We start from the raw sequence: 288358 nt of genomic DNA, 5'->3' as shown, positions 1-288358 counted from the left end.
AGTGATCCGCCTGGAGAAAATCCCATAGTGATACATCTCACTCGTATATCAGAGAACTGTGAGCTTCCTTCTTGTGGAACTAATTAACGAGTTCCAGGACAGACAATTAGCTGTAGCTTCATTTGCATACAGTACCATACGAGGAAGTTACAGTATAGCTGAAGGGTCACAGGGCAAAACATAATATAAATAGAACATTAAGATCATAGTAATGTTGGGATATGACTGAAGGGGGAAATGTTTTCCATTCATTCAGCTTGTTGTTTACTGTACAACAGTAACAATTTAATAAACCAGTTCAAAAGGGTTGCTGCAGGTGCACCTTTTGAGATTTTTTGTTGTTCTTGTCACCATACAAAGGGTATTATAATATGGTAAAAATGATTTGTTGCCGTTCAAAAAGGACGATAGAATGGCATTAGCCCATGACAACCCCGTAGCTTTCTCTTTGTCATTATGGAACACTATGGTCTTACCCTGTGGAGGCTTGTCCAGAGTGTAGGACAGGTTGAGTTGGTCAGAGTGACTCTTCAGCACCTCCTCTAGTTCATCCCGCAGTAGGATATCCTTGTCAGTCTGGGGGAGAATCATCATTAGATTAAGGTTTACAGGTGTGACATATGTATGTCACTGGCGTATGTCATTGAGTTTTGTTAGACCATTCTAAAAGGTGACACTGGTCTTGGTTGTCTATCATCAGATGATTGTCATCGATTTTGTATTCATTACAAGCTTTGTGCCCACTTCATTGATAATCCACCATGATGGTTCATAGTGTGTGGGATATGACTCAGGTTCTTCCTCAGATTTGGACAAGAATCCACACTTCCCTGTGCACTGGTGCGACTGACCTGGTTAGCAAATATGAGCGAGCACTTGGTGTTGTCTGCAGGGTCTCCTGTAATACTGCGAATCAGCTGCAGCATGGGGGTAATCCCTGAAAAAGCACCAGGACATTTATGCCAATTTATAATTTTCATGTCTGCTTCCCAGAACACATGAATCTTGCTGAAACAGTTACACAAATCTTGATTTCATCAAGAAGAAATAGACATCTCATTCCGAAAGATTTATGCTACCCACATATTTCTGTATAAATACATGACACGTACATTTGAAAGATATGAGGTCCATACCTGTTCCACCAGCGATCATTCCCACATGTTTAAACTTGCGGACCTTGGCCTCAGACTTCTTATCAGGTCGAATGGCAAATTTGCCTTAAAATTAGGAGAAATCTGTTTCAAATTAAGTAAATTGAGAAAGGGCTGGTGCATTGTAATACACTGCCCTCTGTTGGTCACAAAATGATAATGTCATGATGAAACAGCATAGTATACATGACTAGAATGTCTCGATCACACGCACACACAGACACACACACACCATTTCCTGTGTATACAAGGAGTCCATTGGGTCCTCTGAAATCTATTTTGTCCCCAATGCTCATGGCGTCCAGGTACTGGGACATCTTTCCTCCGTCAGGATAGTTAGGATGAGTGTTTTTGTAGTACACCTTGGAAAACATGGGCACAAGTTAAGATCAATGTCAAATGATGAATAGTCTTACAAGTCATTCAACTGATTGAAATGCAATTCTAACCATTCATACACATCCATCTTTATGGTGTCAGATCCTTGCTGTTATATTGTAACAAGTCTGAAGAAACTCAAATTATCTGTTGAATGGGCTGTTGAACAAGAGTACCTTGACCACCAGGTCCACAAAGCCCTGGTCCTCATCACTGGAGACAGGAGTGTAGGCCCGGATGACCAGGCTCCCATTCACCTTAGCTGACAGGTACACATGCTGTCCTGGATGGGCGGAAAGGGTACATGGGGTGAAAGTACTATCCCGCTCCTGCCCCCATCTTCTCAGTCAGCTCTTGTGGTATTTATAAGTCCTGATATGCCCAGATAAGTAGGTCTCTGGCCTGATAGGATATCGGTGCTGTTGCACTGCCTGATGAATGAGGTGGGTGTGTAGTGTAGCCTCAGTACCTACTGGCAGTCCAAGGACATGTGTGGGAGAGGGAAGGCCAAAGCGAAAGCGCCTTGTATCATGGCTTATATCCTGCGCAGAAACAGCAAAATGGGAGTACTGTAACTTTTCAGCCATTCAAAAAGCTTTGTGGGTGGGAATATCCTGCATTTGAATATCATTGGCAGACAGCAGTTAATAGCAGCTTAAAGGTAAACTTGAACTATTATTTCAATCAATCAATTATTTGTGACAATCCTGTGTCAGAATCAGAATTATCAGAATGATTTCCTTGCAGGTATAGGATCATACTAACTCTAAAACAAGTAGAGAAAGGCATGTAACCCTAGGCGAACCTCTTTCTCTATGAGTGGCAGTGGATATTTAACTGTAGAATCTTGTAGTGTCTGTGGAAGCGGCTTCTTCTTCTTATCACCTCGGAGGAGGAAGTAGAGCCCAGAGAGGACCACCACAGAAGTTCCAACCACAACAGGTACTGTCTGCCAATCAAAATCATGGACAACCATGAATACAGAATACGGTGGAAAACGCAGTGGACTGACAAATTCACTCCCCTATGTATTTATTTGGACAGTGAAGCGAAAACATTGAATTTGCCTCTATACTCCATTATTTTGGATTTGAGATCAAATATTTTAAATGAGTTGACAGTGCAAAATGTCACATTTTTATTTGAGTGTATGTGGCAAATAGGAAGAAAGGAAAGAAGTGGCAAATAAAGTAGAGTAAAGAGTAAAGACTCATTCTCACCAGACTCTCCATGACGGGTAAGTGCGTGTCAGGTGTGTTGCTCTCTGTCTGCCTCTGCAGTGTGGTCAGTGTGATCAGGATCCAGGCAGTGAGTTTGGGCTGAGCTAGGCTCTGGCCCTGGAGTCAGACCTTTGCACCAAGGACACCTAGGGGAGGGGGGAGCCAGCTGGAGGAAAGGTAATAGAGGGCTGACGGACCAATAGGAGAGAAGAAATCACTATGACAAAGCCATGACGACGCACAGCTGAGTAATCCATACATGTAGAGGTGAATGGTCCAAAATCACGCCACTCTCAGATCACTCAGGGGTTGGGACACTGGTTTAGAAAGTGTGTGTGTGTGAGAGAGAGACTGTGTGTGTGCATGTGTATGGTCTGATCAATGAAAATAGCTCCAAGCAAGTTTATGACACTATTAGCACACTTAGGCTTATAACTTCTGGACTGTTGAACTAGATTCATGCAATTTGGTATACAGTGCATTCGGAAAGTATTCTGACTCCTTGACTTTTTTACACATTTTGTTATGTTACAGCGTTATTCTAAAATGGATAAAATTATTTGTTCCCCCTCATCAATCGACACACAATACCCCATAATGACAAAGTGAAAACAGGTTTTTAGAAATTGTAATAATTTATTACAAATAAAAAACTGAAATACCTTATTTACACAAGTATTCAGACTCTTGGCTATGAGACTAGAAATGGAGCTCATGTGCATCCAGTTTCCATTGATCATCCTTGAGATGTTTCTACAACCTGATAGGAGTTCACATGTGGTAAACTCAACTGATTGGACATGATTTGGAAAGGCACAAACTTGTCTGTATAAAGTCCCACAGAGTAGCAAAAAGCAAGCCATGGGGTCGAAGGAATTGTCCACAGAGGTCAGGGACAGGATTGTGTCGAGGCACAGTTTGGTGACCAGGAACCCGATGGTCACTCTGACAGAGCTCTAGAATTCCTCTGTGGAGATGGGAGAAACTTCCAGAAGGACAACCATCTCCCCAGCACTCCCCCAATCAGGCCTTTATGGTAGAGTGACCAGACGGAAGCCACTCATCAGTAAAAGGCACATGACAGCCCGCCTGGAGCTTGCCAAAAGGCACCTAAAGACTCACAGACCATGAGAAACAAGATTCTCTGGTCTGATGAAACCAAGATTGAACTCCTTGGCCTGAATGTCAAGAGTCACGATGGAGGAAACCTGGCACCATCCCTACGATGAAGCATGGTGGTGGCAGCATCATGCTGTGGGTATGTTTTTCAGCGGCAGGGACTGTGAGACTAGTCTGGATCAAGGCAAAGATCAACGGAGCAAAGTATAGAGAAATCCTTGATGAACACCTGCTCCAGAGCACTAAGGACCTCAGACTGGGATGAAGGTTCACCATCCAACAGTACAAAGACCTGAAGCACACAGCTGGATTGGCTTCGGGACAAGTCTCTGAATGTTCTTCAGCCAGAGCCCGATCGAACATCTTTGAAAGAGACCTGAAAATAGCTGTGCACTATTAAAATCAGATTGAAAAAAGACTGGATAAAACTACCCCTTATGGAACAGCGTACTGTGAAGAGACACACACACACACACCCACACATACTGTGGTATTGTTGTATGGTGATATTGAAGGCTCAAACCACCCGGTTTATACTGTACATTTTATGTAGTGGATATGTAATGGTGTAGTAATGTTATAGGATGTACTGTTTTCTTTTTTTGTATGACGTGCCTTAATGTGGTTGGACCCCAGCAAGAGTAGCTGCTACCTTGGCATACCTAATAATATACAAAAATACAAAATTGACTACTGTTCTTATTTACATCATATACAGTGCATTCGGAAAGTATTCAGAACCGTTGACTGTTCCCACATTTTGTTACGTTACACCCTTATTCTATAATTGATTAAATCGTTTTTTCCCCTCAATCAATCTACACACAATACCCCATAATGACAAAGCAAAAAAGGTTTAGAAATATTTTCATATTTATAAAAATAAAAATAATAATAATAATACCACATTTACATAAGTATTCAGACCCTTTACTCAGTACTTTGTTGAAGCACCTTTGGCAGCGTTTACAGCATCGAGTCTTCTTGGGTACGACGCTACAAGCTTGGCACACCTGTATTTGGGGAGTTTCTCCCATTCTTCTCTGCAGATCCTCTCAAGCTCTATCAGGTTGGATGGGGAATGTTGCCACCCACACACACATTTCCAGCAAATATTTCCCTGATGTGCAGACATTTTAATGAGGTAATGTCATGTTTATACATACACATAACCCGTTTCCACTTCAACTTTTAAGAACAACACTCATCGTGCTAAAGTTACCTTTTTGCTTTGTCATGGTGTCTTGTTATGGGTTAAACACAGTATGGCACGAAACTGTACGTACCTCTCTGACCCTCCCACGGTGAGACTATGCAGACCTGGAAGGGTGGGACTTCCTGTCCCGAGCAGGACAGATAGGACTGAGCTTGCTCAGTGAGGAGCAACGGGGGTACAGCTGTAGCTGCATGTCAGGTCAGCCACCAGGGGGAGACTCGTTGAGGCCTGGTGACAGATGGAGTATACATCACGAGGCGATGGCTCCCTCTGCTGGACGTGCCAGGTCTCGACGGGCTCTCTGGCCAGGACTATTTGGGGCTGCTTGTGGTTGGTGAGTAATCAAGGGCTGACTGCTCACCAGCTGGACGGGTCCCATAAAGCTGCCAGAAGGGCAGCTCACAGGAGAAGAGACTGGGGAAGAAAGGTTACTCCTGTATAGTTGGACGGTTCCAGAGGTAAAAGGAGGGAGTTCAGTTTTTGTTCCCCACAGGATACAGCAAGACCCAGAGCCCAGAAGACGGTATCCCGGAGATGGTCTCATGGGGGAGACCTTTTCTTTTGTTATTCAAATAAAACACCCTTGAAACCGAGCTAATCCTACTGTCTGATTTGTGTAAACGTTTTGACCAAACACCCTGGTCTGCCACAGTATGTATGTGTGTTTGTCAGGTGGGGGGAGATTGACACACTGAGTGAGGGATAGGAAGACTGAGGATGCTTCCTACCTGGTTCTTTGGGTCTCTACCTGGTGTTATGATCTGTTTTTATGAATATTCATATTCATCTACGAAAAAGTAGAGGGCAGGAGTTTTCAAACTCTTCAAATAGCCCATTTCTTTTGCACTAAATGAATATAATACTATAGGATGTGTGTTATCTGTTTTTATTAACATTTTCACCTATGAAAAAGTATAGGATATGTGTTGGTGTGACACTCACAGGCCTAGGAGGACCCAGGCAGGCTGGATAATGGCCCCAGTGCACATATGTTCAATGTCCAGGCTGAGGCGCACCTCTCAGGGCCTGGAGTGCTATGACGCCCTCTCCCTCCAGAGACTCACTGGGGGTTGAGGCGCACAGACATGAGATATTACACACGAGTCTGAGAGGTCACAAACACACGTGCAGGCACGCATGCACGCAGGCGCACACACATACACACACAGTTACACTCCCCTCCATGTGAATTTGGACAGTGTAGCAAAAGCTTGGCTCTATACTCCAGCATTTTGGATTTGAGATCAAATGTTTCATATGAGGCGACAGAATGCCCCCTTTTATTTAAGGATATTTTCATACATATCTGTTTAGCTGTTTAGAAATGTCACTTATTGTACATAAGAATATAATATGTTTCTGGACACTTCTATGTTGATGTGGATTCTACCATGATTATGGGAAATCATGAATGAATCGTGAATAGTGATGAGTGAGAAAGTTAGAGGAACACAGATCATAACTCCCAAAACATGCTAACCTCTCACCATTACCAATAACAGGGGAGGTTAGGGGGTATGATTTTTGGGGGGGTATGAAATTTATGCCTCTAACTTTCTATGCTTTAACTTTTTATGCTTTTTATGCCTCTAACTTTATGCCTCTAACTTGGAAAAAGTCAAGGGGTCTGAATACTTTCCTAATGCACTGTATGTTGTGTTATTAAGCTATTTAAAACTAGAGTTGTTGAAGCGTACGGCTGCATTTCAGATACATGTTGGTACATTTGATTGTTGCAGTAATAGGACCTATATGTCTACAGTACCAGTAGGACATTTATTAATATTCTGTCTGGTGCTTTAAGTGTTAAACCGAGCGAGAGCTGGTACTGGTCCTAATGATTCGACTGCCCCACACAGTGTTGCCAACTCATTTTCAGGGTAAATTGCTAGAGGCAGGTTGATTTGTTGCTAAAAGTTGCTAAATGACTTTGTGATGTCATTGCGTGATAACGTAAAACTGCGTCATTTACGTAGAATTCACAATAACGTTACTCAAATTGATGGCCATCTCAGCGAAAAATATGATTTGACATTTGTTCAGGTACAGACTTGCAGTCTTTTCTGTACTTCTGGCTGTACAGTTTCGATTGAGACATGTTGATTGATGTTGTTAGTTCTGTTCAAGATCAAACATTCGTGACTAACTATATTCATTGGGTTTGGCTCGTCGGGTTTGGCTCGTCGAACCCTGCTGCAGTCAGCCAACAATGATTTGCAATTTTCTGAAATTGCTGCTGGCCTGCTGCTGACGTTCCTCACAATGCACTTTTGCAGCCAGGCACTTGTGTTGTGACTGAATGTGTGAAAGGGAAAATCGTTTGTGTGTCATTTAGAGGGAAAATGCGTGCATTTTAGCATTTGAGTCACGTTTCAAAAGTTGCTAAACGTTCTAAATAAATTGTTTAAAGTAGCTAAATTTGTTGTTAGGTGCTGTTTGAAAAAAAGGTTGCCAGGGTAGTCTGAAAAGTTGCTCAATTTAGCAACAAATTTGCTAAATTGGCATTATTTCCCCCACATTGAGAGAAAGAGAACTAAGGATTTTGAGGCTCATTTGAATTTGTTGGTTGCGACAAAAGAATGATACATTTATGATCCGGCGTCTGTAAACATCAATTGGGTCTATTCTCACTGCTGAGTTGAGAAGCACCAATAGTGAATGGACAGATGAGACACGCCCACAGCTTGGACCAACCAGAAACTGGGAAAAGGCTGACCTACATTCATTTAGAAGGGTGTTACTCCAAATGGACTTTAAAGTTAATAAACAAACAAATGTTTAGTGTAAAGCAGTGTTGCAGTACTCGAGACCACAGAGTGTCTCCGTGTCGGATACATTTGTACTAGGTCTTGGACAGTGAAGACTCCTAATTTCTTTCAGAGACCAGCGGAGTAAATAAAACTCTGAATTATCAGCTTCCATTCCCATAAAACAGTTTAGCCAGGCCAAATATATACACTCCTTTCTTCAAACATTAATACAGTATCTTAACAGCCTTGACATATATTTTATAAACATGTTTGCGACGTGGCGAACCTATAGGCCTTCCGTGTGTGACAGTTTCGTGATTCTGAAAGGACAGCAACAGTAATACTCGCGCACTCATGTAGGAGAGCGCACTTTTTGTAAAACAGTATGTATTGCTTATACTCACTTCTTAATCTCTACTGATGTGTATCAAAGTAGTGTACGATGATGTAGTACAATAGAGAAATCATGCACAGAGTAGCCTACACAATCACAAAGCACGTGAAATAATCACATGCGCGCCGCAGCCTAGTTTTATCAGAATATCATCTGCAGGCAGCAAGAGTGTGCAGCTCTCAACTGGTTTTGGCATGGAGCAGCTCACAGAAAAATGACCAGTTACAATGACAACCTACCAGGGAACTGTGAGTTAACTGCCTACATCAGATTTTAACTTGTCAGCACCGGGATTCGATCCAGCAATCTTTCGGTTACTGGCCCAACGCTCTGACCACGAGGCTACCTGCCACTCCAGGTAGCCGGTAGGTTAGAAAACACGTTTAAATGTATGATATATACCAGTTATCGCTAACTAACTCAACAAATCGGTATTACAAAATTACAATCATGGTCTTGAATTGGACTTGCATTTTTCTTGTCTCGGCCTTGGACCCCTTTGTCCCCCTCCCGGTCTTGACTCTGTCTCCCCCCCTCTCGATTTGCTCCAGTCTTGGTCTCGAACACACTGGTGTAAAGATTGGAAGATCCCATAGAATCAATTGTATTCTTCTGTCTAACTGTTCAATTTACCAGTATAGTATCCTACTTTAGACTATATTTTATTCTATTGATAGGAAGGAGCTTTTCCAGTACCATTGTGCATCCTTTTCAGCAAGACCAACCTACACATGAAGTGCTTAAACCAGGAAAAATGTGCAGTTTTACAGCTAATGTCCTGCAATTCTACACATTTTCCATTTGTTGGAGAGAAATGTTTACAGTTTTAATATGATATCTGAGTGAGAGTGACTAACGAAATCAATGGGGGCCCCACAGTTGGAAATTTGAACATGATTACTTCAAGTTTAGTTTAATAAAGTCCAAGTGCTCTAATTTTCCTTCCTCATGATGCCATCTATTTTGTGACGTGCACCAGTCCCTCCTGCAGCAAAGCACCCCCACAACATGATGCTGCCACCCTGTGCTTCACAGCTGGGATGGTGTTCTTCAGCTTGCAAGTCTCCCCCTTTTTCCTCCAAACATAACGATGGTCATTATGGCCAAACAGTTCTATTTTTGTTTCATCAGACCAGATGACATATCTCTAAAAACTAGGATCCTTGTCCCCATGTGCAGTTGCAAACCGTAGTCTTTTGATGGCTGTTTTGGAGCATTGGCTTCTTCCTTGCTGAGCGGCCTTTCAGGTTATGTCAATATAGGACTTGTTTTACTGTGGATATACATAATTTTGTACCCGTTTCCTCCAGCATCTTCACAATTTTTTCAATATTCCATTTTTTTTTCTGAGGTCTTGGCTGATTTCTTTTGATTTTCCCATGATGTCAAGCAAAGACGCACAGAGTTTGAAGGTAGGCCTTGATATACATTCACAGGTACACCTCCAATTGACTCAAATTATGTCAATTAGCCTATCAGAAGCTTCTAAAGCCATGACATTTTCTGGAATGTTCCAAGCTGTTTAAAGGCACACTCAACTTAGTGTATGTTAACTTCTGAACCATTGGAATTGTGATACAGTGAACTATAAGTGAAATAATCTGCCTGGAAACAATTGTTGGAAAAATTACTTGTGTCATGCACAAAGTAGATGTCCTAACCGTCTTGCCAAAAATATTGTTTTTTTACAAGAAATGTGTGGAGTGTTTGAAAAATGTGTTTTACTGACGCCAACCTAAATGTATGTAAACTTCCGACTTCAACTGTATGTGTGCGTTTGTGTGTGTGTACTGTAGGTGAGAGATCTTTCAGCTAGAGTTAATGTTTTGTTCATTTATATTTCAGCGTCTATTACAATTATTCATGTGGCTTAAAAGTCTTATCAATTTGGATAGGCGTCTTGACTTATTGCTCTTAGGATCAGGTTCTGTAACCATCTCCTCTCTTGCTCCTTCTGTCGTATAGGCAGAAACTCAAACAGGATGTTCCAGTGACGAGAACCATTCAGCGCTGGTCCGACCAATCGGAAGCCACGCTTCAAGGTTGTTTTGATCACGTGTCCTGGAATATGTTCCGGTTAGCCTCAGAGAACAACATTGACCTATACGCTGAGTCGGTGAGTGCGTTTATAAAGTGCATTGGAGATGCTGTACCCACTGTAACTATTAAAACCTACCCTAACCAGAAACTGTGGATAGATGGCGGCATTCAGGCAAAACTGAAAGCGCGATCCAACGCATTTAACCATGGAAAGAGGTCTGGGAATATGTCTGAATATAAACAGTGTAGCTATTCCCTCCGCAAGGCAATCAAACAAGTGAAAAGCCAGTCCAGGGACAAGGTGGAGTCGCAATTCAATGGCTCAGACTTGAAACGCATGTGGCGGGATCTACAGGAAATCACGGACAACAAAAAGAAATTCAGCCACGTCACGGACACCGACGTCACGCTTCCAGACAAACTAAACACCTTCTCTGCCTGCTTTATGGATAATACATTCCCACCGTCGCGGCCCGTTAACAAGGACAGCATCCCCCCCCCTCTCTCTCCTTCGCCGTGGCTGACATGAGTCAAAATATTTAAATGTGTTAACCCTCGCAAGGCTGCTGGCCCAGACGGCATCCCTAGCCGCGTCCTCAAAGCATGTGCAGACCAGCTGGCTGGTGTGTTTACGGACATATTCAATCACTCCCTATCCCAGTCTGTTGTCCCCACATGCTTCAAGATGGCTACCATTGTTCCTGTACCCAAGAAGGCAAAGAACTGCCTCGTAGTACTCACTTCTGTCATCATGAAGTGCTTTGAGAGACTAGTCAAGGATCACCTCCACTTTACCGGCCACCCTAGACCCACTTCAGTTTGCATACCGCCCCACTGCCCTATCCCATCTGGACAAAAGGAATACCTATGTAAGAATGCTGTTCATTGACTATAGCTCAGCATTCAACACCATAGTACCCTCCAAGCTCATCATCAAGCTGGAGGCCCTGGGTCTGAACCCCGCCCTGCAGAATTGGGTCCTGGACTTTGACGAGCCACCCCCAGGTGGTGAAGGTAGGAAACAAAATCTCCACGTTGCTGACCCTCAACACTGTGGCCTCACAAGGGTGCGTGCTCAGCCCCCTCCTGTACTCCCTGTTCACCCACGACTGTGTGGCCATGCACACCTCAAACTCAATTATCAAGTTTGCAGATGACACAACAGTAGAGGGCTTGATGACCAACAACGACAAGAGCCTACAGGGAGGAGGTGAGGGCACTCGAAGTGTGGTGTCAGGAAAATAACCTTTCACTCAACGTCAACAAAAGGAGATGATCGTGGACTTCAGGAATCAGCAGAGGGAGTACCCCCCTTATCCACATCGAAGGGACAGTAGTGGAGAAGGTGGAAAGTTGTAAGTTCCTCGGCATACATACAGCTTCTCTCTCAAGGCCATCAGACTGCCTAACAGCAAATCACTAACGCCAAGGCTGCTGCCTACATTGAGACCCAATCACTGGCCACTTTAATAAATGGATCACTAGTCACTTTATACAATACACTCTAAATAATGACACTTTAATCATGTTTACATAACTCATATCACATGTATTTACTGTATTTTATACCATCTACTGCACCTTGCCTATGCCACTCGCCCATCGCTCATCCATATACTTACATATTCTTATTCCATCCCTTAAGATTTGTGTGTATTAGGTAGTTCTTAGGGAATTGTTAAATTACTTGTTAGATATTATTGTACTGTCGGAAATAGAAGCACAAGCATTTCACCACACTCGCATTGACATTTTCTAACCTTGTGTATGTGACAAAAAAATGTTTTATTTGCGTCCACATCTCCGAAGTACAAATCAGCGAATCAGACTGCAGTCATCTGACTGCTCCAAGTCAAAGTCATCGAAGTCACGCCGCAAGATAAGAGAATAAAATAACAAAGGAATACAACATCATCCTTGCACTGAGCTGTAAACTCTTAAATCATTGTAATTTCAGCCAAAAAAATGTGACATGTGCAGCAACACTATTGCAGTCTGTTGCTGTTATTATTGTTGTTATGGTTGCATCAAACTGAGTAACACATTCTTTCCAGTACAGGTAAACTGATCCCATCCACACCAGAGACCGTATTCATGATTCCACTGGGAGCAATCAGAGATCTGGGGTATCCCTTCGGTCACAATGGCCTTGCACAGGACAATACACAAAATATTAAAGCCCCCTCTGCATAAGAGGTATAGGTCAACATGTGTCACCTTGACAACATGATCCTGGGGGGCATAGATGACCCAGTGGTAGTCAGAGTTGTTGCTGTAGGATTGTGGGTAGTTGAAACTCTGAACGGCCCTCTGATCCTGGACTAGTGCCACGGTGCCACATCCCGACGCTGCACAAACACAAAGGACATATTATTAGCCACAAGCCCTGCCTGTGGCTCTACACGCACCCTGTCACACACTTAACCCTTGACAATACATGTGCCTCCATACAACACAAACACTGTCAGCCAGCCATCTTGGCTCCTGTTTCTGACCCACGTGGTGGTGTAGTTACAGTAGAGGAGTTTGTGTTTATCACAGACCCTCTGCACCCCATTGCCTGGTCATGAGACTGCTGTGTGCCCCCTGAATGCTCTGTAACTATGGGTGAGTCAGCTATAGAATTTGGAATTAGAATTCAGTTAGCCCCATGGGGATGTGTGTATATGCGTGTGTGCATACTTGCACATGTCTGACTAGCAGCACTTGGAGGGTGTGTGGCTAACAAGGTGGAGGGCTCTGCTAGGATTGAAAGAGAGTAGGGAGCCTATCCATTGTCAGGAACTCTGAGGGACTAGACACATCCAGTCATCAGGCATGGTGATGAAACATGAGACCCAGCACATAGCTCTGCCAAACACCGTACTCTATCATCATGTCACGAACACAATACACAGGTATTTGCAGTATAAACAGAGAACTAAATAATTATTTAGCAGAAAACAAATGCTATGAGGATCCAGCCATCAGTTTCAGTCTGTCATTTTTATAATCCAAAAACACAGTATTGAAATAGAGCACTTCTGCAATGGTAACTGGTTTAATATTCTGTTGTTAACTCTGAGATTTTTTCTATCCCTGGGGTGAGTGGGGTTAGGCTTGGCGAGCCAAGTATGCATGGCCTGACATAGAGGTTACACCTCGGAATCTAACAACAAATCCGCTTCCTGTTCCACTGACGTCAGACACAAAGTGGCACCTTCCTAAGAGAACCCAGTGGTGTAAAAATACTTAAGTAGTACTTTAAAGTATTTTTACTTAAGTTGTTTTTTTGGGGTATCTGTACATTACTATTCATATTTTTGACAACTTTTGCTTTACTACATTCCTAAAGAAAACAATGTACTTTTTACTCCATACATTATCTCTGACACCCAAAAGTACTCAAAAAGTTACATTTCACATGCTTATCAGGACAGGAAAATGGTCCAATTCACACACTTCTCAAGAGAACATCCCTGGTTATCCCTACTGCCTCTGATCTGACAGACTCACTAAAACACAAATGCTTCATTTGTCAGTTATGTCTGAGTGTGCCCCTGGATATCCTTAAAAAAAAGAAGCAAATAAAATGGCGTCATCTGGTTCTTAATATAAGGAATGTGAAAGGATTTAACTTTTGATTCTTGGGTATATTTTAGCAATTACATTTACTTTTGATACTAAAGTATGTATATAGACTTATTTTTCTACTGTATTATTGACTGTATGTTTGTTTTACTCCATGTGTAACTCTGTGTTGTTGTATGTGTCGAACTGCTTTGCTTTATCTTGGCCAGGTCGCAATTGTAAATGAGAACTTGTTCTCAACTTGCCTACCTGGTTAAATAAAGGTGAAAAAAAATGTTTAAAACCAAATACTTTTAGACTTTTACTCAAGTAGTCATTTTCTATTTAGTCATTTTCTATTAAGGTATCTTTACTTTTACTAAGGTATGACAATTGGGTACTTTTTCTACCACTGAGAGAAAAGCCAATGTGAGATCAAAGTCAAAACCCTCCAAATCAACCGGTGGGAAGGGTAAAACTAGGGTCAACGCAACCTCATCTCTCACCAATAGGCTACTCGGAGTCTGAACCCACCAATGCTGTGAGCTGGTCACTGTGACAGAGGGTGTTGACGAGTCTACGATACGTAAGACATTAAACAAGAATGGTGTTCATGGGAGGACACCACGAAAGCCACTGCTGTCCAAAAAGAAACATTGCTGCACGTCTGAAGTTTGCCAAAGTGCACCAGTATGTTGCACAGCGCTACTGGTATAATATTCTGTGGACAGATGAAAGTCCAGTTTGGAAGGAACACACAAGATATGTGTGGAAAAGAAGAAGAAGAAAAGGCACAGCACACCAACATCAAAACCTCACCCCAACTGTCAAGTGTGGTGGAGGGAGCATCATTTGCTGCCTCAGTGCCTGGAGAGCTTGCCATCGTTGTCAGAAAACTTGGGAATTCATTTTATCAAGACATTTTGCAGGAGACTGTAAAGGCTACCTGTCCGCCAATTGAAGCTCCTTAGAAGTTGGGTGATGCAACAGTACAACGACCCAAAACAGAGAAGTAAAACCGAATGGCTTCAACAGAAGAAAATACGCCTTCTGGAGTGGCCCAGTCAGAGTACTGACCTCAACCCGATTGAGATGCTGTGGCATGACCTCAAGAGAGCGGTTCACACCAGACATCCCAAGAATATTGCTGAACTGAAAGAGGACTAGTTCAAAATTCATTCTGACCATTCTGCAGGTCTGATCCACAACTACAGAAAACATTTGGTTGAGGTTATTACTGCCAAAGGAGGGTCAACCAGTTATTAAATCCAAGGGTTCACATACTTTTTCTTGCCACTATACACAGAGAGAGACAGAGACAAAGAATCAGTATGGAAAACTGATTGGATGCATTTGATGTTCCAAGAACAGTTTCATCTAAGGTATATCTATTCCTACAGGGTCAATCTATTACTTTGTGAAAAAAACTGTCACAAGTATTCCACCTTTTGACTAAACTGATTAAGATCACTTTATTGGTCAATTGCACACAAGGTCCAACCAAAATTTGACTTACAGTACATGCATACAGGTTTTTGGAGAGGTGTGGGGGGGCTTCCACACTGGGCGCCCAGGGGCTGTTGTTGTGAGGCATTAAGTGCCTTGCTCAAGGGCACAACAGAGGAAATGGAATCTAGGATTTGATAACAGCAACCCTCTGGCTGCCTGCTCGCCTGTCTAACAGCTTGGCTACCTGCTGCCCATGACAGCTGTCAAGTGGTGAGTAAATTGGCCTAAAAGCGTATTTAATTAAAGTGCATTCAATTCAGCACAGCTCTCCCTCCCCCTATGCAACGGGCCTGTACACTGACACCCACTCGTTGTTGTCGAGACAGACTGTAAGGTTTGGGTTTGAGACCCTCACAGGCCCATCCCTCACTGCAAAGTCCTGCAGCACAGTACACACACAATCAGCATCAAATGCACTGTTCAAAGACGACAGTCACATCATACAGTAAAGGTTAATTGTAGACCTGCATGGCTCACACTGACTAAAACGTGTTAGATGACTTTCCGAGTTTCCTCTCGATCCAGGGCAGGAGCATCTTGACATCAGTAAAGACCCCCGGGGATCCTATCTTGGCTGGGGACTCGGCCTTGTTGTTGATCTGGCTCCGGCCACAGCCTTTACCCAGGAGGTGACCCCCACCATGGCCCAGTGGCCATCCTCTCTGGGGTAGATCAGAGGACCCCCAGAGTCCCGCTGGAGATGGGAGAATACAACACTATCTGATAAAGGACCTCTCAAAGGAATGATGGGAAGTCTGAACAGAGGAACTGTTATGACTGAAAATACCCAGAGATCCTCCACCAGACACTGGACAGAGACCACTGAAGCATAATAACACTGTTATAGATTTTGACATGCAGAGTCAGACAGCATGCTGTGTTGTAGCCTACCTGGCAGGTGTCCTTACCCTCTCTCTCTCTAGTCCAGCACACAGCGGGCCTGCTGTGGGGGTCTCAGGGTCTGGAGAACATACTTGCACTTAGCTGGCTCCACCAACTCCAGCTGCACCTCTCGGAATGGCAGGTAGACGACCAGCTGAATGTGGGTACAGTGGGTTTCCATTAGCCTGATCCCATATCCGTTGGTGCCATCTTAGCAAATCCGTGTGGTCATTGTCACACCGACTGCATAAAAGATCTGGGATCGAGCTAGGTCTCCATCTTCAAAACATCCAGAAAATCCAAGTGAAGAGTCAGGTGTCCATATTGAAGTGCTAGTTTGTAATAAATGTCCAACTGAAGGTAAAGTGAATGTGGGCTTTACATTCTATTGTCCATTCCAATCCACTCACAAGCCAGCTGGTCCTGGGCAGGAAGCGCTCACTGGGCAGAGGTAGAAATATGGTCTGAACACAGAAGCAGGCAGAGGATGTACTTTAGAAAGGATTTCCTACATTGCCAAGAATAATGTCTGGCCAAAGTCCCCTGCTGAAAAAAAACAGCATATGCTGGTGACCAGGGCTGTTTTTGCTGGTGACCAGCCTTCATTGTGTTATGCTGGTGACCAGCATACTAACAAACTGATCACCAGCGTACCAGCATATGCTGATCACCAGCAAAACTAGCATCAAAGTGCTTAATTGTTTAAGACAAAACATTACTTACAGTGCATTAGGAAAGTATATTCAGACCCCTTGATTTTGACATTTTGTTACATTACAGCCTTATTCTACAATGCATTAAATAATATTTTCAGCAATCTACAAACAATCCCATAAATGACAAAGTGAAAACAGGTTTAGAAATGTTTTCTAATTTATACAAAATATAAAACAGAAATACCTTATTTAGTCCACCTGTGGTAAATACAATTGATTGGACATGATTTTGAAAGGCACATATCCGTCTATATAAAAGGTCCCACAGTTGACAGTGCATGTCAGCGCAAAACCAAGCCACGAGGTCGAAGGAATTGTCCTAGAGCGCCGAGACAGGATTGTGTTGAGGCACACATCTGCGGAAGGGTACCAAAAATAATTATGCAGCATTGAAGGTCCCCAAGAAGTCAGTGGCCATCATTCCTAAATGGAAGAAACCACCAGGACTCCCTAGAGCTGGCCGCCCGGCCAAACTGAGCAATTGGGGGAGAAGGGCCTTGGTCAGGGAGGTGACCAAGAACCCGATGGTCTCTCTGACAGAGCTCCAGAGATCCTTCCAAAAGGACAACCATCTTCGTAGCACTCCACCAATCGGGCCTTTATGGTAGAATGGCCAGACAGATGCCACACCTCAATAAAAGGCACAGGACAGCCCGCTTGGAGTTTGCCAAAAGGCAACTAAAGTACTCTCAGACAATGAGAAACAAGATTCTCTGGACTGATGAAACCAAGATTAAACTCTTTGGCCTGAATGCCAAGCATCACGTCTGGAGGAAACCTGGCACCATCGCTACGGTGAAGCATGGTGGTGGCAGCATCATGCTGTGGGGATGTTTTTCAGCAGCAGGGGCTGGGAGACTTGTCAGGATTGAGGGAAAGATGAACAGAGCAAAGTACAGAGAGATCCTTGATGAAAACCTACTTCAGAGCGCCCAGGACCTCAAACTGTGGTGAAGGTTCACATTCCAACAGGACAATGACCCTAAGCACACAGCCAAGCAACGCAGGAGTGGCTTCGGGTCAAGTCTCTGAATGTCGTTGAGTGGCCCAGCCAGAGCCCGGACTTGAACCAAATCGAACATCTCTGGAGAGACCTGAAAATAGCTGTGCGGCGACCGTCCCCATCCAACCTGACAGAGCTTGAGGGAATCTGCAGAAAAGAATGGGAGAAACTCCCCAAATACAGGTGTGCCAAGCTTGTAGAGTCATACCCAAGAAGACTCACAGCTGTAATTGTGGCCAAAGGTGCTTCAACAAAGTACTGAGTAAAGGGTCTGAATACTTATGTAAATGTGATATTTCAGTTTTTTGTTATTATGGGGTAATGTGTGTAGATGAGGGGAACTATTTTTAAAAATCCATTTTAGGATAAGGCTGTAACGTAACAAAATGTGAAAAAAGTCAAGGGGTCTGAATATTTTCCAAATGCACTGTATCCTTATAGCCATATTTCTCAAAAGGAGGGTGTCACATGTACAGTAAAAGGAAGTCACTTACCAACCAGGGGTGGTTATCTATATCTTGCCTCCAACAATTCTCAAATAACAGTCAAGGCGGTTCCGGACCTGTGGAAGTCACACTTTAGACCTGTAGGTGGAAAAAAGACAGGGCTTGTTCAACAAAAAAATATACTGAAAATAATTGGACATTCAAGTTAAACGTCCACATTCCAATCAATGTTTCTTTGAATCTGTATACCCTGCTACCTATTACTGGTATACATTTCATAACTTACCAGAGAGATCTGAAATGCCCGTTTGGAGAAAGTAACAGACAGAGTAGAATCGCAGCAGTCTTCACTCGCATACTGCCTCAGACAACAGTGCTCAGGGTGACTTCCCCTCAGAGCTTGACAACAACTATCACCAGTGAACTGCCATTCATATGATACAGTGGGAGACAAAGAGCCAAGAAAAATTGACCATGCTTTTTCCTTCTTTGTAAACTGAACCTGAATTGAAACTGGTCAGTGTCTTATATCTGTCAGTGTCTTATATCAAGGGCAGGCTTTACCAGTATAACACAGGCATGAGTACCCCATAAAAATCAACCAAGACAACCATAAATCATCCTGGACAATGCTGAGAAACCTTAGATCCAATCTGTAGAAGGAGCTGCAGACACATAAGGAGTAGAGACATCAAGAAAAAATTAAGCAGATTGGAAAACTGAGATATTGAGAGTTTAAAGGCTGATTTTAATCATATTAATATATAGGCTATTGAAACAGTAAGAGCATTCATGAAATTCAGGCAAATTTTGCCCTGATACAGAGCCGACATGATTCCTCCTTATTCTACATGTCAAAGGCATGTTTGTTCTACAAGATACACCTTCATGATGGTCACGATGACATTTGAAGCTAACTTTGCGAGTCATGGAACAGGAAATAGGCAGTTAATTTGACTTCCTGAACTCCTTTGCCATTTCTGCACACTGAATTCATATTCTGATGTTGAGGGGATAGAGGATTTATGGTGGCTCTTATCCGCTAAACAGATTTTGACGGGGATTATTTTATTATGTTACTTAGATTGACGCATGGGTGCGTCAATAGACTCAAGGATTATGACTAGGGCTCTGTGTTTTGGGATATCATGTCACATGACCTACATTTGTACCTTTATTTTAAGCTTTTCCAGAAATGAGAATTACACCAAAAATGAAAGCAATTGTCTGGTGATGGTGCTGGACCATCTGACAGGCCAATTTTTCTCAGAGGGAATGGTTGGGGGGCAGGAAAACAATAATAATAATGTGTACACTGCAAATTAACCCAAACAGAGATTGTACTTGAAAATAACAATAATATCATACCTTGATTAAATTGAAATAGGATCAAGTCTCTTGGGAACAGATTACCTACATTGAACATTTTGAATTGTTTTTGAATTCCTGCTGATTTTAGGCCCACGGGGCGCCTGTTGCCGACCCTGCTCTAGAAGCTCTTAAATTTGTTCAACACCCTTTCAGTCATAACATTTCAAGCATACCAAAACACAAGAACACATGGGACTTGCTTGACCATCAGGGAACTGGTACAGTTGAGGATGCATGGCATTCAAACAATACAGTTCAAATTAGCGTGATCTTCCGTAGAAATCAGTGATATACCTTTTACACAAACAAAGACTGTCACATGATGCTACATTCAGTTAAATCTAATGTGACAGACTCTCTATGGGGGTTTACTTAGCAGGGGCAGTGGAGTAGTATGCTTGATAGTCAGGACAAATTAGACTTCAATGATAACATCAGTCAGTAGGACAATCAACCTCTGGGAAAGTGTCAGAACGTCCTATGCTTTATACAGACTACATTCAGATGAACCCAGTTTGAACACAAATGTATCTGCTCTGAACAAGTATTGTGACCTACTGTCAGCTAAGCTACTCCTGTATGTTTCCTAGTGTGCTCAACAGGGATATCTGTGCTGAAAGTGTATGTGTGTCTTGCATCGAAGTATGAGGGCGTCCCACTGTCTTAAGCCCCTGAGACGGTGGATCCTGTTTACCCTTCCGAGGGGTCTGACTCCCAATGAGCACGCTCAGTAGTGACTCAGCCCGGACCATGGTTGCCAGGTTACCATCTACCTTATGCATCTTGATTTGGATAAATAGCATGAATTCATGCACAACAGTCATTACACTTCTTATCTCACAATTGTCACAAATCTCACAAGTGACTTGGTGGCAACTAGCCCGGTGTTTCTAATTCTATTATTCTGATTCTAGAAACTGCCTCTGGCAGAAGATTGCTGAGAAGCTCTGGAGCATTTTGACCATCATGGGTTTTGAGAATGGGTGAAGAGTGAATATCTGAAAGCATCCTACAATAGGGATCCATTCTTTCTTTCCTGTTGTCGTTCTATGGCTCAAAGTCAACACCACTGCATTCATGTCAGCCTTTTCTTGGGTAAAAGAAGAGATTTAGAGGGCATTAGGATGAATTAATTATTTAGGAGGTTGGCAACATTGTCTCAATTTAAAAACGTTCCCTACCCCAGGTCATTTCAACAGGTGACTATCGCAGGAAATAAAGAGAAAGGAACACCAATATTTATTGGCGGGACATGAACAGGCTTACGTTTCTAATTGGAAGCCTGTTCATGTCCTGTCAATAAACATCCAATGATTTATGCAGAAACAGAGTGCACTTTTTGAAGTGTCCTGAGGTAAGGAATGTTTTGGGGATTTGGGTCCCTCTGAGCACCTGATTTTGTTTCAAGCTGGGCTGAAGCGCATTTGGGTACGCTTTCTTTCCATTGTTTCAATTTACTTTACTACACACAATTCATTGTCAAGGCCAATTTATAGAAGTGGAAAAGATGCCACATGTAGTTCAAAACATTAGGGGTCTTCTCCACAAACAGAAGACAACAGTTTAGTTTAAGCAGACTATGTTAGGAAAGGCTAAATGGCCAATCATAAAACACGACATATTCTGATGCCATGATCACAAAGAAATACACCATTTGCCTCAATACAAAGAATTGAAGTTCAAATGCAATATTGATTTTGAACTTCTACCCCTAGTGGAAAATTCTATGAATAACTTAAATACATTGGCAGCCTTATTGGTGGCAAAAGCATGGTGTTAGCAATGCCAGGGTCATGTGTTCAAGTCCAACCATAAGAAAACTAAGTATGTAAGTCACTAAATTACATATTCCTCTAGGGCAGGTATTTAATTGTCAGCTACTGTAGCTAAGTACAGTAAATAATTGACTCGGTTCTAGTCCTGTGCAGTATCAACTCTTTTGCACATAAAACAAAACCTCCCCTGTGCAATGATATCATAGCGGAATCTCTTGGGTCAAATTTCTAGGCGACAACGGTAAACCAAGGAATTGGCACAGCCAGAAGGAAGTCCTGGTGAACCTGATATTAGGGGACCAAACCCTGGCTGGCAGTGTTAAAACTTAAATCCATCATCTGAACAGTCAGAGAAACATGACAAAATGTCTGGTATGCTAAGTGGTGAGGGAGATCTGTTAAGCATGAAAAGATTCTGATCAGACGTCTATATACAGCTAAGCTTTAGCTCTCTAGCTCAGGGATGGGCAACTCCTGACCCCCCCCGGCAAAATGTGTAGAATTGCAAGAAATTAGTAGAATTAACATTTCTCTCCGCTGTTGAGGGGCAGAAAACCAGATTTCACTTAGGGCCGGCTGACTACACGTGTGGGTAAGAAGACTGTCACTGTGGCTCCTCATGATAAATTCAGATTTTGATGTGGCCGCCAACCCCATCAAAGTTGCCCATCCCTGCTGATTGTACCTGGTACTTAAACCGAAGGCATTACTGGAATGCTCAAGCAGTATTACCAGCTCTTCTCTACCAAGGAGTGAGAAAAATCTTGTATGATCAAAGCCATGTTAATGGGGAGTTATTTTTTTTCAACCCAACATAAAATACTGAGCTTCAAGAACAAAACTTCCCGCACAGAGGATTTAACAGTTTATTCCTTCTTTTTGGTTTACAAACAAAAAGGCACCCATTGATTATTATTTTTACATTTACAGTGGCAATTACTTTAAAACCCTCAAACTGTAGAGCGCATCCTCGGGAGACTTCAGTGAGGGTCATGGCAAACAAATTGGTTTATAGGACAGTTCTTTCTGCAAGACTACATTGTAAAATAAGAGGGAAAAGGACAACAAAATACAAAGATTTGGCAGGCAGACAAAAGGCAAGAGGAATATGTTAAATCATATGTCAGTCCAGATGGGCATTGTGATATGCTGTAAAACCAGAACGAATGTAAATGTTAGAGATGTGCAATATAAAGACCATTAGAATGACCCAGTAACATGGATCCCTAACAATATGAAGTAGTAGAGGGTCTGCTCCACTCTCTTACTTCACCACTGGCACGGCAAGTTCATAAACCCCGAATTTGCTGTTCCATTGCTTCACAAGTGTAACAATACTACAGTACGAATAGCAAAGCCACATAGCAGAAATAAACAACTGTTACACACTAAATTCTTCAAATCCAACACCACAAGGAAAAAGGGACGACAAAAGCAAGGATACCATTCAACATGTGCTGCTCAAAACAGTTATTACAATGGACATGACAACCTGTTCATCGATATTCAAATACAAGCCACTACAGTAAACTTAATTTGGATTCAGGAATCATAGGTAGCTTTTTAGTGAGCTGTGCAATGAGTCCAGCTGTGTTAACTACTACATTCAGAAACATTGTACACTTAAAAAGAACTGACAACAGTTTCCAACATGATGCAATAAATCACAGATGTAAAATGGTATACAGCAGCTGAAGTAGGTTCAGTTGGATTAGTTTCCTCAAGCTTTTTTCTTTAGTAAATAAAAAGTCATGAAACATTTTAATAGCATAAAAATACTTTGTAAGTCAGATTTGAAGTCGACCTAAATAGAGTTTTGTAGGTATAAGTAACTATATGGCAAATGGACACATACAATGTACAACCACAAAGTGCGCTGTCAGTCTGACATCTTAGACAATATGTACAAGAAAACATTTTTAAAAAAGGGAGAGGTACAAACATTTAAAAATGTCCCATGTGCACAACCTACCCAGGCCAACATTGGATAAAGACCACCTTTGAGAGTTATAGCAAGACAAAGATAAAAGGAGTTTAGGGTTGGAAGAGGAGAGTTCTCTCCCATGCATGGAGTATCCCAAACTAGAAACCAGGCAAAACGTGACGCAAAGCCGTAATCAAAGCTTGAATTCCAGGCAGTAAAATGCCCATGACATTGTGAAACATGGGGAAAGACTTAAATAGATCAGCACAGCTTTGCCTAAAAGCTGTTCTCAGTAAAAACCAATGTAAAGAACAGCAGACGACCCCAACATCAAGTCCTCTGAGCAGTTGCCTGTTCTGAGCTACATGAGATGAGAGGTATTTGGGTCAGAAATCATAAGCAGACACTCCAGTCAGAAATGGCTTAAATGCAACATAGGGAGAGAAAAAAATTAAAAAGCGAGCTCTGCAAGGACAGCTGATGCAAGATAATCAAAACCTTTTAGGCACAGTAAAAAAATGCCATCTCATTACCATCTAACTTGTGCTTGATCATGTCATTGGGAATTAGTCATTGCCACCAGCAAGCATAGAGCACATGGGTGCCTTCATCCCTATTCAAGCAAGAAAATCTAAACCGTTAGTCAAAGCCACCGCCTGACCACGCTGGGGCAGTCAGCAAAGCAGAGCTCAATGACCATGACAACCAACTGAGCAAAATCGATGACAATTCTGTCTGACCATCACTGTGCAAGGGGAGCATCACAGGACCTGGGGTCTGGTTGGATTCATGCTTACTACATCACAGTTGAATGCAGTACTACCTCCCACACCAGGGAACACACTGCAGAGGGAAGGGGACACATCACATACAGTAGGATGAATGGTATGTCAGACCTTTAAAGGGATACTTTGGGATTTTTGGCAATGAAGCCCTTTATCTACTTCCCCAGAGTCAGATGAACTCATGGATACAAATGTATAAGTCTCTGCATCCAGGATGAAGGAAGTAAGCGGTAGTTTCACCAGCCAACCCTAACTAGCGTCAGCGCAATGACAAAGTGTATGGCATCTACTCGCGTTGCTAGCAGTTACCAGCCTTCCAGTCAACACTAGTTATCAACTTCCTTCAAACTGCACGTAGAGACATTAAAAAAATGATATCAAGCTCATCTGACTCTAGGGAAGTAGATAAAGGGCGTCATTGCCAAAATCCTGAAGGCTCCCTTTGATGTGACTGAAAATAGTCCCAGGGTTTGAAGAGCATTGTCCAATGCATAGCTGTCCGCAGGCGGGCCAGGCAGGAGGGAGAGAGGGTGGATAGGTTCAGGGTGAACACGCCACGTGGCCTCAGTATTTCATGGTGCTGGACGCTCGGAAGTAGGACAGGAACTTGAAGCAGAGGCTGACGACAAAGTACCAGATGTTTCTGCCCATCTGGGACCGCGCGATGAACACTCGCCAGATGAACACGACCAGGACCATGTTGAATGTATAGCGGATGTTCCTCAACCTGAAAAAAAACACTAAATGTTTTATTTTTATTATGAAGGAGGTAACTGAAGAAATACAATGACATGTCCTGGGTAGCTTGCATGTGAACAGGCATTCACGGAAGGAATAGGACATTTAAGTAGAACTTTACCTGTTGAATATTGTGAGCAACAAGCACTTTTAGAAGAACAGAGGATACCAGGGAAATATTTTGCTGGTGATCCAGAAAAGCAGAAAGATGTGTGCTAGTAATGCATGGTTTTAGGGTCATGAAATATTCCGTGGCTGAAGGGCGGGTGTTTGGCGGTCGGGTTGAATAAAGAGAAACACACACCCCAAAAAAATAATCCATAAATGTACAATTATAGCACCATTTTTAAATCTATAGGCTACATAGGTTTTGCTTTTATTCTTTGGCGATTAAGTCGACAAACGCTTTTGGGAATGGGCAGAAAACGTTAACGTCAATCCACTGAGGCAAAAAGTACAATGTTTAACACAGTAAGAGAAACGCTGCAAAATGGAAAGTTGAAAATAAGGAGAAGGGGCGCTAGAAAAGTAATGTTTGGGAAAGATTTGGTGAAGTGGTAAAAGAGGATGAATGCAGTGCGTGTGATGAGAGGCGATATACAAATTCCACAGTAACTAGACTGGGACTTAAAATAGGCCTATGGCATGTCAAGGGAACTGTATTCAGATGGGTAAAATGGATACTGACAGTAGGTCTATAACCTCTCAACTCCTGCAGAATAAAATACACATCCAAGTCTAACTAAAATCTTATCAGAAACACGTTGGGTCCGTTTCACAGCTTTCTATTTCCTTACAACCGGTCAAACTGATATCATTTGAACATTTTGCACAGAAAATATTTATAGTAATTGCCTTTTCTCCCCGGTGCAAGTCTTTGTTCCGTGAAAGAAGCAGAGATGACAGAAAACTTGACCAATGTCAACTAGATTGAAGCATTCATTCTAGAATTTATGACATCCTGGTGAGCAAGGGTTCATTTAGTCTTCACGGGCAACAGATGACATAAGAATACCTGCATGTATCTATACTGAACAAAAACAAATGCAACATGTAAAGTGTTGGTCTTTAACACAGTCAGGCAGTTGAGGATAGGTTATTACCCTTTGCGGGCTGGTGAACAAACCACTAACCCTCGGCAACAAAAGCATGTGCATCAAAGAATGAAAAATAACATGAAGTCAATGCCATTACAATTAAATATTCAAGATCACTTGGGAATTGTCAATAAAAGGATAGTTTTGTTACGTAACATGTGCAGGTAGAGACATTACTCTTACTTGTTGAGGTGTTTGCGTGCGGCTGGCAGACCTGACTCAGCCTCGTTCAGGACATACTTCTTTGTACCCATGCAGTAGTTCTCCATGTACTCTGCCCAGTTGAGTTGCCGCACGTCAAAGTTGAACATCTGGACAAACAAATAAAGGGGATTCATACTGTAAGGATGGACATTGAGCAAGTTTTGTTGAACCAAGGAAGATTTGACACAAAAAGTACAACTTCAAGTGTTACACTTGGTGTGTTGGACCAACATACTCAGTGGACAGTTTATTAGGTACACCCATCCAGTACAGGGTCAGACACAGGCACCATTCTCAGTAAACTCTAGAAACTTGTTTCTGTGATACTGAACCATACCACACTCAGTCACCTAGGTCCCTCATTTTGTCCCATTCTAACAGTAACAAAATGCCTCGATACCGGTCTTCCTGCTTTATATAGTAGTAAGTGACTCAAACATTGTCGTGAACGGATTGGTGTACCTAACAAACTGTCCACTGAGTGTACATCCACTGTACATTTCAGCCAGGCCCTGACTATCCAACACAATGACTCCATTTAAAACCAAGCTGAATTATTCAATTGTGCTCGTACAACAAATGCAAACATACTCCATTCGTTCAATAGCATTTCTGTGTCTGCCACACTACAAGTGTGTGTGTGTCCTACCCATGTATGTATGTGTGGGTCCTACAAGTATGTGTGTGCATCCTACAAGTGTGCGTGCGCCAGTGACTGGCGGGTGGGCGTAAAGCGTACCCTCTTGTCATCAGTGCCCATCTGATTCATCAGCATGGTGACGTTGTCCGTGTTCCACACCCACGAGTGACTGGTGAAGTACTCCAGCACCATCATGGCCTTGTGCAGCCGTGTGATGGTCTTCATCATCCTGCCGTGGAGTGGTGGTCGCCATGGCAACAGAGAAGAGACAGGTATTAAGGAGGTAGAAGGGGAGATGGCACAGAGCTGACAGCACAGTGCCGTCTTTTACCCTTAAGGGCACTGAGCTTTAATCCGAGGGGTCTGACTCCCAATGAGCACGCTCAGTAGTGACTCAGCCCGGACCATGGTTGCCAGGTTACCATCTACCTTATGCATCTTGATTTGGATAAATAGCATGAATTCATGCACAACAGTCATTACACTTCTTATCTCACAATTGTCACAAATCTCACAAGTGACTTGGTGGCAACTAGCCCGGTGTTTCTAATTCTATTATTCTGATTCTAGAAACTGCCTCTGGCAGAAGATTGCTGAGAAGCTCTGGAGCATTTTGACCATCATGGGTTTTGAGAATGGGTGAAGAGTGAATATCTGAAAGCATCCTACAATAGGGATCCATTCTTTCTTTCCTGTTGTCGTTCTATGGCTCAAAGTCAACACCACTGCATTCATGTCAGCCTTTTCTTGGGTAAAAGAAGAGATTTAGAGGGCATTAGGATGAATTAATTATTTAGGAGGTTGGCAACATTGTCTCAATTTAAAAAACGTTCCCTACCCCAGGTCATTTCAACAGGTGACTATCGCAGGAAATAAAGAGAAAGGAACACCAATATTTATTGGCGGGACATGAACAGGCTTACGTTTCTAATTGGAAGCCTGTTCATGTCCTGTCAATAAACATCCAATGATTTATGCAGAAACAGAGTGCACTTTTTGAAGTGTCCTGAGGTAAGGAATGTTTTGGGGATTTGGGTCCCTCTGAGCACCTGATTTTGTTTCAAGCTGGGCTGAAGCGCATTTGGGTACGCTTTCTTTCCATTGTTTCAATTTACTTTACTACACACAATTCATTGTCAAGGCCAATTTATAGAAGTGGAAAAGATGCCACATGTAGTTCAAAACATTAGGGGTCTTCTCCACAAACAGAAGACAACAGTTTAGTTTAAGCAGACTATGTTAGGAAAGGCTAAATGGCCAATCATAAAACACGACATATTCTGATGCCATGATCACAAAGAAATACACCATTTGCCTCAATACAAAGAATTGAAGTTCAAATGCAATATTGATTTTGAACTTCTACCCCCTAGTGGAAAATTCTATGAATAACTTAAATACATTGGCAGCCTTATTGGTGGCAAAAGCATGGTGTTAGCAATGCCAGGGTCATGTGTTCAAGTCCAACCATAAGAAAACTAAGTATGTAAGTCACTAAATTACATATTCCTCTAGGGCAGGTATTTAATTGTCAGCTACTGTAGCTAAGTACAGTAAATAATTGACTCGGTTCTAGTCCTGTGCAGTATCAACTCTTTTGCACATAAAACAAAACCTCCCCTGTGCAATGATATCATAGCGGAATCTCTTGGGTCAAATTTCTAGGCGACAACGGTAAACCAAGGAATTGGCACAGCCAGAAGGAAGTCCTGGTGAACCTGATATTAGGGGACCAAACCCTGGCTGGCAGTGTTAAAACTTAAATCCATCATCTGAACAGTCAGAGAAACATGACAAAATGTCTGGTATGCTAAGTGGTGAGGGAGATCTGTTAAGCATGAAAAGATTCTGATCAGACGTCTATATACAGCTAAGCTTTAGCTCTCTAGCTCAGGGATGGGCAACTCCTGACCCCCCCGGCAAAATGTGTAGAATTGCAAGAAATTAGTAGAATTAACATTTCTCTCCGCTGTTGAGGGGGCAGAAAACCAGATTTCACTTAGGGCCGGCTGACTACACGTGTGGGTAAGAAGACTGTCACTGTGGCTCCTCATGATAAATTCAGATTTTGATGTGGCCGCCAACCCCATCAAAGTTGCCCATCCCTGCTGATTGTACCTGGTACTTAAACCGAAGGCATTACTGGAATGCTCAAGCAGTATTACCAGCTCTTCTCTACCAAGGAGTGAGAAAAATCTTGTATGATCAAAGCCATGTTAATGGGGAGTTATTTTTTTTCAACCCAACATAAAATACTGAGCTTCAAGAACAAAACTTCCCGCACAGAGGATTTAACAGTTTATTCCTTCTTTTTTGGTTTACAAACAAAAGGCACCCATTGATTATTATTTTTACATTTACAGTGGCAATTACTTTAAAACCCTCAAACTGTAGAGCGCATCCTCGGGAGACTTCAGTGAGGGTCATGGCAAACAAATTGGTTTATAGGACAGTTCTTTCTGCAAGACTACATTGTAAAATAAGAGGGAAAAGGACAACAAAATACAAAGATTTGGCAGGCAGACAAAAGGCAAGAGGAATATGTTAAATCATATGTCAGTCCAGATGGGCATTGTGATATGCTGTAAAACCAGAACGAATGTAAATGTTAGAGATGTGCAATATAAAGACCATTAGAATGACCCAGTAACATGGATCCCTAACAATATGAAGTAGTAGAGGGTCTGCTCCACTCTCTTACTTCACCACTGGCACGGCAAGTTCATAAACCCCGAATTTGCTGTTCCATTGCTTCACAAGTGTAACAATACTACAGTACGAATAGCAAAGCCACATAGCAGAAATAAACAACTGTTACACACTAAATTCTTCAAATCCAACACCACAAGGAAAAAGGGACGACAAAAGCAAGGATACCATTCAACATGTGCTGCTCAAAACAGTTATTACAATGGACATGACAACCTGTTCATCGATATTCAAATACAAGCCACTACAGTAAACTTAATTTGGATTCAGGAATCATAGGTAGCTTTTTAGTGAGCTGTGCAATGAGTCCAGCTGTGTTAACTACTACATTCAGAAACATTGTACACTTAAAAAGAACTGACAACAGTTTCCAACATGATGCAATAAATCACAGATGTAAAATGGTATACAGCAGCTGAAGTAGGTTCAGTTGGATTAGTTTCCTCAAGCTTTTTTCTTTAGTAAATAAAAAGTCATGAAACATTTTAATAGCATAAAAATACTTTGTAAGTCAGATTTGAAGTCGACCTAAATAGAGTTTTGTAGGTATAAGTAACTATATGGCAAATGGACACATACAATGTACAACCACAAAGTGCGCTGTCAGTCTGACATCTTAGACAATATGTACAAGAAAACATTTTTAAAAAAGGGAGAGGTACAAACATTTAAAAATGTCCCATGTGCACAACCTACCCAGGCCAACATTGGATAAAGACCACCTTTGAGAGTTATAGCAAGACAAAGATAAAAGGAGTTTAGGGTTGGAAGAGGAGAGTTCTCTCCCATGCATGGAGTATCCCAAACTAGAAACCAGGCAAAACGTGACGCAAAGCCGTAATCAAAGCTTGAATTCCAGGCAGTAAAATGCCCATGACATTGTGAAACATGGGGAAAGACTTAAATAGATCAGCACAGCTTTGCCTAAAAGCTGTTCTCAGTAAAAACCAATGTAAAGAACAGCAGACGACCCCAACATCAAGTCCTCTGAGCAGTTGCCTGTTCTGAGCTACATGAGATGAGAGGTATTTGGGTCAGAAATCATAAGCAGACACTCCAGTCAGAAATGGCTTAAATGCAACATAGGGAGAGAAAAAAATTAAAAAGCGAGCTCTGCAAGGACAGCTGATGCAAGATAATCAAAACCTTTTAGGCACAGTAAAAAAATGCCATCTCATTACCATCTAACTTGTGCTTGATCATGTCATTGGGAATTAGTCATTGCCACCAGCAAGCATAGAGCACATGGGTGCCTTCATCCCTATTCAAGCAAGAAAATCTAAACCGTTAGTCAAAGCCACCGCCTGACCACGCTGGGGCAGTCAGCAAAGCAGAGCTCAATGACCATGACAACCAACTGAGCAAAATCGATGACAATTCTGTCTGACCATCACTGTGCAAGGGGAGCATCACAGGACCTGGGGTCTGGTTGGATTCATGCTTACTACATCACAGTTGAATGCAGTACTACCTCCCACACCAGGGAACACACTGCAGAGGGAAGGGGACACATCACATACAGTAGGATGAATGGTATGTCAGACCTTTAAAGGGATACTTTGGGATTTTTTGGCAATGAAGCCCTTTATCTACTTCCCCAGAGTCAGATGAACTCATGGATACAAATGTATAAGTCTCTGCATCCAGGATGAAGGAAGTAAGCGGTAGTTTCACCAGCCAACCCTAACTAGCGTTAGCGCAATGACAAAGTGTATGGCATCTACTCGCGTTGCTAGCAGTTACCAGCCTTCCAGTCAACACTAGTTATCAACTTCCTTCAAACTGCACGTAGAGACATTAAAAAAATGATATCAAGCTCATCTGACTCTAGGGAAGTAGATAAAGGGCGTCATTGCCAAAATCCTGAAGGCTCCCTTTGATGTGACTGAAAATAGTCCCAGGGTTTGAAGAGCATTGTCCAATGCATAGCTGTCCGCAGGCGGGCCGGGCAGGAGGGAGAGAGGGTGGATAGGTTCAGGGTGAACACGCCACGTGGCCTCAGTATTTCATGGTGCTGGACGCTCGGAAGTAGGACAGGAACTTGAAGCAGAGGCTGACGACAAAGTACCAGATGTTTCTGCCCATCTGGGACCGCGCGATGAACACTCGCCAGATGAACACGACCAGGACCATGTTGAATGTATAGCGGATGTTCCTCAACCTGAAAAAAAACACTAAATGTTTTATTTTTATTATGAAGGAGGTAACTGAAGAAATACAATGACATGTCCTGGGTAGCTTGCATGTGAACAGGCATTCACGGAAGGAATAGGACATTTAAGTAGAACTTTACCTGTTGAATATTGTGAGCAACAAGCACTTTTAGAAGAACAGAGGATACCAGGGAAATATTTTGCTGGTGATCCAGAAAAGCAGAAAGATGTGTGCTAGTAATGCATGGTTTTAGGGTCATGAAATATTCCGTGGCTGAAGGGCGGGTGTTTGGCGGTCGGGTTGAATAAAGAGAAACACACACCCCAAAAAAATAATCCATAAATGTACAATTATAGCACCATTTTTAAATCTATAGGCTACATAGGTTTTGCTTTTATTCTTTGGCGATTAAGTCGACAAACGCTTTTGGGAATGGGCAGAAAACGTTAACGTCAATCCACTGAGGCAAAAAGTACAATGTTTAACACAGTAAGAGAAACGCTGCAAAATGGAAAGTTGAAAATAAGGAGAAGGGGCGCTAGAAAAGTAATGTTTGGGAAAGATTTGGTGAAGTGGTAAAAGAGGATGAATGCAGTGCGTGTGATGAGAGGCGATATACAAATTCCACAGTAACTAGACTGGGACTTAAAATAGGCCTATGGCATGTCAAGGGAACTGTATTCAGATGGGTAAAATGGATACTGACAGTAGGTCTATAACCTCTCAACTCCTGCAGAATAAAATACACATCCAAGTCTAACTAAAATCTTATCAGAAACACGTTGGGTCCGTTTCACAGCTTTCTATTTCCTTACAACCGGTCAAACTGATATCATTTGAACATTTTGCACAGAAAATATTTATAGTAATTGCCTTTTCTCCCGGTGCAAGTCTTTGTTCCGTGAAAGAAGCAGAGATGACAGAAAACTTGACCAATGTCAACTAGATTGAAGCATTCATTCTAGAATTTATGACATCCTGGTGAGCAAGGGTTCATTTAGTCTTCACGGGCAACAGATGACATAAGAATACCTGCATGTATCTATACTGAACAAAAACAAATGCAACATGTAAAGTGTTGGTCTTTAACACAGTCAGGCAGTTGAGGATAGGTTATTACCCTTTGCGGGCTGGTGAACAAACCACTAACCCTCGGCAACAAAAGCATGTGCATCAAAGAATGAAAAATAACATGAAGTCAATGCCATTACAATTAAATATTCAAGATCACTTGGGAATTGTCAATAAGAGGATAGTTTTGTTACGTAACATGTGCAGGTAGAGACATTACTCTTACTTGTTGAGGTGTTTGCGTGCGGCTGGCAGACCTGACTCAGCCTCGTTCAGGACATACTTCTTTGTACCCATGCAGTAGTTCTCCATGTACTCTGCCCAGTTGAGTTGCCGCACGTCAAAGTTGAACATCTGGACAAACAAATAAAGGGGATTCATACTGTAAGGATGGACATTGAGCAAGTTTTGTTGAACCAAGGAAGATTTGACACAAAAAGTACAACTTCAAGTGTTACACTTGGTGTGTTGGACCAACATACTCAGTGGACAGTTTATTAGGTACACCCATCCAGTACAGGGTCAGACACAGGCACCATTCTCAGTAAACTCTAGAAACTTGTTTCTGTGATACTGAACCATACCACACTCAGTCACCTAGGTCCCTCATTTTGTCCCATTCTAACAGTAACAAAATGCCTCGATACCGGTCTTCCTGCTTTATATAGTAGTAAGTGACTCAAACATTGTCGTGAACGGATTGGTGTACCTAACAAACTGTCCACTGAGTGTACATCCACTGTACATTTCAGCCAGGCCCTGACTATCCAACACAATGACTCCATTTAAAACCAAGCTGAATTATTCAATTGTGCTCGTACAACAAATGCAAACATACTCCATTCGTTCAATAGCATTTCTGTGTCTGCCACACTACAAGTGTGTGTGTGTCCTACCCATGTATGTATGTGTGGGTCCTACAAGTATGTGTGTGCATCCTACAAGTGTGTGTGCGCCAGTGACTGGCGGGTGGGCGTAAAGCGTACCCTCTTGTCATCAGTGCCCATCTGATTCATCAGCATGGTGACGTTGTCCGTGTTCCACACCCACGAGTGACTGGTGAAGTACTCCAGCACCATCATGGCCTTGTGCAGCCGCGTGATGGTCTTCATCATCCTGCCGTGGAGTGGTGGTCGCCATGGCAACAGAGAAGAGACAGGTATTAAGGAGGTAGAAGGGGAGATGGCACAGAGCTGACAGCACAGTGCCGTCTTTTACCCTTAAGGGCACTGAGCTTTAATATCCAACTGCTGGAAAGTAACCCCAGCCAACTGGATTCGGATTATGACGTGGAGAGGGACAGACCAGGGGGATTGAGGTCTGTTAAGCAGACAAGATGGAACAATGGATGAGAATTACCTATTCAAAGTATTTTTGTACAGGGTAAAAGTGCCCTCTAAGCAAATTCATTACCAAAGTAAAGATTAGGGTATGTCAATGCTATAGATGAAACGTAGATTTGCAATCATCTGACCCTTGCACACTTCACAGCTTTAAAATAAGTGTATAAATCCAGCACAATCTAGAATAGAAAAATAGAACACCGGTAAGAGTAAGCATATGAGCATTATAAGCTCATTTACACTAACTCATACCAGTCTCCATTGGGTTGAGTATTGTTAGGTTGACACATACAGCGCATTCAGAAACTATTCAGATCGTGGACATTTTCCTCATTTTGTTACAAGCCTCATTATAAAATGTAATAAAATACATTTTTGATCCTCAATCTATACAACACCACCCCATAAGGACAAAGTGAAAATAATATTTTATACATTTGTCAAATGTATACAAAATATAACACAGAAATACCTTATCGCATAAATATTCAGATCCTTTGCTATGAGACTCGAAATTGAGCTCAGGTACATCCTGTTTCCATTGATCATCCTTGAGATGTTTCTACAACTTGATTGGAGTCCACCCATGGTAAATTCAATTGAGTGGACATGATTTGAAAAAGGCACACCTGTCTATACAAGGTCCCACAGTTGACAGTGCATGTCAGAGCAAAAACCAAGCCATTAGGTTGAAGGAATTGTTTGTAGAGCTCCGAGACAGGATTGTGTCGAAGCACAGATCTGGGAAAGGGTACCAATAACTCTGCAGCATTGAAGGTCCCCAAGAACCCAGTGGCCTCCGTTCATTCTTTTAAAAAAATTGAAGTTTGGCACCACCAAGATACTTCCTAGAGCTGTCCGCCCGGACAAACTGAGCAATTGTGGGAGAAGGGCCTTGGTCAGGGAGGTGACCAAGAACCCAATGGTCACTGACAGAGTTCCAGAGTTCCTCTGTAGAGATGGGTTGTCCTTCTGGAAGGTTCACCCATCTCTGCAAGTGGACTCCAATCAAGTTGTAGAAACATCTTAAGGATGATCAATGGAAACAGGATGCACCTGAGCTCAATTTCGAGTCTCATCGCAAACTCCACCAATCAGGTCTTTATGACAGTGGCCAGACGGAAGTCAATCCAAAAGACACCTAAAGGACTCAAACAAGATTCTCTGGTCTGATGAAACCAAGATTGAACTCTTTGGCCTGAATGCCAAGCGTCAGGTCTGGAGGAAACCTGGCACCATTCCGAAGGTGAAGCATGGTGGCGGCACCATCATGCTGTGGGGATGTTTTTCAGTGGCAAGGACTGGGAGACTTGGAGTCTGGATCGAGGGAAAGATGAACAGAGCAAAGTACAGAGAAATCCTTGATGAAAGCGCTCCGGAGCACTAAGGACCTCAGACTGGGGCAAAGGTTCACCTTCCAACAGACAATGACCCTAAGCAACACAGGAATGGCTTCAGGACAAGTCTCTGAATGGTTGGGCCTCTCAAGGACAGAGCCTGGACTTGAACCCGATCAAACATCTCTGGAGAGACCTGAAAATAGCTGTGCAGCAACACTCCCCATCCACCCTGACAGAGCTTGACAGGATCTGCAGAGAAGAATGGGAGAAACTCTCCAAATACAGGCGTGCCAAGCTTGTAGCGTCCTACCGTGCTTCTACACCTGCATTACTTGCCGTTTGAGGTTTTAGGGCGAGTTTCTGTACAGCACTTTGTGACATCAGCTGATGTATGGGCTTTATAAATAAATTTGATTGATTCCCAAGAAAGCGCGAAGTTGTAACAGCCGTCAAAGGGGCTTCAACAAAGTACTGAATACTTTTCTAAAAAAATCATAGCTGATCAGATTTACATATTAGCAACATTTTCTAAACTTGATTTTGCTTTGTCATTAGGGGGTAGTGTGGAGACCGAAGATGCATTAAAAAAAATCCATTATAGAATAAGGCTGTAACGTAACAATCTCAAGGGGTCTGAATACTTACCGAATGTACTGCATGTTGAACACAATGTAAATGGAGGGCTTGTCCAATCTTTGAGGGCACCTGAGCATGTCTGACTGCCAGTAGCTTAAGGTTTTAAAACGTGCACCAATTACATTGTCTTCATTAGGAAAACATGTACTAATTGTAGTTGAAAGTTTCATGAACAAACTGGTTTGAGGATTAATGGCCATGCCAAATTGCATCAAAAGCAACCATGCTTGTAACAGAGCTCAGATTCCCCCTCCATGATACATTGTTTTCCAAGAGGAAGGTGACAAAACATGCATGGTGGACCATTTAGAAAGTCAGGTATTAGTTTTTCAGTGGGTGAGACACCCATCTATTCACTTCACCCATAGAAAGTGTTGAATTCTAATCCAAATGCATTTCAGACAACCAAAAATGTTACATTTTCACTAATTGAGATGTGTTACCAGAAGTTTATTATTGCTGAAATGTTTCTGCTTTACAGTAAACTTGTGAGGATCAATACTGTCTATCAGGTAACAAAAACTTGATTTAGACTGAACCGTGGTCTGGATGCATAATGAAACGCATAAAAAAGGTGGGGTTTATGAGTAGGCCCACTCAACTCACTGATACATTTTAATTCAATATGCCATTGGCTTCTGAGCGTATCAATTTCTGCCAGTGCATTCCATTCTGCCCACAATGTGCTTCATGAAGCCCAGGAATAGGACCACCAGGAATAGAAGTGTTGATGGGCCAATTAATAAAGGACAACTAGTTCACTGGTTCCTCTCATTTGGAGAGATGATTGAAGAATAGAGAACAAGAATGAGGACCGATCAATCCCAGGTCACTTCAGAAGACCTAATGCTAGGGTTCCCAAACTTTATGGCCTGTGACCCAATTTTGATTGTATATATTTTTTCTATCTGCGACCCCACGATGTAAAAAAAAAAGTGTGATGTAATCAAAGGCTAATGTTAACTTTTTTAAATGTATTTTATTTATTGGGGCTATGACAGTTATTTCAAAACCGGTCTGACAAGTACTTTTGAAAGTATGGTTTGAAGGGACTGAAATGCATCAGGAAGTTCAGAAGATAAATTAGGCAATAATTTTGTATGATAATCTGTGTTGAAAAGAACATTAATAATGCCCTCCCCCCAGTCTGACTTCGTGCCTTGTCCACTCTTCTAATGAGTAATGCACGACTTGTGGGCATTGGAGAGGGTAACAGAAGACACATACGTGTTCCCGGGAGTCTTATCTTTCAGTGATGGGGTCATTATTTTGTAGCTTAAATCTTTCAAGAGAGATGCAGATTTGTAAGAAGAAAATAGAACTGCTCTGTTTATTACAACCGCATCTAGCGGTCAGTAAGCTCAGGTTCCACAAACCAAGCACGATTGTTTTTTATTTCAGAGTCTCTCACACAACCCCTAATTTGGGAAAACACAGGACTTAACGGCACGGCTCAGAAAAACTAAAAATGGCGACAAAAATAAAAAGGAGGTAATTCCACAATCATTTTAAAAAATGACTTCCAAAGCCAAATAGTTCCAACTGCATCAAAAAAGTACAAATGCAGTAACAGGCAGAAAGGTCAAACAAAAAGGGCGAGAAAATAAAATAACTCAAACATTATTGCAGCATGCTTTGGACAGGAACCCATGCTTGTCATGACGACATAGAAGCCTGTCAGCAGCCAGCCGAGTCCACGAAGTCGAGCAAACAGCCAGGCGTTGCTTCCTCCCCACCCACCATGCCACACAACCAACACCCAGTGGTGGAGGGGAGAGGGGGTTGAGAGGGCACGGGCACTGTAGAAGACCTTACCGGGGCTTCTGACCCGTGGCCCTGAGATACACGTCATACAGCAGGGCGGGTAGAGTGTGACTCACTGTGGTCCAGTACTGATTGGTAAAGGGGTTGGACCGCAGGTTAACATTGGGGCGCCTGAAAGCCTGCTCTAAGGGGTTGGTCTTGAAGGTCATGTTTATACAGTACTCTGCAGAGAGAATATGACATCACAGGAGGGAGGAGCCCTTTAACAAGGACATTCAATGCCAGGACATGGTCGAGGTAACACCGAGAGGGGTAAGAGTGCAGAACCCAGCCCTAATGGTATATGGGTGGCTTATGCACCCTTACCCACATGACACCGGACAGAAGCATCACGTCACAGGTACAGTACACATTGGGCTACACTGAGCGAGAACGCGAGGGGGGGGGAGTGGAGGGGGATGGGTGTGACCGAGCGGGGCGTCATTTACCTGGGCTCTCTTCCTGTCATCCTGAGGCAGAGATCATAAAGGAAGGCTGGTGCCTTGTGGCTTACAGCGATCCAGTACTGATTGATAAGGTGATTGGTTGTGAGATTTACATTGGGCCGTCTGAAGGCCTGCTCGAGGGGGTTCCTCTTGAAAGTGGATATTACATGGTACTCTAGGAGAAAAGGTTCAACAGGGTGAATTGTTGGCACAACTCATTTCTCCAAAGTAGAAAGAAAAAGCTAAGCGGCAAGCATACAACAAAGCAGCAACAAAGCCAGATCTTTGGTTTAGACAATATATCTTTGAAGTGCTTTTGAACCATTATTATTATTTAACCGTACAAGTTATTGCAGGAGTCTGGGGAGATTACGTAACACCACAAATCTAGACTTCAAAGTAAGCCTAATGAATGGAGAAAAGCAATGTTACAAAAAAAGTGATTTCACCTGAAATATTTAAGCAGCACCACAATCTACGGTAAATGAGTAGCAAATATCGACCAAATATATTTGACATTTACTACAACAAACACACCGGGTTAGCATCTTAAAAGGGAACTATACAAAATGGCACTATGAAAACACCATCCATCTTTAGTCCACTAAACAAATACTGGATTTATGACTGATACACTTTCATTCAAGTCATGTTATAGTTTCACCCATTTCCTTTAAACCTGGCACAATGTTTATCTTTCTCAGATCGCTAGCATTCAGATGTTAAATTTTAAAAATGAATACTAGGCAAGTCAGTTAAGAAAACTCTTATTTACAATGAGGGCTTACCTAGAATATGTACAGTAACCACTAATCCAGGGAGTTTAATACCCCAAAGAGTGTGTGAGTAAACCAAAACCTGCACACACTCACTACAGTTATAAGAGTGGGTGTGCCCTCAGAAGCAAAACTGATAATCATAATTTATCATTCTGCTTTGTTAGACCATCTGAGAACAAATATTCAAATATACTCCGGGTGTAAGATAAGGAAAGCGGTTCATACCAACTTCACCCCAGTGGAACGGGTTGATGCCACCTGTCGTGCAATTGTACACCAATATGCTCTTAGGCCTGTGGACACAAAAAGGGACAAAATAGAAACCGGAAGGAATATTTGCATTTCATAATCATATCATTCATCCAGCTCCAGTGTGTGTGTGTGTGTGCGCACGACTGACCTGGTGTGTCTCTGGGAGCCAGAGTACCAGGCGGCAGCCAGTGTGGTATTGATGACCACATCCACAGGCACCAGGTCAGCCACTGCGTTGTTGGATGCTCTCATGGTGCGCAGGATCCCCTTTCCTGCCTATATCGGGCAGAGAAGTGTCCGGTTCATTACTAGGTCATCGGAAAGTGCTTTCTCAGGTTATAATGAGTAGCCACAATGTTGACGTGGTCATTATCGCGGTCCGATCTCTGAACATTTTATATAAGAGAAGAGAACTCGGCACACTTTCTTTTCTCCATTACTTACTGCAATGAATATTCCACTAGGTCCATTGAAATTATCAATCCAGCCCTAAGAAGAGTGAAAACATGTTATGACCAGTATACAGAGTTAAATTACTACGGTCAGTTACAGTAGCTCCCGTTTAAAAGACAGCCTGCTCAGTACATGAGAACACTCACTGGGAAGGGCTCTTTCCAACTGGCCCCTACTATAGAGGGCCTGATGATGGCCACGTTGAGGTTTCCACACTCCTGCTGGACCAGGTACTCAGCCATGGCCTTGGTGTAGGTGTACGTGTTGGGCCTTTTTCCAATCAGCCCTGGGGTCATCGCTGAGACCAGTTTCTCATCCATCCACCTAACCAACATGAAAACACAATGAAGTCAGGGTTTTTTCTGGATAAAAATTGAGCTTAGATGGTGGGTGTGGCCAATGGTGCAGTCACTGAAGAACAATTTCAGAGGCCCTGCTGTTGGCCAGTGTCAAAAATTATCCGTTTTAAAGCAATTTCCTGCAGTTCCACACATTTTGCCATGGCTTATGCTATCTGAGTGACTCAAACATCACTAAATCAATGGAGGTCCTATTTCATGACACAAATTCTCCCGAATGCATGTTTTGAATTTTAGTTTCTCCCTGACTGACTAACTTTTATTTTGGTGATTTTTAGTTATCAAAGATGATTATTTAAAAAAAAAATGTCCATTATCTTTTCTACATACTTTATGTGGATTTAGTCATTTAAAGTTCATTTTACACTGAATTGTAAAAAAAAAAAAAAATCCTAATAATGACAGCAAAAACTTAAATAAAAAATGTCTACTTTGCTTTGTAGAAGAAAAAAACCTGGAAGATCCACACAAAAGGTCAGTTATATTGCAATTTTCTGCCAATGACCAAACACATATTTCAGAGATTAACTTTCCTTAAAACTGTCCCACCCACATAAATCTCTGAAGAGATTCTGACATGCCTTTCACAATACTTAAGGGTGGAAACATTACAACAGAACAATAACTTTTACACAACTGGTGACCGTTTTGTCCATGGGTTACATATTGGGTCACCTTCAAGAGAAGTCAGAAGTCCCACCTAACATTTTGAGTAAAGCAAATGTCCTTATTAAATAGTTTACAAATGAGTGCCATTCAATCAGTAACCAAACTGCATTAAGTTTCAAATCAGAGACACTCCCTGTGTTGGTACGAAGTTTCAGTCCATGAAGCGGCATTGAGGAACCCTTGAGAAATTCCAAGCTTATGCATTAGTCAAACATGCCCATCAGTAAATTACTATAATCTCTTGGTATATAGTATTACTGACATTCATCTTAATAATACTGTCATTAAAAATGAGAATTTGTTCTTAAATGACTCGCCTAGTGAAATAAAGGTAAAATAAAAATAATAAATGGCTTCCGTTTCTACCAATCTGCAAATAACGTCAAGGTAACAAGTCGCAATGGGAAGGGTTATGAAAAACAAGTCACATTTCTTGGACTCACTCCAGGCTGTCGATGAGTTTCTTGTAGTCAACAGGAGGTGGATAAACCACTTCCTCAATGAGCGTCCGGTCACAGTTGGCATAGGCTGTGGACACGTGAAGAAACACCTCCAAGTGCTTCATTCTGTGGGCCAGAGCCACCATCTTCTGGGTGGCTAGAACATTCAGCTGCATAGCATCTCTGAGAAGGAAGAAAAATGTCACATAAGACATGAAAAATATTAAAAACCAATGGGCAGGTACACAAGGGTTAGAAATACTTCTAGAATGATAACCTACACTTTAAGTACTAACAGGAAGCGAGTCATTTCTCTGCAGGTGAAGCAAGTGACAAGATCTCCCTGTAGAGCTTGCAGAATTGTCCAGCAAAGCTCTGGGGAGTAGCATTAGGAGAGAAACAATGGCTCACTTGAGAGGCTCGTTGAATCGGATGGTTGCAGCACAGTGGAAGACTACGTTGATGCAGTCAGCAAGCGTTTCCTGGTCCTCTGTGCTCAGGTCCAGCTCTGGCAGGGTGAGGTCACTGTTAACAGCCACTATCTTTTCAGCAAAGTCTGGCTGCTCATCTCGTACCCTGTCAAAAAGCTGAAATGCAAACAGCTGCAACAGTTGGCAAAAAAATGTAATACTCAAATCATGCTACTTTCACTGCCAATAAGAGGATCAAAATTAACATACTCAATGTGTTTTTTAATGACAGCAATGTGTTGGAGTGATGCATTTTGGTTTGAAAGCACTCCAAGAAAGCAATCCCTTTAGTTAAGACTACATCACTGGGGTCAAGCTCCCTGCCATCCGGGCGGGGTACGGTGAAGGCCCGGGAAAATAGTTTAAGACGTCAACCACCCACAACTTAGACTGTTCCCTCCGCTTCCGCATGGCGTGCGGTACCAGTGCATCAAGTCTTCTATTCCCCTTCCATAAGACTGATAAATAGCTAACAAAATGTCTGCATGGATTGAGTTGACCTTTATGTTTTATTCTTTGCACTCACACTACACACACACACTGATACTTCAATACACACACGCCGTTATTTTCTCATGAACATAATATGCACATACATTTACACTGACTACACAAACATACCCACTCACATACCCGATGTCACCTTACCCCTATACATATCCAACTACCACTCCAGTATCCCAGCACATTGTAAATATGGTCCTGGAACTGACCATGTATATATTATGCTTATTTACTTTATCGTGTTCATCCCCTTTTGGCTTGCCCCATTAGACCTTTATCCTTCTCCAGCTCTGCTCACCTTGCAGTTGATCATGTCAGCGATACGGGCCTGGGGAGCGTGCCCTGCTTTGTGCCGGACCAGAACATACGCGGCTTTGATTCCAGGGCAAGACCGCAGCAGCTTCTCTAGCAGGACCTTTCCCATGAAGCCTGTCGCCCCCGTGATAAGCACATTCTTCCCCTCATAGTATTCCGGAATGGTCACCATTTTGTCAGGTGTGCTCCAACCCTCCTCAACCTATGGAAGATTTACATCATAGTTAGCATAGTTATTGTAGTACCTACCGACTAGTGGGACAGAATTTCACCAGTAACACCGACCCCAGTTAAGAGACAAAAACTCCTCTTTCTATCTACAAAATGCACCCATATCACATACAGTATGTTGGTTCCTGTATCTTACTCAGCCTCGCCACCGTTGTAACTCTTATCCAGTCTAATCCACACAGGCATTAAGATGAGCGACGGGCTCAAGAGCTTTACTTAAAGGTTAACTCTCAACTCCAATATCAGCCTTTGCCTAACCCCTTCAAAAAACATTGGGTGGGGGGGGATTGCTCACAAGAATTCATTTTGTTAGTGGGTAAACGTTGTTATACCTGATCAACACTTTCTCACTAAAGCATACGCTCTAATAAAATTGTGCATGGTGAGCAAATATGTCTGCACCATTAGCTCAAAGTAGTAAGACGCCCGAGTTCCTGACATTATTGCCAATTGCGATGTAAATTTGAATCCCCCATGAAGCACAATAAAATAAAAATTAAAAATCACATTTATTGCTGTGTTGGAGGAGGAAAAAGTGCAATAATGATGATTAGGGGCTCAATTTAACCCAACCCTTACTGCAGCATTTACACAGTAGCTCTTTTTCAATGCTCAAATGAACTCAGACTGGTCTTGGGTACTGTATAAAAACCTACAACTACTACCAGGGCGACCACTCTCACTTTTCAGAATTAGAAGTGTGTGTGTGTGCGCACGGGATGAATATTGTAAGGCAAATAAAGATTTCTAATCCCACATGCAGATCTCACAACCATTGAGCCAACTGTTTCAGCAGACTACGCCACCAATCAGTCATAGCAGATTGGGAAACAATACAATGAGTTTTATTTCACCTTTATTTAATCAGGTAGGCAAGTTGAGAACAAGTTCTCATTTACAATTGCGACCTGGCCAAGATAAAGCAAAGCAGTTCAACACATACTTCTACACCTGCATTGCTTGCTGTTTGGGGTTTTAGGCTGGGTTTCTGTACAGCACTTTGAGATATCAGCTGATGTACGAAGGGCTATATAAATAAATTTGATTTGATTTGATACAATGACACAGAGTTACACATGGAGTAAAACAAACATACAGTCAATAATACGGTACAAACAAGTCTATATACGATGTGAGAAAATGAGGTGAGATAAGGGAGGTAAAGGCAAAAAAAAGGCCATGGTGGCAAAGTGAATACAATATAGCAAGTAAAACACTGGAATGGTAGATTTGCAGTGGAAGAATGTGCAAAGTAAAAATAATGGGGTGCAAAGGAGAAAAATAAATAAAATAAATACAGTAGGGAAAGAGGTAGTTGTTTGGGCTAAACTATAGGTGGGCTATGTACAGGTGCAGTAATCTGTGAGCTGCTCTGACAGATGGTGCTTAAAGCTAGTGAGGGAGATAAGTGTTTCCAGTTTCAGAGATTTTTGTAGTTCGTTCCAGTCATTGGCAGCAGAGAACTGGAAGGAGAGGCAGCCAAAGAAAGAATTGGTCTTGGGGGTGACCAGAGAGATATACCTGCTGGAGCGCGTGCTACAGGTGGGTGATGCTATGGTGACCAGCGAGCTGAGATAAGGGGGACTTTACCTAGCAGGGTCTTGTAGATGACATGGAGCCAGTGGGTTTGGCGACGAGTACGAAGCGAGGGCCAGCCAACGAGAGAGTACAGGTCGCAATGGTGGGTAGTATATGGGGCTTTGGTGACAAAATAGATTACACTGTGATAGACTGCATCCAAATTGCTGAGTAGGGTATTGAGGCTATTTTGTAAATGACATCGCCGAAGTTGAGGATTGGTATGATGGTCAGTTTTACAAGGGTATGTTTGGCAGCATGAGTGAAAGATGCTTTGTTGCAAAATAGGAAGCCAATTCTAGATTTAACTTTGGATTGCAGATGTTTGATGTGAGTCTGGAAGGAGAGTTTACAGTCTAACCAGACACCTAGGTATTTGTAGTTGTCCACGTATTCTAAGTCAGAGCCGCCCAGAGTAGTGATGTTGGACAGGCGAGCAGGTGCAGGCAGCGATCGGTTGAAGAGCATGCATTTAGTTTTACTTGTATTTAAGAGCAATTGGAGGCCACGGAAGGAGAGTTGTATGGCATTTTGACATGAACACCATGGTCATTTATTTATTGTTATGAATGTAGCTACAAATATAAAAACGTACAATCCTCATTGCCTAAATGTATTTTTTCCTTCTTAAAAAAAGCACAGGTGTATGAAACTAAGCAAAAACATTTAATTTGGTCATATGCTCAAAGGTGCCTTAATGCCTTTTGAATTTTGTGTACCGTCAGTAGTCTAGTCAAGGAAGCATCATGCTAAATATATTTGCACACTACTCAGCAAGACCATTACCAAATAAGGTGCGCTGTCACCTGCGTTTATAGTAAGCCTAGAGTTGGTGGCACCCAGCATATCTAGAAGGGAGTGTATTTCATACTGAACCCCTCCCTTGAGATGACGTAGAGGCAACTTCTCAAAGTGCCTCTAGTCTACATCGGGATTTCAATGGTAAAGTTGAACAACAAACCGCTAGATTTACTACTAAAAAGACCCAAATATATCACTTTAGCAAAAAAAAGTCAAAATGAAGACCAGAATTTACATGTTTTACTATAACACCTGGTTTACGGTTAAAACTTTATTTTCTCATGAAAGTTGCTTCTCATTCACACAATCTACTGAAAGGTTTAGAGAGCAGAGTTGAGCACTCCTGGCAAAGATCCAGTAAAGTCAATTGAAATTCTCTCTACACAACATCAAATTGCATCACTAATATCCGGTTAACCAGATATGAGCCTGACTTAAAGATGCACTATGCGGAAGTCGCACTGCCGTTTCCTGGTTGCTAAAATTCTAGTAGTTTGCCTACATTCAGTTTATGTGACAAAACAAGCAGTCATTGTGTAGAGAATGATTGTATTGTCGAAACTGCTGAGAGATATATTTTCCATAACCAAAAATATTGTATATTCAGTTGTTTGAAGCATTTGTACAAAACCAAAAGGAAGACATGCAAAAACCAAACTTCAGAACAGGAAGCATAGAAATCGCGCACATACGTCAATGTGGTCAGGTCGCCCAAAAAGTTACATAGTGCATCTTTAAAACGCAACTTTTTTTTTTTTTTACTAGTCTTATCTCTGAGTGATAGTGGCCGGGTGGATGGCATGCTACTGTTGATACATCACGCTATTCAGACAGATAACTGGTTAATGATTGACACAGAAGATAATGTTATATCTTATTCAAAACAGATATCACCCACCAAGATCATTAAACACATAACACTCAAACCTCGCACTAAAACACTTCTGTCCAACAGTGAGTTAGTATGGTTACATGCACACAATTTGATTATTGTGGATAGTTAGATGAATATAATAGTTTGATGAAAATGTTTACATGCTTTGTAAGAATAACGATTACCCTAATAATCCCGTTTACATCTAAATAAATGTTTCACCACAGCGACCATGTTATTTTTGGGAAGCATATTTGATTCCGAGTTCAGACAGAAACAGTGTTCCACCGTTAGTGCCAGAGGCATCCCTCGAGTTCGTCTGCACACTTAAACCAATTTGTTTGCATACAGGTACTGTACAGCACTGATCAGAGTGCCATTTTTACGTGCAGGATAGGTTCTCTTAGGTCAATGCGGCAGAGCAGATTGGTTATATGCAGTAAATAACAGCCTGTGTCAAGTCTGTGACAGCTGTGAGCTTATCAAACAGAGACAGTGTCTCTGCCCAAGCGGCAAGGCAGTTGTGGCATGCAGTGCCATCTTCCCTCACATTATATTATATATAGGCCTACTGTATGCGTGTGCTTATTATAAACCAAATAAACTACTTGATAACAGGTGTCACAAAGAGGAACTTCAACTGTAGAGTAAGGACATAAAAAGCCATCAAGAAATCCCTGGTGACTGGTGTGCAACAACTGTATTCACTAAAGCACCACCATGGAAAAACATGATACCCATTTTTGGAGGAATGGAGGTAAAAGGTAATCTTGCTTATCAGGTGGGTATGAGAGCGGTGCCAAGGAGACTCTGGCGCGTCACTAAAAACACAGACAGAGTGCTGCTGCTACAGAATCATTAAAACGTTTTGGACCCCTGGAGAGAATGTTCTATTTCACTTGGGACAACTGACCAAGACAGCCTTTACACCTGTAGATCCAGCTTCTACTCTGCAGTCCTCATTGGGGGACCGAGATTGGCAATCCTCTTTGGCCAACATAGGAAAATGATCACCAGCCAAGAATAACACACAACCTAACATAACTTGGGTCTCACCGTACAGCACTGTAAACTACACAGTGCATTCACATTGATCAAGTCTCTACTGCTGTAAAAGCAAGTGATCCCAGATACCACATCTCCTGTTGGAATAACTGATTAAAACACATGCATGTCCCTGGAGTTGGCACTTGAATGCTGTAGTAAATATTTTGAGAGATGTGTAAACAACAAATCGCAAAAACGTATGAAGTAAGACCCCCCTCTGCAAAGATCAGAGAACGCGGTTGACAAGGCCACCTCAGCAGTGATTCAAAATCAGAGCAGGTGATGTTGGCCTAGTATAGACCAGCAGCTATACCTGCCCAAATATTAGAGAAGGGGTGGGGTGGCTATCATTTTGGCTAACACTCACGTCAATGAGTTAAAGGAATATATGTCAAATGGCATAAATGGAAAAAGGCTGGAGATCTTGTGACCCCGATTAAAGTCAGACAACTTACTTGTGGCTTAAATTATATGGCTAAAATAAATCCTGTGTCACGCCATATGAATTTAGAAAGCAAGCCATTGTCGTACAAGGTGATAATGATTTTAAGCTTGAACACCACAGCCCACAAGTCAATTAGCGAAACTTGCTCAAGAAGACACTGGCAGCGACTTGTGGCCGTGTCACCCCACACAGCAAGAACATTAACTAGCCAACCAGCCAGCTAACTAACTAACCGTTAGCTAGTATGTCAACTTCTTTGGTGTGGTGGTGAGCAATTCCCATTAGTTAGCTAATGACTGACAGCAAAAACAGCACTACCAAAACAAGAAAAAGCAAACACTTTCTGAAAAGGATTGACCTCAATGAGTCTTAACACAAACCTACAACACTTTCTGGAAATAATTTAGCTAGCTAATGTTAGCCAGCTACCCCTCCCTTTTGCGCATCTCTTCCGTGGCATGCTGTCGCACGTCGTTAACGAACGATAGCCATTCCCAGTCATCTTTGAACATTTAGCGCTAAATATAATGCAACCAGAGAAAATAGCATGTGAAAGACGGATATACCTGAAATATGGACGAGGCTGAATTGTCTTGCGTTAAAACAGAGGTATCTCCCGGATACAAGAGTGGCTACAGCTCCACAAATACTCTATTTCTGCGGACTGTGAGCACAGGAAACGTGACGGCTGACGGTCGGGCTGGCTTCCCAGGTTCTAGCTCAACTATACGAATGAATGCCAAGTTAAAACCCGCCCAAAAGGCCTGAAACCTGAGAACACTGCAATTCGGGGCGTTCCTTACACAGTGTGCAGGACCGGACTAAGAAATAATAGGCCCTGGAGCTTCGTTTTTTATTTTTTTCCTACCCCTCCGCCCAGCATACATTATAATAATTTTAAAAATTACGTAATTATTAATTTACTATTTTTGTTACTTAGGCACCATATGGGCTTGGGTCAAGCTCCTGACTCACACAACTGACCAGTGTCATGTATTTACTATAAAGTTTTTTATATATATTTTAAATTAATAAGTTACCCAATCAAGGCAGCCCCCCAGTGACCCATATCAGCCCCCTACCTCCTCTCCTCCCCTCATCTGATGATTAGCAGAATGGCAGCAGCTGGCTGTATACCTCATTGAGAGAGGGCTCCTGGGTCTTCCCGTGGTTGGCGGTTACAGTGAAAAACATATATACTACATATATACTGTATATATAATATATAAATATGCATAAAGTACATAAACTCAGCAAAAAAAGCAACGACCTCTCACCGTCAACTGCGTTTAGTTTCAGCAAACTTAACATGTGTAAATATTTGTATGAACATAAGATTCAACAACTGAGACATAAACTGAACAAGTTTCACAGACATATGACGAACAGAAATTGAATAATGTGTCCCTGAACAAAGGGGGGGTCAAAATCAAATGTAACAGTCAGTATCTGGTGTGGCCACCAGCTGCATTAAGTACTGCAGTGCATCTCCTCCTCATGGACTGCACCAGATTGCCAGTTCTTGCTGTGAGATGTTACCCCACTCTTCCACCAAGGCACCTGCAAGTTCCCGGACGTGCTCAATGGGAAATGGCCCTAGCCCTCACCCTCCGATCCAACAGGTCCCGGACATGCTCAATGGGATTGAGATCCGGGCTCTTTGCTGGCCATGGCAAAACACTGACATTCCTGTCTTGCAGAAAACCAGGCACAGAACAAGCAGTATGTCTGGTTGCATTGTCATGCTGGAAGGTCATGTCAGGATGAGCCTGCAGGAAGTATACCACATGAGGGTGGAGGATGTCTTCCCTGTAACGCAAAGCATTGAGATTGCCTGCAACGGCAACAAGCTCAGTCCGATGATGTTGTGACACACCACCCCAAACAATGTCGAACCCTCCACCTCCAAATTGATCCCGCTCCAGAGAACAGGCCTCAGTGTAACGCTCATTACTTCGACGATAAGCGCGAATCCGACCATCACCCCTGGTGAGACAAAACCGCGACTCGTCAGTGAAGAGCACTTTTTGCCAGTCCTGTCTTGTCCAGCGACGATGGGTTTGTGGCCATAGGCGACATTGTTGCCGGTGATGTCTGGTGAGGACCTGCCTTACAACAGGCCTACAAGCCCTCAGTCCAGCCTCTCTCAGCCTATTGCGGACAGTCTGAGCACTGATGGAGGATGGAGGGATTGTGCGTTCCTGGTGTAACTCGGGCAGTTGTTGTTGCCATCCTGTACCCGTCCCGCAGGTGTGATATTTGGATGTACCGATCCTGTGCAGGTGTTATTACACGTGGTCTGCCACTTTGAGGACGATCAGCTGTCCGTCCTTTCTCCCTGTCTTAGGCGTCTCACAGTATGGACATTGCAATGTATTGCACTGGCCACATCTGCAGTCCTCGTGCCTCTTTGCTGCATGCCTAAGGCACGTTCACACAGATGAGCGACCCTGGGCATCTTTCTTTTGGTGTTTTTCAGAGTCAGTAGAAAGGCTTCTTTAGTGTACTAGATTTTCATAACTGTGACCTTAATTGCCTAATGTCTGTAAGCTGTTAGTGTCTTATCAAATCAAATCAAATGTATTTATATAGCCCTTCGTACAACAGCTGATATCTCAAAGTGCTGTACAGAAACCCAGCCTAAAACCCCAAACAGCAAGCAATGCAGGTGTAGAAGCACGGTGGCTAGGAAAAACTCCCTAGAAAGGCCAAAACCTAGGAAGAAACCTAGAGAGGAACCAGGCTATGTGGGGTGGGCCAGTCCTCTTCTGTACCCGGCTGTGCCGGGTGGAGATTATAGCAGAACATGGCCAAGATGTTCAAATGTTCATAAATGACCAGCATGGTCAAATAATAATAATCACAGGCAGAACAGTTGAAACTGGAGCAGCAGCAGGGCCAGGTGGACTGGGGACAGCATGGAGTCATCAAGCCAGGTAGTCCTGAGGCATGGTCCTAGGGCTCAGGTCCTCCGAGAGAGGGAAAGAAAGAAAGAGAGAAAGAGAGAATTAGAGAGAGAATACTTACATTCACACAGGACACCGGATAGGACAGGAGAAGTACTCCAGATATAACAAACTGACCCTAGCCCCCCGACACGTAAACTACTGCAGCATAAATACTGGAGGCTGCGACAGGAGGGGTCAGGAGACACTGTGGCCCCATCCGATGATTTATTTATTTATCATTTATTTTACCAGGTAAGTTAAATGAGAACACGGTCTCATTTGCAGCAACGACCTGGGGAATAGTTACAGGGGAGAGGAGGGGGATTAATGAGCCAATTGTAAACTGGGGATTATTAGGTGACCGTGATGGTTTGAGGGCCAGATTGGGAATTTAGCCAGGACACCGGGGTTAACACCCCTACTCTTACTATAAGTGCTATGGGATCTTTAATGACCGCAGAGAGTCAGGACACCCTTTTAACGTCCCATCCGAAAGTCGGCACCCTACACAGGGCAGTGTCCCCAATCACTGCCCTGGGGCATTGGGATATGTTTTAGACCAGAGGAAAGAGTGCCTCCTACTCACCCTCCAACACCACTTCCAGCAGCATCTGGTCTCCCATCCAGGAACTACCCTGCTTAGCTTCAGAAGCAAGCCAGCAGTGGTATGCAGGGTGGTATGCTGGTATGCTGATGATACCTCCAGACAGGGCCAAACAGGAAGGATATAACCCCACCCACTTTGCCCAAGCATAGCCCCCACACCACTAGAGGGATATCTTCAACCACCAACTTACCATCCTGAGACAAGGCCGAGTATAGCCCACAAAGATGGCACAACCCAGGGGGCGCCGCCAACCCAGACAGGAAGATCACATAAGTGACTCAACCCACTCAAGTGATGCACCCCTCCTAGGGACGGCATGAAAAAGCACCAGTAAGCCAGTGACTCAGCCCCTGTAATAGGGTTAGAGGCAGAGAATCCCAGTGGAAAGAGGGGAACCGGCCAGGCAGAGACAGCAAGGGCGGGTCGTTGCTCCAGAGCCTTGTAGGGAGGCTAGAAGCCAGTGTAGGGAGGCTAGCACTGGAGTAATATGATCAATTTTTTGGGTTCTAGTCAGGATTCTAGCAGTCGTATCTAGCACTAACTGAAGTTTATTTAGTGCTTTATCCGGGTAGCCGGAAAGTAGAGCATTGCAGTATTCTAACCTAGAAGTAACAAAAGCATGGATGAATTTTTCTGCATCATTTTTGGACAGAAAGTTTCTGATTTTTGCAATGTTACGTAGATGGAAAAAAGATGTCCTTGAAACAGTCTTGATATGTTCGTCAAAAGAGAGATCAGGGTCCAGAGTAACGCCGAGGTCCTTTACAGTTTTATTTGAGACGACTGTACAACTATTAAGATTAACTGTCAGATTCAACAGATGATCTCTTTGTTTCTTGGGACCTAGAACAAGCATCTCTGTTTTGTCCGAGTTTAAAAGTGGAAAGTTTGCAGCCATCCACTTCCTTATGTTTGAAACACAGGCTTCTAGCGAGGGCAATTTTGGGGCTTCACCATGTTTCATTGAAATGTACAGCTGTGTGTCATCCGCATAGCAGTGCAAGTTAACATTATGTTTTCGAATGACATCCCCAAGAGGTAAAATATATAGTGAAAACAATAGTGGTCCTAAAACGGAACCTTGAGGAACACTGAAATGTACAGTTTATTTATCAGAGGACAAACCATTCACAGAGACAAACTGATATCTTTCCGATAGATAAGATCTCAACCAGGCCAGAACTTGTCCGTGCAGACCAATTTGGGTTTCCAATCTCTCCAAAAGAATGTGGTGAGCGATGGTATCAAAAGCAGCACTTAAGGTCTAGGAGCACAAGGACAGATGCAGAGCCTCGGTCTGATGCCATTAAAAGGTCATTTACCACCTTCACAAGTGAAGTCTCAGTGCTCTGATGGGGTCTAAAACCAGACTGAAGCATTTTGTATACATTGTTTGTCTTCAGGAAGGCAGTGAGTTGCTGCGCAACAGCCTTTTCTAACATTTTTGAGAGAAATGGAAGATTCAATATAGACTTTATTACTGCCACTTTTAGTGAGTTTGGTACACATCCGGTGGATAAAGAGCCGCTTATTATGTTCAACATAGGAGGGCCAAGCACAGGAAGCAGCTCTTTCAGTAGTTTAGTTGGAATAGGGTCCAGTATGCAGCTTGAAGTTTTAGAGGCCATGATTATTTTCATCATTGTGTCAAGAGATATAGTACTAAAACACTTGAGCGTCTCTCTTGATCCTAGGTCCTGGCAGAGTTGTGCAGACTCAGGACAACTGAGCTTTGAAGGAATAAGCAGATTTAAAGAGGAGTCTGTAATTTGCTTTCTAATAATCATGATCTTTTCCTCAAAGAAGTTCATGAATTTATTACTGCTGAAGTGAAAGCCATCCTCTCTTGGGGAATGCTGCTTTTTAGTTAGTTTTGAGACAGTATCAAAAAGGAATTTCGGATTGTTCTTATTTTCCTCAATGAAGTTGGAAAAATAGGATGATCGAACAGCAGTAAGGGCTCTTCGATACTGCACGGTACTGTCTTTCCAAGCTAGTCGGAAGAATTTTCTGGAAGCATGACTATTATTAGCTCAAAAGACGAAAACGTTTTTTTTTTTTTGTAAATTGCAATTTGCTATCGTAAATGTTAGCAACACCTCCGCCTTTACGGGATGCACGGGGGATATGGTCACTAGTGTAGCCAGAAGGTGAGGCCTCATTTAATACAGTAAATTCATCAGGCTTAAGCCATGTTTCAGTCAGGCCAATCACATCAAGATTATGATCAGTGATTAGTTCATTGACTATAATTGCCTTTGAAGTAAGGGATCTAACATTAAGTAGCCCTATTTTGAGATGTGAGGTATCATGATCTCTTTCAATAATTACAGGAATGGAGGAGGTCTTTATCCTAGTGAGATTGCTAAGGCGAACACCGCCATGTTTAGTTTTGCCCAACCTAGGTCGAGGCACAGACACGGTCTCAATGCGGATAGCTGAGCTGACTACACTGACTGTGGTAGTGGCAGACTCCACTATGCTGGCAGGCTGGCTAACAGCCTGCTGCCTGGCCTGCACCCTATTTCATTGTGGAGCTAGAGGAGTTAGAGCCCTGTCTATGTTGTTAGATAAGATGAGAGCACCCCTCCAGCTTGGATGGAGTCCGTCACTCCTCAGCAAGTCAGGCTTGGTCCTGTTTGTGGGTGAGTCCCAGAAAGAGGGCCAATTATCTACAAATTCTATCTTTTGGGAGGGGCAGAAAACAGTTTTCAACCAGCGATTGAGTTGTGAGACTGCTGTAGAGCTCATCACTCCCCCTAACTTAACGACCGTTCCACAGGTGCAGGTTCATTAATTGTATATGGTTCATTGAACAAGCATGGGAAACAGTGTTTAAACCCTTTACAAATAAGATCTATGAAGTTATTTGGATTTTTACTAATTATTTTTGAAAGACAGGGTCCTGAAAAAATTGCAGTTTTTTTCTGAGTTTGTGTTCTTGCTTATAGTTTAATGGATTATAAAAATACCTGTATGCCTATGGATGTGTAGCTAGCTCCAGTTGAAGACGGAAGTTTACATACACTTAGGTTGGAGTCATTAAAACTTGTTTTGCAACCACTACACAAATTTCTTGTTAACAAACTATAGTTTTGGCTAGGACATCTACTTTGTGCATGACACAAGTAATTCTTCCAACAATTGTTTCCAGACAGATTATTTCACTTATAATTCACTGTATCACAGTTCCAGTGGGTCAGAAGTTTACATACACTAAGTTGACTGTGCCTTTAAACAGCTTGGAAAATTCCAGAAAATTCTGTAATGGCTTTAGAGGCTTCTGATAGGCTAATTGACATCATTTGAGTCAATTGTGTACCTGTTGATATATTTCAAGGCCTACCTTCAAACTCATTGCCTCTTTGCTTGACATCATGGGAAAATCAAAAGAAATCAGCCAAGACCTCAGAAAGAAAATTGTCGACCTCCACAAGTCTGGTTCATCCTTGGGAGCAATTTCCAAATGCCTGAAGGTACCACGTTTATCTGTACAAACAATAGTACGCAAGTATAAACACCATGGGACCACGCAGCCGTCATACCGCTCAGGAAGGAGACGCGTTCTGTCTCCTAGAGATTAACGTACTTTGGTGCGAAAATTGCAAATCAATCCCAGAACAACAGTAAAGAACCTTGTGAAGATGCTGGAGGAAATGGGTACAAAGTTCTCCATATCCACAGTAAAACGAGTCCTATATCGACATAAACTGAAAGGCCGGCAGGCAAGGAAGAAGCCGCTGCGCCAAAACCGCCATAAAAAAAGCAAGACTACGGTTTGCAACTGCACATGGGAACAAAGATCGTACTTTTTGGAGAAATGTCCTCTGGTCTGATGAAACAAAAATAGAACCGTTTGGCCATAATGACCATTGTAATGTTTGGAGGAAAAAGGGGGAAGCTTGCAAGCCGAAGAACACCATCCCAACCGTGAAGCAAGGGGGTGGCAGCATCATGTTGTGGGGGTGCTTTCCTGCAGGAGGGACTGGTGCACTTCACAAAATAGATGGCATCACGAGGGAAAATGTGGATATATTGAAGCAACATCTTTAGACATCAGTCAGTTCAGTTAAAGCTTGGTCGCAAATGGGTCTTCCAAATGGATAGTTACCCCAAGCATACTTCCAAATCTGTGGCAAAATGGCTTAAGGACAGCAAAGTCAAGATATTGGAGTGGCCATCACAAAGCCCTGACCTCAATTCTATAGAAAGGTTGTGGGCAGAACTGAAATTGTGTGTGAGCAAGGAGTCCTACAAACCTGACTCCGTTACACCAGCTCTGTCAGGAGAAATGGGCCAAAATTCACCCACTTTGTGGGAAGCTTGTGGAAGGCTACCTGAAACGTTTGACCCAAGTTAAACAATTTAAAGGCAATGCTACCAAATACTAATTGAGTGTATGTAAACTTTGACCCACTGTGAATGTGATGAAAGAAATCAAAACTGAAATAAATCACTCTACTATTATTCTGACATTTCACATTCTTAAAATAAAGTGGTGATCGTAACTGAGCTAAAACAGGGAATGTTTACTAGAATTAAATGTCAGGAATTGTGAAAAACTGAGTTTAAATGTATTTGGCTAAGGTGTATGTAAACTTCCGACTTCAACTGTATCTAGCCTATCGGTGATTTGACCCAAACATTTGGTATACATATTAGTTCAGAACCTAGCTATGAACCTCAGCTATCATTAACCAGTTGTATCAACTTCAAAACAGTCTAAATGACATTAATGAAGCCTATGGATTGAGTAGAATATATCTTTGTGCCAAGGATGCTAGTCGTATATACATGTAGTTAATACGAAGCATGAGATTGGTAGCCTGTACATTTCATATATTCATTGATCATGTACTCTACCTTGGCAATTAAAGGTGCAGTTCAGGTATGAATGTATTTTAGATAATTCTTCAGTCGTATCAAATTCCAGTCTTTGAATGACACCGTCTGAATGTATGTATTACAATTATACACTTCAGTGTTTACCAATCAATGGTTACACATTGTAACTAATAGACTAGAAACAGGATTTAACTAGTTAAAAGACTGATTTGTAATTCATATATACAGAATATTTTTTTAAACAGTACACTACACTTCCTATGCATCATGTTAATACTCTAAAACCAGTTCATCTTAATATCTAATTCCCTTCATCTGCATTGATCTGATAAACACAGGATAGGTGTAGTATTTCATCAAATGAGACTTAATTTCAACTAGTAGAGAATATGAAACGCTTTATTGAAAGAAGTTCATAATCAAGTGTTATAAATACATGCATAAATATAATTGTAATACTATAAATACAAGTTCAATCTGTACTTCAAAGCACATCTGTTGTGCACTATAAAAACAGAGGAAGAAAGAGGTGGCGAGAGGTGTAATTATAAGCATCAGGAGGTGAAATGCAAAACTGACCTTCGATCATTAACTCTGAAATACAGATAGATGCAGTAATCCCAATGTGAAGCATCTCTTTAATAATACTTCCTGTTGACCTGACCAAGTGCCCTCTATGTAGCCAGCTCAGATGCGGGAGGGGTTCCCCGACACAGCTGATATAAACTAAAGGATTTAGGGAGAAGAGGGATGAAGTGAAGGAGAGAGACCGTTATTGAGAAAATGTTCAACAGGAATCAGTGTGGTGTGAACAAACCACACTAAGTGGCTGCAGAGTACTCTATGCTGAAAAACATGAACGGACACACGAGGACAAACATTATAGCGTAGTTATAGAAATAATAAAGTGTTATTATTCTCCATGGTTGCCCTCTTGCCTATTCTTTGAAGGTGTACAGAGCCACAGTTATACAGTCAAGTCTGCTTACTGCACAACACAGTCAGTTCATCAATCAGATTGATACATGAGTGTGTAGGTGTGGGTTATAGGGTGTCTAATTGTTCTCCATTTTTTCAATATGGATTATTTAAAATAGTCCGTTTTGTTTTTGTACAGACGTCACACCCTTACCTAAACAGTACCCTCACCTGAGAAGTAGGATTCAAAGAGAGAGAAACTGTGAATTGAATAACTGCAGTTAACATAGCTAAGTAAATAGAAGAATACTCTTAATGCAATGTCAATGACTCTTAAAAGAGCCTTTGGTTGTGCATAGTGTAGTCTATGGTGTTGCCAGGGAACAGCACCCTCTTCGAAGAAGTAGGAGGTGAAGATCTCCCGCACACAGATTTCCTCTTGTTGAGTTGTTGGAAACTCCATTCTTGAAACATCCTGCAGAGCAGCAGACTCGAGCTGCAGAGCCCCTCCTGCAGATCCCCTCCTGTCCATCCTCATGAAGTTATGCAGGACACAGGTAGCCTTCACACACCTTTATTCCTCCAGCAGGAAGTCCCAGATGGCCCTGGACACCCAACCTTGCAGTGCCCTGCATGTTAACTGTAGGCAATCATTTTGAAGGAATCTCCAGTTACAAGGTATCTGTAGGAATATGGAAGACAATGTAATTATTAGACTTTTACATCACCAGGTCATTGTGGATTACCAAAGTATAATATCCCTGATATCAATCCATTGTTATCATGATTTGTTAGATGCATGGGCACACATGTGCATGTGTAGCATTTGACAATAACAGGATCATATCATGGATAGCATCACAAATGAATACATAAATACCACTTGAAGCTTGATGATGAGTTGATCATTTGAGTCAGCTGTGCAGTGCTGAGGCAAAAATAAAAATGTGCACCGCTTTGAGTCCCCAGGACTGAGAACCACTGCTCTTCATTGGGACCTCTTCATATGTAGACAGGTTTCATAGCTCTCTTTATCTGAGGACATAATTTTTATTTATTTATTTATTTCACCTTTATTTAACCAGGTAGGCTAGTTGAGAACAAGTTCTCATTTGCAACTGCGACCTGGCCAAGATAAAGCGTAACAATTCGACACATACAACAACACAGAGTTACACATGGAATAAACAAAACATACAGTCAATAATACAGTAGAACAAAAGAAAACAAAAAGTCTATATACAGTGAGTGCAAATGAGGTAAGTTAAGGAAATAAATAGGCCATGGTGGCGAAGTAATTACAATATAGCAATTAAACACTGGAATGGTAGATTGGCAGAAGATGAATGTGCAGGTAGAGATTACCCATCAAAACACAAATGAGAATGCCCAGGCACTTCTGTGGAACAACAAAGATATTGTTGTAAAAACCAAGTCTTTGTTCTTTCAAGTGATTTGAAAGAAATATATTTGTGCTTGTTTTATTTGACAAATAAGGAAATATACTCTCTTCAAATCAAATCGAATTGTATTTGTCACATGCGCCAAATACAACAGGTGTAGTAGACCTTACAGTGAAAAGCTTACTTACAAGCTTTTAACCAACAATGTAGTTTTGAGAAAAATAAGTGTTTAGTAAAAAATAGAAAAGTAAAAAAAAAAAATAATTAAAGAGCAGCAGTAAAATATTAGTAGGGAGGCTATATACAGGGGGTACCGGTACAGAGTCAATGTGCAGGGGCACAGGTTAGTCGAGGTAATTGAGGTAATATGTACATGTAGGTAGAGTTAAAGTGACTATGCCTAGATAATAACCAGAGACTAGCAGCAGCGTAAAAGAGGGGATGGGGGGGCATCACTGCCATACCAGGCCCCGTCGATGAGAATGGGGGCGTACTCTGTCCTCCTTTTCCTGTAGTCCACAATCATCTCATTTGTCTTGATCATGTTGAGGGAAAGGTTGTTATCCTGGTACCACATGGCCAGGTCTCTGACCTCCTCCCTATAGGTTGTCTCCTTGTTGTCTGGGATCAGGCCTACCACTGTTGTGTCGTCAGCAAACTTAATGATGGTGTTGAAGTCGTGCCTGGGCATAGAGTCAAATCAAATTTTATTGGTCACATACATGTGTTTAGCAGATGTTATTGCGAGTGTAGCAAAACGCTTACGCTTCTAATTCTGACAGTGCAGCAATATCTAACAAGCAATATCTAACAATTTCACAACAAATACCTAATACACACAATCTAAGTAAAGGTATGGAATGAGAATATATAAATATGTGGATGAGTAATATCAGAGCAGCATAGGCTAAGATGCAATAGATAGTATAGAATACAGTCATGGGTGAACAGGGAGTACAGGAGGGGACTGAGCACGCACCCCTCAGGTGCCCATGTGTTGAAGATCTGTGTGGCAGATGTGTTGTTACCTACCCTTACCACCTGGGGGCAGACCATCAGGAAGTCCAGGATCCAGTTGCAGAGGGAGGTGTTCAGTCCCAGGGTCCTTAGCTCAGTGATGAGCTTTGAGGGTTCTATGGTGTTGAACGCTGAACTGTAGTCAATGTAGCATTCTCACGTAGGTGTTCCTTTTTTCCAAGTTGGAAAGGGCAGTGTTGAGTGCAATAGAGATAGCATCATCTGTGGATCTGTTCGGGCGATATAGAAAGTTCTCAAAAACATATAACTTTCCAGTACATTATAAAGAATTTAATTCTATATACAAAGCAATACTTTCAGGACTTACTCAATTCATGAAATCTCATTTGTGTTTTGAAGAACATGTCAAGATAGATGCACAATTTATGTTAGCAGGTTGCCCCCTGCTGGATAAGAAATATAATACATAATAATACATTCATAATGTTATTTTGTTTCTTCAGAGAAAAATACGTAAGGTGATGTCCTATGTTTTTTTGTTATTCATTTGTAATTTGACATTTTATAATAATAAAAATAAAATATATTTTTTTATAATAATAATATTTGTAGCATATAACGCATAGAGCAGTGGAGGCAGGTGGGAGGAGCTATAGGAGAATGGGCTCATTGTAATGGTTGAAACAGAGTAAATGGAACGGTGTCAAACACATCAAAGATATAGACACCACATGCTTGACTCCGTTACATTAACTCTGTTCCAGCCATTACAATGAGCCCATCCTCCTATAGTTCCTCCCACCAGCCGCCACTGGCAGAGAGAGAAGTTGACCATGTTGGCTGTGCTGTGCAAGTTGTTATGGATTTGCAATAGCACCTTTTGTCCTGTAGATGGACAGCTAATCCTATGTTTCCACACATCGAGTCAAAGGCATATGATCAGTCTCGGATTCCGTTTGAAAATTCAACAAAAAAGTTGTTTTTTTTGCACAATCAAATTATCATAGAAAATATTATTTCCATAGGGCCTGTTTTCCAAATGTATGGGATAACTCACTCTTAAACACTCACAGAGGCCCCTTAGGCCCTGTCTTGGGATGTTAAATAAAATAAAAAATAAAACAAGGCAAGTCAGTTAAAAACAAATCCTTATTTACAAATACGGCCTACACCGGCAAAACCCGGACGACGCTGTGCGCCGCCCTATGGGACTCCTAATCACTGCCGGTTGTGATACATCCTGGAGATGTACTTATCAAAGGCTATTGTGGCAGGTTATAAATGTTAGCTCCTTGATCCTCTAGGTTCACTTTACTATGAGGCTGGTTTGTCATTCCGAAGCCCTAATTTGTTATGTCAGTGTGTGGAGGGTTTGCTCGCTCTCTGTAACTGAAGTCGTCCAAAAGCATAGCTGTCTCAGGGCAATAAAATACCCTGCAATGTGGAGAAGGGCGCGCGTGTGTGTGAGTGCGTTCTTATTATGTCTATCCTGTCTATTGACATTGACTCCTTGGAGTTAACTATTTGGGGCTGCCTTGGGCATCTATTGTCACATGTTACCCACTGTCAAGACGGTCACAACAAATTGTGCAACTTCTTTATGCTAGACAACATAAAGGCATTAACTATTCCTCCATTTATTCTCAAATGCATTAGGTTCCAAAATGTTTTTAGAGGTCTACTTACAGGGAGAAAGTTTCTCACAGTTGATCTGAAGATTCGTTTGGCAGCAAATTTACGCTCCAAGGTTATCGCTCAGCTTCTCATTGGACGTCATAACTCCGTAGCACCTCCTCTAAAGACTTTGTCAGGCTTTATCCGGCTCCGGTTTTGTCGGCTACAACTTCATGACATTTTCAGTAGTCAACTGACTGAGATAGAAGTTGGATACCTTGAAGTTTATTGCTCGGTGGAAACGTTGTTTATTCTGGATAAAACAAGGCGTTTTGATTAGGACAGCTGTCATTTTGAAGTTCGTTTCAATTGACACACAGATGTCAATGAATGACAGTCTATTTCTCATTTGAGCGTGAGTGTACGACTGACCGACTTTTCAGGTGAGTTTTTAACACTTTAAACATGCATCGCCTGTGTGTTCTATTCAACTTTTTAGCTCGTATTATTTCTGTTCAAAGCGTGCAACTGAAATATTTATACATTTATTGGGAGATGCTATCGGATTCTGAATACTGTATAAATAGTGTTTGGTTACACAGTCCCAGTGGTGTAAATTACTTCATTAAGTAGTAATGCAAAACCTTTTTACTTAAATAGTTTTTTTGCGGCATCTGTACTTTTATATTTGTGACAACTGTTACTTTTACTCCACCGGATTCCTAATGAAAATGTGTACTTTTTACTCCCATACATTTTTCCTGGCACCCAAAAGTACTCGTTACATTTTCAAATGCTCAGGCAGGACAGCAATATGGTCCAATTCACGCACTTATCAAGATAACGCATTGTCATCCCTACTGCTTCTGCTCTGGCGGACTCCATTAACACAAATACCGAGTTTGTAAATTATGTGTGTGCCCCTGTCTGTCCGTAAAAACAAAAAAAATCGTGTCGTATGGTTTGCTGAATATAAGAAATTTGATGTAAAGCATTTACTTTGAACTTTTACTCAAGTATGATAATTTAGTACTTATTCCACCACTACCTTACTACATTTAAAACCAGATGCTTTTAGACTTTTACTCAAGTAGTATTTTACTGGGTGACTCACTTTTACTTAAGTCATTTTCTGTTAAGGCATCTTTACTTTTACTCAAGTATGACAATTGAGTACTTTTCCACCACTGCACAGTCCTAGTTTAAAAAGATCATGATCCATATTTTACAACGGGTGACGTGTGCATACGGGGCCCTGCACTGTTACTGCAAAATCGAGTGTTTTCTATGGTGCATGTATGATTATTTGAGACACTAAACTATTGAAATAGCCTACAGTCATCAATTTGATCTGAGTAACATCTCTGATCTGAGTAAATTCTCTGACAACCTGGTCTCAGAGAATTTAGTATTTTTCTGTATATACATTTGAGACACTCCATTTATCAAAATATTTTATGTTTCATATGGCATGTATTAATTTGTGGATGTCATCACATTACGAATTACAATTCCTATTCTATGTTACGAATTTGCAAAACATGAGATGTTATGAATTCTAGCTAGGTGGCTAAACCGTTAGCTAGGGCTAAACCGTTAGCTAGGGCTAAACCGTTAGCTAGGGCTAAACCGTTAGCTAGGGCTAAACCGTTAGCTAGGTGGCTAAACCGTTAGCTAGGTGGCTAAACCGTTAGCTAGGTGGCTAAACCGTTAGCTAGGTGGCTAAACCGTTAGCTAGGTGGCTAAACCGTTAGCTAGGTGGCTAAACCGTTAGCTAGGTGGCTAAACCGTTAGGGTTAAGTTTAAGAGTTAAGCCACAACTGGCCGTGGCCGGGAGTCCCATAGGACAGCGCACAATTGGCTCATCGGGCCCTAGTGACTCCTTATGGCGGGCCGGGTGCCTGCAGGCTGACCCGTTGCCAGTTGAACCCAGTTGAACGGTGTTTCCTCCGACATATGCTGAGCGCTTGTTGGCTGCTTTTCCTTCACTTTTCGGTCCAACTCATCCCAAACCTGCTCAATTGGGTTGAGGCCAGGTCATCTGATGCAGCACTCCATCAGTCTCTTTGGTCAAATAGCCCTTACACAGCCTGGAGGTGTGTTGGGTCATTGTCCTTTTGAAATATAAATGATAGTCCCACTAAGCGCAAACCAGATGGGATGGCGTATCGCTGCAGAATGCTGTGGTAGCCATGCTGGTTAAGTGTGCATTGATTTCTAAATAAATCACCAACAGTGTCCCCTGCAAAGCACCCCCACACCATCCTCCATGCTTCATGGTGGGAACTACATGTAACCGATGTGAAATGGCTAGCTAGTTAGCGGTGGTGCGCGCTAATAGCATTTCAATCTGTGACGTCACTCGCTCTGAGGCCTTGAAGTAGTTGTTACCCTTGTTCTGCAAGGGCTGCGGCTTTTGTGGTTCGATGCTTCGTGGGAGGCAGTTGTTGATGTGTGCAGAGTGGCGAGGGGACGGACGGAAGTTATACTGTCTCATACACATGTAGAGATTATCCGTTCACATACTCTGCGTCTCACAAAGACACAGCGGTTGGAACCAAACCATCTCAAATTATATGATTGTATTCCCGGTCAAGATTTCCTGGGAGCAGAACCTGGCTCTTACTGGATGTACAGTAGATCCTGCCAATTTGACTTTAATCCTGAGCCCTCTCAATGGCCAAAGGATTTATTTCTATAAGGGCCTTATTCCCATTGTTACAGCAGATATGTTAATCTTCTACCTTTTTCATGTGAGTTTTTCAGAATAATCTCTCCCTTGCCCATTCGAGGGAGACAAAAAAACAGTTACACAAGGTCTCACTACTTCCTGTCACTTATAAGTGTCTTATAAGGGCTGTGCCTGCATATCAGCCCTGAGGCAAGACAAAAATACACCAGAAGCTAGTGGTGTCAGTGTCACTGTTGAACCGGATGGGTTTCTGTCAGAGGCCAATATATATTCTGGGAATGTTGACAGAGACCAAAATATTCATACAGATAGAAGCATGTGAGCGGGAGATGGATGTTTTCCTTTTACAGTATTATTACTGTGATTGCTTGTGTGTTTTACTAGGTAACTTTTGGACATTGTATGTCGCGAAGCACCACATAATGCACATACAGTGTATTCTGAAAGTAGTCTACATTTTGTTACATTACAGCTTTATTCTAAAATGGATTCAATTGCTTTTCAGTCAATGCTCCTGAGTGGCGCAGCGGTCTAAGGCACTGCATCTCAGTGCAATAGGCATCACTTCAGGCCCTGGTTTGATCCCGGGCTGTATCACAACCTGCCGTAATCGGGAGTCCCATAGCGCGGCACACAATTGGACCAGTGTCGTCCAGGTTAAGGGAGGGTTTGGACGGTGTAGAATAAAATTTGTTCTTAACTGACTTGCCTAGTTAAATAAAATAATCTACACACAATACCCCATAATGACAAATCAAACTTGTTTTTAGAAATGTTTACAAATGTGATATTTCAGTTTTTCATAAGTATTCAGACTCTTTACTCAGTACTTTGAAGCAACTTTGGCAGTGATTACAGCCTTGAGTCTTCTTGGGTATGATGCTACAAGCTTGGCACACCTGTATTTGGGAAGTTTCTCCCATTCTTCTATGGAAATGCTCTCAAGCTCTGTCAGGTTGGATGGGGAGCCTTGCAGCTATTTTCAGGTCTTTCCAGAGATGTTCAAGTCTGGGCTCTGGTTAGGCCACTCAAGGACATTCAGAAACTTGTCCAGAAGCCACTCCTGTGTTGTCTTGGCTGTGTGTAGTCGTTGTCCTGTTTTGAAGGTGAACCTTTTCCTGGGCATTCTGGAGCAGATTTTCATCAAGGATCTCTCTGTACTTTGCTCCGTTCATCTTTCCCTCGATCCTGACTAGTCTCCAAGTACCTGCCGCTGAAAAACATCCCCACAGCATGATTCTGCCACCACCATGCTTCAACGTAGGGATGGTGTCAGCTTTCCTCCAGACGTGACGCTTGACGTTCAGGCCAAAGAATCTTGGTTTCATCAGACCAGAGAGTAGGGGCCTTTCGAAAAACTCCATGTGGGCTGTCATGTGCCTTTTACTGAGGAGTGGCTTCCGTCTGGCCACTACCATAAATGCCTGATTGTTGGAGTGCTGCAGAGATGTTTGTCGTTTTCGAAGGTTCTCAGATAGGAGTCAGAGGTGCGTGGGCCTTTCTTAATCGACATCAACGTCATCAGCACCCAGGGAGCAGTTATTGGGGGTTGACTGCCTTGCTCAAGGGTAGAACAGCAGGCTTTTTTTTCTCTCCTATTACTGGCCCAACCCTCTTAATCGCTAGGCTACCTGCCATCCCTATAGCCAGTCCCCCATGAAAGAAATTCAGTACATCCTTCTCTTGGCTAAATATGTGTCCAGGAAATAGCCCTTTGTGGTTTATTCCCTTAAAAAAATATCTAGATTAGTTAGACCATTCCTGGTGAACAAGCAAACCATTAGGCTACAGCAGTTCTAATGGCTTCAATGTCATGGTCTTCAATGGTAAGTCCCAAACACACACAGTATAATGTTTTGCAATGGTGTTGGGTTTAATGGTAAATGTCACTAATCACACTAAATAGATGTTTTCTTTGTGCATTGGTTTACAATTATATTATTTGATTAGGTTTGTCACAACATTTTAGTCACTAGCCCATATCTCAAGTTTTGTGCTTGTAGGAAAAGTCTTCATATGAGAATTGAACCTCAGAAAGCTGACATTTGTTGGACTCAAGGAGAGTTTGGTTGAAGCATTCGGTTGCTAAAAGAAGGACACGCTGAATTGCTTTCATGGAGAACTGACTTGACTTGTGAGGATGACCACACCATTTATTTTCATCATGAGCAAAAGCTATTGGTTTTCTACCTAAAGCTGCAAATAAAATGTTGTGATCCATTTTAAAGCTGCAGTATGTAACTTTTTGGACAACCTGACCAAATTCACATTACAATGTGAGTTATAGATCTATCATTCTCATTGAAAGCAAGAAAGTCAATGCAAATATCCTGGGTAGCCATTTTACTAGCTGTTCAGGAGCCTTGTGGTTTGGGGGTAGAAGCTGTTAAGAAGCCTTTTGAACCTCAACATGGCGCTCCAGTACTGTTTCCGTGTGGCAGCAGAGAAAGTCTATGACTAGGGTGGCTGGAGTCTTTGGCAATTTTTAGAGCCTTCCTCTGTCACCTCTTGCCACAGAGGTCCTGGATGGCAGGAGCTTGGCCCCAGTGATGTACTGGGCCGTACGTAGTGCCTTGCAATCGGAGGCCGAGCAGTTGCCATACCAGGCAGTGATGCAACCACTTTTTGAGGACCAATGCCAAATCTTTTCAGTCTCCTGAGGGGGGGAAAGGCGTTGTCGTGCCCTCTTCACGACTGTCTTGGTGTTTGGACCGTGACAGTTTGTTGGTCATGTGGACACCAAGGAACTTGAAGCTCTCAACCTGCTTCACTACAGCCCCATCGATGAGAATGGGGGTGTGCTCAGCCCTCCTTTTCCTGTAGTTCACAATCATCTCCATTGTCTTGATCATATTGAGGGAGAGATTGTTATCCTGGCACCACACTGCCAGGTTTCTGACCTCCCTATAGGCTGTCTCATCATTGTCGGTCATCAGGCCTACCACTGTGTCATCGGCAAACTTAATGATGGTGTTGGAGTCATGCTTGGTCATGCAGTCATGGGTGGGTAAACAGGTAGTACAGGGGGGACTGAGTACACAATCCTGAGGGGTCCCTGTGTTGAGGATCAGTGTGGCAGATGTGTTGTTACCTACCCTTACCACCTGGGGGCGGACCGACAGGAAGTCCAAGATTCAGTTGCAGAGGTAGGTGGTTAGTCCCAGGGTCCTTAGCTTAGTGATGAGTGTTGAGGGCACTGTAGTGTTGAACGCTGAGCTGTAGTCAATGAACAGCATTCTTACATAGCTGTTCCTTTTGTCCAGGTGGGAAAGGGCAGTGTGGATTGCAATAGAGATTGCATCATCTGTGGATCTGTTGGGGTGGTATGCAAATTTAGTGGGTCTAGGGTTTCTGGGATAATGGTATTGATGTGAGCCATGACCAGCCATTCAAAGCACTTCATGACTACAAACGTGAGTGCTACGGGTCTATAGTCATTTAGACAGGTTACCTTGGTGTTCTTGGGCACAAGGACTATGGTGGTCTGCTTGAAACATGTTCGTATCACAGACTCGTTCAGGGACCGGTAGAAAATGTCAGTGAAGACACTTGCCAGTTGGTCTGTGCATGCTCAAAGAAAACGTCCTGGTTATCCTTTCGGCCCTGTGGCCAAAATGATGACCTGTTTTAAAGGTCATACTCACACAGTCGTCCGGAACAGCTGGTGCTCTCATGCATGCTTCAGTGTTGCTTGCCTCGTCACAGACATAGAAGTAATTTAGCTCGTCGTGTCGCTCACAGCTGTGCTTCCCTTTGTAGTCCGTAATAGTTTAGAAGCCCTGCCACATCCGATGAGCATCTGAACCGGTGTAGTAGGATTCAATCTTAGTCCTGTGTTGAAGCTTTGCCTGTTTGATGGTTTGTCGGAGGGCATAACGGGATTTCTTAATTGTCCGGGTAAGAGTCCCGCTCTTTGAAAGCTGAAAGCGGCAGCTCTACCTTTTAGCTCAATGCTGATATTGCCTGTAATCCATGGCTTCTGGTTGGGGTATGTACGTACGGTCACTGTGGGGACATCGTCATCGATGCACTTATTGATAAAGCTAGTGACTAAGGTAGTGTACTCCTCAATGCCATCGGAAGAATCCCGGAACATATTCCAGTCTGTGCTAGCAAAACAGTCCTACAGCTTAGTATCTGCATCATCTGACCACTTCCGTATTGAGCGAGTAAGCAGGAATCCGGAGGATAGTTATGGTCAGATTTGCCAAATGGAGGGTGAGGGAGAGCTTTGTACGGAGTGTGCTAAGCTGCCAACAAGGCAGAGGGTGGCTACTTTGAAGTATCTAAAATATCTTAATTTAACACTTTTGGGGGGTTTACTACATGATTCCATATGTTACTTCATAGTTTTTATGTTTTCACTATTCTACAATGTAGAAAATAGTCAAAATAAAGAAAAACCCTTGAATGAGTAGGTGTGTCCAAACATGACTGTACATTCCAGGTCATTTAAGGCTAACGTATGAAACTGTCCATTGGGTAGACAGACGGGAGGCCATGTCAAGCAGGAACTTCTCTGATAAAGTTAAATGCTAATCAATTAAGAGGACTGTGACTGAGTCAGACTACGATCTTCAATGGATTGTTCTGTATTATTTTCATGATGAATCTAAGTTAGAATATTATTAATTAGATTTAATTTCTGACTGCAATGCAATTTTTTTTGTCAAGTTATGTTCTATTCTGATTGGACGAAAGGATAACGGCTGGCCTGAATAATAGGATTATATTTCATAATGGCCTTAGGCCTTCTCTGTTTGTTCCTTCTCTTTTTCCTCGAACAAACTGTCTATATTTCTCTGACATTCCTCCAGTGGATGTTTCCTGCCTCAGAGGAAACAAAGCGTGCTGGAGTTAATCAGCATCATATTTAAACCTGCATGTCACCAGCCAACCGCTTTGAATTCCCTTTCACCACACCACCACTGACACGCCTAAACCCTTAACCCTTAGTGTGACACCATTGGATCGTCCCTCAGAAAAGCAATGTGCTATGCTCCAGATTGTGTCTGACGATATTCTCATTGCCTGTACTGTACTCTACAAAGATCTGTTTACACAGGCTGTAGTGGTATGAAGAAGTCTTTGTGAATCTCTTTAATTGGTGCTTTGAGCCAGTGAGCCACGTTTTTCAAAGGTGTTGCTGGCACACAGTCTGTCTGGCCAGGCACTTATCGGGCTCTCCTTTGATTCCTGTCTCACACTGAGAAGGCACAACTTTCTCTGCCTCGCACTGTGCCTGCTGGGCAGACAGCACTATTCTGTTCTTGACATTAACACTCTGTGGTACTACAGCAAACTCATTTTGCTTTGTCGTCCAATTAAACTCTTTAAAGAAGAAAAAAAAGGAGTTTGAGGGAATGTCTTACAGTAAAGATTTTTAGGTAATTATATTTGACTTTCGGTAGTTCTGGCTGTTACAGAAATGAAACCCTTCCTGTTGTAACTGATACCCATGTCTTGCCTGTGCGTTGTACTCCTTCGTTACCTGGATGTATATATTCTATCCCCTAGCTAAGGCAAATTCAAGGTAACCTACACTGTGTAAAAAACATTAAGAACACCTGCTCTTTCCATGACATGGAGTGACCAGGTGAAGCTACTATCCTTTATTGATGTCACTTGTTAAATCCACATCAATCAGTGTAGATGAAGGGGAGGAGACTGGTTTAAGACGTTTTAAGCCTTGAGACATTGATTGTGTATGTGTGCCATTCAGTGTGAATGGGCAAGACAAATGTAAGTGCCTTTTTGAACGGTGTATGGTGGTAAGTGCCAGGCGCACAGGTTTGTGTCAAGAACTGCAATGCTGCTGTGGTTTTCACGCTCAACAGTTTGCCGTATGTATCAAGAATGGTCCACCATTCTTACTCCGTAGACCTGTCTTCAAAGAGCTCCAGTCAAGGCTTGGTGAAATGCTAAGAAATTGTGACCTGTGTCTTTGCAAGGAAAGTTGTCCTATACTTGGCAGCATATATAACCCTGCTGGGTCCTGGAGTCTTGGCTCCATCACACCACTGCCCATGAGAGTCTCTGTGGAGGCTAGTGGTTGTGCTGCTCCCTGTTGATAGAGACTAGACCGGGCTTATTTCTGGAATCTGATTATTTTGATCAACGTTGCTTTCTACTCTTTGTCCATTTAAGGTCTCTCAAGATGAAGCTCTCTCTGGATAAGCTATGTTCTCTCGAGTCAATGGACCTCTGTTACGTTGTTGCGGTTGTTTTTTTGCATTGAACATGAGCTGGACATTGGTACATGTTGACATGTTCACACACCACACAGGACATAGAACAGTGTCTTTGTTCCAGTAACGTGAAATCCTTTGGACAGTGTTTAGACTATATGAATGACAGAGGGAGGCAGCTACATTTCCCCTGAGTGCATGTCTAATTACAAACGCAGGGACTTCAGTGGAAATATAAAAATGTCTTGTTTTTCCTGTACTCAATTTAAAACTGTTTCTGCAAATAGGGGCAGATTGTGAGCGCGATATCATGCTAGGCACTTCCTGTGCAAATTCCCACAATGCACAGTGCTACAATCGGTTATATATAGATTAGGCCGTGAACACTTCCATACCACACCGAGTCCCTGGAAGTGTGTGTGAGTTACCGTTTTTTTCAATGCTAGAGCAGCTGTCTTTCAATGCTAGAGACTCCGTCTGTGTTAGATTAGATGTTGTTGCTATCTGCCGAATGTGATTACATATGAGAGATGACACCCCCTCTGGTCCACTAAAAGCAGTGGGGAGAGGGGAGCTACTGTGGACTGGCAGGCCTCAGCCACTGCAGCCAGACTTCTCACTTGTTCAGGTTGCATTTGGCACATAGCCTTTCCACTATTGAAGGAGCTCCTGTTTCGAGCCTCATGGAAAATGCTTTCTCTCTCCTCTCTGGAGAAGAGTTGCCACTACTGTAGTGCTTTGATGGTATTGGGATTTTGTCAAGTTCCTTTGACACATCCAGGTTTACATTCCAATTGACATGAAGGGTTGAGAGAATGTATTATACAAGGTCATTGAATAATCTATATTTGATTTTCATTATACACTCTGACCACATGCTTCTACAATATGCTGCTTGAAATTAGTAGTCCTTTAACTATGGAGACAAGCACAGAGGATAAACTACTGAATGGTGACTAGTTGAATGGCTGTCTAGTGAAACTATTATATACACAGGTAATGGGAGCGGCTGCAGGTAGGAAGTTGTGTAGGGTACACTGGTGTTGTAATGAGGAAAGATCCCTTATCTCATCCCTGGGCTTTTTTTAATGGTTTCAGAGCTGTCATTATGAGCTGATTAATATCTTCAGCTATGCAAATTAGAATAGGGGTATTTTAGAGGATTTATGCAAAGTCACCCTCATGCTTGAAACAGGCCGTACTATTTCAAGTTTTCCTGTTTCCCTGCTCAATGGAAATTTTGGTTTACAACCTTACAGTGCATTCGGAAAGTATTCAGACCCCTTACCACATCTTGTTACGTTACAACCGTATTCTAAGATGGATGAAATACTTCCGGGGGGGAGGAAACTATCATATTTTACCTAAGGTGCTTCAACAAAGTACTCAGTACATTGTTTGAAGCACTTTTGGCAGCGATTACAGCCTCGAGTCTTCTTGGGTATGATGCTACAAGCTTAGCACACCTGTATTTCAGGAGTTTCTCCCATTCTTCTCTGCAGATCCTCTCAAGCTTTGTCAGGTTGGATGGGGAATGTTGCTGCACAGCTATTTTCAGGTCTCTCCAGAGATTCCCATCGGGTTCAAGTCTGGTCTCTGGCTGGGCCACTCAAGGACGTTCAGAGACTTGTCCCGAAGCCACTCTTGCGTTGTCTTGGCTGTGTGCTTAGGGTTGTTGTAAGGTGAAGCCCAGTCTGAGGTCCTGAGCATTCTGGAGCAGGTCTTCATCAAGGATCTCTCTGTATTTTGCTCTGTTCATCTTTCCCTCGATCCTGACTAGTCCCTGCCACTGAAAAACATCCCGACAGCATGATGCTGCCACCACCATGCTTTACCGTAGGGATGTTCCAGGTTTCTTCCAGGCGTGACGCTTGGCATCCAGGCCAGAGATCAATCTTGGTTTCATTAGACCAGAAAATCTTGTTTCTCCTGGTCTGAAATTCTTTTTGGTGCCTTTTGGCAAACTCCAAGCGGGCTGTCATGTGACTTACTGAGGAATGGCTTCCGTCGGGACACTCTACCATAAAGGCCTGATTGGAGTGCTGCAGAGATAGTTGCCCTTCTGGAAGGTTCTCCCATCTCCACAGATTAACTCTGGAGCTCTGTCCGTGACCATCGGGTTGTTGGTCATCTCCCTGACCAAGGTCCTTCTCCCCCGATTGCTTAGTTTGTCCGGGCGGACAGCTCTAGGAAGAATCTTGGTGGTTCCAAACTTCTTCCATTTAAGAATGATGGAGGCCACTGTGATCTTGGACCTTCAATGCTGCAGAAGTTGTTTTTTTGGTACCCTTCCCCAGATGTGTGCCTCGACACAATCCTGTCTCGGAGCTCTGCTGACAATTCCTTCGACCTCATGGCTTGGTTTTTGCTCTGACATGCACTGTCAACTGTGGGACCTTATATAGACAGGTGTTTGTCTTTCCAAATCATGTCAAATCAATTGAATTTACCACAAGTGGACTCCCAATGAAGTTGTAGAAACATCTCAAGGATGATCAATGGAAACCGAATGCACCCGAGCTCAATTTCGAGTCTCGTAGCAAAGGGTCTGAATACTTATGTAAATCGGGTATTTCTGTTTAAAATTTGTTGATTTTGATGAGGAAAAATAAATTATTGAATCCATTTTATACTAAGGATGTAATGTAAAAAAGGAAGGGGTTTGAATACCAAGGAGTGCATGTAGAGTCTATTTTAAGCCTCAGACATTCTGTACAGTTAGAATGTGACCTTGTTTTCATGTTAAGCAAAGTAATTTTTAATTTCAGTAATAGTTTTAATGTTTATTAAGTGCTATTAATTAATGGGAGACCATTTCACAGAGAAAATGTCTTGGTTTTTGCCTGTAGTACCACAGTCTGAGTGCAGAGTGATACTGTAGTAAAATCCAATGCCATTTTCTTTTCCAGAACCCGCTGAGATGGCAGTCTGATCATAGTCTAACTAAGCCCGAGAGCGGCTGTAGACAGAGCGAGGGAGTGACGGACAGATCAAGTCTCCAAAACAGAAGATGGGTGAAAAGGAGGATGAGAGGAGTGCCCAGGCAGGGCAACTCTTTGAGAACTTTGTCCAGGCGTCCACATGTAAGGGCACTCTGCAGGCCTTTAGTATCCTATGCAGGCAGATGGATCTGGACCCGCTAGACTACAGGAACTTCTACAGCAACCTCAAAGCCACGGTCACCAATTGGAAGGCCAAGGCCCTCTGGACCAAACTGGACAAGAGAGCCGGCCACAAGGAGTACAAGAAAGCCAAAGCCTGTGAGGGCACCAGGGTAAGAAGTCAGTCAAGCCATCACAGTATTGCAAATGCATAAGTCACACTCGGATTTGATACAAGAAATAAAGCGTCTAGATATAAGGAACAAGCTTTAAATGAACAAACCCTGTATTTGCCATTGTGCAGACCTCCCACATTGGGATTGAGTAGATCATGTCCATGTTAATATCCCATATCTGCATAAAGATGGATTCATAGGTGGTTGGGTTTTGATTTTTAACTTAGTCCCTTATAGATGATCTACAGATGGTCATATTATCAACAGTGTTTGTTGATAAGAAAATGCTTGCTTAGGTTTAGAATAAGGGTTAGGATAAGGGTTAGTAGATAGTTCAGTAGATGTTCAGTAACATTTAAACTAACTAAGGGTAGTTTACCAAATGGGGCCCCCCAGATAGCATATGAATACTGTGGTTGGGCGCCCTGGAGGTAGGAGCCCCAGGGCCCTAAATGCGGTAGTTCAGCCCTGTACTAAACATCTACAAACCATCTACTTGGGACTATCCAAATAAAGTGTTAACCTTTCCTGTGTCAGATGTAGGAGGTCACCGTCGGATGGAAAAGGCTACTTTGTATTAAAGGCCCGTGCAGTCAACTTGATTTCCCTGTTTTTTATTATTATTTCATAGCTGGAATAATACTATGAAATTGTGAAAAATACGATGATACCCTTAACATGCTGTGTGAAAAGACCATCTTGGATGGAGTTTTGGCCTGCCTGGTGAGATATTTATCAACAGGTGGTAAATTGGTTAATATACCAATAAGAAAGGCCTAACTATTCAAATAGCCCACAGGGAAATCTTCCATCCCCCTGTGTAGATTTGTAACAGTCTGTAAAATGGAAGTGTAGATGCATGTTATGTCCCTCCATACTACACTGTATAGTGTAAAACAGAAGCACATATAACTGTTCTATTTAGTTATATGGTTTACAGTATGTTAGAGTACTAGCTGTACAGTAACTTCATAACGTGACTTCTCTTTCATGGTAATGTTGTGATGCAGGTGAAACAGAGCTTGTCTCTCATCATGTATCACTGTCTTGATGTGATATCCCTGCACACCCAGCTGGTAGATGCTTGTGAGCAATGTGGAGAAATGAAATGCTACGCTGCACACGTCTATGGGATCATTTTAAACAAAGAAAAAAAAAATTGATAGATTTGCTGATTTTGCAAAGAATTGGAACAAAGAATGCAGACTGTTAAAAATAATGATTCTGCCCATTTTATATCCATGTTTTCTAGCATGTTTAGCATAGGGGCAATTCCATGACCTCTCTGGGATATGTGGGATGCTAGCGTCTCACCTGGCCAAAAGCCAGTGAAAATGCAGTGTGCCAAATTCAAATAAATTACTATAAAAATCTAAATCACACATGCAAGATAGCAGATTAAAGCTACACTTGTTGTGAATCCAGCCAACATGTCAAATTTCAAAAATGCTTTTTTGGCGAAAGCAAACAATGCTATTATCTGAGGATAGCACCATAGTAAACAAAGAGGAGCATATTTCAACCTTGCAGGCGCGACACAAAACACAGCAATAAAAATATAATTTATTTTCTTCTTTTGTTGGCACTCCAATATTTCCCATAGACATCACAAATGGTCCTTTTGTTCGATTAATCCCGTTGATATATATATCCAAAATGTCCATTTATTTGGCGCATTTGATCCATAAAAAACACTGGTTCCAAATTGCGCAACGTGACTACAAAATATCTCAAGTTACCTGGAAACTTTGCCAAAACATTTCAAACTACTTTTGTAATACAACTTTAGGTTTAAAAAAAAAAGTAAATCATTGAACAAATTTAAGACTGGATGATCTGTGTTCAATACAGGAGGAATACAAACTGTAGCTAGCTTTCTGGTCACACGCCTCTATCTAACAGGACACTTCAAGTTACCCTCAAGATGGCCATACTTCATTACACAAAGGAAAAACCTCAACCAATTTCTAAAGACTGACATCCAGTGGAAGCGATAGGAACTTCAAGAAGGTCCCTTAGAAATCTGGATTCCCAATGACAAGCCATTGAAAAGAGTGACCTCAATGTTTTTTTTATCTGAATAATTTGTCCTCGGGGTTTCGTTCTGTTATACTCAGACATGATTCAAACAGTTTTAGAAACTTCAAGTGTTTTTTAAAAATACAAATCTACTAATAATATGCATATCTTATCTTCTGTGGATGAGTAGCAGGCAGTTTATTTTGGGCATGCATTTCATCCGGATGTGAAAATACTGCCCCCTGTCACCAAGACGTTTTAACAGAATGGTGCTGAGACTCAGATGTTTTACTTTAAAATGAACGCCAAACCATTGATTGTAAAGTTAAACAAACTATGCCACAGTATACCAGAGGTTGCACTACAATATAACTTGTATAGAAGAAGATAACGCCTTCGATGTAGCTGATCACATTTTCTTTAATCACACTTCATTTCACCTTTGCAACAGTTTACCTTGGTTGTGTTTTAATTACAGTTTTTTACTGTATACTGATGTCGCTCTTGTTCTCCTCCCGCCCCCGCCCAGTCTTTGATCATTGGAGGAGGGCCCTGTGGCCTGCGCACAGCCATCGAGCTGGCTCTGCTGGGGGCCAAGGTGGTGGTGATTGAGAAGAGGGACACCTTCTCCAGAAACAACGTGCTCCACCTGTGGCCCTACACCATCCATGACCTCAGGGGCCTCGGGGCCAAAAAGTTCTATGGCAAATTTTGTGCCGGAGCCATAGACCACATCAGTAAGTTTCATACTTTTCGTAATGCCATTCTTATCTCATTGGGAAGTATGTTAAGTAATATTATTCTTCATTGTTTTTGTGTACTGCTGGGGAAAACAGACTAAGGTATTTTTCAGATGGTAACATTGTTGCATGATCTGTCACTCCCATGTTCTTCAGTTAGATTTTCAATATACAGTACCAGTCCAAAAAATTTAGGACACCTACTCATTCAAGGGTTTTTCTTTTCTTTTTACTATTTTCTACTTTGTGGAATAATTGGGAAGACATCAAAACTATGAAATGACACATGGAATCATGTAGTAACCAGTAAAGTGATAAAGAAATGAAAATGTATTTGATATTTTTCAAAGTTGCCACCCTTTGCCTTGACAGCTTTGCACACTTGGCATTCTCTCAATCAGCTTCACCTGGAATGCTTTTTCAACAGTATTGAAGGAGTTCATGAACATGCTGAGCACTTGTTGGCTGCTTTTCCTTCACTCTGCAGTCCATCTCGCCCCAAACCATCCCTAGTGTCGCAGTGGTCTAAGGCACTGCATCTCAATGCTAGAGGCTTCACTACAGACACCCTGGTTCGATTCCAGGCTGTATCACAACCGGCTGTGATTGGGAGTCCTATAGGGCGGCGCACAATTGGCCCAGCATAGTCTGGGTTTGGCCAGTGTAGGCTGTCATTGTTAAGAAGAATATGTTCTTAACTGACTTGTCTAGTTAAATAAAGGTGTGTTTAAAAAATAAAAATGGAGGTCGGATGATTGTGGAGGCCAGGTCATCTGATGCAGCACTCCATCACTCCTTCTTGGTCAAATAGCCCTTACACAGCCTGGAGGTGTGTTGGGTCATTGTCCTGTTGATAAACAAATGATAGTCCTATAAAGCGTAAACTAGATGGGATATCGCAGTAGAATGCTGTTGTAACCATGCTGGTTAAGTGTGCCTTGAATTCTAAATAACTGACAGTGTCACCAGCAAAGCACCATCACACCACCACCTCCATGCATCACCGTGGGAACCACACATGCGGAGATCATCCTTTCACCTACTCTGCGTCTCACAAAGACGTGCGGTTGGAATCAAAAATCTCATTTAGACACATCAAACCAAAGGACAGATTTCCACCGGTCTAATGTCCGTTGCTCGTGTTTCTTGGCTGAAGCAAGTCTTCTTATTATTGCTGTCCTTTTAGTAGTGGTTTCTTTGCAGCAATTTGACCATGAAGGCCTGGTTCACACAGTCTCTGAACAGTTGATGTCTGTTACTTGAACTCTGTGAAGCATTTATTTGGCCTGAAATTTGAGGCTGGTAACACAAATTAACTTAACTGCAGCAGAGGTAACTTGGGGTCTTCCTTTCCTGTGGTGGTGTCATGAGAGCCAGTTTCATTATAGCTCTTGATGTTTTTTGTGACAGTTCTTGAAATTTTCCGCATTGATTGACCTACATGTCTTAACGTACTGATGGACTGTCATTTCTCTTTGCTTATTTGAGCTGTTCTTGCCATAACATGGACTTGGTCTTTTAACAAATAGGGCAATCTTCTGTATACCACCCCTACCTTGTCACAAGACAACTGATTGGCTCAAACACATTAAGAAGGAAAGAAATTCCTCAAATTAACAAGGTACACCTGTTTAATTTAAATGCATTCCAGGTGACTACCTCATGAAGCTGGTTGCGAGAATGCAAAGGGTGGCTACTTTGAAGAATCTCAAACCTTAAATATATTTTGATTTGTTGAACACATTTAATTTGTTGGTTACTACATGATTCCATATGTGTTCATAGTTTTTTGATGTCTTCACTATTATTCTATAATATAGTAAATATAGAGAAACCGTTGGCGTAGGTGTGTCCAAACCTTTGACTGGTACTGTATTTCCAGGTCGCTCTGCCGAGAGATCTGATGATTGTGTGAGTTATACATCTCCCTGCTACTTCCTTGCCTTAGATAACATGCAAAGTGGAGGAGCCCATAAATGCAAATGTTGTGTGTTTTTCAAACCAAAGCTGCCAGATAGTGACCTTCTGGTGTCCTTTATCAGGGTCATAAATACTGCTTCTCACGTTAACTTGTGAAGTTGAAAACAGACTTACCAGCTGCTAGCTAGCTACACCTATACCTCAGAATGGAATCAGTCATGTGGCATTTCACTAACCTTGTCTCTAAGCCTAGCAAGGCCACAGGTTATTGGATATTGTGTGTTGATGGATATGTGTTAAAGCCCCCATGCAGTTTTTTTTTAATGATCACTATGTCTAACAAATCACTGTTTATTTCATGAAAATAACACAAAATATTTTTTAGCATTTATTTCCCTGAGCCTCATTTTGCCATTGAAATGCTCAGTCTGATTGTGTAGGCGTGTTGATGTAAATGTATTTACATAAAAGTCTGATTGGCGGTGATGGGTACTGACTTCTAAACTTGAAATATCCTTAATCATGCTACTGAGGGAGAGGGGGTAATGCAGAAAGTTTACATTCTGTCAGAACATAGTTAGATATTAGGTATCCTATGGAGAGAAGGGCCACAGTCTGGTTTCCGTCAACAGATAAGGTAGGACAGCTGTGAGATAGGAAGGAATTTGGGCCGAGGTCAGGTCAGATGAAGTGAGAAAGAACAGGCATCCCTTAAATCCTGTCTAGCAACGGATGTATTGGTTGTCCAGATGTGTAAGGCTTTGTCTTAGGTAGCTGTGATACCCAGTTGGTGAATTAACTTGGTTTGAGCTTTTACTAGCCGTTCGTGGGCTTATTTCCAATCTAACAGCGGATAGGATCATTTAGACTCTAGAGCCTACCCTTCTTAGACCTTCAAAGTAGGAGGATGCATATGCAAATAAAAGATGATGGTGGTGATAGTCAAAATGATCAGATCAGATTGCGATGTGATATGATCTGGGCCAAAAACTCCATCCCACCTGTACAGGCTGAAAATCCAGGAATTATTTTTCAAACTGCTCTTACTCAAAAAGGCCTTTAAACATATTTTTCATAATGGGGAAAATACTGTATCAGTAAAATCACTTTTTTATAAATATATATATATATATATTTTTTTAAACTGCACTGCCACTTTAAATATACCTGATCTGTTTGTCTATGAAGGTATTCGCCAGCTCCAGCTCATGCTGCTGAAGGTCTCCCTCATCGTGGGAGTGGAGGTCCATGTTAATGTGGAGTTTGTTAAACTGCTGGAACCACTGGACAACCAGGAGAATGAAGGTAACTATTTATTTTTTTGTCCGAAAATACAGCTTTCTGTCCCTACACTTTTGAATCTGACCCAGTGGTATCAGGTCCGGCACCAGTCTGTGAAAGGAAGTATCTGAACTTCAAACCTCCATTAGGGCTTGCACAAGTACCGTATAATTGTGTAACCTACGATTATGGATGAAGAACATCATGAACCCCACCACCATTTGGGCTGTTGAGTTGGTTTCAGGGGTAAAATGGTGTAGCAAACAAGTCTTTGGTTGCTTAGGCAATGCCCCCCTCCCTGCAGCAGCACATTTATATCTTTCTTGCTTAATTATTTTGCTATTCAAATGAATATAATGGAGACAGAGGGTCATTTGGCTGAACAACCATCATTCAAAATTCCATGACTGTCACAAGCCTGGCCTTCATGCCATGGCAATCACTAAACAGCTGTGTTTACAACAAACAATTTATTTCTGTTTATTTTACTGTTATTTCATGCTTGCATATTTGTCATGAATCTGCTTTTTGCATTGTTATTCTGCAAATTCAGCTTGCAATGTTGCTTGCCTAATTTGAGTTGATGCCAAAAATAAGCCCATTGTATATTTATGAAGCTGTATTTCAGAGTCCCAAAGCTTCACCAACTGTCCCATTCTTTTGATTTTGAACATTGGATTTAAACAAGTGTCCTGTTTTTCTCCCAGTTATTTCTTCAGTAGCATGTGTTGGCAGGCTTGTCACTAGATGGATAAATATAGAAGAAGACAGAAGGAAGACTAGCCTAAATTTAGGGTTGCAATGTGTCCTTCTCTGCAGCAGTGACCGTGTCCTTCAGGGGGTACCTCAGGAGAATGGGTCTGGCGCGTTTCTGTAAGACTGTGTGGCACGAGTGTTGAGCTGATATGGAGAGGGTCACTGTTTTCGCTCTGCATCATTGCCACTTACCGCGCTGCATTGTGAAAGATTGCAAACCCCCAGCAAGACTCCAGCTATATGGGCTCCCGAGTGGCACAGCGGTCTAAGGCACTGCATCCCAGTGCAGGAGGCGTCACTACCTGGTTCGAATCCAGGATGTATGATATTGGGAGTCCCACAGGGCGGCGCACAATTGATCCAGCGTCGTCCGTGTTTGGCCGGGGTAGGCAGTCATTGTTCTTAACCGACTTGCCTAGTTAAATACAAATAAAATAAATAGTTGCAAAGAACTTGGCTATGTATTTAACCGTGCCCTCACATTAATCTAAAAGCACCATGTAGTGACTCGTCATCCAATAACAAACTCTGATGAAACCTTAAGTCATGGAAAACAGGAAATGTTTACAATATATTGCTGTATTCATGACTTGCTGCTGTCTCGAACGCTTGTCTAATACTGTATCTTCTCTTTTTCCCAGGGCTTGGATGGAGAGCTGAGATTAGACCATCAAACCACCCCCTCACTGACTATGAATTTGACGTGGTGATCGGTGCAGATGGACGCAGAAACACGCTAGATGGTGAGAACACACGATGGAAATGTTTGACTGTTTCAACATTGACAGGAGCCTGGAAGACCCTTGGGGCACAGCTAAAAGTTGCACACCTGAACATTTTCAACTACAGAGTTTCACTCATCCATAAAATACTAGACAGGGAAAGTCCAATAGAAATGCACACAAACAAGGAAAAAAGCCTGAGGGAATACCTGCACGTTTACACAGTGGATTGCTTCTGGCATACATTGAGGGAGCCCTTTAAAACTTCTTAGGGAGGATGTTCCCTCGGGGGATCAAATCAGCGGGTAGTCAGCGGATATTTTAGAGCGTCACTGATCGTTTTTATAAAATTCAAACTTTCATTAAAACACACATGCAAGGTATTGAATTAAAGCTACACTCGTTGTGAATCTAGCCACCGAGTCAGATTTGTAAAATGCTTTTCGGCGAAAGCATGAGAAGCTATTATCTGATAGCATGTAACACCCCAAAAGACCCGTAGAGGATGTAAACAAAAATAATTAGCGTAGTCGGCGCTACACAAACCGCACAATAAAATATAAAACATTCATTACCTTTGACCATCTTCTTTCTTGGCACTCCTTGATGTCCCATAATCAATACTGGGTCTTTTTTGGATTAAATCGGTCCATATATAGCCTAGATATCGATCTATGAAGACTGTGATAAACGGAAAAAAATAGCGTTTCATAACGTAACGTCATTTTTTAAAAGTTAAAAAGTCGACGATAAACTTTCACAAAACACTTCGAAATACCTTTCTAATGCAACTTTAGGTATTACTACACGTTAATAAGCTATAAAAATCATCAGGAGGCGATGTAAATTCGATAGTTCTCGTGTGGAAAAAATGTCCGGAAAAACACTGAGACAATGCCTCAGGTCGGTGGTCGGAGGGAATCGGTTCCCTTTGGTCGGATCTACCAAGAATCAAATCAGAATCAAATGAGGAGACTCTATACATCCTGTGGAAGCTGTAGGTACTGCAAGCTCGGCCTCATATATTACGGTTCACCTTTAACAATTCATGGAAGTGGCGCATGGATATTTTTTTCCATCTCCAGTGATCAGATTTTCCTGCGCTTTTCGATGAAACAGACGTTCTGTTATAGTCACAGCCGTGATTTAAACAGTTTTAGAAACGTCTGAGTGTTTTCTATCCACACATACTAATCATATGCATATACTATATTCCTGGAATGAGTAGCAGGGCGCTGAAATGTTGCGCGATTTTTAACAAAAAGCTGCGAAAATTCGCAGCCTCCTTAAAGCTATGGTTCAAAGCACGAGTCATTCATTTTATAGAAACCAAGGTTGCTGAGTTGGGGCGAGATGGTGCGACGCTCCTTTTTTAGCTCCAAATCCTTCCTGTTGACAGTTTGAGCTGCACTCCAAGGGCACATTTGGCTGACTGGTTGTGGTTGTAGTGACTAGGGGCGCAACTTTCACTGGGGACGGGGGGGACGACATGTCCTCCCCACATTCTGAAATTAATATATATTTTTTAATTATGTCCCCCCCACTTCTAAAACCGAAGTTGCACCCCTGGTAGTGTCTACTACTCTTCATCTGCAGTTAACTCTAGTTAGCACTGGCAACATTTGAACTGCATCTGAGCACTTTGCCCAGAGGTCTACCTGGGAGCCTGAAGGTAAATGGCTTGTATACAGACTGACCCTGGTCATGTGAAAGTCAATTGCAGTATTGGCATTAGTCTTGACTGTAGTCTGACTGGACCTAAAAAGGAAAGCAAATGGGTAAATCATCACCCAGACAATTATTACTCAAAGTTCAAAGGTAGTATTTTGCAATTCTACCATCGTTTAAATGTTTTGCTTAATCTGAACCTTCATCAGTCTGTTTATTACATGGTGCTATACATGGTGCTATAAGAATAATACAATAAAATTATTACTCTATGTAATAAATCAATCTGACCCAGTTTAATATAAAATGATTGACTTCCAAAATGTTAAGCAGAACAATAACAATACTTTCCCCTCAGGTTTCAAGAGAAAGGAGTTCCGGGGTAAGCTGGCCATCGCCATCACAGCCAACTTTGTCAACAGGAACACCACGGCCGAGGCCAAGGTAGAGGAGATCAGCGGAGTGGCCTTCATCTTCAACCAGAAGTTCTTCCTGGAGCTCAAAGAGGAGACAGGTGGGTCCTCTACCAAACCTGACCCCCAACACGCCTGCATTTACCCTTCTCCAGGGCAATGACCTATAGCCTGGTTTGTGATCTCTTTGTACAGTCTTGCCAATGACCATAGTTGTCAAGACAGCACAAACAGATCTGCGACCAGGCTAATTGACCTCATCACATCAGTCCAAACTAGTGTGGCTCCTACAAAAAAGGGAGTGCTGCGTTTACGATGACGTACCAGCCTGTCGGGTAGATAAGATGTGCTTTGCCATGCTAGAACACCATGGAGGATCCTGTGCTGCTGATTTTCTCTGTTTGCTTGGCTTTGTGAGGACAGTTGGCTCAGCAGTGTAGACAGGCTGGAATCCCTTCCCGTCCAATCCCCTCTTAAAAATTCTTACGGATCATTGGGACGCTAGCGTCCCACCTCGATAACATCCGGTGAAATTGCAGAGCGTCAAATTCAATTTACAGAAATCGTAATATTAAACAATCATGAAAATACAAGGGTCATACATCATTTAACTTCTTACAGCTGAGATCTCGTTAACGGGATCGATATGACAACAGCCAGTGAAAGTGCAGGGCACCAAATTCAAACAAATCTCATAAATATTTTACACCATTTTAAAGAAACTTGTTAATCCCACCACAGTGTCCAATTTCAAAAAGGCTTTATGGTGAAAGCACACCATCTGATTATGTTAGGTCAGTACCTAGTCACAGAATAACACAGCCATTTTTCCAGCCAAAGAGAGGATTCACAAAAAGCAGAAATATAGATAAAATTAATCACCAACCTTTGATCTTCATCAGATGACACTCATTGGACTTCATGTTACACAATACATGTATGTTTTGTTCGATAAAGTTCATATTTATATCCAAAAATGTACATTGGCGCATTACGTTCAGTAATGTTTTGCTTCCAAAACATCAGGTGATTTTTGCAGAGAGCCACATCAATTTACAGAAATACTCATAATAAACATTGATAAAGATACAAGAGTTATGCATGGAACTTTAGATACACTTCTCCTTAATGCAACCGCTGTGTTAGATTTTAAAACAGCTTTACGGAAAAAGCACACCATGCTATAATTGGAATACGGCGCTCGGAGAACAAAACAAGCCATACAGATATCCGCCATGTTGTGGAGTCAACAGAAGTCAGAAACAGCATTATAAATATTCACTTACCTTTTTCATCAGAATGCACTCCCATGAATCCCAGTTCCACAATAAATGTTTGTTTTGTTCGATAAAGTCCATCATTCATGTCCAAATACCTCCTTTTTTTTCGCGCCTTGAGTTCACAAATCCAAATTCACGACGTGCAGGCCAGACAAAGTAAAATAAATCCATTACAGTTCGTAGAAACATGTCAAACGATGTATAGAATCAGTCTTTAGCATGTTTTTAACACATCTTCAATAATATTTCAACCGGAGAATTCCTTTGTCTTTAGAAATGCAATGGAACACAGCGACCTCTCACAGGAGCATGCCTGAATGAGCTCATGGCCTTCTGGCAGACCTCTTACTCAATCAACTCTCATTCTCTCCTCCTTCACAGTAGACACCTCAAACAGGTTCTAAAGACTGTTGACATCTAGCGGAAGCCTTAGGAAGTGCAATCGGACCATTTTAGGACAATTTTAAGACCAAAATTTACACTATCTTGGATCGGCAAAGAATTGAAAAACTACAAACCTCAAATTTCCCACTTCCTGGTTGGATTTTCTTCTCAGATTTTTGCCTGCCATATGAGTTTTGTTATACTCAGACATCATTCAAACAGTTTTAGAAACTTCAGAGTTTTCTATGCATATTATCAGTAGATAATTTGGATATCTTAGCTTCTGGGCCTGAGTAGCAGGCAATTTACTCTGGGCACCTTATTCATCCAAGCTACTCAATACTGCCCCCAAGCTGTAAGAAGTTAAAAGCTTATCTTCTTGTTAATCCACCTGCTTTGTCAGATTTCAAAAAGGCTTTACGGGGAAAGCACACCATGCTTTACGGGGAAAGCACACCATGCTTTACGGGGAAAGCACACCATGCTTTACGGGGAAAGCACACCATGCTTTACGGGGAAAGCACACCATGTTTTCCCCATCTGAGGACAGCGCCCCGCAAGAAAAAGCATTACATACATTTTCCAACCAAGCAGATGCGACACGAAAGTCAGAAATAGTGATAAAATAAATCACTTACCTTTTGAAGATCTTCATCTGTTTGCAATCAAAAGGGTCCCAGCTACATAACAAATGGTCCTTTTGTTCGATAAAGTCCATTATATCCCAAAAAAGTAAGCTTCAATGGCGCGCTTGACTCCGTAATCCACCGGTTTCCCTCTTTCAAAATGAATCCCGTAAATTACCAATAAAGTTCTTCTAAACAAGTCAAACAACATTCCTAATCAATCCTCAGGTACCCTGTTATGTAAATAAATGATATAATTTAAGACGGAGAATACCGGAGACCGGAATGCGCTACAAACACTACAGCCAAAATGGGAGCCACTTAGAAAAACAACATTCTAGCTCATTTTTCAAAAAACAAGCCTGAAACCATTTCTAAAGACTTGACATCTAGTGGAAGCCCTAGGAACTGCAATCTGGCAGGACTTGGTTTTATATTCCCAGCCATTGTAATCAGAGGTGAGCTGAATTACATTTTTTTTGGATGGATTGTCCTCTGGTTTATGCCTGCCATATCAGTTCTGTTATACTCAGACATTATTACGTTTTGGAAACTTCAGTGTTTTCTGTCCAATACTACCAATTACAGTGGGGAGAAAAAGGATTTGATACACTGCCGATTTTGCAGGTTTTCCAACTTACAAAGCATGTCTGTAATTTTTATCATAGGTACACTTCAACTGTGAGAGACGGAATCTAAAAAAAATCCAGAAAACCACTTTGTATGATTTTTAAGTAATTAATTTGCATTTTATAGCATGACATAAGTATTTGATCACCTACCAACCAGTAACAATTCAGGCTCTCTCAGACCTGTTCTCCACTCATTACCTGTATTAACTACACCTGTTTTGAACTTTTTCCCTGTATAAAAGACACCTGTCCACACTCAATCAGACTCCAACCTCTCCACAATGGCCAAGACCTGAGCGCTGTGGAAGGACATCAGGGCTAAAATTGTCGACTTGCACAAGGCTGGGATGGGCTACAGGACAATGGGCAAGCAGCTTGGTGAGAAGGCAACAACTGTTGGCGCAATTATTAGAAAATGGAAGTTCAAGATGACAATCAATCACCCTGATTGGGTCTCCAAGAGCTCACCTCGTGGGGCATCAATGATCATGAGGAAGGTGAGGGATCAGCCCAGAACTACACGGCAGGACCTGGTCAATGACCTGAAGAGAGCTGGGACCACAGTCTCAAAGAAAACCATTAACACACTAGGCCGTCATGGATTAAAATCCTGCAGCACACGCAAGGTCCACCTGCTCAAGCCAGCGCATGTCCATGCCCATCTGAAGTTTGCCAATGACCATCTGGATGATCCAGAGGAGGAATGGGAGAAGGTCATGTGGTCTGATGAGACAAAAATATAGCTTTTTGGTCTAAACTCCACTCGCTGTGTTTGGAGGAAGAAGAAGGATGAGTACAACCCCCAAGAACACCATGAAGCATGGAGGTGGAAACCTCATGATTCTTTGGGGTTGCTTTTCTGCAAAGGGGACAGGACGACTGCACCGTATTGAGGGGAGGATGGATGGGGCCATGTATCGCAAGATCTTGGCCAACAACCTCCTTCCCTCAGTAAGAGCATTGAAGATGGGTCGTGGCTGGGTCTTCCAGCATGACAATGACACAAAACACACAGCCAGGGCAACTAAGGAGTGGCTCCGTAAGAAGCATCTCAAGGTCCTGGAGTGGCCTAGCCAGTCTCCAGATCTCAACCCCATAGAAAATCTTTGGGGGGAGCTGAAGGTCCGTCTTGCCCAGCGACAGTCCCGAAACCTGAAGGATCTGGAGAAGGTCTGTATGGATGAGTGGGCCAAAATCCCTGCTGCAGTGTGTGCAAACCTGGTCAAGAACTATAGGACACGTATGATCTCTGTAATTGCAAACAAAGGTTCCTGTACCAAATATTAACTTCTTGCGTCGAGCAATCCGGGATCGTGAATACAGCCTCAAACTCATTACCATAACGCAACGTTAACTATTCATGAAAATTGCAAATGAAATGAAATTAATATTTTAGCTCTCAAGCTTAGCCTTTTGTTAACAACACTGTCATCTTAGATTTTCAAAATATGCTTCTCAACCATAGCAAAACAAGCATTTGTGTAACAGCTAGCGTAGCTAGCATAGCATTTAGCATAGCATTTAGCATTAGCATCAGCAGGCAACATTTTCACAAAAACCAGAAAATCATTCAAATAAAATCATTACCTTTGAAGAACTTCAGATGTTTTCAATGAGAACACTCTCAGTTAGATAGCAAATGCTCAGTTTTTCCTGAAAGATTATTTGTTTAGGAGAAATTGCTCCGTTTGGTGCGTCACGTTTGGCTACCAAAAACAAACCTTCAAAACGCCAAACTTTTTTCCAAATTAACTCCATAATATCGACTGAAACATGGTAAACGTTGTTTAGAATCAATCCTCAAGGTGTTTTTCACATCTCTTCATGATATATCGTTCGTTGAAAGCCTCCTCTCAATCACTGGATGATTGCGTGCAGCTTGTAGCTTACGCACCAATTTAGACAAAGGACACCGGGCGGACCCCTGGTAAATGTAGTCTCTTATGGCCAATTTTCCAATGATATGCCTACAAATACGTCACAATGCTGCAGACACCTTGGAGAAACGATAGAAAGGGCAGGCTCATTCCCGGCTCATTCACAGCCATATAAGGCGACAATGGGAAACCGAGCTTCAAAAATTCTGCCCATTTCCTGGTTGAAGTTTCATCTTGGTTTCGCCTGTAGTTCTGTGGCACTCACAGATATCTTTGCAGTTTTGGAAACCTTAGTGTTAGTGTTTTCAAAGCTGCCAATTACAGTGCCTTGCGAAAGTATTCGGCCCCCTTGAACTTTGCGACCTTTTGCCACATTTCAGGCTTCAAACATACATTTTTGTGAAGAATCAACAACAAGTGGGACACAATCATGAAGTGGAACGACATTTATTGGATATTTCAAACTTTTTTAACAATCAAAAACTGAAAAATTGGGCGTGCAAAATTATTCAGCCCCCTTAAGTTAATACTTTGTAGCGCCACCTTTTGCTGCGATTACAGCTGTAAGTCGCTTGGGGTATGTCTATCAGTTTTGCACATCGAGAGACTGAAATTTTTTCCCATTCCTCCTTGCAAAACAGCTCGAGCTCAGTGAGGTTGGATGGAGAGCATTTGAACAGCAGTTTTCAGTTCTTTCCACAGATTCTCGATTGGATTCAGGTCTGGACTTTGACTTGGCCATTTTAACACCTGGAGATGTTTATTTTTGAACCATTCCATTGTAGATTTTGCTTTGTTTTGGATCATTGTCTTGTTGGAAGACAAATCTCCGTCCCAGTCTCAGGTCTTTTGCAGACTCCATCAGGTTTTCTTCCAGAATGGCCCTGTATTTGGCTCCATCCATCTTCCCATCAATTTTAACCATCTTCCCTGTCCCTGCTGAAGAAAAGCAGGCCCAAACCATGATGCTGCCACCACCATATTTGACAGTGGGGATGGTGTGTTCAGGGTGATGAGCTGTGTTGCTTTTACGCAAAACATAACGTTTTGCATTGTTGCCAAAAAGTTCAATTTTGGTTTCATCTGACCAGAGCACCTTCTTCCACATGTTTGGTGTGTCTCCCAGGTGACTTGTGGCAAACTTTAAACGACACTTTTTATGGATATCTTTAAGAAATGGCTTTCTTCTTGCCACTCTTCCATAAAGGCCAGATTTGTGCAATATACGACTGATTGTTGTCCTATGGACAGAGTCTCCCACCTCAGCTGTAGATCTCTGCAGTTCATCCAGAGTGATCATGGGCCTCTTGGCTGCATCTCTGATCAGTCTTCTCCTTGTATGAGCTGAAAGTTTAGAGGGACGGCCAGGTCTTGGTAGATTTGCAGTGGTCTGATACTCCTTCCATTTCAATATTATTGCTTGCACAGTGCTCCTTGGGATGTTTAAAGCTTGGGAAATCTTTTTGTATCCAAATCCGGCTTTAAACTTCTTCACAACAGTATCTCGGACCTGCCTGGTGTGTTCCTTGTTCTTCATGATGCTCTCTGCGCTTTTAACGGACCTCTGAGACTATCACAGTGCAGGTGCATTTATACAGAGACTTGATTACACACAGGTGGATTGTATTTATCATCATTAGTCATTTAGGTCAACATTGGATCATTCAGAGATCCTCACTGAACTTCTGGAGAGAGTTTGCTGCTCTGAAAGTAAAGGGGCTGAATAATTTTGCACATTCAAATTTTCAGTTTTTGATTTGTTAAAAAAGTTTGAAATATCCAATAAATGTCATTCCACTTCATGATTGTGTCCCACTTGTTGTTGATTCTTCACAAAAAAATACAGTTTTATATCTTTGTTTGAAGCCTGAAATGTGGCAAAAGGTCGCAAAGTTCAAGGGGGCCGAATACTTTCGCAAGGCACTGTATATGCATAGTCGAGCATCTTTTCGTGACAAAATATTGCGCTTAAAACGGGCACGTTTTTTTATCCATAAATTAAGAGCGCCCCCTATATCCAAGAAGTTAATTCTGCTTTTCTGATGTATCAAATAGTTAGTGGGGCAAGAAAGTATTTAGTCAGCCACCATTGTACAATTTCTCCCATTTAAAAAGATGAGGCCTGTAATTTTCATCATAGGTACACTTCAACTATGACAGACAAAATGAGAGAAAAAAATCCTGAATCACATTGTAGGATTTTTTAAATGAATTTATTTGCAAATTGTGGTAGAAAATAAGTATTTGGTCAATAACAAAAGTGTATCTCAATACTTTGTTATATACCCTTTGATGGCAATGACAGAGGTCAAACGTTTTCTGTAACTCTTCACAAGGTTTTCACACACTGTTGCTGGTATTTTGGCCCATTCCTCCATGCAGATCTCCTCTAGAGCCGTGATGTTTTGGGGCTGTTGCTGGGCAACATGGACTTTCAACTCCCACCAAAGATTTTCTATGGGGTTGAGATCTGGAGACTGGCTAGGCTACTCCAGGACCTTGAAATGCTTCTTACGAAGCCACTCCTTCGTTGCCCGGGCGGTGTGTTTGGGATCATTGTCATGCTGAAAGACCCAGCCACATTTCATCTTTAATGCCCTTGCTGATGAGTGAAAACCTCCTTGCAATCTCACGATACATGGCCCCATTCATTCTTTCCTTTACACGGATCAGTCGTCCTGGTCCCTTTGCAGAAAAACAGCCCCAAAGCATGTTTCCACCCCCATGCTTCACAGTAGGTATGGTGTTCTTTGGATGCAACTCAGCATTCTTTGTCCTCCAAACACGACGAGTTGAGTTTTTACCAAAAAGTTATATTTTGGTTTCATCTGACCATATAACACTCTCCCAATCTTCTTCTGGATCATCCAAATGCTCTCTAGCAAACTTCAAACGGGCCTGGACATGTACTGGCTTAAGCAGGGGGACACGTCTGCCACTGCAGGATTTGAGTCCCTGGCGGCGTAGTGTGTTACTGATGGTAGGCTTTGTTACTTTGGTCCCAGCTCTCTGCAGGTCATTCACTAGGTCCCCCTGTGTGGTTCTGGGATTTTTGCTCACCTTTCTTGTGATCATTTTGACCCCATTGGGTGAGATCTTGCGTGGAGCCCCAGATCGAGGGAGATTAGTGGTCTTGTATGTCTTCCATTTCCTAATAATTGCTCCCACAGTTGATTTCTTCAAACCAAGCTGCTTACCTATTGCAGATTCAGTCTTTCCAGCCTGGTGCAGGTCTACAATTTTGTTTCTGGTGTCCTTTGACAGCTCTTTGGTCTTGGCCATAGTGGAGTTTGGAGTGTGACTGTTTGAGGTTGTGGACAGGTCTTTTATACTGATAAGTTCAAACAGGTGCCATTAATACAGGTAACGAGTGGAGGACAGAGGAGCCTCTTATTAAAGAAGTTGTTACAGGTCTGTGAGTGCCAGAAATCTTGCTTGTTTGTAGGTGACCAAATACTTATTTTCCACCATAATTTGCAAATAAAATCATAAAATCCTACAATGTGACTTTCTGGATTTTTTTTCCCCCCCTCATTTTGTCTGTCATAGTTGAAGTGTACCTGTGAATTACAGGCCTCATCTTTTTAAGTGGGAGAACTTGCACAATTAGTGGCTGACTAAATACTTTTTTGCCCCACTATGTCATGCAATAAAATGCAAAGTAATTACTTTAAAATCATACGTGATTTTCTGGATTTTTGTTTGAGATTCCGTCTCTCACAGTTGAAGTGTACCTATGATAAAAATGACACACCTCTACATGCTTTGTAAGTAGGAAAGCCTGCAAAATTGGCAGTGTATCAAATACTTTTCCCCCACTGTATATGCATATCCTAGCTTCTGGGCCTGAGTAACGGGCAGTTTACTTTGGGCACCTCATTCATCCAAACTTCCGAAAACTGCTCCTTAGCCCGAAGAAGTTAATGAAAGGTTCGGCCCCATCACTCACATGGATCATAAGATGCACACTGTATGTGAAACATGATCCACTGGGCTAATCCCTACTGTACAGTTGGTCAACTAATACAACCACCCCACTGGTTGTACGGTCAACCTGGTCAACATGATGAAGGACATAAAGGTGTTAATTCATCTTTGTTTTCTTGTTGTTGCAGGGATTGATCTGGAGAACATTGTGTACTACAGAGACAACACACACTACTTTGTGATGACTGCAAAGAAGCAGAGTCTGCTGGACAAGGGGGTCATCATTCATGTGAGTGGTGTTAGTTTTGCTCCTTTGTTTTCACTTTCCCCATATGTCATTCCCCTACTCTTCTAATCCCCAACAGTTCAGATATTCACAGCTGTGCCATTGTGCCCTATCTGCCAGAGGGTGCTAAATCTCAGCCCTTTGTTTGAACTGGGAATAAAAGCACAGAACAAGATACATTGGAGTGGAGTGAGAGGAAAAGGTTTTGCTGGGTGAGAAGGAATCTGGCACCTGTGTGTGTGTCTGGTCTCTGAAGGCTCGTTTTCATTTAATTTCTCCTTCAGTGAAGATGGACTCCTCATCCTTCCTGCTCTGAATGTGACCTCTGTGTGTAGTCTTTAAGCTCTCGTCATAGCACTGCTGCCTTGACTGGTTCGAATTGTCAGCGAGCTCTTGACTTATATTTTAAACTGTACAATGGAAATGTTTGATAAAAGAATATGATGGGGATTTGCATGTGAGGGCGCTGATCCGTAACAATAATGTAGTAGACTTGTAATCCCTGTAATTTCTTGCTACCTGAGGTGAAACCTGTCCCTTTGTTATTTAAAAAAAAAACAGACTTGTACTACGTAGTTTTTCAAAGTCTGCTTACGTGTTCAGAAATGTTGAACAAAACTGTCTAGGGCAACTGTAAAGTCTTTAGGGCCGGTTGCCATCACCTCAGTCTAATCTACACATGATGAAGAGGTAGGTAGGTAGGGCCCTGATGTTTTCCTGATCTGACCAGGACAATCTTAAGCCCCAGTTATAGGCTCCAACTAGGACTTGGTAGAGGTGGAGCTCTGATTCTTTCGTAGCAATACCATTCATTTTCCATCAACCCGCCCTGTTTCTTGGTCCTGCAGGATTACATTGAAACAGAGAAGCTGCTGGGCCAAGACAACGTGAACCAGGAGGCTCTTCTCTCCTACGCCCGTGAGGCGGCCGACTTTGGCACCAACTACCAGCTGCCCTCTCTGGACTACGCCATCAACCACTGCAACCAGCCCGATGTGGCCATGTTCGACTTCACCTGCATGTGCGCCTCAGAGAATGCGGCGCTGTTCAGGGAGAAGTGCGGACATCAGCTACTGGTGGCTCTGGTGGGGGACAGTCTATTGGAGGTGAGGGGGCTTTACGTCATACTGATGTTGTGGGTGAAATTAATACACATTATGTCACACCATACAAAAATGGAGTAAAACATTTTGCAGCAGAAACTACAGAAATGCCTTTCTTATTGGACAACTTCAGGTTTTCCCCCTCCCTGTTCAGTCTGTTTTCATCCGTATGGTGTGCCGAGATATAGATTACTGTTCATTTAATTTCTCATGCTAGTCAATTCTCAAAGCTTTGTCTAAATGCCTCTCAAGTCACAGGAGCCAACAGTAAATGTATTTTATTGGGATCCCCAATGCTGCCAAGGCAGCAGCTCTTCTTCCTGGGGTCCAAACATGAAAAAAACAAAAGAAATAAAATGAATAATATACTGTGGCAGACCAGGGGGTTGGGTCAAAACGTTTACACAGATCAGACACGGACAGAGTAGAATTAGCTCTGTATTAAAGGTATTTATTAAAATAAAAGTCGAAAAGAACCGGTCTCCCCCAAGAGACCCTCTCCGGGCTACAGTCTTCTGGGCTCCGGGTCTTTCTATATCCTGTGGGGATTAAAAACGGAACTCCCTCCTGTTACCTCTGATACCGTCCCTGACTATACAGGAGTCCTTTCCTCCCCCAGTCTCTCCCCTAACTCTGTCGGGGAGGGGACTGTCAACAGTGCGACGTATGTCGCCCTTCTCGATAGGGCATCCGTGTTTCCATGCTTCGCCCCTAACCTGTGTACAACAGAAAAAGAGAGGCGTTGAAGGGACAAGAACCACCTGGTGACTGGATCGTGTCCCTTCCCCAGGGGAGCATGGTCCGTAACCAGTGTGAAGTGGGTACCTAACAGGTAATACTTGAGTGTCTAGCGCCCACTTCACCGCTAGACACTCTTTCTCCACAATAGTTTTTTTTTTCTCTCAGGGTATCAGCTTTTGGCTGATGTACACGGTCGGGAGGAGCACCACATGTATCTGGGACAGAACGGCCTCTAGTCCCATGTCATATGCATCCGTCTGGACCAACATCGGCAGCTGGAGAATCGGATGGGAGCAAAGCGTTTCCTTAAGGCGGCTGCATGCCGCTTCTGTCTCGTCCATCCATTTCACTGTTTTCGGGAGGCGGGCCCTGGTTAGATCATTGAGGGGGAAGCTATAGCCGCAAAGTTGGGGATAAACCGGCTTTAGTATCCTGCCAGTCCCAGGAAGGACTTGACCTGTGTCTGGTCAGGTGCTCTTTCCAACCTTGCCTGTGGATGAGGATATCATCCAAATGGGCGAAGAGCTTTGTTCATCAGTCTCTGGAATGTGGGTGGGGCTACGTGGAGACCGAACGGGAGCACCTGGTACAATCTGTTTGGTGTTGAAAACGCCGTCTTCTCCTGGGAGGAGGCTGCCAACGGTACCTGCCAAGATCCTTTGGTCTTAAACGACCCATCCCATCCCCTTCCACTTCCTGTTTCACGGCCTTTCTTTGTGCCTCCGGAATCCGATATGGCCTCTTTTGTACCGTTTCCCCGGGCCGGGTATGGATGTGGTGTTCAATGAGGGTCTCGCGGCCCGGATTCTCTGAGAATGTTCCGATCGACAAGCTCCCTGAGCTGCCGTACGCGGTAATTGATAGGTCCCAGCTTCTCGATCACCTCGTATGGCCCGTGCCATGTTGCCAGGAACTTACTTTTGGCCGTGGGGATCAAGACCAACACCCTGTCTCCCACTTGGAGTTCTCGGGGCTGGGCTCCATGATTGTAGGCTTGGGCGCGTTGGGCATTAGACTTTCAGCTCCCTCCAAAGATTTTCTATTGGGTTCAGGTCTGGAGACTGGCTAGGCCACTCCTGGACCTTGAGATGCTTCTTATGGAGCCACTCCTTAGTTGCCCTGGCTGTGTGTTTCGGGTCGTTGTCATGCTGGAAGACCCAGCCACGACCCATCTTCAATGCTCTTACTGAGGGAAGGAGGTTGTTGACCAAGATCTTGCGATACATGGCCACATCCATCCTCCCCTCAATACGGTGCAGTCGTCCTGTCCCCTTTGCAGAAAAGCAACCCCAAAGAATCATGAGGTTTCCACCTACATGCTTCATGGTTGAATGGTGTTCTTGGGGGTTGTACTCATCCTTCTTCTTCCTCCAAACACGGCGAGTGGAGTTTAGACCAAAAAGCTATATTTTTGTCTCATCAGACCACATGACCTTCTCCCATTCCTCCTCTGGATCATCCAGATGGTCATTGGCAAACTTCAGACGGGCCTGGACATGCGCTGGCTTGAGCAGGGGGCCCTTGCGTGCGCTGCAGGATTTTAATCCATGACGGCTTTGTGTTATTAATGGTTTTCTTTGAGACTGGTCCCAGCTCTCTTCAGGTCATTGACCAGGTCCTGCCGTGTAGTTTTGGGCTGATCCCTCACCTTCCTCATGATCATTGATGCCCCACGAGGTGAGCTCTTGGAGACCCAATCAGAGTGATTGACAGTCATCTTGAACTTCCATTTTCTAATAATTGCAACAGTTGTTGCCTTCTCACCAAGCTGCTTGCCTATTGTCCTGTAGCCCATCCCAGCCTTGTGCAGGTCTACAATTTTATCCCTGATGTCCTTCCACAGCTCTCTGGTCTTGGCCATTGTGGAGAGGTTGGAGTCTGTTTGATTGTGTGGAGAGGTGTCCCCCCCCTGGTGAACCAGGCGAGGCAGTCATTTGAGAAACTAAAGCTGTTTAGTCTGCTGTTAAGAATATGGTGATTGACAGAGTCAAGCTTTGGCCAGGTCGATGAATACAGCTGCACAGTACTGTCTTTTATTGATGGCGGTTATGATATTGTTTAGTACCTTGAGCGCGGCTGAGGTGCACCCGTGACCAACTCGGAAACTGGATTGCAGAGCGGAGAAGGTACGGTGGAATTCGAAATGGTCCTGTTTCTTAACTTGGCTTTCGAAGACTTTAGAGAGGCAGGGCAGGATAGATATAACTGTAGCAGTTTGGGTCTAGTGTCACCCCCTTTGAAGAGGGGGATGACCGCGACAGCTTTCCAATCGTTAGGGATCTCGGACGATATGAAGGAGAGGTTGAACAGACTGGTGATGGGGGTTGCAACAATGGGGGTGGATAATTTCAGAAAGAGGGTCCAGATTGTCTAGCACAGCTGATTTGTACGGGTCCAGGTTTTGCAACTCTTGCAGAACATCCGCTATTTGTATTTGGGTGAAGGAGAAGCTGGGGAGGCTTGGGAAAGTAGCGGATTGTGGATTTATTGGTGGTGAGTGTTACCTAGCCTCCGTGCAGTAGGCAGCTGGGAGGAGGTGCTCTTTTTCTCCATGGACTTTAGTGTCCCAGAAGTTTTTTGGAGTTTGTGCTACAGGATGCACATTTATGTTTGGAAAATGCTAGCCTTTGCTTTCCTGATGGACTGCGTGTATTGGTCCCTGACTTCCCTGAAAAGTTGAATATCGCAGGGACTATTCAATGCTAGTGCAGTCCGCCATAGGATGAGTTTGTGCTGGTCGAGGGCAGTCCGGTCTGGAGTGAACTAAGGGCTATATCTGTTCTTCGTTTTATATATTTTTTGAATTGGGCATGCTTATTTAAGATGTTGAGGAAATCACTTTTAAAGAACGACTAGGCATCCTCGACTAACAGGATGAGGTCCGTATCCTTCCAGGATACCCGGGCCAGGTTGATTAGAAAGTCTTGCTTGCAGAAGTGTTTTTTTATGGAGCGTTTGACAAGGATGAAAGGTGGTCATTTGACCGCGGATGCAGGCAATGAGGCAGTGATCGCTGACATCCTGATTTGAAAAGAGCAGAGGTGTATTTGGAGGGCAAGTTGGTCAGAATAATATCTGAGGGTGCCCATAGTTACAGATTTAGGTTTGTGCCTGGTGGGTTCCTTGATAACTTGTGTGAGATTGAGGGCATCTAGTTTAGACTGTAGGACTGCCGGGGTGTTAAGCACATCCCAGTTTAAGTCACCTAACAGAACGAACTCTGAAGATAGATGTGGGGGCAATCAATTCACATATGGTGTCCAGGGCACAGCTGGGAGCTGAGGGGGGTCTATAACAGGTGGCAACAGTGAGACTTATTTTTGTAGAGATTCATTTTTAAAATTAGAAGCTCGAACTGTTTGGGCATAGCCTGCAGAGTTCTGTCATACTTTCCAGGTCTATCTCTGCAGTAGATTGCAACTCCTCCCTCTGGCAGTTCTATCTTGATGGAAAATGTTGTAGTTGCGGATGGAAATCTCAGAATTTTTGGTGGCCTTCCTGAGCCAGGATTCAGACACGGCAAGGACATCAGGGTTGACGGAGTGTGCTAAAGCAGTGAGTAAAACGAACTTGGCGACGAGGCTTCTGATTTTAACATGTATGAAACAAAGGCTTTTTTGGTTACAGAAGTCAGCAAATGAGAGTGCCTGGGGACACACCGGGCCTGGGTTAACCTCCACATCACCCGAGGAGGAGTAGGATAAGGGTATGGCTAACGGCTATCAAAACTGGTTGTCTAGTGCGTTGGGGACAGAATAAAAGGAGCAGATTTCTGGGCGTGGTAGAATAGATTCAGGGTGTAATGTACAGACTGGTATGGTGGGGTACGGGTATGGTTTAAATCCACTCAGGCACAGAGTGATAAGAGGTTCCATCTCTGGAAGGGCTAGTTATGCTGGGTGAGGTCACCACATGTGTGGGAGGTGGAACAAAGGAGGCATGTTGAGTGGGACTAGGGGCTCTGCAGTAAACTACGACAATAACTATCCTAAACAACAGTGTACAAGGCATATTGACATTTTGAGAGAGACAAAGCGAGGCATAAAGCAATCACAGGTGTTGATTGGGAGAGCTAGCTAAGTCAACAACTGGTAAGACAACAACTAGTACAATGGTGATGAATGGGCAGAGACTTCAGAGTCCCTGTTGTGCCGCAAGATGTTATCTTTTTAAAAATTATATATTTTTATATATAATATATGTATGGTTTTATTTCTAGCTTGAGTTACCTGGGGTGGCAGAGTTCCATGTAGTCATGGCTCTATTTAATATGGTGTGTTTCCCAGCCTTAGTTCTCGACCTGGGGACTGTGAAGAGACCTCTGGTTGCATGTCTTGTTGTACCGATGAGTGTCTGAACTGTGTTCCAACTGCTTTAACAGACAGGTCGGTGCCTTCAACACATCATTACATTGCACAAAGACCAATAGTGGATGCAGTCAATCAAGCGATTGACATACATGTAACTGACATCCCCCCTCCTGTGTACATCTAAATGCAGTATGTGCCACTTTCTTCTGGACCAACTGCAATTTACCTATGGCCCTCTTTGCCACACATTACCACACAACTGGGCAGTAGTCCAGATGCAACAAAACTAGCACCTGTCTGGTCGACTGAGATGTCAAGAAAGCAGAGCAACTCCTTAACATTGTCACGAACCGGCTCATAGTACGCAACAAAAAGGTGATATGTGATAATAAATATATTTTTGTTATTCCTTAACTGAGGAAATGTAAATACAATTAACGGTGTGTGTGTGTGTGTGTGTGTAGTCAGTCATCCATAGTGTAAGTGTGTGGTTGCGTGCATAAATGTGATAATGAGGGGTGTTGAAAGGAGCCAAAGCAAACAACCAAAAACTAACAGTGTGTCTGCATGGAGAAAGTCTCCTCAATGAATGGGGAAGAGGTGTATTTATCTTGGGACATACCCGGGCCCAGGTGTGTCCCATATCGCTGACGACCCTCCCAGCTCCGCTTGCCGACATCCTAATAAGGAAAACAAGAATCAAGACAAAGAATACGGCAGACAGAGTGGGAGGGTCGTCACAACAGACCTCTAACCCATTTCAGCAACCGAGTCTATGTTTTGACCATGACAGCTTACGATCTTTTTTTATTTAATTTTTAATTTACCTTTTTATTTAAGTCAGTTAAGTCAGTTAAGAACAAATTCTTATTTTCAATGACGGCCTAGGCAGAACGACAGATGTGTACCTTGTCAGCTCGGGGATTTGAACTTGCAACCTTCCGGTTACTGGTCCAATGCTCTAACCACTAGGCTACCCTGCCGCCCCATCTTGGGTTACACCCAGCTGTTGCTCAATAACCACGTTATTCAATATTACATCCTAAATTAAGCTTAGCATTGAGTGAGTGATTTGTCTCAAACGATGCTTTTAGTTTTTTTATATATATTTAGCACCAGCCTATTGCTAGTTACCCATTCTGAAACTGACTGAAGATCTGTTAAGTGTTAGTTATATTATTGTCGTAGCTGACGTTTACTTTTGCGTCGTTAGCGTTCATTGAAACACAAGCTTTATTCAAGGACATTGGAAAGTCATTAGTAATAACAGAAAACAATTGCCCAAGCCGGCTGCCCTGTGGTACACCACAGAAAACCCTCTGTTCTATTAGATCGGTAACTCTCAATCCATAAGGCAGATGATGCAAATCCATAACACAAGTAATTTTTTTCAGCAAAGTTTATGATCAATGATATCAAAAGCTGCACTGATGTCTAACAAAACAGCTCCCAAAATATTCTTACTATCAATTTCTTTCAGTCATTTGTCAGTGCTGAGCGTGTTGAGTGCCCTTCTCTATAAGCATGCTGAAAGTCCGTTGTAAAATAACTTTTTGATCAAACACAATTATTTTCAAAATGTTTGCTAAGCCCTGGTAACAGGCTGATTTGGTCAGCTATTTGAACCATTAAAGGGTGCTCTGCTATTCTTGGGCAGCGGAATTATCTTTGCCTCCCTCCAGGTCTGAGGGCACACATCGTCTTCTAGGCTTAAATTGAACATGTGGCAAACCGAAGTCACAATGTATTCTGCTACCAACCTCACTAATTTAGCATCCAGGTTGTTCGTACCAGGTGGCTTGTCACCTCTTCTTACAGTAGATCAGATGAGCATTTTTCTTCCCACACATTTTCCCTTTAGGCAGTTTGAGAACATTCCTAGCTTGCTTGATGTCGCTGAACAATCAGTGTGTCCTGCTTTGTATGTGTGTAGTGTGTTGACCCATGTTCTCTCTGTCTATAGCCCTTCTGGCCCACGGGGACAGGCTGTGCTAGAGGGTTCCTAGCTGCCTTTGACACGGTGTGGATGGTGAGGGGCTGGGCGCAGGGCAAGACTCATCTGGAGATCCTGGCAGAAAGGTACAGTAGGCTGGAGATGTTTACATATGAGATTCTAATGACTGCTTTCTGTGTGGCGCAGTGGTCACTACAGACCCGGGTTCGATCCCAGGCTATGTCACAGCTGGCCGTGACCGGGAGACCCATGAGGCGGCGCACAATTGGCACAGCGTCGTCCGGGTTAGGGGAGGGATTAGCCGGCCGTGATTTCCTTGTCCCATCATGCTCTAGCGACTTCTTGTGGCTGACTTCGGCTGCCTGCAGGGCTGACTTCGGCCGCCTGCTGGATGGTCTTTCCTCCATGTTGGTGCGGCTGGCTTCCGGGTTAAGTGAGCAGTTTGTCAAGAAGTAGGATCGACCTTCGCCTCTTCCGAGTCGTAAGGGATTTGCAGCGATGGGACGACTGTAACTTCCAATAGGATATCACGAAATTGGGGGAAAAAAGGGGTAAAAGTAAAAAAAATAGATTTATATTGACATTTTCTTAATCCAGGTTAGGAGAGACCGGTTCCAGTCACTTTGGAAAAAATTGCTATCAGGTGTCTACATTCAAATTATGATTAGATCCATATTGCTACATGTTAGAAATGTTTATCCTATGTGTTTATCCTAAATGTTTATCCATGTTAGAAAGGTTATCCTAATAGTGGAAGTGATGGTGATTTTGTGTTTGTCCCACAGTATGACAGGTAATCTGTTGCTCTGGTTTTAACAGAAAATGAATGATTTCATCTCATGACATGTTTGTAGGGAGGGCCTCTACAGGCTATTACCCCAAACAACGACAGAGAACATCTCAAAGAACTTTGATCAGTACACCATAGACCCGGTAACACGGTACCCTAACCTCAACTCCAGCTGTGTCAAGCCACATCAGGTTCGTCTGAGATGGAGAATACCTCACATTTACATTTTACACAGATACATTGTGTTGTCCTATTTAGTGTATTCAGCCCCCCTGACTTTTTCCACATTCTGTTATGTTACAGCCTTATTCTAAAATGGATTCAATTCATTCCCCCCCCATTAATCTACACAGAATACCCCATAAAGAAAAAGGTTTTTAGAAATGTTTGCAATTTTTTTATTTTTTAAACAGAAACCTTATTTACATAAGTATTAAAACCCTTTGCGATGAGACTTTAAATGTATCTTCGGTGCATCCTGTTTCCATTGATCATCCTTGATGTTTTTACAACTTGATTGGTGTCCACCTGTGGGGAAATTCAATTGTTTGGACATGATTTGGTAAGGAAAGGCACACGGTTTATGCTCTGACATGCACTGTCAACTAAGTCATGAGGTCGAAGGAATTGTCTGTAGAGCTCAGAGACAGGATTATGTCGCAGCACAGATCTGGGGAAGGATACAAAAAAAATATGCAGCATTGAAGGTCCCCAAGAACACAGTGGCTTCATTAATCTTAAATGGAAGAAGTTTGGAACCATCAAGACTCTACCAAGAGCTGTCCGCCCTGCCAAACTGAGCAATCGGGGGAGTAGGGCCTTGGTCAGGGAGGCGACCAGGAACCTGCGGGTCACTGACAAAGCTCCAGAGTTCCTTAGTGGAGATGAGAGAACCTTCCAAAAGGACAACCATCTCTGCAGCACGCCACCAATCAGGCCTTTGTGGTAGTGGCCAGATGAAAGCCGCTCCTCGGTAGTTTCCCATAAGACACCTAAAGAAACTAGATTCTCTGGTCTGATGAAACAAGATTGAACTATTTGGCCTGAATGCCAAACATCACGTCTGGCACCATCCCTAAGGTGAAGCATGGTGGTGTTAGCATCATGCGGTTGGGATGTTTTTCAGTGGTACGGACTGGGAGACTAGTCAGGATCGAGGGAAAGATGACCAGAGCAAGTTACAGACCGGTCCTTGATGAAATCCTGCTCCAGAGGGTTCAGGACCTCAGACTGGGGTGAAGGTTTACCTTTGTCCAGGACAATGACCCCGAGCACACAGCCAAGCAACGCAGGAGTGGCTTTGGGACAAGTCTCTGAATGTCGTTGAGTGGCCCAGCCAGAGCCTGAACTTAACTTTATCAAACATCTCTGGAAAGACTTGAAAATAGCTGTGCAGCAACGCTCCCCATCCAACCTGATAGAGCTTGAGGGAATCTGCAGAGATGAATGGGAGAAACTCTCCAAATACAGGTCTGCCAAGCTTGAACCGTCATACCCGAAGAAGACTCGAAGCTGTAATCACTGCCAAAGGTGCTTCAGCAAAGTACTGAATAAAGGGTCTGAATATTTATGGAAATGTGGTATTTCTGTTTTTTATTTTGAATAAGTTTGCAATCATTTCTAAACTGGTTTTGTCATTATGGGGTATATAGATTGCTAACCATTTTTTTTTTTCAAGTTAATCAATTTTAGTATAAGGCTGTAAAGTAACAAAATGTGGAAAAAGTCAAGGGGTCTGAATACTTTCCGAATGCACTCTAGAACAGTTGACAATTAACCCATTCATATCCATTGCAGAAATGTTATTTATTTTAGTCTAGTTTATTTGATATTGTACTATATTTAGTCTTTGGACACATGGGATTACTGTTTTTTTACACATTTCATAAATCATGTGGCAGGTTCATTAAATACAGTTGAAATCGGAAGTTTACATACACCTTAGCCAAATACATTTAAATTCAGTTTTTCACAATTGCTGACATTTAATCCTAGTCAACATTCCCTGTCTTAGGTCAGTTAGGATCACCACTTTATTTTAAGAATGTGAAATGTCAGAATAATAGTGGTGATTATTTCAGCTTTTTCTCTTTCATCACATTCCCAGTGGGTCAGACGTTTACATACACTCAATTAGTATTTGGTAGCATTGCCTTAAACAATTTAAACTTGGGTCAAATGTCTCGGGTAGCCTTCCACAAGCTTCCCACAATAAGTTGGGTGCATTTTGGCCCATTCCTCCTGACAAAGATGGTGTAACTAGGTCAGGTTTGTGGGCCTTCTTGCTCGCACATGCCTTTTCAGTTCCGCCCACAGATTTTCTATAGGATTGAGGTCAGGGCTTTGTGATGGCCACTCCAATACCTTGACTTTGTTGTCCTTAAGCCATTTTGCCACAACTTTGGAAGTATGCTTGGGTTCATTGTCCATTTGGAGACCCATTTGCGACCAAGCTTTAACTTCCTGACTGTCTTGATGTTGCTTCAATATATCCACATAATTTTTCATCCTCATGATGCCATCTATTTTGTGAAGTGCACCAGTCCCTCCTGCAGCAAAGCTCCCCCACAACATGACGCTGCCACTCCCATGCTTCATGGTTGGGATGGTGTTCTTCAGCTTGCAAGCGTCCCCCTTTTTCCTCCAAACATAACGATGGTTATTATGGCCAAACAATTATATTTTTGTTTCATCAGACCAGAGGACATTTCTCCAAAAAGTACGACCTTTGTCCCCATGTGCAATTGCAAACCGTAGTCTTGGATTTTTATGGCGGTTTTGGAGCAGTGGCTTCTTCCTTGCTGAGCGGTCTTTCAGGTTATGTCTATTGGACTCGTTTTACTGTGGATGTAGTGACTTTAGTACCCATTTTCTCCAGCATCTTCACAAGGTCCTTTGCTGCTGTTCTGGAATTGATTTGCACATTTCGCACCAAAGTACATTCATCTCTAGGAGGCAGAACACGTCTCCTTCCTGAGCGGTAGAACGGCTGCGTGGTCCCATGGTGTTTATACTTGCGTACTATTGTTTGTACAGATGAATGTGGTACCTTCAGGCGTTTGGAAATTGCTCCCAAGGATGAACCAGACTTGTGGAGGTCTACAAATGTTTTCTGCGGTCTTGGAATGTTCCAAGCTGATTAAAGGCACAGTGAACTTAGTGTATGCAAACTTCTGACCCACTGGAATTGTGATTAGTGAAATAATCTGTCTGAAAACAATTGTTGGAAAAATTACTTGTGGCATGCACAAAGTAGATGTCCTAACAGACTTTCCAGAACTATAGTTTGATAACAAGACATTTGTGGAGTGGTTGAAAAACAAGTTTTAATGACTCCAGCCTAAGCGTATGTAAACTTCCGACTTCAACTGTAGTACCTGTCAGGTACAGTCTCAACGTCAACTGTGAAAAGGCGATTCTGGCCTTCTAGGCAGAGTTCCTCTGTCTATTGTCTGTTATTTTGCCCACCTTAATCCTTTATTTTTATTAGCCAGTCTGAGATATGGCTTTTTCTTTGCAACTCTGCCTAGAAGGCCAGCATCCCGGCGTCACCTCTTCACTGTTGCCGTTGAGACTGGTGTTTTGCAGGTGCTATTTAATGAAGCTGCCAGTTGAGGACTTGTGAGGTGTCTGTTTCTCAAGCTCGACACTAATGTACTTGTCCTCTTGCTCAGTTGTGCACTGGGGCCTCCCACTCTTTTCTATTCTGCTTAGAGCCAGTTTGCTCTGTTCTGTGAAGGGAGTTGTACACAGCGTTATACGAGATCTTCAGTTTCTTGGCAATTCCTCGCATGGAATAGCCTTAATTTTTCAGAACAAGAATAGACTGACGATTTTCACAAGTAAGTTCTTTGTTTCTGGCCATTTTGAGCCTGTAATCAAACCCACAAATGCTGAGGCTCCAGATACTCAACTAGTCTAAAGGTCATTTAAAAAAAATGTATTGCTGTTTTAATCAGCACCACAGTTTTCAGCTGTGCTAACATAATAGCAAAAGGGTTTTCTAATGATCAATTAGCCTTTTAAACTTGGATTAGCTAACATAACGTGCCGTTGGAACACAGGAGTGATGGTTGCTGATAATGGGCCTCTGTACGTCTATTTAGATATTCCATAAAAAATCTGCTGTTTCCAGCTACAATAGTCATTTACAACATTAACAATGTCCACACTGTTTCTGATCAATTTGATGTTATTTTAATGGACAAAAAATGTGCTTTTCTTTCCAAATCCAAGGACATTTCTAAGTGACCCCAAGCTTGTGTGTGGTGTGTGTGTGTGTGTACACACACTACAGAAGATATCCCTATTTGGTAAAAGACAAAGTCCATATTATGGCAAGAACGGCTCAAATAAGCAAAGAAACTACATTCCTTCATTACTTGAAGATGGGAAGGTCAGTCAATGTGGAAAATTTAAAGGACTTTAAGTGCGGCCTCAAACCATCAAGCGCTATGATGAAAGTGGCTCTCAAAAGGACCGCCACAGGAATGGAAGACCTGGAGTTACCTCTGCTGCAGAGGATAAGTTCATTTAGTTAGAAATTAGTCAGAAATTACAGCCCAAATAAATGCTTCAGAGTTCAAATAACAGACACATCAATGGTTCAGAGGAGACTGAGAATCAGGCTTAATGTCGAATTTCTGCAAAGAAACCACTACTAAGGGACACCAACAAGAAGAAGAGATTTGCTTGGGCCAAGAAACAAGCAATGGACATTTGACTGGTGGAAATTTGTCCTTTGGTCTTGACTCCAAATTATAGATTTTGATTCCAACCGCTGTGCCTTGGAGACGTGGTGTGGGTGAACGGATGATCTCTGCATGTGTGTTTCTTACCGTAAAGCATGGAGGTGGTGTGGGGGTGCTTTGCTGGTGACCCTGTCAGTGATTTGTTTTGTTATTATTTTTTAATTTTTTTTAATTCAAGGCACACTTAACCAGCATGGCTACCACAGCATTCTGCAGCCATCCCATCTGGTTTGAGCTTATTGGGGCTATCATTTGTTTTTCAGCAGGACAATGACCCAACACACCTCCAGGATGTGTAAGGGCTATTTTACCTTGAGTAGAGGGATGGAGTGCTGCATCAGATGACCTGGCCTTCACAGTCCCTCGACCTCAACCAAATTGACATGGTTTGGGATGAGTTGGAGCGCAGAATGAAGGAACAGCAGCCAACAAGTGCTCAGCATATGTGGGAACTCCTTCAAGACTGTTGGAAAATATCTCCTCATGAAGCTGTTTGAGGCAATGCCAAGAGTGTGCAAAGCTGTCATCAAGGCAAAGGGTGACTACTTTGAACAATCTCAAATATGCAATATTTGGATTAGTTTAACACTTTGGCTTACTACATAATTCCATGTGTTATTTCATAGTTCTGATGTCTTCACTACAATGTAAAAAATAGTAAAAATAAATAACCCTTGAATGAGTAGGTGTTCTAAAACTTTTGACTGGTACTGTACATATGGAAACAAGATTGAGTGGATGAAATCCACACGCTCTCATATATTCTGACGTTGATTCCAGAGGCAGTTTGGAACTCTGTAGGGAGTGTTGCAATGGAGGACAGCTGGTTTGACGCATTACGCGCTTCAGGACTTGGCGGTCCCGTTCTGTGAGCTTGTGTTGCCTACCCCTTCGCGGCTGAGCCGTTGTTGCACCTTGACGTTTCCACTTCACAATAACATTACTTACAGTCCCCTTGGGCAGAAATTTGACGAACTGACTTGTTGGAAAGGTGGCATCATATGATGGTGCCACGTTGTAAATCACTGAGCTTTTCCGTAAGGCCATTCTACTGTCAATGTTTGTCTATGGAGATGGCATGGCTGCGTGCTCAATTTTATACACCTGTCAGCAATGAGTGTGGCTGAAATAGCCGAATAACATTCTAATGACCATCAGCAGCATCAGAGCTTGGAGAAGCCTAATTACCATGACTAAACGGTCAGGTGGAATTTGACTGCCTTCATGACTCGTGACCACCGGTAATACGGTCACAGCAACAGCCCTAGGTATATACATGCACATCATCTGGACCATTGGTGTCCAATGATAACCCCACGTGTCCAAAGGTATAGTATGATGCAGAATCGGCTATAGTTCACAAACAGTGAGTTTATTTTGAACAGGTCAAATAACAATACTTTATGCTGGTGTCAACACATTGCATTCATTTACACCAAACAGAATTTGTTCTGTGGTGCTTTTTTCATATTTGACTAAATATAGTACAGGGATGTGAATGGGTTAACTTGCTTAACATGTATTGACATTGGCATGCTAAAGAACCGGTTTCACAAAGCAGGTAACTCTAGTTTTAATATTGTAATATACTTCTCATGCCTCTCTCACAGGTGCGTCACCTGTTCATAGACGGGCAGCAGGACTCCTGTCCTCTGGAGCGGGGTGGATCCACACGTAGTTCTGTCAATCTCTCCAGACGAGGTCAGTCTTCACAAACACAAACTGACCACAGTCTGAGACTTGTCATTTCTCAGGCCTGTCATCTCAATGACTAACCTGATGCATCATCCTCTAATTATATTAGACAAGCTCAGACATAGACACCCACGTAGGCCAGGACATAGAAATGCAATTACGGCTGCAGGTCCACCCATTATGGATCATTGACTTGAATGGGAATGTCTGTTGTAGATATTGTATTTCTACAGGCCAGGAGCTGACCGAGACGGTTTGGATTAGTCAGACGTGCAAGCATTATGGATTAGTGGCTCCTTGTGACGTTCTATTCGTAATCTGATCTGTGTTTGTCCCATAAACTTGCCTCACCTGAGAGTTAATAAAAGGGCTCATCACAGTTACACCCACTTGAAACAATGACTGCGGTCACATTACATGAAGCAGGGTCAGACATGCCCAACAAAAGCGTGTGTTGGCCTACACTCCCATACCCTCATACTACTTTTAAAAAGGTATCCATGAAGATGTATTACACTACAGGGATGTGTCGTATTCTGTAGCCAGGTGTATTTATCTTTCTGTGTGTTTTTATTTGGTGATGATGGCATGATTGGATGACTAATTGGTTGGCCCCTCTTATCCCACAGAGTCGGACATCCGGCCCAGCCGCCTCCTCACCTGGTGTCAGAAGCAGACACAGGGGTACAGGGGTGTGGACGTCACCAATCTCACCTCTTCCTGGAAGAGTGGCCTAGCACTCTGTGCTCTTATACACCGCCTCCGGCCAGACCTCATGTGAGAGAATGCACATGTACAGCGCCTTCAGAAAGTATTAATACCCCTTGACTTGTTCCACATTTTGTCGTGTTCCAGCTTGAGTTCAAAATTGATTTAAATAGATTTTTCCCTCACCTATCTATCCACAATACTCCATAATGGCAAAGTAAAAATGTTTTTAGAAATGTGAGCAAATATATTGAAAATGAAATACAGCAATATCTCATACATAAGCATTCACATGCCTGAGTCGATACTTTGTAGAAGTACCTTTGGCAGTGATTACAGCTGTGGTTCTCTCTGGGTAAGTCTCTAACAGCTTTCAACACCTGGATTGTGCAACATTTGCCCATTTTTATTATTTTCAAAATTCTTCAAGCTCTGTCAAATTAGTTGAGCATTGCTAGACAACTATTTTCAGGTTTTGCTATAGATTTAACTCCAAACTGTAACTCGGCCACTCAGGAATATTCACTGTCTTCTTGGTAAGCAACTCCGGTGTATATTTGGCCTTGTGTTTTAGGTTATTGTCCTGCTGAAAGGTGACTTCATCTCCCAGTGTCTGGTGGAAAGCAGAATTAACCAGATTGTCTTATAGGATGTTTGCCTCCATTCTGATTTTTATTCATTTTTTTCCCCTGAAAAACTCCCCAGTCCTTAACGATGACAAGCATACCGATAACATCATGCAGCCACCACTATGCTTGAAAATATGGAGCGTGGTACTCAGTACTGTATTGGATTTTCCCCAAACATATAACACTTTGTGTTAGGGACGAAAAAGTTATTTGCTTTGCACTATTACTTTAGTCATCAGAATATTGTTGTTCTGCACAGCAGGGGTGTCAAACTCATTATATGGATTTTATTTAATGTTGATTTATTAGGATCCCCATTAGCCGAAGGCCAATGGCGTCAGCTAGTCTTACTGGGGTCCAACACAGCGAAAAATACAATACAGACAAAATACTTTACAATTTAAAAACATTAACATGTAGTGTGTTTGTGCATCTATCAGTTACACATGCATGTCAGTATATACACACAACAAGTAGGTCACATGGGGGAGAGGCATAGTGCCGTGAAGTCTTGATTTATTTTTTATTTTTTTAACCAGGTTTGCTGTTCACCTCCGCTATATAAGATGTAATGGAGTTCCATGCACTCATGGCTCTGTATAATACTGTACGTTTCCTTGAATTCGTTCTGGACCTGGGGACTGTGAAAAGACCCCTGGTTGTATGTCTGGCGGGGTGGGTGTGCGTCAGTGCTGTGTCAGTTGAATATGCAAACAATTTGGAATTTCCAACACATTGTTTCTTATAAAAACAAGAAGTGACTGTCTTTCCTCAACTCTTAGCCAAGAGAGACTGGCATGCGTATTTATTATTATTATTATTATTAGCCCTCTGATTACAATGAAGAGAAACACGTGCGGCTCTGTTCTGCGCCAGCTGCAGCTTAACTAGGTCTTTCTTTGCAGCACTTGACCATATGACTGGACAATAATCAAGATAAGATCAAATTTGAGCCTGCAGAACTTGCTTTGTGGAGTGTGGTGTCAAAAAAGCAGAGCATCTCTTTATTACTACCCATCTTTACAACCATTTGAATCTGTTTGGACCATGATAGTTTACAATCGAAGGTAACATCAAGAAATGTAGTTTCATCGACTTGTTCAACAGTCACACAATTAATTAACAGATTCTGCTATGGTATAGAATGTAGGAAATTATGTGTACCAAATACAATGCTCTTAGTTTGAGATCAGTTTATTACTGGCCACCCATTCCAAAACAGACTGCAACTCTTTGTTAACCTCTCTGAACCACCCATCCTGGATCCGGTATAATTGTCATCAGCAACACTGAATAGCATAACGCCACAGTCAAATAAAACTAAGTACACTTAGCATCAGGTAACTTGGTCACGAAATTCAGAAAAGCAATCGAATTAATCGTTTACCTTTTTGAAGATCTTCGGATGTTTTCACTCACGAGACTCCCAAAGTTCCTTTTGTTCCATAAAGATATTTTTTATATCCAAATACCTCAAGTTTGGTGCGTTATGCCCAGGAATCCACCGAAAAGAGCGGTCACGACAACGCAGAAAAAAAAATCCAAATTATATCCATAATTTCCACAGAAAAATTTCAAATGTTTTTTATAATCGATCCTCATGGTGTTTTTCAAATATCTATTTGATAATATGTCAATTATATGCATATTCTAGCATCTGGTCTCGAGAAATAGTCTGTTTACTTTGGGAATGTTATTTTTCCAAACATAAAAATAGTGCCCCCTAGCTTCAAGAGGTTAAGGGTTTCAGTGACTTCATTGGCTGTGGTTGCTGATGCGTATATGTTTGAATCATCAGCATACATGGACACCCATGCATTGTTTAATTCCAGCGGCATGTCATCGGTAAAACGTGTGGAGGGCCTAGAGAGCTGCCCTGCGGTACACCACACTTTACATGTTTGACATTAGAGAAGCTTCCATTAAAGGAAATCCCTTGAGTTCTATTAGATATCTATGGTTCTATGATATGGCAGAGGTTTAAAATCCATAACGCATACGTTTTCTTAACAAACGGTTATGGTCAATAATACCAAAGGCTGCATGGAATCTAACGGTACAGTGACCACAATCTTATTATCAATTTATTTTAACCAATCATACATTGGGGCAAAAAAGTATTTAGTCAGCCACCAATTGTGCAAATTCTCCCATTTAAAAAGATGAGGCCTGTAATTGTCATCATAGGTACACTTCAACTATGACAGACAAAATGAGAAAAAAAATCCAGAAAATGACATTGTAGGATTTTTAATGATTTTATTTGCAAATTATGGTGGAAAATAAGTATTTGGTCACCTACAAACAAGCAAGATTTCCGGCTCTCACAGACCTGTAACTTCTTCTTTTAAGAGGCTCCTCTGTCCTCCACTCGTTACCTGTATTAATGGCACCTGTTTGAACTTGTTATCAGTATAAAAGACACCTGTCCACAACCTCAAACAGTCACACTCCAAACTCCACTATGGCCAAGACCAAAGAGCTGTCAAAGGACACCAGAAACAAAATTGTAGACCTGCACCAGGCTGGGAAGACTGAATCTGCAATAGGTAAGCAGCTTGGTTTGAAGAAATCAACTGTGGGAGCAATTATTAGGAAATGGAAGACATACAAGACCACAAATAATCTCCCTCGATCTGGGGCTCCACGCAAGATCTCACCCCGTGGGATCTCACCCCCACGGGGGGACCTAGTGAATGACCTGCAGAGAGCTGGGACCAAAGTAACAAAGCCTACCATCAGTAACACACTATGTCGCCTGGCACTCAAATCCTGCAGTGCCAGACGTGTCCCCCTGCTTATTAAGCCAGTACATGTCCAGGCCCGTCTGAAGTTAGTTAGAGAGCATTTGGATGATCCAGAAGAAGATTGGGAGAATGTCATATGGTCAGATTAAACCAAAATAGAACTTTTTGGTAAACTCAACTCGTTGTGTTTGGAGGACAAAGAATGCTGAGTTGCATCCAAAGAACACCATACCTACTGTGAAGCATGGGGGTGGAAACATCATGCTTTGGGGCTGTTTTTCTGCAAAGGGACCAGGACGACTGATCCGTGTAAAGGAAAGACTGAATGGGGCCATGTATCGTGAGATTTTGAGTAAAAAGTTCCTTCCATCAGCAAGGGCATTGAAGATGAAACGTGGCTGGGTCTTTCAGCATGACAATGATCCCAAACACACTGCCCGGGCAACGAAGGAGTGGCTTCGTAAGAAGCATTTCAAGGTCCTGGAGTCGCCTAGCCAGTCTCCAGATCTCAACCCCATAGAAAATCTTTGGAGGGAGTTGAAAGTCCGTGTTGCCCAGCAACAGCCCCAAAACATCACTGCTCTAGAGGAGATCTGCATGGAGGAATGGGCCAAAATACCAGCAACAGTGTGTGAAAATCTTGTGTAGACTTACAGAAAATGTTTGACGTCTGTCATTGCCAACAAAGGGTATGTAACAAAGTATTGAGAAACTTTTGTTATTGACCAAATACTTATTTTCCACCATAATTTGCAAATAAATTCATAAAACCTACAATGTGATTTTCTGGGAAAAAAAATATTTTTATTTTGTCTGTCATAGTTGAAGTGTACCTATGATGAAAATTACAAGCCTCATCTTTTTAAGTGGGAGACCCATGGAGGTCTGGATTTGGAGTCACACTCAAAAATAAAGTGGAAAACCACACTACAGGCTGATTCAACTTTGACGTAATGTCCTTAAGAGGTCAAAATGAGGCTCAGTAGTGTGTGTGTGGCCTCCACATGCCTGTATGACCTCCCTACAACGCCTGGGCATGCTCCTGATGAGGTGGTGGATGGTCTCCTGAGGGATCTCCTCCCAGAACTGGACTAAAGCATCCGCCAACATCTGGACAGTCTGTGGCGCAACGTGGCGTTGGTGGATGGAGCGAGACATGATGTCCCAGATGTGTTCAATTGGATTCAGGTCTGGGGAACGGGCGGGCCAGTCCATAGCATCAATGCCTTCGTCTTGCAGGAACTGCTGACACACTCCAGCCACATGAGGTCTAGCATTGTCTTGCATTAGGAGGAACCCAGGGCCAACCGCACCAGCATATGGTCTCACAAGGGGTCTGAGGATCTCATCTCGGTACCTAATGGCAGTCAGGCTACCTCTGGTGAGCACATGGAGGGCTGTGTGCCCCCCCAAAGAAATGCCACCCCACACCATGACTGACCCACCACCAAACCGGTCATGCTGGAGGATGTTGCAGGCAGCAGAACGTTCTCCACGGCATCTCCAGACACATGTCACATGTGCTCAGTGTGAACCTGCTTTCATCTGTGAAGAGCGCAGGGCGCCAGTGGCGAATTTGCCAATCTTGGGGTACTCCGGCAAATGCCAAACGTCCTGCACGGTGTTGGGCTGTAAGCCTGTCTGTTTCTGACCATTTGAGCAGACACATGCACATTTGTGGCCTGCTGGAGGTCATTTTGCAGGGCTATGGCAGTGCTCCTCCTGCTCCTCCTTGCACAAAGGCGGAGGTTGCGGTCCTGCTGCTGGGTTGTTGCCCTCCTACGGCCTCCTCCAGGTGTACTGGCCTGTCTCCTGGTAGCGCCTCCATGCTCTGGACACTACGCTGACAGACACAGCAAACCTTCTTGCCACAGCTCGCATTGATGTGCCATCCTGGATGAGCTGCACTACCTGAGCCACTTGTGTGGGTTGTAGACTCCGTCTCATGCTACCACTAGAGTGAAAGCACCGCCAGCATTCAAAAGTGACCAAAACATCAGCCAGGAAGCATAGGAACTGAAGTGGTCTGTGGTCAACACCTGCAGAACCACTCCTTTATTGGGGATGTCTTGCTAATTGCCTATAATTTACACCTGTTGTCTATTCCATTTGCACAACAGCATGTCAATCAGTGTTGCTTCCTAAGTGGACAGTTTGATTTCACAGAAGTGTGATTGACTTGGAGTTTAAGTGGTCCCTTATTTTTTTGAGCTGTGTGTGTGTGTATGTATGTCAACCCCTCCCCCATAAGCTTTCCTGTCTCTTCTATAGATGTTATACACTTTTATTGCTGCTGCTCTATCATCAAATGAATTAGTCTCAGAAATGTCTATATAAATGTTATTGATTTCATAAACCTTATTTCTAAAGCTAAATATATTTATATGGGATATTTTCATCCTTTTCCTGGATAGCTTATAAGAGCGAAATATGGAAAAGAAGAATAAACCCGGCAAGAGAAATATATACGTTCAGCAGTCCATTCGTCAATTGGTGTGTGTGTGCTGTGGGGTTGAAGCTATGAACCCATAGGCTTGGCTCTCTCATCCTTTCTGGACTTTTGAGAGGGAGGGTGGGCTATGAGCCTGTCATAGAAGGTATGAGTAATGTCCCTACGCTCTCTGGCAGCTTTCATGGCTGGGATAAGTTCTTTCCTCTTTTGGCGCACAGCTTCAGGATAGTCCTCGTTGAGGAAGATGTACGTTCCTCTCAAGTTCTTGGCTCTTTCCAGAACAGCTACCTTGTCCTTGAACCTCAGGAACGTTGACCACTGTGGAGATTCTGTAATTCCATCCACAACCATGTTCTGCTTTGATTGCACCTTGACAACAATGAAATCAAATTATCATGGATTCGCATACAGAAATGATGTCCTCTCTCAATGACTTACAGGTTGCTTTCATCATGCCATTCTCCTGTTTAACCTCATCGAGCTGACCCTGGGAGATGTGCAAACTGTTCTTCAGGTCCTGGACCTCTCTGGTCAGGTTATCCAATATTTTATTAGTTGACTCCACCAGTATTCTGACAACACTTGAAGCTATTTTTTGTTGTAACAATTTTTGTTAGTTTAAAAAGCTGTTGCACCTGTGATAGACATCACTGTCCTCAACGGTACTCCTGCCTGCTTTGGTCTTTGTCATGGTAGGTTACGCTGTTACTCCCCGCAGTTCCAGACAGGGTAGATCGCTGGGAGGATTGGAAACCAGAACAACAAACAGCAAGGATCTACACTGACACAAGGCCGGGATAATCCGCAGTCCCAGCCACAATGGCTAATCGCATCCCGGGCTGCGTTCAAGCCCTCAAGAAAACCCAGCTAGCTTGATAGCTAGTCTAGCTGCCTACGCCAAGCAGCTCCTCAGACCCGGCCTTGGTCACTATACAGATGGTATCGATCCCAGCAACTGATGCCATCCTCTCTCACACCAACTTCTCTCTCAACCCCCTCCTCCCCCTCTTCTTATCGCATAACTTCAAAGGGCCTAGTGTCTGGTGTTTTTTTTTTCTTCTTTCAATTAAGACCTACACAACCAGGTGATGGAAGTTCCTTAGTAATCAGTGACCTTTTTTTAATTTATCAATTGAATACAAGGGAGGAGCGAAAACCCGCAGCCACTCGGCCCTCTGTGGAATGAGTTTGACACGCTGTACAGTCTTCCCTCTTCACTTGTCAATTAGGTTAATATTGTGGAGTAACTGCAATGTTGTTTATCCATCCTCAGTTATCTCCTATCACAGCCATTAAACTCTAACTGTTTTAAAGTCAACATTGGCCTCATGGTGAAATCCCTGAGCGGTTTCTTTCCTCTCCGGCAACTGAGTTAGGAAGGACGCCTGTATCTTTGTAGTTAGTGACTGGGTGTATTGATACACCATCCAACGTTTAATGAATAACTTCACCATGCTCAAAGGGATATTCAATGTCTGCTTTTTTTTACTAATCTACCAATAGGTGTACTTTGCGAGGCATTGAAGAATCTTCCTGGTCTTTTGTGGCTGAATCTGTGTTTGAAATTCACTGCTCGACTGAGGGACCTTACAATTATCTGTATGTTTGGGGTACAGAGATGAGGTAGTCATAAAAAAATCATGTTAAACACTATTACACACAGTGTATAGATGCAATATATTATGTAACTCGTTAAGCACATTTTTACTCCTGAACTTATTTAGGTTTGCCATAACAAAGGGGTTGAATACATATTGACTCAAGACATTTCAGCTTTTTGATTTGTAATTCATCTGATAAATGTATAAAAATACACACTACCCCATAATGTCAAAGTGGAATGTTTAACACAAACCTCTACATTTGATCAATTTTAAATTCAGACTAACACAAAAAAATGTGGCAAAAGTAAAGAGGTGTGAATACTTTCTGAAGGCTGTGTGTGTATATACATACATACACACAGTCATGGTCTTATTGGCACCATCAAAGCACACACTGATTGTCATCTTGTCTATGGTCATGCACTGCCTTTGTGTCTGTCACATGTTATGCTGTTGAAAATGTGAACAGCGATATTGATTATATTGTAGACAACACTTCTGTTTAAACTCCTAGGTGTAGGATTCATAAATTAGGAACTGTACTATGTGTACTGACCTTTTGCGGGCAACAGCTAGGTTTGTCTAAATAGAGAAATGAGAAAGCGAGCATTCTGGTTTGGCTTTCATATTGCACGTCCAATTGTGTATAAAGCATTTGTACTAACAGTATTAGATACTGATGGCACGGTTGAGCAACTCCACGCCTTGAAATGTTTCCATCTTACCTAAATAACAAGTGGGTGTTTTATCCTTCATGCGGTGTGAATTTGGCCCACTCAAGTCATCTTGTGTGTGTGTGAGTCAAAATGGGTGTGAGCTGAGGGGTGCAGCCGTGATCACCCACCCCCCCCTTCTCTGTGTCACAGGTAGATGTGATTCGACAGTCCATTCTGAATTAAATCCTTTTTATAGAAAAGAAATGTGTTTATGACATTGCTATGGGCTGTTGCTAAGGGACTTAGACCTCTCCTTTCAGCTAGTGCAATGCATCTGTTGGTAGGAGTCTGGTGGTGCGGAAAGTATAATGATTATAAAATGCAGCATTAAACCAACGTTTTAATGCTTATCAACAAACTGTTTTAGGGCTAACATTCTCACTCCATAGGGGAAACAACTTTATTAAGGTCTTATAGGAGGTGAACCTTATGCCTCTTCTCTGTATCTCCCTCCATCCTAGTGACTTTGACTCCCTGAATGAGAAGGACTCGGCCAAGAACAACCAGCTGGCCTTTGACATAGCAGAGCATGAGTTTGGTATCCAGCCTGTGACCACGGGGAACGAGATGGCTCTGGACCAGGACCCAGACAAGCTTATGATGGTGCTGTACATCTCCAAGCTTTACGAGATGTTCCGCAACTCGCCTGCATCCATCACTGGTAGGCTGCTGTTCTTGGTCATTCTCTCAACTCTGATGCCTCACACAGTATAGACTCGAAAACAAGACTCTAGGAAACAGACGTTTGTATTTTGGCAACTTCGGAAAGGGGGGGAAAACAACATTTTCTGGGGTGAATTCGCTTCAGCCCGAAAACTCTCATGAGGCAGACATGAGGCAGACATGCCAGAAGGTCGCTATTCGAAACCAAATTTTGCAGGCAAAACCTTTGCAGTGGTTTTAGTGGAGGTAGTTGATGCAAACTAGCCACTTACGAAATGCAGACATTAACCCTTTGACGCGTACCAACACACGTGTGTGTGTGTGTGTGTGATCATTCTCCAGTGGTCTCTGCAGCGTACTCTCAAACCAATGCGATTCAGAACATCCAGTTTCGATTGACTCAACAGTCAGCGTTTGAGCTGGCAACACTTTTTTTTTTTCAAACAGTCCTTACAACCTTGTGTCCTGAATGTGACCAGTTTATTTTTGATGCAATGCTCAGACATTCACAGAAGTTGCGACAGCATAACACAATCATCCAAACCGGAAAATGTACAGTAGGCTACATTAGTCCTTGCGCTGAGAAAAGATTGAACTAACACAAGCGGTCATATTTACAGAACTCTCGGCTGACTGAAACCATAATATGAATTAGCTCTAGAAATGACCATTTACAATTCATCGTGTGTCTACCATCCTTCACTTCCGGACGTTTACTCATTTTACTATAACATCTTTGGTCTGACAGACTTTTACATGACACCCAGAATGCCTTTTATAATGTCAAAAACCTTGTAACCAAAATAGCTGGCAAATACCTTTGCATTAGCTCATCATAATCAGTACAACCTTAAAAGCATTTTACACACGTGTACATTACAATCAATGCAAGAGCCCGAATTCATCATTTATCACCAGTACTTGAAAATCTGAATAAAACAGTAAATACATTATGCTCCATATATACATAGAGTATTCTACAGTAGAAACACCAACATGATATACAGAAAATAAGGCACTTACTTTGATAGGAACGCACACATGTCCAATGTTATTATTTGTAAGGAGAACAACAATGAAGGCAATGCGAGAGCCTGCCAGAAAATGTGCCAGGGGGAAAAAGTTCATGCTAGACTGTGCAAAAATCTGCATAGTTGATCTGGGGAAACACTGGGGATGTGCTTGGGCTCTCATCGAAAGAGAAGTTTATCCGGTTCAGTAAAGCCTCAAACATAAATTGTCCAACGGTGAAATGGGCAACTTCTATGCGAATTAATGAGGAGGTGGAACACACTCACTCACACTCACTTCAAACTGTTGTTGGAAGATGAAACTTGTTAGAAAATTATTTCAAATTGACAAGTTGAAATATAGCCTGTAGATAATTAGCAGGCAGCGTGTGTCTTGGTTTGAGGGCAGCGCGGGTTAACTGTCCTGTTGCATGACAATCACATTTTGGAACAGTGAGTGCATTCTCACATCACAAGCATAACAACTCACGCTGGGCGCAACCTTTTAGAGATATTTGGAACTCATGCGTGAAAAGGTTAAAAATAACCCCTGTGAGCTTTATCTTGCTACTATTTTTGTATTTTTATTCAAGTGGATAAGGTACTGTAGGCAGTGACACAGTTCCTCTATGCCAAACTGACGTTCTATTAAGTACAGACGCCGGAACATTTTGAAAATTGTGGGAGGTGACCCGGATGTCTAGGGAGATGACACACACTAAGGAACAGTTCCTGCAGTAGCTCGAGTCGGTTTCCTGATGTAATGATGTGGGCTGAGAGTCGGGAAGCAAGTTCAGGGAGTGAGTTTTTTAAAATTAAAATAAACATAATACTAACAGCACACAGACATAATCCCTTATATGTATATGAGAAGGTAATCAGGGAGATGATAGTCCAGTTGAGTCTGATGACACGCAGTTGTGCGTGACAATGGTAACAGGTGTGCGCCATAACGAGCAGCCTGGTGACCTAGAGGCCGGAGAAGGAGCACCCGTGACACCTGAAGCCTCAGAAATTGAAACTCCATGCACAAGGGTTACGTAATGGGATCCTGAAGTCTGATATGTTAATTAACATTATTAATTTAAATTGAATTAAAAATATATATACTACATACTATTTTCCATAAACTACTCCATAACTGGAGTTTTACTACTCCTGAGGAATGATTTGTTTGCAGGATTGTGAAGGTTAGATTGAGTTTAAGATTGAACCCTTAATGAGGATAGTGTGCCTGAGCGGTTAGTACTTTTTTTTTCATCTGCCATGATGGGATAAGATTTGCATGTTAGACAACCTGGTCAGTTATGAGTGTGTGGTATGTAAGAAATGCATTCGGGCCCCAGTTCAGGTCATCTCACAGGGCCATGGTAATAATAATGCCTCTGATCTATAGGGCTGCCTTTTATAGAATACAGTAGGCGTTTATGTTAAATGGCTGACAATTCCTTCACTTAAAATACTAATGATTCAGCCCTACTGACTCTTGTAATGCCCTGATAATAGTTTCTGACACTTGGTGATTAATCAAAAGGAATCTGTTTTGAATTCTGGATACTACTGTTTTGGGGGGTTATTTTCACATTACTCTATCTGGTTGCCCTCTTGATTTGTCTTGACCTAGGCTTAGAGGGCTGGTTTATAACAGTGTGCGTATTAGAGTATGTCCTGTATCAAAGCACCCATAACACACTGCTATGCTTTGTTACAGGTACAAGGGAAACGGATGAGAACAATGAAGCGACTTCATCGGAGTCTGCACACTCTGTTTACAACTTAATGAACCGAACACAGCCCAAAAAAAGGATCCCAAAGGTACCGTGGGCTCACCCTCTCCTCCTCCTCCTCACCCATCTACAGGCTTTAAAAGGAAAGCATTGCAACAACAAAGGCATCCATGTAAATGTGATTTTAGCCTACGTAAAGTGTGTCAAAATATGCATGTTTACTTGACAGATGAAAGGAATTCCTATGTGCCAATAAATGACAAGTCATTGAAATGTAGATTAGATAAGGTACTGTATGTGAACAAGACTGAGAGACCTAGATAATCTACATCTTCCAAGGCATACTTTCTTAATGATTACCCCCACACTCTGACCTTTGACTGTGATGTGAATGACTGAAGGAACAGTTGTTTTAGGTCTATTTTGTACTACCTTTTCCTCAGGATAACGGGAAGTTGCAGGCGAACGACCCGATGAACAAAAGACGAAGAAAGGGCAGCACCTATTTAGAGGAGGTGTGTTAGTGACTACAACAAGCATATCTCTGTCACCAGTATGGCCTTAGATGCAGCCATTTTAATGTCGATAAAGGGTCTGATCATTCATTGTGTTGTCAGTTGTCCTGTCAGAGTGCTCCCCCTGCAGGTGACGGTGGGGAGCAGAATAAAGTGCGCTCAATGGCCACACAGCTACTGGCCAAGTTTGAGGAGAATGCATCGCCCGGCAGTTCCCTGCGCAATAAGGTGAGCAGCTCCAGGTGTACAGTACTCTGACTAGAGGGGTCAAGGTCCCTGTACACTGTGCTGTGTAGAGACAATTGGGGGCGGGGGGGCAACAACAACACATTGTAAAGTCACATACAGACAATAAACCGTCGATGGCCTCCGTGCCAATGGTTACTGACTCTTCTGTTGGTTCTCTTGATGGTTGATCATATCATTTAGAAATCTGTACTATTGTATAGTACTTTCTGCCGTGTGTGTGTGTGTGTGTGTGGGGCGGGGGTTTAATCATACACAGGTCATGTTTTTGTGTTGAAATTTCAGATAATGAAGGCTCTGTGGAACCTACTTGTTCTCTATGGTACATAACATTCTGAGAGAGTTTGGAAATGGATGAAATTCATTTCATAGACTTGCTTTTATGTCCGGGGAGAGCACTTATGTCCTTGTATCCAATTCTGCAACATCACTGCCACCACAATCATGTTTGAATATAGCCCATTGTGTTGTAAGACTGTACAATGGGACAAATCTACCACACCCACAGCCACTACCCTTGGGTACAGTTTGAGTACAAAGTTTTGACGAGGTATAGTTTATTGGTGATGGTCAAGAAAGCTATGAAGAGATTGAAGATGAATTTACTGTATCGTTTTACTTCTACCAATAACGTACTTCTAGTATATCGACCGCTACCTTAGTCACACAGTATGATTAGCTACTCCATCGTAAGAAGAGGCTGTCCCTGGATTATAGGATTAAAGCAAGCAGGTTGTGCATTTGGCACCTTGGTGAAGAAGTGAATACAGTATAATCTGCCTGTGAAGCCCCATCAAAGGACTGAGTGGCTCTGTCTAATTATGGTGTGGAACATCATAGATATGGTTATGGTGCATATACGATAATGCCAGAGAAACTGGTATTTGGAGGTAAATATTGGCACGGCTGTTGTTATGCCCGATTCAAAGTCGAGGGCCGGCAAGCCGTACCAATATATCCTCCAAACACCGGCTTCAAGGGTACAATCGCTTTTATATACAACAGGTTACCAACATATTCAAATAATGATTTTCATTTAAAAAATATTTTGATTAATTTATTCATACCATTTCATCCTTCCACAAGAGAAGTCCCGACACAAATCTAGGGTTGCTTCCCAAGCCGGCTGGTTCTTCGTTCTATCGGTTCGGGTGCCAGAGGCGCGACCCGGTTGTTCTGTATTTATTAACCAGTCGTTCGTTCTAAATGTTCCATTGCCATACTGGCAGGCAACGTTCTTATCCCTTGCTTGCTAGCCAACATAACTTAGTCATGTCAAACAGTGCAGCCAGAATAACAACAAAGTAGCTGCATTTGCATTTGTTTAAGCTGTTTTCTAGTGACATTTTATTTGGCAACATCCATAATATTGAGCAAATAATGTGCGACTTTGCCTGGGGTAGAAAATGTGCTCTCTCGTCAAGACACTGTTCAGAGGAGCTTCAAACTGAAGCTGGAAAGACTGCAAACTTGCTGCACTTCGTTTTGTTTTCTGTTATTTATTGATAGCATCATTTTTATGGATATATATATATATATATAACTCTTGATTTCGACTGGCTGAGAAAAGCAGACAGCAAGGTTTATACAAATCTCTGCTGTTAAAGTAAATGTTAGTTTAAAAAGCATAACATTTTTTTTTTAATATATAGTGCAGATCAAGTTTTAGAAATTACCTGTCTGGGCTGAAGAAACAGTGGATTGCTCTGTCAGATGGAACAGAGTAAATAGGCATTTTAACATCATAGATTTAGCCTGTGGTAACTTGTGGAATAGACACCGGATGGAATGTGGTTTTAACCGATCAGCATTCAGGATCAGACCCATCACACTTTATGCAATGGGTGGATGATGGCAGGGTGTGGTTTTGAAACAAATCATTCTGCACTACTTTCTTTTTTTCTCCTATTCCTCCTGCTCGTCCTTCCCTTCCTGCCTCATCTCGTGTCTGCTGCTCTGTCAGTCTGATTTGAACTCCGACTCTGATTCAAGCCGTCCTTCATCTCCTTCTCTGGATATGATGGAGAACCCACGCTTCGCTAAGCCCAAGAAACAGCCCCCTCCCTCGCCTCCACCCCCACGCCCCAAGTGGCAGGTACAGTCACGTCAATCGGGTGTGTTGAGACCATGAAGGGTCAGCCGCTGCATCATAAACTCAATAAATCCCCCCCCCCCTAACATTGGTTCTTTTGTTAACATAGAGCCTATCTTCTAGACCAAGAATCATTGAAAAGACACACCTTTTACGCCACCCTGGAGGTTCGCCCTCTACTGGTTGGAGGTCCGTGCTGCTTTACACATTGCTTTGTGTGTATATCTGCTTTCAGCCGTCCATCTATATGCGACTCTTAGAAGAGCCTGCAGCCGTGGCGCAACCGACTCCCCTTCACGTTCCAACAAGGGCCTGGAGTCCTCCTCCACGTGATGATCAAACACAGGCCTCTCCGCGCGCAGACTTGGTGCAGCAGAGAGTGTGGATTCCACACACCGAAACCCCAGATGACGTAGATTACCCAGAACAACCTTCTCCTGGCCCCACAGGGAAGAGTGTAGAGAAGCTGGAGCGAAAGATGAGCCAGGTGACAATGAGCCTCCATTTATATCAGTCTGGAAACACCATGTTAGCCCCATTCACAGCTATGCCTTACTTCTGCACTCTCACAATAAAACTTTTTTTTTGCGTGGAAATAGATTTTTATTCCCATTCAAAACAGTAAATCCACATGTGCCTTAGCCACAAAAGTCTAGCAGACAGCACAACTCGGCAACAAAAACAGAATTGTTCAAAAGATACACAATTGCCATACCACACATCATCAGCTTTACGGATTATGTTTGCTGTTCAGTATTTATTTGCCAACTTCCTGCAGTTTCACACTTGCTTTTCTTTCCTTTCCTTGTTGCTGTTCTAAAGAAAAAAGTGCAAACCGTAACTATCGGGGAATTTAACAGGAAGAGCATAAAGGAGAGAGCTGTGCTTCTGCGTTCTATGTTTCCTGAGTCCGAGACTCCTCTAGTGAAAGAGTATAAGGTGAAAGTATAGCGCCACCCCTCGCCTGCCTGCCTGCCTGTCTAACTCCATCTAAGGAAATGAGGCACAGTATGTTTGACCCTGTACACAAGTTCTGTTTGACCGTCTCAGACTGTTTAGAAGGATGCAATGTCACCAGTCAAACCTACTCACATTTTACTGAGAGTGGAGCATGTTTTTAAAGGCTGGTAACAGCTTGGTAATCCATTTTAAATCCATTTGTTGGCTGAGGTTGTTTTCTTGCAGCATGTCTTGTTTCCATGGTGTTACAGCTCTGCAAATTAAAGGTCAGGTGACTTCTCTGCATGATGAAAGTGGTCCGTGATGATACTAATGAGTGAACATTCATATCTTCATTAGAAGAGAAAGGTTTGAGCTGTTGAATATATCTCTGACCAATTGTTCCCCTCCTACTTATATTCAGCTTGCATCTCCTCAGTATTTTTGGGGTGGGATATGAAGAGCTAGAGATTTTGGTGATTGCTCTCATTTCTGATATGAACGCTTTTTTTTTCTACAGACGGATCGATCGGCCTTTGTTCCTAAAATCACTTCAATACACCCTGTCCCTGAACCGTCTGCTCTGTCTTGCGTCTCTTCTCTTACCCCAACATCTCCTGTGCATCATTACAAGGTGAAAACGACTGCCGCTTGCAGTGCCTTGTCCTGACCAGCCCAACCCTAAAAAAATATCAGCTCACTCTGACAATGTTTTTTTTTTCAAATGGTTTTAGTGCGATGGAAGTGCTGCATCAAGTAGACTCATTCAAACGTCAATCGAATGTCCTGTGAGTTATCAAGCTGAACCCTTCAAGCCTGACATGTCTGCCGAACAGGTACCAGTAATTTGAAATGCATTTGAAGTATAAGAATAGAAGAGCGACTCAACTCACTCCAGCCATGTTATTGGTTTTAGTGCAACGGGAATGCTTCGTTAAGTAGACTCCTTCAAAAGTCAATCGATCGACTCGAAAGCTGTCATTCTGAACCCTTCAATCCTGACGAACAAGTTTCAGTAAAAAACAAAACATTTGTAAAAAAAAAAGACTTAAGTCAACTCACTGTATTTTTGATGATTTAAGTGCAATGGGAGTGCTGGATCAAGTATTCAAAAGCCAATCATTCGATTTGAGAGTTACGAAGCTGGCCCTTTAAAGTCCACCGAACAGGTATCAGTAAAAATCTCACTCTACATTTGACATGAGAGAACAGAAGACACTGTTGCGTCAGCTCACTCTGACCATTTATTTAGCTTTTAGTGCAATGGGAATGCTAAGTCTCTAGTAGAATAATTAGATTGGAGCGTTATCGAGCTGAAGTCTGCCCAACGGGTATCAGTAAAAATTTGAAATGTAAAAAGTAGAAGCTTCTTAGAATATATATATATATTAAATCAGCTCACTCTTACCATGTTTTTATTGGTTTTAGTGCAATGGGAGTGCTGCACCAAGCGTAATGATTAAAAAAACAATTGATCAATCTGAACGCTGTCCTGCTGAGCCCTCTATGCCTGCCAAACAGGTAGGAGTAACAACTTTACTGTCTGCATGATTTCTGCATCTCCTCTCATGTCTGAGTAGAAATGTCTTTCTTTTCCTTCATCTATACTATTCTGATCCTTACTTTTTCTGTTTCCTTTTCTCTTCCCCCCACCCCCTTTTCATTTGTCTTTGTGCTGCTCCCTCCCTCTACCTCTGACTGGGTTCTGTTAGAGGACAGTTGGGAGGGTCTCTTCTCACATAGGCGCTAGGGCAGAAACTCTAGCCATCCTTTATGAAACTGACCACAGGCCTAATGCCTTGCCGGTAAGCACAGTGTGACTAACGATTTTGTTTGTGCCGACACAGCCCAGTGGGAATATACATCACAAGAAACACACACACACACACACACACACACACACACACAAAAGTGGGCTCTATATCTATTACCACCCCAAGCTTCAGGAGTTTTGGTAACCTTCTAAACATCAATCAAGTCATGTCTTGCTTCAGGATACTACATCTGTTATTAGTAGGAAAGATAATCCTGTTCACTGTAAACTGTAAAACATTCTGACCTGAATCTTACTGGGACTTCTCCAGTCATGAGCCATGGTGTTTTGTTGTGAAGGGCCTTCAGGGGTAGTAACTCCATGCACTCATGTGGGTGCCTGTTCACACAGTGTTTGGCCCCACTTCAGGTCTTCAGGTCGAGAGCAGTGAACAGCATTTTGCTTTGCCTCAAAGCAAAAGCGAACTGCAATTTTGTGTAGAGCTTTGTGAAACCAATGTATTTGACTAGTTAGTTCTCTGCTATGGTCCCGAGAATTGTTGATTCATCTCTGTTGATTCATGATCATCTCTCACTGGACTGGAGAAATGCCCTACTAATATGACACATTAGTAAAAACCTCCCATTCCATGTTATTACTCAGCTACAGTTGCACTAGTTCCATGTCACTGCCTGCCATAACATCCACATTATGGTTAGGTGTTGAGACTTGTTAGGTGGTCACACCACCACTTAATATTGTACACCGTTAGAAGAAATGGTGCTATATAAATTCAGCAAAAAAAGAAACGTCCTCTCGCTGTCAACTGCGTTTATTTTCATCAAACTTGACGTGTAAATATTTGTATGAACATAACAAGATTCAACAACTGAAACAAACTGAGCAAGTTCCACAGACCTATGGTCACTTATGTGACAGGAATAATGTGGCCCTGAACAAAGGGGGGGATCAAAAGTATCAGTCAGTGTCTGGTGTGGCCACCAGCTGCATTAAGTACTGCAGTGCCTCTCCTCCTCATGGACTGCACCAACTTTGCCAGTGCTTGCTGTGAGATGTTACCCCACTCTTCCACCAAGGCACCTGCAAGTTCCCAGACATTTCTGGGGGGAATGACCCTAGCCTTCACCCTCTGATCCAACAGGTCCCAGACGTGCTCAATGGGATTGAGATCCGAGCTCTTCGCTGGCCATGGCAGAACACTAACATTCCTGTCTTGCAGGAAGTCGCACACAGCACATGCAATATGGTTGGTGGCATTGTCATGCTGGAGGGTCATGTCAGAATGAGCCTGCAGGAAGGGTACCACATGAGGGTAATGCACAGCGTTGAGATTGCCTGCAATGACAACAAGCTTAGTCCGATGTTGCTGTGACACACCGCCCCAGACCATGACGGACCCTCCACCTCCAAATCGATCCCGCTCCAGAGTACAGGCCTTGGTGTAACGTTCATTCCTTCGACGATAAACGCAAATCCGAAAGTCACTCCTGGAGGGGGGAAAAAAGTGCTCAGTGCAGTCCTGTCTGGTCCAGCGATGGTGAGTTTGTGCCCATAGGCGACGTTGTTGCCGGTGATGTCTGGTGAGGACCTGCCTTACAACAGGCCTACAAGCCCTCAGTCCAGCTTCTCTCAGCCTATTGCGGACAGTCTGAGCACTGATGGAGGGATTGTGCGTTCCTGGTGTAACTCGGTCAGTTGTTGTTGCCATCCTGTACCTGTCCCGCAGGTGTGATGTTTGGATGTACAAATCCTGTTCAGGTGTTACACGTGGTCTGCCACTGCGAGGATGACCAGTTGTCCGTCCTGTCTCCCTATAGTGCTGTCTTAGGTGTCTCACAGTGCTGACGTTGCAATTTATTGCCCTGGCCACATCTGCAGTCCTCATGCCTCCTTGCAGCATGCCTAAGGCACGTTCACGCAGATGAGCAGGGACCATGGGCATCTTTCTCTTGGTGTTTTTCAGGGTCAGTAATCTTTTCACAACTGTGACCTTAATTGCCTATCATTTGTAAGCTGTTAGTGTCTTAACGACCGATCCACAGGTGCTTGTTTATGGTTCATTGAACAAGCATGGAAAACAGTGTTTAAACCCTTTGAAATGAAGATCTGGGAAGTTATTTGGGATTTTACGAATTATCTTTTGAAAGACAGGGTCCTGAAAGAGGGACATTTCTTTCTTTTTTTGCTGAGTTTAGAACCAACAATGCTCAATGACTCATTTCATATGGCCCTCAACCACCCTCATTGTTAGCAGTAGACGACTACAGTATCGGCTTGCCTATTACGTTGATCTCACCGTATCACTAACCGGCTGCTGTTGTCTGTCTCCTGACAGTGTATCGTGCGGAAGGAGTTCCCTCAGAACCTGGGAGGCAGTGACATGTGTCACTTCTGCTCCAAGCGTGTGTACGTGATGGAGCGACTCAGCGCTGAGGGCCACTTCTTCCACAGGGAGTGTTTCCGCTGTGACGTCTGCAGCTCCACACTACGCCTGGGAGGACACGCCTACGACTCCCAACACGGCATGATGCTGACACACCGACACCAGCCACTCTCCCACCTGGGGACAGAAGCTGTTTGTGAATTAATTTGATATTTAGTGTCAGACGGCATGTGTTTTTACAGTGTTTTGTGTTTCAGGCAAGTTTTACTGCAAGCCTCATTATTCTCAGCGTCGGTCCAGCCTACAAAGTTCAAGCAAGTTCCTGAGGAGAACGGTAAACAGCAAACATAAACACAGCCATTTTTACTATTCATGTTATTTTTGAATTTTTAAAATGTGTTTTACGTGGTCTGATTTCAATTGTATGTTGTGTCTATCACACCCAGGAGGACCAGGGACGTCTGACATCTTCGCCGGACCGGAGTGACCCCTACTCGGCCACAGACAGCCTGCAGAGCCAGCCCTCAGGTACCCTGAGTTCCTTCCTTAGGAGAAGCCTGCGTTGGCCGCTGCACGCGGGCCGGGCAGTGTGTGGGACGCCCTGCCAGCTGGCCCGCTGGGTGCATGCGGCGGTTGGCCAGGCAGGGCTCCACCTCATAGACCACTCAGAGGACTACGGCTTCCTGTACGAGCTGCTGAGTCTGGGCATGCCCCTACTGAGCATACTGCACGAGCTCCTGGGCCAGATGTACATGGAGGCTGAGCCAGCCTGAGCCTCAGCCTCACCGCCTACTGCACTAAGCTCAGCACCTAGGCCTCAGGCTCACCTAGAGGTGCCTCTGGGTCTCATGGACTTAATGATGCACTTGTACTGTACTCGCTGCTAAAGCACAGGCACTTGCTTCAGTCTGTACAGTACTCTATGCAGACTGGTTCAATTTCAAAAGTCTTATTTGTTCTTCCATGATTTTGATTTGATGCCGAGAAACAGATCTGTTTGTTCATCAAAGTATTATAGCAAGTGTGACACATGGTCCTTAGCATTTGAGGAGGTCATGCATCCTTTCAATTGCTTGAAATATTTTATTTCAGTATTCCCATGCTTATGTTTGGGTTCAACTTTTATTTTTAACTCCAAAGTAATCCAAAAAAAGGATCCACTAAAAGCACTTTAGTTGACTTGGAGGGGCTGCTAAGGCCTCTGTGTTGTGCCTGGTGTGCTTGTGATGTGGGAAGTTAGAGAACAAAGTCCTGCTATGCTTCTTGAACTGCACTGCTATATTGCACATGTGCAATGGAAATGCCAAACAGTATTTATTTTCTGACAATAGTTTTTTTTCTGTTAAGATGATTCTGGAGACTATTTTGTTGTAATTTTTTTAATGTGTAAATTTTTGGTTTTAGAACAGCTTTCGCACAGTATTATTTTTGATTTGTCTAGGCCGTTTAATGGAACACATATTTGATTTTAGATGTATCTGTTTGAAAAACGGATTCTTATTGTTGTAAAATATTAGATAAGTGGGGTAGAAACAGATGTCTGGAAAGACAGAGGATTCAAATTTTTACTTCCTACACCAGGTACTGTAGCAAATTCTGCCAAAAATATATTTTTATTTCAAATATTTAGTTTTTTTGCTTTTGTTGCTGGTATCAAAAGCCTTGGATTTAATGCACATTTCTGCACATATTCTAAGATATGAATTATCACAAATGTTTGTGCTGATGTGTTGTAGATGTTCAATCAATAGCTTGTTCCGGTAGTACAGTATTATTATCTGTTATGGTACAGTGATGCCACAAAGCTTTTATTTAATTTGTGATTCTAAGTACTTGTGTCTCTTATGTTTTCCCTTCCATATATCCCCATTTTCATTCCTCCATTATTTCTTTCACTTCATATGTAGTTTCCAATGCTGCAACCTCTGATTGGCTGAATTGTGGCTGCAGGAAGGTGATGTGGCTGCTTGGGTCACGTGATCAATAGTGTTGCTTTGCATTAGCTGCCTTCATAGCTCTTCTTAACCACACATGTACTATTCATGTTGAGAACTAGGCATGGGTCATGTGTATGACGAGTTAATTTAGTTAGCCACACACTTTGTTTGTTAATTGACGCATGTCTCGAAAGCCTTCCATTCCTCCAAGCTAACCCACATGCTCAATGTCCGCATGCCTCTACGTTTTTGGCATGCAGTTTTTTTCAACCCATCTGACACATGATAACCTCCCTGTCTCTACTTCTCTGTATGTCCCCTTGTGATTCTCTGTTGCAGAAGGTGGTTACCTCTCAGAAACCTTCTCAAAGGCTCTCTCATGTTCCTCCTAATACACAAAGCTGAGCTCATTGCGCTTGAGAGGATCCTATTCTTTTGGGGGGGGGCACAATTCTGCATGTCAGCTCCAGAATATGTTGTACATTTTAGTTGTTTAATCATTTGTCTGCTACCTTGTATTTTTCCATAGCGAATAAACGGGTTGCTTAATTTATGCTATTTAAAGCTGTAAGTATAAATAAATTGATTTGATTACAGAAGTTACTTGCTTCCTCTTTTTTTTTTTTTTTTTTTTTTTTTACTTGCAAAATTTACCAGCTATTATCCATGGCTTAAGCTGTTAAAAATGTACTGTTTATAGTTGTCAAATAGCATTTCATGGTTGATCCATTACATTTATAACATTCTCACAGCTTTCAAATTAACAGCAGAATTAACTATTTAAATATTAAAGACTTTGGGGGGGGAATATATATACAGTGGGGCAAAAAAGTATTTAGTCAGCCACCAATTGTGCAAGTTCTCCCACTTAAAAAGATGAGCCTGTAATATTCATCATAGGTACACTTCAACTATGACAGACAATGTGGGAAAAAATCACATTGTAGGATTTTTAATGAATTTATTTGCAAATTATGGTGGAAAATAAGTATTTGGTTACCTACAAACAAGCAAGATTTCTGGCTCTCACAGACTTGTAACTTCTTCTTTTAAGAGGCTCCTCTGTCCTCCACTCATTACCTGTATTAATGGCACCTGTTTGAACTTGTTATCAGTATAAAAGACACCTGTCCACAAGAACACCATACCTTCTGTGAAGCATGGGGGTGGATAACATCATGCTTTGGGGCTGTTTTTCTGCAAAGGGACCAGGACGACTGATCCGTGTAAAGGAAAGAATGAATGGGGCCATGTATCGTGTGAACCTCCTTCCATCAGCAAGGGCATTGAAGATGAAACGTGGCTTGGTCTTTCAGCATGACAATGATCCCAAACACACCGCCCGGGCAATGAAGGAGTGGCTTCGTAAGAAGCATTTCCAGGTCCTGGAGTGGCCTAGCCAGTCTCCAGATCTCAACCCCATAGAAAATCTTTGGAGGGAATTGAAAGTCCGTGTTGCCCAGCAACAGCCCCAAAACATCACTGCTCTAGAGGAGATCTGCATGGAGGAATGGGCCAAAATACCAGCAACAGTGTGTGAAGACTTACAGAAAACGTTTGACCTCTGTCATTGCCAACAAAGGGTTTTTAACAAAGTATTGAGAAACTTTTGTTATTGACAATACTTATTTTCCACCATAATTTTCTAATTCATTAAATCCTACAATGTGATTTTCTGGATTTTTTTTTTTCCTTCTCATTTTGTCTGTCATAGTTGAAGTGTACCTATGATGAAAATTACAGGCCTCTCATCTTTTTAAGTGGGAGAACTTGCACAATTGGTGGCTGACTTAATACTTTTTTGCCCCATTGTATATATTTTTTGCACCAGCTGCCTCACATTAATAACCCTGTTTTAAAAGCATAACCTCTGTTCACACAAACTTGTCATTTGTTGACTGGCACATTCCCATGTGCTTAACCACATCTGATTTTTTTTTAAATCCAAATAGCACAGTCCCTTACTGTCACAACAACAAATGATACATTAGACCTAATACGAAAGCGCTTCAACTATGAACTTAAATCAAATAATAGTACTAGATTATTGCATGTATCCTTTTACTTTATGGCTTTGTCTTTAGGGTCTTTCTCATCTTTCCTGTTGGGTCACCTCTGGGTCAAATCTGGTCTGCATTATAAGAGTTCTCGCAGAGTTCATTTACAAGTGGTGCTTTTCTGTTATTCTGCATTGGAATCCTAACCATAAATCTGACAATCAATGTTTGGGGAATTACCATGTAGGTTATCGTTCATGTATGTGTGTTGAAGCTGTGTTAATCACACAGGCTTCCACAATATACTACACAATCTAACCAATCCGTTCGGGTGATTCTGATACTGAGCATGCCCCATATATTTATGTATATATCTAGATATATCGATATCTAATGTTTGTATAGGTTTAAATGTTCTTTTATGGTTAGCAAATGTAATTAAATTAATCGGTGGAACTTCTCAAAAGAATGTATAAAACAATGTCAACATGGCTTCAGTTTAGTTCTGTAAGTAATCACCTAGCTGTGGCTAGCTGAATTCTCCCTGTAATGTTTCATGTCACATGGTTGGTGTTAAATGTTTTAACATGCTTTTCCAAAGTCTCAGTTTATACCTGTGTATATACAGGTGACTTCCAAAATAAAGGAAACGCCAACAGTGTCTTAATAGGGTGTTGGGACACCACGAGCCAGAACAGCTTCAATGTGCCTTGGCACAGAGTTCCAGACACTTGTAGAATCTATCGGATGGATGCGACATCATTCTTCCTTCATAAAATTCCATTATTTGGTGTTTTGTTGGTGGAAAATGCTGTCTCAGGTGCCGCTTCAGAATCTCAATTTAGTTGGGATCTGGTGACATGACGCCCATGACATGGTTGACATCGTTTTCATGCTCATCAACCCATTCAGTGACCACTCGTGCCCTGTGGATCGGGGCATTGTCCTTCCTAGGGGATCATAGCCATGGTAGCCAAAATAATGGTTCTGACTAGGTGGAATACAGCTACGACCGTGACTTTCGTAGCAGGTTAGGAGAACTTACACAATAGGTTAGGAGAATTAACGTAGCATGTTAGGAGAATGAGGTTAAAGTTAGCTAAACTGCTCTCCTAACCTGCTACGAAAAGTAAATTCCGGTCGTAGCTATACTCCATCTAGTTACAATGCCCAGCATTTTTATACATGACCCGAAGCATGATGGAATGTTACCACACCTGTGTGGAAGCACATGCTTTTAATATACTTTGTATATTTTTTTTACTCAAGTGTTTCCATTATTTTGGCAGTTAACTGTATAAAATGTATAGATGAGACTTCACTGCATGCTGACTCATGCAAATATACACTGAGTATACTTAAGCAATAAGGCCAGAGGAGGTGTGGTATATGGCCAAATACCACGGCTAAGGGCTGTTCTTAGGCACGACGCAACACGCAATGCAGAGTGCCTGGACACAGCCCTTAGCCGTGGTATATTGGCCATATGCCACAAACCCCCAGGGTGCCTTATTGCTATTATAAACTGGTTACCAACGTAATTAGAGTAGTAATAATACATGTTTTGTCATACCCATGGTATACGGTCTGATATACCACAGCTGTCAGCCAATCAGCATTCAGGGCTCAGACCACCCAGTTTATAATAAACATTAGGAACACCTTCCTAATATTGAGAACAGCCTCAATTTGTCGGACATGAACTCTACAAGGTGTCGAAAGCGTTCCACAGGGATGCTGGCCCATGTTGACTCCAATGCTTCCCACAGTTGTCAAGTTGATTGGATGTCCTTTGGTTGGTGGGCCAGTCTTGATACACACGGGAAACTGTTGAGCGTTAAAAACCCAGCAGTGTTGCAGTTCTTGACACAAACCAGTGTGCCTGGCACTTGCTAACACCCCATTCAAAGGCACTTAAATATGTTGTCTTGCTCATTCACCCTCTGAATGGCACACATACACAATCCATCTCAAGGCTTAAAAATCCTTCTTTAACCTCTCTCCTCCCCTTCATCTCAATTGATTTGAAATGGATTTAACAAGTTAAATCAATAAGAGATCATAGACTGTCAAGGTGAATCCAGGTGAAAGCTATGTCATGGAAAGAGCAGGTGTCCTTAATGTTTTATATACTCAGTGTATAAAGTAAGGTCAAATGTTAGTTGTTACCATAGCAATAATGCAACCTGGGACTGTGTACTAGGCAGTTAGAAAAGAGCCAGACGTAATTACAGTAGTAAGAGTAGTCGTGTTCCAAAAAAGCTTAGTCACTAAAGATATCCTTGTTTATTTATAGTAAACTTAGTGTCATAAATAGCTATACTAAATCTGGCAGAATGTATAACCTAATAAGATTGGTATATTTTCAGGGCATCGCTACAGATACACGGGCCTGTTGAATGGACTGTACACCCGCATGGTGCCTGAAGTGGCAGAGGAGGAGGCCGTGGACCTTGACATGCCTGACTCCAACAGGACGTGAGTCCACTAGTATAGCACAATGCTCAGAATGTGTCCTTGTTCACAATCCAAATGGGTATTTGCCATTTGCTCGTTGTGTCTGTTGTCTATGACCATTTGCAGTGCCGACGCGGAGAAACAGGACAACTCGAATACTTCTCTCCGACCACAAGATTCTGCACAAGAGAAGAAAGGTGTGCAGGTCTCCCTGACATTCGCCACCATGAGAAACACATTGGCCTTCTGATTTTTCCCTAGCTACAGAGATCGCTCGTTCCCTATTCTCACCGTCCACAGCCTTGGCCTTGTAGCAGCCTAACTTCTCTCCCAGGATCATTACAGACATCAGTCTGGATGTCGGGAGCATGTAGGAAATGATTCCATCCGTTTAGTGATTTTAGCCCTGGTCCTGTGGGATATAGACATAGTTTATTATGCTCTGAGTGAGTTAGGAGCAGCTCACCATGTGTTGTTTCCCCAAGTGTGAGACTCCCACTCCTCCAGTTAAGGCTCTGAAATCTGGGTGGGGCAGACAAAGTCATTCTCCCTTATTAATTGAATAGTTGTCTTGGCATGGGGGAGCCCTGAGCACTGTGAATGGCCTGAACATTCTGTTCGGCTGCACGGATAGGGCTGTCTGTTGGCTGTCTATAGACCACATCTGTTCTGTTCTCCACGCTACGTTGGCTGGGCTCAGTTATAGGTTTGTGACGACACCCCATGGCTGAGTTGGAGGAACTCTGGAACGAGGTCTCCTCATTGGCTTGGTTCACATGTACATTCAGAACTATACTGTAGCATCGTTTATCATTGTTTGTGTGACAGACATCCAGTTCAAATGTGTTGGCACAGATCAGTACTGTGTGTGGCATGTGTTACTTATTACGTATTCTCTCCCTCTCCTACCCACACCTGTAGAACCTTCCGGTTCCAATTCATCTCTCCTGTCTGGGAACAGCCGTTGGAAGAGGAAGATCCGTGCTAGTGAGTAGACTATCTGCTGTTGACAATCTGACATGATCCTTATACATTATCTGGCCTTTCCATCACCCCCTGTCCTTATCATACAGGCATAATTTCACCCCTTTTTATGCCCTACTGTGGCTTTACTAGCTCTGTGATGTTTGTGCTTTGTAGAAGTGTTGTAAAGAGCTGTTGCAGTTAGGGGCCTACGATGCGTACTTCATGCCTTTTTAAGAATCCCAATGGGTCATTGACCTTCAACTCTCTCGCTGTCAATGCAGTAGTAAGCTATACTTCTAGCGGGCTCTCCCTGGAGTTTGTATATACCGACTCGTCATCCATTTTATGGAGTTAAACCTGAACGACTGTAAAGCCCCATGGTTCAATAGAGCAAGATAGTGGAGATTCAAATCCAATCGGACCACTAATGACTTTCTACTGATGGATATAAGGTTTATCGTCTTTAAGCTGGTTACATGCAAGAAAAACAAACAAGTTAGTGAGAAGACCTGAGCGTCAGAGCTGTTCTCTCCACACTAGAGGGAGCTGCTGATCTCTGGGCAAAAGAGTTTTAATATTAGTTTTTATCTGGAGTTCTATATCTGGAGTTCTATATCTATACTGAACACAAATATAAACACAACATGTAAAGTGTTGGTCTCAGGGTTCATGAGCTGAAATAAAAGATCCCAGAAATGTTCCATGTGCACAAAAAGCTTACATCTCTCCAATTTTGTGCACATATTTCTTTACATCCCTGTTCGTGAGCATTTCTCCTCTGCCATGATAATCCATCCATCTGACAGGTGTTGCATATCAAGAAGTTGATTAAACAGCATGCTCATTACACAGGTGCACCTTGTGCGGGGGACAATAAAAGGCCACTCTAAAATGTGCAGTTTTGTCACACAACACAATGCCACAGATGTCTCACGTTTTGAGGGAGGGTACAATTGGCATGCTGACTGCAGGAACTGGCAACAGCTCTGGTGGACGAGGTTTGAATGTTAATTTCTCTACCATAAGCCACCTCCAACATAGTTTTAGAGAATTTGGCAGCACGTCCAACTGGCCTTGCAAACCACAGACGACGTGTAACCACGCTAGCCCAGGACCTCCACATCCGGCTTCTTCATCTGCAGGATCGTCTGAGACCCACCCATTGCGCCCCTTCGCAGTCATGTGAAATCCATAGATTAGGGCCTAATGAATTTATTTCAATTGACTGATTTCCTTAAATGAACTGTAACTCAGTAAAATCATTGAAATTGTTACATGGTGCGTTTATATTTTTATTCAGTATATGTTGTACTCTACTCCTTTAGCTCTCCCTCTCATCCTGGTCAGGCACTTCTCACATGAAAACGCTACAGAAAAAGAGGAGCCCATCATTGAAGAGGCCAACTTTGATTTCAACGTGATTGAACCACCAGTAAAACACGAAATTCATACTGATACTCAACAATTTCCTATGTTATAGAAACATTTCACATATAAACCTTATTGCAATTGAGCAATTAAACAATACTTTGGTACTGAGCAATAATACAATAATATTTTTTCAGCAGGTCTCCCATGATGGTCCTAAACTACCTCCAGATTCTCCGAATCAGAATCCATCGATGGGTAAAGAAGCGCCTCCTGTCACCAAAGTGCCACAGCTGGAGGAAGCAGTCGGCCCAAAGAAGAGGCTGACCCTGTCCCTGTCTGAGAAACAGAAGCTCCTAGACTGGAACCTGGTTACTCCAGAAGAGGCCCAAAGCCCTGGAGGAGGAGACCCATCCAAACACTCCAAACCTGGGGACCAGATCCTCCCATTGCCTCAGGTAGAGGCAGAGCCAGTCCCAGCTCAGGCCCAGCCGGCACCGTCCATGTTCCAGATTTGGGCAAATGCCTTCAGAAGGTCTTTTGGAGTACCAGGGACATCCACAGACTCCAACACAGTGGTCACCAGGAGGAACAACAACGGGCCCACCAAGCCCAGGCCTCTGTCTGACGGCGCCTTCAGCTTTAGCTCCCTGTTTGGGGCTACTGCCCAAAGCCAGGAGGCCGAACCAGTGGGAGTGGGTCAGAAGAGCCAGCCGACCCCACACCCATGCAAGGCCTCCATGGGTGATAGACCCGCAGACCTTCCCATGCTACTGGACCAGGTGTCCCTAGGCAGCAACAAGTCTGTGGGATCCTTCACCACAGACGACATGGCCTCACTGCCGCCCAGGAAGCTCAACTTTTTCTCCTACCTTAGGCTGAAGAAGAGAGAGGGGCCGGAGAGCGTGGGAGCGGGGGTTCTGGAGAAGGACATCAGGACCATCCTGTCCAACATCAGGAACAAAGGTCAGGGGTCAGGAGGATGTGATGAGCATTATGATATGCTTCTACTCCTTTGCCGTCCGTGGCTACTAAATGCTACAATGCTATAATGAAATGCTATGAATTAGATTACAATATTAGCCTATACTTGGTGTTTAATGTCGATGGGTTTGGGTTTCTGAGCTTAAACTATTATTAATCTTTAGTTATAATAGAGACATGAGGGGTCCCATAGCAGAGGGTTTACACTAGGAGTTATCTGTAGGAGGAAGGGTTATGGTGGGTGCAGTTAAGCTTGGGAGGGGCTGAGTGCAGGGAAAACGGTCCCATGTGGCAGTACTGATAAGGGGAGAGAGCCATGGATAAGGGGGTCGAGGTCACGTTAAAGGGAATTGGAACCGTTTATTGCCCGTATCACTTTGTTTCCTGCCTAGCAATAAAGATGCAATGTTTTAGCGAGAAGGAGGAGACTCCACCCAAAGTGAGGTACATATACCACCACTATTATAACCATGTCTTTGTCGATTCAGCTGTTCGATCCTTTGGGAAGAATAAACTTGGTTTTAACCTTTCATAGTGTCCGTCGAGTTCTTACTCTGATAATTAGAACCTAACAATGTAAATCACATAGTTGAAGTGAGTGTACAACTACAGCTTGAAGACCACTGCTCCCAGTGTAATGTCCTTGTGTCGTCTCATCTATACACAGCCTCCAGCGAACAGCAGAAGGATGAGTCCAACTCCTCAAGTGACGATGAGCTTGTCATAGCCAAACCTTTGTCCCAGCCGAAGGTAATACTCTTACATGCATCATTCCTTCCTGCCTTTCTTGAAAGTAATCACTGATCGTGATGTTAAATAATGGGTGAAGGCAACAATCCATGTCACGTCAGATCCAGTGGCGGTCAGTGCCGTTTAAGATGAGGGAGAACCTTTTTTTATGAGCATGGCCTTGTTTCTATTACAGCATATTGGATGTCTGTCGTTCATATTCCATTCACCCAGTTCAATGTAACAACGATAGGTTTAGGCTACTACATGATCATTTTCCCTATACCCGTCATGAGGTTGCTATAACCTAGCCTAAGAATTAACGTTTACAAGGTAGGTGCACACAGGTCGAGAGAAAGGTGACAGACAGTGACACATGGACAGACAGTGACAAATTCAATACCACCTTGCACACTCTTACCTGCATCTAGCTTATCTAGGGTCATTAGTCCAACAGTTGCAAACGAGAGTTTCTATTGGACAAATTCAGTTTTTTTTTTTGCTTGCTTCCGTTTAAGAAATGTTTTTCAACAGAATTGGCAGAATGAATACAACCCTGATCACGCGTAAACACAGTTCACATTCATAGCAGCCACGTTGTATTCCTTCTCGCATCTATGCACTCTCCTCCTCTCACCTTTTCCCTTTGTTTGTGGACTTCAATGCACAACACATCAGCTGTATGTGACCAGGCAAAAAAAACTTTCCAAGCCAAACCATATCAAAACCGCTGCACACAACCTACATCGTTGACCCCATATTAGCTAAAGTAACATCCTAGTCAAAATAGCTAATAGAACTAATACGTTAGTAAACCAGCTACAATCATGAGGTAACATTAGTGTATAGTCAGTAAGCAGTTTAGCAGTTACCCCGGCAGGCCCGGTGGCAATTAATACAACCAAAAGCTTACCTTGACTTGGAAGAGTTTCAGTGTTGTGTTGGATAGTCATAGCCAGCTAGCTAAGATAGCATCCCTCTGTTTGAGCTGGGTGTTTGAATAGGCTAAACTAGATAGCTGCATTTGCTAAGTAAGTAAGTGAAACTGAAAGTGAGTAAAAAATGACTTCTCCTTCATTTTTCAATAAATTAATTTGTTGAAAACTGTTCAACTATTGTCTTTCTCTCTCTTTGAGTCAACTACTCAACACATTTTTTTTGCACTGCAGTGCTAGCTAGCTGTAGCTTATGCTTTCAGTACTAGATTCATTCTCTGATCCTTTGATTGAGTGGACAAAATGTCAGTTCATGCTCCAAGAGCTCTGATAGGTTGCAGGATGTTCTCCCGAAGTTGTCATAGTTACTGTGCAAGTCTATGGAAGGGGAAGAGGACCAATAGTCTCCTAGGTTTTGTATTGAAGTTAATGTACCAAGAGGAGGACAGACGCTAGCTGTCCTCTGTCTACACCATGGTGCTACCCTACAAAGTGGTGTTGAGGCTACTGTAGACCTTCATTGCAAAACAATGTGTTTTAATCAATGATTTAGTGATGTGAATATATTTAGTATAGTTTTATCTAAAAAGGAGAACTTATTTAATGTTTTACAGTTTTTATTTTTATGAATTTCACTGAGGATGGTCCTCCCCATCCTCCTCCGAGGAGCCTCCACTGGTCAGATCAGCGATTAGATGCACCTCTCCTCAAGGCAGAGGATACAGAGTAGGCAGAAAGAGGCCGGTGGGGAACAGATAATCCATCCTCCATTAGAGAGTGCTTATTGGGAAGGCTGAAAGGAGCACATCATGACCTGCTCTTATCACTTTACATACAGGGAGGAAATCCCACTCTGGTGTTGTAGTAGGTCTGGGCCATGGCTTCACCGCGCACACCCCACCCTCTCATTTTGAGCACTGTTTTTTGCACTTCTCTGTTAGGAACAATCTCTGCTTCTTCCGCCAGGTCAGGATAAGTGCATGACTGATAAGATATCAGACTGTTGTGCACAGAACACTAATAGTTGTGACTACGAAAATAGGGTTCAACTCTGCTGTGAGGTAAGTGGTATGTGACACTGCCTTGCTGGTCTGTGTTTAGACCCATGGGAGCTCAGAGAGACAGAGGAGGAGGCAGGAGGAGACTGTGATTCAACAGGACAAGAGAGAGCAGCTGAAGAGACTCCACAGAGCCCAGGTACAGTAGACCACATAAACAACAGAACAGCACTACCACACAAAGGGCTTCTGTGATCATTTGCCATTCGTTTACATGTTTTATAGACGGGTTGGTTGTTTAGCAACAAAACCGAGGCATGCACAACTATGGGGAAAACATATGGGTTGGCTTAGATTGCTGGCAACATGTAAGCTATATTTTGTCCCTGATGTTTATTGAAAACACAATGAGCACTTGTTGTCTCTCAAATACATTGTTACAGTTATTGGTTAGCTAGATATCGAATTTGAGCATATTAGCATTGACATGAAATCAGTCAAAACACCTTACAACAAGACATGATATCAATAACAAGATGAAACGAGCTGAAATGATCCCATTACGATTTCCCACATGGTAGTTTCTTGTCATTCTTGCTAACAATCTGGCCATCCAGTATCACAACAACACGCTGACTTCTGCCCCATGAAAGTGCGCACATCATTTTTGTGGCATTGTCAACTAACCTATCTATATAGATTTTTTTTTTTTCCTGATACATTTGAATCACTCATGAAGTCTTCCACAAACCTATTTGATTTGTTGGGGAGATAAATGGAATATAAATATTATGCGTCGAGCTACATTGTGAGCCTGTCTTGGTTGTTTCTGACCTGGTTGTTTATTGTGTGAAGGTCATACAGAGGCAGCTGGAGGAAGTAGGGGAGAAGCAGAAGGACCTGGAGGAGAGAGGGGTGACCATTGAGAAGGTCCTTCGAGCCGAATCCCCAGGTGAGCCACGCTGTGTCCTAACTGCATGTACTGTACCTTTGGCGAGTACTGTACATTTGTCATCCCATGCTGTGCGGATTCCAACAGCTGCACCGTGTACAGTATGAGTGAAGTACATAAAAGTGTATCCGTTCAGTTGACGTATCTGACTCGTGGCCAGAGAATTTTATGAGTTTAGGAGAATGGATTGGAAGGGTCAAAATCAGAATGTTCAGTAAGTTGGCGTCCTTGTCCTTGCATAAGAGATGCCTTATTCTCTGAAGGTACCACACAAAGACATGGCATGTGAAGACTGCTATGAACAGAGAGCGTAGAAAGGCATGGCTGATAATGGAACTCTCTTCGTCTTTGTTTAACCTCAGCCAAGAACATATAGCCGAGACACGTAAATACTGTATTCAGAAAGACCTATGCTCGTTCTAGTTGACCAGTTTCTGTGAGGTTTGAAAGTGGCAATGCTTCTCTAATCATTATTTCAATTTCCTTATCTAGAGTAGTCTACAGTCAGAACTACTCTGATGCCTTTGCTAGGAAAATATATAATAAAAATGGCACCAAATTATAGTCATTTGCATTCAAAATAACCTTAATAACCAAAATAACCTCAAGTTAAAATTGTTTTGAAATCACTACAGTGGCAATTGGCCTTGTGAAGAGAGGAAGGCGGTGGGAAAGCAACCCATGTTTCATTTCCACTGCACATCGTGATATACAAGTTAGCCATTAAAGACAGCCATTTTAGAATGAAAAACAGTCATTCCTTTTAACAAGTCATGTTTTTATACTGATAATCATAGTCCTCAAAGGTAAATTGTGTTTTGCCGGAATTGTAAATGGGATTTTCATACGTTTCTTAGAAATATGTTTGTTCCTTCTGCACCCTCCAGATAAATAATTATTGGGAGTTTAAGCATAGTTAGCTGTTTTTATTACAATTATATTAAATTAGATTACAGTGCATAAAAGCACACAGAACTGAGTAAATGCAATTGTTTCATCCACATTTTTTCCCTTCTATTCTCAAATGGAAAGCACATTTTTGTGTAAACTCACGTTTCGTTCAATAGTCAGGCTCTATGTTAAAAGCCTCCACTGAATGACTGAGTGTATCTTGTCTAAGTACCATTTGAGACAGATACATTAACATACATTCTGATTCTAAAACTACACAGAGATATTCTCTTGTGATGTGGCCGTCATTGTGCAGATGTTTTTGCTTTCTTTGGATAATTGCATTATAGCGAAGGGCTCTTGGCTCAATAGACTCTTTGTTCATTTACGTTATTAACATACTCCAAATGGATAGAAAGAGGGCAGGGGTAGTTGTCAGACAATGACAAGTTTATGTGCATGGCAAGATTCTGAGTTTGAAAAAGGAACACAAAGTTTAGACTTTGTATCGGACTCTCCTCAATCAAAATAGATTTGTCTAGGTAAAATAAAATAAAATAAATCAATAGATGTTTGCAGGGGTATTTGAAGGCAAGGGTCACAGTGCTCTACAGTATGTGGCAATGGTAGAGAAGGCGTTTCCTCTTAACCTTCTGACAACAAAGACGGCATAATGTTTCAGAAGATTTAGAAAAGGCACGAGGAGCTGTCGTTCAATCAAACACACTCTTCTAATGGGTCTAATATTTCATATCTGTAGTTAATTTAAATCTCCGTGTTAGTAGCTTTGACATATAAATCAATTGCTCCAGATCCAGTCACCCACTAAGTTGTTTAAATGACACACTAGTATGGAGAACGCGCTTATGCAGTTTAAATAAATACCTTTAGCCTGTTGTCTGAGCATTACACTTTCATGCTATTACATTTTCAAAAATTAACTCTTTAACCTCTGATAGTTACGACGGTCCATTATAAAGTGCTTTATGAAGTCGCTAGCGTTAGTATTAGGCCGTTCCACGAAGTGATTGGCTTTTGCGTCCCTTTGATATTTTAAGTAGAAATTGTGGACCAATATTGAATTTTAAAAGTCGGTTATATGAAGTCCCCTTTACTATAGACCACATGGAGAATTCAATCAATCAGATTTTTCATCTGAAAAAGGACAGAACCCACTGGGCACAGTTGTCAGTTCAACGTCTATTCCACGTTTGTTCAATGTAATTTCATTGAAATGACGTGGGAACAATGTTGATTCAAACAGTGCTGAAGTGCCATTTTTTACATGTCCCTCCATGTGACCTTCCAGGAAGTTTTTAACTCACTTAACCCCAACATTTCTCCAAGTTCACCTTCATTGTAAAGCCTTAGGTATTTTGTTTCTTTGGCAAAGTCAATTTTGAATATTATTATTTATTTCAAGTGATTAGTGATTAGTGTCTGTCCCTCATTTTAAGGTCAACTCTGTTACATGAACTGAACTCGTGTTCTAATATGGTGAAACTATTCATATTTTGATACGTTTTTCAAAAGAAACCTTGAGCATCTAATAGAAAAATCATAGTGTAAAAGTAGGTGAGCTGGTTCTACTCTTTTTGGCCATTTGCTGGTGTTTTGTGGTGGAAAACTGAGCAGGTCGAACATAACACGTCAACCCTGTTATGCATAAATAGACAGGCTAGAAATGTTTGAACAATAAATACAAATTGTGAAGCTTGCGTTCAATTGCCACTCTGTTCCACACAAGCTTCCAATCCCCTTGTGACAGGGGGATTTATGGCTGATTTAAGATGAAATCGTCAACCCTGTTACTTTATTTGGCACTTAATAGGCACTTTCTATATTAATTTACATGTTTTATTTATTGAGATGGGAGAACACTTTTTATGAAGATGAACGTGTGCTCTCTATTACAGAATGTTAAAATCAGGTGAAAATCTAGCGTCGTCCCCCCCCACCACAAGTTATACTTCTCAAAAGGCACCGAATCGATGGAATGACCCATTTACTTTATCGGCTCATGTACAGTTGGACGATTACTATGTCCGTCTACTGTATAACCTTGTGACAGGGAGCTTATTAGTCGACTTTGGACGTAATGAGGAATGAAGAAACAGGATGATCAAACTTCTATATGGGGTTGGGGTAACTGATTGTGACCTTGCTCTCTCCCACTATCAGACAAAGGTGATGGTCTCTCTGATGAGCACGAGCTCCTTCAAATGTGGTTCAAGCTGGTCCTGGAGAAGAACAGACTGGCACGCTATGAGGAGGAGCTGGTCATATTGTAAGTAGGAAAAGATGAGAGGCACAGTGCATTCTCAGATAGTGTGACCGCCTTATGGAGTGAAGAGTGTTTGAAAATGGGTTGTCTTGTCTGTTGTTAGTGCTCAGGAACTCGAGCTGGAGGACAGACAGAGTCAACTACAGAGGGATCTACGATGCAGGATGTCCATAGACGGTATGGGTCACATACTGTGTAATTGTAGCGTTGTACTGTGCAATTGTAGTGTGCAGCTGTTACACATTCTGTACTTACCACTGTTATACATTTGCGCCACTGCCCTTTATCTGCTGTGGCCCTTTGCAGATTCCAGGAAGAGCCCCAGTGAGCTGGCGGAGGAACAGGAGATGCTGACGGAGATCATGAAGGTGGTGGAGAGGAGAGACACTCTGGTCAGCCTGCTGGAGGAGCAGCGGCTGCAGGAGAGGGCTGAGGACAGAGACCCGGAGAGCCTGGTACTGTCTAGAGGCTACCAGTTCCACTGGACCTGAAGAGAATAAGCCCTCTGGGGCAGGGAAAAGGCTACAGCACCATGCAGCTCCACAGGCAGAAGAGACAAGTGACTTCACTACTAGTGACTACCCTACTGGATTTGGCCGCACGTGGCATGATGACCCTTTTGAATATGTATATCAATTTGACTTGTCAATTCCTACTTGAGGACCACACCTCTTATGGACCTGAGGGTTGTACATCAAGTGTTTGTTTAGGCTAGTCTCCCGAGACAGCCTTCAGAAATTACTGTATGCCTTACCAAGAAAACCTTAATGTTATGCAGCCTTATAAATATAATAATATTGAACACTTTTTCAGTTGCACTGGAAAGCACTTATAAACACTACAGAAACCCATAGATTCAGCCTATCAAATGTTTTCCCTCTCAAAGAAAAATATTGCTTATGTACAGTACCAGTCAAAAGTTTGGACACCTACTCATTCCAGGGTTTTTCTTTATTTTTACTCTTTTCTACATAATAGTGAAGACATAAACTATGAAATAGTGTGCAAAGAGTGAGTGTGCAAAGCTGTCATCAAGGCAAAGGGTGGCTACTTTGAAGAATCTCAAACATTATTTATTTTTAATTTGTTTAACATTTTTTTGGTTACTACATGATTCCATATGTGTTATTTCATAGTTTTTATGTCTTCAGTATTATTCTACAATGTAGCAAATGTTAAAAATAAAGAATAACCCTTAAATGAGTAGGTGTGTCCAAACTTTTGACTGGTACTGTATATATATATCCATTCATTCTTGAAGAATATAACTTAGAAATGCCTCATGATCTTAGTTCAACTTTCACACTCCATAAGAACCCAAAATATAAGCGTGTTTTTCTCCAATGTTTGTAAACAATGTAAATGTAAACTAACACTGTATAACCTCATAACATGGCTAAAACAATCATGTTGATATCATGGATGGTCAGTCCTTGCATCCATAGCTCTGTCTGTTATTCTGAGAGTGGTTACATTTCTCCAGGCCTATCGCTCAGCTTTTTACCAAAACAGAGGCGGGATGGCCGTTTATTTATTGTTTCACTGTGGATTTGCCCTTTTAACAGCTGCATATTATCAAGATGTCAAAGTGTTGCCAACAAAAAGTGAAACAATAGGCCTATAGCAAATGATGCGTATGGTATTCATTTTTCACATGTAAATAGCACTTTTCAGTAATGCTCAAACCAAGCAAATCCATGACAGCAGCATTTATTTTTCAACTTGAATCAATGAGCCTAATCAGTCCTCCATGACAACAAAATCATAAACGGAGTAGGGCTGGCTAATAAATCCTTTGTTTTGGGGTTATGCTCAGGTAAAACAATTTGGCAAATCTATACTTCCATATTTCCAAGTCCTATTCTTGAAGATCAAGGGGTATAACATTTATTGGAATGACTGGAATTCTGATAGACTTTGGTTTTTAATGTAAAGATATAATTGAATTGTATTATTATATGTAGTAGAACGTGATGGCTTAGAAGAAGCCTACATAACCAACCCATAAAGTAAAATTTAACATCCATATATGACCAGCTATGTAAAAATTTAACATTGATTTATCCTGCAATAGATGTGGTTCAATTGGTAACATACATTTTTGTCTTCTTCTAATGCCTCTTAAGGGGAAAGTCATCTAAAAGTAACCGAATGTAATCAGATTACGTTACTGAGTTTGGGTAATCCAAAAGTTGTGTTACTGATTACAATTTTGGACAGGTAACTAATGGATGACATTTAGGAAGTAACTTACCCAAACCTACCCTGAGTGCCGCAGTGGTCTAAGGCACGTATCTCAGTGCTAGAGGCGTCACTACAGATCCTGGTTCGATCCCGGGCTGTATCACAACCGGCCATGATCGGGAGTGCCATAGGGCGCCGCACAATTGTCTCAGCGTTGTTAGGGGAGGGTTTGGCTGGTGTAGGCCGTCATTGTAAATAAGAATTTGTTCTTAACTGGCTTCCCTAGATAAATAAAAATGTATTTTAAAAAAACCTTGGCAAAGGGTGGCTACTTTGAAGAATCTCAAATATAAAATATATTTTGATGTTTAACACTTTTTAAAATTATTACTACATGATTCCATTTGTGTTATTTCATAGTTTTGAAGTCTTCACTATTATTCTACAATGTAGAAAATAGCAAAATAAAGAAAAACCCTTGAATGAGTATGTGTGTCCAAACTCTGGTACTGTTAGTAGGGGTAAAGTGAATAGGCAACAGGATAGATAATAAACAGTAGAAGCCGCGTATCTGATGAGTCAAGAGTTAGTGCAAAAAAGGTCATTGCAAATTGTCCTGGTAGCTATTTGGTAACTATTTAGCAGTCTCATGGCTTGGGGGTAGAGCTATTTAGGGTACTGTTGGCTCCAGACTTTGGCTTGTTGTGCGGTAGCAGAGAGAACAGTCTATGACTTGGGTAGCTGGAGTCTTTGACAATTTTTAGGGCCTTCCTTTGACATTACCTGGAATAGAGTAAGCGGTCCTGGATGGCAGGGAGCTAGGCCCCAGTAATGTACTGGGCCGTATGCGCTACCCTCTGTAGTGCCTTGCGGTCGAATGCCAAGCAGTTCCCAGCAAACATAACCCCATTGGCCTCTTGTGGACAGGGGCTAGCCCACAAAAAGCCATAAGTCCACACCTACCAAATACGGGCTATCCCAGCATGGGCCAGCCCACAGCCATCCCACATCAGCCCAACACGGTTAATCCCAACACTGGCTAGTCTAAACCAAACCCAGCACGGGCTAGCCCACACCAAGCCCAGCACGGGCTATCCCACACCCACACACATTGTGCCAATGTGGGCATGTTTGCTGGGAAAAGATGGGCTTATTACAGGCAAAGTATGGGCTGCCCTCACCAGATATGGCCTGCCCACACTGGGCAAATCCCTTGAGGACCAATCTGGATCTGATGAGCAAAGGCGCAACGGCCCATTGTGGGCAGCCTACGTGGAGCCAATATTTTAGCCCGCGTTGGACCCACATCGTACCAATATGGACATGTTTGCTGGGTTGCCATACCATGCTGTGATGCAGCCAATCAAGATGCTTTCATTGGTGCATCTGTAGAACTTTCTGAGGATCAAAGCCTATTTTGGTGGTATTAGAATAACGCCTATAACAATGTCTATGCATCCTTACTGATATCACTAGAAAAATATGATAATGAAGAAATGTGTTTGTGATAAATCAGAAGTTACATAGCACACTGGTCAAAGCAAACAGGGGCCAGTTGCTAACTACAATGTATTCAGCCAGTAGGGTTTTATTTACAATAGAAATAGGGGAGGGAACAAGGAAGGGATTTAAGGCTGGATGAAATTCCGTTTCCGCTTTAGGGAGTGAAAACTGATTTGAGCAGAACTGACTTGAAAATCTATTTATTTCAGAGACCCACTCAACTTTTACAATATTGATTGTACTTTTGGATAAATTGTATCATGGCTACTTCGCCGCAAAAGTCGCCATCCTCTCCGTCGCCGACGACTCCGAAATCACCCTCTTCCAGAAAGAAAGATGACTCGTTCCTGGGAAAACTTGGAGGAACTTTAGTAAGAAGAAAGAAGGCAAAAGAAGGTACATTTCTGATCAAAACAATACTGTCACCACCATGTCTAAACTGTACTTACGTGAAGTAGCATGTGTATTAAAAAAATAAAAACCATCAGCAAAGCACAAGCAGAAAATAGGTATTTTATGGAACGACCGTGTAGGCTCATTGTAATTAGCTAGTCGCTACAACATTGTTTCAATCCGTTGTGTAATGAAGTCACGCCTCGACCATTGTCTGATTCTGTCTATTCGTTATTGGTAAAGGAATATCGCCTTTGCCTGCTTTCCGAACTGCAGATTCATTGAAGAGATCAGAATGGAGTAGGGTACTACATAAATATCGGTAACCTAGCGTACACACTCACTTTCTTGTAATTCAACGTTCTTGTATTGACCCGAGTTGGCCTGCAGGGCAGCCTGGGAGTGCCTAGTAGAGTTACTCACTGTAGCTGCAGGCTATGGTTGCCAAGTAGGGTATGCTACTACTTCAGATGCAATTACTCTGGAATGAGGCAAGAGCAAACACAACTCCAGGAGCAGCTGCACTGCTAGTGTATGTCCTTTATTTCACTGCTACAGGATGAACACACCTATAAAATGAACGAGTTGCCCATTGTTTTTCCTCAAGTTCCTTTTTTGATTTAGTTTTTTATTTCACCACTATTTAACCAGGTAGGCTAGTTGAGAACAAGTGCTCATTTGCAACTGCGACCTGGCCTAGCTAAAGCAAAGCAGTTCGACACATACAACAACACAGAGTTACACATGGAATAAACAAACATACAATTGATAATACAGTAGGAAAATCTATATACAACATGTGCAAATGAGGTAGGATCATCATCAAATGAATTAGTTACACATTAAGTGGAAATGTTCCCACTTCGTTTGTCCTGTTCAGAGTGCCCCCGATCTCCAGGGGGCCCCCAAAATGGGGTTGCTTGGCCCTGCACTTGTGTTATGATTGGTTTGTATCAATCAGGGTTCACAGGGCTGAGTGGTTGACACACCACAGCTGAGCCCTATCCCGTCTCTCCCTCACACACATCCACAGCGGAGCACACTGGCCAGGATGTCCGCAGTGTGTTCCTAGTGATTTGATGGAAAGCGTCTCTGGTCCCGCGTTGCGGCAGTATATTTAATTTAAAGCTCTCTGACATTTTACGATGGGGAGGAAGAGAGGGGGTACGGCCTTGAACAAGCCTGTTGATTGGACCGCGGCGGGAGAGGGAGGAAAGGGCGAGACAGAGAGTGTTCGAGACAGGACAGTGGATGTTAAGCATGCTGGAGGAGCGGATGAGTCAGTGAAGGGAAGATGCTGGAAACTCAGAGAATGGAGAGATGGGCTGTGGAGCACTCTGCCCACCAGGTAAGACCGTCTGTTAGTATTCACCCACCCACTGCTGGAGCATGAGGAGAGGAAGGAGAAACACTGTGGCTGCATTTCAACAATCTAAAGTGGCGTCCTTTGCTGCTTTCCCTTCCTTCATTTACACATAGATGGTGTTGCAGGATGGGTGTAAGCAATGTGTGGTGGATACCTACCCGTTACTTGCTTTCACCAATCCAGGTCCTTCACATCAGTTCATATGAAGGAAAGTGGATGAGGAATGGAGACCCAGTGTCTGTAGCAGGTCTGGGATAGGATTAGCACCCCAACTCATAGCATCACATGCTCTGTATGTGAATCTCTGCTGGTCAAGAGGACATTGTTTATGGAGATAATTTAAATGTGTGATTGGGAGGGCAGTGACAATACCTCTATTTTTTTGTAGACATGCTGATGCATGCAATTTTCAGTCATACAATTATTTCTGAGAGAAGGCATACAGTGCCCTCAAAGTATTCATACCCCTTTACTTGTTCCACATATCAAATTTTATTTGTCATAAATGCCAAATAATTTTAACCAACAATGCAGTTCAAGAAATAGAGTTCAGAAAATATTTACATAAAAATAAAAAGTAAACACTTAAAAATGACAACGAGGCTATATAGAGGGGGTACCGGTTCCGAGTCAATGTGTGGGGGGCCGGGGGTACAGGTTAGTCGAGGTAATTTGTACATGTAGGTAGGGATAAAGTGACTGCTCGGTTACAGCCTGAGTTCAAAATGGATTAAAAAGGTTATTGTCACCCATCTACACACAATACCCCATAATGACAAAAGTGAAAACATGTTTTGAGAAATGTTTGCTAATTCATTGAAAATGTAATGCATATATATCTCATTTACATAAGTATTCACACCCCTGAGGTAATACTTTGTAGAAGCATTTGTGAGTCTTTCTGGGTAAGTCTCGAGGAGCTTTCAACACCTGGATTGTGCAACATTTGCACAATTCCATTACTCTTTTCAAAATTCTTCAAGCTCTGTCAGATTAGTTGTTGATTATTCCTTGACAACCATTTTCTGGTCTTGCCGTAGATTTAAGTCAACTGTAACTCAGTCACTCAGGAACATTCATTGTCTTCTTGGTAAGCAGCTCCCATGTATATTTGGCTTTGTGTTTTAGGTTATTGTCCTGTTGAAAGGTGAATTCATCTCCCAGTGTCTGGTGAAAAAGACTGAACTAGAATTTTGCCTCTGCTTAGCGCCATTTCTTTTTTTATCCTGAAAAAGTCCTTAGAGATTTAAAATCATACCCATAACACTATGCAGTGATGGGAAAAGTACTCAATTGTCATACTTGAGTAAAAGTAAAGATACCCTTCATTTAAAAAAAGACTCAAGTAAAAGTGAAAGTCACCCAGTAAAATTCTACTTGATTAAAAGTATTTGAGTTTTAAATATACTTAAGTATCATAAGTAAATGGAATTGCTGGAATGTACTTAAGTATCAAAAGTAAAAGTCTAAACCAATTCAAATTCCCTATATTAAGAAAACCAGACCGCACAATTTTATTTACATTTTTTTGGTGGTTAGTTGGGGGCACACTCCGACATAATTTACAAACGAAGCATTTGTGTTTAGTGAGTCCGCCAGATCAAAGGCAGTATGGATGACCAGGGATGTTCTCTTGATAAGTGTGTGAAATGGACCATTTTCCTGTCAAAATGTAATGAGTACTTTTTGGTGCCAGGAAAAATGTATGGAATAAAAAGTACATTATTTTCTTAAGGAATGTAGTGAAGTAAAAGTTGTCAAAAATATAAATAGTAAAATACAGATACCCCCAAAAAGTACTTAGATAAAAAATACTTTGAAGTACTACTTAAGTACTTCACACCACTGCCACTATGTTTGAAAATATGGAGAGTGGTACTCACTAATGTTATATTGGATTTTCCCCAAACATAACACTTTGTATTAAGGACAAAAAGCAAATTGCTTTGCTACATTTTTTGCAGTACTACTTTAGTGCCTTGTTGCAGACAACTGTTTTGGAATATTTGTATTCTGTACAGGCTTCCTTTTCACTCTGTCAATTAGGTTAGTATTGTGGAGTAACAACATTGTTGATCCATCCTCAGTTTTCTCCCTTCACAGCCATTAAACTTTCACAGTTTTAAAGTCACCATTGGCCTCATTGTGAAATCCCTGAGCGGTTTCCTTCCTCTCCGGCAACTGAATTGGAAAGGACGTCTGTGTCATTGTAGTGATTGAGTGAATGTATATACTATCCAATGTGTAGTTAATAATTTCACCATGCTCAAATGGATATTCAATGTCTGCCCCCCCCCCATCTACCAATAGGTGCCCTTCTTTCCGAGGCATTGAAAAACCTCCCTGGTCTTTGTGGTTGGATCTGTTTTTGAAATTTACGCCTCGACTGACGGACCTTACAGATAATTGTATGTCCATTAATCAATTTTAAATTCAGGCTGTAACACAACAAAATCTGGAAAAAGGGAATACTTTCTGAAGGCACTGTATGTCGTGCTGTCAAGGCACAGGATATTCTCCTTAGTCTTGATATGATGCTACACAGGCGGTCCGAATTAGGGCTGCTGATGGTGTTGATTATGAGGATGTCATCCTCGCTGGGAAGGAAGGATGAGAAATACAGCACAGGATGTTCACACCACTACATGTGTCACTGAAACTGACACGAAGCAGTATAGTGAAATGCATGCTTGGGCAAGGCAGGGGTTGATGGGAAACCAGGAAGTTCTGTGTGATAAATGGGCTACTAACAGGTGGGGGAAGTATATTGTCTTGATTAACTGAGAACAGTGTCAGATCAGATAAAGCTGACTTTAGGAACGGTGACACAGAAAGCTGAGGTGGTGCAGTGATCTAAGGAGAAAACATGATATTGGTTTAAGAATCAATTGTAGCTGCTGCTATTGATTTAAGAATACATAAGAATCATCCCCTTCAGAACACATCTCCTCTGTTGTGAGATATAGCCTAGGGAGGAGGAGTGTACGGATGAGGGCCAATAAGTAGTAGACTATGAGGAAATGCCTGTCTGGAGGAAGGGCATTACCTGGACTTGAGATAAAAATGCCGTGTTTTCCCAATGAGCAGCAGCTTCTAGGAAAATATTCCTTGACGAGTGAAACCACTTCCAGAAATAACCGCTACGCCTCAATAATATACCACATTAGACATGATAAAGAAGGCAACACCCGCTCCTGTGTTAGCGCTAGGCTATGTTGACCAAATAGCTGTGGTAGTAGTTAGCTAGTGTGTTAGTGGTGTGGGAACACTATTACAGTGCTATCATGTGCTGGTCCCTATCCTAGTAGTTGTCCCCCGCCTTAACCAACAACCTCTCATTTCCCCTGACCCTCCGTGCTTATGTCTGCTGGATTTGCCATACTGGCAAACGCTTAGCTGGTCCTAAGAGCAGCAAAGTACTGAGCAATATGAAACGTGTAGTAGCCTAAGTTGTAGAAAGCTTCTTTTTTTTTTTTGTAGAATTATCACAGTTAGGAGGCACAAACAGTAAGCCACTTACAACCTACGTGAATTTATAGCTGTTGCACTGAAAGATGGCGGTTTGAGAGGATGCCTTGTGAGTGACGTGACGTGCTCTCCCTACAGTGTCTGAGCTCCAGGAAGAGGGGATGAACGCCATCAACCTGCCCTTGAGTCCCACCCAATACGAACTGGACCCAGAAGACACCATGCTAGGTAAGTGCAGTACAGTGCAGTCCCTATCTGAGATCCCTGGCCATAGAAGATGAGACGTCTTGACACTGGCTATACCTAATCTTGCTTTCTGTTCCTACAGAGGAGAATGAGGTCCGCACCATGGTCGACCCCAACTCCAAGAACGACCAGAAACTACAGGAACTCCAGAAGGTGTTGATCGACTGGATCAATGATGTGTTGGTGGGGGAGAGGATCATCGTGAAGGACCTGGCTGAGGATCTATACGATGGGCAGGTTCTGCAGAAACTCTTTGGTGAGGAACAAGTCCATTTAATGGTTCTCCATCAAACTTAAAGGATCACTACTACCGCTCGCCTTCTCCCTCTGACCATTTTCTCTCAGGCCTTTCTCTCATTGTGCAAATGCCTGTATTTATGCTAAAGAAGACCCCCGACCAAATTTAGTACATGCTGTTTTCTTTGTATATGTGTTCCAGAGAAGCTGGAGGGGGAGAAGCTAAACGTAGCTGAGGTGACCCAGTCGGAGATCGCCCAGAAACAGAAACTACAGACGGTGCTGGAGAGGATCAACGACTCCATCAAGGTCTCTGCCAGGAGCATCAAATGGAACGTGGACTGTAAGTAGAGGCTGAGAACTTGGTCGTATTAATTAGGGCACACCGTAGCAAGACATTACACAAACGGAAAATGATAACAAGCGTTCTTATTGGACAGTCCCTCCATGTTTCAGTCCATTTTCCTCTCTTTGGTGAGAGAGACTCAGCACACAGTAGTTGTTGAGTGAGCCAAAGTGGTCAGACAGGTGGAATACATGGGGGCTTCAGCTTGTTACCAGTCCATACACTGGTCGTCGAGTTTTCTCTGCTTCCCATTGAGCCGTCTCTAATGGAGAAGGAATGTCTGTCCATACAGTACATTTAGGTAAAGCACTTTAGGTTTGCCGTGATGTCTCTATTTTATGAGGCTTTTAACAAGAATATGATGACACTGGTAATGGCGTTCTAGCTTGTGTTTTATCATTAGCGTACACGTATGAGAAACGGAAAGAGAGTTGTAGGGATGAACTGATTTGAGGGAAGTAGTCCAGAAATATACATATTCATTAAAGTTGGACTCCGTAGCGGTGAAACTGCCACGTCTGTTTGCAATATTCCAAACCACAAAGACAAAACAACACTGTTTTAATCATGGCACATCATGGCACGTGATGGAACAGCAGAGTATGTGCAGTGTTTTATTTTTTGTATTACTTTGCTTTTCAAAAACCATAATAAATGCGCCTGGGGCAGCCAGTGGCGCTAATGTGGATCTCGGCTTACGGTAAGAGGTAAATGCATGACTACATCACGAAAGAGGAACACTTGTATGATATGATGGCGCTTTTGATCGAATTTACAGCAGAATACTGTCAACCAAGCGCTAACCAAATCAATGCGTTGTTCCCTGCTTTCAACCTTTTTCTTTTAAGCTGAAGAAAACAAGGGAGATGTAACACACACTTCTGTTCTGATCCTCTTAGGCTGAGAGGATCAGGCCGATATCAGAGGGCTTTGAGATACCTCTCCTTTTAATTTAGCTTCTATTTATTAGGCGGGAATCAAAACATTGTTTCCTTCAGTGATTGTTCTTCCAACCAATGAAAACTAAAGCAAATCACCATTTCTGTTGTTCTCTTGCCCAGCGGTCCATGCTAAAAGTATAGTGGCCATTCTTCACCTGTTGGTGGCGCTATCTCAGCACTTCAGAGCACCAATCAGACTTCCTGATCACGTGTCCATCCAAGTAGTGGTGGTTCAGGTACTGTAAATCCTCTTATTTTGCTTGGTGCGTAGAACACATGAATGGAACTTGATATAAATCTCTGAGGTCATACACCTGTTTTGTTCCATGTTATAATAACTTCGCTATACATGCTTATAAATACTGTTTTACGATCAATTGCAGTACTACAATACTTTATGTCAAATTATACAACGGGTGGGTCTAATGCTGATTGGTTAAAACCGCATTCCAGCCGGCGTCTATTCCACAAGTTACCACCGGCTAAATCTGACTGTTAAAATGCCTATTTACTCTGTTCCTTTTCCTGTTTCTTTTTTTCTTTATTTTCTCTCAGAAAAGGGAGGGGATTCTGCAATCTCGTCAGATCCAGGAGGAGATCACGGGCAATACAGAGTAGGTCACGTTTTTCTCTGATGGGATGAACCAGTCATTGAGAGAACACACTCCTTCTCACTCAGTGTGAGAGCTTTGTTTTGTCAGAAATAGGGATGGGTTCACCACTGCATACCACTGTCTTCCCCAAAACACAATGCAATCTCCTATTTACAATATGAAGTACTTTGATATAGATTTGTATCTCTCAAATGCAATCCCCTCTGTAGCCTTTATGTAATAACCGCATCCTATTAATACGTTTTTCAAGCACAATTATTTCACCAGTGTGTATGAACACAGTTGACCATTGTATAAACAGGGCCATGATGGTTCCTTGTCAGTGTAGCGTTGCCCCAGCTGAGGTTGGAGCGGACCAGCAGGTCCAGAGCAGCTGGGGAGATTAGTGGGCGAGCAAAGCGCTCATATCATGGTCACGGTCACAGGGCTGTTATCATATGACCAGGACCGTTGCCCAGCCATCAGGGATTACACCACGAAGAGAAAGGGTGTCGTATGTGCGTGTCTAAGGCCCTCTTTTGTGTGATAGCTGTTGGGATGTTGCAGCAGCCCCTTGACTCAACATGTGTGACAATGCCTAGTGGCCCATTCTGTTAATGTTCAGTGAAGTTAATCGCTTGTGTACAACAACATTACTGTATTCACCACCAACATTCCTCTGTATCAGGTTGATATCAATGTATCAATAGTATTTAAAAAATATATATTTTTATTTAACTAGGCAAGTCAGTTAAGAACACATTCTTATTTACAATGACGGCCTACCAAAAGGCCTCCTACGGGGGCCTGGGATTAAAAATAAGTACATATAAATACAGGACAAGAGAGACAACACTATGTAAAGAGACCTAAGACAACAACAAAGTAAGGCAACATAACAACATGGTAGCAGCACAACATGGTACAAACATTATTGGGCACAGACAACAGCACAAAGGGCTAGAAGGTAGAGACAACAATACATCACACAAAGCAGCCACAACTGTCAGTAAGAGTCAAATTTATTTATATAGCCCTTCGTACATCAGCTGATATCTCAAAGTGCTGTACAGAACCCCAGCCTAAAACCCCAATCAGCAAGCAATGCAGGTGTAGAAGCACGGTGGCTAGGAAAAACTCCCTAGAAAGGCTGAAACCTAGAGAGGAACCAGGCTATGTGGGGTGGCCAGTCCTCTTCTGGCTGTGCCGGTGGAGATTACAATAGAACATGGCCAAGATGTTCAAATGTTCATAAATGACCAGCATGGTCAAATAATAATAATCACAGGCAGAACAGTTAAAACTGGAGCAGCAGCACGGCCAGGTGGACTGGGGACAGCAAGGGGTCATCATGTCAGGTAGTCCTGAGGCATGGTCCTAGGGCTCAGGTCCTCCGAGAAAGAGAGAATTAAGAGAGAGCATACTTAAATTCACACAGGACACCGAATAGGACATGAGAAGTACTCCAGATATAACAAACTGACGCTAGCCCCCTGACACATAAACTACTGCAGCATAAATACTGGAGGCTGGGACAGGAGAGTGTCCATGATTGAGTCTTTGAATGAAGAGATTGAGATAAAACTGTCCAGTTTGAGTGTTTGTTGCAGCTCGTTCCAGTCGCTAGCTGCAGCGAACTGAGAAGAGTGACCCAGGGATGTGTGTGCTTTGGGGACCTTTAACAGAATGTGACTGGCAGAATGGGTGCTGTATGTGGAGGATGAGGGCTGCAGGAGATTTCTCAGATAAGGGGGAGTGAGGCCTAAGAGGGTTTTATAAATGAGCATCAACCAGTGGGTCTTGCGACAGGTATACAGAGATGACCAGTTTACAGAGGAGTATAGAGTGCAGTGATGTGTCCTATAAGGAGCATTGGTGGCAAATCTGATGGCCAAATGGTAAAGAACATCTAGCTGCTCGAGAGCACCCTTACCTGCCGATCTATAAATTAGGTGGAGTAACTCTGCAAGATCCCAGTCGAACCAGGGGCTAGACCAGTTTTTAATACTAATTTTCTTTATGGGGGTGTGTTTGTTAACAATACCACTGAAAATATCAAGAAAAGAAGGTCCAAGTGTCTTCGACAGAGGGGATCAAGCTGATTCTATACCATCTTAGAGGCCAGTTCATGAAGGAAGGCTTGCTCGTTTAAAGTTTTTTAGCAAGTGTCTATGACAATCAAGACAGGTTGTTTCATTGAGCAGCCATTACAGACACAGGCTGTAAAACAGTGGTCACTAAGGTCATTACAGAAAATTCCAGACTGATGCCTATCAGGAATATTTGTGAGGATTACATTGAGGAGAGTTGCCTTTTCTCGATGTTTGGGGTCATACCTTGTAGAATTGGTAATAATTTGAAAGATTTAGTAGTTGTGGAAAAATCCCATGTGGCTCACTTGGTAGAGCAAGGCGCTTGCAACGCCAGGGTTGTAGGTTCGACTCCCATGGGGGACCAGTATGAAAATGTACTCGCTCACTACTGTAATTCGCACTGGATAAGAGTGTCCATCTGCTAAATTACTAAAATGTAAAGTAGGCTAATGTGAAGATTTTAATGAAGTTCTTCGTGAGCTGTCCTGGTAGACCAAATGGAGCTTTTATATCTTGTTTTGTCTTTCTCTTTTCCTTCAGGGCTTTATCTGGCAGACATGGTATGTCTTCTACTTGGTTTATTCTCTCCTAATCCATCTTTTAATCAGTCGCAGTAAATTTGACACTTATTTTTATTTTTCATCGCTGTTTTCAGTATATGACAACCTTAATGCTTTTTACCTTGTTTCTGTGAGTAACAGTATGACTGTTCTCTCCATCCATTAAGAGCGAGATGCTTTCGACACCCTGTTTGATCACGCTCCAGACAAGCTCAATGTGGTAAAAAAGGTAGTGTGTGTTAATACTAGTAGTAGTAGAGTTTTCTGTTGTACTGTTGGCGTGCCTCACAGAAATGACTGCTGTTTCCACAGACTCTCATCACCTTTGTGAACAAACACTTGAACAAACTCAATCTGGAGGTGGCTGAACTGGACACACAGGTACAGTATGAACTAGAATTACAGTTGAAATCGGAAGTTTACATACACCTTAGCCAAATACATTTCAACTCAGTTGTTTCACAATTCCTGACATTTAATCCCAGTAAACATTCCCTGTCTTAGGTCAGTTTGGATCACCACTTTATTTTAAGAATGTGAAATGTCAGAATAATAGTAGCGAGAAGGATTTATTTCAGCTTTTATTTATTTCATCACATTCCCAGTGGGTCAGAAGTTTACATACACTCAATTTGGTAGCATTGCCTTTAAATTGTTTAACTTGGGTTAAACGTTTCGGGTAGCCTTTCACAAGCTTCCCACAATAAGTTGGGTGAATTTTGGCGCATTCTTCCTGACAGAGCTGGTGTAACTGAGTCAGGTTTGTGGGCCCCCTTGCTCGCACATGCTTTTTCAGTTCTGCCCACAAATATTCTATAGGATTGAGGTCAGGGCTTTGTGATGGCCACTCCAATACCTTGACTTTGTTGTCCTTAAGCCATTTTGCCACAACTTTGGAAGTATGCTTGGGGTCATTGTCCATTTGGAAGACACATTTGCGACCAAGCTTTAATTTCCTGACTGTCTTGAGATGTTGCTTCAATATATCCACATAATTTTCCATCCTCATCTATTTTGTGAAGTGCACCAGTCCCTCCTGCAGCAAAGCACACCCACAACATGATGCTGCCACTCCCGCGCTTCACGGTTGAGATGGTGTTCTTCGGCTTGCAAGCATCCCCCTTTTTCCTCCAAATATAGCAATGGTCATTATGGCCAAACAGTTCTATTTTTGTTTCATCAGACCAGAGGACATTTCTCCAAAAAGTACGACCTTTGTCCCCATGTGCAGTTGCAAACCATAGTCTGGCTTTTTTATGGCGGTTTTGGAGCAGTGGCTTCTTCCTTGCTGAGCGGCCTTTCAGGTTGTGTCGATATACGACTTGTTTTACTGTGGATATAGATACTTTTTGTACCTGTTTCCTCCAGCATCTTCACAAGGCCCTTTGCTGTTGTTCTGGAATTGATTTGCACTATTCGCACCAAAGTACATTAATCTCTAGAAGACAGAACGCGTCTCCTTCCTGAGCGGTATGACGGCTGTGTGGTCCCATGGTGTTTATACTTGCGTACTATTGTTTGTACAGATGAACGTGGTACCTTCAGGCGTTTGGAAATTGCTCCCAAGGTTGAATCAGACTTGTGGAGGTCTACAATTGATTTATTTTGATTTTCCCATGATGTCAAGCAAAGAGGCACGAAGTTTGAAGGTAGGCCTTGAAATACATCCACAGGTACACCTCCAATTGACTCAAATGATGTCAATTAGCCTATCAGAAGCTTCTAATGCCATGACATAATTTTCTGTAATTTCCAAGCTGTTTAAAGGCACAGTCAACCTTTGTGTATGTAAACTTCTGACACTGGAATTGAGATTAAGTGAAATAATCTGTCTGTAAAATATTGTTGGACAAATTACTTGTCATGCACTAAGTAGATGTGCTAACTGACTTGCCAAAACCATAGTTTGTTAATTAACAAGAAATTTGTGGAGTAGTTGAAAAACGAGTTTTAATGACTCCAACCTAAGTGTATTAAACTTCCGACTTCAACTGTATCTAATTAGAATCATACCTCTTGTATATTGATATGAATAAGCATGTTTTTTTTATTCTTTAGTTTGCTGACGGTGTGTACCTTGTTCTGCTGATGGGATTGCTGGAGGGCTACTTTGTTCCACTCTATAATTTCTTCCTGACTCCTGAGAACTTTGAACAACAGGTATGTTGACATTTACTCTACATTTTTCCAAATTCTATCTTTGTTCGGTGTGGTACACTTTAATGACAGTGAACACACTAGTCTTTGTTTTGTTCCATTTCATACATTTCCAGCAAAATATTGTTTTTTTTCGGGCCCTAATTGTTTAATTCAAACATTTGCATAATTTTTTACTTCAAGATGGCTAATCCCTCAGTGATTAATTATATTTGCTGATATTAGTATTTATCATGAAGATTATTCCATATTGTCAGACAGACAATGTGCAACCCAAAGCCTCTTGACGGCTATTCTTAGCAGGCTTTCTAAAGGGACGCCCTGTCAGGCCTGAGACTGGGTCCTCTCCAGCCGGCTGTGCTGTGCCAGGCAGTGGGCACCCGGCAGGCAGCATCTGTAATCTGCTCCTGCACAGAAAATCAATAAGTGGCCAGGAGATTAGCGCTAATGCAGGGAGAGGGGGGAGAAGGGACAAGGGGTCTTTTCAGGGACAGCTGCTATATAGGAGTCCCTGGTACTCGCCTGAAGGAATCCTCCAATGGTCAGTCTTGGTATTGCTTGATTTTTAACTCTCTTGTTCTTCCTTTCCTTTCGCTCTCTCACTCTTTCTTCTGTCTCAAGCGCTCTCTTTCTCTTAAGCTTTGGCTACAAATTATCCACTCCATATTTCCTTAATTGCCTTCACCTCCTAGCTGGTCTGTTCTAAGGCTTCCCACATTCTGTACTGACACTCAGTACCACACTTTTACATGAACCAAACAACAACCAAATTCTGATAGAACCCCCCCACCCCTCCTTTTTGCCTGGTGCTGAGTGACTGTTTGTCCAGCTGTGAAGAGCTTATGGGTTTATTGAGCTGATGTTTACACACCTAGGAACCTGTGGTAGGGGAGCTGTAATGACTTGTGTGAATTGTATAGGTGTGTTATGGTTTAGGAGCTGTTTCCTCATACTCTAGGCCTACCTGTGTGTGGCTTGCTCTTCTGTTGTGTAATGTTGTTGTCATTGTGTTTCTAATGCAGGTGCACAACGTGTCCTTCTCTTTTGAGCTGATGCAAGACGGAGGTTTGGAGAGACCCAAACCTAGACCTGAAGGTAGGTGTTCTCCTTTAGGATGCTGTTTATATAGTTCCCATGGACAATTATTTTTTTGTATTACTTTTACATTTTTTTTGTCCGTTTTCTTATTTTTAAGAAGATTAATTCTGGAAATTTGGTGCAAAACCATAACGTCGCAATACATTTGCCTCCTAATTTAAAGTCCAGTATTTTTTTTTGTGAGAATTCTGTCAGGCAAGAAGCCCTGAAAGCAAAACTTATGTGAGAATATTGCTGTATCTTCCATTTTAACTGTTCCGAGAGAATTGGCTATATGCTCCTCTACGGTACAAATCCATTCAGTAAATCTTAAATGCCACACTATGCTAAAGTAAAAGCACTACACACCAAGCCCCTTAATGGATATGTTTACTTGTTGGGGTTTGTGCGTCTTTGTTAATTTGTCCTTAGTATTATGTAGTAGTGTGTCTGTGAATGCGTGTTGAAACACATTCATGGTCGGTGTACCTTTTTCATTGGCAGTGTTGTACCTGAATCATTTCTCATGGTCAAAACATTTCCTTTATACCGCATATCCTGATAGAATTCAATTTTTAAAAATAAAAAAAGATTTTACTGGTATTGACTCTATCAAAACTTTTTTTTTGAGAGAGATTGCTGTCTGTGTTTATTTAAATGTTATTAATTCCCTTATTTCCCAGATATCGTGAACTGTGACCTCAAGTCAACCCTGAGGGTGCTGTACAACCTCTTCACCAGGTACAGAAACGTGGAGTGAATATGCTGTGTTGGGGGTGACTCATTTTATGGGGTATCACATTCAAGTTTCAAGCGTTTTTCCCCAATTACATGCTTCAAGGGAAGTTGTCCCTTGCAAAGAACACTACGAACCAATTCAGGACATTCAGCATTGGTATTATCAATATTTTTTTATAGATTCCATTATTCCAAATATTTGATGTGCTATAATAACTTCTACTATTGTATGTGCTGTTTGCGATTTTAAAATACACTACATACTGTATGCATTTTTGTTTCTTAAATGAATGCATATTAGTCTAAGTAAAAACAGTCCTTGTATGATTGTTTTTTTTAATTATATTTTTAATAGATGAAAATTCCATTTTTTTTTTTCTTAATGTCATATTTCAAAAGGTTGATATTGTGATGAAATGTCTTCATGTTTCCATCACTAAAGTTAAAGTCCATTGCTAAAGTTTCATTTATTTACTAAACAAATGTTTGTTAACCTACATTTATTGTGCTTTTGTGGTGCACCTGACCTTCTCATTCACTTAGCTGTTTTCTACTTTCACTAGTGGATAAGTGCGTTTTCAAAATAAAAAGACTGTACTGCATGCCATTTATTAGGAAGACACCACTTAAAGTGCTGACTGTGATTGAATATGCTCTTTTACTTTATTCTCAAAACTGCTTTGCATGTCTCATATATGTTAAATGTTTTAATAACCCCAAACTGAAATTCCTAAAATGTTGTAATGTTAAAACAACCTTGTAAAGAAACGGAAGGTCACCCTCACGGTAACACTTTATTTGGATAGTCCATCTGTAGATGTTCTACAGCTGTGGTCACCAACCCTTTTGGAGTCCATCAGTTTCTGAGTCAAAATGCAAGCCGAGCTCTACTGTGGAACATGTGTAAAAAAAAAATAATAATAATGATAACTTGAACGTAAACCTATGCAACATTACCCTATTAAAAACAGCACTGTATTAATGAGGTTTGTACAGAACATTATCACTGCATATTGGCTTTGCTTGAATTGCCCTGCCAATGCATTGTTATTCTTCAGACCATTAAAAAAATATATATATTTGATGTAGGCTATAGCATCACACCAATAATAGATCAGTTGTTGTATTACTTGTGAAGCACGGCTGAGTGAGCGTACATTTTAAATAATTCACTTTTTTTCTGTTTACTGGTCTCACGGTGCCTGCATCTGATGGTCAGTCTCACCGGAGGGAGAGAGCAGCAGACTGAGGGTCCGTCTCAACATCCCTCTGCTCTCTCTTTCCTCCGCTGACACTGACCAAGAAGGGCCACCGTCTTCCTCGATATTAAATGAGACCGAAGCCGCTAATAATAACGCAAGCCAATCGATACACTTTCCTGCTCATTCTTTGCTGTATTTGTTGAGTCTCTCTCTGGTCATGGTTTTTAAACGTTTAAAAAATCTTACAGCCTCAACTTTGCTGTAGCGTTCTTTTACGCCTGCTACTTTTACTGCAGATATGTTAATCTGAGCCATTCGATTGGCCAGTGGGTAGACCTACACTTCACTTGATTTGCTCCCACCGGGAAGGCATAGTTTGTACCTTCAGACATATGAAATGGGAACACATCGCCTACAGGGCAGTTGAATCGAGTGCGTCTACCACTGACAGCGCAAGGCTTACCACGGTTTTTTTGTTTACAGAAACGTTTGGCGATTAGACTAGGAATGCCTTGGAGATCACTGCTCTATAGACTATCAGTAACATTTCCACTACAGTGCAATCGTAAAGTATTCAGACCCTTTGACTTTTTCCACATTTTGTTACATTACAGCCTTATTCTAAAATGGATTAAATAGTCCCCCCCCCTCATCAATCTATACACAATACCCTATAATGACAAAGCGAAAACAGGTTATTCAGAACCGCTTTGTCATTATGGAGTATTGTGTGTACATTGAGGGAACAAATTATCTATTTTAGAAAAAGGCTAGCGTAACAAAATGCAAAAAGGGAATGGGTCTGAATCCTTCCTGAATGCACTGTACCTACTAATCATATCCTTAACCCTGACCCTTATTCTTTACCCTAACCGTAACCTTATCAACATATAGTCATACTATCTGTAGAGCATCTACCGATGGATAATGCGGACTATCCAAATAAAGTGTAACCTCGCTCACTAATGCAGAGGTCTTAAAGATTTGTCAAATGTGTGAGAATTGGGGGTTTTGCGAACACTTTTTCAAATGATATACACTACAAGCTTTTGTATTTTGAGTTAATTCATCCGTAGTTTCTATTGCTCATCTGTTCATTCTGAAATAAAACATTGTCTGTGGATATTATGGTGATTGAATGTTATTCCATTACTGCAATGTTACCAGCATCCTCACTTCCCTCTTCAAAATAGGATATATTTTGGGAAGCTGAGGTTTGATCAGAGCAGTATTTCTAGCGGGTCTCAGCCTTTCCTGTCATATATTCTACAATAGAGCTGAGTGACCTCTACAATACTATTAAAGATTGTCAGCTCTGCGATACTATTAAAGATTGGGAGCAGGTGGTCACTGTTGGGGGGGAAAACTGCAGAAAAACAAGGTTCTTTCTGTATTTGATCATTTTAAAGGGGAAAGTAAACCAGTGCACCAATGTACCAGGTCATGTCTGTTAGTGCAACCTATATGATATTTGGTTGTCCCTGTAAGAATAGGGTAGAGCTGTGCTTTATTTTTCAGTTGAAGCCAGATGGCAGTCCGGCTAGTATGAAGCCACTACGACCATCATAACGTTAGTTTCCAATTGCTCTGCCTCTGACACATTCACTACTGAGCTATTATCACTAAAGCTAAGGGAGAGAGCTTTCAGTACATTTGAGTACACGTCCGCCCTATAGAGAGAAAATAACAGAAAACGACAGCAGAGTAATTGACTGGTCGTGTAAGGTGCCCTGACTGCTGAATACTAGTGTTACCCCCATTAGAGGGTAATTACCCCCTATCTCTCTCCCTCTACATCCCTCTCCCCTTTATTCCTTTCATTACTTTTCCTCACAGCAGAGCTAGTGCTTGTGCATCTGCCGAGTCTCTGCCTCTCGTACCTCACCTTTTAGCAGGCGTAAGAGTATAGCAGAGGAAGAGAAGGGACCATTGGCAGAGATGTGAAGAAGAACATTTGATACCTTTGGCCTCCTTTATTTGCATGTGAGGTTGATCATTCATTTTTGGGAAAAGCTGAACACATGTAGGCTAAACACCATAATAACTCCATAGAAACGCACACAATGTCTGCTCTGTTAGGCCCGTTTCGCTAGGGGTCATGTAACCTGGCTGCCCTTTCTCCTTCAAGTGTTGGGATTTTCACATGCTGCTAAGAAAGCAGGGCCACATCAAAGGCTGAGGCATTCACCCGTAACATCACAAGCAGCCCTGTGGACTATGAATCAGAGACGATTGGTGCACAAACATTCATGTATTTACTGTGCATTTGGAAAGTATTCAGACCCCTTGACTTTTTCCACAATTTGATATGTTACATCCTTTTTCTAAAAATGGATAAAAACTTTTTCCTCATCAATCTACACACTACCCCATAATGACAAAGTGAAAACTGTTAATTTATTAAAAATAAAAAGTACCTTATTTACATAAATATTCAGACCCATTGCTATGAGATTTGAATTTGAACTCCGGTGCATCCTGTTTCCATTGACCATCCTTGAGGCCCACACCTGTCTATATAAGAACCCACACTTGACAGTGCATGTCAGACCAAAAAACCAAGCCATGAGATATAAGGAATTGTCTGTAGAGGTCTGAGACAGGATTGTGTTGAGGCACAGATCGGGGGAAGGGTACCAGAAAATTTCAGCAGCATTGAAGGTCCCCAAGAACACAGTAGCCCCCATCGTTCTTAAATGGAAGTTGTTTGGAACCACCAACACTCTTCTTAGAGCAGGCTGCCCAGCCAAACTGAGCATTCGGGAGAAGGGCCTTGGTCAGGGAGGTGACCAAGAACTCGAGTTCCTCTGTGGAGATGGGAGAACCTTCCAGAAGGAAAGTCATCTCTGCAGCACTCCAACAATCAGGCCTTAATGGCCAAGTGGCAAGACGGAAGCCACTCCTCAGTAAAAGGCACACGACCACCTGCTTGGAGTTTTCCAGAAGTCACCTAAAGGACTCAGACCTTGAGAAATTAGATTCTCTGGCCTGATGAAACCAAGATTGAATGCTTTGGCCTGGAGGAAACTTGGCACCATCCCTACGGTGAAACGTGGTGGCAGCATCATGCTGTGGCGATGTTTTTCAGTGGCAGGGAGACTAGTCAGGTTTGAGGGAAAGACGAACGGCGCAAAGTACAGAGAGATCCTTGATGAAAACCTGCTCCAGAGCTCTCAGGACCTCCGACTGGGGTGAAGGTTCACCTTACAACAATACAACGACCCTAAGCACACAGCCAAAACAACACAGGAGTGGCTTCGGGACAAGTCTCTGAATGTCCTTGAGTGGCCCAGCCTTGAACCCGATCAAACATCTCTGGAGAGACCTGAAAATAGCTGTGTAGTGACGCTCCCCATCCAACCTGACAAAGCATGAGAGGATCTGCAGAGAAGAATGGGAGAAACTCCTGAAATACAGGTGTGCCAAGCTTGTAGCATCATACCCAGGAAGACTTGAGTCTATAATCGCTGCCAAAGGTGCTTCAACTAAGTACTGAGTAAAGGGTCTGAATAATTATGTAAATATGATATTTCATAAATTTTCTTGCAAAAAAAATACTAAAAGTGTTTTTGCTTTGTCATTATGGGGTATTGTCTGTAGATTGATGAGGGGGGAACAATTTAAGCAATTTTACTAAATAAGCCTTTGACATAACGTTTTAAAAAGTCAAGGGGTCTCAGTACATTCCGAATGCACTGTATGTGTATAGTGACATCAACCCCTTCAAATGTCCCATTGAAAAGGCCTGCAGCTAACCAGTTTTTCTGTAACACAATCCACTAGAAGAACCATGACCATGAATGTACATACCCTTCAATGAAGTACACTTTATTTATCAGACCATATACATGGATGTGCATAGAGAATGCAGGTGCCATCTAAGTTATTGAAAGAGTGGATTATATGATCAATTTAAAACAATTAAATAAATCCTGCGTAGTCCACCCCGAGCTTTAAATGTCATAAAACTGTCATATGTTTGTCCCATCAGATGACCTTGTGGTATAACGACGGTGTAATAATGAAGTGAATTTATGCTGCCTGGAAAAAATAAGAAGTTAAACTATGCTCAATCACTGTATGGTTCAAATTCAAATGACTGTCCCAGAGGCTCAATTGCCAATGACCTGAAAGCATTTGGATGCTCAAGTATTGCCGCATCCCTTCCTGTCATTCTATTTACCCCGATCAACACTGCTTTCTTCTGACCACAAGATGGCGACTGCTCACATGCTGAGATCTAATTGACCAGCTCTTCTGTCGAAGGCAAATGATGTTCAAAACAAGTAGCCAGTTCATGATACTGCAGCCAAGGGACTGTCACGGGCCGAGGCAGAGAAGAGGAAATGAAGGCAGAGCACCGTAGCATTTTTATTTTATACAATATAACGTTTATGATACAATATATAATGTTCTCCGTGTGTTTCATCCCCTGTCCATCCCCCTAAGTATTTAACTCCCAGAATCTATTATAATGGTGGCTGTTCTGGGAGATGGATTAGGAGAGATCATACGTCACCGGTATAGGGTAGTAAATCAGGCCAATTTAACCTCTGACCTCAGGGTGAGAGGGGTCAATTTAAGCCAGCAGAGACATTAAACATCAACACACTTATGATGGAGAGGCAAGCGTTTCTCTACTTAATCAGGACCGTTTTTAGTCATGTTTCTGGTTTCCATGAAAATTGCTCTGCATGTGTATTATATTGACAACGCAGCGTCATATCCTCTGTGCCTGTGTGTGCGTCCGTGCGGCGCGCTTCTGTGTGTGTTTGTGTGAGTGTGATTGTGTGTAGGCGTGTATTGCTGAGCGATTTGAGAAATGGGGAGGACAATCTTATCTGTCCCCTGCTGTGGATAAAGAGACCGGCTCTGAGAGGGGTCAGGATGCCCTGGTGTCAGGTTGTGGCTGCTGACTCAGGTCATGACCCAGGAATACCTCTTGGCTTTGTGCCAAGACCCTCCTCATCTGAAGACATGGCTTAAGAGCCCCAGGGCTGAAACCTGAGCTGGGATGAGTTTCAAAAAACAACTCCTTAAAAGTCAGAGGCAGTGCTGCAAGGGTGCATATTAATTCATAAATGTTGGTATGATTAGATAGAGGTATAAACGTTTAACTAAAAAAAAATGTCCTTAATCTAATTGTGATGATTTATCTCCTTGAAAGATGAGTTGGCTTTTACACGTTTGCAAACAAGTGGTTGTGAAACACTCCCTCTCCGTTTATGACCTTACAGCCTTTTGTAATGGTCAAAAGTAATGAGTTGGTCATCAGGTCAGCTGTAGGTACAGTTCCATCCACATGCTGCAGGATGGAAGGTTATAGACTTGACACCAACAGACATGCCATGATAATAACAATTCAGGTGCATTGATGGGCAGCTTGAAAATCAGCTTTGACAGGAACGTTCTCTTTGCTGCTACAAAATAAATACCTACAACTGTTTTTTTTGTTAAAGTTTTTTTTACAATGTCTATTTGGAAAGAAAGTTATCCTATTGATAGTATAATGCCAACCAACAGTCTTATTAGTTCGTGGATCATTCTTAGAATCAAAGTTGTCTTTTTTTTCTAAACAGAAATATCAAAGAGAGTTAGTGGATAGTCTAGGTATAATATGCACAGATTTTTCGTTTTGTCTTTTGAAGGAAGTTTGGGCGCACTACTGTTCTTTTGTTGAGTGTGTACAGTCCCTCCCACCGGTCTGGCTCAATGGCTTCAGAGTTTAGAATGACGCCACTCACGCCCCGCCCCGAAAACTCAATCTTTGCGTTCATTTCATTCCTGCTCCCATTCCGCGCATACTTCGCATCCCTGTAGATACGCGGCGAATTTTACGCACTAGCCGGCTGGTCTGGAGAAAAAATACCTTGTCAGTTCTGAAAAAAAACATCTCAGTTCTTACAGCAAAATCTTAAAACAGCGTAAATTGTGACAATTAACCATTAATAGAGGTGTTTAAGGTAAGTTTCCAACTACTTTGTATGATAACTTATTGTGATGCGTTTGTAGGCAACTGGAAAATCAGTAGTCAGTTTAAATGGAAAATATTTAAGGATGACTATAGTATATATATATAAAAAAAAAATGTAGCCTATCTAATAGAAGTAGGCCACTGGTGAAATAGATTGTAGAAACTGCAAGCGTGTTATATTGGCTGGCTGAACTAGTATACATCGGAGATCCGTCGCTTTCACTTTGTGCCTAGACGTCGTCCGGCATTGCATGAAAATCTTTGACATTTAAAAATAAAAATAATAATCTGAAGACTCCTTTGTATATTGCGACGGCGCCACAGTACATCGTCGTATAATTCCTGTAGAACACATATTGTTGCTTTTACGTGATATAAGTTATTCAGACACTTTTGATTGTGTTTTCCCCCCAATAGGGAGGGAGTTGCCGTCAAGGATATTTTGCTTTCCTAGCGCAAAAAAAAAGCATACAAGTCAAGAGGACTTGTTGCATTTCGGGTTTTCATTTGGCCCTTTGACATCTGTAAGTACACATTTTATTCGTACAATATAACATGTCGATGATGTAATATTGTATCCTAATCAGTAACTTATTGCTTGGGGGAATTATTGTTGTGTGATATCTTTCTGTTTACAGTAGTGTTTGGATGTGTAAACAGTTTTGCAATCATATTCACCACCGAATGATTTTTTCTTAGAAGTTATTTTAAGATTTTCATATAAAAAACAAACATATTATCATTATTTTTACTAACTGGTACATTATGTGTGAAGGAGAAAGTCTATATTACAGAGGGCCTTTGCCTTCGTTAATGATTCATTCGACTAGGTACAAGTGTGTAATACAGCCTCTAACCCTCCTGTGATTTCATGAGTCCAAGAAGCAAATGGAAATCTTTTGTAATTTGGTTTATGAATGCTATGATAAGTACAGTGTTTCATTTAATTTAATCACCATTCTCTCATCAAAGAAAATATGCCTGCAATTATTCCATGAGCCTATGGATTAGATTGGAAGTTTGTTTTGATCATGTGTAAATCAAATTTTAATAACCTGCTGATTTTGAAACAATAATGTGAAACATCTCATCTCAATTAGATAATTAACAGATCTCTTTAGTGAAATACTGACTTGAGTCAAATGTGTTCAAGTATTCAGCTTTACTTGTTTTTATTTTTTTCTCATATGATATGTTATGAAACTGTTTTTCAATCTGACAATTGGTATGTCACTAACGTTAATGTCATTATCACTTTCCTAAATTTGGACTTAGTTTTTAGATTGAAAATAAAGCTTGAAATAAATATTTTGTCTAGCCAAGAGGGGCTTCAAACCGCTTCTGAAATCAGACGGGTGGGGGGAGGTGCAAAACTCACCAGTTACTTCTGGGAGTGGAGGACTGTGGGTAACTTTGGAAGAGGGGAGGGATGGATGGATGGAGGGAAATAGGGTATTTTATTATCTTTGCTGGGTTCAGGCTGAGAGTATATGGACAGTGGCGGAGCGTAGTTTCGCGGGGCCCCCGGAAGGTCCGAGCAACAAAAATGTTTATTTCTTATTATTTTTATTTTTTTTCCATGTGGCAGAGAGAAACATTTGCAGTTTAATAGCTAATCTCATGCTATTTTACACATTTTTCCATGCGTCTGAGAGAAAATGTTCCAATTTTAAAGCTAATTTCCTGTAATTCTAAATATTTTGTTGGGGCGCCCCAACCTCTGGTTGGACCCCAACCCCAAAGGCTCGTGGGCCACCCCGCCTTACGTGGGCTGCAGGGATTGTGTGCTACGCCAGTGCGTATGAAACTGTTGAATCACCATAGGCAAACAGTCCTACTCTTCAGTCCGTTGACATCTGGTTTAGTACTTCAAGCACCTGTAGAAGAGGAAAAAAAATATGCAAATCCAGACGTTTGGTTTTACCCCTCCCTGCTGTGGAAATGTGGACTAACGACCATTTGTTCGGCTGTGTTTGCCCCTCACTGTCTAGGCCAGCCTATTGTTATGCCTGCAACAGGCAGTAGAGGCACCATATGGCTCCTGTGTGCCCAGTCGGTGCTATCTGCTTAATTTAGCTTATCAATGGCATTACAATATGGTAGATTTTTGAGTTTGCCAGCTATTTTCTCCTTGTTATTCTGTCTTTGTATAGGGAAAAGGGGGAAGGCCTGACACACCGAAGCATCCACAGCCGTAGAAAGTCACTTGAATAACTTGGCTCCCTAAATTACATCAGCCTATCTGAATCTATGTTAAATACCTGGACTTTATCCCAAACAACAACATGTTAAATTGACATGTCTTTGAAGAACCATTGGTCTCGTCAGCATGTTATCAAATCAACAGGTGATTTGCGTTCTGAATGTGGGAATGATAGGCCTACACTGCTGTAACAAGAATCTCTCACCACTTCATCTGATTGCAGATCATCATCCTTCTACTATTCTAAAATAGATTTTGTCTTAAACACTAGAAGTGACCATCTTAGCTAAAAGCCATGGAAACTAAATAAGTTGTCAGTGGAAACGGTGTATCATTTGGTCCCTTTTTGTCATTCCTGTGTCTTATTCTCAGAGGAGTGAAAATGAATGCTGAGATAGATTGCCTGAGAGAAATATGTCTCATTTCTCTGGCTTGATAAGTTACCTTGTTATCTGATACTCGCAGGACACAAAATGTGCGGCGGCCACAGAGTAAGGCTGTATTTTTGGGAGGGATAGCCAATTCAACAGAAAGTAAATGGACTGTAAAAGAGAAGAAAGAAAATTCATATGTAATGACATTTGGGAGTGGGTTTGTTAGAGCAACAATGCGTGGTGCGGTGGGCTGGTGTGTCACAGGACTGGGGCAGAGGCACAGGGGGCAGGCTTTGTTTGGAGAGCAGGGGAACAATGGGCGTCCTCCAGGGGCATGGCTGCCTGGCTGCAGGAGGGCCGGCCGCTCTGCTGGCCTGTTCCCGGGCCTCCCTCCGTGCCCTGAGGTAAACCCTGTGTCACAAAGGGAGCATTTCAGCACGGTCTGCTGCGCTGCACTTTCAGCCGCGCTCTGCCCCACAAAGCAGACGGTGGGTGCCACCAAAACCGTACAGCTGGCACTCAGCCAGTGACGTCATGGCAGTGGTGGCTGCAGCCGTGGGGAATCTCTGCCTGCCAGCTTCTTCTGGCTGCACTTTGGCCCTGTCCACCAACCATGGGACCACTGTAACTCTAGGGTTAGGACACACAAGACCACAGGGTTAGGAATGTAAAGAGGGTGACAGACAAGGGTGCTTTCATTATCCCTTCGAAATTAGTACCAACAGCCCTCACAACAACAAATGTTGTCCAAATGGAACAAGTTGAGGCGTGCCATCTATTTAATCAATGGGATTAAATATATTGCCCCATAAAGCTTTTTTTTTTTTTTTTTAAATGTATACCATATTATACCACTTAAATTACTTAAATATACAATAGCTGCATCAGCGATTAACAGCTTCGTAATTCGAATCTGACAGCTGAAATGCTATCTTCCTTTTTGTTTTAAGTCTCTTTTCCAAAATAAAAATCCTGATAGCTGTTTAGGCTACAGATGATGGGTCCTACGACCGATGTGTCACGACAGCAATATGCAACCCATCCGTCATTACATGAGTCAGAACCTGAAGCTCAAACAAACCTCCTCAGAGTTCTTGGCTTCGGCTGAAACAGGAAATCCAGGCTCCAACTACTTCCTTTCCCTGGACTGACTACAATACAGTAGTAGTGGCAACATGTACTGATTATACCACAAGAAGAAAAAAAATACTTTATAGCTGATAAATTGAGTACAATTGTTGGTTCCTACAATGTTATATAGCATTAGGCACAATGTTACTACTTTACTTGGATTACTGTGGCCTACTGCATCGTTGGTTAAGTACTAACAGATAGGTAGCCTAGCGGTTATTAGCGTTGGTCCAGTACCCGAAAGGTCGCTGGTTTGAATCCCTGAGCCGACTATGTGAAAAATCTGTCAATGTGTCCTTGGGCAAGGCACTTAACACTAATTGCTCCTGAAAGTCTCTGAATAAGAGCGCCTGCTAAAATGGGGAATTTAACAGCCATGATACTTCAGTGAATATCTAGGCTCTTTTGACAAAAATATACTTTGCAAGAGGATTTAAATAAAAGATTCCCCCCCATCACACTAGGTTGCACTTTTGTCTGTAAATAAAAAGGTGTCTGACTATTTCAATAGAAGAGAAGGAAAACACAATTTGGGCTAAATTGAGTTTGTACATTTCGTTAGGTGGAGCTGAAACGGTCTCTTTGTTGGGTCCTGAGCACCGTGACTGTTTTCTAACAGAGGTTGTATCAGTGTTTAGCCTAGGGACACACAGGGTTCACATCCCCCCTTTGAAACCACATGCTCCTATCCTGCGGAGTGTCAAGGAAGGATTACACTTACACGCAGAAGGCTGCTCTGGAGTTCACACGTCTTGGAGCATGTTGATATTACTCCAATCCAGGCCTGTCTTTCCTGGTAGAGCCTGTTGTTGAGGGAGAGAGTTACGCCCCAGGAAGATGACAGATAACAGAGGGGTCTGACTCAGCAATATAGCCGCCTAAAAGGAAGAATAGGAGTTGCGCATATAGGAAACACAGCAGCAACACAATACCTGGAGGAAGTGGGCCTGCTCACAGATATATGGACAATACATGGGGGAAGTGGAGTCTTTTTGGCTGCTACTACCACGTGTTGCTTAAAGCTGAAAATTGCAGGAGATAGTTTGGAATTCTCGTGACAGAACGTTAACCGTTCAGCATATATATACGGGGCGGCAGGTAGCCTAGTGATTAGAGCGTTGGGCCATTAACCGAAAAGTTGGTGGATCGAATCCCAGAGCAGACAAGGTAAAAATCTGTTGTTCTGCCCCTGAACAAGGCCATTAACCCACTGTTCCCCGGTAGGACTTCATTGTAAATAAGAATTTGTTCTTAACTGACTTGCCTAGTTAAATAAAAAATAAAGAAATACAGTATTACTGTGGACCCCTTTCCATAGTTCACAGAGACGAGCCTCACTTGAACCAATTGAACCAATGGGCATCTGCACTGGCTGGCAGTCAGACAGCGAACAAAATAGTTTCCAGAGGGTTGCGTTTCACCTCCATGCCAGTAGGACTTAGGTGGGAGGGGATGACACTGCTGGAGTGGAGACAGACAAAACAACAAGCGCCCTCCTGTCTTCCCCATGTAGTGGGACTAGTGAAGTATCCTGATACTGGAGCTGTCAATCGGGGCCTGAACGCTAACAGAGTTACGCTGCTGCCAGGTTAGCTTGGGTTTACTGATTACTCTTCCTCCAGAGCCCGATAGCTGGACATTTTGTCAACAGTTCAGAAATGTAGGAGGCCAAAAGAACTGGATGGCTAGTGTAGGCATGAGTGGGTCACCTAGTACTGTTGCTTTTTACATCTGAATTTGTATCTTATTTTCCCCCAACAAAATATATTTTAAATTTTTTTTTTATACATAATTCTTTCATGAACCATTCATCAATGAAGTTGTTGCCTGGAAACAGCTACATGTTATTGCTTTAATGCAGTCAAAATTGATTTCCAATTTGTGTGTTGGGTTTGTTTTTATTAAAGAGATGCAGCGCCCCAGTGTTTTGTATCGTGATGTAGCAATAAGTAGACCATTCAAATTGCTGGGTTTCCCTAATACACGTTTAAAATGCTATTGCATCCGTTTCATCTATTAAAGTAAAATGTTTCAGCACTGTGTGTGATTGTTGGAAAATACAATATGTACATTTTTGTATCAATCTTTATATTGAACACAGGATCTCTATTTGATATTGCTGTTCCCAGTTTTCCAGCGTACAATGAATGTATCTGAAGTTTTCACTATTGTGCAGGCCACCTTGAACTGCATTGACTGAACTTGAACTGCATGACTCATCAGGGTAGAATTCAATTTAGCTCTATACAATTGATAGACATCAGACTCCAAAAAGAAGCTACATGCTGAGACTAATATTTGTGAAATTCACTTAAATGGATTCGTCTTCAGAGTGACTGTCAATAGGTCGTGCATCCTTGCCTTATACTATGTTGGATCCTATATCACGCAGGGTCATAGCTTGAGCCCTTTCTAAACCCTGGGTCTCTCTACCTTTATGTCGCTAATAAGAGCATTTCCATGGCGTTCAGTCAGGGCTTGTGGTATGTAGTAATCTGCTCAGACTTGACTGTTGAATTGACACTGGCATTTCCCCCTCTCACAGCCTGTGATAATTAGCTAGCGTGTTTTTGTATTCAATAGAAACCTCGGAGCACCACTCAGTGACTCTGTGAATAGCCCGGGTCTCAGCCTGTGTCTCTTATTAACAAGTGTGGCAACAGTCCTCTGACACATCAATGACCATGTTACTGCTGTCTTGTTACTGCTGTCTTACAGGACTGAGTCACCTGGTTAGGACTGAGGTTGGTTGGTGCTCTCTGTGGTGTTGAGGCAAAAGCAGAGAGCTACACCTCTGAGGATGGTGTTGTCATTTGTCATGTCATTTGGAGCTGTGATTGGACTGGAGCCTCATCCAGCCGTGCTCACTAAGGACCAGTCTCTTCTGGTAATGAGGATGTCTCTCTCTGTCTGGTGTTGGGAGAAGGAGGGCATGCTCATTATGGGTGAATATTTTCCCCGGTATTTTACAAATGTTCCATCCCGAGAATAAATCACTTTTCTCCCCGGTAACCCGGTATTTCCCGCCAAAACCGGAAGTGTCGTTCAAAAGCATTATAAAGCATATAAATATCTGGATTTGATTGGAGCTTTGATCAGCATGAACATTCAAACCTGATACTATCTGAGCCTGATGCGCCATATACATGGCCTTCGGAAAGTATTCAGACCCCTTGACCTTTTCCACATTTTGTTACATTACACGCTACAGCCTTATTCTGTATTGGATTAATCTACACACAATACCCCATAATGACAAAGCGAAAACCGTTTTTAAACAAAAATACCTTATTTACGTAAGTATTCAGGCTCTTTGCTATGAGACTCGAAATTAAACTCATGTGCATCCTGTTTCCATTGATCATACTTGAGATGTTTCTACAGCTTGATTGGTGTCCACCTGTAGTAAATTCAATTGATTGGACATAATTTGGTAAGGCGCACACCTGTCTATATAATGTCTCACAGTTGACAGTGCATGTCAGAGCAAAAACAAAGCCATGAGTTCGAAGGAATTGTAGATCTGGGGAAGGGTACCAAAAAATGTCTGCAGCATTTGAAGGTCCCCAAAAATGCAACGGCCTCCATCATTATTTTTTACATTTTTTTAATTTAACAAGTCAGTTTTCAATGACGACCTACCAGAAGGCCAAAGGCCTCCTGTGGGGACAGGGGCTTGGATTAAAAATACAAAATAAAAATATATAGGACAAAACACACATCACGACAAGAGAGACACCACAACACTACATAAAGAGAGACCTAAGGCAACAACATAGCATGGCAGCAACACATGAAAACAACATGGAGGCAACACAACATGGCAGCAGCATAACATGGTAGCAGCACAAAACATGGGACAAAGATTATTGGGCACAGACAACAGCACAAAGGGCAAGAAGGTAGATACAACAATACATCACACAAATCAGCCACAACTGTCAGTAAGAGTGTCAATGATTGAGCCTTTGAATGAAGAGATGGAGATAAAACTGTCCAGTTTGAGTGTTTGTTGCAGCTCATTCCAGTCGCTAGCTGCAGTGAACTGAAAAGAGGAGCAACCCAGGGATGTGTGTGCTTAGGGGACCTTTAACAGAACGTGACTGACAGAATGCGTGTTGCATGTGGAGGATGAGGCTTCTTAAATGGAAAAAGTTTGGAACCACCAAAACTCTCCATACAGCTGGCCGTAGATGTAGATGTATGCTCTCTTGGGTAAATAAATGAAACTAGCTCCAGTAGGCTAATCTATATTACTGTATTGTATTATACTGTATTATATGGACTGGAATTACACACATCTTTCAAACTAGGATAAAACAGAAGAGAGCATCCAATTTTGGTGCAGCACAAGTAGGCTATAGGCTAGCAAATTTGATTTTAATTCTGAAATATAATAGGGCCAATTTGTATAATTAGTTGGCTGACACATATATACCTTTCATAATATTTCCCCTAATGTTATTAGCCTACCTCCTCTGCCTCGCTCTATTGTTGCTTCAGTCCTTCCTCGCTTTCAACAGTTAAGTGAAATATGTTTCGTTGTCCTTATCTTCATCGTTCTAGTGACAACGATGCAGAAGGCTTTCACTTCTCTTTACAAAGATTGAATGGTTATGGGTCTGAATAAATAACTGCTATAGCTTACCAACATCGCGCGTTCGCTCTTCTTTCAAACTACCCGTGATTTCTACTGGTTGCTGTATTTAACATTCAGCAACAAAGAGCTTGCATCCCTCTTCCAATAGTCTATTGGTATAAGAAATGCAAAAAATAATGATGTCCAGCAAGCTACTCTAGTCTATGTTTCCTGCATGGGACTCCAAGAGCTAAGGAGCGTTTTTTTTTTTAAAGAGAGGCCAGCAGAACACAGGTGTTTGCATATTGCGCAAGAGACAGAGGCTATAAGTTAGAAGCTTATTATACATAACCCATGATTAATTAGCTAAATGTAAGGCTAATACTCCATTAATGTATTGCCTAAAAGAGGTAGGCTAGGGCATCTAAATATAGGGCTAAATATCAATCTAGAACAGGATGATCTATTTTGGATACAATTTGAATGGAGTTGATGGAGAGAGAAAGACTGTGAGAGAGTGCTCGCGAGTGCACTGATTTAAAGCAAGTTGAGTGATAGGCTGTTTTAAAACTCTGCAGCTGCAATGAAAAGTTTTTGATTTACAATGAAAAAACAAGGTGACCCCCAAAAGCCAGATGGAGATGGGTAAATTAGACGAACATTCGGTCTTTATATTGCTGTAGCATAGGCTACGCTGCAGCAAATGTAGGCCTACCTGTCACAAGAAAAAAAAGCTACCATGATGAGATGATAGGTCTACACATGCATTGTGAACTGCGCTCCATACTGAGATGGGCTTAGCTATTTACCCCGGGGGAAAACGGAATGATTTTTCTCGGTAACCGGGTTCCTGCCATTCAACCCTAATCCTCAAATTTGTTTTGTTTTTAGCTAATTTAAATGTGGAGGCAGAAGTCAGCATTTCAGAAATATTCTAGATTTTTCATCCTCTCCATTTTTTTACAATTATGACAGTGACAAAGGAGGTGCAAATGTTAACGCCATAGTAGGGCAGTAAATAGACCCGTTCAGGTGGAGGGACATTGAAATAATGTCATTATGCTGAGGCCTACCCAGAGAGATAAAGGAGCCGTGTCTCACTTAGCCCAATGCTGAAATGACAAACGGAAAAAGGCAGGCACAGTCTTCCACTCATGCATCGTGCTATTGAAATGCAAAGAGATATCTGACAGAGGCAGGCATGAAAGGAGGCGTTGTCAGCCTTTGAATTTGAATTTCCAGCCTTATAGACTCATAAACTAATAGCCGGGCTTAAGTAATTCACGTTATCAGTAGAAATGAACTGAACAGCAGGGGATAAAAGCCTTTTTTTACTCCGAGATTTGCTTGTAAGATGTTGGAAAAGATCTAAGAACATCATTTGATGGTTGCCTCTTGTAGATAATTAATCCTTTTGTATTAAATCTGTACTTATTCATACAGGTCTCATTTCATAATTACAAAATGCATAATTGTATTATGAATGGCCTTGTTAGTGCGGTTGTCAGAAATATGTTCAGGCTTTGTAACTGGCGTCTTTGTGTGCTTATATGGTTACCTCTGAGTCCAGCTTTTGTTTAATGGTCAGGTTAATAAAGAAAAATCCCATGATACATCTCTCTTTTGTAGGTTTCAGGCATTGGCCATATCCATTTAGTAGTGTTGTGTGAAGGTGTTTTCACATTGACCCTGTGGGGAACAGATTTCCTAGACGTGGCAGAAGATTGGATGCCAGGGAGGTTCTGGTAAACACAGTGTTTTGTGTTTTGGCTGCCTTTTAGACGGACGCAGCTTCCAAGAGAGAGAGAGAGAGAGAGAGAGAGAGAGAGAGAGAGAGAGAGAGAGAGAGAGGATGCCCAGGAGGCAGAGGGGCAGAGGACCATGCTGCTGCTTGTGTTCACTGTTACAGTGATAACATGGTCAACCCCCTGGTGATGGAAGCGCTCATATATACATATCATTACATTTCATTACGACACACTGTCTGGTCGGCCTACCTATTTCCCTCCCTGCAGCGATGCACATTGCAAACTCAGAGGTAGCCCCAAAAGAACTGGAATTAGAGCAGGCGAGAGAGAGAGGAGAGCAGGCGAGAGAGAGAGAGAGAGAGAGAGAGAGAGAGAGAGAGCAGGAGAGAGAGAGAGATATGCCTGGTGTGAATGTATGCCCCCTGTTTCTGTGGAATTGCATTCATGCCATGGCGTTTGTTTGGAAGGCTGTCCCTGCCTGGAGGATGAAGTGCAGTGTAAGTGTAGCCACAGTATATTGTTGCATGACTAATCTCCCTCTCCCATCTGCCACTGGGGCCTCGGACAAGCGGCCCCACTCCAGCATCTAGCACGGCCATATTGCACCAATCACAACATTCTGGCTTCCCTTGCCCCTCCCTCCTCCTCTACATTAGTACAGAATCAGTGGAGCAGAGAAGCTGCTTGAGCTGAGACATTGCCCCACATTGTACACAATTGCATAACATAACGGAGCACCCATGTCCAAACATCAGATCCAAATGAGTAAATCCAGATGATCTTCTTATTGTGTTTTGTTTCTTGTCATTGAAAGAACTCAAGCATTTATACACTCGTCTACAATGTTATTGACAACTCAACAAAAAAAAGGTACATTGAGGAAATAAATGTATCAGGTTAATTATTAAAACTCACCCTCTTGTTGCTCATAAAAAGCATATTTGATGTATGCTAGAAATCAGGTTACCGGTTTGATTAAATAGGGTCTAAGTATTGCTTCCAGATTCCTCTTTAATTTTGCAGCAGGTTTACATAATTGGGAAATGGGAATATGGGGGGGTAAATGTATTTGTCTGCAAAGCCTTTTGTGATGTGGTTTGTATCGGGGTGCTTTAATCTTTCCCAGCGGCCCACTCTAACAGGAAATCATCAAGGCTCTGGATGCAGATTAGGGAGGTGATACATTTAAGCTCAACAGATGAGTTAATTATGCAGTTTTCACTGCAGCGGCTACGCTGATAGGATTCTGCTCTTTGCCAATTCAACACCACAATGCTAATCTGGAGGGATTTTCCTATTATCTCTACAGGGATACAGAAAACATCCCCATGTTACACATGTCCCACGCAAATTCTCATTTTTGTCCTGAGTACCAAATGTATGTTGCTCATATGTTATACAAAACGGATTGAACAACCTATAGGCAGTCATCACTGTCTGTGCCTAAATGTCTATTTGTTGAACTTTGGTGGACGCTCTCAGTGCTGTAATATGTAGGTCTATGGTTGCCACACATGTCAGTACGGTTCAGTAAGTGCCACATATGCATGTGGCTGTGCCACAGGAAGAGCTTAATATTTCATCACGTTAGGTGCGGTTTGCCTCTTTCTACTTCCTAGAGAGATAGGTTCTGGGAACGCCACTTGTGGGAGTGTGGAGGAAAACCTCAGCGCCACAGATATCCTGCTGGGCAGTGGCAATTATAGTAGCTAGGCATCTCCAAAAACACTTCTGAGTGTCACTGTTGTTTTCGCCGTGAATTCATCTGCTGACAGATTCTGGAACGCCAAAAGAGTCCCTTTTAGTAAACATTCTTTTTTTGTTTGCCTTACTAAATCTACCCCAATTATCTCTGCCATCTACTCCTCCAATCATGCTACTATGTGTCAAATCATGCTGTGATGTCTCGAATCATGCCACTCTGTCTCAAATCATGCCACTCTGTCTCAAATAATGCTACTATGTCTCAAATCATGCTACTCTGTCTCAAATCATGTTACTATGTGTCAAATCATGCTACTATGTGTCAAATCATGCTACTATGTCTCAAATCATACTACTCTGTCAAATCATGCTACTCTGTCTCAAATCATGCTACTCTGTCTCAGATCATGCTACTATGTTTCAAATCATGCTACTCTGTCTCAAATCATGCTACTATGTCTCAGATCATGCTACTATGTTTCAAATCATGCTACTCTGTCTCAAATCATGCTACTCTGTCTCAAATCATGCTACTATGTGTTAAATCATGCTACTCTGTCTCAGATCATGCTACTATGTTTCAAATCATGCTACTCTGTCTCAAATCATGCTACTATGTCTCAGATCATGCTACTATGTTTCAAATCATGCTACTCTGTCTCAAATCATGCTACTATGTCTCAAATCATGCTACTCTGTTTCAAATCATGCTACTCTGTCTCAAATCATGCTACTCTGTCTCAAATCATGCTACTATGTCTCAAATCATGCTACTCTGTGTCAAATCATGCTACTCTGTCTCAAATCATCCTACTCTGTCTCAGATCATGCTACTATGTCTCAAATCATGCTACTATGTCTCAAATCATGCTACTCTGTCTCAAATCATGCTACTCTGTTTCAAATCATGCTACTCTGTCTCAAATCATGCTACTCTGTCTCAAATCATGCTACTATGTGTCAAATCATGCTACTCTGTCTCAAATCATGCTACTCTGTGTCAAATCATGCTACTCTGTCTCAAATCATCCTACTCTGTCTCAGATCATGCTACTATGTTTCAAATCATGCTACTATGTCTCAAATCATGCTACTCTGTCTCAAATCATGCTACTCTGTTTCAAATCATGCTACTCTGTCTCAAATCATGCTACTCTGTCTCAAATCATGCTACTCTGTCTCAAATCATGCTACTCTGTCTCAAATCATGCTACTCTGTCTCAAATCATGCTACTCTGTTTCAAATCATGCTACTCTGTCTCAAATCATGCTACTCTGTCTCAAATCATGCTACTATGTGTCAAATCATGCTACTCTGTCTCAAATCATGCTACTCTGTGTCAAATCATGCTACTCTGTCTCAAATCATCCTACTCTGTCTCAGATCATGCTACTATGTTTCAAATCATGCTACTATGTCTCAAATCATGCTACTCTGTCTCAAATCATGCTACTCTGTTTCAAATCATGCTACTCTGTCTCAAATCATGCTACTCTGTCTCAAATCATGCTACTCTGTCTCAAATCATGCTACTCTGTCTCAAATCATGCTACTATGTCTCAAATCATGCTACTATGTCTCAAATCATGCTACTCTGTTTCAAATCATGCTACTATGTCTCAAATAATGCTACTACGTCTCAAATCAGGCTATTATGTCGAACTAACTGAAGGAGAAGGTATTTTACATGAAGATGCTGAATGAAGCCAAATTCATTCAAATTTGAATGACTCTTTCTCCCTTCTGATAACCCACATTTATCAGCATGCTGTTAGTGATTACTAACTCAGTTAATAGATCGGTCGGGGGAGAGTCATTTAGTGGTGGGAATGGAACGTTTTCCCCCCCACCAATAGCAGTAGTTAGTTGTGCAATGTCAGCACTCAGCATACAAAAACCAAATTCAGTCAAAGCTACGCTTGCTCTGTGGCAGATTCTTTACCAGCAGCCCTCACCCCACACAACCAAACACACACACACACACACACACACACACACACACACACAGAGAGACAGATCCTCCAGTGTACTGACATTCTAGAGGAAACATATGCTGCTAGTCGCTCTTTACAACAAAGCGTGCTCCATGAATAGGATCTTGTTTGAGAGGAAGGAGTTGCTGCCCGGCAACTGGATGGGGAGGGGAGGGGGGGGGGCAGCTGTGCGGCCATCTCCACAAAGCCATGGGGAATAAAGTATATTCCAGCTGTACACTTTCTCTATAGGAAACGTTCTACTTGTTGGGGTGGGACGTCGTTTACGAAACTTAGACGACGAAGTAGCTGTATTTAGACGCGGAAGTGACAAAGTCGTTTTTTGAATAGGATATTGTGAACATAGACTCGTATTTCTGGAGCTCCACGAAGCCTTTGTACGCCGATCCCCCCTATATGAACCCCAGCCATATTGAAGAGCTTGGTGACAGACTGCCTTTGAGTAGTGACTGACTATGATACTGGTTTCCAAGTAGATGGCAGCTGGTGTGGATGAATGCTACCCAAGGCCTCTCTTCTATTCGCTCTCGGCTTGTGGCTTCCTTCTTCCATGTTCTTTTATAGCATTTGTATTGTATCTGGATGTTTGTTTTGGGATTGGATCACATTCTCTCACCAGGTGTATACAGCATTAACGATCTGTCCTGCTATACAATGTCTTGTTAGGCTGAGGAGAAATGTTGATAGGAATAATCCTCATGCCTAGGTCCTGGCGACAGTTTGAATGTTCTCAAACGTAGCACTCGTGTAAAAACGACAAGCAGGCGTCGACCTGCCAAATCTCTGGGCAAACATAGCAGTATTTTCCCCTCGTTGTCTCGCTTGTGTTCGCTCCCTTCCCGTGCTCTGCTGCTACCGCTGCTGCCCAGGCCAGAGTGAACCAGGTCTGCGCTTCTCTGTTTTGTGCTGCGCTCTGTGGTGGTGCTGGAGGCAGCTGGTTTACACTCTGCTCTGTACCTGACTAACTGACTGTTTGTTTATTCCGCTGCTGGTCTCCAGGTTTCTCCCCCTAGTGTGATCCAGGCCTGGGCATGGACGAGCGCACCGCCACTATGGACCCCAGCAGTTGGAGCGGCAGCGAGAGCCCCGCAGACGACATGGAGAGGATGAGCGACGGGGCCGAGAAGGGCATGGACGGGGACCCCGAAGGGGTGTGGAGCCCCGACATCGACCAGAGCTTCCAGGAGGCGCTGGCTATCTACCCGCCCTGTGGGCGGAGGAAGATCATCCTCTCAGACGAGGGCAAGATGTACGGTAAATACAGAGGAAGGAGGAAGAGAACAACTCCAAGAAAGGCTCCAGTTAGTTAGAACTGGGCTATTGTTCACAGAAGTGGACAGAGTGGGAGGAATATTTATTTTATTAGAAACAACACATACTGCACCGTGGTGAGTTAGTGAGAGTGGTGAGTTAGTGAGATTGGAAGAGTGGTGAATTAGTGAGACTGGTGAAATAGTGAGAGTGGTGAGTTGGTGAGAGTAGTGAGTTAGTGAGAGTGGAAGAGTGGTGAGTTAGTGAAAGACATGACCATTGAGTCTGCTGGAGTGCTGTGGGAGGGAGGGAGGGAGGGAGGCAGAGGTTTAGAACTAAAGCCAGTGTGAACCATTAGTGAGGAACAGATGGTCGTGTGGCTGCCACCAGCTGCGCCGTACACTCTCCCCCCTCCCCCTTACCCTCTTTCTCACTCACTCACACACACACACACACACACACTCCCTCACCCTCCCTCTCTTCTTGGGCTTGGCTGGTGATGTTGGGAGAGGGAGGACAACCCCCTCCTCCTCCTTCTCTGAGTGTCATAGTTTCTCACAGCACACAACACAACATCCAATGAAAGTAGAGGTGACCCCCCCTTTTTTTTCAAACATGACCAGTGTCTGCTCTCGTGCGACCTCACTACCCAAGCTCCCAGTCTGTGTAAAAACTCAGGCCTCTTACCGAGTCAGAAAACTGATGTAAGAAAGACATTATATACAGAAACTAGAAAAACATTTTTGAGTCGGATGTAACAGCACTGTGGCACTTTGGGAACTTCTAGTGAACTTTTGCTAGTTATAAGTGTGTATACTTCTACATGTTGTTGTATGTCTTCAGGTTGTTTCGGAGACTCTTGACACACAAACAAGACCGTCTACATTGTTTGAGTTTATGTTTATTGAATATTGCCCTGACTAGATCAATCTCTGTCTGAGCATGTTGACAGACGTGTTATCTCTGCTTGGTTGTGATGTATTGAGTGGGATCAGCACAGGGTCGGTCAGAGGTCCTCAGTATTTTAACATGTTCCAGACTCAGCTGCTTATATCTTTACCGTCTCTAGAACATAGCAATGATCCCTCTGGGGTTTTACTCAAACACCACTTAAAGACCTGATTCTGTAGGTTTGACACTAACACACATCCATCAGCCAGAAACTGGGCCTTTTGTGCATTTTGTCATTGTAGTTTATTAGAATGTATTACAAATCGCTACGCGTTACTCATGGATGGGATCTGCATGTCGGCGTATCAGGTAGGGAGAACAAAAGAGGGGGTTGAGAGGCATGTGGAGTTGGAGTAATGAGCAGTGATTACTGGAACTGTGGAAGAACTCACTCCAACCTCTCTTCCCAGCCGTGGATCCACTGGGTCCTAGTGCTTGAACTGTGACTCACCGTGGACTCATGTTGCCTGTAGCACAACCTAATATCTCCCTTGTCTACAATTAATATCCTCCACATAGCAGACCATGGATTTGCCTTTACGAAACACTCAGATCCTGTTGGCCACCACTGTGCTGCGGGCCCTCCCTCTCATCCCAGAGCTGATGAGAAACTGATAGAGAGGTGGTCCAGGCTGATTAAGTGGGCTGATTGCTAGAAATACAATTGTTTGCATTAGTTAGCACTGGAGCCACACAGATGGCCTGGATTCAATAACAACTTAATTTGCTGTCCGCTCGGGTCGCATCCTGACCAGACAACAGACAGTAGCTGAGCTTTCACGATGTGAGACAGACGTTTGACGAGGGACAGTGCGGTACCGCGTTGGGCGGCGTTGGCATCTGAGAGACTGGAGGAACGACGCAGAGCGACCTGGATTAGTCACTAGAGGAGGAGGAGTGAAGTAAGAGTATGGCTCAGGTCCTCCTGAGTGGCCCTCTTCAGCCCTCTGCTCCCTCCACTCAATGCAGTTAATTAGCAACTGTCTCTATAGCAACTGCCTATTGCTTCTAAACAATGTCTATTTTTCCTGTTGCAGCGGAGCTTATCTCAGTGTTTACCTGTGGGGCTCTCGGGTGCTTTGAGTCTCAGTGGGGCCTGGCACGGTGCCCAGCCTGGCCTGGGGGAGGGGGGCTCTTTCCTCTTTGTGGAGCGCCGGCTGCTCTACAGGAACTAGATTGAGCAGGTGGAAGGAAGGGACATGACCTCAGCCCGGCCCTAAAAAAGCCCACATACTGGCTGATCACGAAACGTATAACTCCTCCACCACAACTTGTACGATTGCTTGATGTTTCTCTCTAATGGCACAATGTCTGCTAAGGTATCATCCACTTTGCACGTCTTTTATCCGAGTGATAAATTCTAGAGAGAAATCAGTGTTTTTTTTAAATGGTATTGACAATCTCCATCTGGTTTAGATGAGGAGCAGATAGGCCTCCGCGGTGGTTCCATTCTGCCACCATTTATCCTGTGAGTGGAGAGGCCTGTCATGATGCCTCATCATCATTAGACCGTAGCAATCTGCTATCTCTCTGTTGGCCAGGCCAAATATCCCAGCATGGCTTAGCTGGAGAAGAGACCAGAGCAGAGGCAGGCTGGAGTTTTGTAGCACCATTGGTGACATGGCCATTTCCCCTCTCTGCTTCAGGAGCAGGTAGTGACTGAGGTATAGGTAGTGAATCTTGGATCGGGTTTGGATTTGGCCCTTTGAAGTTCTATGATACATTGTGACTGTCACTAATGATTAGCCAACTTTCAATTATTCTTTAAAAGGAAAGAAAAGGCTTTGAAAATGAGTCATGGGACGCTGTGTACTCGTGAGGATTGATTTGGTTTACACGATATCTCGTCGCTGCCTTCTAGCTATTGAGGATAAGATCCTGTACATCCAAGCTGCCAACATGGCCGTATGAGATGAGAAATATAGTCCCCGTGCCCTCAGGGTAATGGTGAAGCATGCTGGGGTGGCTTGAGTCTGAGTCATCCTTGGGTCTGGGTTTCCCTCAGGCTATTCTCCTTGTATGGTACATACAGTATCATGGAACTACAGTAATATATGACAGTATGCTTCACTATATGATGGGTACAGTACAGAGCCTTGACTTCAGCTTCTAGCATTTATAGTTGTAGTCTCTCTAGGTAATAATACAACTATAATACTAGCTGCTGAAACTTACGAGTCTCGAAGAGATGGTTTAAAGTGACGGTACAAACCGCTAATGGACTACCTGTCTGTCAGTCAACGCTCATACCAGCTTGCTCTCTACAGTACAGTACCGTGGTGTGGGCAGAGTTGGTATTGGCACTGAGCCACTGTCATTCTCCCTGGCGTGGACCTGTACGGCACCGTGGGAAAGACCCACCTCCTCCACACCTTGAGGAACTTCACCTCCGAGTTCTCCTCTGAACACTATACGTATTTCCCATACATTGTAATTGTGCCTCTTAGAGAGCAAAGATGATGCGTAAGAGAGATTTAAGAGTGTGACCTGCACACGTTATCTTCCACGAAGGATGGAGACACACAGAAGTTGCGCCTCTTCATATATTTGTTTTAGAACCATTCTGCTGTATATGGTTGCACAGGCTGTGGGAAGGGGTAAAAAAGTATAGCCAGAAAACATCATGTTCTTTGTATTTTCTGTATTAAGAGTAGTGGTCTTTTGTGGTGGGATTGTTTTTTGACGGGTTTTTAGGTAGGTAGCTTTGATTTTACTATCTGTTATCTTACTACCTTCGAGTGGCGCGACATGACTTTGTCCTGCGAGGGAGGCCGGTTATTGACGATGTGCAACTGAAGGTCTGGGTGGTTTTTTTTTTTTTTTTGAAGGTGTGTAAAATAAAAATGGACAGTACGGAGAATTATAAGGCAACAAAACTCTTCTTTTTTTTTATGTTTTCATTTTTCTTTATTTAAGCAGGGAATCACCTCTTTCACGTCTCTTTCACAAGGGAGCTCTGCTTATCCAATTCCATAAGACAAACTCTAAATCAAATACAATATAAAACAAGTCAAATACAGCAAAACACAAATATTAAAGAAAAATAATTACATTCCTCAATAAGAGGGTCCCAAATCAATATTTGAAATTGCCCGAGCGGCACCAGAACATCCAACTGTAATGTATTTTGTAGTTGGTTCCAGCAACGAGGTGCTTTAAAAAAAAATACAGTGAATTCACCTAGTTCAGTGGAGACCAGAGGAACCTCAAGAGTTAACCAACCTTGTGAACGAGTTTGGTATCTCATGTTTTTATATTCCTACAGCGATGTTTAGGTAAGTCAGAAGCTTGTGTCGTCGAGCTTCGTCAACAAAGGGGGAACAGTGAAGTGAGCTACGGGACTTTAATGAGGACCAGACAACGTTTTGATACAGGATGCAATGGCGAGTATCACAACTGTCACCTGTGATAAAGCGAAGGGTCCTATTGGTAGACGGCATCCGAGGATTTTAATAGCAGTGGCTGCTGTCACCATAGTGCTGAGCCCCGGAGAAGCATTATAACAGTCAGGATGTACTGTGGCAGTGGTTACAACCTTTACCTTTCCAACCCTAATCAGGGAAACTCTTGACAGTCGAATTGCAGTTGCCAGTTGCTGTACTGTAACAAAGAATGTTCTTTTATAATGAATGTATTGCTGTTGAATGAGAGATACACTACAGACCTCCGCTGTTTCTCGGCCTTCAAAATGAATGGCTATGGTGAAAGTGGGATGGTAGGAAATGTTCAAAGAGGAGAGTTCCCCGGATGCTGCAGTAATGTGTTCCCGTGTGGCTCCAGAGGGGTGTGAGCTGTGACCATGAAGGGCATGCCTGTACCTGTCGTCTCACAAACACGCACGCACACACACACGCACACACACACACGCACACACACACACACGCACACACACACACACACACACACACACACACACACACACACACACACACACACACACACACACACACACACACACACACACACACACACACACACAAAAAACAGAAATATCAATATCATGACATATAAAGATCTGCCATGTTTACATAACAGAATTTGAGATCTTCATACAACAACCATTGAAACAAAAAGCATAGAGATTATTATCCAGTGGTATTCCCTCTGTCTTCCTCTCAAGGTAAATGGAATGAAAGAGGCTCTTGGCACATCTTTGTTTGTTCGTAATGACTCAGTGGCCTTCAGGGGTAGAACGTGTTCTTAACAGAGCCTCTCGCGTCGAGGGCATGTGTGTGTCTGGAGTGTTTGGTTCGTAAAAGAGCACTAGGTGTTCATCTGTAGGTCGTTATGTTGCACTCCCTTCTGATGTAATTATTCCAGGAACAATTTGTTCCTTTGAAAGACATGATAGATTTATGGTACTTTGTGTGAAGGCCCACACAGGGACAGAATGATAGAGGTAATGATGACAGAAAGTGTTGTCGAGAAAGGAGAATATGTGAGCGGTCACAACACTCAATGCTGTTTCTCTCGCTCTCGTTCTCTCTCTCTTTCTTTCTCTCTCACCAATACTGTACAGTATTTGTTTGGGTTGACTAAACAATTCCGATGTACAGTACATTTTGCTTCACACCATTTTTTGGGGGACTAGGTTGAAGAAAATCTTGAAAGGTAAATACCTTCGTCAGGCAGCTTAAGGGCCTGTGGAGTTCACTTGAGGATATTTCACATTTTTTTCATGTGAGATTTCCAGCACGCTGGTGTAATGTTTCCATTCGGGCCTCTCTGTCAGAACTCTGAGAGGCTCGAACACACAGGTGAGCATGGCTAATTAGTCCCCTTAAAACCAACCAACGGCTGCAACCAACCAGCAACATTCACTCCCACAGGCCGTGAGTATGCGTAGTGGGCCACAGTTTGGGATAGAGTGAATTGTGGTTCTTAGAGTGCCATTCTGCTGTGTATATATATATACACACTTAAACACACACACACAAATACACTTAAACTCACACACAGTGCCTTTTTAATTTAAAAAATTGAGATGAATGAATACAGTGGTCCTTTGCCAAACCGAGACGTGGTCATTGTGGTCTGTGGACTCCTCAGTGTACTCCAAGCTCATCAGAGACTGGGCTCAAGATGACGTTTGGAGTCATTCTAAAGTGAGTCGAGTGAGTCGAGGCTATCGGCATCGGGCATACATCAGCCTTCCATCCTAAACGTCATGCATTAAGAAAATGTTTTTCTGACTTTGAAACCTTTGTGTTCTGGAAGTACCACTGAAATGGTTCTATAAACAAACTCAAAATCACTGCTGCATACTACGGGGTGCCTTAATCAAAATGTTGGATGTTTCTGCCATTCATTTCACATGTGCATTACTGTGCAAAGATTTCCCCAAATTAGCAATTAGAACAGCAAGTGATGTTTGATATTCCCTGATTGCTGTGTTTGGCTTTACCAGTGGCTCCTTTTGTGTAATGAAGTGTGTTGTGTTTGGTGGCAAGCTGGAGACATCCATAGGGGAGGGCTGGAGGGGTATGTTGATAATGAGAAAAGCCATCGTCACGGCCTCAGACCATCTGACTTTGGCCTTGAAGTCTTTCTCTCTGGCCCATTCTCTAAATGGGAGTGTGTGTGTGTGTGTGTGTGTGTGTGTGTGGGGGGTCATAATGTACTGTGTTAAGCCATCTAGAATGGGCAGCTGGTCGGGGATGGAGTCAGATGTCAGCCTGCCAGGAGTGTGTACGTGTGAGTGTGTGAGGATTTATTTGTCAGGGGGGAGTGACGGCCGCACCCATTGACTGCTCTGAGGGAAACACCTGCATTGGAGCTGTAGATCTTATCTGACTAAGCTCCCTATCTCCACGCTAAGGGATGGGTCAGAACAGCACCATCTGGTTTAGGGACACAGGGCCAGGGCTAGATCTATTTCCATTCAAACAGGTCCAGAAGTAATACGCAGTATTATTGTTTGTTTCTATCTGTGTGTTTGTACCTTGTAGTTTGTATGCCTGTGACATTGCAGCCTCTTTGGATGCATTAAAGGTGCCTACACATGAATTTTTGCATTGAAATTTCAGAAAATGTCCATAATATACCATATCTGCAGTCATAGTGGAATGATAATGTTTCACATTATTTCTGACCCGCCAGTGTTGTGATTGGCTGTGATATTTGCCTATTGATTTCTCCCACCGGAGCGCCATCTGTTGTCAAAATGGGAAAAGCTGTTTTGACTTTGGCTGTGTTATCTAGTGGAAATTGGGTCAAGTGGCCAATGTCGAAATAATTTTTTCCTGGTTGCTAAAATTCTACACTGTTCTCTTAATTTCAGTTTATGTGAGGAAAACAAACACTGAATAGCATAGGGAATCATTTTACCACCAATATCTCTGTGAAATATCTTTTCAACAACAAAAATATAGTTTTTGGACCAAAGTAAAAGGCTCAAGCACTAGTCTCCACCATGTCACAGGGAAATGGGATGCGTGGGAGGAAAGAGTTTTGTTTTGAATACAGCCTAGTGCTGTTGCAATTCACCTAGCTTCCACATAGGGTGCGAAATTCTAGGTATAGTTGGTTTCTGGAGCTTTAAAGTTGGAATCCGAAGCGGTGAAACTGCCACGTCTGTTTACGACATTCCAACAACAAAGACATTACTTCAAACAACAACAATCGTTTTTCCCCCCTCTAACATCATAGCAAATCATTGCACGCATGATAGAACAGCAATGTGTCCTATGATATCTTTGTTTTCTTTCTCATCACAGCAGAATGCTCCTCTTCCCTGTTTCAAAAGCAAAACAAAAACAAATGCACCTGGGGGGGCAGTGGTGCTGTTTCACCAAATGCTGATCTCAACTTTAAGGTCTAATCACTTGGACGGGGCTATTATTCCGATAACATACCCCAAGGTAGCCCTCTGTGTTTGTGTGTGACAATATGGAGGCTGGACCAGACAGAGCCCTGGGGAAGGAGTAAATATACAGCAGCTCTGGCCATGGTAATGTTCCAGTCTGTAGTAGTTATAGGGCTTCTCTCCCGTCTCCCCAGCCAGCCAGGGGACCTCCCACTGAAAGGCTCCATATTGTTGGCTTAGGCCTTTGTGATGCTAATGTAGGCCTGAGACCCTTGAGTCATCCATCATGGCCGGCGGGACAGCCAGGCTATTGTCCAGAGGATTTGGGTCTCTCCTGCACTCACTCCGCTCCGCCGAGAGTCAGGGGCTTGCCTGGGGCCCAGTGCATTCTGGGAAGGGGGAGTAAAGAGCGGAAAGGATTAGGGCGCCCGTCACAGTGTAAATATAAGCTAGTCAGAGGGCTATGAAAGGAGGGTGCCTGCGACAAGTTTGAGCACTGGACCAAGAGATGAGGCATTTTGTTGTACGTGTGCGTATTCTGTGGGATTTGTAATGTTGGGAGTTGATACTTTTGATACGTTTTAAAATTGCTAGCCTCACTACCTTGAACGCAACATGCAGGAAAATGAATAGAACCGTACAATACGGAGGGCAGCTTCTTTAACTGGTTCAAGATCATTTCATTGCCTATAAAGTGTTTGGTTTTTATTCCATTTCAGTGTTTCACAACTTTGGTAATGTCAAGAACAGGGCAAATCACAGTTGTCTTTCCTTATGGCCGTGATTCACAATGACACTTGGAAACCATCTCTGAGAAAAGCCTTTAAATCCCTTGTTATGATGTTGGAAACAGCTCATATTGCCTGGCAATAGACATTTATTGGAGGAGCGTTTAATGGCAAAGCCACATGAAGAGAGCAGTGAGTGAGTGTATGAGTGATCCTCAGGTTGTCAGAATGCCAGAGTGTTCTCTAGGGTCTTCTGACATCACCCTGGATGCTGCAGTGCAGTGCCTTGTGGGGGTATGGTCAGTCCATCCTTAAAACGAGGGCCGGGAAAGGAAATGAGAGCTTTAAAAAGATCTCAGCTAAGAGACGTGCTGTTTCACACACACACACACACACACACACACACACACACACACACACACACACACACACACACACACACACACACACACACACACACACACACACACACACACACACACACACACAAACAAAAAACAACAAACAAACAAAAAATCTAATTTTAAAGTTGTTGTTACCAATACAAATCATTTCTATGTGTATTACGAAAACACTAACCTGCGTTATCCTGGAATTTCAGTGTCAGTTGTCCGTTGGTGTCAGTGGAGGGTGCTAAACTACCTCTCTCTCTGGTTATGTTGTGTGTACTGTGTGGTGTTGTGTCGCTCCCCTTTGTCTCTGACCCCTGACCTCTAACCCCTGGCCTGGATCAGTAGGGCTGAGGCCGGGTCACTGTGGGTCAGTGTCCTGCTCCATCCGTCAGCCTGGTAAGTGGGAGCTGAAATGGGAACACAAAACTGCCCACACACACTATCAGCTGTCAAGTAGCACTGTAGCAGTCTGCTGATCAGGCAAACCATAGCAATGAGAGCTCTAAGCTCCAACTCTACATAGTCAGACATCTCCAACCCACACACAAACTCTTATCTCATCGACCTACTGAACTCGCAACTCCAATCTGTTAACCCTAACTCCGACCCTGCTCTAACCTCTGCTGTAGGCTGCATTATGTTCTCCATCATTTTTATTATTTAAGGGATAGCCAATGAAAGGAGATATTGTCCAGTTTGCTTGAAGGATTTGCAATGCATTTGAATAAGATGTTATTTCAGAGAGAACTCATCTGAATGTGTGTTTCTTGGCACATGCAATAATGATATTAAAGAGTGACTGCTCCTAAAAAGCAACTTCGAATTTTGAAAACAGCCTATGTGGCATCGATGTTAGTCAGAAACATTTATCCTAGTGTCAAACTTGACTACAAAGTGTAAATAGGATAATTCTGGTCATAAAGTCAGCCTCGTCCAAACCAGAGATTTGCCAGATGATAGGAAAAATGTCTACGTCATGGAATGAAGGGTACTGTTAGTACTGTAACAGTTTTCATTGGGTTTGGTTTATTTAAATCCTGCCCAAAGCTGGCAGCACCCAAGTAATCATCAATTCGGAGCGCAGCTGCAAATGACCAGATCGTAATGCCCATGGTCAATTTGGTTTGACATTCCATACCCCTATGGGGTTAGATAGGGACCATCAGTAAATTACACAATGTAAACAATATTTTTAAAATGTCAATAGCTCCAAATGTAACTGACTTAAAAACCTCAAACCAACTATAAATTATAGAAATGTATTTACAAATATTGAACGTATTTATGAGCCAACTAAAAGATGTGCAACATGAAAATATTGTCCCATTTACATTGTATAATTTATTGATGGTCCCTAACTAGCCCCAGAGATAATCTATCCAATGTCAAACCAACTTTGCCACGGTTGCACACCAGCTGGCTGAAGCTAATTGGCGAAAGAAGTTGGCTAGCACTAGCTAGCCTCTGCAATTTCAAGACATAAGACCTGGTTAGACTGTTTCAAGTTATCTAGAAGGGTGAGCAATTGTAACTGTGTACTGTTTTGGCAGAGTGAATGTACAAACACTTGCCACGTGCTAACACACACAGCAGACTCTCGTTTGGCTTCAGTCATGGCCGCTGCATTTCTTAAAGACCAAGCTGAAAATGAGGCCAAATCAGGAAGTTCAGCCCCCCTTAAATGGCTGATTTTACAGAGACAACAAACAAAGCAGGAATATGTGATGGAGCTGGTTTTGAAGAAAGCTGAGGGAAATGGCACAGTGTTACCTCTTTGAAACTTAATGAGACATTTGACAATAACAATGTCCATCAGTGCAGAAACTTCTCTCTCTTGTCTCTCTTTTGGCAGTGCACTCTTTTTGTTTAGCTCTGGAAATAGATATTAGCTTACTCAACTCATAGTGGGCTAATTTATGAGTATTATGGAGGAGGGATTTCTTGGTTTGGTCTGTTAGGTTGAGGGTCTTTAAACTTCTCTCTCCCTCCCTCTGTCTCTCGCTTTCTCTTACCCTCTCTCGCTCTGTCCCTCCCTCTTTCAGTCTCCCTTTCTCTCTCTCTCTCTCTCGCTCTCTCACTCCCTCTCTCATCCCTCTTCCTCTTTCTTTCTCTCTGGCTCTTTCTCTCTCCATCCCTCTGTCTGTCTCTCCCTTTCTCTCTGCCCTTTCTCCCTCTCTCACTCCCCCTCTCTTCCTCACCCACCCTCTCTTCCTCACCCACCCTCTCTTCCTCACCCACCCTCTCTTCCTCACCCTCCCTCTCTCTCTCTCTCTCTCTCTCTCTCGCTCTGTCACTTTCCCTCTCGCTTGTTTCGTGCTCTTGCCAAGTCCCGCTGAGTGTGTTTGCAAGCTGGTGAAAATAATGAATTATTCAGCAGTAAGCATGCTTACAGCTGGCCGTTTGGGGGCCTTTGATCTGGGAATTGGGCGTCTGCATGAATGCCCGTATTGTCATGTTATGTGTACACAGTGTGTGAGTGATTGAGAGTAGGGAGGCCCCAGCATGGGCGGCGGGAGATTACAGTGCGGGCCTGCTGGGTGCAGGGTCACACCACTAAATCCCCCCCAGATGCTGTTTTTTTCGGCCGAGGTCACATGTTATCCGCCAGTCCGTGTTGCCTTAACAAAATGGTCCCCTCCAAGTGAACAAGGGTTAGGGTTAGTATCACTCACCAGGCCCCCTCCACACAAACACCTGTCTGGAGTGGACACGTAAGCCAGGAGGCCACTACCTACACAAACCTGAGTGATTTGTTTCTTCCCTCAGGTCGCAATGAGTTGATAGCGAGATACATCAAACTAAGAACGGGAAAGACAAGAACAAGAAAGCAGGTAAGAAGACTCATCAGATATACTGTGCACTTGTAATGAAATCTAAACCACTCACGGGTCCAATCCCTAAGGGACACATATTGCCATTTTCTGGAGCCCTTAGAGGTTGCTGGAGGGCAGGTCACCTGATACTACTGGCCAGGCGAAGGATCTTTGACCTGTGTGGCCATGCGTAGGAGGATCAAAACAGGTCTCCTATTGAAGGCCGTTTTTGCATGATGCATAGCACTTTTCACTGTCAAACAGTGAAGGATACAAAGCGCTGGATGCAGTTGTCAAGGGAGGAGTGTGTGCCCGCAGTGGCGGGCTTTAGGCCCTATTTCTTTTTCATCTCCATGGTAACTGTCTGTTCCCTTGTCTCCCTACCAACAGGTCTCCAGTCACATTCAGGTTCTTGCCAGACGGAAATCTCGGGAGTTTCACACCAAGCTAAAGGTAAGAGCTACTGCCTTTTGGACCTCCAAGCGCTGTTTGTCTAGCTTCCTGTTTCTGTTGCTGTGGTAATGGGTGGGATGCCTGATGCTGTGACTCCAGTATCCTAGATTCCACACATCCTATATTCCTGTTTAGCATTCGATGGGCTAGTCCCATGCTTCCCCCTGTTTGTTGCTCTTGTTTCTTATTGCTTCCTGTGACTAACAAAAGTGTACGACCGCTCAGCGGAACTCGAATGGCTTTGCAAGGGGATAGTTCTACTCTTTCTTTCACTGATCAAGGATTGAATTGCATGTTCAGTTTCATAATATTTCATATTATATTTTACTCAAGAAAAATATCTTACATCAACTTGCAAGAAAGTACTGTAATGTTTAAATGCTAATGTTTTTTTGTTTTTTTTAAGTATATATTTTTTTTAAAGTAGATTGCACCTACAATATCTCCCTGCATGATGTTTGGACAGCAAGCCAATAAGAGAAGCATGCTGGCAAGACGTGTTCGCTGTTTATTGTATATGAGCACCTTAGTGTTGGAGATAGCAGTCAGCCAGAAGCTATGACCTTATCATCTTTTAATGCTGAAGCTGTTCTTTGTTTGTGTGTGTTTGTGTGTGTTTGTGTGTGTGCTCAACTTGAGGGTTGGCTTACATACAAAGTCATGTTTTACATACCACTGTCTATACCTCCCATGTCATCTCTAACAATCTGAACGTAATCATTCTATGTTGTAATATGGACAGTAGTTAGTTTTGTCCGGATAGCAAAGTGTGACGAGTGGGCTGTAAGAGTAAAACCACTCTCATCTCTTTGCATTCAGGTCACATGTATGGTAAGTACCACCCTCAAAATACTGTACTGTTGGCTGTGCTTCAGGCCCGTCTGTAAAGCTAGGTGTCCCTGCTCTTAGATCCATAGTGTCCTGCTGCTAAAGGCCCAAATACTGTGTAATGTACAGTACCAGTCAAATGTTTGGACACACCTACTCATTCAACTGTTTTTCTTTAATTTTACTATGTTCTACATTGTATAATAATAGTGAAGACCTCAAAACTGTGGAATAACACATATGGAATCATGTAGTAACTAAAGAAGTGTTCAACAAATCAAAATATATTTTATATTTGAGATTCTTCAAAGTAGCCACCCTTTGCCTTGATGACAGCTTTGCACACTCTTGGCATTCTCTCAACCAGCTTCATGATGCAGTGACCTGGAATGCATTTCAATTAACAGGTGTGCCTTGTTAATTTGTGGAATTTCTTTCCTTCTTAATGCGTTTGAGCCAATCAGTTGGGTTGTGACAAGGTAGGGTTGGTATACAGAAGATAGGGCAATTTGGTAAAATACCAAGTGCATGTTATGGCAAGAACGGCTCAAATAAGCAAAGAGAAACAACAGTCCATCATTACTTTAAGACATGAAGGTCAGTCAATCCAAGGGCTCCCGAGTGGCGCAGCGGTCTAAGGCACTTAATCTCAGTGCTTGAGGCATCACTACAGACACCCTGGTTCGATTCCAGGCAGTATCACAACCGGACATGATTGGGAGTCCCATAGGGCGGAGCACAATTGACTCAGCATCGTCCGGATTTGGCCGGTGTAGGCCGTCATTGAAAATAATAATTTGTTCTGAACTGACTAGCCTAGTTAAATCAAATCAAAATCAATTTTAAAATCCGGAAAATGTTAAGAACTTTTATTCAAGTGCAGTCGCAAAAACCATCAAGCGCTATGATGAAACTGGCTCTCATGAGGACCGTCACAGGGAAGGAAGACCCAGAGTTACCTCTGCTGCAGAGGATAAGTTCATTAGAGTTACCAGCCTCAGATTGCAGCCCAAATAAATGCTTGACAGAGTTCAAGTAACAAACACATCTCAACATCAACTGTTCAGGGGAAACTGAGTGAATCAGGCCTTCATGGTTGAATTGCTGTAAAGAAACCACTACTAAAGGACACCAATAATAATAAGAGACTTGCTTGGGCCAAGAAACACAAGCAATGGAGAATAGACTGGCGGAAAGCTGTCATCAAGGCAAAGGGTGGCTACTTTGAAGAATCTCAAATATATTTTGATTTGTTAAACACTGTTTTGGTTACTACATGATTCCATGTGTGTTATTTCATAGTGTTGATGTCTTCACTATTATTCTGCAAAGTAGAAAATAGTAAAAATAAAGAAAAAACCTTGAGGAGGTGTGTCCAAATGTTTGACTGGTACTGTATGTCCTGTGTTTGTATCTATCACCAGCAGCAACTGTGTATCCACTCCATCCTACTGTATCCACTCCATCTCGCTGTATCCACTCCATCTCACTGTATCCACTCCATCTCGCTGTGTCCACTCCATCTCGCTGTGTCCACTCCATCTCGCTGTATCCACTCCATCTCGCTGTATCCACTCCATCTCACTGTATCCACTCCATCCTACTGTATCCACTCCATCCTACTGTATCCACTCCATCTCACTGTATCCACTCCATCTCACTGTATCCACTCCATCTCACTGTATCCACTCCATCTCACTGTATCCACTCCATCTCACTGTATCCACTCCTTCTCACTGTATCCACTCCTTCTCACTGTATCCACTCCATCTCACTGTATCTACTCCATCCTACTGTATCCACTCCATCTCGCTGTATCCACTCCATCTCGCTGTATCCACTCCATCTCGCTGTATCCACTCCATCTCACTGTATCCACTCCATCTCACTGTATCCACTCCATCTCACTGTATCCACTCCTTCTCACTGTATCCACTCCTTCTCACTGTATCCACTCCTTCTCACTGTATCCACTCCTTCTCACTGTATCCACTCCTTCTCACTGTATCTACTCCATCCTACTGTATCCACTCCATCTCGCTGTATCCACTCCATCTCGCTGTATCCACTCCATCTCGCTGTATCCACTCCATCTCGCTGTATCCACTCCATCTCACTGTATCCACTCCATCTCAATGTATTGTTTTTGCCAGCATGCTCGTCTTCTCCCAAGTCTTCTTTCACGCAAATGGCAGTGAGGCATTCCATTAACTCATGCTTGCACGAATTCATATGTTGTCCCGTGTGTCTCAGTCGGTAGAACTTAGTGCTTGCAACACCCAAGGTTGTGGGTTCAATTCCCGCTGGGGCCACCCATAAGTAAAATGTATCATGACTGTAAGTCTCTTTGGGGGAAAAAACGTCTGCTAAATGGCATATATTACATATGCTTTTAAAATTGTACAGAAATGCTAAATGGCAGCATATCAGAGAGTGACACTTAACAGGGAACTCAAGCACCAGAGTGCCACCCCCCCCAAAGTTCACTGTACACTAGAATCTTGCCCTGATGTCCTTGTTTGTTTTCATAGAAGACAAACTCTGCCTTTAGAAGATAAATACATGAAATGGACTGGTATTCAATTACAGGATCAAAAACACCACAATCTGTATTCTGTGTTTTTATTCACCAGTCTGAGAGAGAAGTATGAAGAGCAATAGAAATCTGTACTCTTAATAGTACATTCCTTTCAGGTGTATAGGTGGTCTTGGTGTTCCTGTGGTCTTTTCAGATAATCCATGTCCTCGCCTGCTGGTGTTGTAAAGAGTTCTGTTGTGTGTGTGTGTTTGGCTGTTGTTGCTTGTTGTTTGGCCCACCACTCTCTGGCTGAGTCAATGTGTTTTTTTCTGCTGAAGGACCAGAGTGTGAAAGACAAGGCACTGCAGAGTATGGCCTCCATGTCCTCGGCTCAGATCGTCTCTGCCACCGCCATCCACAACAAGCTTGGCCTCCCAGGCTTCCCAAGACCCACCTTCCCTGGTGCGGCAGGGGTAAGACACCCATCACTAAACACACATCCCTCGTAACAAGTGACAAATATGGCAATTGACAAATTACTTTAAGTGCATTGTGCCATCCTGATTGTCCTTTCATTCATCTACTCCTTTTCCCTAGTTTTGGCAGGGTATGATATCCACTGGCCAGCCTGGATCCTCACAAGAGTAAGAAGTCCTAATGCGTGTCTTGTTATTCATAATAGAAGATGATGAAGTAATAAGTAATAACAAATGTGTTAGCTTTTCTAGTCGAGGCTTTTCTAGTCAAGGCTTTTCTAGTCGATCGTCAAACATTTCTGTAAAAAAAACAAGTCTCTGTCTGTTGGTAGTAGGTGCAGCCAATTCAGCTGCCCTGCACGCCTGGTAGGCAAACTGTTGCCATTTCATGTGTCTGAAGGTACAAACTCTGCCTTCCCGGTGGGCCTGGAGTGGAAATCAAGTGCACTATGCTACCGCTGGCCAATCAGATTGCTGATGACCGAGTCTGCAGTAACGTGGCAGGCATAAAAGAAAGCTACGGCAAAATTGATACTGTGAGATTTCAAAAAGTTTAAAACCATGACTAGAAAGAGAGACTGTCAACAAATACAGCAAAGAGTTGAGTGCGTTCCTGTTTAAGTTCATACTCAGCACTGTCGACACTTTGTATTCAACACTTTTATAAGCCATAAAATGAGTATTCTTCCTATTTCCACCCAGCGCGACAACAAGCACTGCAGCAGTAATGAATGAGCAGGAAAGTGTATGTATAGGTTTGCGTTGTTGTTATTGTTGGAGGCTTGGGTCTCTTTTAATATCAAGGAATATTTAACTTTCTCTGTTCATAGGACTAACAACATGATTTTGTGCATGACGCCGAAATAATGCGGTGCGACTCGAGTTTTCGCCATCAGCTGGAAGACAGTGGCCCTTTTTGGTCAGTGTCAGCGGAGGAAAGAGAGAGCAGAGGGATGTTGAGTGACGGACCCTCAGTCTGCTGCTCTCTCCCTCCGGTGAGACTGACCATCAGATGCAGGCACCCTCAGCCCAGTAAAATATAAAGCAAATTATTTATATGTTGCTCACTCGGCTGTGCCTCACAAGTAATACAACCATCTATTCCCGGTGTGATCATATAGCCTACCTCAAATGTTTAAATATAATTTTTTTTAAATGTCCCGAACAACACTGCATTGGCAGGTAAAATCAAGCAAAGCCAGTATGCGGTGATAATGTATTGGGCCTATAGCCTACTATACAACTCTCAATGCTACAGAGCTGTTTTTAATTGGTTAATGTTGCATAGGCTTACATTTTTTTTAAAGTCGTGTAAATAAAAAATCAGAGCGGTAGATCTCGGCATTTTGACTCAGAAAGTGATCTTGACCCAGAAAAAGCTTGGTGACCACTGGTCTAACTGGTATGGAGCCAGATCATTCTTTGTATTATTGCATTACCCAGGTCAACCTCCTGATTCTGTGTCTTTTTGTCTTCAGCGTTAAGCCATTTGCCCAGCAGGCCTACCCCATCCAGACAGCTGTAACGACCACCATCTCAGGTGGGAAACCTTTTACCCTACCCACACTATTTCTATCAGCTCATTTCAATTCCTCTCAGGCCAACGCTCAAAAGGAAACTCCAATGGCACCTATTTACCAGTACATTAATACTGTTACATAGCCAATGCTACTACTGCTATAGCTAATAACGATAGCGAGGGGTGGGATGTTAGTGTCGGTAAACGGTGGATAGTGAATTGACGGTGTTATATGTTACCCTGCCCAGCGTACGAGCCTCCCACAGCCCCCGCGCCTACAGCTCCAGCCTGGCAGGGCCGCTCCATCGGGACCACCAAACTCAGACTGGTGGAGTTCTCTGCTTTCCTGGAGCAGCAGAGAGACCCTGACTCTGTGAGTACCTGCCCTACTGTATTCCTTTCCGCGCACAGTAAAACACGCCGGGGTAAACCAGGAGTTGTTTCTCAGACAGCGTCCCAAAGCGGGTCAAACTAGTGCCAATTCCTGAGGTCAACCGTACTGCCTCAAACTGGGGCATGTCTTCACACACACTCACAGACAAAGAAGGTAAAACAAGGACAATAATGCCACAAGCAAAGCAGAATCCCTCCAAATACAAAGTGCTACCTAAGTGACTCTGGAAAATCTATGTTTACCTTGGCACAGCCGATTTGTCATTTTGTCACTATTTCTTAGCTATTGCTTTTTTGCTTGTGTTCTATGACAGCGGACATTTATCTTGGGGTAGTGAGTTATCTGAGACCAGTATTTATACTGCTATGCCTGTGCACATCGGTGACTTTAAAACAACCCTGAAAATAACATCTTCTCTTCTGAAGAGGTTGTCAGATCATACATGACGTGCTAAAATCATTTTGAAATATTCATATATAATTTTGATATGACAACCTTGTCAAGAGAGATTGAGAACTTTTAGAGCCGGTTTCCCAGACATAGATGAACTCTAATTCTGGACTAAAATGCATTCTCAATGGAGATTAACTGTTGAAAACCTTTCTTAGTTCAAGACCAGGCTTAATCTGTGTCTGGGGAAACTGGCCCTTCAGGTAATAGAGAAGTCATAAAAGAATGCCAATCGAAGGGATCTATTTAAACCGGTTGTTTTCTCTCTCTCATCAGTACAACAAGCACCTGTTTGCCCACATCGGACAGACTAACTACTCGTACAGCGATGCCCTACTGGAGGCTGTCGACATCCGTCAGATCTACGATAAGTTTCCAGAGAAGAAGGGAGGACTGAAGGAGCTCTTTGGAAAGGGCCCTCACAACTCCTTTTTCCTGGTCAAGTTCTGGGTGAGTTTAATGGCACATTCACACGATGATACTTTTTAAAAGGCGCATTGTCAGCTGTCCAATGCGCTGCTCTATAACGTGTCTCGAATTGAATCCCGGCCTTTATTGTCCACACAATTTGGCGTCACAAAAAAACATGATTTACATCTGAACAAACAACTTTAATGATACGTACATTCAAGTATACGCATCACGAGTGAAGCCGAGGATATGGTTTTGTGTTTGAATGTGCGTGTATGTGCGTTTCCCTAGGGTCTGATGTGGTAGCATTGAGGCTTTTGTTTGAACACCTGCCTACCCCCTGACAGGTGTGAGAGATTGGGGCAAACTAAGGAGATTGCAGTAGCTCCCTACCAATGGAGTCTCTGTCTCTCATTTCTCTCTCTAAGTGCAAATATTTACTGGTACCATTCTCCACGGCTTTACTTACTATTACATCCTATATAGTCTATTGGCCCCCCCAAAAAAGCTTTATTTGATTTACAATGTTACAACTCGAGTATAATGTAATCCTCAGCTCTCTGTTTCCTCTGTTTGTTACATACATGCTGGTTCTCTATTAGCTTTGAGATACTCCGTCAAATCCCTTTTATTTTGTTCAACACAAAGATAGTTTCATGATCTACAACTAATAGGTTTTAAGACTTGATCATATTAGTTCACGTCCACATGAATTCAATTCAAAATTCAAATGGGAAACGCAAACAAGACGGTGAGTCTCTCTTCAGACATTAGTGAAGAGCCACTGCATCTGAATTTCAAACATGGCCACTCACCCTCTAAACAATCGCCCTCCTCTGATCATTACAGGCCTTAATAACCAGCTGACTTAATGAAGGAGCTATTTATTCCTTTGTTCACAGGATGAACTCAGTGTTCTCTGAAAACAGACTGTCCCCTTCAGAGGACTCTTATTAAATAGTTTATTTTTACATCCATTCAGGCCATTTCTCATATCTGTCTTGTGCCATTTGGATATTTCTAAAGCCTCTTTCCGCCTCATTTGAGATGCAGAAGCACAAGATTATTGTACAACAGTGTTTACCGGTAGATAGCCACTCAACTCATTCTCAGCATACAGACATGCCAAATAATATAATTGCAAGTATTGTCATGAGCCACTGGAGGGCCTCGCTGCCTTAGTAACCTTTACATCGAGATGCTTTCCTCAAGTTAATCTTGACATTTTAAAGAAAATCCCCTTTTAATTTAAACATTTTCAGTATGTGTTGTAAACATTTAGCTCATTGTTTTAGCCGTTGTTAGTTGACATTTGCTTGACCATGTAGTTAAACCTCTGCTGTTATGTTGTCCCGATGCAGGCTGATCTGAACTGTAACATCCAGGATGACTCTGGGGCCTTCTACGGTGTGACCAGCCAGTATGAGAGCTCTGAGAACATGACCATCACCTGCTCCACCAAGGTGTGCTCCTTCGGCAAGCAGGTGGTTGAGAAGGTGGAGGTGAGTCCTAGTCCTGCACACACCACTGTGTGCTCGGTGGAGAAGCAACTATAAAACGACACAAATGACTCACAATTACCTACTTTTATATTTGTGTTTCTCACAATTGCGTACATGAGTGTTTTAACAGCTATTTGATTGTGGTGGACATGGTTTCCTCCTCATTTATACAGTGGGTGGATCTAATCTTGAATGCTGATTGGTTAAAACCGCATTCCAGCCCGTGTCTATGACTTTAAAATGGCTATTTAATCTGTTCCATCTGACTGCATATTCCACTGTCTCATCAGCCCAGCCAGGCAATTTATAAACTTAATCTCCACTATAAAAAGCATCTAGACATTTTCCCACATTTATTTTAGACTAACATTTACTTTTCAACAGTAGAGATTTGTATAAACCTTGCTGTCTGTCTCTCTGACATTTGCAACATTGTTTCAATATTCAAATTCGATCTCCAGCTGTCCCATAGTAATGAACGTGTCAGGAGTCGGGATGAGACAGACAGGCAGGTAGCTTTTCTCAGCCAGTTGAAATCATGAGTCATTATCATTTTTATGGATATATACAAAGAACTATCAATAGAAAACAGGTCAAACGAAATGAAGTGCAGCTAGTTTGCAGTCTTTCCAGCTTCAGTTTTAAGTGATTGTTGGCTAGCTCCTCTGAACAACAGTGTCCTGACGAGAGAGCACATTTTCTACCTCAGGTGAAATCATTAGCTCATTGTTATGGATGTATCCAAATAAATGTCACTAGAAAACAGCTTAAACAAATACAAATTCTGCTACTTTGTTGTTATTCTGGCTGCACTGTTTGACGTGACTGTGAGTTAGCTGTAGTTGGCTAGCTAGCAAGAAAGGGATAAGAACGTTGCCAGCCAGAATGGCAAAATAACATTTAGAATGAACGACTTGATCGCATCCACAGATACAAAATAAAATGATTTCATGACTGGGTCGCATCTCTGGCAACCGAACCGACCAGCCGGCTTGGGTAGCAACCTTAGATTTGTGTCGGGACTATATCATGTAGAAGGATGAAATATAATGAATAAATTCAGCAAAGTAACCTTTTTTGTTGGTAATCCGTTGATTAACAGTGATAATGCCCGAGAAGCCGGTGTTTGGAGGATATATAGGCACGGTTTGCCGGCCCTCGACGTCACCCGTGCCAATATATCCTCCAAACACCGGCTTCTCGGGCATTATCACTTAATTGTTTTCTTGTGAAGAGCTGCACTCAGTGATCTCTCTCTCTCTCTCTCTCTCTCTCTCTCTTCCTCCCCCTCAGACGGAATATGCTCGCTTCGAGAACGGACGCTTTGTCTACAGGATAAGCCGCTCCCCCATGTGTGAATACATGATCAACTTCATCCACAAACTCAAACACCTGCCTGAGAAATACATGATGAACAGTGTCCTGGAGAACTTCACCATCCTATTGGTAAGGATGTCCTACTCAGTCATCCATCTGTTTGTATACTTATAACAAGTCTGTGTCTGGCTGTCTTGTCTGTCTTTCTCTCTGCGCATGTGTGTGTTTCCGTGTATGTGTCTTACGTGTCTCACATTGCATTTCTCTTGTGTTTTCAGGTGGTGACCAACAGAGAGACACAGGAGACGCTGCTGTGCATGGCGTGTGTGTTTGAGGTGTCGAACAGCGACCACGGAGCTCAACATCACATCTACCGGCTAGTCAAGGAATAAGAGACTGAGGCCTAGATTTCAATCAGATCGAACGTTAACCGACATCCGCATAGCAGATGTTTTGGCGGTGTTGGAGGTGTAACTGCGGTATGAGCTGAAATATCGGTGAGCGGCTGCTCTTGTGTGGCAGCAACCCTCCCTTCCTTAATATCCCTACCGCGTTAGGAGTTCAAGGAAGTGTAGACTCTATCGATGTTAGAAGTCATGACTTTCAAATGTCAAACCGTTGATGTTAGGCTAATCGCATGTTTTCATGTTAATTTGGATGGGGGGGATTTATAGCTTATCAGTCTAATTCGAGTGTTTGAACTTGTAACATTGCTGAATGAACTTCCAACGCGGCTGTATGGGATTTGTCAGATTATAGTCGGGTGTGATTTTGTTTCATCCAATGGCGGTGTCCGCAATAAAATAACGCAACGAGCCGCTTGTGGATTGGACAGCTCTCTGCAGTTCCACCTCCTGACACCACCAAAACAACCGCTATGTGGATGTCAATCTGATTGAATCTAGCCCTGACACTCAGTGTGAACGTGCTTCATTCAGAACTGGGACAAACTATCACTTAGATCTCGCTAACCTGAAGGACATGTAGCTTATGAAGGATGGAAGGAAGACATTGAAGGACAGACCCTGAGTATTGTCAGGGTTGTGGGGGAGGACACAAGGCAAGCCCCCAGTGAAACACGCCTTCAGAATGACTTACTTGACAACCGTATGGAAAGTGGCTGTGCCTCTACACAAATCCCACCCACAATGTCCTTTGGTTACATTGTGGGTGAAGTCTATCACGGATAATATTATCATTATATTTTTGTCTTTTTAATGTATATTTGTATGAGTGCAGCTGTCAATCTGTGGTATAGTTGTGTCATGTGCCATTTTTCCAGACTAGTTCAGGTCTGTAGTGTAGAAAGTGTACATATGAAGGGGCATTGCGTAACATAGGGAGATGTTCTGTGGATTACATTTGGAAACTACTATCAGTTTCCAGCTTTTTATACTGTAGTCATCACCAATGTCAACCAATTACAGATCATAATAGCCTTTCTTAATTAGATAAATAGAAAAACTATACAAACAGTTACTACATACACTATAAATACAAACGTACGTGGACACCCCATCAAATTAGTGGTAGGCCACACAAGCTCACAGAACTGGACCGCCGAGTGCTGAAGCACGTAGCTCGTAACAATTGTCTGTCTTCGGTTGCAACACTCACTACCGAGTTCCAAACTGCCTCTGGAAGCAACGTCAGCACAATAACTGTTCATAGGGAGCTTCATGAAATGGGTTTCCATGGCCGAGCAGCCGCACACAAGCCTAAGATCACCATGTGCAATGTCTAGCGTCAGCTGGAGTGATGTAAAGCTCGCCGCCATTTGACCATGGAGCAGTGGAAACTCCTTCTCTGGAGTGATGAATTATGCTTCACCTGCTGGCAGTCCAACGGATGAATCTGGGTTTGGGGGTTGCCAGGAGAACGATACCTGCCCCAATGTATAGTGCCAACTGTAAAGTTTGGTTGGTGGAGGTGGAATAGTGGTCTGGACTGTTATTCCTGGTTTGGGCTAGGCCCCTTAGTTCCAGTGAAGAGAAATATTAATGATGCAGCATGCAATGACATTCTAGAGTTCTAGACGATTCTGTGCTGTTACTTTGTGGCAACAGTTTGGGAATGCCCTTTTCCTGTTTCAGCATGACAATGCCCCCGTTCATAAAGCGAGGTCCATACAGAATTTTTTTGTTGAGATTGGTGTGGAAAAACTTGACTGGCCTGCAAAGAGCCTTGACCTAAACCCCATCGAACACCTTTAGGATGAATTGGAACGCCTACTGAGAGCCAGGTCTAATCTCCCAACATCAGTGCCCGACCTCACTAATGCCCTTGTGGCTGAATGGAAGAAAGTCCCTGTAGCAATGTTCCAACATCTAGTGGAAAGCCTTCCCAGAAGAGTGGAGCAAAGAGGGGGCCAACTCCATATTAATGCCCGTGATTTTGGAATGAGATGTTCAAAGAGCAGGTGTCCACATACTTTTGGTCATGTAGTGTACATGTAGCTTTGTGAACATCACTATCACACAAACATTTTCCAAAGAAAAAATATGTAGGTTTTACATTTTGTACATTTTGGATAACAACGCAAATACTAAACTATAATGAAGACCAGTAATAGTTATAATTCCAGGGACACTTTGAAACTATAAATAAAATATATGATGATTCAGGTACCACTTTGCAGCACAGCTCTCTCATATCGGCATCATATCTCCTGTGCCCAACTAAAAATAAACCTGTATTGTTAGGTATTACTGCACTGTTGGAGCTAGGAACATAAGCATTTCGCTACACCCCCGATAACATCTGCAAGATATGTGTACGCGACCAATAAAACGTGATTTTATTCGAAGAGGAAAAGCACTGTGAGAACACAGCAAGACAATGTGTACAGATCAGAGATTCCTCCTATGTTCTCTTTTCTCTGAGCTGCTAAGGTTTTAGCCTGTATGACAATGAAGCAAAGAAATCATAGAATACACATATTGAACATTCAAAATGGACATCACCCATCGTCACCCATCCCAAAGCACTTAGTTCCTCTGTATGGTTATTGCAGGGTGGAGTAAACTTGTTGAATGAACCTGCTCTTTTTAGTGACTGAGGAACACAGAAGTCAAAAACACTCCCATATATTAATCTGTGTTTCCCTGGTTCTGAATGCTATTCAGCCTTATTTTGCTTGTCAATTGGTGACCTACGCTATTGGGCACATTAACCGTGGTGGTAGGGAATGGGATCCTTACAGATACTGTATCTCCACCACTCAAGCTGTGAGATCTTTCCTGAGCTGGAGGACAGCCTTGTAATCTCCATACATCCCAGTGTTATGTGTACAGTGCCTTAGTGAGTAACTTTCCACCAATGGCCCAATGGTTTGCTTGGATCGAAAAAATACATAACATTTTGTGACGCGTCATGTCGGCCATTATAAATACACGGTTAACAATTAGTGGTTCTACATGTGCACCTATTTCACCGTGTTGTACAAAATAACTGGTAAATCATACGTATATTATTACAATGAACAAGATCCGTGTGTAATAGCAGTAATAACTTTGCCTTGCCTTTCAAAAACCAAAAAAACTGGAGACATTTCAGACGTGCAATTGTCCCTTGCACTGTAGCATAAAGTGCCTTTGGTCATGACTTTCCAGTGAAGAAAAGGTTTAAAAGAAGCTAAACCAAAAAGCCTAAGAAAATGGTGGAAGAGATCACCAGAATGCCTTTTCCAATGCATGTCCCTGTAGAACTGTATTCATTACCACAACAATTTGACTATTGCTGGGTGGCAGGTAGCCCCGCTGTTAGAGCATTGGACCAGTAACTGGAAGGTCGCTAGTTAAAATCCCTGAGCTGACAAGGTGAAAAAAATCTGTCAATTAACCCTACTTGCTCCAGGGTCGCTGTTGATAATGGCGGCCCCATGGCCGTGACCCCACTCTCCGAGGGTGTCTCGGGGAGTTGGGATAATGAAAAAAACAAAACAACAACAACACATTTCCAATTCACACGTGCGTATGATCCACACTTTACAGTTTAGTCATTTAGCAGACGCTCTCATCCAGAGCGACTTACAGTTCTTGAGTTCATTTTAAGATAGCTAGGTGGGACAACCACATTTCTCAGTCATAGTAAGTACATTCTTCCTCAATAAGGGAGTCAAGTGCGAGTGTTCGTGTACTTGTACGTGTCAAACAGGACATATATAAGAACCCACCCAATTATGATTATTATTTGGGAAACGATTGTTCCCTTAGATGCATGTTCAGTTCACAGTGAATCTCCCTGTGGAGGTTTATAGCATCATTGTCACAGTAGATAAATTGTGTTATCATGATATCGTATGCACACTAACTTATTCAAGTCCAGAAAACATAATGCAGTATAGTTGTATGTATGTTACACTGTGGGTAAAGACAATGGATCAGGGTTTATGTCATGTTTGGAAGACCTTTGACCTGTTTTCTAACATAGTAATAATTGTTACTAGATCCTGGGGTGTCCACCATCACAGTAGTTTCTGTTTGAATGTGCTGTATGTAGGCTATACTTTACAATGCTTTTGTGATGACTCCGGTTTAACCAAGCCTGTTCGGTTTCACTGCTGGGCTCTGTGTCTCTGTCCTGTCAACCTGGAATATAGATTTTCACACTTAAGTTTGAAGGTATTATTTTGAACGGGCACAAGGAGATTTTTGAGATCAGCAGCAAAGCTCTGGGGCCATGTGCTCTTTGTCTATCGGTACTGGTAACTTTCGTCTATTGTTTTCAACATTGGCCTTCATTTTTCTCGGTTTGGATGGCATCCTTAGAGCATTGCGTGCAGATAATACATTTTAAAAAAGGTGATTTGTATAAAGGAGAATGTATTCTGAGATGTCCTGGTACACATGTTTAATGTTATCTTTAATTTTCTTAAAGATTGTGAATTCTTCAGACAAGAATATAAAAAGAGTAACTGACAATATGTGTGTTGTTACTGCAGGGTCTGGTCTTTGCTTTGTAACCTTTTCTTCATTGCTAAAGTGTTAGATATTTTATAGCTTTCTAGAAACTTTATATGCATATAATATCCAATAAAACTAAATGGTCAATTCTGTTTCTGATTTGAAGATGAATCATAATTTCTCACAAACATCAATGAATTTCTCTCAAATGAAGTATTTGCATTTCTTTACTAGCCTACCTTTGCTATATCTGTAACGATACAATACTCTTAATGCACAACAGGGGGAGCTATATCCAAAAGAACCAGGCCTCGCGAGCAGTGATACTGTGCAACGGTTCACCCACATGAGAGTAAATATTAACTTGAATTATTTTTTTCCTTGAGCCCGGATATTGCAATTCTCTTTGAATACATCTCCTGGCCATGTTGATGTTGGAGTATAACCTGCCTGACATTATTATAGCCTCCAGCCTGGGGTGTTATGTAGTATTTGGTGTATCAGGTAGCATCGAGGTTAGAGTGTTGGGCCAGCATCCGAAAGGTTGACGTACCGGAGCCGACAAGGTGAAAAAATGTATAATATGTCACAGTGCCCTAGAGCAAGGCTCTAATTGCTCCAGGGGTGCTGAACAATGACAAATATAAGCCCCCCTCCCTCACAAGTATTATTATTATTTCATCAACAAACTTGGCCTGTCATCCATCCACTGTCAGGGTCAGAGGAAGATAAACCAGGCAGGACCAATGACAACCTGTGATTCTGGACAGATCATTAACATATTACACCACTACAACAATCCCCATGCACCAATAGACCTCTGCAATAATCACAGATAAACAATTGTTTTGTTTCATGAAAATATGGTCTTAGTTCACATTCACATGACTTTCGGGTGAGTGGTTTGGTTAGCAGGGTCAGTTTGGCCTAAAGACTGTAGACAAGTGGGATGAATGGTAAGTGTGCTACGTGTTATTGAGGGCAGAGAACTTATATTCTGAGCAGCTCCATGAATAGTTGTATTTTTTTAAATATTTTTGCTTGATTTGTTTCTATAGAATACCGATCAGAAGTAATGAAGATGTGAAATAATGGAGTGAAACAAGGGGACTGACCCTTGCCTGAATTAATTTAATTTGACATATATAACACTCCATTTAAAATGTGTTCACTTTTTCATCTTTCAGGTCAGAATGATGGTATTTTTGAACAAAGTACAGTAAGCAAATTGGTGCGTAAAATTTGCACAAAGTGAGCGGGTAATGTTACACACAAAAACGTGTGGAGTGTGGCGGTGTAGTGTGGTGATCAACAGACACTGGAGAGTCCCGTTGCGAGCGGAGGGCGTATACTTTAGTGTTTGCATAGAAATGTACACACAGCCGTGCGTGCCGACCGAGAGGAAGGACGTCCGTTCCTCCTCTGCGCACAGTGTTCCAAAAGGAAGTCTGCGGGGATAATGTAATGCCCCCTGCTGAACAACTTCCCAGCGTGCCTCTTGAGTCTGCTACGGGAATAATCCTACATAGAGGGAAGTACTGAGCTGATTATTTCATGAGAATGATGACATGCCTACATAAGAATAAGGACAGCTCCAAACGAAGGTGTGTGACACACTTTTCTCTTAACGCCTGAAAACAGGGACCGAGGAGTCGAGAGGGAAGCAGAAACTTTGATAAGCAATTCGGTTGGAGTTTTTTTTCTTCCCAGTATGGAGCAGGAAGAATGCAAGGTATCAGTATGGGTCTGCCGGGAGGAGAAGCTGGTCTCAGGGCTGTCCAAACGCACCACCTGCGCGGATGTTGTAAAAGTTCTACTGGAGGACCAAAACTTGCCACAAGGTGCGTCAGCGGCGATGCAGTCTGGGACCCCCCAGTCTTACTGCATTGTGGAGAAATGGAGAGGCTTTGAGAGGATGTTACCCAATAAAACCAAAATCCTGCGTCTCTGGAGCGCCTGGGGAGATGAGCAAGAAAACGTGAGGTTTGTGTTGGTGAAGAATGAGGCATCGTTACCGAACAACGGACCCAGGAGCGCCGAGGCGCGAGTCGTTCAGAGCAAAGACAATCCGTGCGTATTCAAGGGAGCAGCCAAGACCACAATGGCTTTCTCGCAAGAAAAGCAGCGGAGGATTGTTAGAAAAGCTTTTAGAAAGTTGGACAAAATTAACAAAAAGAGAGAAGAGACTTTTCCTAAGGATAAATCCTCAGTGGAGAAATTGGAAACGTTTGTGCACTTGGTTATCTCGCAAGATCACACCATCCGCCAGCAGATCCAAAGGATCAAAGAGTTGGATAGGGATATAGAGATGTATGAGGCAAAAGTGCACTTTGACAGAATTAAGAGACATGGTATCAATTATGTGCAGGACACATACATGGTGGAATCGAGCGTGGAGGCTGATCCAATAGAGGACGTTCCACGTTCAGCGGAGGCTATTGCGCAGTTTGAGGAGTACGCTCTTGGGTGCGAGGAGGTCCTGCGACTTCAGGAGGAGTTGACAGAGCGCGAGGCTCTCGTGGAATGCATCACAGGTGAAATTCAGGAGGAGCTAAACCAAAGGTGGATGAAAAGACGGCAAGATGAGCTATCGGGCAAAGACACAGAACGTTTTGGGGAGTCTGTGGACATCCCCGTAGCTGCAGTGGCTCCACAGCCGGCAGCAGAGTCAGGCGCCGCCGTCCCAGAGCCAGATGTGAACAGTCTATCAGAGAACGACTTGGTTTTAGAGGGGAAGATAATCAAATCAAAGCTGGATACCAGTTTATATATTGGTCTTCGTTTAAACACGGATTTAGAGGCTGTTAAGGGTGATTTGGACTTAAGCCAGGAGCTATGGGACGCGAAAGAAAAAGAACTAACGGATTTGCTCGCAAAAATGCACTCTATGAATTTAAATAAGGAAAAGTTACCCGAGGCTGATAAAGAACACTCTGGTGTCACTGAGACTGACATGTTGCCTTCCTTGGAGAAGAGCAGTGGGTGGGTGGAGCAGACCAGAGGTCTGTCCAAGACCTGCGACATGAACGACGAAGATTCAGACACGGGGCTGAGCTCCATGCATAGCCAGGACTCTGACAATACACCTGTGTGTGAATCACTGGTGTAGCTAACTGTTTATTGAACTGTTGAAAATATGCAAACTCAGGGACAGTGGAATTCTCTACACTAAACAATATGTTTCTCCGTTTCCTTCAAAAGGCTTCAGCATGGACACCGTACATATATGATAGTCAACTCACTCCACAATAGCTTGTCTTTAAATAGGCCACTCTCAGATATTCAGCCAGCATAGACAAGCAATAGAATTTACGATCATATTATGCCAATTGTGCTGAAATCCTGACAAAAGTTGTGGAAAGTGGATATAGCTTGCTATGCTGTTTCTGTGTACTATTTATCAGAACATGTTTAGAATTAGGGAAAACAACAACTGCATTGAACTGCAAAGACCCACATCACTATGAACATTCAACTATAAACATACAGGTTACTGTGGAAATAAAGTATTAACAAATATTGATCTGTTTGATTTAGTACATGCATAAGTAGGACAAATGATTTAAGAGTTGGCTATGCAAATCACACATTTAATTTGCATTGGAATTAGTCCTACCTCACGAGAAAGTCAAAAATGGTAGATAGATGTTTTGCATCCTTTAGGGGCCATGCCTTGGGGTGTGTGATGTGTGCGTGTCATGTTCTGCTGTTTTTAATTGGAGTCTGTGGAGTAGCAGAGCATGAACTTCTGCATTAATGATGATTAGTGTAAATGCATACCTTTTTACTAAACTGTTTCACTAACAGAGCAAACTTCACTATTAACCAAGCGAGGGAATTTTTACTGTTAGGTTTGTAATTTTCATGCCAAACTTTTCACTGTACTCTGAAGTGGGTGTTCAAAAAGTTGGATAGGTGCCAGTGCATTAAACTGCAACTCTATTCGATCCATCTGGAGGCCGTATCTGCTGGCCATCTTTAGGCCTACAGATTTCTGTTGTTGTTTTTGTAACACTATCTGCCTAGGAGAGCCAGGCTCAAACCTGCCGAGATGTAGCGTTTCCCAGAGGGTAACTTCTAGAAATATCAAAAGACATTCTCCAGAGGGAGGTTTTTGTTAATTGATCATGTTGTTTCAGCATGACTAACCTTTCATATTCAGATGCCAGTCTGCTGATGCAAATCCAATGCAAATTGGCCAGACTAGCTGTCACCTTACCCAGTAATTGTTTAATTCATCCGTGTAGTTGATCCTCACTTTCTCTCCGGTTGCTTGACAGCATGATACCAATACCCTATTGATGGCAATGCCCTATTCAGTTACAGTACAATTTGTTGTGCCAATCAACCTCATGGATCGGTAGTTCTCAGCATGCTTTATATCAGGACAACCACTTGAGAGCTCTAATCTAATCAGTCTATCAGGAGTCAGTACAAGTAATAGAAACTGCAGTGTATATGAACGCTGGGAAAGCTAAGACAGACAACATACAACATCCCAAAGTCAAAACCCAGACTGTTTCTGTTTATGCAACCCAGTCTGCTTTTGTGTCTGGGCGTTATGTGTTGTTGTGCCCCCCCTGTGTGCTCCCTGGGCTGTGTTTGGCACTGGGCAGCAGGGCTGTATGAAAGCAGCCAGAGAGCAGCTGCCTAGCCTGGCTCACTCTGTTGAAAACGGTGGAGTTTACATAAGTCAGAGATGAAGGCTGGGCCAGGCCTTATGTTCTACTGTTTTGGGGTGACCTGGGACTGGGACTGTGTGAGAAGGGATGTCTGTGTTTCAGATCCAGAGGATTTGAGTCCCCAACAGCCTAGTGCCACATGATGCTTTAAATATGACTTTTGACAACAGAGGGGGAGACTCCGCTTATGGAATAGGCCTTCAAATGGTTGTTATTCATATCCATGCATTTCTGTCTAAAACATTAATGTTTGGGATTGACGATTTGCAGGTGTCAGATGTGACACTAATACTCTGTTGGTTCTCTAAACCACTGAGATTAGTTGTGCCATATGTATGAAATTGATCCCAGTGAGAGGCAAGTAAGCAGACAGGCAGGCAGGCAGACAGACAGGCAGACAGACAGACAGACAAAGCGTTTTAGTGGATAGCACCCTGGCAACCATCAGTCAGCGATAGCATAACACTGAAACACAACCTTGTTGCATTATCCTCAAACAGCATTTTCACCTCAAACGTATCCATACACTACGCCATATGCAGTACTTACATATCTTTTTTAAATTAGGCATAACCATCTGTGCCAGGGATTTCCTGTACCATTTCTGCTATGTTTTTTTGTTGTACTATTACCCCCTTTTTCTCTCCAATTTCGTGACATCCAATTGGTAGTTACAGTCTTGTCCCATTGCTGCAACTCCCCTACTGACTCGGGAGAGGCGAAGGTCGAGAGCCATGCGTCCTCCGAAACATGACCCTGCGAAGCCACACTGCTCGCTGAACCCGGAAGCCAGCAATACCAATGTGTCAGAGAAAACACCATCCAGCTGATGACCAAAATCAGCTTGCAGGCGCCTGGCACGCCACATGGAGTCACTAAATCCCAGCATGCCAAACACGCCTCTAACTCGGACGATTCTGGGCCAATTGTGTGCCGCCTCATGGGTCTCCCGGTTGCAGTCTGCTATTTTGTGGGGGTTTTTGGCTGTCATTTCTGCTACTTTTGTATGATAACACTATCAGGACGGTTTTATCATAATGGAGTTGCATAATGCAGACATAAGGGAAAAGATACTCTCGGAGAGACCTTCTGCACTCTTCAACCCCCTATTTCACTCATGCAGTGCACCCTTAGTAATGAATGGGACCATGCCCTGGCGATGTTCTCATGGGTCATCAACCTCAGGAGATAGCGGACCTATAAATAGTTAAAGAGCAGCAGCCTGTAAGGCCGGGGTCATTCTTACGCCATGTCGAGCTGAATAAGAGCAGCCCTCTAAAACATTTAGGGCAGAATCCTAACTTCCACTTCATCTGAATTGTTCATTGGTCTCCCATTGACATCAATGCGTGACAAAGTGAAAGAGAATCGCTCCATACAGAAATATTTATAAATAGTCCAATTTAAGAGACTTGTGTGATATTCAAGTGTATGCCATGCGTGCATGGTGCACATCCATTCAGATGAGATGACCCAGGCTCATAATGTGTTGGCTGGAATGAGCCCAGCAGTTAATATCCGTATGGGATCCAATAGGCCCTGGTGGCTGTCGTTAGAAAATACTACTGTCAGGAAAACAATCTGTGCAATATAATAAAACCAACATATATTCCGTCAGACGGACAGGCAGCCCGAACATAACACATCTCAAAGTGCTTACTGCCAACCACTCTCATCCCTGTCCAGACCATTAGAGAGGGGTACCCATGTACCAGATAGGCTAGTAGGGGATTATTCTACTCTGGAGCTAGGTGTTCCACAAGTGGCCTGTCAGATGGGTGGCTGAGCCTCTAGTCACACCAAACTCTGGTGCATGTTCAGCAGGGCACAACATTGAAATACGTTCAGGAATAAATATGTTATGTAGAACATGCCTCTCGGACATGTAGTCTCTGCTCATGACATTTCTATCTACAACGTTTGACAATGTTTTCCTACTGAATGTGGCCCTGAAAGGGTGATATAGAAGAGCATAGAGACAGAGAGAGGGGGGGTTCTGTCAGAGCTCCTAGCAAAGTGTCCAATTAACTTGATGAGCCTGTCTGCTCTGTTCTCTGTTTATCAGTCAGTCTGGCTGGATGAACATGGAACATCCAGACTAAGGCGTGGACTTATAAATATTTGATGACGACAACTCAGCCAGGCTGTGTGGTGCCATCTGACAGAGTAATTACACACAGACAGAGCCACTCACAAGCCCTGCCATAACTCACTCACAACCTGAAGAGCCACTCAGCCATATTGATTTATAGGCCTATTATAAAGGGATGGGTTCGTTTGTCTTGCTCCATTCCTAGTTCTAAAGCAAAGTAGCTCAACTGGGTTGCTCTAACATGCAGGACCAATAGGACCAATAATTGCTATGTAAACCAGTCTGCTATTTTTAAAATACCAGTCTGCTATTTTTTTTTTTTTTTGGCGCTGATCGTATGCATCGGCAGGACATGACGGCAGCGTCGGGGAAACTCTAGGGGTTGGTGTGTGTCTCTTTGTTAACAGCTGATGCATGATCTCTAATGTTAAGGAGGTCTTGAGGTTCTGCTCGCCTGAGTTAGAATAGCTCATGATAGACCATACTATTTACCAAGAGAGTTTTTGTCTGTACTTTTCGCTATCTATTTACCACCACAAACCGATGCTGGCACTAAGACTGCACTCAACGAGCTGTATAAGGCCATAATCAAACAAGAAAATGCTCATCCAGAAGCAGAGCTCCTAGTGGCTGGTGATTTTAATGCAGGAAAACTGAAATCCTCAAATGTCTACCAGCATGTCACCTGTGCAACTAAAGTAGAAAAAACTCTCAAAAACCTTTACTCCACACACAGAGACGCATAAAAAGCTATCCCTCGCCCTCCATTTGGCAAATCTGACCATAACTCTATCCTCCTGATTCCTGCTTACAAGCAAAAACTCAAACAGGAAGTACAAGTGATGCGCTCAATACGGATGTGGTCCGGTGAAGCGGATGCTAAGTTACAGGACTGTTTCGCAGACTGGAATATGTTCTGGGACTCATCCGATAGCATTGAGGAGTTTACCACATCAGTCATTGGCTTCCTTAATAAATGCATCGACGATGTCATCCCAACAGTGACCATACGTACAGTGGGTGTAGAAAGTCACCACCCTCTTTCAAAATGTTCCCCTTTCGTTGCCTTACAGCCTGAAATGAGAACACATAAAATTAGACTTTTTCCGGCTTTATTTACACACAGCAACCCACAATACCCAAGTGAAGAAACATTTCTAAAAAACTCTGAACATTTATTAAATTTAAACTGTAAAACACCCTATTTGGATAAGTGAACACCCCCCTGAGTTAATACTTGGTGGAACCACCTTTTGCTTGAATTACAGCCATGAGTCTCTTTGAACACGTCTCTACAAACTTTGCACACCTAGACTGTGCATTATTTGTCCATTCTTCCTTGCGCAATTGTTTGACCTCAGTCAAATTGCATGGTGACCGCTCATGGACTGCACTCTTCAAGTCATTCCACAGATACTCAATGGGATTTATGTCGGAGATCTGACTACTGTAGGCCACTCAAGGACATTCACCTTCTTGTCCTTCAGCCACTGTACAGTTGCTTTGGCAGTGTGCTTTGGGTCATTGTCATGTTAAAATATGAACCATCTTCCCATTTTCAACTTCCTGGCAGAGGGCTGCAGGTTCTCCTCAATAATCTGGTCGGTATTTTGCACTTTTCATTTTCCCTTCTATCCTGACAAGTGCTCCAGTCCCTGCTGAAGAGAAACACCCCCACAACAGGATGCTGCCACCGCTGTACTTTACTGTAGGCTTGGTGTTCTTTGGGTGGAAATATGTATTAGATTTTCCCCAGACATATCGTTTCGCGTTCAGGACAACAAAAAAAAAAATCTAGTCTCATCTGACCATAGCATCATTTGCCAGTTGTCCTCGGAGTCTACAATGTGCTTTTTGGCAAAGCTCAAACAAGACTTGATGTGGCTTTTTTTGAAGAGTAGTTTTATTCTTGCCACCCTCCCATAGAGACCAGATTTGTGGAGCGCTCGTGATATTGTCGTCACATGCACACATTGACGAGTCTTTGCCATAAAGGCCTGAAACTCCTTCAAAGTTGCCATTGGTTTCTTGGGTAGCCTTTCTGATCAGTCTCCTCCTTGCCCGGTCATCCAGTTTGGAGGGACAGCCTGATCTATGCGGATCTGGTGGTGCCATACGCCTTCCACTTCTCCAAGGGATAGACAAAGCCTTTGAAATCTTTTTATATCCATCCCTAGTGCCTTTCCACAACTTCCTCTCGTAGATCTTTTGAAAGTACCTTTTCGATTCTTTGCTTTGAATTGCACTACTAAGCAGTGGAGTTCTCTATGAACAATTGCTTTTATTCTGAACTAATCAAAGTCACAACAATTGATCACAGATGGAAGCCAATTAGCTTGATTTGTGATCTGGAAGGTGGTTGGTTATACCTCAGCAAGTTTGAAATTGCTGAAAAAAATCTAAATAGAGTATTTTCCTGTTTACTTTTAATACATTTTCAGAATTTTTTTCTCCACTTGGATATTATGGATTACTGTGTAAATAAATAAGTAAATAATAATGCTGTAAAATAAATAATGCTGTAAAAAGTCAGATTTTATGTGTTTTCATTTCAGGCTGAAAGGCAACAAAAGGTAAACGTTTTGAAAGGGGGTGATGACTATCTATACCCACTGAACATATGCCAACTAGAAGCCATGAATTACAGGCAATATTTGCACTGAACTAAAGACTAGAGCTGCAGCTTTCAAGAACGCTTATAACAAATCCCACTACGCCCTCCGACGAACCATCAAACAGGGATAGCGTCAATACAGGACTAAGATTGAATCCTACTACATTGGCTCTGATGCTTGTCGGATGTGGCAGGGTTTTCAAATTATCACGGATTGCAAAGGGAAACCCAGCCACGAGCTGCCCAGTGACGCGAGCCTAATAGACAAGCTAAATGCCTTCTATTCTCTCTTCGAGACAAGCAACACTAAACCATGCGTAAGAGTACCAGCTGTTCCAGATGACTGTGTGATCACGCTCTCCGTAGCCGATGTGAGTAAGACCTTTAAACAGGTTAACATTCACAAAGCCACAGGGCCAGACGGATAACCAGGACCCATACTCAGAACATGCACTGACCAGCTGTCAAGTGTCTTCACTGACATTTTCACCTCTTCCTGACCCATTCTGTAATACCTACATGTTTCAAGTAGACCACCATAGTCCCTGTGCCCAAGAACGCCAAGGTAACTTCTCTAAATGACTATCACCGCGTAACACTCACATCTGTAGCCATGAAATGCTTTGAAAGGCTGGTCATGGCTCACATCAGCACCATTATCCCAGACACCCTGGACCCATTCCACCCTGGACCCACTCCACCCTGAACCCACTCCTCAGGGGTGCATGCTTAGTCCCCTCCTCTGCTCCCTGCTCACACACGACCGTGTGGCCGTGCACGACTCTAACGCCATCAGTAAGTTTGTCAACCACATGATAGTGGTAGGCCTGATCACCGCTGATGATGAGACAGCCTATAGGGAGGAGCTCAGAGACCTGACAGTGTGGTGCTAGGACAACAACCTCTCCCTCAACGTCAGCAAGACAAAGGTTGTGATCGTGGACTACAGGAAACGAAGGGCCAAGCACACCCCTATTCACATCAACAGGGCTGTAGTGGAGCGGGTCGAGAGCTTCATGTTCCTCTGTGTCCACATCACTAAGGATCTATCATGATCCAAGCACACCAACACAGTCATGAAGAGGGCACGACAATGCCTCTTCCCCCACAGGACCCTGAACAGCTTCTAACCCTAAGCCATAAGACTGATAAATAGTTTGTTAAATAGTTAACCAAATAGTTACCTGGACTATCTATTTTCTTTCTCACTGCATTGTTGGGAAGGGCCATTAAGTAAGCAAAGCATGCAACAAATACAATTTAAATTGATTTGTGTGTCAAATAAAATGTTACCTTGGATTCTAACACAACCAAACAGCAGACAACAAATATATCAGATGTTTTTGAGGTCTATGATGATGCAGAGAACCCGATCGAACATCTCTGGAGAGACCTGAAAATAGCTGCGCAGCGACACTCTCCATCCAACCTTACAGAGCTTGAGAGGATCTGCAGAGAAGAATGGGAGAAACTCCCCAAATACAGGTGTGCCAAGCTTGTAACGTCATACCCAAGAAGACTCAAGGCTGTAATTGCTGCCAAAGGTGCTTCAACAAAGTACTGAGTAAAGGGTCTGAATACTTAAGTTTTGTATTTTTAATAATACATTTGCAAACATGTCTAAAAAGCTGTTTTTACTTTGTCATTATGAGGTAATGTGTGTAGATTGATGAGGGGGGCAATTGAATCCATATTAGAATAAGGTTATAACGTAACAACATGTGGAAAAAGTCAAAGGGTCTGAATACTTTCGGGATGAACTGTACGTTTGTCCAGTTTTAACATGGGAGTAGATCATCACACAGGATTTGGACTGAGGGCTACACTGGACTGGGAAACAAAGAGCTGCAGACAAACAGGCGTCCAGCTAGTGTGGAAAGGCTCGATGGATTAAACATTTACCAGAGTAAATACATCCAGCAGGTTTCCTTGACCTCACGTTCCACGGGCCTGTCAAAGACAAACACGCCCGTGTGTGGCAACCCGTTATAATGACTCACTCAGCGCAGGACATACCTATGTGTGTGTGTGTGTGTGTACACTTCCACACCAACTGGCATAACTTTCCCACACATCATCCACGCAAGGGAGCAGGTGTCATGCACTGAAGTAGATATAGCAAAAAAATATATACAGTAATAATGCAAAACAGTTTGGTAGGCCAGTTAATAGTGACATTTTGCTTTTATGATATAATACCAACAGCCGTATGCTCTAGTCCTACTACTTCTAATATTCCCATGCAGCGATCAGAGCTATCAGAGTGAACAGGTTGGAGCTGGCACGTGTGTCTGTAAGGAGGAGATGGTGAAGTAAGGAACAGGCTCACAGCACTTAAACTGGTTCTCACAGGAGCCAGTCACGTCACTCACGTTGAGCAGGGAGTTGTGCTAGTGCCACACCACAAAACTCATCCATTATGCAAGTCTTAAATTAGAGCCTGCGCTATTGTTAGCCTCCGCACAACACAGCTCCCAACAGGCATGGTGCAAATACATCAAATCAAATCAAATTTGGATTGGTCACATGCGCCGAATACAACAGCCGAATACAACAGTGTAGACTTTACAGGGAAATGCTTACTTACATGATTGTTCCCAACAATGCAGAGTTAAAAAGTAAGACAATTATTTGATAAATAAAAAAGGAAATAGTAACACAATAAAAACAATAACAAGGCTATATACAAGGACTACCAGTACCGAGTCGATGTGCAGGGGTACGAGGTAGTTGAGGTAATACAGTATGTACATGTAGGTAGGGGTAACAGTGACTAGGCAATCAGGATAGATAATAAACAGAGTAGCAGCAGCGTATGTGAAGAGTGTGAAAGTATGTCTGTGTCAGTGTGTGTGTGGTGTGAATATGCTTGTGTGTGTGTTTTGTGTGTGTGAGCTTATGTAGTGTGTGTGTTGATGTGTGTGTGTGTGTGTGTGTGTGTGTGTGTGTGTGTGTGTGTGTGTGTGTGTGTGTGTGTGTGTGTGTGTGTGTGTGTGTGTGTGTGTGTGTGTGTGTGTGTGTGTGTTGGAGTGTCAGTGTAGTATGTGTGAGTGAGTGGGTAAAGTGAGTGTGCAAGAGAGTGCATGCATTTTTTTAATGATAAATGAAGGGGGTTCAATGTAAATAGTCCGGGTAGCCATTTAATCTTATGGCTTGGGGTTAAAAGCTGTTCAGGAGCCTTTTGGTCCCAGACTTGGCACTCCGGTAACGCTTGCCGTGACGTAGCAGAAAGAGCAGGCTATGAATTGGGTGGCTGGAATCTTCCCCAATTTTTTGGTCCTTCTTCTGACATCGCCTGGTATAGAGGTCTTGGATGGCAGGAAGTTCGGCCTCAGTGATGTACTGGGCCGTATGCACTATCCTCTGTAGCTCCTTGCAGTCGGATGCCGAGCAGTTGCAAATGGGGGGCGTGTTCGGTTCTCCGTTTCCTCTAGTCAACGACAATCTCTTTTGTCTTGCCCACGTTGAGGGAGAGGTTGTTTTCCTCACAACACACTGCCAGGTCTACGACCTTCCCCGTTTAGGCTGTCTCATCGTTGTCGGTGATCAGGCCTACCACAATCGTGTCGTCGGCAAACTTAAGGATGGTGTTGGAGTCGTGTGCAGCCACGCATTCATGGGTGAACAGGGAGTACAGGACGGGACTGAGCACGCACAGCTGAGGTGCCCTCGTGTTGATGGTCAGCATGGCGGATGTGTTGTTGCCTACCCTCACCACCTGGGGAAGGCCCATTAGGAAGTTCAGGTTGTGGACGGAGGTTTCAGTCCCATGGTCATAAGCTTAGTGATGAGCTTGGAGGGCACTATGGTGTTAAATGCTGAGGTGTAGTCAATGAAAAGCATTCTCACGTACAATACTAGGCAATTGTTTGGACACACCTACTTATTCAAAGGTTTTTCCTTTTTCTTACAATTTTCTACATTATAGAATAATTGTGAAGACATCAAAACCATTAACTAACACCTATGGAATCATGTACTAAGCAAAAAAGTGTTAAACAAATCAAAATATATTTTATATTTGAGATTCCTCAAAGCAGCCACCCTTTGCCTTGATGACAGCTTTGCACACTCTTGGAATTCTCTCAACCAGCTTCATGAGGTAGTCTCCTGGAATGCTTTTCCAACCGACTTGAAGGAGTTCCCACCTATGCTGAGCACTTGTTGGCTGCTTTCATTCACTCTGCAGTCCAACTCATCCCAAACCATCTCAATTGTGTTGAGGTCGGGTGACTGTGGAGGCCAGGAAATCTGATGCAGCACTCCATCACTATCCTTCTTGGTCAAATAGCCCTTACACAGCCTGGAGGTGTGTTTTGGGTCATTGTCTTGTTGTAAAAAAATGATAGTCCCACTAAGCGCAAACCAGATGGGATGGCGTACTGCTGCAGAATGCTGTGGTAGTGTAACAATGTTCCTCCTCTTCTGAGAAGGAGTAGGAAGGATCGGACCAAAATGCAGCGTTGTACGTGTCTATGATAACTTTATTAACTCAGAACACGAGAAAATACCAAAAGAACAAAGTGCAGGAAAGAAATGAAAATCAAATCAGTCCCGTATGGTGCAAACACAGAAACGGGAAACAACTACCCACAAATCATAGTGGGAAAACAGGCTGCCTAAGTATGGTTCTCAATCAGAGACAACGATCAACAGCTGCCTCATATTGGGAAACATACCAGACCAAACACAGAAATACAAAACCTAGAATATACAACATAGAATGCCCACCTCAACTCACGCACTGACCTGTCACGTTCTGACCTTTATTTCCTTTGTTTTGTCATTATTTAGTATGGTCAGGGCGTGAGTTGGGTGGGCAGTCTATGTTTGTTTTTCTATGATTTGGGTATTTCTATGTTTCGGCCTAGTATGGTTCTCAATCAGAGGCAGGTGTCATTAGTTGTCTCTGATTGAGAATCATACTTAGGTAGCCTGGGTGTCACTGTGTGTTTGTGGGTGATTGTTCCTGTCTCTGTGTTTTGCACCAGATAGGGCTGTTCAGGGTTTCACACGTTTCTTGTTTTTGTAATCAGTTGTTCATGTGTACGTTTACGTATTAAAAGAACCATGGACACTTACCACGCCGCATATAGGTCCTCTGATCCTTTTCGCCTCTCCTCTTCGGAAGAAGAGGAGGAATTCCTTGACATGACCAAACTAATACAGAGACATAGAAAAGGAACTAAGGTCAGGACGTGACAGGTAACCATGCTGGTTAAGTGTGCCTAGAATTCTAAATAGACAGTGTCACCAGCAAAGCACCCCCACACCATCACACATCCTCCTCCATGCTTCACGGTGGGAACCGCACATGCAGCGATCATCCGCTCACCTATTCTGCGTCTCACGAAAACACTGCGGTTGGAACAAAAAATCTCACATTTGGACTCATCAGACCAAAGGACAGATTTCCACTGGTCTAATGTCAATTGTTCGTGTTTCTTGGCCCAAGCAAGTCTCTTCTTTTTATTGGTGTCCTTTAGTAGTGGTTTCTTTGCTGCAATTCGACCTTGAAGGCCTGATTCACGCAATCTCCTCTGAGCAGTTGATGTTGAGATGTGTTGTTACTTGAACTCTGAAGCATTTATTTGGGCTGCAATCTGAGGTGCAGTTAATTACCAATTTCTGAGGCTCAACTTGCCTCTGCAGCAGAGGTAACTCTGGGTCTTCCATTCCTGTGGCAGTCCCATTGAGAGCCAGTTTCATCATAGAACTTGTTAAAAGTTCTTGAAATGTTCCATATTGACTGACCTTCATGTCTTAGTAATGTTAGACTGTCGTTTCTCTTTTCTTATTTGAGCTGTTCTTGCCATAATATGGACTTGGTCCTTTACCAAATAGGTCTATCTTCTGTATACCAACTCTACCTTGTCACAACACAACTGAGAGGCTCAAACTGATTGGCCCATTAAGAAGGAAAGAAATTCCACAAATTAACTTTTAACAAGGTACACCTGTTAATTGAAATGCATTCCAGGTCACTACCTCTTGAAGCTGGTTGAGAGAATGCCAAGTGTGCAAAGCTGTCATCAAAGCAAAGGGTGGCTGAAGAAAATCAAATATGAAATGTATTTTGATTTGTTTTGGTCACTACATGATTCCATGTGTGTTATTTCATAGTTTTGATGTCTTCACTATTATTCTACAATGTACATGCTGGTAGAAATGAGGTAAAACAGATTTAAGCTTTCCTGCATTAAAATCCCTGTCCACTATGAGTGCTGCTTTGCCTGGATGAGCATTTTCTTGTGTGCTTATGGCCCTATACAGCTCATTGAGTGCGGCCTTAGTGTCAACATCGGTTTGTGGCGGTAAATAGACAGCTACGAAAAATACTGATGAAAGCTCTCTTGGTAAATAGTATGGTCTACAGCTTATCATGAGGTATTCTAACTCAGGCAAGCAGAACCTCAAGACTTCATTAATACTAGAGATCGCACACCATCTTAATTTGATCACTGTTGGCCCAGATCATTTTCCTGTGCAGCAGGAAATGCAAACTTGTAGTGTATTCAAGGTTTAAAAAGACTTTGTTTGTCATTTCCACTTTCCACATAATAATTCATATTTCATATTGCTGTTGGATTATTTTCCTGCTCTGAGAAACTGTTTAAATGAAGGTAGTACATCAGTAAAAACCTCACAGTACAATAACTGAGAATAACTACAGTCCAGTCACAATGTTTTCATTAGTTGTTATATGGATGAGAAAGCTACTGTAGGTCATCATTACTGTGTGGTCCCTGTGGACACACCGGGCAGGTCAGAAGGGACAAAGAGAGTGTCTTAAACTCCTTCTAATGGATTATTGGATAGGTTAATGACATCATACATTATTCAATTGGAACAAGAGCAGAGCTTCTCTCTGAAGGGTGGAACAGCCTGCAGAGGTCTAATGGCCAAGTGGATTTCTTGCATCTGTCAGGGTTTCCACATAGTGACAAGGCTATTAGTAGAGAAACATTCATATTGATTTGTACTCAACACTTCTCATAGATTTAGAGATAATAAACAGTTACTGTTTTTCAAATTATGTTTTTTTTCCAGAGAATAAACTGAGGAAAAACATAACTGTACATCTGTGTGTGTGCGTGTGCGTGTGCGTGTGCGTGTGTGTGTGTGTGTGTGTCTCAGGTCTGTTCAGTTTAGATGTGCTGGATGTTCATTTCGATTTTAGTCCCACTCATCCCAACAAATGAATGCCAGGAAGCAGATGGTACCTTTCCCTTTCCTGCTCACCACTTCCCAGTACATTAATATGCAATAAGGTCATTCTTGTGCTCTGCTGTGTAACATTTTGTAATAGCAGAGGTTTTCTTATAATGTTAATACAGGTTTTGACTACAGTTCTATTTCTGAGAAACTCTCTCCTCCAAAGGGATTGTAGATTATCTTTTTTTCTGTTTATTTGTTAGAGACCATGTACAACGTGCCATTGCACCAGATTTAACTAGATAGCTCATTTTCATCAGTAGTCCCTTGACTAGGGGAAATTGTGAAAGAGTGTGCTGTCAATAATTAAACCGTGTGTGCCTCCTTGTCCAGCTCATGCAGATGTAAACATGTCTTTAACAAGAGTTGACAGAGCTTCCCAGAACAACGGTAAGACAAATTGCCTCCTGTAGGTGGATATACCTTCCTAAAGGTATCTGCTATATGGATACATGAGGTTGAGTGATCACACGTAAGGACATAAGGACGATTGAAGCCAAAACGCAGCATAGGAGACTAGATTAGGGAGTTCCAGACGACTTCTGGGAAACAAGACAAAAAATAACTCTAGTTTCTGTGTTAATGTTTTACTCCAATTGGTTGGATCTACTTGAGGGTGAGAAAAGTAACTTTGGGGGGGTGGGTTTTGTATTCAGTTTCACAAAACATATTTCAAAAGTTTAAACTCACCTAAAGGCCCTGCTACACTAAAGTCATTGGGCGTCCGGCATTGGCGTCAAGCCCAATTCAAACGAAAAGCATTTGAATTAGAATGCACAGGAGTGAATGAGAGAAAACAGACAGGCTAAGAGCGTCAATGCCGTCAACGTCGTCGTAGTCCGTCAATTTAGAAAGCAGGTCTATATTTCTCGCATTTATGCAAAGCAATGCTGGTAAAATTAGAGGATACACTGCCAGAAAATAGACATTTATGCATTGTTACATCTGGAATTGTGTCTTGTGTTGATAAGTTTAACTGCCAATGCCAATAATACATATTTGACAACCATAACGTTGTGCCTACCTGTGTTGATTTCGATCACAGGCATACAGCCTAGGCAGGCTACGGCTGGGAAACTCAAGGAACTCTGATTTCAAGGGAGAATACTGTTATGTAGAAAGAACGAGACTAGCTAAATTCTTTATAAGCTGCTCTGTGCATTAGCTACAACTCTCCTCACGTTCGTGAGCAAGCAAACACCTGTTTAGCGCAGGCAGGTACAATGGCTCCCGTAGGACATATAAGGTGAGTCAAAAGGAACACAAACTATCTTGTGAATTAAAATACAATTAAAATAATGAGAAATAAAGTTGCTTTTGGTTACATACGGCCTCCACTAGACACCACTGGTTATTTCACTAAGATTGATGAAGTCACAATGTGAACAAAAGCAACATGTGTAATTAGATAGAAAATAGAATAAAGATGCTCTTCTCCTCTGCTCTTCTCCGCTCTCAAAACAACGCGCTTTGTGTAGCAGGTAGAACATCACATTAACAAGACACTGATGGTAGAGCGACTCAACGCTTCCAGTGGAGCTGAAGTGTAATGCACCAACCAAGGCCTCATACTGTTTCAGCTGATCTGAAAATGATGCTATAACATTAAACCATGTCCTTTTTGAGAGCAGGTAAGAGGGGAGATATTTTTTGGAATGTAAACAGTCGCTGATTGCTGTGACCTCACATGTCCAAACTTCCACCCTGCCTCAGGTATGGGAAAGTATGTGTGCCTCCCAGCCCTCCCTCCTCCCTCCTCCCCTTGGTCCTGGCCAGGTTCTGAGAATCACATTTGATCCTAGCACCCTGGTGTTGCCAGAGGACAGCTAGCTTCCGTCCTCCTCTAGGTACAGTTTATGTATTTATTTATTTGTATTTTTCAACCCCTTTTTTCTCCCCAAATTCATGGTATCCAATTGGTAGTAGCTACAGTCTTGTCTCATTGCTGCAACTCCCGTACGGACTCGGGAGAGGCGAAGGTCAAGAGCCATGCGTCCTCCGAAACACAACCCAACCAAGCCGCACTGCTTCTTGACACAATGCCCCATGCAACCCGGGAAGCCAGCCGCACCAATGTGTCAGAGGAAACACCATACACCTGGCGACCTGGTCAGCGTGCATTGCGCCTGGCACGCCACAGGTGTTGCTAGTGCACAACGAGAAAGGCATATCCCTGCAGGCCAAATCCTCCCTAACCCTGACGACACTGCGACAGAGCTTGGACTCGAACCCAGAATCTCCTTAGACCACTGCGCCACCCGGGAGGACATTCCTCTGGGTACAGTTGAATTAAATACAAAACGTAGGAGGCTCATGGGTCCCACGCCCTTCCATAGACATACACAGCAATTATGACAACTTCCGGAGGACGTCCTCCAGCCTATATGTCAGCATGAACGGACATGTTGTCCACCCAATCAAAGGATCAGATAATTAATCTAGTACTGAAAGCATAAGATAGGGATAGCTAGCACTGCAGTGCATAAAATGTGGTGAGTAGTTGACTCAAAGAGAGAGAGAAAGACAGTAGTTGAACAGTTTTGAACAAATTTCTCCCAAAGTGAAGGAGAAGCAAGAGACAAAGAGAGAGAGAGAGAGATTGTCTTTTTTTCACTTTCAGTTTCACTTACTTAGCTAGCAAATGCAGCTAGCTAGTTTAGCCTACTGAAACACCCTGCTCAAACAGAGGGATGCTATGTTAGATAGCTGGTTATGACTATCCAACACAACACTGGAACTCTTCCAAGGTAAGCTTTTGGTAATACTAATGTATTGTACCGGTGCTCACTGGTGTAAATGCTCACTGACTGTACACTAAGGTTACTGCATGATTGTAACGGGTATATTAACGAGTTAGTTCTATTAGCAATGCTGACTATGATGTTACTTTAGCTACTGTGGTGACAACGATGTAGGCTGTGTGTAGCGGTTTGGCTTGAAAGTTTTTTTCACCTGGTCACATTCAGCTGTTTTGCATTGAAGTCCACAAGCAGAGGAACAAGGTGAGAGAAGGAGAGCACATTGAAGGAATACAACGTTGCTGCTATGAAAGTGAACTATTTCTATGCGTGATCAGGGGTGTATTCTTTCCACTGGTTCTGTTGAAAAACATTTCTTAGACTGAAGCAAATGGAACAAAATGGGGATAAACATACCTGAATTTGTCCAATAAAAACTATTGTTTGCAACTGTTGGACTAATGATTACACCCTATATCAGATAGATGCAGTGAAAAGTGTGCAAGGCAGTATTGAATGTCACTGTCTGTCCATGTTTAACTGTCTGTCGCCTCATTTTGTCTCCCGACCTGTGTGTACCTACGTTGTAAACTTTCATTCATAGGCTAGGTTGTAAAACCTATTGCTGTTACATTGTACCATGTTGACAGGAAGTCCATGGATTCGGAAAGACGTGCTGCACCAAGAGTTGGGCCGTCTCCTTGGCTGAAGGTAACTTGGGGAGGGGAATGAAATGGGTAGCTTTAGAAAACATATCCACCACTGTAAGGATGGTGGTGTTGCCATCAGACGGAGAGAGACCAGTGACAAAGTCAAGGGAAATATGGGACCAGGGAAGGCGAGGCACAGGGAGTGGTTGAAGGAGGCCAGCCGGAGCTTGCCGCTGTGTCTTGTTCGGAGTACACACAGTGCAGGCGGCGACGAATGTGGAGACGTCAGAAACCATAGTGGGTCATCAAAAATGTTGTTGGATGAAAGCCAGGGTTCGGCGGGAGCCGGAATGACAGGTAAGCTTCGAGGAATGGTCCCATTCCAGGACCGGGGAGGGATTCTTTACAATGTAATTGAGGTCCCGGTAGTTGATACACGGACGCAGGGTCTTGTCCTTCTTTTCCACAAAGAAGAAACCGGTGCCGGCAGGAGAGGCAGAAGGACGGATGCTCCCAGCAGCCAGAGAGTCCTCAATGTACTCCTCCATGCCCAGACAGGGAATATAGCCGCCCACGAGGCGGTTTGGTGCCCGGGAGGAGATCAATAGTACAATCGTAGAGACGATACAGAGAAAGGGAGGTGGCGAGAGCCTTGCTGAAAACCTCCAGGAGATCCTGGTACTCCACGGGAAGAGCCCACAGGAAGACGTCCCGGGGCAAGCTGCCCCGCCTTAAGGCAATGTGAGTGGCAGAACAGGCTCCAACAAATGATAGAACCAGTAGTCCGGTCAATCAGAGCTTGTGTGCCTCTGGAGCCATGGAAATCCAAAAACAACAGGAACATGGGGAGATTCAATAAGTAGAAGCTGTAAGGACTCACTGTGATTGCCTGATCCTGCCAATGGAGCATCCATCCAGTGCTCTGGCATCCATGGCAAAAGAGAGGAGTTGTGTGGAAATACCCAGCTCAGATACTAGAGTAGCAGCCCATCAGCCCCAGAGTCAATGAGCACCCGGAGAGATTTAGATTGGTCACCCCACAGCAGGATAACATGGAAAGGGGTATGAGTAATAGGAGTTAGAAGACTCCCAGTATGGCCCACCAGCGCACTCATACCAACTGATGAGCCTGGTTTTTTACTGGACAGGTGGATATGTATGCATGCATGTTTCAGTGTTATTTGCCTCAAAGCGAGCATAGAAGAAGTTTAGCTCATCTGGTAGGCTCATGTCACTGGGCAGCTCTCGGCTGTGCTTCCCTTTGTAGTCTGTAGTGGTTTGCAAGTCCTGCCACATCCGACGAGCGTCAGAGCCGGTGTAGTACGATTTGATCTTAGTCCTGTATTGATGCTTTGCCTGTTTGATGGTTCATCGGAGTGCATAACGAGATTTCTTATAAGCTTCCGGGTTAGAGTCCCGCTCCTTGAAAGCGGCAGCTCTAGCCGCTAGCTCAGTGTGGATGTTGCCTATAGTCTATAGCTTCTGGTTGGCTTCTGGTTGGGGTATGTATGTACTTTCACTGTGGTGTCGATGTCATCAATGCACTTTTTTCACAATGCCATCGGAGGAATCCCGGAACATATTCCAGTCTGTGATAGCAAAACAGTCGTGAAGCTTAGCATCTGCTTCATCTAACCACTTTTATATTGATTGAGTCACTGGTGCTTCCTGCATTAATTTTAGCTTGTAAGCAGGTATCAGGAGGATAGAATTATGGTCAGATATGCTAAATGGAGGGCGAGGGAGAGCTTTGTATGCATCTCTGTGTGTGGAGTAAAGGTGGTCCAGAGTTTTTTTTCCCACTGTTTGCACATTTAACATGCTGATAGAAATTTGGTAAAACAGATTTAAGTTTCCCTGCATTAAAGTCCCCAGCTACTAGGAGCGTCGCTTCTGTGTGAGCGTTTTCTTGTTGCTTATGGCGGAATACAGCTCATTCAATGAGGGTTTTAGTGCCAGCCTCAGTCTGTGGTGGTATGTAAACAGCTACGAAAATTACAGATGAAAACTTTCTAAGGTGATAGTGTGGTCTACAGCTTATCATGAGATACTCTACCTCGGGCGAGCAATAGCTCGAGACTTCCTTAGATATCGTGCACCAGCTGTCGTTTACAAAAATTCATAGTCCGCCTCCCCTTGTCTTACCAGACACCGCTGTTCTATCCTGCCGGTACAGCGTATAACCAGCCAGCTGTATGTTGATAGTGTCGTCGTTCAGTCCGACTCCGTGAAGCATAAGATGTTACAGTTTTGAATGTCTTCGTTGGTAGTTTAATCTTCCGCGTAGGTTGTCTATTTTATGTTCCAAAGATTTCATGTTTGCTAGCAGAGTGGAAGGAAGTGGGGGTTTATAGAATCGCCTACGAATTCTCAGAAGGCAGCCCGCCCTTTGGTCCCCTTTTCTCCGCCTTCTCTTCACGCAAATCATGGGGATCTAGGCCTGTTCTCGGGAGAGAAGTAAATCATTCAGGTCGGGCTCATCAGACTCGTTACTTTACATTGTTTTGGAGATCAGACATAATACATAATACTCCGAGTGTTCATTTTCGGAAGTTCATTTCATTTCAGCGCATCTAATTTGTAAACATTTCAACTGTATCAAATTATTACTATTTTTCAATTCCACACATCAAAATAAAGTTACCTTTCTTCCCTTTCTTGTGAGGAAGTATCGAGATGAAGTGTTAAACCCCCAATGAAACGTTAGCATTCTTATAGATGCAATGGAAAGATAATGTATTGCCTTGAGCCCATTTCAGCCATTACCGGGGTGTGTTTGACAGGTCATTACAAACTTTTCCGTGTTCGTAGCGTTAACAAACAAAAAAACGACACGCACAAGCAAGAGTCTGAAAGAGTCACAAGAGTAAAATGAAAGCAATCAATCCAGCAGGATTTAAGTGACACTCTGGGCGACACCCTAAAACGTAATACTTTAAAAAACTAATTAGCTAGTTAGCCAACCCTTTAAATACTTAGCTACCGTGTTACCTAACCATAATCCCTAACCCTAACCCCTAACCCCTAGCTAATGTTAGCCACCTAGCTAGCTTAGCTAACGTTAGCCACAACAAATTATAATTTGTGTAATGTACACAATTGTGACCCAATTCAGGAAACTACGCGTATGTCGCAAGTCACGACTTCACAGTAGAGCTGTTTGAACGTAAAAAATATGTTTTTATCAAAACGCGTTTTTTGGGCAGAAACACCTTATTGAACTTTCATGTGCCTTAATATCAAATTTGTATGCCATCTGTAAATACAAATAAAATTGTTAAATTACGAGCCTAGTTGGTTTAGCCACAGACAAATAGAGCAACCTTCCCGCTAGGCATGACTGGCTGAGTTAATGAGTGGGCTGGGCATGCCGAGAGATGAGTTTGGATCGTTCTGCCATATAGCACGTGCCTGTCTATTGGAGCTGGTCAGTATGTAATCGTAAGCAGGTAATCGTGTCAAAAACATCTTTACATTTTTTTTATTGCGTAGTAAAACTGCATAAACCTAATGTCAAGTTAAAGTGTACTGTTAGCTAGCTAACGTAGTTGGGTGGCTCGCTAGCTAACATTATGTGTATGTTTTCCACTTTTTGGAGGACTGAGATTTGGAATTCAAATATGATAGCTAAGGAGATGGAGAAAACACCAGTCTGGATTACATTGTCAAACTAAAGGCAACCATGCATGGCATCAGACCATGATGTATACTGTATACCAACCATGATGTATACTGGTAAAATAGTCTAGCTAGCTACATTTTCAGATATTACACATTTCTAATTTAGACAGAAAGTGGTTTCATTTTATGTGTACTGTTAGCTAGCTAACGCTGTGTGTGATCTTATTCTTATTTTCTCAGACACATTTGCCTGACTAGTTATAGCCATACAACCTGGTTGGTTAGCTACCTGCAGATTCATGCAGGGTAGTAACGTCATGAATTGTGATTATGTTCCATTGTTTAGCTAGCTAGCTACATGTCTTAACAAAAGACTCCATTCTAATTTTGACAATTTTAATTTCAAATTAGTGTACTGTTAGCTAGCTAGCTAACGTTAGCTGGCTGGCTCTTTAACTAACATTACATCATGCATCGGGATTAATTGTTTATATAGTTAGCTATATTTCTTAACAAAAGACTCTCGTCTAAGTGTGCCAGAGCGCAGAATAACTGAAGATTTTTTGAAAGCTCAACACCCGTAGAATATGTCTGGTGTCAGTTAACATCGGCAACAAAGCATAATTAAATTGTTGCCAGCAGCACTGTTACAGTCACCAAAGCTCTGGATAACATGAAAACTGCCTAAGCAGCTCTGATAGGGGGAGTAAAATGGTCAGAGTGGGGTGTTCTCTCATTATGTGTCTGGAAGTAGCTAGCCAATGTTAGCCAGTTAGCTTGGGTGCATGACTGTCATTGTGAGGTCACAGCTTTCGGACCAACCCTACTGACTTGGAACCCAAACCGGCTGCGCACGTGCGTCATCGGGCGCCATCGTGCATGAATGTATTTTGTCCCCCCACACCAAACGCAATCACGACACGCAGGTTAAAATATCAAAACAAACTCTGAACCAATTATATTCATTTGGGGACAGGTCGAAAAGCATTAAACATTTATGGCAATTTAGTTAGCTAGCTTGCACTTGCTAGCTAATTTGTCCTATTTAGCTAGTTGGCTGTTGCTAGCTCATTTGTCCTTGGATATAAACATTGAGTTGTTATTTTACCTGAAATGCACAAGGTCCTCTACTCCACCAATTAATCCACGTATAAAACGGTCAACCAAATCTTTCTAGTCATCTCTCCTCCTTCCAGGATTTTTCTTCTCTTGACTTTATATTGCTATAGGCAACTTTCATAAATTAGGTGCATTACCGCCACCGACCTATTTCGTCGTCCAGTCACCCACGTGGGTATAACCAATGAGGAGATGGCATGTGGGTACCTGCTTCTATAAACCAATGAGGACATGGGAGAGGCAGGACTTGCAGTGTGATCTGTGTCAGAAATAGAACTGACTTCTATTTTAGCCCTTGGCAACACAGACGCTCGTTGGCGCGTGCGAGCAGTGAGGATGCCATAATTGAATAATACAGATTTCTACATTTATTTTTGCAACGCTCTCGCACGCGACTCGGGCCGTGTAGTCAGCCTATTATTGGCCAGAGCATCCAGTGTGCGCTTTGAACGGGAAACGCTCTGAATTTACCAACTGACAATCTGACAGCACAGTTGCAGTCACCAACGCTCTGGATAGCATACTGTAACAGTCTAACCAGCTCTGCCCTTGGTGAGTAATGTTCAGTGAGCCGTTCTCGCTCTCTTAGATGTCTGGAAGTAGCTTGCAAGTTGGTACAGAATGTATGGATCAACCCTTAAAGAGATGGGTGGGGCTATGGCTTAAGAGGGTGTGAACAATGTTGAATGGGTGTAGACAAAGAAGGGCTCTCCAATAGTAGGACCAAAACATTGAAAGACTGTTTTCTCAAAAGTGAGTTTACAAGTTGATCAACTTTCAAAGCAGAATTATGTTCCCATTGTTTCCTCAAATGCAGTGTATGATATACCATTTTGTAGCTCTGAGTCTCTACTTTAATCCAATGTAATAAACAGAAATTCAAATGTTGCTACATAAGACAGAATCCAGGTTGTGTCACAAATGAGTTATGAAGAAAGAAAATTGTGTAACACGCTCAAAATGCATTAAGAAAATGGTGGACTTTTTCGTGTGAATGTCACAAATGTCAAATAAGTAATTAGTGTCTATTGCACAATAAGCTGTGATAGTGTGTTGAAAGCACACACCCCTCAATCAGCAGCTTTTCCAGTTGACTTAGTTTTTCTTGTGGGCTGACAGGAACGAGCACTAAATCACAATAAAACTGTCACAATAACAAACAAAAAAAACCTAACTTAAAAGATTTGAATGAAAACTACCCAGGTTAAATTTATAGCATTTGTCTGCCAGTCACCAGTTTGTTTCGTCAAGGTGACGCAGTTGTATGGTTGTGGATGTGTTTGTGTAGTGCTGCCTACATACACCTCAGGTAATTACAGGGGCTGATTGCCTTTCTTCAAACATTTAATGGCAGACAGACAGTCAACTCTACCACCCACACTGTGCTTTTGCAGTGAAAACATAAGAACGAGAGCCTCTGGTCAAACATCCAGGGTCTAGAGGTAAATGGACGGTGCACTAGCTGCCTAAAGACACATTAGCTCAACAGACTGGCTGCCCTTCTTCTCGAGTCAACAGAACTAACACCTTTTCTACATATTCCAACTCAACTCAACAATTCCCCACTCCTTTTTAACCTATTACAGAATCTGTGAAGCCCAACAGTGGCACTTTCACCACATTTCAGCATAAGAAAACATGTTCCCTCTTTATACGTGTAGAGATTTTCCATTTCTAGTCTCATGTATTGCTGTATTGAGTTGAGCTATAGAAGAGAATCCTCCTCGTAAGAAATGCAAACCACAGATAGAAGAGCAGCTGGTGACTTCACATTTGCCCACCCTCAGATCGAGACATCCTCGTGAATAAATTATGACTGACCATTAGTGGGGTTATTAATGTTTTATTATTTCAAACAGCTATAAAAAAATGTATTTATATATAAAAATATATATATATATATATATATATATATACAATAAAAACATATGTCTCTACAAGAACGAAGACAAGAGACACAAAAAAATCCAGCAGTAGGATTAGCACTAAATACACACTCCCACATGCAGTACTAAAATATATGATGGATGTGTGTTTGCGAATATGGGACACAGAAAATCCCACCAACTGTCGCCTTGTTATTACACCAGAGGGTTGATTGATAAAAACTCACTGCCCTATTACCCAGAGAGTGCTGAATCACTGGGTAGCAGTGGTGGAACAAACAACATGGGGTAGGGGATATGGAGCAGTGAAGTCCCCCAGAATGGCCTTCCTAGGACATTGATATTCAGAACTATGAGCAGTGATTAGGTGATTAGGTTGGATCTTGTATGTGCCGTTAAAACTTTTTCATGGGATATATACTATATACACTAAAGTATGTGTAAACCCCTTCTAATTAGTGGATTCGGCTATTTCAGCCACACCGGTTACTGACAGGTGTATAAAATCGATCACACAGCCATGCAATCTCCATAGACAAACACTGGCAGTAGAATGGCCTTACACTAGAGCCCAGTGACTTCCAACGCGGCACTGTCATAGGATGCCATCTTTCCAACAAGTGAGTTCGTAAAATGTATGCCCTGCTAGAGCATCCCCAGTCAACTGCAAGTGCTCTTATTGGGAAGTGGAAACGTCTAGGAGCCAAGTGGTAGGCCACACAAGCTCACAGAACGGGACCGCCGAGTTCTGAAGTGAATAGTGCATAAAAATAGTTTGTCCTCGGTCGCAACACTTACTACCGAGTTCCAAACTGCCTCCGGAAGCAAAGTCAGCACAATAACTGTTCGTAGGGAGACTCATGGTTTGGGCTAGGCCCTTTAGATCCAGTGAAGGGAAATCTTAACGCTACAGCTTACAATTAAATTCTAGACGATTCTGTGCTTCCAACTTTGTGGCAACAGATTAGGGAAGGCCCTTTCCTGTTTCCCATGACAATGCCCCTGTGCACAAAGCAAGGTCCATAGAGAAATTGTTTGTCGAGATCAGTGTGGAAGAACTTGATTGGCCTGCACAGAGCCCGGACCTCAACCCCATCGAACACCTTTAGGATTAATTGGAACACCGACTGCGAAACAGGCCTAATCGCCCAACATCAGTGCCCGTCATCACTAATGATCTTGTGGCTGAATGGAAGCAAATCCCTGCAGCAATGTTTCAACATCTAGTGGAAAGCCTTCCCAGAAGAGTGGAGGCTGTCATAGCAACAAAGGGGGGACCAACTCCATATTAATGCCCATGATTGAGATGTTCGACGAGCAGGTGTCCACATACTTTTGGTCATGTAGTGTTCATCTGTAGTAGTCTGTGTTGAGTTTGGGGGGGCACAGTGATAGACAACAGTACCATCAAATGCAGACTCTCCCTTTCTCAGATGAGCTGGGACTCAAGAGTGTTCCTGAAGGGGTTGGTAGTCTCATTCAGGCCATGATATCTTGATGACAGCTCCCTATGACACAAGAGAAAAGTGAGTGATCAGTAACAAAGTCATTCTCAACCTGTGAGTAAATGGGGCTGACAGGACTGGGTGTTGTGGCGCTGCACTTCTGCCCTTTCAAACTACAATCAACAGAAGCTAGCCGGCAAAAAAAATCTAAGTCTAGATAAAGAAAGGCTGAAAGAGGCAAGAGATGTGTATTGTCGAGTAACAAGTTATTCTAACAACGTCCTTCAAAAATGTTCACAGAGTATTAATGTAGAGACATGGACAAAACACACACAGTGAGTTCGCCGACACTAAACCGACTGAAAAGATTTGCACAGAGCGTGTAGCCTAATGCTAAAATAAAATGCAAAAGATATTGTTCTTCCACAGAGGAAGAATTCGAAAAAACAAACCAGAGGAGAGCATCAAAAGCACTGAGACGCCTGCTGCTGAAGCTCTCTCCCTCCTCGTCCTCGGGCTCTACGAGCACTTTACATTTCTCACGCAAAAGACTTCTGAATGCCAAAACACTGAAGGGCACACTCCATTTGTGACTCACAAAGCATCAGAGAGCGGAGGGGGAATGAGACACTTGTGTCAGATAGCAACACAATGCCCCCCAGTCCCCAAAACTCCTCTAAAAGAAGAACACAATGGCTGTGCGACGTTAATTATAATGAAGGTTTAATGCTGCTGCATTGGGGGCATTGGGGACAATCAGTGGAGCTGGAGCCTGTGACGCTGTAGGGGTTTTGGTTGGCATGTGGTGGTCCGGAGGGGGCCTGGAGTTGGAGCCTTGAGCTGCTCTCAACAAGTCTCAGGTGAAACCATGCTGTGGGAGCTGGATTACAGAACATCACAGGGCCCCAAGTACTGCTACTAAGTAAATACAGCAACTCTGCCTCAAAGGAATCCTCAGTCTACTCCACGTTAATGAACATAGACATGGACAACTGTATCCTATTGAAGCTTTAATTAAAAGCACCTAATGAAAAGCATAGCCTGATATGGCTCCGCTCATGCTATATTTAGAGCTCATCATCCAATAGATGATTACGGATGGAGAGACACACATACAGTACATCTATGTCAATGGTATATTCAGAGTGGTAGAGACATACACACATGGCCTTCAGAAGTATTCACATTTTGTTGTGTTAAAAGTGGGACTACACAAAATACTCTGTAATGTCAAAGTGGAAGAAATATTGTAACATTTTGTAAAAATGTATGGAAAGTACAACAATAATATATCTTGATTAGATGAGTGTTCAACTCCCTGAGTCAATACGTGTTAGAATCACTTTTGGTAGTGATTACAGTTATGAGTCTTTCTGGGTAAGTCTAAAAGCTTTGCACACCTGGATTGTACAATATTTACACATTATTCTTTGAAAAAAATATTCAAGCTCTGTCAAATTGGTTGTTGATCATTGCTAGACAGCCATTTTCATGTCTTGTCATAGATTTTGAAGCCGATTTAAGTCAAAACTATAACTAGGCCACTCAGGAACATTCAATGTTGTCTTGATAAACAACTCCAGTGTATATTTGGCCTTGTGCGCTAAGTAATTGTCCTTCTGAAAGTTGAATTTGTCTTAAAGGATTTTGCCTGTGCTTAGCTCTATTCCGTTTTTGTTTTTCTCCTAAAAAACTTTGCTGTCCTTGCCGATGACAAGCATACCCTTAACATGATGCAGCCACCACCATACTTGAAAATATTAAGAGTGGTACGCAGTGATGTGCTGTGTTTGCCCCAAACAACCTTTGCATTTATGACAAAAAGTTAATTTCTTTGTCACATTCTTTGCAGTATTATTAGTGCCTTATTGCAAACAGGATGCATGTTTTGGAATATTTTTTAGTCTGTACAGGCTTCCTTTTCACTCTGTTATTTTGGTAGTATTGTGGAGTACCTACAATGCTGTTGATCCATCCTCATTTATATCCAATCACAGCCATTAAACTCTAACTGTTTTAAAGTCACCATTGACCTAATGGTGAAATCCCTGAGCGGTGTCCTTCCTCTCTGGCAACTGAGTTAGGAAGGCCGCCTGTATCTTTGTAGTGGTTGGGTGTATTGATACACCATCCAAGATGTAATTAATAACTACACCATGCTCAGAGGGGTATTCAATTATATTTGATTTATTTTGACCCATTTACCAATAGGCCCTTCTTTGCGAACCATTGGAAAACCTCCCTGGTCTTTGTGGTTGAATCTGTGTTTGAAAATCACTCCCCGACTGAAGGACCTCACAGATAATTGTGCTTGGGGTACAGAGATGGAGTAGTCATTTAAAAATCATGTTAAGCACTATTATTGCACACAGAGTGAGTCAATGCAACGTATTATGTGACCTGTTAAGCACATCTTCTTTTACTCCTGAACTCATTTAGGCTTGTCATAACAAAATGGTTGAATACGTATTAACTCAAGACATTTCATTTCAGCTTTTCATTTTTAATTAATTCCACTTTGACATGATGGGGTATTGTGTGTAGATCAGTGACACAAATGTGAAGCTTTGAAATGTGGAAGTCGCATATGGTTATCAGTTTTCTACTGTAGGTTTTTAGATGAATTTAAAATGCAGGCTGTAAAACAACACAATGTGGAAAAAATACTTTCTGAAGGCACTTTACATGACACTAACAGCAAATGCATCAAGCTCCATACACATTGGAATTAAATCTTCATGTCACAATGCCTTTTTCAAGCTCTGTCACCCCAGTATGGAGCCCTGGCTTCCCCCCTGCATGTCATTAATACCTCTTTATTTGAGGGGATAAACAGTTGGGTTTTGATGTGCGGCCTGCAGCGTGCTAAACAGCTGCTGCACATCGCGTTATCCTAGCTCCCATTGTCAGAGCTGATCCATTTGGGTGGAGAGAAGAGCGGACTGAGGAGAGATTACCCTGAACAGTTTAGCCACGCTGGATTTAGCTAGCCATGTGCTGGCGCTAATAAGTGATAAGAGTGGGCCAGTGCCATTGAGTCGGTCTGGCCCGGCAGACAATGGAGGCCCAAGCAGCACTGACCTCAGTGGAGACAGCAGGTTGGTCCAGTCTGGTAGAACGGCGAGACCAGGGGCCCTACACATGTCTGAGCTGACAGCTAATCCTGAATAGCAGGGGCCCTGGCCCGCCTCGCTCCAGAGCACTACATAAGAGGCAAGAGAAGAAATACACTGCTCCAGAGATCCTCATGTGGGGCTGACAGACATGAGATGAGAGAAAGTCTAACAGTGTTTGACAGCGACACTACCTCCTGAGAATGAGGAGGGAAACAGGAGTGTTGTTGTGCTCTCATCCTCGTCGCTATGCAAGCCCTGTAAGAACCGACGCTGGAGTAGAGAAGCAAGTACGGGGAGTGAACGTTTAATATTGCATGGACATGGAACAGGACAGGAACAGCGCCAGAACCGGGTAACACAACGACATACGACAATTAAGGCTGAAGTGGGGAACAGAGCTGGGGAACAGACATATATAGGGGAGGTAATGACACAAGTGATTGAGTCCAGGTGAGTGGAATGAATCGCTGATGTGCGTGACGAGGGAAGCAGGTGTCCGTAATGATGGTGGCAGGAGTGCGTAGTGCTGGGCAGCCTGGCGCTCGAGGGAGAGCGGGAGCTGGTGTGACAAGCCCCTTGTGTTTATGACACATGTGAGGGGGTTGACATGACAGGACATGTTCCAGCACAAAGTCCTACATGCGTCAAGGGGACCTGAGGACTTGAAAGAGTCTGCCACACAGAGAACCAAATATTGCATCTTGCTGTGAACAAAGACACCTTTGTGAGTGATACTGAGTGATACTGAGAAGCCTTTTCTAGAGCAACACTGGCCGTGTGTAACCTGGATGTGAAAGCCTGTGAATGGCTGGGTAAGAGTGCGGTGGAGCGATTGCACGACAGGGCAGAACTACAGGTGGAACAGACCTATGGAGATGAGATGCAATTTTCACTCCCATATTACATTTCAGCTCCCGGGACAACTATGAAGGATTACCAGAGCTGAATCTATGCTTTGTTGTATGTGATACTCCAGTACTCTAACATTACAACAGCATCTGAGTTAGCTACAACACCAAGGGCGAGAAATTCCTTTGCCAAGAAAATACTGGCCATAAATCCATAATATGACTGACATTCACAAGCTCAATTCTCAATGGCTGAATGTGGCTACTGGATCTACTTAAACATTTAGGCTACGTAGGAGCATAATGGTGGTTGCTACAGTTTTCCTATAGCCTTGAGAGGAGCACGTCACCACATTAGACAAAGGAGGTAATTATTGCCTTCATGCACAAAAAGACACTCGGCATGCATCATTTCAATTCAGTTGCACTGCAGCAGAAACCACGAAAGGTGAGAGGGAGGGGATTTTGACTCAGCAGCAGGACTTTCCCCAAATAGCTGAAGTTAGACCAAATAAACGGATACAAATAAAAACAATTACATTTACACTATCTAGCAGTTGATAAGAAACATTGTCCCTTTTCTGGGAAGGGGATAGAAGTCACCATGAGTTAGCTGAGCTCTGAAAAGGTGGATGGTCAAGTACTCCATTTTTCCTCTGACATGTGGTATGTAACAGCACCCAGGGGACAGAGGTTGCTCTTTTCTCATCCTGTTTACAGGGCTTTGTTGAGGAGGTGAGAATACAGGTGTGCTGGGAAGAGGGTCTAGGCAGGTCTGAGGACCATTGAGAGGGGCTCTACCTTTACCGCTGCAGTGACGAGCCTGGAGGTCGTTGACACTGATCAGGTTCTGGATTAACAGGTGGGTGTGATATTCAACACGCCCTTCCATTGGCAGATGTTTACTCTTTGCTCTCTTCAAGTGGGGCCTTCCAAAGTATCGGTAAGTTGTCCACTTCATTGACTCTTCCCTCTTTTCCCACCTGAATCTAAAAACCTACAGCAGAAAACAATTTGCATTACTGATCTCAATGCGACTCCCACATTTTAAAGCTTCACATGGAATCATGGTTTCCAAGAATGTGCGCTGTCTGAATTTCCCTCTGTTCCTAGTCTTCAGAGAGACGGTAGCCTGTCTGAACAGCAGGCCAATACTGGGAAATCAGGAGTGATGTCATAAAAAATGAAGGTAACTGTTGTATTGGGTGTCATGGGAGCGCAGAGGTAGACACTTATAAATATCCATAAAATGCTATCTGTGTGTTCCCTCGTGGCTTTTACTCTTGGCAAACAGCTCTGGTTGTCCTTTGCAGTTTGTATCATCTCAAAAAACAAATATTCCCATCGAGCTCCGTTGCTCCTTTGTTGCAATGAAGAGATAAAATAGCTAGCTCTCTGATCACGGATCCTATCCCCCATTTCCCTATGTTGCTGTCTTCTCCTTTATTGTTGTTGTGTGTTGGTTACATAAGCCTTACACCTGAACACATTAGGAATTCCCTAAATAACTACGGCTCGGATGAGTGTGCTACCGAACCACACACACACACACACACACGGTGAGTGATCAGGTTCCAGAGTTGAAGCGTGTTCAGCCTTATCATCACTGCTAGCCATGTCCTAATCTGGTCCCAGTGGACCCAGTGAACCTGTACTGTACATCTCCTCCCACGGTGCTCAGAGGGGAGAGAGAACAGGAGAGGAGTCAGGCTCCCACCTCTCTGAACACACAGCAGTGCTGTATCATATGACACGCTTGTTGAACACACACACACACACACAGTCTCTTCTTCCCATGCATCAACTCTCTGTGCCTCTCTAATGGGTTAGTCTACCGTATGTTTCATAATAATCCCCCTTTCATGAGTACAGTTAAGCGGGGGTGATCGTGGGGCTGGCAAACGAATCAGTAAGGCAAACAAGTGTGCTAGTCTCTTTGGCGCCTGTGTCGTTGTTAGTTGTGCATTTAAAATGGAGGTTATAGCTGTCACGCATATTTCATGAATAAAGTTAGTCTTAAATACAGTCATCTGTGTCTGTAATTACATTGCCTTTGTTGGAGAGGGATGGTTGACTTGACTTATTTGCACACCTGTTAAGTAGCGAACCACAAAACAATGCGAATGAACCAGAAGCACAACTTGTTCAGTCCTTGTTCAGTCCGGAGACACATGGTGGTGAAGAGGAGCCGCCTGGCATGAAACACTTTCTAGTTCAGAGTGAAAATAACCAACAGTCATGTAAATAGTTATTACATAGAACGCTGAAATGAGCTTCACATTATTAACTCTCTTATTAACTCTCCCCTCCCTATTTATCTGCTCAGTATACAAAGAATGGGTGATTAAAAAAATACCTGTCGAGCTAGTTAGCCACTTAAGTAGCAGTCAGGTTGTCCCTGGCAAGCTGTCAAAACATTTTACCGATGTGATTTCCATCACCAAAACATGTTTGTCTGTCAGTCAGGTTGGCTTGGATCACATGGAAAGTAAATGCTTGCAGACTAACGCATGACAGCACCAATCATCCCACGGAGCAGCATCCACTATCAGGTTACAACACCCAAACAATGTGGATTTCTATACACAAGGCTTGAACGGCCGCCAAAACATTTTATTTCATTTCACCTCTATTTAACTAGGCGAGTCGGTTAATTAAGAACTCATTCTTATTTACAATGCCGGCTTACAAATCGAATCAAATCAAATCAAATGTATTTATATAGCCCTTCGTACATCAGCTGATATCTCAAAGTGCTGTACAGAAACCCAGCCTTAAACCCCAAACAGCAAGCAATGCAGGTGTAGAAGCACGGTGGCTAGGAAAAACTCCCTAGAAAGGCCAAAACCTAGGAAGAAACCTAGAGAGGAACCAGGCTATGTGGGGTGGCCAGTCCTCTTCTGGCTGTGCCGGGTGGAGATTATAACAGAACATGGCCAAGATGTTCAAATGTTCATAAATGACCAGCATGGTCGTATAATAATAAGGCAGAACAGTTGAAACTGGAGCAGCAGCACGGCCAGGTGGACTGGGGACAGCAAGGAGTCATCATGTCAGGTAGTCCTGGGGCATGGTCCTAGGGCTCAGGTCCTCCGAGAGAGAGAAAGAGAGAATTAGAGAACGCACACTTAGATTCACACAGGACACCGAATAGGACAGGAGAGGTACTCCAGATATAACAAACTGACCCTAGCCCCCCGACACATAAACTACTGCAGCATAAATACTGGAGGCTGAGACAGGAGGGGTCAGGAGACACTGTGGCCCCATCCGAGGACACCCCCGGACAGGGCCAAACAGGAAGGATATAACCCCACCCACTTTGCCAAAGCACAGCCCCCACACCACTAGAGGGATATCTTCAACCACCAACTTACCATTCTGAGACAAGGCTGAGTATAACCCACAAAGATCTCCGCCATGGCACAACCCAAGGGGGGGCGCCAACCCAGGCAGGATGACCACATCAGTGAATCAACCCACTCAGGTGACGCACCCCTTCCAGGGACGGCATGAGAGAGCCCCAGTAAGCCAGTGACTCAGCCCCTGTAATAGGGTTAGAGGCAGAGAATCCCAGTGGAAAGAGGGGAATCGGCCAGGCAGAGACAGCAAGGGCGGTTCGTTGCTCCAGAGCCTTTCCGTTCACCTTCCCACTCCTGGGCCAGACTACACTCAATCATACGACCCACTGAAGAGATGAGTCTTCAGTAAAGACTTAAAGGTTGAGACCAAGTTTGCGTCTCTGACATGGGTAGGCAGACCGTTCCATAAAAATGGAGCTCTATAGGAGAAAGCCCTGCCTCCAGCTGTTTGCTTAGAAATTCTAGGGACAATTAGGAGGCCTGCGTCTTGTGACCGTAGCGTACGTGTAGGTATGTACGGCAGGACCAAATCAGAGAGATAGGTAGGAGCAAGCCCATGTAATGCTTTGTAGGTTAGCAGTAAAACCTTGAAATCAGCCCTTGCTTTGACAGGAAGCCAGTGTAGAGAGGCTAGCACTGGAGTAATATGATCACATTTTTTGGTTCTAGTCAGGATTCTAGCAGCCGTATTTAGCACCAAGTGAAGTTTATTTAGTGCTTTATCCGGGTAGCCGGAAAGTAGAGCATTGCAGTAGTCTAACCTAGAAGTGACAAAAGCATGGATTAATTTTTCTGCATAATTTTTGGACAGAAAGTTTCTGATTTTTGCAATGTTACGTAGATGGAAAAAAGCTGTCCTTGAAATGGTCTTGATATGTTCTTCAAAAGAGAGATCAGGGTCCAGAGTAACGCCGAGGTCCTTCACAGTTTTATTTGAGACGACTGTACAACCATTAAGATTAATTGTCAGATTCAACAGAAGATCTCTTTGTTTCTTGGGACCTAGAACAAGCATCTCTGTTTTGTCCGAGTTTAAAAGTAGAAAGTTTGCAGCCATCCACTTCCTTATGTCTGAAACACATGCTTCTAGCAAGGGTAATTTTGGGGCAATTTTTTAAATTTTACACCGGCCAACCCCGGACGACGCTGGGCTAATTGTACTCCGCCCTATGGGACTCCCAATCACGGCCGGTTGTGATACAGCCTGGAATGAAACCAGGGTGTCTGTAGTGACGCCTCTAGCACTGAGACGCAGTGGCTTAGACCGCCGCGCCACTCGGGGCCCCGGTACACACACACACACACACACACACACACACACACACACACACACACACACACACACACACACACACACACACACACACACACACACACACACTTCATTAGCTTGCACACACATAACAAACACACATTCATATACAATCATCATATACGCTGCTGCTACTCCATTTCTCATGTATCCTGATGCCTAGTCAACTTACTCCTATACATATCTAACTCTACCACTCCAGTATCCCTGCACATTGTAAATATGGTATTGGCACTGACCCAGGAACTGACCCTGTATATAGCTTATTTACTTTCTTGTGTTCTTCTCGTGTGTTTTTGTTCTGCTTTCCTTTTTTATTTGTTTTTTGTAATACTACTGATATTGATTACAACATTGTTGGGAAAGCGCAAGCAGGGGAGGCATTTCACTGTACTTGTGCACGTGACAATACAACTTGAAACTTGCAGTGAGTGACGCATCCTCTCTAGTCTTGGACCATGGATGGTCTTTCCAACGGGGGTGAGGTCGGTTGGTGTGTCAGAGGGCAGAGCTCTGTGGGGCTGCCAGGGATGTGCCTGATTATAAATACATCTCCTCTGTAGTGCTGAGCAGGGTTTGTGAGTAGGGAGGGGGCTGACACTGGTCTGCATGCAGAGAAAGAGGAACTGTCATTTTCCTCCACACATGCTCAGGGCTTCTGGGATTTCCCAAGCTGCCCACAGACACAGAATTAATCGGCACTATAGTCGGCACTATAGGCAGGCAGCTCTCTGGTTTATTTGTGTTCCATTAAGTGGTCCAGTCTTGCCTACGGCACAGCAGCATTGAAACAGATCAACACTGATGTCAAGTCACTAAGGGCAGGTCAAGGCACAGAACACAGGTGGGCCGGACGGAAGCATATTATGGGATACAGTAGTGGACTGGTTGCTTGGTGTGCAAAAACATTTTTACAGACAATAAATATTTCACTGCGAACAACACATTCAAATCGAGTGGGGCTGTGAGGGTTATCGTTTCAGGAGGTGTTGTTACAGTTGATTGCACAACAAGAAGAGATTACTGTTCAATGTTTAATCGTTCATCTCTTCATTACAAAATATGAATTGGACCCATTTGATTTGGGATGTACAGTACCAGTAAAATGTTCGGACACACCTACTCATTCAAGGGTTTTTCTTTATTTTACGTCTAAACTATGAAATAACACATATGGAATCAGGTCGTAAAAAAAAAAAGTTAAACAAATCTAAATATATTTTATATTTGAGATTCTTCAAAGTAGCCACCCTTTGCCTTGATGACAGATTTGCACACTCATGGCATTCTCTCAACCAGCTTCATGAGGTAGTCACCTGGAATGTATTTCAATTAACACGTGTGCCTTGTTAAAAGTTACTTTGTGGAATTTCTTTCCTTCTTAATGCTTTTGAGCTAATCAGTTGTGTTGTGACCAGGTAGGATTGGTATACAGAAGATATATGGTTGACATGGTTTGGGATGAGTTGGACAGCAGAGTGAAGGAAAAGCAACCAACAAGTGCTCAGCATATATCAGAACTCTTTCAAGATTGGTTGAGAGAATGCCAAGAGTGTGCAAAGCTGTCATCATGGCAAAGGGTGGCTACTTTACAGAATCTCAAATATAAAATATATTTTGCTTTGTTTAACACTTTTTGGTTACTACATGATTCCATATGCGTTATTTCATAGTTTTGATGTCTTCACTATTATTCTATAATGTAGAAAATAGCAAAAATAAAGAAAAACCCTTGAATGAGTAGGTGTCCAATTGTTTGACTGGTACTGTACATTTACACTTTCCTTTGTTTGTCATCCTGGAAGCAGAGGTAATCCAATTAATTATATCATGATGACTAAATGTGAGTGGTGATCCCTGTAACTAAAAAGACAACCACACTTCTGTCAGCAGGTATCAAATCTATCAAGCCAAAAGCAAATAGAGCAAGGATCTGATTTATCCCCTTCAGAGAAATTGAAGTGAGGAAGACACTTTGGAATGAGAAGCCCAGTTACTGGAACTCCAAGCCTTGATCTGAGGGGTACATTTAAAAATATATATATATATTTTTAACAAATTTGCGACTGTATATACCGATCTATAATGACGCATTACTCTGGGATGCTTTAGGCTAGAAATAAGTGGTAAAAAAACACTGATGCACATAGGGATATCTATGACATTCAGAAGCTGAGATACAACCTTCCAAAGGCGAGGAGTCAAAATAATTGGACTTTTCTTGGGAACCCCTGATCTATATGACCATGTAGACAGTAGGTTCCAGCTTACCTGGGTATGGGCTCTGAGGGGTCTGTGTCTGGGCTGAGCAGGAGGAGGGTGTAGGGGAGGTGAGGGATGATGTGGAGAGGGGTGACAGGGACTGCGGGGTCCTGGTCTGGAGCAGGCGGAGGGACTTGACTCTGAGGGGCTGGCTGCTGCAGGTGCGCTGCTGCATCTACGGGCCACCCTGCCCACGGGACCAGAACCCATCCTCCGAATGCTGCTGGCTCTGGCCTGCTGGGAACACAACAGAAACATAATGGTTATTCCCTTTTCACTTTTGACAACACAGTTATCCCCGATCTGAGATGCACAAGTGCTAATAGATCAGTTCAACTCAGCTGTGCACTGTTCAATGTAGTCCATCGTTGTTGACAAGATCATTGTATATCACCACACAGAATACAAACGAACAACTTTTGATTTAGACTAGCTACGTCTTATAATAGAAAAGGCTCCAAAGATGCAAAGGTAAGTAAAGGTACCCTGCTCAGGCTGAGCCAGAGGTCAAAAGCCAAGAACTCTGATAACCATTTTACAGTGTCCCTTCAGAGTGACTGACACAGGGCCTACACAAAAACATGCACTGTATGTTGACACTCTCTCTCCCTCTCTCTTCCCACTCTCTCGCTGGCTCATAAAGATGTGAGTGTCATAAAACATCAGAGGTTTTACTTATCCACAGGTGTAGGGCATTAGCAGAGAAAGCGCCTGCAGGCCTGTGCGCGGGAGGGGGGAGATATCCTCCCTGTGCCATACCCGGTTTACCAAATAGCACCGGAGGTGGGGGTGGTGGTCGGAACCAGCTAGTCACCCACCAAATATGTTTTTTAGATAAGAGCAAACTGCACCATACAAACTAGTACTAACACAAACAATTTACAACAAAATAATAGTATTTTGCTTTGGGTTGATAAACACGAGGACTATGAAATAATATACCTTATGTATGCATGTTATGGTTTTAAACCTGTTTAAGCTTAATAATGGATTCTAAATGTGAGCTCTACAAACCCAAACAAGGATCAAATTGCCCATATTCTTGGGTGAAATTGGTAAATGTATCATGTGACAATGGTATTTAGTGGGATGACCTGGGACATCCATCAGACTGGGCCTGACCCCTGACCTACACCTTCTATACAGGTCAACCTCCGCCAGGCATACAACCCATAACCTCTATTGAACAACACAGCATAACCACCACACGTCTTTAGCAGCTCAAAAGAAAAGCCAATCTATTGACTAAGCTACAAATTAGTACAGTTAACTGTTTTCCCGCATAAGATTTAACATTTCACACAATCTGAAATCAAAACTCAGATATGAATCTAGATATGATACAGCGATATTACAATCTCCTGCTCATGAGTGATTGGACTCTACTGGTGGGAGTTGCAGTCTGCTGTGACTATTTGATTTGACTCTCAGATCAGAGGAACAGAGCTGATCAACAGAGTTGGAGACTCTATACATAAACCAGTGTCAGCTACAGTCAAAGCAGCTGTAGTACCCCAGGCCCCTACTGACCCTTAGCTCCTGGGTGACTGGCCTAGTCAGTGCTGAAAAGCTGACGTGCCTTTTCAGCAACTCGTTGAAAGAGGAGTCAAATCTGCCCTCTGTCCTCCCTGTCCCCCCTCTGTAATCTCGTGTCAAATTAGCATAATCCCTTCATTGACCCCAGGTGACCCACCCCTTGTTTCAGCCACTTGACACTAATACGAGACCTGTGAGGAATTACAGGAATGCACACAGACCAACTGGCAAGTGTCTTCACTGACATTTTCAACCTGACTGAGTCTGTAATACCAACATGTTTCAAGCAGACCACCATAGTCCCTGTGCCCATGAAAGCGAAGGTAACCTGCTTAAATGACTACCGACCCATAGCACTCACGTCTATAGCCATGAAGTGCTTTGAAAGGCGGGCCATGGCTCACATCAACACCATTATTCCAGAAACCCTAGACCCACTCCAATTTGCATACCGCCCCAACAGATCCACAAATTATGCAATCTCAATCTCAATCGCACTCAGCACTGCCCTTTCCCACCTGGACAAAAGGAACACCTATGTCAGAATGCTATTCATTGACTACAGCTCAGCGTTCAACACCATAGTGCCCTCAAAGCTCATCACTATGCTAAGGACCCTGGGACTAAACACCTCCCTCTGCAACTGGATCCTGGACTTCCTGACGGGCCACCCCCAGGTGGTAAAGGTAGGTAACAACACATCCGCCATGCTGATCCTCAACACGGGTGCCCCTCAGGGGTGCGTGCTCAGTCCCCTGTGCTCCCTGTTCACTCATGACTGAATGGCCAGGCACTACTCCAACACCATCGTCATGTGTGCCAATGACACAACAATGGTAGGCCTGATCATTGACAACGAGAAGACAGCCTATAGGGAGGAGGTCAGAGACTTGGTCGTGTGGTGCCAGGACAAAAACCTCTCCCTCAATGTGATCAAGACAAAGGAGAAGATTGTGGACTACAGGAAAAGGAGGACCGATTACACCCCCATTCTCATCAACAGGGCTGTAGTGGAACAGGTTGAGAGCTTCAAGTTCCTTGGTGTCCACATCCCCAACAAACTATCATGGTCCAAACACACCAAGACAGTCGTGAAGAGGGCACGACAAAACCTATTCCCCCTCAGGAGACTGAAAAGATTTGGCATGGGTCCTCAGATCCTCAAAAGGTTCTACAGCTGCACCATCAAGAACATCCAGACTGGTTTCATCACTGCTTGGTATGGCAACTGCTCGGCCTCCGACTGCAAGGCACAACGGAGGGTAGTGCGTACGGCCCAGTACATCACTGGGGCCAAGCTTCCTGCCATCCAGGACCTATATATCAGGCGGTGTCAGAGGAAGGCCCTAAAAATTGTCAAAGACTCCAGCCACCCTAGTCATAGACTGTTCTCTCTGCGATACCGTAGCACCAAGTCAAGGTCCAAAAGGCTTCTTAACAGCTTCAACCCACAAGCGATAAGACTCCTGAACAGCTAATCAAAGGGCTACCCAGACCCCTCTTTTACACCTCTGCAACTCTCTGTTTATAATCTATCCATAGTCACTTTAACTCTACCTACATGTAAATATTACCTCAATTACCTCAACTAACTGGTGCCCCGCACACTGACTCTGTACCGGTACGCCCTGTATATAGCCTCCTTTTTTATTTTTCTGCTGCTGTTTAATTATTTGTTACTTTTATTTTCTACTTATCTTTTTTTTTACTTTAACACTTATTTGTATTTCTTTTCTCAACTTCTTATTTAAAGCATTGTTGGTTAAGGGCTTGTAAGTAAGCATTTCACTGTAAGGTTTACATCTGTTGTATTCTGCGCAAGCGGCAAATAACATTTGTTTTGATTTGATTTGAGACTTCTGGGCCCAGCTCAAAGATGTGCGACATGCTTTTGTTATGAGAGGGAGGCGGAGGCCTGTTTGCCTGCCAGGGAGACATGACATGGAACAGCTTGTCAATAGAACACTACACTACAATGAACAAAAATGTAAACGCAACATGCAACAATTTCTAACATTTCTATTGAATTACAGTTAATATCAGGAAATCTGTCCATTGAAATGAATTCAGTAGTCCCTAATCTGTGGATTTGACTTGACTGGGAATACAGATATGCATCTGTTGGTCACAGATACTTTAAAAATAAAAGGTAAGGGAGTGGATCAGAAAACCAGTCAGTATCTGGTGTTACCACCATTTGCCTCATGCAGTGTGGCACATCTCCTTCGCATAGAGTTGATCAGGCTGGTGTTTGTGACCAGAGCATCCCAAACATGCTTAATGGGTGACATATCTGGTGAGTATGTAGGCCAAGGAAGAACTAGGCCATTTTCAGCTTCCAGGAATTGTGACATGGGGCTTTGCATTATCATGCTGAAACATGAGGTGATGGTGGCGGATGAATGGCATGACAATGGGCCTCAGGATCTCGCCACGGTATCTCTGTGCATTCCAATTGTCATCGCTAAAATGTAATTGTGTTTGTTGTCCGTAGCTTATGCCTGCCCATACCATAACCTCACCGCCACCACGGGGCACTCTGTTCACAACGTTGACATCAGTAAACCGCTCGCCCATCTGCCTGCTACAGTTGAAACCGGCATTCATCCGTGAAGAGCAGACTTCTCCAGCGTGCCAGTGACCATCGAAGGTGAGCATTTGCCCAGTGAAGTCGGTTACGACGCCGAACTGCAGTCAGGTCGAGGACGACAAGCATGCAGATGAGCTTCCCTGAGACGGTTTCTGACAGTTTGTGCAGACATTCTTCAGTTGTGCAAACCTACACTTACATCAACTGTACGGGTGGCTGGTCTGAGACGAACCCACAGGTGAAGAAGATTGATGTGGCGGTCCTGGGCTGGCGTGTTTTTTTAGTTGTTGTTTTTTTGTTTGTTTTTTGTGTACTTTTATGACATCCAATTGACATCCAATTGGTAGTTAGTCTTGTCAAATCCCTGCAATCCCATCCCATCCTGTCTTGTCCCAAGCTCTTTGGCCACGCACATCAGTGGTGAGTTTGGCATTGAAAAACAGAAGCATATGCAGAAAAATACCTCATATTTATGGTAATATTTGGTGGTGGACCTTGGATGTTATGGGGCTATTTTGCATCCACTGGTCCTGTGGCCCTTGTTATGGTCATTGGCATCATGAACTTTACCTAGTGCCAGGACATTTTAGCCAAAAGCTTGGTTGCCTCTGCCAGGAAGCTGACACTTGGCCGCAAGTGGATCTTCCAGCAATCAATAACCCCAAGCACTAATCAAAATCCACAAAGAAAATTAACATTTTGCAATCTGTCTCAGGACTTCAACTTACTTCAACCCCATTGAAAACCTGTGGTTTAATTGAAGAGGGAAGTCCATAAGAGCAGATGGAGGATATCAAGGATCTGGAAAGATTCTGTATGGAGAAATGGTCTATGATCCCTTCCAATGTGTTCTCCAATCTCATAAAACATTTTAGAAAAAGACTCATACTCATTATCCTCACAAAGGGAGGATGCTAGAGTATTGAAAACAGTGGTGCCAATAATTTTCACTCCGATCTTTTAGAGATGTATTTTTTTACTTGTTAAACTAAATCTTTCTGACCAATTGTATTAGAGGAAAATAATTGAATTACCCAATTTTTTGGAGCACACAATACAGCTCAGTATTTGTATAATTTATTTTATATTGTATTTTTTATTTTATATAGTATATTTATCAAGGGTGCCAATAATTATGGACCTGTACACGTTGATAAAGGTTCCCATATGTGACAGCAGTCTGTGTGGGAAATTCTCTCTGGCTGGGAGCCAACTCCTCTGGCAAGCAGATGACAGATAAACTTATGAAGTAGTAAAATCTCTTGAGCCCTCTCAGAGAAATGTACAGAGCCGTAAATTGTATTGCTGAGTGAAAACATGAAGTAACCTCAAATTGAATGTGGTTACCTCAAATCAAATTGTATTGCTGAGTGAAAACATGAAGTAACCTCAAATTGAATGTGGTTACCTCAAATCAAATCATATTCCAAATAAAACTGGTCTATAATTAATCAGTAATTGAAGCTTTGAATTGCAGTATGGAGAATAAGTTACTCTTGCTGTGCATTTCACAGTTCAACGATACAGATGTGTCTAAATGGAGATTTTTAAACAACCTGTTTCTGCCCCATCTGAATCTGGGGTGGGAAGGGTCCCTCCTTTGGTCCGACTCACACTTCCCTGCTGGGACACGCCCTTATGACTCCTCCACTTGGCCCCAGATCTGTAGTGGGCAGAGACCACATCAATAACCTAAAACCACTGAACGAGGCTAATTGAGACTGTATATAGAGACTATATTGACAATCTTAAAGCGAGTCTTAAATGGACTCCAAGTATTTGGTTGAAAGGGAATGTTTCAATTCTTATTCAGATTTTGCCCCTTTGTGAAAGTCTAACTGTTAGCCCGAAGGGCTGTTTGAAAAATCTGCTTCCTATATGAATTCTCCAGGGAATGGGTAAAATCCCTACTTACGTAATTTGTGACCTATTTTTTAAAACTTCAACTGCACCCAAAAGAGAACCGGACTCATGCATGTGTGTGAAACAAAGGTCAAACTAAAGCCCAAGATCCTCTGTAAGCCCTGGGAAAACAGCCACTCGTCTGTCTCATATAGCAGTGTTAGGCATCAGGCTTCATGTTCTCTCTGGGCAGTCACACTAACTGAATGAGTCCAAATGGGTCTTGAGGCTGTGTAAATCCAGCCCGTCATAAACACTTAGCCCTTTGTTAGGGTTTTACAGTTTATAGGGGTTTATAATTGCTAAAGAAAACTTACACATGTTGAAAAGTTATGTGCTGAAAATCTGCAGGTGGTGAGTACAGAATAGGTCTTGTACTTTTATTTCCATCAGGAAAGGTAGTCATGAACTCGGTATTGTGTTTAAAAGTCCAGCCAACGCCTCAGTAGAAAATGTTGCCTTTCATTTTTTGAAATTTTATTTCACCTTTATTTAACCAGGTAGGCCAGTTGAGAACAAGTTCTCATTTACAACTGCGACCTGGCCAAGATAAAGCAAAGCACTGCAACAAAAACAACAACACAGAGTTACACATGGGATAAATAAAAGAACAGTCAATAACACAATAGAAAAATCTGTATACAGTGTGTGCAAATGCAGTAAGGAGGTAAGGCTATAAATAGGCCAATAGTGGCGAAGTAGTTACAATTTAGCAATTTACACTGGAGTGATATACAGCTGAAGTCCTGCTGAAAGGTGAATTTGTCTCCCAGTGTCTGTTGGAAAGCAGAATGAACCATGTTTTCATCTAGGATTTTGCCTGTGCTTAGCTCTATTCCGTTTATTTTTATCATAGAAAACTCCCTAGTCCTTGCGATGACAAGCAAACCCATAACATGATGCATCACCATGCTTGAACATATCAAGAGTGGTACTCAGTGATGTGTTGGACTTGCCCCAAACATAACGCTTTGTATTCAGGACATAAAGATAATTTCTTTGTCACATTTTGCAATTTTACTTTAGTTCCCTTTTGTAAACAGGGTGCATGTTTTTGAATATTTGCGTTCTGTACAGGCTTCCTTATTTTCACTCTGTCAATTAGCATAGTTTTGTGGAGTAACTGCAATCTTGTTGAGCTATCCTCAGTTTTCTCCTATCACAGCCATTAGACTCTCACTGTTTTAAAGTCAACATTGGCCTCATGGTGAAATCCCTGAGCGGTTGCCTTCCTCTCCGGCAACTGAGTTAGGATGGATGCCTGTATTTTTGTAGTGACTGGGTGTATTGATACACAATTCAAAGTGCAATTTATAACTTCACTATGCTCAATGGGATGGATATTCAATGTCTGCCTACTTAATTTTTACCATCTACCAATATGTACCTTTCTTTGCGATTATCATTGGAAAAGCTCCCTGGTCTTTGTTGTTGAATCTGTGTTTGAAATTCACTGCTCGACTGAGAAATCTTACAGATAATTGTATTTGTGGGGTACAAAGATGAGGTAATCATTCAAAAATCATGTTAAACACTATTATTGCACACACAGAGTGAGCCCACACAACTTATGTGACTTAAGCTAATTTTTACTCCTGAACTTATTTAGGCGTGCCATAACAAAGAGGTTGAATACTTTTTGACTCGACATTTCAACTTTTCATTTTTAATTAATTTGTTACAATTTCCAAAAACAGAATTCCACTGTGACATTATGGGGTATTGTGTGTAGGCCAGTGACAAATAAAATCGCAATTTAATCCATTTTAAATTAAGGTTGTAACACAACAAAATGTGGAAAAAGTCAAGGGGTGTGAATACTTTCCGAGGGCACCGTATGTATTTCTGTCCTTTAGCTGTTGTTGTCCATTGTCACAGAAATCCTTTGGCGTTTAGCCTGGGAGAACACAAAAAAACAGGAATCTGCCATTTCATCTTTTAAAGGTAAATATTTTAAGGCCCTTATATTTAGCTAATAAACTGTAGATTAATATGCATGCATTTCTAACCTAGCCTGCTAGGAATGTGTCGTGTTTCTGTCTTCAGACAAAATAACTATTGGGGAGTCTGAAAGGAGAGAAAGTGCAAGTGGTGTGATCACATTGGCTGGTGATGGTAAAATGTACTGCAGTGATTGGGGACACTGCCCTTTGTAGGGTGCCGTCTTTCGGATGGGACGTTAAATGGGTGTCCTGACTCTCTGCGGTCATGAAAGATCCCATGGCACTTATTGTAAGAGTAGGGGTGTTAACCCCGGTGTCCTGGCTAAATTCCCAATCTGGCCATCAAACCATCACAGTCACCTAATAATCCCCAATTTACAATTGGCTCATTCATTCCCCTCCTCTCCCCTGTAACTATTCCCCAGGTCGTTGCTGCAAATGAGAATGTGTTCTCAGTCAACCTACCTGGTAAAATAACAGTAAAATAAAATAATTTGGATGGTGCAGTGATATAGTCTATAGGCTGCATAGGACATACAATCACATTTTATTTGTCACATACACATGGTTAGCAGATGTTAATGCAAGTGTAGCGAAATGCTTGTTCTTTTAGTTCCGACAATGAAGTAATAACCAACTAGTAATCTAACGTAACAATTCCACAACAACTACCTTATACACACAGTGTAAAGGAATGAAAGAATATGTACATAAAAATATATGAATGAGTGATGGTACAGAACGGCATAGGCAAGATGCAGTAGATGGTATCGAGTACAGTATATATATATGAGATGAGTAACGTAGGGTATGTAAACATTATATGAAGTGGCATTGTTTAAAGTGGCTAGTGATAAATTTTTTACATCAATTTTTACATTATTAAAGTGGCTTTGGTTTGAGGCAGTATGTTGGCAGCAGCCACTCAATGTTAGTGGTGGCTGTTTAACAGTCTGATGGCCTTGAGATAGAAGCTGTTTTTCAGTCTCTCGGTCCCTGCTTTGATGCACCTGTACTGATCTCGCCTTCTGGATGATAGCGGGGTGAACAGGCAGTGGCTCGGGTGGTTGTTGTCCTTGATGATCTTTATGGTCTTCCTGTGACATCGGGTGGTGTAGGTATCCTGGAGGGCAGGTAGTTTGCCCCCGGTGATGTGTTGTGCATGAGTAAAGGTCCATGACATTGATGTATGTACTGTATGTTTAGGTTATTGTAACATAACAGACGTGTGTCTTTGCGTTACAAAATGAACATGCTCCTACAGTACATGTGGTCCCCTATGTCCCGCACAAATATATATTATCAGCATCCTGTCACAATGACTCAGGTGGTACATTCTATCTGCTGTAAACTAGGCACACACACAGGGGGGAAATCCCTTTGCCAACCACATGTATGCAGCCCTGGGATCTAGATAGCTGACAGATTATCTGACTCTGCCATCTCAATAACAGGACAAGAGCCTATGGGGCTGTGTGCTGCTTTCACAGATAATACTGGTCTAATTTACACAGCTGCCTTGGTGGGGGTGTGGGACTCCATTTCACTGCTCGTCAAAGTATTGTTCATTTTATAATACATCTGCCTGTGATATACCACGACTTGACAGGCTAAAGTCTTAGGTTTAAAACTGGGGAATTTTTCATTCATTTCTAGGCTTTTTGCCAAACACATAAAAAGGTTGACCACATCCCTCGCTGTATCAATCTAAAACTCCCATGCAGTAATGTTTTCTGCCGACTTGCAGTCTTGGCACATTTTGACAATATCAATATGCTTATTTGATTTAATGTGGTCTAGGGTTTATGGGGGCATTAGTTGTCACAGTACATCCATCTCCCTTTTATGAGGCTGTACATAGTGTGTGCCCTGTGCCAGTATTGTAGAGAGACTAGTGAGGCTTACCTCGTTGTCCTGGATAGTTCCTGTGATTTACCGGCTCATGAAGGGGAGGATGTGTGAGGCCCAGACCTGCCTTGTTATACAGTAGTTCCCCCATAAGCACCCTGGTAAACTGAACTCCCTCACCCTTCTTGGCTTCTTGGCCTCCAATGTAGGTCCATCCACACTGTCCTCCTGCTTCTTCACCTTAGTGGGCAGCGGTGGTGGTGGTTTAGGCCACTCTGTTTTTGCCGGCAACGAGAGGAATACTCACTTAATATGAAGCAAATTACTTTTGAATGTTGCACTTTGTAACATTTGCAATTGTGCTATATTTTGTAGTTGTTTAATATTGACGGGGTTTTAACGTACAAGGCATGGAAGCAGTTAGACATTTGCAGCTGACTGATGACCAACAAGACAACTTAGATTGATTTACTAGGAGCAAGAAGGTACATGTCATCAACTAAGACCACAGCTCTGTCATACAGTGAACAAAGCAATATCTGAGGTTTTGGCCTTCCATTGAGTCATATTTGATGTCAAATCTCCATTCCCCTGACAAACCCCTTCAATTCATAGCCTTTAGGCCCTCATTTCATCACCCGTTTCAATCAATGTCAGAGGTGGGTTAGAAGTGCTCGTCTGCAGTGAACTTCAAACAATAACAAGCATTGACATGCGTGTTAACTATCCTCTGGAACTCTGCATTAGCCTTTCCTGTTTAAAAAAAAGGAAGACTTTCCCACTTGACTTTGCGTTCTGAACTTTGCCTAATTCGATTTATTACAGTCTCATTTCAATGCTGTGGATTTTCTCGAGGAGCTGATCAGCTAAGTAGGCCAGACCGAGGGAGGCCTAACTACAGTATTCGGAGAGCTGTGGCATAATTTGCTCTTGGAGAGAGATGTTAATCGAGCAGAAAATCACAGAAAGATCCCTCAGGTATCCGCTTCAAAGGGCAGGAGCCAAACAGATTAGCAGATGATGCAAAAATAAAGGTTTAGCCAACACAGACTAATTCTATAATGACAGAGCTGCAATACTGTGGACAGGCTGGGTAAATCCACTGATGATAGTTAAGATTTTCTGTGCCATTTCAGAGGAAGCCTTTTATTCACCACCCTCTACACAGGAAGAGTGAGCGCAGACTGACCGCTCAGTTCACAACATCAGGAAGTCACCACTGAAGGTTGTCACCATAGCCACCGCAAGTAGTTTGGGGGTGGGGGTGCTGTAAATGTTTCGTCGAAGGGTGGATGCTGAGATTACATTTTTCATGCCACAGATGGATATATCGGCCCGTTAATACAGGTCTAGTAAAGGCCCAGTCCACTACCTTTGTGAGAAAAATGTATATTATTAATCATTTTGTTGAATTCATATTTTCAGGGGGTGTTGCAGCACCCTCAGCACCCCTACTTCCCGCGGCTTTGGTTTTCATTTCCTATTGACCTTGAACACACCCTCTCTTGTGTCTTTACAGTGGACAAGTGTTTGAACTGTCTGGAAAAAGAGTGCGTGCTATGAATAATGGTACAGTACTTGATGTACGTAACCCAGGTATATGTGGTAGGCCATCATTGTAAATAATCATTTGTTCTTAACTGACTTGCCCAGTTAAATAAATGTGAAATAAATAAATAAAATTAAATGTGTTCCAGTACAGATTGTCTTTGTCTGCTGGACATAAAATACATGTTTTTGCAGTCTCACATAACAGGAGGGAGCTGAGGCAGAGCATGTATAATGTAAGGTTGTTTGGCTTAACACTGTGATTTTAGAGAGACCTCATCTGCCCTCAGGTCCTTTGCTGACACACGGCTGAAATTATATATATATATACACACACACACGCACACACACACACATACTATGTAAGATGGTGCTGCAGTGGATAGCAGACATTTTACGGGCTCCTGACAAATTCTGAATTTTTGTTGGTACAGAATGTCTCCGCCATCATTTCCTATGACCGAAAACAGCTTCTGGGCAGAACAAATGAAATCGAATTGTATTTGTCACATGCGCCGAATACAACAAGTGTAGATGTTACCGTGAAATGCTTACTTACAAGCCCTTAACCAACACAGTTTTAAGAAAATATTTACTAAATAAACTAAAGTAAAAAAATAACAATAATGAGGCTATATACAGGGGGTTCCGGTACCGAGTCAATGTGCGGGGTGTACATGTTAGTTTAGGTAATTTGTACATGTAGGTAGGGGTAAAGTCAGCAGGCAGCAGCAGGTAACCTAGTAGTTAGAGCGTTGGAATAGTAACCGGAAGGTTGCAAGATCGAATCCCAGAGCTGACGAGGTACAATTCTGTTGTTCTGCCCCTGAACAAGACAGTTAACCCACTGTTGCAAGGCTGTCATTGAAAATAAGAATTTGTTCTTAACTGACATGCCTAGTTAAATAACAGTTTTAAAAAAGTGACTATGCATAGATAATAAACAGTGAGTAGCAGCAGTGTAAAAATAAAGGGTGGGGGGTCAATGCAAAGAGTTAGGGTGGCCATTTGATTAATTGTTCAGAGGTCTTATGGCTTGGGGGTAGAAACTGCCAAGGAGCCTTTTGGACCTGGACTTTGTGCTCCGGTACTGCTTGCCATGCGGTAGCAGAGAGAACAGTCTATGACTAGGGTGACTGGAGTCTTTGACAATGTTTTGGGCCTTCCTCTGATACCGCCTAGTATATAGGTCCTCGATAGCAGGAAGCTTGGCCCCAGTGATGTACTAGGCCGTAGGCACTACCGTCTAATGCCTTACAGTCAAGGCAGTACCAGGCAGTAATGCAGGCAGTGATACCAGGCAGTGATGCAACCCGTCAGGATGCTCTCGTTGGTGCAGCTGTAGAACTTTTTGAGGATCTGGGGACCCATGCCAAATCCTGAGCGGGAAAAGGTTTTGTCGTACCCTCTTCACAACTTTCTTGGTGTGTCTGGACCATAAATAGTTTGTTGGTGATGTGGATACAAGAGAACTTGAAACTATCAACCCGCTACACTACAGCCCCATTGATGTGAATGGGGGCGTGTTCGGCCCTCCTTTTCCTGTAGTGCATAATCATGTTGAAGGAGAGGGTTTTGTCCTGTGTCATCAGCAAACTTAATTATGGTGTTGGAGTCGTGCTTGGCCACTGTGGGTGAACAGGGAGTACAGGATGGGACTAAGCACGCACCCCTGAGGGGACACTGTGTTGAGAATCTGTGTGGCAGATGGGTTGTTGCCTACCCTTACCAACTTTGGGTGGCCTGTCAGGAAGCCCAGGATCCAGTTACAGAGGAAGGTGTTAAGTCCCAGGGTCCTTAGCTTAGTGATGAGCTTTGTGGACACTATGGTGTTGAACTACAGCTGAGCTGTAGTCAATGAACAGCATTCTCACATAGCTGTTAATTTTGTCCAGTTGGGAAAGGACAGTGTGGAGTGCGATTGAGATTGCATCATCTGAGGATCTGTTGGGGTGGTATGCGAATTGGAGTGGGTCTAGGGTTTCCGGGATGATGGTGGTGATGTGAGCCATGACCAGCCTTTCAAAGCACTTCATGGCTACCGACGTGAGTGCTACGGGCGTTCGCTTTCTTGGGCACAGGGACTATGGTGACCTGCTTGAAACATGTAGTTATTACAGACTCAGTCAGGGAGAGGGTGACAATGTCATTGAAGACACTTACTAGTTGGTCCGCGCATGCTCTGACTACACGTCCTGGTAATCCGTCTGGTCTCGCGGCCTTGTAAATGTTGACCTGTTTAAAGGTCTTGCCCATATCAGCTACAGAGAGTGTGATTACGCAGTCATCTGGAACAGCTGGTGCTCTAATGCATGCTTCAGTGTTGCTTGCCTTGAAGGGAGCATTAAAGGCATTTAGCCCATCTGGTAGTCTTGCGTCACTTGGCAGCTCGCGGCTGGGTTTCCCTTTGTAGTCCGTAAGCGTTTGCAAGCCTTGCCACATCCAATGAGCGTCAGAGCCAGTGTAGAATAATTCGATCTTAGTCCTGTATTGACACTTTGCATGTTTGATGGTTCATCTAAGGGCATAGTGGGATTTCTTATAAGCGTCCGGATTAGTGTCCCGCTCCTTGAAAGCGGTAGCTCTAGCCTTTAGCTCGGTGTGGATGTTGCCTGTAATCCATGGCTTCTGGTTGGGATATGTACGTAAGGTCACTGTGGGGACGACATCGTCGATACACTTATTGATGAAGCCGGCGACTGTGGTGGTATACTCCTCAATGCCATTGGATGAATCTCGAAACATATTCCAGTCTGTGCTAGCAAAACAGTCCTGTAGTGTAGTATCCACGTCATCTGACCACTTCCGTATTGTGCGAGTTACTGGTACTTCCTGCTTTAGTTTTTGCTTGTAAGCAGGAATAATCAGGAAGATAAAATTATGATCAGATTTGCCAAATGGAGGGTGAGGGAGAGCTTTGTACGTCTCTATATGTGGAGTAAATGTGGTCTAGAGTTTTTTTGTTTGACATGCTGGTAGAAATGAGGTAAAACGTATTTAAGTTTGCCTGCATTAAAGTCCCAGGCCACTAGGAGCTCCGCTTCTGGATGAGCAATTTCTTGTTTGCTTATGACCTTATACAGCATCGGTTTGTGGTGGTAAATACTGTAGGCGGCTACGAAAAATATAGATTAAAACTCTCTTGGTAGATATTTTGGTCTACAGCTTATAATGAGGGACTCTACCTCAGGCGAGCAATATCTCGAGACTCCCATAATACTAGACATTGCACACCAACTGTTATTGACCAATAGACACACCCCAACCCTTGTGCCCTAAAACCCTAGATCATCTTTATTCCACACACAGAAAAGGATACAAGGCTCTCACTCGCCCTCTCTTTGGCAAATCTGACCATAAATCTATCGATTCCTGTTTACAAGAAAAAAGTCAAACAGGAAGTACCAGAGATGTGCTCAATACGGAAGTGGTCTGATGAAGTGGATGCTAAGCTACAGGACTGCTTTGCCAGCACAGACTGGAATAAGTTCTGAGATTCATCTAATAACATTTAGGAGTTTACCACATCAGTCACTGGTAAGTGCATCAACGACATCGTCCCCACAGAGACCATACCTCAGAGATGACTTGGACGCAATAAAAAATGTAATAACTTGACTTCGACTTGGAGCCTCAAGACTTGGGACTCGACTTTGACTTGAGACTGATGATTTGAAATTATCTGGCCAGGTTTTGTCACTCATTTTGTGGCACAGAGTCTCCATAGATTAGACTACTCTCCACGCAGCCAGAGGCAGTATCGCAACAACAAAAAAAACGAATTGGCACACTCTGCCCTCTGATTGGACTAGCAAACTGTCAATCAACACAGGTCGAGTGAACTAGCTCAGTGAGAAGGCTTTGTGGGTTGGGAGTGTCAAACTGAATGTTTTTGTTTTAAATATATACAGTACAAGTCAAAGTATGGGCACACCTACTGTACTCATTCAAGGGTTCTTCTTCATTTTTACAATTTTATACATTGTAGAAAAATAGTGAAGACATCCAAACTATGAAATAACACACATGGAATCATCTAGTAACCAAAAAACTGTTAAACAAATCGAAATATATTTTAGATTTGAGATTCTTCAAAGTAACCACCCTTTGCCTTGATGACAGCTTTTTTTGCACACTCTTGGCATTCTCTCAACCAGCTTCTTGAGGAATGATTTTCCAACAGTGTTGAAGGAGTTTCGACATATGCTGAGCACTTGTTGGCTGGTTTTCCTTCACTCTGCGGTCCAACTCATCCCAAACCATCTCAAGTGGGTTGAGGTCGGGTGATTGTGGAAGCCAGGTCTTCTGATGCAGCACTCCATCACTCTCCTTCTCCTTCACCACAACCATCTTTTCCACCCAACCTGAAACCACCCATGGATCAGCCAAAAGGCCCGGTTCCACCCTCTTCAAAAATATCACACCCACTGGACCAAACGTAGCCTTTTCATAAACAAGCTCCTCACAACACCATCTACCCCTTCACCTCCAGAACTTGAACCGAGGTCCGGCTCACAATGTTTGAACTTCACCCCAATCTTCCACAACATACCCTCTCCCTTGTTATTGCTAGATTCCACAGATTCAAACCTATCCTCTATCCATCAGTCTTATCAACCTCTTTTTGCTTTCCCTCCAATCCTCCTCAGCTTAAAAACGTCTTCGGGATCGGTGTCCCTTCCACGGGACAATTAAGCTAACGTAGGCTTATGCGTTTAGCATGAGGTTGTAATTAACAAGAAAATTTCCCAGGACATTGACATATGTGATGTTTGCAGAAAGCTTAAATTATTGTTAATCTAATTGCACTGTCCAATTTACAGAAGCTATTACAGTGAAAGAATACCATGCTATTGTTTGAGGAGAGTGAACAATATTGAACATTAAAAGTTATTAATAAACAAATTAGGCACATTTGGGCAGTCTTGATACAACATTTTGAGCAGAAATGCAATGGTTTATTGGATCAGTCTAAAACTTTTCACATACACTGATCATCTAGTGGCCAAAATTTACATTGCACCTGGGCTGGAATAATACATTATGGCCTTTCTCTTGCATTTCAAAGATTATGGTACAAAAAAACAATACAAAAGAACAGTTGGTTTAGTCTTTGTATAATCTTTTACCAGATCTATTGTGTTATATTCTTCTACATTCCTTTCACATTTCCATAAACTTCAAAGTGCTTCCTTTAAAATGGTACCAATAATATGCATATCCTTGATTCAGGGCTTGAGCTACAGGCAGTTAGATTTGGGTATGTCATTTTAGGATAAAATTGGAAAAAAAGGAGCTAATCCAATCCAATTACCCGACTCCTGAAAAGAGTAAACTTTTCCAAGCCGAAATCTCTTTTAAGCCTCCTCGAGAGACATACTAAGCCCTCTCAAACCCTGTTCCCTTTTTATGCCACAATTTCCTCAATTGTCTCAAGGCTTAAAAATACTCCTTTACCCTGTCTCCTCCCCTTCATCTACACCAGTGGCGGTCAGTGCCATTTAAGATGAGGGAAGACTTTTTTTTCATGAGCATGGCCTTGTTTCTATTACAGCATATTGGATGACTGTCAATCATATTCCATTCACCCAGTTCAATGTAACAGGTTTCGGCTACGACATGATACTCAAATTTTCTCTTTATCCATTATGAGGTTGCTACAATCTAGCCTATACATGAAAGTTTACAACGTAGGTGCACACAGGTAAAGAGACAAATTAGAGGTGACAGTGACACATCGACAGAGAGCGACACACTCAATACCTCCTTGCACACTCTTGCCTGCATCTAGCTGATATAAGTTGTAATCATTAGTCTAATAGTTGCAAACAAGAGTTTCTATTGGACAAATTCAGGTATGTTTATCTCCGTTTTGTTCCATTTATCATGGAAATTCTTAATAAAGAACCACAGGGACACTCAAAGTCAATCTTAAATTAATCATTGTTTATTGTCAGCGCACTGGAGAGGTTCCAACCAACTCAATGCACCATAGCACACATGTCAATCAAGAGCTCTGTCTGGGCAGTCCCAGCAGTTTTGTTATATACACAGACAAGTTATATTTGCATGATTTACCATAATTAATTAATCATTATCATTTTGTTTCATACATGTGACAGACCAATACCTCACGGGGCTTCTTCTCTCTAAGCTGAGACCTTGAACCTTTTTTGTTCGTTCTCAAAACAAGGTCTCGGCGTACTGCAAAATTGCAGCTACTGATAGTGAAGATATGTACAGTCAGCCACTTGCATGAACACAGACATTGGTTTATAGAACAGCACATGAATAGATCACAGAAATTAGTTACAAGAAAAGCACAAACATTAAAATTCCCTTACATGATTAAGAAATGTTTTTGAACAGAATCGGCGGAATGAATATACCCCTGATAACACGTAAACACATTCCACTGTCATAACAGTCACGTTGTATTCCTTCTCGCATCATATCACAACATATCAGCTGTATGTGACCCACGGAAAAACCTTTCCAAGCCAAATTATATCATAACTGCTACACACAGCCTACATCGTTGTCACCATGTTAGCTAAAGTAACGTCATAGTCAACATAGCTAATAGAACTAACGTGTTAGTAAACCTGCTACAATCATACAGTAATGTTACAGTGTACAGTCAGTAAGAGGTTTAGCACTTAAGGCAGAGTGCTCCGGTGGCAATACATTAGTAAAACCAAAAGCTTACCTTGACTTGGAAGAGTTTCAGTGTTGTGTTGGATAGTCATAGCCAGCTAGCTAACGTAACATTACTCTGTTTGAGAAGGGTGTTTCAGTAGGCTAAACTATTTAGCTGAATTTGCTAGCTAAGTCAGTGAAACTGAAAAAAAATGACCATCTCGCTCTCTTTCTTGCTTGTCCTTCATTTTGGAAGAAATTAATTTGTTAAAAATGTTTCAACTATTGTCTTTCTCTCTCTTTGAGTCAACTACTCACCACATTTTATGCACTGCAGTGCTAGCTATCTGTATCTTATGTTTTCAGTACTAGATTCATTTTTTGATCCTTTGATTGGGTGGACAACATGTCAGTTCATGATGCAAGAGCTCTGGTAGGTTGGAGGATGTCCTCCAGAAGTTGTCATAATTACTGTGTAAGTCTATGGAAGGGGGTGAGGACCAAGAGCGTCCTAGGTTTTGTACTGAAGTCAATGTACCAAGAGGAGGACAGAAGCTATCTGCCCTCTTGCTACATCATGGTGCTACCCAACAGAGTGCTGGTGAGGCTACTGTAGACCTTCATTGCTAAACAGTGTGTTTTAATCAATGATTTGATCATGTGATTATATTTAGTATAGTTTTATCGAAAAAAGGATAACTTTTTAAATGTTTTTTTTCGATGAAAATGTCTGAGGTGGATAGTCCTCCCCTTCCTCCTGTCACGTCCTGACCTTAGTTCCTTTTTTATGTCTCTGTTTTAGTTTGGTCAGGGCGTGAGTTGGGGTGGGCATTCTATGTTTTTGTTCTAGGTTTTGTATTTCTGTGTTTGGCCTGGTATGGTTCCCAATCAGAGGCAGCTGTCGATCGTTGTCTCTGATTAAGAACCATATTTAGGTAGCCTGTTTTCTCACTATGATTTGTGGGTAGTTATTTTCTGGTTAGTGTTTGTTGCATCTGTCATAACTGTTCGTCTATCGTTTTGTTATTTTTGTTTGTGTATTCATTCTGGATTAAAAGTATTATGGATACGTACCACGCTGCATATTGGTCCGATCCTTCCTACTCCTCCTCAGAAGAGGAGGAAAACCGTTACAGAATCACCCACCGCAACCGGACCAAGCAGCGTGGTAACCAGGAGCAGAGGGTTCTGGACTCCTGGACTTGGGAGGACATTCTAGACAGAAAGGGATCCTACACATGGGAGGAGATCCTGGCTGGAAGGGATCGCCTCCCATGAGAACAGGTGGAGGCAGCCAGGTGAACGGTGGCAGCAGAAAAACCGGAACCGGTGATACGAGGGGACATGGCTGGCAAGGAAGCCCGAGAGGCAGCCCCCCCCAAAAAAAATTGGGGAGCACACGGGCAGTGTGGCAGAGTCAGGTTGGAGACCTGAGCCAACTCCCCGTGCTTACCGTGGCAGGCGTCATACTGGTCAGGCACTGGGTTATGCGGTGGAGCGCACGGTGTCCCCAGTACGCGTTCTTAGCCTGGTGCGCTACATCCCAGATCCCCGCATCTGCCGGGCTAGGATGAGGATCCAGCCAGGGCGGTTGGTGCCAGCCCTGCTCTCCAGACAGCCAGTGCGTCTCCTCAGGCCAGGATATCCTGCGTCGGCTCTGCGCACTGTGTCTCCCGTGTGTCTGCACAGCCCAGTGCGTCCTGTACCTGCGCCCCGCACATGCCGGGGTAAAATCACCATCCAGCCAAGACGGGTTGTGCAGGCCCTTAGTTCGAGACCTCCAGTGCGCCTCCACGGCCCCGGTCTATCCTGTGCCTCCTCCGAGGACCAGTTTGTCTCTCTGTCTCCTCCCTCCAGGTTCTCCCGCCTGTCCGGCGCTTCCAGAGTTTCCATCCTGTCCGGCGCTTCCAGAGTCTCCTTCCTGTCCGGAGCTGCCAGAACCGCCCGTCAGTCAGGAGCTGCTAGAGTCGCCCTTCACTCCGGCGCTGCCAGAGTCTCTCGTCTATTCGGGGCCCGCTGCAAGGGTTCCCAGTCCGAGGGGTACTGTCACGTCCTGACCTTAGTTCCTTTTTTATGTCTCTGTTTTAGTTTGGTCAGGGCGTGAGTTGGGGTGGGCATTCTGTTTTTGTTCTAGGTTTTGTATTTCTGTGTTTGGCCTGGTATGGTTCCCAATCAGAGGCAGCTGTCGATCGCTGTCTCTGATTGAGAACCATACTTAGGTAGCCTGTTTTTCTGGTTAGTGTTTGTTGCACCTGTCAGAACTGTTCATTTATCGTTTTGTTGTTTTGTTTGTGTATTCATTCTGGATTAAAAGTATTATGGATACGTACCACGCTGCATATTGGTCCGATCCTTCCTACTCCTCAGAAGAAGCGTAAAACCGTTACACCTCCGCTGAAGAGTCTCCACTGATCTACACTGATTGAAGTGGATTTAACAGGTGACATCAATAAGAGGTCACAGCTTTCACCTGGATTCACCTAGTCAGTCTTTGTCATTGAAAGAATAGGTGTTCCTAATGTTTTGTATACTCAGTGTTTAGCCCACCATTTGTATTTTATATGTATACCTTTGCTCATTCGATCTGGTCACTAACATATGCACCAAGTTCAAGTTCTTGTTTCAAAAATATCTAATCTGTGCTTCAGAACTACAGGCGGGCTCACATATCCAGATTAGTGAGCAAAAGTGTTTGTTTAATTTTCTCCGGTTTTGATTAGCAAAAACAGAGTAGCCTACCTACGTAAACATTATCCATATAAAATACAGTTTAGCAATCTGCTACAGACACATCTTTGCCAGAACAATAGGCTACCTGGTGACAATGTGACATAACCCTAGTTGATATCGACCGTTAACATGGATGACTTTCAGCTCAAAATACAGGTGTGAAACGCATTTTCTTTCTGCATCTTAATTATTAGAACAATAATTATATTATTCGCCTCTCCCCAATTGGTAGTTACAGTCTTGTCCCATCGCTGTAACTCCCGTAGGGATTTGGAATTGGTGAATGTCGAGAGCCACAACCCTGCTAAGCCGCACTGCTCGAAAGCCATCCGCACCAATGTGTCAGCGTGTTGGCTCAGCACAAGGAGTCGCTAGAGCACGATGGGACAAGGACATCCCGACCAGCCAAACCCTTCCCTAACCCAATTGTGCGTTGCCTCATGGGTCTCTCGGTCACAGTCACATGACACAGCCTGGGATCGAACCCGGGTCTGTAGTGATGCCTCAAGCGTAGTGATGCCACCGCGATGCAGTGCCTTAGTATGTTTCGCCACTTGGGGGGCCCTTATTTCTGTATCTTGCATTTTGAAAATGCTTTGTGGCATTGTTTGTGGCTGTAATGACAGGCTACATTTTTGAGCAGCAATTGCACGCGCATGTTCTCCCTGTGTGCGCGTGCGGGGGTCGCAAGCTGTGAACCACTTTTTAGGGATTGGGGGTCAAAAAGTTTGAGAACCACTGAGCTACCCAACAGATTGCTGATTTGCTGTACAGCTATAGGATAGAATGCAGTGCAAACATCAATTTGTAGGGAGAGAGGATTTCCATAAATAAATATGCAGCTCCAAAAAATGTTGGTGATAAAGTTTAACATTCCCAAGGACACGTGGCAAGACAGATTACCAGGACGTGTACTCAGAGCATGCGCTGACCAGCTGGCAAGTGTCTTCACCCAGCACATCACTGGGGCCGAGCGCGCTGCCATCCAGGACCTCTGTACAAGGCAGTGTCAGAGGAAAGCCTTAAAAAATGTAATTATAAAATGTTCTATTGCCATACTGGATGGCAACGTTCTTATCCCCTGCTTGCTAGCTATCCAACCGATTAATCAGCATGGCCGATTACATTGCAATCCATGAGGGGACTGTGTGGCAGGCTGACCACCTGTTATACAAGTGTAGCATCAAAAGGACCTTGTGGCTGCAAGGAGCCAAGGTAAGTTGCTAGCTAGCATTAAACTTATATTATAAAAAACTCTTCACATAATCACTAATCAACTACACATGGTTGATGATATTACTAGGTTAACTAACTTGTCCTGCGTTGCATATAATCAAAGCAGTGCCTGTTAATTTATCATCAAATCACAGCCTACTTCGCCAAACGGGTGATGATTTAATAAAAGCACATTCTTTGCACAAATGTACCTAACCATAAACATCAATGCCTTGTTTAAAATCAATACACAGAAGTATATATTTTTAAACCTGCATATTTAGTTAAAAGAAATGCATGTTAGCAGGCAATATTAACGAGGGAAATTGTGTCACTTCTCTTGCATTCAGTGCAAGCAGAGTCATTGTATGTGCAGCAGTTTTGGCCGCAATATTTCTTCCTAGCAAAGACCATAATTAATTTGCCAGAATTTCACATAATTATGGCATAACATTGAAGGTTGTGCAATGTAACAGCAATATTTACAACAAGGTTGCCACCTGTTCGATAAAATACGTAACGATTCCGTATTTCACTGAAAGAATAAACCTTTTGTTTTCGAAATGATAGTTTCCAGATTTGACCATATTAATGACCAAAGGCTCGTAATTCTATGTGTTTACGACTTCAAGCCTATGAACTCTAGAGATTAGGCTGGCAATACTAAAGTGCCTATAAGAACATCCAATAGTCAAAGGTATATGAAATACAAATGGTATAGAGAGAAATAGTCGACGCGTCATAATTCTTATAATAACTACAACCTAAAACTTCTTAACTGGGAATATTGAAGACTCGTGTTAAAAGGAACCACCAGCTTTCATATGTTCTCATGTTCTGAGCAAGGAACTTAAACATTAGCTTTTTTACATGGCACATATTGCACTTTTACTTTCTTCTCCAACACTGTGTTTTTGCATTATTTAAACCAAATTGAACATGTTTCATTATTTACTTGAGACTAAATAGATGTTATTTATGTATTATATTAAGTTAAAATAAGTGTTCATTGTTCATTCAGTATTGTTGTAATTGTCATTATTACAAATATATATATATATAAAAATTGGCCGATTATTTGGTATCGGCTTTTTTTGGTCCTCCAATAATAGGTATCGGTATCGGCATTGAAAAATCATAATCGGTCAACCTCTATAGCCAACTATGGCTAACTTACATTTGTGTCACAAAGTGCCGCCAGAATAACAGCAAAGTAGCATTTGTTTAAGCTGTTTTCTAGTGACATTTATATAGATACATCCATAACAATGAGTTAATGAGACACAATTTTGCCTGCCATAGAAAATGTGCTCTCTGTTCAGGACACTGTTGTTCAGAGGAGCTAGCCAACAACACCACTAACACAATCACTTCAAAATGAAGCAGGAAAGACTGCAAACTAGCTGCACTTTGTTTTGTTTTATCTTTTTTCATTAGAAATGTATTTGTATTTATCCATAAAAATGATGCCAGCTGATTCATGATTTCGACTGGCTAAGAAATGCTGCCTGACTATTTGTCTCATCCCGACTCCCAATACGTTCATTACTATGGGACAGCTGGAGATAGAATTTGAATATTGAAACAATGTTGCAAATGTTGGAGAGACAGACAGCAAGGTCACCCCCAACGCCAACTCCTCTTTGGCCGCCTTTCCTTCCAGTTCTCTGCTGCCAATGACTGGAACGAATTGCAAAAATCACTGAAGCTGGAGACTCATATCTCCCTCACTAACTTTAAGCATCATCTGTCAGAGCAGTTTACAGATCATTGCACATGTACATAGCCCATCGGTAAATAGCCCACCCTTTGCACCCCAGTATCTCTACTTGCACATATGTCTTCTGCACATCTATCACTCCAGTGTTTAATAGCTAAATAGTAATTATTTCGCCACTATGGCCTATTAATTGACTTTACCTCCCTAATCTTACTTAATTTGCACACACTGTATATAGACTTTTCTATTGTGTTATTGACTGTATGTTTGTTAATTTCATGTGTAACTCTGTGTTGTTTGTGTTGCAGTGCTTTGCTTTATCTTGGCCAGGTCGCAGTTGTAAATGAGAACTTGTTCTCAACGGGCCTACCTGGTTAAATAAAGGTGAGAAAAAAAAATAAAAAATAAAATAAAATAAAATCTCCGCTGTTGAAAAGTAAATGTTAGTCTAAAATAAATGTGAGATCATGTCTTGATGCTTTTTATAGTGGAGATGAAGTTTATAAATTGCCTGACTGGGCCAATGAGACAGTGGATTGCGTAGTCAGAGTAAATAGGCATTTTGTCAAAGATTTACCCGGTGGTAACTTGTAGAATAGACACCGACTGGAATGCGGTTTTAACCCATCAGCATTCAGGATTAGACCCAGTCGTTGTATAAATGTACATATCTACCTCAATTACATCCCACCCCTGCAAATTGATTCGGTACCCTGTGTATAAAGCCAAGTTATCGTTACTCATTGTGTATTTATTCCTTGTGTTCTTATTATGATTTATTTTTTTACTTTTCTCTCTGCATTATTGGGAAGGGCCCGTAAGTAAGCATTTCACTGTTAGTCTACTCTTGTTTACAAAGCATGTGACAAATGAAATTTGATTTATGTGGTCAATGAGTTCACCCCCGGATGACTTTGACGAGCAGGGTTTTCTATGACTCCGGACCTAATGAGAAACTATATGGATGACGGTGTGTTTGTCTACATTCTGGTTTGAATGGCATCCTCCTGTGAGTTGGTCGATTCGTAATTGTCCTAGAATTAGCAATGCCGTACAGTTTTCAAGGTTGTGTTTTTACGGAAGTGCTTCCCTCAGGAGTGTGGCACAAAATCAGCAGTCCTCCTCATCAGATTCATCTGACGTTGCTCAAAGGGGCTTTTTCCTGCTGATCAACTTCAAAACCGCAGCTATAAACAGAATAAAGGAGAGTGTGCATTCATCAATAGGAACACCCTGATAAAACTCCTTTTAATTAATCTGAGAGAGCTGTTTTGAACTGAATTTATGCCAGGACAAGCAATTACAGGACTCCAGCCTTCCCCAGGCACCCAGGACTACTTCATCCCAATTCATCTAGCACATAACATTCAATAAGTACTGTGCCGTATTTTATTTTTTATTTAACCTTTATTTAACTAGGCAAGTCAGTTAAGAACAAATTCTTATTTACAATTATTATTTGCACCTTAGGTCTAAACTTGTTTACAGTGAAATTATCTTGATTGGTGATATCAACTGGTGTTGGTTAAAGCCGGTGTCTGATGATTTAAAAATGTTTTGTAGTTCTATGAATCTTACCCAGTTGATTAACTCATCCACTCGCCCAAATCTTAAATGCCCATATAAATCTACCCTGATTGATTTGATATTGACAAATGTTCCACATAAATATTCTGCGGTTGGTGTTTTTTGTAATAATTGCTGTTAGAAATACTAAGGTTCCTAAGATTCCTAAGACAAACCCACGTTTTATTCGTAAGAGAAATTTGAAGTGTTTTAATGAGCAGGCTTTCTTTCATGATTTGTTTTATTTTGACTGGAGTAAGATTGAGTTTATCCCTGATGTGGAAACTGCCTGGAAATTATTTCATTATGTTTTTTTCCAAATAGTAAACAAACATGCCCCATTCCGCAGGTTCAGGGTTAAAGGGCGAGATAATCCATGGTTTTCTTCTGAGCTGTCTTGTATTATTCACGACTGTAATCTAGCCTGGGCTAAAGCAAGGAAATCATGTTCTGATGCTGATTGGCTTATTTTTAGGCAGTTACATTTTAGTTTGGTCAGGGCGTGAATTCTATGACAAGTGTTCTTTTCTTCTCAGGAAGGCAGAGTCTGAATATTTTATGTCTGTTACCACTAATAACCTGAATGACCCTAGAAAGTTTTGGAAGGCTATTAAGTCTATGTCTGGTAACAGTAATGTTAATGAATGTGTTTTGAAGGACTCTTGCTGTATATGACAAAACTGAAATGCTGAATTGTTTCAATGAGCACTTTGTATCATCTGGTAGGCTGTTTGATTCAGTGTCCTCTGTCTCTGTACAACCCTGTGTGGATGAACTAGTGAGAGCTGGTCAAACTTTTAGCTTTTTGCCATTCTCAGTGCAGGTGGTACATAAAGCCCTGGAATCCTTAGATCAGAGAAAGCCTGCAGGTCCTGATCTTTTGGATCCCTGCTTTTTAAATCTGGCAGCTGATTTCATAGCTGAACCACTTACATATCTGTTCAATCTAACCCTGGAATGTAATGAAATTCCAAAAATCTGGAAATCAGCATTTGTCCTACCACTTTTAAAAGGGTGAGATCCAACTCTTTTAAATAATTATAGGCCAATCTCAAAGCTGTCACCCCTGGTGAAAATACTTGAAAACCTTGTGAGTGAACAGCTAAAATATTTTTTATTTACTAACTCTATTGTATCAATGTGCCAATCGGGCTTCAGGAAGAAGCATAGCACAATTACAGCAGCCATGAAGGTTTTAAATGATAGCACTGAAGCCCTTGACAAAAAACAGCACTGTGTCTGACTTTTAATTGATCTCTCTACGGCTTTTGATACAGTTGCTCATGCTATACTAAGGCAGAGATTGTCGAGTGTAGGTCTTTCAGAGCATGCAGTTGCATGGTTTGCTAACTATCTGTCTGATAGAACTCAGTGCACTCAATTTGATGGGCTTATGTCTGTTAAATTAATGGTGTGCCCCAAGGTTCTGTATTCTGTATTTTATATATGAATGCTTCCGCTCAGTGTTTGAGATCAATTGACACCCTTTACCATGGCACTTTGAGATTTATTTTAAACTGCAAAACCCTTACGGACCACTGCACTTTGTATACCAGGGTTGGCTGGCCTTCTCTAGTCACTCGTAGGCTCATGCACTGGTATACTTTAATTTACAAAGCCATTTTGGGTTTACTACCTTTTTATTTGGGCATTTTTATTGTTCAGAAATGTGGTGGGTACTCTCTTCGTTCGCTGGACTTTATCCTGCTAACTGTTCCAAATGTCCGAACTGAATTTGGTAAAAGGGCTTTTATGTACTCTGTGCCATCGTCTTGGAACGCCTTACAAAATACTTATAAACTGGAAGAACTTGTCCCGATTGGTATTTTTAAATCACTGATGAATGATCTTGAGACTGATTCCCTGACCTGTCAATTCTTTTAATTTGCTGTTTTTGATTTTGTGATACCTTTGTGAACTCTATGGTTTTTACTAGATTACTTGTAGTTTTTCATGTTGTTTGTCTGTAATTTTTGTAATGACTTGGTGCTGCCTATCTTGGCCAGGACGCTCTTGAAAAAGAGATTTTAAATCTCAATGAGCCCTTCCCGGTTAAATAAATAAAATGACAGCCTCGGAACAGTGGGTTAACTGCCTTGTTCAGGGGCCGAATGACAGATTTTCTACTTGTCAGCTCGGGGATTCAATCTAGCAACCTTTTGGTTACTGGCCCAACGCTCTAACCACTTGGCTACCTGCTGCCTCGAAATCTGGTCACTGGCCTAATGGTGGCTTCATTTACATTGACATTTTAGTAATTTAGCAGACGCTCTTATCCAGAGCGACTTACAGTTCATCCATTCATCTTAAGATAACTAGGTGGGATAACTATATATCACAGTCATAGTAAGTAGATTTTTCCTCAGTAAAGTAGCTATCAGCAAAGGCCGAGGTAGTAGGGGGGTTAAGTGCGAGTGTTAGTTCACGAAAGGCTGTTCTTTTCTTTTTTTTACTTTTACTGTACATTACTGTATGTGTCTTAGGGCAGAATGTTGGTGGTTGAATAGTACTGTACAAGATGGCAGCAGGTAATCCACAGGGAAAAAGCTTTAGTTCTGCTGTAGGAATCACGGCATTGTGTCTGTCCACTTACATGACAGAGCAGAGCCAATAGAGAAGTCAAGAGTCAAACCGATAGTCCGATACATTTCTGAGCTACTATAAGGAAAACCAGTGTTAATTGTATAATTATAAGCTGCTAGGACATCGCCACAAACCAGCAGTGAAAGCACATTCCTGCCCTGAAACTCATGCCACTGTCTCTCTGGCGCACCTTGAAATACAATGTTGGCCTGGCAACCTGTTGCCACAGCACCTGGACACAGATTAAACCAGAGGCCTGTCTGTCCTGATGCATGTCCAGCAGCTCCACATACACTGTCAGCACTAACATTTGACTACTCAAAGCAGCTACTGAACATTCAGGTGACACCAGACCTTTAAGGAACTTTTGCTGTAAAGAAGGGGTAATTTGGAGTTAATTATTCTCACGGTTAACAGCAACATTTGTGTGGATTAGGAAACACACCAATGTATAGCAAAGCCTAGTGCGAGACACCGAGTAAACCTAACCAGTACTGTGAATTTATTTTATGCAAAAGCATGTACCGTAGAGGTCAATTGGCTTTGTTGGGTTGTCTAAAACGGGAGTGCCTCGAGGCCAAAGCAGTTTACTGAACTGAACTTGCTGGTACCATCTCGCTTTACATCACCAATATGGGGCAGTTTAAGGGGTAGAGCTATATTCATCAACTCCAACCGATACATACGATCCCACGACAACCAAGTAGGCACCACATTTGGCAAACAGGATACCCTTCATATTACACAAAACAGAAAAAGCTAAAAAAAAAACATGAATTGCCTTTTAAACCGGGTGCAGTGGGCATGAAGAGACAAGGATATTTGTAGCACAGTATAGCTAGCCCGATCGTGGAAGAAACACAGTTCATTAAAAGGTAGCATGATAATAGATGGGTTAGCTGACAACGTCACAAAAACGATGAACACGCCTCAGTGGGGCAGGAGTCTGTGAGTTGTTATTCTGGATGGCCACAAAGCTACCAACAATGACAAGGAACTGTCATGTGGGGAATCGTAAGTAACTCGTTTCAGCTAGTTTCATCTTGTTCTTGGTACCATGTCTTGTTTTGAGGTGATTTGACTGATTTCATGCCAATGCTAATATGGCAAAAAAAATCACTAGCTAGCAAACCAACAACTGTAACAATATATTTGAGAGACAACAAGTGCCAATTGTGCAAATGTATTTATGTTTTCAATAAACATTAGAGAAGAAATATAGTTAACATGTTGTCAATAATTTAAGCCAACCCTGTCTGCTTTTCCCCGTAGTTGCGCACCAGTCTGTTTTGTTTCTACACAACCAACCCATCCATATAGAAAGAATGAGATTTGGTTTCACTAGCCTATATTCCAGAGTACATGAATGGCAGTCAAATAACGCTTCCAACACACCGACAGCGTCATTGCATTTTGGTACACCAGAATTACATTCATTTCCAATGAAACGCTGCGTTTGCCTGGCAGCGTTGCAGAGGCAGTTGCAGTGTATTCGGTGTGGTGCATATGTTGGATTTTTCGAACCCATATGTCAAACTGTATGCTTCGATGGCTTGACAGAAAGGTTAGCAGAAGATGAATGTTGAACTGTTGAACTTTTGTTGCATACATATCCAGATGATGCTTGCGCAATCACGCTGCCGGTGTGTTCGAAGGGTAAATCATTGTGTGTGCAAAGGCAATAGTCTAGCACAGTATGAGTCATAATACCCATAAAATCTAGCAGTAAAACATGGAAATGGTTACAATTGTTTTTCCACCATTCATTTTATCCATTGTGGATTTTAGAAACACTGGCTGTTTCGTGTAGGCTTACCCTAGCGTAATGTTTTGATAACCATCTAAATCTCTCTTGGACTAGGTGACTTTAATCAATATATTCGCCAGTATTTATCCCCCCAAAATGCTAATTAGCTGCTAATGTGGCTATCATACGGAACTAAAAATGCCTGTCTCAAGCTTCACGTTACTCACCAGGGCCATGATGATCTGGATGAGACTGACGAATTGAGGAAAATATAAGAATCTCTGGATTAACTAATGTTAGCTAAATTTTGTAATTAAAAAGTTGTTTAAATTGGCAATTCTGTGAACTATCTTGGGCAAGTTTTAAATTGAAAATGCCTGCTTGCTAAGGCCCCGCCTTATCTCAGCTCACTGGTCACCATAGCAGCACCCACTCGTAGCATGCGCTCCAGCAGGTATATCTCACTGGTCACCCCCAAAGCCAATTCCTCCTTTGGTCGTCTTTCCTTCCAGTGGGGATGTTTTTCAGCGGCAGGGACTGGGAGACAAGTCAGGATCAAGGGAAATATGAACGGAGCAAAGTTCAAAGAAATCCTTGATGAAAACCTGCGCCAGAGAGCTCAGGACCTCAGACTGGGGTGAAGGAAAACAACCCTACAGGAAAACAACCCTACGCACACAGCCAAGACAACACAGGAGTGGCTTTGGGCCAAGTCTCTGAATGTCCTTGAGTGGCCCAGCCAGAGCCCGGACTTGAACACGATTGAACATCTCTGGAGAGACTTGAAAATAACTTTAGAGCGACAATCCCCATCCAAACTGACAGAGCTTGAGAGGGTCTGCAGAGAAGAATGGGAGAAACTCTCTAAATACAGGTGTGCCAAGCTTGTAGCGTCATGCCCAAGAAGACTCGAGGCTGTAATAGCTGCCAAAGGTGCTTCAACAAAGTACTTAGTAAAGGATCTGAATACTTTTGTAAATTTGATATTTCAGGTTATTTATGTTATGTTTATGTTAGGTAAATTAGCTAAATTGTCTAAACTTGTTGGGCTGGTGTAACTGAGTCAGGTTTGTAGGAGGCCTCCTTGCTCGCACATGCTTTTTCAGTTCTGCCCACAAATTTTCTATAGGATTAAGGTCAGGGCTTTCTGATGGCCACTCCAATAACTCCAATAAAGACTTTGTTGTCCTTACGCCATTTTGCCACAACTTTGGAAGTATGCTTGGGGTCATTGTCCATTTGGGAGACCCATTTGCAACCAAGCTTTAACTTCCTGACTGATGTCTTGAGATGTTGCTTCAATATATCCACATAATTTTCCATCCTCATGATGCCATCTATTTTGTGAAGTGCACCAGTCCCTCCTGCAGCAAAGCACCCACACAACATGATGCTGCCAGCCCCATGCTTCACGGTTGGGATGGTGTTCTTCGGCTTGCAAGCCTCCCCCTTTTTCCTCCAAACATAACGATGGTCATTATGGCCAAACAGTTCTATTTTTGTTTCATCAGACCAGAGAAAATTTGCTGTTGTTCTGGGATTGATTTGCACATTTCGCACCAAAGTATTTTCATCTCTAGGAGACAGAATGTTTCTCCTTCCTGAGCGGTATGACGGCTGTGCGGTCCCATGGTGTTTATACTTGCGTACTATTGTTTGTCCACATGAATGTGGTACCTTCAGGCATTTGGAAATTGCTGCCAAGGAGGAACCAGACTTGTGGAGGTCTGCAATTTATTTCTGAGGTCTTGGCTGATTTCTTTTGACTTTCCCATGATGTCAAGCAAAGAGGCACTGAGTTTGAAGGTCGGCCATGAAATACATTCACAGGTACACCTCCAATTGACTCAAATTATGTCAATTAGCCTATCAGAAGCTTCTAAAGCCATGACATCGTTTTCTGGAATTTTCCAGGCTGTTTAAAGGCTCAGTCAACTTAGTGTATGTAAACTTCTGACCCACTGGAATTGTGATACAGTCAATTATAAGTGAAATAATCTGTCTGTAAACAATTGTTGTAAAAATTACTTTTGTCATGCATAAAATGGATGTCCTAACCAACTTGCCAAAACTATAGTTTGTTAATAACAAGACATTTGTGGAGTGGTTGAAATACGAGTTTTCATGACTCCAACCTAAGTGTATGTAAACTTCTTACTTCAACTGTAGCTTCTTTACAAAGAAATAGCCTAGTATTCATGGCACATTTTAAATCTGATTGCTTCCAGGATAATATTCTGTGCAAGACACAAGACCAAATGTAGAATAAGACAATATTAGTTAAATAAAATATTGAACAGTAAATTAAAATGTTCAGTATATCTTTCATTTTGTATCAAGGTAGTTAGTAGCTAGCTAGCTGACAGCAACAGTGTCAGCTAAAGATGAGCCTGCAGGGATTCGTAGTCTTGCATGATGTCTTCTTTGATGATATTTAATATTTTTGAATCTGAGAGTAAATAGAGCTGAATATTTTGATAAAAGTCACCTTTTCCGAAAGAGATTTAAATGTTATCAAAACTTCACGCCAGGGTAAGCCTACACGAAGCTCAGACCTTTTTGAAGTGTTTCTAAAATCTACAAAATGAAAAAAATGAATGGTGAAAAAATTATTGGAACCATTTCCGTGTTTGACCGCTTGGTTTTATGGGTATTATGACGAGTCCATTGTGGGACACGATAGTCACAGTGCTTAAAGATTATATCACTTTTAGGGAATGGACTAGTGTCATCTCAGTCAATTGTGTTCCGAATGATCCTAGAAAGACCAAAGACCACACAGCGAAACATTTAAAGATGGGCGTCATAGCTGAGGACGTGGACAAGGGAACACAGCCTGTATTTATGCACTGGGTCAGTCTGGGTTAACTACACACACGTAGGGGAGCTGTGGGGACTTGCAATCAACTTATCAGTCTAGCTCATCTCTCTAACATCAAAGATTTATCTTCTAAAGAACCTGCCCACCTTCACGTCAGAGGAGAACAGACAGAGGCCTATACTGCTTTGGCCTGTGGGGAAACAGTGGAGTCTGAGATATTCAGGCCTAAACCCCCTCAATGAACAGATACAGCAGATTGTTCATGTCATATTGATATTACTCTCTCATTTCTACAGGTTTCCTGACAGCCGGCAGGTTAATACAAAATCCGTTAGAAAAGTTTTTAAAAAAGCACAACAATCAGGTTATCAGGCTCACTAATAAAAAGAATGGCATGCCACAAAAGGTCACCAAAACAAGAGACGTTAGCACTTTGCAGAGGTTCTAAGGTTAGATAGTGAAGAGTATAGACAAACGGGCTGTTGAGGTGTTGAAGTCTTCTAGCAGGACTAGGTGAAGTGATGATGTGGAAAAGAGGGCAGAGGTCCACAGTAGCAGGAAACCTGATACCAGGTAGAAGGAGCTCTGAAAACAGGACAGCGTGTATGGCTAAAAAAACTGCCTGGGACGAAGCCAAGGAACACACACTAGACTGACCAGAGTAATGTAAAAGCAGAAGAAGAACAATGCAAAAGCCCTACCTAGCTGCATAACAACATGACTGTTTTCATAAGCATCACATGGTCAATTTTGACCCTTGAAAGACTTCACAGAATTTAGTCATTTGGGATGGACTGGTTAAGTGAGGCGTAATAGTGATTATATGAAGATCTGTTGAGCTCTGATTTACTGTACTGTTTTGCATCCCAGTTACTCCAAGTTACATAAAGTTATCGTAGACCTACAATATAAAAATTGGTAGTTATGTCAACACATTTTACAGCATGACACATCATTTCTTATTCCCTTTCGTTACGCAATCCACTGAGACAGAGAGATCTGAATTGCTTCAGTGACTGATTAAGAATGAGGGATTGAATAATCCCATCTCATCCTTCCATCTGTATAGCCTTTCTGGATAAACTCCATGAATCCAAAGAAAACAAAGGGATTTTGGTATCCCACATGCCAAGATCTAAACAGTGTTATAACTGAAACACATTCAAAACAGGCTGCTTCCTCCCTTTGGACAGCAGGACTGTAAGCTTTTCTTTTAGGAATCTCTTTAAATAAAACTCTCAGGAATATGAGACAGGTTGCACGTTGTGAGATTATACAGTTCATTCAAGAAGAGTTGCGCAACAACTGATATGATAAAGCATAGCAGATGACCCGCCAATGCATCCACTCCTTCCCTCAGTTCAGGGTAAGCTCAGGTAGGCTGCCATCTTGCAGGTGTGCCATTTCACAGATGGGTGTTCATTCAGTGTGTGACACGTGTGAACACTAATCTTAGACCTAACTAAAATACATGATTTACCGTCCCTTTGCTCTACCCAGGCATTAACTGGTAATTGTACACACTGGTCCTAAATTGCAGCAGAGGATGATCCCCTTGCTTTTCAATACGTGTTACAACAAGAATCTCTGAACAGACCACACAGTGGCCAGTGTCAGAAAGACAGTATATCAGATGCCTATTAAAGCTTCTTCTAAAAGAGTGAGAGAACTTCAATGCATTGACTCTATTACGTTGATTACTCCATGAATTCAATGAATGGCATGTATTCACTCATTCCTCAGAATTACTATCAACTATCTGGATCCCTAACAAACCCCCAGGGTCAAGCAATTACATTCTCACACAATCAATCAAATGTTGATGCGTTATCTTTCATATAAGTAATAGTCTGAAGCTTGTTATCATAAACCCATGAACTTCAGGACCCTGTCTTTCAAAGATCATTCGTAAAAATCCAAATAACTTCTCAGATCTTCATTGTGAAGGGTTTAAACACTGTTTCCCATGCTTGTTCAATGAACCATAAACAATTAATGAACATGCACGTGTGGAGCGGTCTTTAAGACACTAATAGCTTACAGGCGGTAGGCAATTAAGGTCACAGTTATGAAAACTTAGGACACAGGATGGCAACAACAACTGCCCGAGTTACACCAGGAACGTACAATCCCTCCATCAGTGCTCCGACTGTCCACAATAGGCTGAGAGAGGCTGGACTGAGGGCTTGTAGGCCTGTTGTAAAGGCAGGTCCTCACCAGACATCACCGGCAACAACGTCGCCTATGGGCACAAACCCACCATCGCTGGACCAGACATGACTGGCAAATAGTGCTCTTTACTGACTAGTTGCGGTTTTGTCTCACCAGGGGTGATGGTCAGATTCTCGTTTATCGTTGACGGAATGAGCGTTACACCGAGGCCTGTACTCTAGAGCGGGATCTATTTGGAGGTGGAGGGTCCGTCATGGTCTAGGGCGGTGTGTCACAGCTTCATCGGACTGAGCTTGTTGTCATTGCAGACAATCTCTATGACAGCATGACAATGCCACCAGCCATACTGATCATTCTGTGCATGATTTCCTGCAAGACAGGAATGTCAGTGTTCTGTCATGGCCAGCGACGAGCCCGGATCTCAATCCGATTGAGCACGTCGGGGCCTGTTGGATTGGAGGGTGAGGGCTAGGGCAATTCCCCCCAGAAATGCCTGGGAACTTGCAGGTGCCTTGGTGGAAGAGTAGGGTAACATCTCACAGCAAGAACTGCCAAATCTGGTGCAGTCCATGAGGAGGAGATGCACTGCAGTACTTAATGCATCTGGTGGCCACACCAGATACTGACTGTTACTTTGGATTTTGACCCCCCCTTTGTTCAGGGACACATTATTCCATTTCTGTTAGTCACATGTCTGTGCAACTTTTTCAGTTTATGTCTCAGTAGTTGAATTTTGTTATGTTCACATAAATATTTACACATGTTAAGTTTGCTGAAAATAAACGCAGTTGACAGTGAGAGGACGTTTCTTTTTTTGCTGAGTTTACAATTATCTATGGGTAGATTCCCATAGTTTGCTGCTCATTAATTACTTTCCTGGCAGCTGACAGACTGTTTGTCATGCAAATATCAACTGGCACGAGCTGTTGCGCCTTATGTAAACTAGCCTAAATCCACTGAACAGGTGTCTGGTGACAAAGAAAGCCTCATAAGGAAAAGATTCAATTAGAATTTCAGCACAATACATGCTAAATTAATCTCCATCAGGGAACCAAACATTCTATGGGCTCTTATTATTCATTTTATGACAAAACAAACAAACATTTTATGCCAAACGTTAAGTTACAATCTGCTTCAAAATGCTCTTGTATTCCTATACAGCAACATGTCAATATTTGAGCCACTAGGCCTGTGCTTTTCCTATTTCTGTTCATTTGAACAGTAGGCTCTGGCTCGTACTCCTGGTGGGGAGCAACGGGTGCATCACAAAGAGATAGGGCCATGGCGCTCTAGCAGTAGCCTAAGCAGAGAGCTTCTGTACATTTCGTAAATATTTTCTTCATTTTTGTGGCTCTTTTTTTTTACCTACAATATTTTTGGTTTAGGAATGAACAATGAATATAGATGTTTTCTTGATTGGCTAGCTAGCTAACGTTAGCTGGCTAGCTGTTTTGATTCGAATGCCAGCCAGTATGCGGAGGTTGAGGATGGAGGAGAAGTGAAAAGCAAGACGGCATAGGTGTGCAGCGATGAGGATCGTAGGGAGGACGAAGTTACAAGGCTGCTTTTGAATTATTATAGAAATGTGGTGTGCTTTCTGGCGTCATGTAACTACTGTAGCATAATCCAAGTGGGTGCATCGTTTTGGTAGTAGTGAACTAGTTAGCTACCTACTACGGAGTCCATTGGCTGCAGTGGATTAGCTCAAACTTCATCTGACTGAGCTCTACTATGGGAAAACTAGAGACATCGAGACACCTTAATGAGACTGCTCTTCCTGCCTGCCTCCGGACTTTCTCTCCCTGCTTGAACACCTCCCTCAGATGACCACTCAAGCCATGAATGTTCTAATGACTGTCCTTCTAATGATGTTGTTTTTCTAAATTATGTCTCTTTTTTTTGTTGCTTTGAGATTCTTAGAAATGCACTATAAGCATTTAATCAATTATTATTATGAGGACACAATTTGAGGTCCAATGGAGGCCAGTCAGTCCACCATTGTGTGCATTGGGAGTCTGCTTTCTTCATCTATCAGTCAGTCGTTGCTCATCTCTGCTTGATAGCCATCGATCAGCTCCCTGGAGAGGATCAATCATAGAGGTCAGGTTACAAAGGCTCTTCAGACACCCAAAACTGCCCACTTCCCAGGGTGCTAAATAACTCCCCGTGAGCTGTCCTCCGCACAGAAATAAGAACATTCAAGTATAAACCAACATTGCTATCTGTGGCCAACTGGAGTGTCGTCACAGACTTGACCGTGGACGGATAACAATTGGGTAATTGCTCAGTGTAAGGAAATAAGTACAGATATATAATTTATACCAGTAATAAATCAGTTCTAATACACACAGAATGAAACTGCTAATGATATTTCTCAATACATTTTTGCTATCTGTGATTTCTAGACTAGGGTAACACAAATGTTGTGAGAGGGAGGGAAAAACATTCCTTTTAACCTCAAAAACTGCAAAAGCAGAGTTCTCTAAACCCCAGAATTCTAATCACAAATAAGTCATTATATTTCCATGCTTTAAACAAACTCCCTTGTCCTTATTTTTCTCCCCTCCACCAACAGCCTATTCTACTCCCATGATTGTTCAGTCATTGTGGGCATTTCTAATCAGTCAAGGGGCCAATATGTGCCACAAAGAGGTAGAGTGTGGAGGGCATTGCTCGGAGAATAAGAGGGAGAGGTGTGGGCCAATCTCTGTGACCCTGAGGTTTGAACCGACCGCACCCTCTGATTCAGGTCCTCTGTCTTGATAGGGCTCTAAGCTTGCTACAAAGTCAAGGGTCAGCCTGGGGTGCAGAGGTCAAACAAGGATCCTGAGAAGAGTCAGTGGAGACCAAGCAGGGATCAAGGAGGAGGGGCAGCTACTTTACAACCATTCTCTCTATTCTAAGAGGCATTTTAAAAAGTCATCACATAATTATGACTGTCAAAACAGGAATTATGAGCAATCTGAAGGATCTGGCCTATAATTTAACCTCTTTACCAGCTTTTTCATTTCATAATTTATCATGCCAAAACACTGACAGAAGCCTGAAATAAGCCGTCTCCAACTACGAAATTCGAGAGAAATGACAGGCTGCAGCACATTCAGGTCTTATCCTCTCAATCTGAGGCTGCACAGCATGTCAGTGTGTGAGTGTGTGTGTGTGTGTGTGTGTGTGTGTGTGTGTGTGTGTGTGTGTGTGTGTGTGTGTGTGTGTGTGTGTGTGTGTGTGTGTGTGAAATTGGGGGGGGGAACATGTGAGGAAGCTTCATCCCCTCCAAGACAACACAGCTCCATAAGAGGATCAGTCCCTGTCTTGAAAAGAACAGTTTCTCTTCTCCAGATGGCTGACACAGTTACACAAGAATACCCTGCATCATATCTCTTCCCTTTGCATGTCACTTTTTGAAGAAGACTTTGTAGAAATAAAGTACAGATCCCAGCATACAGGATTTATCATTGTCAGTTAACCCATTTTGGCTCTATAAACGGTAGACTGCATGCATATCTTAACCCCTCAATTATGCCCCATATTTCTACACCACTAGTAAACATTATTAGGGAACTATAAATTATTGAGAGGCCTCCTGCTGGGGTTGGTTTCCCTGCATTTGCACTAATTCAAAAGATGGCCCATTCTGGCAAACCTGCTGTGACAGTCCTCCTCAGGGTAACCACATGGGTGACTGGAGAATCAGGCTACTTGGGAATGGGGACTAACAGATTTTGAGCATTGCACCTGTCATGAAGTTGGCCTGGGGATAGGTTTATGACAGTCATAAATACCTCTTTCCCCCTTTTTCCTCTCTCTACCCTACTGATGTACATTTGCAAAACCCTTGGTTAACATAGAGATTCTGGGAACATCAGAAGGTGGGGGGAAATGAACTATATTCTGGTAATCCGACCAATTGAACATATGTAGTGGTACTTAATGAGTATGATGTCAGTTCGGTTGTCATCTGAGACATTCTCATCAATGATAAGATGACATAAACTCTACAGTGGAAAGTTTACACATCAGAGTTATCGGATTCACATAGAATTGTGGTTCAATTTAAATGTTTGAATATGAAATTATTCGTGATGGGATGAAATGTGATTTTAGCTTCTAAAATGTGCGATTTGAGTTTTCATAAGATAGGGCTCTGCTCAATCAGTGGCCTGCCCCTGTGAAGGGACATGGGCTATAAAACTTTTCAAACACGCCCTCCTCTCCCTTCCTATATAAGCCCTTGACGAGAATATAACCTCCTGTTCTGAGGACGTGAGGGCGACGGTCCGATGTCAGAATGGTTCAGATAATAACTACAGAGCGAAGCCAACATCAGCGTGAGCTTTGGTTGCGAATGGTATGAACTTTGAACTCTTATTCACTACAGAAGTGATACATCCTAGCCGTTGAGTTAGCAACAGCCGCTGCAAACGAGGGTTAGGAAGGAACAGACAGAGTATCCCCTCTACCACACAACGACGTTACTACAACGTATTCAATTTACCAGCAGAGACATTCTTCAAAGGACAAAGGACTCGGTTGGGCAACACGGCCTTCCATCTACCACCAACCTACCGAAGTGCAGCTCAGAGTAAATATTTATTGCATTTTCCTTTTCCAAATGGGCAGTATTTTAGAATGCAT

The 288358-nt window shown here is 42.6% G+C and overlaps 6 protein-coding genes and 1 long non-coding RNA gene across 24 annotated transcripts in view; 4 read left to right on the top strand and 3 right to left on the bottom strand.

Annotated features, from left to right (window-relative positions):
* The window catches only part of LOC112252606 (NADH-cytochrome b5 reductase 2), a 5196-nt gene extending 2329 nt beyond the window's left edge, over nucleotides 1-2867 (bottom strand). The window contains exons 1-8 of the mRNA XM_024423991.2: nucleotides 2753-2867; nucleotides 2338-2481; nucleotides 2002-2074; nucleotides 1709-1815; nucleotides 1387-1516; nucleotides 1137-1220; nucleotides 852-937; nucleotides 477-576 (exon numbers count right to left, since the gene is read on the bottom strand). Coding sequence (XP_024279759.1) covers nucleotides 477-576; nucleotides 852-937; nucleotides 1137-1220; nucleotides 1387-1516; nucleotides 1709-1815; nucleotides 2002-2074; nucleotides 2338-2481; nucleotides 2753-2764 — 736 coding nt within the window. The 5' untranslated portion in view covers nucleotides 2765-2867. The remainder of the gene's footprint in view (nucleotides 1-476; nucleotides 577-851; nucleotides 938-1136; nucleotides 1221-1386; nucleotides 1517-1708; nucleotides 1816-2001; nucleotides 2075-2337; nucleotides 2482-2752) is intronic.
* Nucleotides 2868-22374: 19507 nt separating this feature from the next.
* On the bottom strand, nucleotides 22375-48440 carry LOC112252605 (fatty acyl-CoA reductase 1). 3 transcript variants are annotated; one of them, XM_042323297.1, is made up of 12 exons: nucleotides 48196-48439; nucleotides 42637-42855; nucleotides 41776-41951; nucleotides 41368-41547; nucleotides 40043-40220; nucleotides 39888-39932; nucleotides 39592-39719; nucleotides 39417-39484; nucleotides 38416-38587; nucleotides 27010-27139; nucleotides 26250-26377; nucleotides 22375-24958 (listed from the first exon to the last, which is right to left on the bottom strand). In XM_042323297.1, the coding sequence occupies exons 2-12, from the start codon at nucleotides 42823-42825 to the stop codon at nucleotides 24796-24798; spliced, it is 1557 nt and encodes a 518-aa protein (XP_042179231.1). In that variant the 5' UTR covers nucleotides 42826-42855; nucleotides 48196-48439; the 3' UTR covers nucleotides 22375-24795. The 3 variants fall into 3 exon arrangements, with proteins under 3 accessions (XP_042179231.1, XP_042179230.1, XP_024279757.1); XM_042323296.1 differs by lacking the exons at nucleotides 22375-24958; nucleotides 26250-26377; nucleotides 27010-27139; nucleotides 38416-38587 and adding exons at nucleotides 29196-31780; nucleotides 33071-33198; nucleotides 33831-33960; nucleotides 37979-38150 and having other exon boundaries at nucleotides 48196-48440; XM_024423989.2 differs by lacking the exons at nucleotides 22375-24958; nucleotides 26250-26377; nucleotides 27010-27139 and adding exons at nucleotides 29196-31780; nucleotides 33071-33198; nucleotides 33831-33960 and having other exon boundaries at nucleotides 48196-48438.
* A 7970-nt stretch (nucleotides 48441-56410) lies between these two features.
* On the bottom strand, nucleotides 56411-58067 carry LOC121846714. The gene is made up of 2 exons (XR_006083663.1): nucleotides 57828-58067; nucleotides 56411-57629 (listed from the first exon to the last, which is right to left on the bottom strand). It is a non-coding gene; the product is annotated as an uncharacterized LOC121846714 (long non-coding RNA).
* Nucleotides 58068-61180: 3113 nt separating this feature from the next.
* Nucleotides 61181-144659, top strand: LOC112252603 (protein-methionine sulfoxide oxidase mical2b). 12 transcript variants are annotated; one of them, XM_024423983.2, is made up of 38 exons: nucleotides 61181-61385; nucleotides 72732-73096; nucleotides 75648-75855; nucleotides 78967-79083; nucleotides 80457-80558; nucleotides 82564-82719; nucleotides 91533-91633; nucleotides 92479-92736; nucleotides 99748-99863; nucleotides 100593-100719; nucleotides 106890-106980; nucleotides 107604-107751; nucleotides 116292-116491; nucleotides 119215-119318; nucleotides 119674-119745; nucleotides 119848-119973; nucleotides 121955-122086; nucleotides 122319-122570; nucleotides 122906-123022; nucleotides 123543-123656; nucleotides 123757-123858; nucleotides 124105-124191; nucleotides 124451-124543; nucleotides 124735-124827; nucleotides 127132-127318; nucleotides 127437-127513; nucleotides 127626-127707; nucleotides 133483-133591; nucleotides 133697-133767; nucleotides 134492-134557; nucleotides 135862-135953; nucleotides 136105-136870; nucleotides 137556-137638; nucleotides 139654-139749; nucleotides 140406-140502; nucleotides 143575-143680; nucleotides 143781-143854; nucleotides 143984-144659. In XM_024423983.2, exons 2-38 carry the CDS (start codon nucleotides 72833-72835, stop codon nucleotides 144166-144168), a joined length of 5271 nt encoding a protein of 1756 aa, XP_024279751.1. In that variant the 5' UTR covers nucleotides 61181-61385; nucleotides 72732-72832; the 3' UTR covers nucleotides 144169-144659. The 12 variants fall into 12 exon arrangements, 8 of the variants coding, with proteins under 8 accessions (XP_024279751.1, XP_024279750.1, XP_024279749.1 ...); XM_024423982.2 differs by having other exon boundaries at nucleotides 135862-135968; XM_024423981.2 differs by having other exon boundaries at nucleotides 135862-135968; nucleotides 136102-136870.
* Nucleotides 144660-147494: 2835 nt separating this feature from the next.
* LOC112252602 (alpha-parvin) lies at nucleotides 147495-162204 on the top strand. The gene is made up of 12 exons (XM_024423980.2): nucleotides 147495-147760; nucleotides 152730-152819; nucleotides 152920-153093; nucleotides 153277-153417; nucleotides 154482-154597; nucleotides 154917-154975; nucleotides 157588-157607; nucleotides 157775-157836; nucleotides 157920-157988; nucleotides 159666-159767; nucleotides 160787-160859; nucleotides 161525-162204. Exons 1-12 carry the CDS (start codon nucleotides 147625-147627, stop codon nucleotides 161599-161601), a joined length of 1119 nt encoding a protein of 372 aa, XP_024279748.1. The 5' UTR covers nucleotides 147495-147624; the 3' UTR covers nucleotides 161602-162204.
* A 6377-nt stretch (nucleotides 162205-168581) lies between these two features.
* LOC112252601 (transcriptional enhancer factor TEF-1) lies at nucleotides 168582-206924 on the top strand. 5 transcript variants are annotated; one of them, XM_024423974.2, is made up of 14 exons: nucleotides 168582-168744; nucleotides 169173-169279; nucleotides 183489-183743; nucleotides 195383-195447; nucleotides 195820-195882; nucleotides 196702-196713; nucleotides 199567-199701; nucleotides 199826-199872; nucleotides 201183-201244; nucleotides 201472-201596; nucleotides 202344-202517; nucleotides 203840-203980; nucleotides 205274-205426; nucleotides 205576-206924. In XM_024423974.2, exons 3-14 carry the CDS (start codon nucleotides 183521-183523, stop codon nucleotides 205687-205689), a joined length of 1314 nt encoding a protein of 437 aa, XP_024279742.1. In that variant the 5' UTR covers nucleotides 168582-168744; nucleotides 169173-169279; nucleotides 183489-183520; the 3' UTR covers nucleotides 205690-206924. The 5 variants fall into 5 exon arrangements, with proteins under 5 accessions (XP_024279742.1, XP_024279743.1, XP_024279744.1 ...); XM_024423975.2 differs by lacking the exon at nucleotides 169173-169279; XM_024423976.2 differs by lacking the exon at nucleotides 196702-196713.
* Nucleotides 206925-211595: 4671 nt separating this feature from the next.
* Nucleotides 211596-214125, top strand: LOC112253376 (ras association domain-containing protein 10). Its single transcript, XM_024425360.2, has one exon. It carries the CDS (start codon nucleotides 211913-211915, stop codon nucleotides 213308-213310), a length of 1398 nt encoding a protein of 465 aa, XP_024281128.1. The 5' UTR covers nucleotides 211596-211912; the 3' UTR covers nucleotides 213311-214125.
* The last annotated feature ends 74233 nt before the right edge of the window (nucleotides 214126-288358 follow it).

This window comes from Oncorhynchus tshawytscha, linkage group LG06 (genome assembly GCF_018296145.1).
Source record: "Oncorhynchus tshawytscha isolate Ot180627B linkage group LG06, Otsh_v2.0, whole genome shotgun sequence".
NCBI lineage: Eukaryota > Metazoa > Chordata > Actinopteri > Salmoniformes > Salmonidae > Oncorhynchus > Oncorhynchus tshawytscha.
The sequence above is the reverse complement of the archived record's forward strand: the minus strand, read 5'-3'. Positions and strand labels throughout refer to the sequence as shown.

Bases quoted from the DNA above. Each gene is read 5' to 3' on its own strand.
- LOC112252605 (XM_042323296.1), bottom strand. From the start codon at position 42,825: ATGGTGACCATTCCGGAATACTATGAGGGGAAGAATGTGCTTATCACG. The intron at 41,548-41,775 runs GTGAGCCATTGT...CTTCCTTCTCAG, and splicing joins CGATTCAACGAGCCTCTCAA to AGATGCTATGCAGCTGAATG. The intron at 33,199-33,830 runs GTACGCTTTACG...TTGTTTGTCCAG, and splicing joins TGGGCACTGATGACAAGAGG to ATGTTCAACTTTGACGTGCG.
- LOC112252603 (XM_024423981.2), top strand. From the start codon at position 72,833: ATGGGTGAAAAGGAGGATGAGAGGAGTGCCCAGGCAGGGCAACTCTTT. The intron at 119,319-119,673 runs GTACCGTGGGCT...CCTTTTCCTCAG, and splicing joins CCAAAAAAAGGATCCCAAAG to GATAACGGGAAGTTGCAGGC. The intron at 124,828-127,131 runs GTAAGCACAGTG...GTCTCCTGACAG, and splicing joins ACAGGCCTAATGCCTTGCCG to TGTATCGTGCGGAAGGAGTT.
- LOC112252602 (XM_024423980.2), top strand. From the start codon at position 147,625: ATGGCTACTTCGCCGCAAAAGTCGCCATCCTCTCCGTCGCCGACGACT. The intron at 157,608-157,774 runs GTATGTCTTCTA...CCATCCATTAAG, and splicing joins GGCTTTATCTGGCAGACATG to AGCGAGATGCTTTCGACACC. The intron at 157,989-159,665 runs GTACAGTATGAA...TTTATTCTTTAG, and splicing joins TGGCTGAACTGGACACACAG to TTTGCTGACGGTGTGTACCT.
- LOC112252601 (XM_024423975.2), top strand. From the start codon at position 183,521: ATGGACGAGCGCACCGCCACTATGGACCCCAGCAGTTGGAGCGGCAGC. The intron at 201,245-201,471 runs GTGGGAAACCTT...TACCCTGCCCAG, and splicing joins TGTAACGACCACCATCTCAG to CGTACGAGCCTCCCACAGCC. The intron at 202,518-203,839 runs GTGAGTTTAATG...GTCCCGATGCAG, and splicing joins TTTTCCTGGTCAAGTTCTGG to GCTGATCTGAACTGTAACAT.
- LOC112253376 (XM_024425360.2), top strand. From the start codon at position 211,913: ATGGAGCAGGAAGAATGCAAGGTATCAGTATGGGTCTGCCGGGAGGAG.